This window comes from Ahaetulla prasina, chromosome 3, assembly GCF_028640845.1.
Source record: "Ahaetulla prasina isolate Xishuangbanna chromosome 3, ASM2864084v1, whole genome shotgun sequence".
NCBI classification, from domain to species: Eukaryota; Metazoa; Chordata; class Lepidosauria; order Squamata; family Colubridae; genus Ahaetulla; species Ahaetulla prasina.
In genome coordinates this window covers 13,539,131-13,760,287 of record NC_080541.1, presented here as the reverse complement: position 1 = coordinate 13,760,287, position 221,157 = coordinate 13,539,131, and the positions used below count along the sequence as shown (strand labels likewise).

At 42.4% G+C, this 221,157-nt stretch overlaps 2 protein-coding genes across 3 annotated transcripts; one reads left to right on the top strand and one right to left on the bottom strand.

Moving 5' to 3' along the window:
- Window positions 1-12,479: 12,479 nt before the first annotated feature.
- TG (thyroglobulin) lies at window positions 12,480-214,302 on the top strand. The gene is made up of 43 exons (XM_058175193.1): window positions 12,480-12,563; window positions 15,364-15,470; window positions 19,347-19,490; window positions 20,276-20,461; window positions 25,007-26,053; window positions 38,706-39,290; window positions 42,718-42,954; window positions 44,973-45,110; window positions 47,994-48,071; window positions 53,054-53,166; window positions 57,200-57,311; window positions 61,243-61,443; window positions 61,936-62,145; window positions 65,389-65,543; window positions 67,419-67,575; window positions 73,088-73,303; window positions 76,158-76,307; window positions 79,258-79,428; window positions 81,370-81,492; window positions 82,584-82,699; window positions 85,395-85,506; window positions 88,842-89,039; window positions 91,207-91,374; window positions 93,332-93,397; window positions 95,015-95,095; window positions 96,094-96,231; window positions 100,089-100,265; window positions 100,417-100,528; window positions 103,752-103,831; window positions 106,262-106,405; window positions 112,276-112,329; window positions 124,818-124,952; window positions 127,384-127,548; window positions 129,839-130,061; window positions 133,960-134,047; window positions 136,814-136,973; window positions 144,051-144,250; window positions 185,935-186,099; window positions 189,707-189,874; window positions 195,263-195,444; window positions 204,071-204,178; window positions 209,539-209,679; window positions 213,961-214,302. The coding sequence occupies exons 1-43, from the start codon at window positions 12,532-12,534 to the stop codon at window positions 213,986-213,988; spliced, it is 7,371 nt and encodes a 2,456-aa protein (XP_058031176.1). The 5' UTR covers window positions 12,480-12,531; the 3' UTR covers window positions 213,989-214,302.
- SLA (Src like adaptor) lies at window positions 144,831-174,137 on the bottom strand. 2 transcript variants are annotated; one of them, XM_058175197.1, is made up of 8 exons: window positions 173,969-174,137; window positions 170,101-170,204; window positions 158,340-158,439; window positions 153,404-153,490; window positions 153,006-153,109; window positions 151,007-151,138; window positions 146,637-146,769; window positions 144,831-145,329 (listed from the first exon to the last, which is right to left on the bottom strand). In XM_058175197.1, exons 2-8 carry the CDS (start codon window positions 170,162-170,164, stop codon window positions 145,119-145,121), a joined length of 831 nt encoding a protein of 276 aa, XP_058031180.1. In that variant the 5' UTR covers window positions 170,165-170,204; window positions 173,969-174,137; the 3' UTR covers window positions 144,831-145,118. The 2 variants fall into 2 exon arrangements, with proteins under 2 accessions (XP_058031180.1, XP_058031181.1); XM_058175198.1 differs by lacking the exon at window positions 153,404-153,490 and having other exon boundaries at window positions 173,969-174,136.
- Window positions 214,303-221,157: the final 6,855 nt, after the last annotated feature.

Here is a 221,157-nt window from a genome sequence, read left to right as displayed (position 1 = left end):
TTCACGAGGGCTGCGTGCGGCCCTCCCGCAATCCGTTTTCGGCTGTAACAACCTCCTGGAGTCCTCTGCCAGCGAAAAACGCAGCCTGGGAGAGCCACACACAGGCTTCCCGGGCTCCATTTTCACTGGCAGAGGGCTGCAGGACATTGAGCTGGCCATACCCACCCTGGCCACGCCCAGCTCAGCCATGTCCACTCAGCCCCCCCAAGGTCAAACACAACCCTGATGCGGCCCGCAATGAAATCAAGTTTGACTCCCCCTGAATTAAACTGATTGATTGCCAGTTATGCCTATCCACAGGAATCTTCTCAACCAATGGTTCGTCAGCACCTGTTTGGGTCCATGGAATTCAAGGGAGCTTGACTTAGATCACTTGTGATTATGTAGGGATTCTAGACTAATCCCTTGTTTAACTCCGCCCCCAGGTTCTGTCACTCTTCCTATATAGGTAAATATGCATTTCTTGGTCTTGTAGGTACAGGTAGTCCTTCAACTTACACCATTCACTTAGTGACTGTTCCAGGTTACAACAACACTGGGAAAAAAAGTGACTCAGGACCATTTTTCTCACTTAAGGTTTCAAGGTTTTGGTAACTATCTTTAAAGTGCTCCATGGCTTAGGGCCGGGCTACTTACGGGACCGTCTGCTGCCACCGATTGCCTCCCACCGACCCGTACGCTCTCACAGGGAGGGTCTCCTTAGGGTGCCATCTGTCAGGCAGTGCCGACTGGCAATGCCCAGGGGAAGGGCCTTCTCTGTGGGGGCTCCCACCCTCTGGAATGAGCTTCCCCCAGGACTTCGTCAACTTCCTGACCTTCGAACCTTCCGCCGTGAGCTTAAAACACATCTATTTATTTGTGCAGGACTGGACTAGAATTTCAATTTTAAATTTAATTTTAATGGGGTTTTATCATTTTAATTGTAATTTTAAATTTTGGCCTATTTAAATAAGTTTTTTAATTAGTTTTTATTTTGTATTATATTTGTATTTTTATCGGGCTGTAAACCACCCTGAGTCCTTCGGGAGATAGGGCGGTATAAAAATTCGATTAAATAAATAAATAAAATAAATTAACGACCACTGCAGCTTCATGGTCACTTGATCAAAATTTATACCTCAGCAACTGTGACAGTGACGGTGTCTCCCAGTCATGTGATCCCCTTTTGTAACCTTGAGACAAGCGAAGTCAACAGGGGAGGCAGGCTCCTTGAACAACCGGGTTACTAACTTATCAACTGCACCGATTCATTTAACAACGCTAGCAAGAAAAGTCGCAAAAATGGGGCAAAACAGCTGCAGCAATTCCACTTAACAACTGCGGCAAATGAAAGGTCGGGGCGAAACCCGCTTCATGATAATCTCGCTTAGCCGTGAAAATGTTGGACCCCATTGCGGCCGTACTTTCTTTATACCGTATGCTTTTTTAAAAAAATTCTACCTCGCCTGTCATTTCATAAAGTCTTTAAAAGGGCAAAGGAAAAAGAAAAAGCAAAGACATTGAAACGGGGCTAATTGCGTGACCCAACTCGATGGCTCTTGAAACGGCCTGCGTCACTAACCTCCTTGAGAGCCCAGTCTTCCATTTCATAAGTGAAAAGTTATTTGAGGGGCGGCAGCAGCTATAAAATACTGGCTTGAGAACTTTCCCAGAGTGTAGGTTGGAGGCCTTTCCCTTGCGAGGGAGACAATCCTCCTGCATCCCAAAATGAGGTCCTTCCTGTTCATCACCCTTCTTTGCTTTACCGATAGAGCACGGGCCAGCATCTTTGGTAAGTAAATAGCTATCTCTTTGTTTGCAGGGATGTGCCGGCTCAATGGCTAAGACGCTGAGGTTGTCGATTGAAAGGTCGGCAGCTGAGCGGTTCAAATCCCTAGCGCCGTGTAACAGGATGAACTCCCGTTACTTGTCCCAGCTTCTGCCAACCTAGCAGTTCGAAAGCACGTAAAAAATGCAAGTAGAAAAATAGGGACCACCTTTGGTGGGAAGGGAACAGCGTTCCGTGTGCCTTTGGCATTGAGACATGCCGGCCACATGACCACGGAGACATCTTTGGACAGCGCTGGCTCTTTGGCTTTGAAACAGAGATGAGCACCGCCCCCTAGAGTCGGGAACGACTAGCACATACTGTATTTTTTTGTAGTATAAGTCGCACCTTAGTTTTTGGGGAGGCAAATAAGAAAAAAGCTGATTGACAGGTGGATTGGCCTCCCAGAATACCCCCAATCAGCTGTTCCAGAGGTGAATTTTAGCAACAGGTTCTTTGGTTGTGACCTCTGTGCCTTGTTCTTTGTTTGTTTGTTTGTTTGTTTTTTCTGCCTCTGAAACTTCTGAAATTCCATTTCAGAAAAAAAAACTTTTTTAATGCCTCTGAAAGCCTCCAAAACAGAAAAAAAGCCTCTGAAGCTCTGTTTGGGGGCTTCTTTTCTAAAGCTCTGTTTGGAGGCTTTTTTCCCCTGAAGCTTCATTTCTGAGGCTTTTTTCAGCCTCTGAAACCTCCGTTTGAGAAGCTGGGCAGGGCTACATTCGGAGTAGAAGATGCTCCTAGATTTTCACCCTCTCTTTGGGTGATACTCCGAAAAATACGGTATTTGCGAGGGGAACCTTTACCGTTTACCTTTACCTTTAGAATAAAACTAATAGAAGCCTAGAATTGGAAGGGAACCTAGTTATCATCTGATCCAGCATCTTGGTAAGCGTGTTTTGTGATTAAGACCTAGGAGCCAATTAATATAAGAACATCACATGACAAAATAAATAAATAAATAAAATAAATTCATTGAGGTTCTCTTCTCTCTCTCTTTTTTTTTTGTGGGGCGGAGCAAAGTACCAATTATCCTTTGTCCAACTGAATGAGAGCTGGCTTAAAATATAGATATTGTTTTCTGCATGATACACCCACATACAGGTAGTCCTCAACTTACAACAGTTCAGTTAGTGACCGTTCAAAGTAACATATTTTTTTTATTTGCATTTATATCCCGCCGTTCTCCGAAGACTCAGGGCAGCTTACACTGTGTTAAGCAATAGTCTTCATCCTATTTGTATATTATATACAAAGTCAACTTATTGCCCCCAACAATTTGGGTCCTCATTTTACCTACCTTATAAAGGATGGAAGGCTGAGTCAACCTTGGGCCTGGTGGGACTTGAACCTGCAGTAATTGCAAGCAGCTGTGTTAATAACAGATTGTTTTAGCAGTCTGAGCCACAGAGGCCCCTCTGTGGTGCTAAAAAAAAAGTCTCACAGTCATTTTTCACACTTACGACCGTTGCAGCATCCCCACGGTCACATGGTCTTCAGAGGCTTGGCAACTGACTCCTATTTATGACGGTTGAAGTGTCCCCGGGGTTGTGTGATTCCCCTTTTTGCCACCTTCTGACAAGCAAAGTCAATGGAGAAGCCAGATTCGCTTAACAACCGGGTGACTAATTGAACAAGTGCAGCGACTCATTTAACAACCGTGGCATGAAAGGTCGTAAATGGGGCAAAATCCACTTGATAATTGTCTAAATTTTAGGCTCAATTGTGGTCGTAGGTCAAGGATTACCTGCAGTATGTTGAATATATATTTCTAGTTATTTACTAGTTTGCCAGCTGCACTGGTGGCCAGTTGGCTTCTGAGTGCAATTCAAGAATAGAATAGAATAGAATTTTTATTGGCCAAGTGTGATTGGACACACAAGGAATTTGTCTTGGTGCATATGCTCTCAGTGTACATAAAAGAAAAGATACGTTCATCAAGGTACAACATTTACAACACAATTGATGGTCAATATATCAATATAAATCATAAGGATTGCCAGCAACAAGTTATAGTCATACAGTCATAAGTGGAAAGAGATTGGCGATGGGAACTATGAAACGATTAATAGTAGTGCAGATTCAGTAAATAGTCTGACAGTGTTGAGGGAATTATTTGTTTAGCAGAGTGATGGCCTTCGGGAAAAAACTGTTCTTGTGTCTAGTTGTTCTGGTGTGCAGTGCTCTATAGCGTCGTTTTGAGGGTAGGAGTTGAAACAGTTTATGTCCAGGATGCGAGGGATCTGCAAATATTTTCACGGCCCTCTTCTTGACTTGTGCAGTATACAGGTCCTCAATGGAAGGCAGGTTGGTAGCAATTATTTTTTCTGCAGTTCTAATTATCCTCTGAAGTCTGTGTTTTTCTTGTTGGGTTGCAGAACCGAACCAGACAGTTATAGAGGTGCAAATGACAGACTCAATAATTCCTCTGTAGAATTGGATCAGCAGCTCCTTGGGCAGTTTGAGCTTACTGAGTTGGCGCAGAAAGAACATTCTTTGTTGTCCTTTTTTAATGATGTTTTTGATGTTAGCTGTCCACTGGCTATCACTCTATGACTCTAAGACTCTAAGACACTGGCTATCACTCTATGAAACCAGTAGTGAAATCTGAACCAGTTTACTACCGGTTCGCTGATTGCTCATGTGCGCTGTGTGCGTGCATGCGCAGTGCACACTACATACCAGCTGTGGTGCCCGATTTTTTTTTATTTTATTTTTAAAAGCATTTTTTTACAACCTATTCAGCCAAATAGGTTGTAAAAAAATGCTTTTAAAGCAGGGGTGAAATGCTCCCGGTACGGACCGGATCGCACGATCCGGTAGTGATGGGGGCAGGTAGTTCGGAGAACCGGTAGCAAAAATCCCTGCCCCCCGCATCATCCATGCCTGGCTGTTCCTCTTCTCTGTCCCTGAAGCGCTCGGTGGTGATATAGCTGCAAACGGCCTTAAATGACTGCCTCCGCACTTCAAAGGGCCGCACTACAGCTGATCAGTGCTGTAGGCAGCTAGTAGACCAGTGCCTCTTTTTTTAAAGAAGGTAGACTGGTGCCTGCCAAAAAAAAGGCACTTGGTAGACCGGGGGCCTCTCAGTAAAAGGCAATTGGTAGACCGGGGCCTCTATTTTTAAAGAAGGTAGACCGGTGCCTCCCAAGTTTTGTATACATTATTATTTTTATTATTTATTATTATTGGCCATGCCCATCCAGTCACCTGACCATCAAGCCACGCCCACCAATTAAGCCATGCCCACAGAACCAGTAGGGAAAATTTTTAGATTTCACCCCTGTTTTAAAGGTTAAAAAAAAGGGTCTGATGTTTGTGTGGCTCAGCTGTGATTGTCTGAGCCTTTTTTTTAACCTTTTAAAGGCATTATTTTAAAAGAACCGGCAAGCGGGCAACCAGGCAATTGGGTGGGCATGGGGAGGGAGGGGGGGCAGGGATTTTTTCTACCAGTTCTCCGAACCACCTGCCGCCATCGCTAATGGATTGGGCGATCCGGTCCGAACCAGGAGCATTTCACCCCTGGAAAAAAAAGCAAAGAGAGGTTAGGATAGGAGGAAGGGATTTGCTGCCCTAACTTTGTCTTCTTCTGAATGTAGAGTATGAGGCTGAAACCCAGCCTCTTCGTCCATGTGAACTTCAGAGGGAGAAGGCCTTTCGTGATGGAGAAGACTACATCCCTCAATGCTCAGAAGATGGACAGTTTAGGTAATGTTGGCATGATTTCCAATTTCTCGGAAGAATTTTTTTTTTAAAATTTATATCCCGCCCTTCTCCGAAGACTCAGGGCAGCTTACATTGTGTTAAGCAATAGTCTTCATCCATTTGTATATTATATACAAAGTCAACTTTATTGCCCCCAACAATCTGGGTCCTCATTTTACCTACCTTATAAAGGATGGAAGGCTGAATCAACCTTGGGCCTGGTGGGGTTTGAACTTGCAGTAATTGCAAGCAGCTGTGTTAACAACAGACATACTTAGTCTGTTGAGCCACCAGAGGCCCCTAAACACTTGGTTAACCACTCGGGAGAAAGATGGGGATTTTGGTTCAGCAAATCTGAACTGTCATAGTTTTGCCTACCACCATGGCTCCCTAACAGAAACCAGATATAATCATGGCTAGCTTATGGGATGTTGATCTGTTATTAGTACCTGTGAGAGGGATCCTGGAGTCCTAGTGGACAACCATTTAGATATGAGCCAGCAGTGTGCAGCAGCTGCCAAAAAAGCCAACACAGTTCTAGGCTGCATAAACAGAGGGATAGAATCAAGATCACGTGAAGTGTTAATACCACTTTATAATGCCTTGGTAAGGCCACACTTGGAATACTGCATTCAGTTTTGGTCTCCACAATGTAAAAAAGATGTTGGAAAGAGTGCAGAGAATAGCAACAAAGATGATTAGAGGACTAGAGACTAAAACATATGAAGAACGGTTGCAGAAACTGGGTATGTCTAGTTTGATGAAAAAAAGGACTAGGGGTGATATGATAGCAATGTTCCAATATCTCAGGGGCTGCCACAAAGAAGAAGGAGTCAAGCTATTATCCAAAGCCCCTGAGGGCAGGACAAGAAGCAATGGGTTGAAACTAATCAAGGAGAGAAGCAATTTAACCCATTGCTTCTTGTCCTGCCCTCAGGTGCTTTGGATAATTTAGAACTAAGGAGAAATTTCCTGACAGTGAGAATAATTAATCAGTGGAACAATTTGCCTCCAGAAGTTCTGGATGCTCCAACACTGGAAATTTTTAAGAAGAGATTGGACAATCATTTGCCTGGATTGGTAGAGGGTTTCCTGCCTGAGCAGGGGGTTGGACTAAAAGACTTCCAAGGTCCCTTCCAACTCTGTTATTCTATTCTATTCTATTCTATTCTATTCTATTCTATTCTGTTCTGTTCTGTTCTGTTCTGTTCTGCTTTGCTCTGCTGTGCTCTGCTGTGCTCTACTCTGTTCTGTTCTGTTCTGTTCTGCTCTGCTCTACTCTACTCTACTCTACTCTACTCTACTCTACTCTACTCTACTCTACTCTACTCTATTCTATTCTATTCTATTCTATTCTATTCTATTCTATTCTATTCTATTTTTTAAACCAGGAGTCTCCAATCATGGCAACTTTAAAACTTGTGGACTTCAATTTTTAGAATTCCTCAGCCAGCCATGGTGGCTGGGGAATTCTGCAAGTTGAAGTCCATAAGTCTTAAAGTAGCCAAGTTTAGAGACCTCTGCATAAAACTGCTACCTGAGATACTTCTGATCTGGAAAATGCCCATAAACAAACGAGTCAGGGATTCTAGGAGTTGAAGTCCACACATTTCAAAGCTGGCGAGGTTGAGAAACACTTCAGTTGAATTCACTTCAATTGAGATGCATTCAGTTTTGGTTGCCACGATGTAAAAAAGATGTTGAGACTCTAGAAAGAGTGCAGAGAAGAGCAACAAAGATGATTAGGGGACTGGAGGCTAAAGCATACAATGAATGGTTGCTGGAACTGGGTATGTCTAGTTTAATGAAAAGAAGGACTAGGGGAGACATGATAGCAGTCTTCCAATATCTCAGGGGTTGCCACAAAGAAGAGGGAGTCAAACTATTCTCCAAAGCACCTGAGGGTAGAACAAGAAGCAATGGGTGGAAACTGATCAAAGAAAGAAGCAACTTAGAACTAAGGGGAAATTTCCTGACAGTTAGAACAATTAATCAGTGGAACAATTTGCCTCCAGAAGTTGTGAATGCTCCAACACTGGAAATTTTTAAGAAAATGTTGGATAGCCATTTGTCTGAAATGGTGTAGGGTTTCCTGCCTGGGCAGGGGGTTGGACTAGAAGACCTCCAAGGTCCCTTCCAACTCTGATATTATTATTATTATTATTTATTATTATTACTTGATTTCATTTTTATGGAAGGTATCAGCTCAAAAAGGCATTGGCTCACTTCCTTACTTACATTGGCCCATAGGATCAAAGCAATAGGAAATGAGCTAATGTTTGGAAAAAGAACGGATGCTGCTTACAAATCTTTTAAATCTTAATACATGTATAAAAAGTGTAATGATGTTGGAAATCACTATTTTGCCCACCAGGAACATGCAGTGCAATAAAAATGGGGTTTCCTGCTGGTGTGTAGATGAAAAAGGCATCGAGGTCACAGGGACTAAGCAGCCTGGATCATCTCTGTCTTGTAAGTTCCTCCTTGTTGTGAACTTTTATTTCAAAACACGAAGAATTGTGTCTGCAATTTGTGTTTGTGTATGAGAGAGAGAGAGAGAGAGAGAGAGAGAGACTCACCTCTGAGATATATTTGTTTCCTGCATTCAAGATATATTTTTGGGACATACAGTAGGATGTTAAAAAGAATAATAGTTGATGTATGCACAAACATTTTTGTTGTTAGTTGCGAAGTCGTGTCCGACCCATTGTGACCCTATGGACAACGTTCCTCCAGGCCTTCCTGTTCTCTACCATCCACTGGAGTCTATTTAAGATCACACCGACTGCGTCAGTGACTCCATCCAGCCACCTCATTCTCTGTCGTCCCCTTCTTCTTTTGCCCTCAATCGTTCCCAGCATTAGGCTCTTCTCCAATGAGTCCTTCCTTCTCATTAGGTGGCCAAAGTATTCGAGTCTCATCTTCTGAAGGATCTGGCCTTCTAAAGGATTGATCTCCTCTAGGACTGACTGGTTTGATCGCCTTGCAGTCCAAAGGACTCTCAGGAGTCTTCTCTAGCACCAGAGTTCAAAGGCCTCGATTCTTTGGCACTCAGCCTTTCTTATGGTCCAACTTTCACAGCCATACATGGCAACTGGGAAAATCATAGCCTTGACTATATGCACTTTTGTTCGCAGGGTGATGTCTCTGCTTTTTAGAATGCTGTTGAGTACTTAAAACAGACTTTTTTCTGCCTGGATCCAGTGGTGGGATTCAGCCAGTTCACACCACTTCAGGAGAACCGGTTGTTAACTGTCTGAGCAGTTTGGCAAACTGGTTGTTGGAAGAAATCATTAGGGCAGAGAACCGGTTGTTAAATTACTTGAATCCCACCACTGCCTTAAACTTTGGAATTTAAACTTCCATAATTCTGATTATAGAAATTGAACCACACACATACACAAAAACTGAGTCAAGAAAACCTGATTTGAAGCATGAAGTGGCCACTGGAGAGCTAAACTGTCCAGATGTTATGCTTATATTATGTGTGAAACCTCACCCTTTGACCAACATCCTTGATCGGGTGCAAACAATCTAGAACCACCAGCAACCACCACTGAATAATATCAAGCAGAAACTTTATTGTTGGTCACCTATGTTATAAGAATCTTACTTGATGGACTACATTTCCTTAGGAATGGCCACTGGAGAGCAGGTCATAAAATCAGGAATGATTCACTTAACAACCTCCTAACTTAGCAATGGAAATTCAGGTCCCAATTGCGGTCATAAGTCAAAGTCTACCTGTAAACGTTTCTTCTAACTCCAAGGGATTTAGCTCTTGCTTTGGTCTTTAAAAAAAGGTCTCCCTCAGAAAGTGAAAATGCTTTGCAGATGTTTGGAGAACATCTTGCTTTGACCTTGTACCCTTTTTACAAGGAGTTGTATTTACTGAATTTTGGAGATTATCAGCATCAGGTGAATTTGGCCAGGACATAACAAAGCTGAAAATTGTACTTGTCAGACCTGCTACCACTGAAACCTCTAAACCGAAACGAACCTCGGCTCCATTTGTTGACAAAGACATAGTTTTATTAGAAGTCAAATTATTGCAGTAGTACATAGTTAGAACTGAGGATCATCTGCCAAAATCCCAGGGTGAAATGCTCCTGGTTCTGACCAGATCTGGCGATCTGGTAGCAATCGTGGCCGGTAGTTCAGTGATCCGGTAGCGATGGTGGAGCAAAGCTCCACCCACCCACCCGGGTGTCATTACTTCCTGGTTTTACACATGCGCAGGAGGTCTGCGTGAGCATGTGACACGTGTCTGAGTGAAGTGCGCGGGGTGTGTGTGCGCACTTCCGAACTGGTAAGGAAAGTAAGTAGATTTCACCCCTGCAAAATCCTTAAGTTCAACTTTTCCCTCCCTTAACTGCCTCCAATCGCTGACCACCCCACGACCAATTGGGTTCAAGAAAAATGTTTTCAGAATGGTCCCTTGGTATGCAGCTGCCTTCTTCTCCCAGCCGGGTGACCTTGAAGCAGCATCTCGGGGAGATACAGAAGTTACTTTCTCTTTCCCCCAAATATCCTGCTCCCATCCACTCTCTCCAAAGTCCAGGGCAGACTCTCGCTGCATGGTAGCGAAAGACAAGCAAGAGTGAGGTGGCAGCTGACAGTACTTCGTGTTTCTTCCTGCTGTAGGTTTGTCCTTCTGCCAGCTTCAAAAGCAGCGGATTCTGGTCAGCCGTTACATCAATAGCAGTGAAACTGCCTACATCCCAAAGTGTCTGGATTCGGGTGACTTTGACCCCGTACAGTGTGACTTGGCTCTAGAACAATGCTGGTGCGTGGACGGGGAAGGGATGGAGATATACGGGACCAGACAGAAAGGGAAACCAAGGAAATGTAAGTCATTAGTCAAAACATAATTAAGCATTTAAACTAGATGTCGTCACGAGAGATTTCTTTCCTTTCCTAACCAGGCTCATCCCCCTAAGGCAGTGATGGCTAACCTTTTTGCCATCGTGTGCCAGAAGTGGGGGACGACGTGGGGGGCACGTGTGTGCATGCCCACACTCATAATTCTATGCACCATGCCCACATGCATGCACATGCGACCCCCCCCCGTCCGCTCCCTCCGCTCCTGGCACGTGATGAGCCCGATAGGCTCATTTTTCTCCCTCATCTGGCTCCAGAGCCTTTCTAGGAGTCAGGGGAGGGGCCAAAACGGCCTTCCCCATCCTCCTGGAGTTCCTCTGGATGCCAGAAACAGCCGGTTTGCCAACTTCCGGTGGGGACCCCCCTCCCAACTCCTAGAGAGGCTCTGGAGCCAGGTGAGAGAGAAAAACAGGCCTTCCCAACCACCACCCCAGGCCCTCCAGAGGCAGGAAACAGCCTGTTTCCCTACTTCTGGTGGGCCCAGAAGGCCCAAAAATCAGCTGGCCGGCACTAAGCTCGCGTGCCCACTGATATGGCTACGCGTGCCACCTGTGGCACATGTGCCATAGGTTTGCCATCAGGGCCCTAAGGGGAACATGCTTCCGACTTCCACTCAAAGATGTCTTGCCAACTGTTAACTTGAAAACAGCCTGGTTCTACCTCGAAACATTCTGCGCATCCATTTCCCAAAAATGCGTTTACAAAAATAATGGGGAGATAGTTTCTTAGATATTTTAAGAAAATGATCTCACTGTTGTGGCTCCAGGCCTCAGAGAAGCGGCCTTTGGCAGAACGGAAGAAACAGAGAGAAAACTTTCTTTCTTTTGTTTTAAGGGAGATGAAAAATTGAAGACAACTCTAAGCGAGTTTTGCAATTGACCGATCAAGAACTGCAAGTTTCTTTCCTCCAACAAAGCCTGAGAGGCACATTCGAAAGGGGCGATCATATTCAGAGGCTGTCTGTTTTCACAACCTGCTGAAACCAAGATTGCATATGAAAGAACATCATCCACCTAATTAGTTTTAAGCAGGCTTCCTTTTTGCTGGCTTAGTACAATCTTCAAACCAAGTCATTTCAGGGAATTCTTACTTTGAAGTATTGCGCAATGCGGAAAATTGGTTAAACATTCTGCAATAACAGTTGAAGAGCTGAAGAGCAAAATGCAAAATACAGTTTTATTCTTTCAAGTCCCAGTATCTGCTTTTCTTTCTTTCTTTCTTTCTTTCTTTCTTTCTTTCTTTCTTTCTTTCTTTCTTTCTTTCTTTCTTTCTTTCTTTCTCTCTCTCTTTCTTTCTTTCTTTCTTTCTTTCCTTCCTTCCTTCCTTCCTTCCTTCCTTCCTTCCTTCCTTCCTTCCTCTTTCCTTTCCTTTCCTTCGCTTCCTCCTTCCCTCCCTTATTCTCCTTCTCCCTCCCTCCCTCCTTCCTTCCTTCCTTCCTTCCTTCCTTCCTTCCTTCCTTCCTTCCTTCCTTCCTTCCTTCCTTCTTCCTTCCCTTCCCTTCCTCCTTCCCTCCCTTATTCTCCTTCTCCCTCCCTCCCTCCCTCCTTCCTTATTTCCTTATTTCCTTCCTTCCTTCCTTCTTTCTTTTTTTCTTCCTTCCTTCCTTCCTTCCTTCCTTCCTTCCTTCCTTCCTCCCTCCCTCCCTCCCTCCCTCCCCATCATTATCTTTTTAACCTGTCAGTCATCCTTTCTCTTCTCCAAGTTATTTTATTTTATTTTTTATTTTATTTATTTAGTGTGTCCAACATGTACGAGATAACAGGTATAAGTATAAACATGGACATGAACACAGGAGATGAATATAAATGAATGGGGACAGTAGGACAGAGTTAGAGAAGCAGAGGGAGAAATAGATGGGGGAAAAATTGACCTGCTTGGTAAGGAGATGAGAATGAGCAAGGGATACGGGATGGGGGAAAATGAAAGTTCTTCGAAAAGTTGTAAAGTTGTAACAACTGGTATTCTTAAACAAAGAAGCCAGAATCAATGCCTCTCTTTTTTTTGGCTTGTCAGGTCCTGGCCGGTGTGAGATTCGAGACCGCCGCATTCTGCATGGCGTTGGAGAAAAGAGCCCTCCACAGTGCTCAACGGATGGAGAATTCCTGCCTGTCCAGTGCAAGTTTGTCAACACAACCGATAGGATGGTCTTTGATCTCATCCATCATTTTAACAGGTGGGAAGAACTTTTAGCAATGCTTAGTGCCTAGTCCTGCCATTGAGGAAAATAGGAAGACATTCATAGCTCTAGTAAAAGCACCAGGAGTGGAGGTAATCTGGACTATCAATGGTGATATATTTGGACGGCGACTTGAACATAGTTCCAGGTGAAATACCCTGATTCAAAGCTGATATTTTCTCATATTTAATAAGAAGGAATAATAATCTAAGACCAGTGGTGAAATCCAATTTTTTTTACTACTAGTTCTGTTGGCGTGGCTTGGTAGGCGTGGCAGGCAAAGGATACTGCAAAATCTCCATACCCACCCCACTCCAGGGGAAGGATATTGCAAAATCTCCATTCCCTCCCCACTCTGGGGCCAGCCAGAGGTGGTATTTGCTGATTCTCTGAACTACTCAAAATTTCCTCTACCGGTTCTCCGAACTGCTCAAAATTTCCACTACCAGTTCCATGAACTGCTCAAAATTTCCACTACCAGTTCCATGAACTGCTCAAAATTTCCACTACCAGTTCTCCAGAACCTGCTGGATTTCATCCCTGTCTAAGACCCTGTTGTGTCTCGTCCGATCTCACCACAGCCGGGGCCTTCTTATCTGCTTCCGAACACGGAGGAATGTCCTAGTATGCCTCCCGGCCCCAGCCCTGGCTCCATGCCCAGACAGGCTGAAGAGGAGGAAGTATCTCCAGCCCCCAGCTCTGGCTCCATGCCCAGGCAAACGGAGCAACTAGACCCCTCCCCCTCCTCCACAGCATGTGAGCCTGAGGGAGGTCAATTGCCAACAGCTGCCGATTGGAGTGACCCTCGCGTCAGAAGACTTGATAGACGGAGGCAACAGAAGGAAGGGAGGGGCAGGCCTGGATAAGTGCTGAGTCATGGAGCCACACATGGCCTATATAAAGGATCTGCTTTCTGGCATTCTCTGAGTCAGGCAAAGTCTAAACATATCTTGCTGAAGTCACTTTCTGATCTCCTGCCTGCTCTGAGGACTTTGCTAGGACTTTGGCAGAGCTGCAGAGGCACGCCTGATTCGGATTTCCCTGACCCGGCCGTCAGCGGAGGAGTGGGACACGACAGACCCATTGTCAGTATTCCAAGTAATGCACCCATTGAAAGCAGAAATCTGAGCCATGTAGATTCTTCAAAGAACAATTTATTGGATACATCCTATTGGCACATCTGGTGAAAACCGACTCTGAAAGTTTTCACGGCTTTCACCAGATTAAAAAATGAAAGTTTCCCCTTCCCCCAAGTCATCAGTTACTGTTCTGTCCTCCTCTACCTCCGTCCGAATGATGGCTTAATTAGCCTGCACTATCAGCACTGGCGGCAAAAGAGCCAGTGTCTGCCACGAGCCCTTGTTATTTTCCACGACGCTGGTGAGTCACAAACTTCAGCTCTAGTCAATCAGTGGATTTGCCTGTTACAAAGAGACACACCAGCTCTTGCTGCCTTTTATATCTTGTGGGGTGTGGCTCCATGACTCAGCACTCGTAGGCCTGCCCCACCCTTGCTTCTGTTGTTCCCTCCTCTCCTGCCTATGAAACCTAGGATTCAACCATGCCTGATTGCTGTCAGCTGGGTCTGAAGGCGTGGCCTGGGGGGGGAAAGAGTCAGGGGATGGAGGCCTCGTTATGTCTTTCACCTGGCCTGCTTCTGGCTCCTGGAGCTGAGCCAGGGAAGCCAGTGCTCCCGAGGTAAGTCCTGACGGCCCTTCCACCTCACTGTCCAAGTCACTTTCTGGCAGTAGGGCCGGCTCGGGGGGCACAGACACAACAGTCACATTGTCCAATAGAGGTGCTGGCCGGTTGCTTGGTTACTCCACTCCTCCACTCCCCCAGCCACCTGTTGGCATGTCCTTGGTTCCCACAGGAAAACTTTTGATTTTGATTACAAAACCCCTAGCTATCTATTTATTCCACCCCCCCACGCAAGGCACCTTCTGCCTTGTGGCAACCCTGAAGCCTTAAGATGGCCTCAGCCATCTTTGCTGAGGCCATCTTGACACCTATATTATTACCACTTCCACTTCTCACCCTCAAAAGTAAGTTGTAGACAATGTTCTTAATTTTTATTTATTTATTTTTGTCACAACATTATATACAAGCACATATAATGAAAGAAAAACAATAGGACAGGAACGGTAGGCACTTTTGTGCACTTATGCACGCCCCTTGTAGTCCTCTTAGGAATGGGGTGAGGTCAACTAGACAGTTTTTGGTTAAAGCTTTTGGGAGTTTGAGAAGAGACCACAGAGTCAGGTAGTTTGTTCCAAGCGTTAATAACTCTGTTACAAAAGTCATATTTTCTGCAATCAAGATTGAAGCGGTTAACATTAAGTTTGAATCTATTGTTTGCTCTTGTATTGTTGTGATTGAAGCTGAAGTAGTCTTTAACAAGAAGGACTTTGCAATAGATGATTTTGTGTGTTAAACAAAGTATAACAAAGAACATACTGTTACAGGTTACTTTCTGAAGTATGAAAAGCTGTTTCTTAAAAGAATCATTCTCTAGGGCAGGGGTCTCCAATCTTAGCAACTTTAAGACTTGTGGACTTCAACTCCCAGAATTCCTCAGCCAGCAAAGCAAAGCTGGCTGAGGAATTCTGGGAGTTGAAGTCCACAAGTCTTAAAATTGCTAAGGTTGGAGACCCCTGCTCTAGGATGTTCCTGAGAATATAAAAAATAATATGCTAATCATATACTGTATCAAAGAAGTAGCCATAATGTCCCTTGCTACACCATGGAAAATCTCAAATCTATATTGAATTTTCTAATAGCTGGATTTCTCTTTCAGGTTCCCTAAAGCGTTCTTAACATTCAGTTCCTTCAGAAATTTGTTCCCTGAAATCAATGGATACTGTTACTGTGCTGACAGCCTTGGGAGAGAACTAGAAGATACAGGTGAGTCTACCTGCAGGAGTCTCCTAAAAGTGACAACATAGCAGGTGAACATCTTTTGCCTAGCAAAAGGTAATTTTGGTTAGGAACAAGAAGAGATCCAAGATCATCCAAGCCATGATCCTCTTTGTTAAGGGTAATCTGGGTTCACAACCAAGGTTGTGGACTCTTGAGCAGAGTACCCTACGCATGAAAACGACTGAGACTGGCTGTATACAATAACAGTCACTTGCAGACAAACTGGGGTTTGATATTCCTTTACTTTTAGGGAAAAGGCAAAGTCATAGTCCAAAAACAATTCCAGGTCATACACATATAAAGCCAGTCAGTCAGGGATGTTACAAATATCAAGTCTTCTTACCAACGTAGACTTGTACAACAAACAAGGTCTTCTTTCAGTTCGGCAAAACACAATTCAATTCACAACAGTTAGTATCTTGAGGAATCAGTAACTAGCCATGATCAAGCAACGATCATAAAGTTCAAATATACAGTCGCAGCATGTCATCAGGTTTACAATGCTGTAGCGTCCCTGTAGATTCCCCACAAGACATAATTTAGTAGTCCTTTTATACATTGGCTACAGAGCTCAACCAATCAGGATGCTTGCATGATGCAGCACAGCCTTAAAGCAATATCATGCCTTTCTTACTGCAAACATACATAGTTAGTTTATATATTGCCTGGCCAACTAGTTAGGCAAATAACAATTTCCTGACACTCTTCCAAGATGGGATGAAACTGTAGAAGCGAAACTTAAATCCGGACAAAATGGAGATGCTTTCCATCAGTAGGAAATTGGACTTGAGGATAGACAACTTGTTTGGGTTGGGTTGAGCTCCATCTCGATGTCATTGAGTTCTAGGTGTTGATTGTGCCAAGGAAAGCATTTTTGTGAGCCAATACATTAACAGCAATAGCATTTAGACTTATATGCCACTTCATAGTGCTTTACAGCACTCTCTGAGTGGTTTACAGAGTCAGCCTGTTGCCCCCAACAATCTGGGTCCTCATTTTACCAACCTTGGAATGATGGAAAGGCTGAGTCAACCTTGAGTCGGTGATTCTATGGACCAGGTGTCTCCAAACTCTTCCAACCTTGCACTATTCCAAAGCAGAGGTGGGTTTCAGCAAGTTCTGACCAGTTCTGGAGCTGAAGCGAAACATCTCCAAAGAAAAATCAAGGAACTCCAGTTGCCTCTTGAAAAAGCCCCTCTGGCACAGCCATGACCTGGATGACTGAGACTCTCCATAGACAACTTCCCAATACTTCTTTGAGTGGTTCTATGCTCTGGCTGGTGTCAGCTTTGAGGGTGTCCAGCCACTAAGTTTTTGGTGGCTTGGTTTCCTTTTACCACTAACTCTTCCCAACGTAATTGCTTTCTCCATAGAATTCCTCCGCACGACATGGCCAAAATAAGCGAGACCCTGTTGTGTGACTTTTGCCTTCCAGTGACATGATTGGTGTGATCTCTTCCAGTGCTTGCTTGTTAATCTCCTTTGCTGTCTGAAGACATAATTTGTATCAATGCATTTAATATAAGCACTGCAGGGGTGGGTTCTATTTTTTTTTACTACTGGTTCTGTGGGCGTGGCTTATTTTGTGGGCATGGCTTGATGGTCATGTGACTGGGTAGGTGTGGCCAACCCAATGTCACTAACGGCAAGGGGTACCTCGCCTGGCCCCTCCCCTCCCAGCCATTCCTTGTCACACCCAGCCTCAACGTATCTATAGTTCTGCAAAAATGTTGTTCACCTTTTTTCAACTTTATTATCTACATACTATAGATCAGGGGTCTCCAAACTTGGCCACTTTAAGACTTATGGACTTCAACTCCCAGAATTCCTCAGCCAGCTTTGCAGTCTTAAAGTCTTAAAGTGGCCAAGGTTAGAGACCTCTGCTATAGATGCACTTTCATGGACCACTGAAAGGAGGAAATGGCTCACATGCTTTGCCCAAGAGTGTGATAGGCAACAGTCTTTTAAGGGGCTGCTAGAAAGAAGGAGGGGGGAAGTATTTTCCAAAGCACCAGAAGGCAAAACAAGAAGCAATGGATGGAAACTCAACAAAGAGAGAAGCAAACTAAAACTAAGGACAAACTTCCTGAGTGTGAACCTATATAGGTTTCAGTTATAATTTCACATATAAAATAGCCATTCATGTAATACAACCTGCATATTGTTGAAAACAATCATTAGTATTATGGCTGATGTTTGACAGCAAGCCTAAAATCCCCATTCCCTCCCCACTCCAGGGGAAGGTTACTTCAAAATCCCCATTTCCTCCCCAGCCCACTAATCTGTTCTGGGAAGGAATCAAACTCCCCTCTCTTCATTTCCCAAATAAAATATCCCAGATAATTAAGGAATAATCAAGCTGCTAACAAGGAACCTGCCTGGAATTCCACATTTCTGCCAGCTGCATAAAGGAAACTTGGTAAGCAGAGATCATAGAAAGTGGAAGCCGGAAGTTCGGCTCCATTTACAAGCAGGCAGAAAACTCATTCAAGACAGGATACTTCACAATGGAAATCGCCCAAACCATTTTAGAAACACAAAGCCCATGTTACACAAACCCCAAAACTTCAAAAACATTGAACCATATAAGAATTCCTCCTCTTATCCAATTTGTTGTTCAGCTGACCCAGAAAGGAGCTTCTAGCCGCTCTGTCAATTTAAAATGACAGCGTTTCCCCGCCCCCCTTCTTCTTTGCCAAGCAATCTCCTGGCTGAGAAGCGAGTGATCAGTTGTGAGGCTTCTTGGCTTCTCAATTTAAAGGGACGGTGTCTTGTTTTTTTTCCCTCTCTTCTTGGACAAGTGAGTCTTGATTTTTTCCTTCTAGCCGATCAGTTGGGAGTCGGGAGGCAGCAATAGATTGGGGGCGGGGCCAGGCAGAATTTTTACTACCGGTTCTCCGAACTACTCAAAATGTTTACTACCGGTTCTTGCGAACTGGGGAGAACCGGTAGCAACCCACTACTGAAGCACGGTCACATTTAATTTTTTAAAAGTTTAGATCTTCTACCCAGTGGACCAGGTTTATCTTTCAAACCTGGGAGGATTTAAAATGGAATCTTCCCAACATAATTGCTTCTCCCACCCTGCCTGAAATGGCCAAAGTAAATGACATGCAGTTTTGTGATTTTTGCTTTCTAGTGTCCTACCTGCTGTTATGCCCTCCAGTACTTGCTGGTTGGTCACCTTCGCTGTCCAAGGACCCATTTCATGTATCCTAATACATTTTTTTTAAAAGGGAGGTTTTGTTGTGACCCAGGACCAAGTAGGTAGTAGGAAACTCAGTCAGTGAAAAAACAAATAAACTTTATTCGAACAGCTGATAATTACTTCATTCTCAGCATAGCAAATTCCTCCCAACACAAATTCCTCAGTCCTATCACAAACCTTGGTCTAATTGGGCAAACTGCCAAAGGCCTTTCTTACCAAATATTCAGAAGTTACAGATACAAAAATAAATGCAAGACGTAGATGATGAAGAAGATGAAGCTACCAATGTTGTTTTCCAGCAAAGCCCAAACGCCGTTGCTGGTCTGTTTTAAGCCTTATGGGACGGGCCAATCATCTCTTGGCTCTACTCCTGAGTCGTCCTCTTTGCTTGAGCTGCTCTTGCCTTCTGGCAGCTCTTCTCATGTGTGCATTAGGAATAGGCTCCTCCTGTTCCTCTACCTCATTACTATCAGTCTCTGGAGGCTCCGGAGTCCGCACAACACTCCCTGATGGCCCTGGCCTCACCTCAGCCTCATCACTGTGCAACTCCGTTGCCAGCTCCGCAGGCAGCTGGCGGACCACAACTGGTTTGAGTAGCAGAAGGGGAAGCTTCTGTTGAAGGTGCTCTTCTAAAATGTTCTTTTCTGTCCCAGGTCTGGAAATGTTGCTTGAAAATGTGTACGACACAGTTTTTGCATCGCTGGAACCGGTTCCCACCTTTGCTGAAAGTAGCATGTATAGGATCCTACAGAGACGTTTCCTGGGAGTACAACTGGCAACAACTGGCAGATTCAGATGTACGTGTCAAGGTCCCAACTGAGCACGACAGTATCGATCTGATCTCCTTATGCAAAGCTTTATTGAGTACATCATTTCAGCACATATGAAAGCAAAACCTGATTCACTTAACAACCAGGGCAAGAAAGGTCCTAAAAGAGAGCAAAACTCACTTAGGAACAGAAATTTTGGACTTAGTTGCGGTCATAAATCAAGGACTACCTGTATTTATGATGGTTGCAGTGTCCTGGGGTCACAGGAACCCTTTTTGCAACCTTCTGACCAGCAAAATCAATTGCAAGCCAGATTCATTTAATAACCATATTACTAATTTAACAACTGCAGTAATTCACTTAATAACGGTGGCAGGGAAGATCGTAAAATGGGGCAAACTGAATTAACTGTCTTGCTTTGCAATGGGAATTTTGGACTGCTTTGTGGTCGTAAGTCAAGGACTATCTATCTGTATTGTTCTTTGTGAGTTGAGATGGTTCTTCTCCTCCCAACTTCTATTCCACCCATAGTAATAGAACAGAGGGCTTTTCTTGTTTTTACTGATTTATTGTTACATTTATATCATTGTACATACATAAGAGGTCAACAGTAAGAATGCGGAATACAGATCACAGCCAAATCAATACCGGTGTAATTAAAATCTTTCAGGAGTCCACTGGTTCGAGTCTTCTTCTTCTTCCTGAATTTTTCCATTAGACTGATTTTTCAGGATATTTGCCAGACACTGGAACAAATGTACATGTGAATGAAAACTAGTTCTGTTAAACTTTGTGGTTCTTTCCTTTTCAAGGCCCCTCCAAGTGTGAAATAGAGTATTTCGCTGCCACTCGTTTTGAAGAGGATTATAAACCATTGTGTGAAGACAACGGTGCCCACAAGCCAACACAATGTCAACTGAATGGAGAATGTTGGTGTGTCGACAGCAGAGGACGGGAAATCACTGGAACAAGGAGGAGAGGACAGCAACCAATCTGTGGTAGGTGAAGCTAGAAACATGCTCATCAATGATTTTCATTCCTAGCCAGGGGTGAAATGCTCCTGGTTCTGACTGGATCTCGCAAGCCGGTAGCGATTGTCGCCAGTGGTTTGGCAATCAGGTAGCGACTGCCAAACCACCGGCAACATCCGCCACCCGATGTCATTACTTCCTAGTTTTAATGGTGTGTGGACTTCCGAGCCAGTAAGGAAGGTAAATAGATTTCACCCCTGTTCCTAGCTTAATGTTATCTCAAGAATAGACAAAAATCCTCCAAATATCCGTTGGAATGGAATAGCAGTGAATTTCTCATTTCTGAATTCCCCAGAAACATCTAACCGATCACAATGATAAACAAATGCTGGACCTTGGCTTGATTTAGCAGAATTATTCTAATGTTCTTAAAATATAGGGAGATAAAGGTCCCCCCCCCCTTTTCTCATTAGGTTGATGGAAGTATTGAAACAAAATTCCAAGAAAGGAAATCTCTTCTATGTAATAATAGGCAGATTTAATTTATGGAATTTTGAGCCATCTTTGGGTGAAGACCTCCAGTTTAGATGGTTTTTGAAGAAAACAAAATACATTCAAGGAGGATAGGTTATTAATGGCTGCTAATATTAATGGCTCGTTAGCTCCTTGAACACAAGTAGTATAGCATAGCATAGCATAGCATAGCATAGAATAGCATAGAATAGAATAGAATAGAATAGAATAGAATAGAATAGAATAACAGAGTTGGAAGGGACCTTGAAAGTCTTCAAGTCCAACCCCCTGCTTAGACAGGAAACCCTACACCACTTCAGATAAATAGTTATTTATCTGAATAGGGGCCTCTGGTGGCTCTACAGACTAATGCAGTCTGTTATTAACACAGCTGCTTGCAATTACTGCAAGTTCAAGCTCTGGAACGAGCTTCCCCCAGGTCTTTGTCAACTTCCTGACCTTCGAACCTTCCGCCGCGAGCTTAAGACACATCTATTTATCTGCGCAGGACTGGACTAGAATTTTAAATTTTTAAATGTTTAAATTTTAAATTTGGTTTTAAATGGGTTTTATTATTTATATCTTTATTTTAAATATTCGGCCTATGTAATAAGTTTTTTAAATTAATGTTTTACCCTGTATATATATATGTTTTTTTATATGGCTGTAAACCGCCCTGAGTCCCTAGGGAGATAGGGCGGTATAAAAGTGTAAATAATAAATAAATAAATAAATAAATAAGTCCCACCAGGCCCAAGGTTGACTCAGCCTTCCATCCTTTATAAGGTAGGTAAAATGAGGACCCAGATTGTTGGGGGCAACAAAAGTTGACTTTGTATATAATATACAAATGGATGAGACTATTGCTTAACACAATGTAAGCCGCCCTGAGTCTTCGGAGAAGGGCGGGATATAAATTTTTTAAAAAATTCAACATAATAATAATAATAATAACAACAACAACAACAACAACAACAACAACAGAGTTGGAAGGGACCTTGGAGGCCTTCTAGTCCAACCCCCTGCCCAGGCAGGAAACCTTACATCATCTCAGACAGATGGTTATCCAACATTTTCTTAAAAATTTCCAGTGTTGGAGCATTCACAACTTCTGCAGGCAAGTCGTTCCACTGATTAATTGTTCTAACTGTCAGGAAATTTCCCCTTAGTTCTAAGTTGCTTCTTTCCTTGATCAGTTTCCACCCATTGCTTCTTGTTCTACCCTCAGGTGCTTTGGAGAACAGCCCAACTCCCACTTCTCTGTGGCAGCCCCTGAGATATTGGAACACTGCTATCATGTCTCCCCTAGTCCTTCTTTTCATTAAACTAGACATACCCAGTTCCTGCAATCGTTCTTCATATGTTTTAGCCTCCAGTCCCCTAATCATCTTTGTTGCTCTTCTCTGCACTCTTTCTAGAGTCTCAGCATCTTTTTTACATCGTGGCGACCAAAACTGAATGCAGTATTCCAAGTGTGGCCTTACCAAGGCATTATAAAGTGGCACTAACACTTCACGTGATCTTGATTCTATCCCTCTGTTTATGCAGCCCAGAACTGTGTTGGCTTTTTTAGCAGCGGCTGCACACTGCTGGCTCATATCTAAATGGTTGTCCACTAGGACTCCAAGATCCCTCTCACAGGTACTACTATTGAGCAAGGTACCACATATACGATACCTGTGCATTTTGTTTTTGTCATCTTAAAAACTTCCAGTGTTGGAGCATTCACAACTTCTGCAGGCAAGTCGTTCCACTGATTAATTGTTCTAACTGTCAGGAAATTTCCCCTTAGTTCTAAGTTGCTTCTTTCCTTGATCAGTTTCCACCCATTGCTTCTTCTTCTACCCTCAGGTGCTCAGGTGCCCAACTCCCACTTCTCTGTGGCAGCCCCTGAGATATTGGAACACTGCTATCATGTCTCCCCTAGTCCTTCTTTTCATTAAACTAGACATACCCAGTTCCTGCAATCGTTCTTCATATGTTTTAGCCTCCAGTCCCCTAATCATCTTTGTTGCTCTTCTCTGCACTCTTTCTAGAGTCTCAGCATCTTTTTTACATCGTGGCGACCAAAACTGAATGCAGTATTCCAAGTGTGGCCTTACCAAGGCATTATAAAGTGGCACTAACACTTCACGTGATCTTGATTCTATCCCTCTGTTTATGCAGCCCAGAACTGTGTTGGCTTTTTTAGCAGCTGCTGCACACTGCTGGCTCATATCTAAATGGTTGTCCACTAGGACTCCAAGATCCCTCTCACAGGTACTACTATTGAGCAAGGTACCACATATACGATACCTGTGCATTTTGTTTTTGTCATCTTAAAAACTTCCAGTGTTGGAGCATTCACAACTTCTGGAGGCAAGTTGTTCCACTGATGAATTGTTCTAAATGTCAGGAAATTTCTCCTCAGTTCTACGTTGCTTCTCTCCTTGATTAGTTTCCACCCATTGCTTCTTGTCCTGCCCTCAGGTGCTTTGGAGGATAGCTTGACTCCCTCCTGTTTGTGGCATCCCCTGAGATATTGGAACAGTGTAATTTACTTTAAATATCAGGTGTTGGGCAGCATCAACTGAAAGAAGTTTCCTTGTAGGAGAAGAGCAGACAGAGCGGGGGTGAGTTAAATGAGTCATCAGCTTAGAACAGGGGTGTCCAAACTTGGCAACTTTAAGACTTGTGGACTTCAACTCCCAGAATTCCTCAGCCAGCAAAAAAAAATCCATGTACTTTCTTCTTAGTGATGTCTTATTTGTTCCTTCGAAACCTTCCTTTAATTTTGATTGTTTTCTTTTTATATAAATAATTTATTTATACATTTTTTCAATTAACATATATAAGTGCCTTGTGAACAGTGTATTGTCTGGGTCAATTGCTTTTATAATAATGTTTTCCCATCTCCTAATTTCTACTTCTATTACCCAACCATTTATAAAACAAATCCCATCTTTGAAAATATTCTGCATCTTCCTTCACTTTTACCTTTTTTATGTCAGTCTATTCATTTCTGTGCAAGCTAATATTTTTTAAATTACATCTTCTTCCCTCAGTGTTTCCTCAGTTTTCCGATACTGTGCAAATACAATTCTCACTGCCATCAAAACATGCAGCATTTTTTTTAATTGAAAAAGTTTTACAAAACTTCCCCATTTCCCTTCCCCTTTCCCCCTCCTTCACAAACCTCCTCCCCCGACTTCCTGGAACAAACACAAGGTATAGTTAAAAATAAAACAAACATACGCTAAAAATTTTTCCTCTTAACTCAATTATACTCCTACAACTCTCATCAATTCCTAACTTCCCTCAAAACAATCAGAAATAATACATCCTAATCATTCAAAGGCAGTCTGGTAACTCTTAGTCTGATATCTGCTTTGAATATAGTCAATCCATTTTTTCCATTCATTTAAGTATCTTTCTTGTGTATTGTCTTTCAAAAAGGCTGAGATTTTTGCCATCTCAGCCAAATTGGCAACTTTCAATATCCATTCTTCTATTGTGGGTACTTCTTTTTTCTTCCAGTACTGTCCTATCAGTAAATCTTGCCGCTGTTATTAGATTTAAGATCAATTTGGTCTCAATTACTATACAGTCCGTAATAATTCCCAGCAGAAAAAATTGCGGCAGGAACTTTATCTTCTTTTTCAGAACGTTTTGTAAAATCCACCAAATTTTTATCCAAAAAGCCTTAATATTCTTACAAGTCCACCAAATATGAAAATACGTAGCGTCATCACAATTACATCTCCAACATTTTGCTTGCATATCTGGATACATACACGATAATTTCTTAGGATCTAAATGCCATCTGTAAAACATTTTATTAAAACATGCAGCGTTAAGGACAAATTGTATTTTTGTATTTTTCTGGTACTATACCTCACAAAAATATTTCTGGCAAAATCTAAATGCAGTTTTAACATTTTTTCTAACCCTGTATGTATTTTTATCCAATAATAATTATTTTTTTCACAGACGTCCACCACAGATGATAGTAAGTGCCGGATGTTTGGCCTATTCTTCCATTCTTCATAATAATTAATCTTTTATCTTTTCCTTTTCTAGACAAGGAGCCCACCTGTGTCTCTGAGAGACTAGTATCTCTGTCCAGGCTTTTCTATGGACCCGTTGGACATTTCAGTCGTAACAATCTGTTTTCTGCTACTCGAGAGCCGTGGAAGATAGTTGGCTCCTCAAGATTTTGTCCCTTTTTATTCAGAGACTTTTTTGTGGATTCCACGGAGCTGTCTTCCATTTCAGGGGAAAACAGCGCCGCTCAGCTCTTCGCATTTGAAACTCTCCTCGGCGAAGCGGTTGGTGGGATGTTTCCTTCACGAGAACTTGCTCAGATCGCTCTACGATTCACCAGCAACCCCAAGCGGTTCCAAGAAAACCTTTTCGGTGGGATGTTCTTGAAGAATCTGATCCAGTTTAACTTTACAGGAGCTCTTGGTCCGAACAGCAAATTTAATTTGGACAAGTATTTCCAGCAGGTTGGGATGAGAAGTGGATTCGGTGAGCTGGCGGGTCAACTTTTGCAAGGAAGCTCCCAGAAGAAGTTTAATTTGAGCCAATCTCTTGTTGACGGCTTTGGTCGTACGGTCAATTTAGAGGACAATCAGAATGCCATCAAATTCCTTGCTTCTCTTCTTGAAGCCCCAGAGTTTTTCACTTTTCTGCAGCATGTGATTTCTGTCCCAGAAAATGTAACCAAAGATTTAGGCAATGTGGTGAAGATTCTGTTGAAAGCAAGAGACTGCACGGAAGAGGGCAATGATGTTTTCGTGCCAGACTGTAGTGAAGACGGGAACTACAAGGAAATCCAATGTAAGAGAGGGGAGTGCTGGTGTGTAGATTTAAGGGGGAAAGAAATCCCTGGATCCAGAGTACGAGGGACAAACCCACGGTGCCCTACAACGTGTGAAAAGCAAAGGTCCAGTTTGCAACTCTTATTAAGAGACCAGCCTGCAGGATCTCAGATGTTTGTTCCTTCATGCACCAAAGAAGGGAAATTCCTGCCAGTCCAGTGCCATGGAAAAAACTGTTTCTGTGTCAATTCAGAAGGCATACCTGTTCCAGGAATAAGTACCAATTCTGAAGACCCCATACAATGTAAGTTTCTCATGTTCACATGCATTATTATTTTAGGTTTTTTTGTGTCTGTGAGGTGCTCCTAATGTTGAGTGATGATGAAGATGTGTGTTGTGACCCAGGCCAAAGTAGGTAGTAGGAAACTCAGTCAGTGTAAAAACAAACAAACTTTCTTAGAACAGCTGAGAATTATTTCATTCGCAGCCTAGTCCAAACTAAATTAAAACAAATTCCTCCCAACACAAATTCCTCAGTCCTATCACCAACCTTGGTCCAATTAGGCAAACTGCCAAAGGCCTTTCTTGGCAAAAGTTCAGAAGATGCCAATACGAAACAAATGCAACAAGACAAAGCTAATAACGTTGTTTTCCGGCAAAGAGCCCAAATACCGTTGCTGGTCTTTAAGCCTTATGGGAGGGGCCAATCATCTCTTGGCCCTACTCCCGAGTTGTCCTCTTTGCTTTAGCTGCTCTTGCCTTCTAGCAGCTCTTCTCATGCATGCATTAGGAACAGGCTCCTCCTGTTCTTCTGCCTCACTACTGTCAGCCTCTGGAGGCTCTGGAGTCCGCACATCACTCCCTGATGGCCCTGGCCCACCTCTGCCTTCGATGCAGAGCCCTCATCCGGGCCTTCCCCAGCCTACAGGACTGGCCCATGTTCTTCCTCAGCCTCATCACTGTCTAATTCAATTGCCAGCTCCGCAGGTTGCTGGCGGACGACAACTATGTGAATACATAGAGCGTAGAATGTAAAACTAGTCATGGAAAAACTTCATAGAAGTCTGCAGGGTCTAGACAATATGTATATTCTCTCTCTAAGAAACCCATTCAAATGCCCAAATTTTGGTTTCTTTCAATGTGCTGTTGATTTTTGTAGCACCTACCTACCAGACAGCAGCTTAATGAGAATAACAGCATTTGAACTCTTGGTTAGGAAAATAGATTTCCTACTTACATGAGATCCATATGACCTAAGGTAAAGGTTCCCCTCGCACATATGTGATAGTCGTTCCTGACTCTAGGGGGTGGTGCTCATCTCCGTTTCAAAGCTGAAGAGCCAGCACTATCTGAAGATGTCTCCATGGTCATGTGGCCGGCATGACTCAATGCCAAAGATGCACGGAACGCTGTTACCTTCCCACCAAAGGTGGTCCCTATTTTTTCTACTTGCATTTTTTATGTGCTTTTGAACTGTTCGGTTGGCAGAAGCTGGGACAAGTAACGGGAGCTCACCCTATTACGTGTTACTAGGGATTAGAACCGCTGAATTGCCGACCTTTTGATCGACAAGCTCAGCATCCTAGCTACTGAGCCACCATGTCCATATGGTCTACTCATCTTCAAATAAGTCTCCCTTTTTTGTTTTTTAGTGTCCCCAACATATAGCAACAGCATTTAGATTTATAGACTACCCCATAATGCATTACAGCTCACTCTGGGTGGTTTACAATGTCAGCATATTACCCCAACAATCTGGGTCCTCATTTTCCCAACCTTGGAAGGATGGAAGGATGAGTCAACCTTGAGCCCATCAAAATTAAACTCCAGGCTGTGGGCAGAATTAGAATAGAATAGAATAGAATAGAATAGAATAGAATAGAATAGAATAGAATAGAATAGAATAGAATAGAATTTTTATTGGCCAAATGTGATTGGACACACAAGGAATTTGTCTTGGTGCATATGCTCTCAGTGTACATAAAAGAAAAGATACGTTCATCAAGGTACGACATTTACAACACAATTGATGGTCAGTATATCAATATAAATCATAAGGATTGCCAGCAACAAGTTACAGTCATACAGTCATAAGTGGAAGGAGATTGGTGATGGGAACTATGAGAAGATTAATAGTAGTGCAGATTCAGTAAATAGTCTGACAGTGTTGATGGAATTATTTGTTTAGCAGAGTGATGGCCTTCGGGAAAAAACTGTTCTTGTGTCTAGTTGTTCTGATGTGCAGTGCTCTATAGCGTCGTTTTGAGGTAGGAGTTGAAACAGTTTATGTCCAGGATGCAAGGGATCTGCAAATATTTTCACAGCCCTCTTCTTGATTCGTGCAGTATACAGGTCCTCAATGGAAGGCAGGTTGGTAGCAATTATTTTTTCTGCAGTTCTAATTATCCTCTGAAGTCTGTGTTTTTCTTGTTGGGTTGCAGAACCGAACCAGACAGTTATAGAGGTGCAAATGACAGACTCAATAATTCTAATAATAATTATAAATAATAATAATAATAATAATAATAATAATAATAATAATAATAATAATAATAATAATAATAATAATAATAAATAATAATATTAGCCTGCAATACTGTGTTCTAACTGCTGTGTCATCAGGGCTCTTTTACATTAAGTTAGTAACATGGTTGTTGAGTGAATCTGGCATCATCATTGACATTGCATGTCAGAAGGTCACAAAAGTTGATCCCATTATTACCCCTGGACACTGCAATGTTCATAAATATGAACCATTTTCATGCGGGTTCTACAATTCTGCCTTGGACAATTGTGTGATGCCTTATGCTTGATGGCACAACCATGACCTGGATGACTGAGAATCTCCATAGACAACCTTCCACTCTTCCTTTGAGTTTTTTTATTTATTTATTTATTTTTGTCACAACATTATATACAAGCACATATAATGAAAGAAAAACAATAGGACAGGAACGGTAGGCACTTTTGTGCTCTTATGCACGCCCCTTATAGTCCCCTTAGGAATGGGGTGAGGTCAACGGTAGACAGTTTTTGGTTAAAGCTTTTGGGAGTTTGAGAAGAGACCACAGAGTCAGGTAGTGTGTTCCAAGCGTTAACAACTCTGTTACAAAAGTCATATTTTCTGCAATCAAGATTGAAGCGGTTAACATTAAGTTTGAATCTATTGTTTGCTCTTGTATTATTGCGATTGATGGTGGCTCAGGCTGTAAGATACCCTGTTATTAAAACACAGCTGCCTGCAATTACTGCAGGTTCTAGTCCGACCAGGCCCAAGGTTGACTCAGCCTTCCATCCTTTATAAGGTAGGTAAAATGAGGACCCAGATTGTTGGGGGGGGCAATAAGTTGACTTTGTAAATATACAAATAGAATGAGATTATTGCCTTACACACTGTAAGCCGCCCTGAGTCTTCGGAGAAGGGCGGGATATAAATGTAAAAAAAAAATAAAAAATTGAAGCTGAAGTAGTCTTCAGCAGGAAGGACATTGCAATAGATGATTCTGTGTGTTAAACATAGGTCATGTCGGAGTCGGCGGAGTTCTGAGTTTTCTAATCCCAGGATTTCAAGTCTGGTGGGATAAGGTATTTTGTTGTTTACAGAGGAGCGGAGAACTCTTCTTGTAAAACATTTCTGGACTCGTTCAATTGTATTAATGTCAGAGATGTGGTATGGGTTCCAGACAGGCGAGCTGTATTCAAGAATAGGTCTAGCAAATGTTTTGTATGCTCTGGTTAGTAGTGTGGAGTTTTTGTTCCATGCTCTGGCTGGTGTCAGTTTTGATGGTGTCCAGCCACCATATTCTTTGGAGGCCTGGTTTCCTTTTCCTGAACGTATCTTTTCTTTTATGTACACTGAGAGCATATGCACCAAGACAAATTCCTTGTGTGTCCAATCACACTTGGCCAATAAAATTCTATTCTATTCTATTCTTTTTCCGAGAAACTCTTCCAAGCATAATTGCTTTCTCCATAAAATTCCTCCGCGTGGCATGGCCAACATAAGTGAGACACAGTTTTGTGACTTTTACCTTCCAGTGACATGACTGGTGTGATCTTTTCCAGGACTTGCTTGTTAATCCCCTTTGCTGTCCGAAGACATAATTTATATAAATGCATTTAATATAAGCACAGTCAAATTAATTTTTAAAAAAGTTTAGATGTTCGTGATGGCGAACCTATGGCAGGCGTGCCCCAGGTGACACGGGGAGCCCTCTCTGCACACATGCGAGCCGTCGCCCAGCTCAGCTCCACTGCGCATGCGCACGCCCTTCCCGCCGGCCAGCTGATTTTCGGGTCTGCCCTGCAAGCAGGAGACGCGTGCGCATGTGCAGGGGGACCTAGCTTTCGCCACACTTTCTGCTGCCGGTGCCTTCCCAGATCTCCGGAGATTCCCTTCCCAGCGCTGTTTTGGAAGGCGAGGCTTCCCCAGCCCTGTTTTGGGATGTTAGGCCAAAATAGAATAGAATAGAATAGAATTTTTATTGGCCAAGTGTGATTGGACACACAAGGAATTTGTCTTGGTGCATATGCTCTCAGTGTACATAAAAGAAAAGATACGTTCATCAAGGTACAACATTTACAACACAATTGATGGTCAATATATCAATGTAAATCATAAGGATTGCCAGCAACAAGTTATAGTCATACAGTCATAAGTGGAAAGAGATTGGTGATGGGAACTATGAGACGATTAATAGTAGTGCAGATTTAGTAAATAGTTTGACGGTGTTGAGGGAATTATTTGTTTAGCAGAGTGATGGCCTTCGGGAAAAAACTGTTCTTGTGTCTAGTTGTTCTGGTGTGCAGTGCTCTATAGCGTCGTTTTGAGGGTAGGAGTTGAAACAGTTTATGTCCAGGATGCGAGGGATCTGCAAATATTTTCACGGCTCTCTTCTTGATTCGTGCAGTATACAGGTCCTCAATGGAAGGCAAGTTGGTAGCAATTATTTTTTCTGCAGTTCTAATTATCCTCTGAAGTCTGTGTTTTTCTTGTTGGGTTGCAGAACCGAACCAGACAGTTATAGAGGTGCAAATGACAGACTCAATAATTCCTCTGTAGAACTGGATCAGCAGCTCCTTGGGCAGTTTGAGCTTACTGAGTTGGCGCAGAAAGAACATTCTTTGTTGTCCTTTTTTAATGATGTTTTTGATGTTAGCTGTCCATTTGATATCTTGCGATATGATAGAACCCAGAAATTTGAAGGTTTCTACTGTTGATACTGTGTTGTCAAGTATTGTGAGAGGTGGAAGTATGGAAGGGTTTCTCCTAAAATCTACCACCATTTCTACGGTTTTGAGTGTGTTCAGTTCCAGATTGTTTTGGTTGCACCACAAGGCTAGTCGTTCGACCTCTCGTCTATATGCGGATTCGTCATTGTCTCGAATGAGACCAATCACTGTTGTGTCATCTGCGAACTTCAGTAGCTTAACAAATGGATCATTGGAGATGCAGTCATTGGTATACAGAGAGAAGAGAAGTGGGGAGAGCACACAGCCTTGGGGGGCCCCTGTGCTAATTGTACAGGTATTTGATGTGATCTTGCTTAGCTTCACCTGCTGCTTCCTGTTTGTTAGGAAGCTTGTGATCCACTTACAAGTCTGTTCCGGTACCTGTAGCTGGTTTAGCTTAGTTAGAAGAATGTCTGGAATGATGGTATTGAATGCTGAACTATTTATTTATTTTTTGTTTGTGCTGCTATTTTAAGCTTACGTTCGGATTTTAGGTGCTTTTGCTGGAATACCCGCCATATGTGGGGAAGGCACAGAGGAAGGAACAAGCTCTTGAGCACCATGTTGGAAGCCACATGGGGCCAGCCAGGGCGGTAGCCATTTTGGGAGCTGGCTGACCTTATATTTTATTTTTTTATTTTATTTTATTTATTTTGTCACAACATCATACAAAAAGATTATATAGTATATACACATATAAACATATATAGGAAGAAGAAAAGAAAAACAATAGGACAGGAACGGTAGGCACGTTTGTGCGCTTATGCACGCCCCTTATGGTCCTCTTAGGAATGGGGTGAGGTCAATAGTAGAAAGTTTTTGGTTAAAGCTATTAGGATTATGGGAAGAGACCACAGAGTCAGGTAAAGTATTCCAAGCACTGATGATTCTGTTGCAGAAGTCATATTTTCTGCAATCTAGATTAAAGCGGTTTACATTAAGTTTAAATCTATTGGTTGCCCTTGTATTATTGCAATTAAAGCTGAAGTAGTCTTTGACAGGAAGGACATTACAATAGATGATTCTGTGAGTTAAACTTAGGTCTTGTCGAAGGCGACGGAGTTCCAAGTTTTCTAAGCCTAGGATTTCAAGTGTGGTGGGATAAGGTATTTTGTTGTTTTCAGAGGAATGGAGAACTCTTCTTGTAAAATATTTCTGGACACGTTCAATTGTATTGATGTCAGAGATGTGGTGAGGGTTCCAAACAGGTGAGCTGTATTCTAGAATTGGTCTAGCAAATGTTTTATATGCTCTGGTTAGTAGTGTGGTGTTTTGGAAAAGAAGCTACAAAATTAGGTTTACAACTCTTAGAGCTTTTTTGCTATGTAGTTGCAGTGGGCTTTGGCACTTAGATCATTTGACATGAAAACTCCAAGGTCTTTAACGGGATGGGGTCGTCTGTAAGGTAATGTCCATCTAGTATGTACTTAGTTTTAGAGTTCTTTTTCCTATATGTAAGACTGAGCATTTGCTGGTTGAAATTTGAGCTGCCAATTTTAGACCAAGCGGTTAGATGGTCAAGGTCGTTTTGAATGATAGAAGTGTTGTCTGTGGTGTTAAATAGTTTGACATCGTCAGCAAAGAGAACACAATTACTTGAGATATGGTCACAAAGATCATTAATGTATAGAATAAAGAGTGTTGGTCCAAGGACGCTGCCTTGAGGAACGCCACTCTTGACAGGAACAGGATTTGATAAAGCATTGCCAATTTTGACCACTTGTTGTCTGTTAGACAGAAAAGCAGATATCCATTTGTGGAGGGGTCCTGAGATGCCATAGGATGTTAGTTTAAGGAGAAGTTTATCGTGTACTACTGAGTCAAAAGCTTTGCAGAAGTCTATGTAGATTGCATCTATTGATTTGCCTTGATCTAGATTTGAAGTCCATATGTTTTTGCAGTGGAGAAGTTGTAAGTTACATGATAACTTTTTCCTGAAACCAAATTGTTTGTTGGAGAGTAGGTTGTTAGTTTCTAAGTGTGAGGTAATGGATTGATTGATGATAGATTCCATGACTTTGCAGGTGACGAGCAAAGGGAGATCGGTCTGTAGTTTTCGACTAAGCTGGGGTCTCCTTTTTTGAAGATGGGGATGACTGTGGCTAGTGACCAAAGTTTGGGAAGAGAACTGGTAGTGAAAGCTTTATCAAAGATAATACTTAGGGGTTCAGCTATATTAATGGAAAGTTTTTTTAAGAAATATGCACATAGACCATCAGGTCCAATAGAAAGCGATGGTTTTAAGTTGTGAAGAGCTTTACCAACGTTGTCTTCTGTGAAATCTATATGAGTTAAATCATCATAGTCATTGCTGGTTCGTTTGTGGAATGTTGGATATGTGTTATCGGAGTTAACAAAAACTGAGCCAAAGAAAATGTTGAAGAGGTTTGCTTTGACTGTTTCGTCATTGCATTCTTTGTTGTTAGAATCTTTTAGTGGTGGGATGGATCTTGAATCTTTAAGTTTACTGTTGACAAAATTATAAAAGGCACGATTGGAATTTGTGCGTAGAAGGTTTTCTTCTTGCTTGGTGTGGTAATTTGTGCATTCAGTTTTAATTTGGTTGCATATGTTTCTGTAACGGTTTCTGAAGTTTGTAACATAGCCTTTTTTGTTTCTTTTCCAGAGGATTTTTTTTGATTGAAGCTTTTTATTGATATGGGTAGTTTGTTTTCTTGGACATGGTAGTCATTCGTGGTACATATAATTTAATGACTCTATTGATTTCAAGTAGGAAGATTCTATAGAGGTCATCAGCGGTTATGCAGGTTGCAAACAGATTTTGCCAGTTCAGAAGTGAAAGATCGTTGTTTATAAGGTCGTAATTGGCTTTCTTGAAGTTGTAGTTGGGAGTTCTGGTGTTATGACGATTTAAGTATGGACGTATATTGAGACGAAAATCAATCATGCAGTGGTCACTGTTTGAAAAAGGTTCTTTAATTTGTAGTCCGTAAATTGAGTTTGGATTGTTGCAGAAGATGAGGTCAAGGCAGTTGTTGAGTCTTGTATTGTTAGTTACAAGTTGTTCAAGACCTAGGTTTGTAACAGCGTTGTATAGTGTAGTATGGATTGGGTCAGTTGAACATTCATTGGTTGTCCAGTTAATGAGAGGTAGATTTAAGTCACCAAGGAAGATAAGAGGGTATGGGCAAGAGGTAGTCCATGTTAGCATTGAGGTTAGCATATTTGCGTGGGTAATGTCATAGTCGGGGGCTCTGTAGCATAGTAAGAATCAAAGAGTAGTGTCAAGGGATAGGTCGCATACTATAGTTTCAGGAAGAGAGAGTTTATGTGCTACTTGGATATTTTTTAGATTCAGTGTCTTTTTGTAAAAGATAGCCACTCCACCACCTCTTCGGTTTTCCGATCTGATCGATAGACTTGATATTCTTTGTTTGAGATAATGGAGTCAGGAAGGGATGAATTCAGCCATGTTTCGCAAACAAAAATGATATCAAATGTGCCACTGTTTAATAAGAGGATAAATTCAGGTAATTTGTTGACTATGCTTCTTGCATTTATCAATTTGCATTTGAGATCTGATATGATTGGTGTTGAAGAGGTAAGGGGCGTGCATACCTAGTTTTGGGTGTTAGTAGGTTGGGGGTTGTGGACAATAGATGGTTGTATAGATGGTTGGATGGTAGTTTGGGTGTTTGGATGGATGGTTGTTTGGATGGCTGGTTGGGTGGATTGTTGGGTGGCTGTTTGGATGGCTGGTTGGATGGCTGTTTGGATGGCTGCTTGGATGGCTGTTTGGATGGTTGGTTGGATGGTTGGTTGGATGGCTGGTTGGATTGTTGGTTGGATGGCTGTTGGTTGGATAGCTGGTAAGATGGTTGGTTGAATGGGAGGTAGGGGGATGGGTACTTGATTGAATACTGGGATGGCTGGTTGGTTGTTACGGGTGATGGGGGTTTGAGGTGATTTTTGATTGCAGGTTTTATTTTTTATGCAATCAGCACGGTAGTCGATGTATAGGTTGGATTCACCATTGTCTTGTCTTCTTTTAAGTTCTGTGCGAAGTTCACGAGAACGTATCCGTTGTAGAAAGGATAGGTCAGGACGTGATCTAAGTTTACTGTAGGTAGGGTTGGATTTAGCAATTGAGTTTATAGTATTTATGAATTTGCGTTTACTGTCCTCATTAGTGCATATAACTCTACAAAATCTTGGTGCTGTTGTCCCATCGCTGTTTTTATATTCTGGTCCATCTCTGGAGACAGCAATTATTTCATTTGGGGAGATGGTTGATGAATTATAATTTCCAATGATGTTGTGAATCTTATTGATATCTGGTTCATTTGTGTTTTCAAGTCCAAATAATATTGCATTATTTATTTTTTGTCCTCTCTCCATTGCATCTCTGATTAGTTGATTAGTAGTTGTTTGTTGTTTGGGTTGTGTTGTATTAATTTGTTGTCTAGGTTGAGTTGTAAGTTGTATATTTTGTGATGATAGATGAGTTTGGAAGAGATTTAGATCATTAGAGTTTTCATTTTTTAGTGTTGAAATTTGTTTTATCAAATCTGTGAAACTTTGTTCAATAACTGATAGAATTTTTTTTTCTAAGTTTTGTTCAATATTTTGAATTCTTTTTTCTAGGTTTTGTTCAATATTTTGAATTCTTTTTTCTAGGTTTTGTTCAATAGCTTGTAATCTTTTATCTATGTTTTGTTCAATAGTTGTTAATCTTGATTCTAAGATTTTATCAGCGTTTGATTTTCTGGCTGGCATAATGATGATCTTTCTTATTCCTTTGTTTTATTTCACACTCTTTCCAATTTTAGTAATGATTAAGTGTCTGTCACTTAATCAATTATCTTTGATTTTATATCTGTCTCTTTAACTTTAAATGGTAGTCAATTTGGCAGTTGCTATGGTAATGGGGAGTCACTATGGTAACAGTGAGATTTGGCGGGAAATTTAAAATGGTGAGAAAGGGTGGTTGAAGAAGCTTCTTTACAGGTGGCTGTAATGGCGGGAGATTCAAAAAGTCAGTAGAGGCCGGGAGACTGGAGTCTCCTAGGAACTCACCAGTAGTCCTGCAGCAGTCCTGCCGATTGGGGGATAGGTTGATTAGGGGATAGGTTGATTATGTATAGAGAAGATGATGAAAATAAACACATGAATGAGATATATATATATATATATATATGGAAAATAAACAGGAATAAAATGAAAATAATAATAATAATAAAGAGGGGGGGGTGTTGCATGCGCATGTGCGGGGGGGGGGAGGCAGCAGGGGTGCATGTATGGGGGGTGCATGCACAGGGGATTGCGTGCGCATGTGCAGAGGGGCAGGCTGTGCAGGAGGGGCATTGCATTATGGGTGTGGGCACATGCGTTTTTGGCACCCGAGGGAGAAAAGGTTAGCCATCACTGTTCTATCCATTTGACCAGGTTTATCTTTTAAACCTGTGAGGATTTAAAATGGAATCTTAAATTTGGCTGAGCAATTAAGGAAATAATTAAAATGAATACATTCGGTCGAAGCTCTTTCTGTAGAGATATTCAGAAAAACCACATATCCTCCCAATAATCTATAGGTATCCTGGCCGCTCCGACACTGCTTATCTCCAGTGCTGCGGAATGGAGTGGAATGGAATAGAATAGAATAGAATAGAATAGAATAGAATAGAATAGAATAGAATAGAATAGAATAGAATAGAATAGAATCTTTATTGGCCAAGTGTGACTGGACACACAAGTAATTTGTCTTTGGTGCATAAGTTTTCAGTGTAAATAAAAGATATAAGTGATAAACCATGATCATAGTAATCATAAATACATTCATCATGAATCATAAAATACAACATTTAGTGATAGTCATAGGATACTAAATAAGCAATCAAATCATAAATTATACTAGGAAATTAAATAAAACAATATAAATCATAAAGATACAAGCAACAAGGTTATAATCATAAGTGGGAGGAGATAGGTAATAGAAGAATAAGAAGAATAGTAATACGGTCCTTGTGTCTAGTTGTTCTGATGTGCAATGCCCTATAAGTCGTTTTGAGGGTAGAAGTTGAAACAATTTATGTCCAGGATGTGAGGGGTCTGTAGATATTTTCACAGTCCTCTTTTAAGGACAAACAGATTGTGATTACAGAACAGGTGACCAGTTTCTGCACAACAGCACTGTGGCTTCTTTGGAAACATGATTAATCCACCCTAGCTAATTTACACAATTACTGTATCAAAGTCTTTTGCATTATTATTTTGTTTTGCATTTTAGTATTTAATGACTACGGACCTCACAGTTTATGGTTTGCTATTATAGCATAATTACAGTAGTGGTCAAAATTGTGGAAACCTTTTGGGAAAAGTATAAAAAATGAGCTAATAACACCACTTGTTTGGGGGAGTAGTTACCATAAAATTATATATCAATGGAAAGACAATTTAATCAAGAATGTAATGCAATAACTTTTATGAAGGATTTGCTATTAGAATAGCAGTTATAGTATAAAGAAGAAAAATGAAACACATAGAAAAAAATGAGATATACAAAAATGATCACCATGTCAATTAATACTTCGTTGGGTAACCTTTTGCATGAATTACGGCCTTCCAACATCTTCCCATGGAGTGAACCAAGCCTTTTAGTTCTGCAGCTGTTGTCATGTGAAACCAAGATTGGATGATTGCTTCTATTAACTGGGTTTTATTTCTGGGTCACTTCTGACTAAGAAGTTTCTTTAGTCGGCTCCCTAGATTTTCAGTTGGGTTAAGGTCTGGGCTATTCCCAGGCCTTTCCAGCAGTGGAATATGATTATCTTGAAACTCCCCCCAAAAAAGTGGTGTTACTAGTCATCAAACCTCAAAAATACACTTTTCCCAAAAGGTTTCCACAATTTTGGACACTAGTGTAGGTCATGTGTATCTGACAGACTGGATGCCAAATTGAATAGAATAGAATAGAATTTTTTATTGGCCAAGTATGATTGGACACACAAGGAATTTGTCTTGGTGCATATGCTCTCAGTGTACATAAAAGAAAAGATATGTTCATCAAGGTACAACATTTACAACACAATTGATGGTCAATATATCAATATAAATCATAAGGATTGCCAGCAACAAAGTTACAGTCATACAGTCATAAGTGGAAAGAGATTGGTGATGGGAACGATGAGAAGATTAATAGTAGTGCAGATTTAGTAAATAGTTTGACAGTGTTGAGGGAATTATTTGTTTAGCAGAGTGATGGCCTTCGGGGAAAAACTGTTCTTGTGTCTAGTTGTTCTGTTGTGCAGTGCTCTATAGCGTCGTTTTGAGGGTAGGAGTTGAAACAGTTTATGTCCAGGATGTGGACATAAGGATGTGTGAGGGATCTGTAAATATTTTCACGGCCCTCTTCTTGATTCGTGCAGTATACAGGTCCTCAATGGAAGGCAGGTTGGTAGCAATTATTTTTTCTGCAGTGTGATTTTAATATAGATTAAATATATAAAATATATTTAATATATTATAAATATATTATAAATATATTAAATATATTTAATATAGATTTTCTCTGTTATTTATTATTTTATTCTTGGATTTTAAACTGGATATTCATTGAGTGTTTTTATTTGTCCTGTTCTCTGGTCTTTGACTGTCATGAACCTGATTTTGATGAATTAAAATGCATTAAACCATTTCAGCTATTCTTGTGCTAGGGTGAAAAATCTTAAAATACCTGTTCTACTGACAAGTTGGTTCTTTCTTAGGTCCAAGTGACTGCCACCTTGCAGCTGGTCAAGCTTTTCTAACATCTGCTAAGCAGTTCCTTTTGAATCCCGCTGCTCTGACTCAATTGTCCAGCGTTTATGTACCTCAGTGCGGTTTGGATGGTCAGTGGAGGGCAATCCAATGCAATGGTCCACCTGAACAAGCTTTTGAGTGGTACCAAAGATGGAATACTCAGAACAATAATAACAATGTGCTTACTATCCCTGACTTGGCTAACGTACTCCTGGACTACAAGGCAAGATCTCAGCAGAGCTTTGAAGATTTCATCAACATTCTCTACGCAGCGGGCCACCAGAATATTTTCCCAGGATTTTCCAAATACTCATCTTTTGAAGCTGTTCCTCAAGAGCTGCTGGAAGGCAATACACTGCAGTCATCTGAGAACATCTTACTGGACCCGTTCACCTTTTGGCAGCTTCTTCAAGGTCGCCTTAACCATTATCCAGGACCCTACAGTGATTTTAGTATCCCCTTGGGACATTTTGATCTTCGCAACTGTTGGTGTGTGGATGAAAAGGGACGCCTGCAAGGAAGCCAAGCCAGCGTAAACCAAGTTCCAACTTGTAAGTAACTTGGGCCACTCACCAGATCTTCCTGTGATAAAACATTATGACATAGAATAATAGGATTGATTAATCAACCCTCTGCCCATGGTGGGAGATTCTTTTCCATACTGGAATTTCTTGGGGCTTGATGGAATCATAGAAAGAATAACAAAACGGAATAATGGAGAGGGAAGGGACCTTGAAGGTCCTCCAGTCCACCCCTCCCTCCACCAAGCAGGAGGCCCTATACCATTACAGACGAATGGCTGTCCAAACCTTTCTTAAAAACCTCCAATGATGGAGCACCCACAACTTCTGAAGGCAAGGAGTTCCACTGGTTAATTGTTCTAACTGTCAGGAAATTTCTCCTTAGTTCTAAGTTCCTCAACGGAACTTATTTCTAAGGAACCTTAGTTCTAAGTTCCTCAACGGAACTACATCCACATGGAGGGAAGTATGCCTTGGAGTACCCCAAGGCTCTGTTTTAGGCCCAGTACTCTTCAACATCTTCATCAATGACTTGGACGAGGGGATAGATGGGGAACTCATCAAATTTGCAGATGACACCAAGCTGGCAGGAATAGCCAACACTCCAGAAGATAGGCTCAAGTTACAGAAAGATCTTGACAGACTTGAACATTGGGCGCTATCTAACAAAATGAAATTCAACAGTGAAAAAAGTAAGGCAAAAAACAAAAAACAAAATGCACAGGTACCGTATATGTGGTACCTTGCTCAATAGTAGTACCTGTGAGAGGAATCTTAGAGTCCTAGGGGATAACCATTTAGATATGAGCCAGCAGTGTGCAGCAGCTGCTAAAAAACCCAACACTTTAATACCACTTTATAATGCCTTGGTAAGGCCACACTTGGAATATTGCATCCAGTTTTGGTCACCACGATGTAAAAAAGATGTTGAGACTCTAGAAAGAGTGCAGAGAAGAGCAACAAAGTTGATTAGGGGACTGGAGGCTAAAACATATGAAGAATGGTTGCAGGAACTGTCTAGTTTAATGAAAAGAAGGACTAGAGGAGACATGATAGCAGTGTTCCAATATCTCAGGGGCTGCCACAAAGAAGAGGGAGTCAAGCTATTCTCCAAAGCACCTGAAGGCAGGACAAGAAGCAATGGGTGGAAACTAATCAAGGAAAGAAGCAACTTAGAACTAAGGAGAAATTTCCTGACAGAACAATTAATAAGTGGAACGACTTGCCTGCAGAAGTTGTGAATGCTCCAACACTGGAAATTTTTAAGAAAATGTTGGATAACCGTCTGACTGAGATGGTGTAGCGTTTCCTGTCTGGGCAGGGGGTTGGACTAGAAGGCCTCCAAGGTCCCTTCCAACTCTGTTGTTATATTATATTATATTATATTATAAGTTGCTTCTTCCCTTGATTAGTTTCCACCCATTGCTTCTTGTCCTGCCTCAGGTGCTTTGGAGAATAGGTCGACCCCTTCTTGATGGGATTCAGCAAAATTTGAGCCCGATGAAGCATTTATGATGTGACTAACATTGCACTAAGCCATATAGTCATTTGGTTTTAGTTTTCAATTATGTATAGATCGAGTCCTAATTTGCAGTCCATGGATGGTGGTTTAGCATTCTGTGTGTGAGCCTGGCCATTGTGTCTCAATGAACAAATCAGGGTTAAACTAAACCAAGATTTATTTTTAAATCAGGGGTCTCCAACCTTGGCAACTTTAAGACTTGTGGACTTCAACTCCCAGAATTCTGGGAGTTGAAGTCCACAAGTCTTAAAGTTGCTAAGGTTGGAGACCCCTGGTTTAAATTAATGTTTAATGACCATTAATAGGCTCTGCCCTAGAGTAATGGGTTTTTGTGGAAAATCTTTTCTCATTATAAATTATCAGCCATTAGCACTGGTGGATATTGGGCTTTTTCTAAAATCCATTTTTTTTCCTTTTAGCTTTTATTCATTTAATTCGCCAAATGCAAGGTGGTTTTTTTTTTTAAGTTGCTTTGACTAGTTAGCATTTCCTTTTATATAAGGCTAATGAAGTCCTTTGAGACATTCACACAACTGAGAAATTGTCTATAAATATTTTAAAATAAATACATGAGGAATCGGGCATAATTATTTGCAAGTGACAATGCTGAGCCGGTTTTAAGCTTAGGTATTTAATATTCCTGCTTGAAAGAACAGCCCACTGGGATCTGAATCTCAGATTGTCCTATTTTCTCCTGGCTCCGATTTATATATTGTGAGCAGAACTGCTAAGTTTATAATTAAGGCAGTTCAGCTAAGAACCTGTTTTTTGAATAAAGTGGGTAATATATCATGTAAAGATGATCTTTTTTATTCAAAGACCGATTCTTTCTATTTCACATATGTATATTATTATTATATTTCCTTAGCGGTTTTTCCCTGGAATTGGATCCTGCACTTTACTTATTTTATTTTGTTTGATTAATTGACTGATCAATTAATAAACTGGAACTGCTAACTACTTTGGAGCCAAATAATTACATTGAGGCTGACACTGAAATTAATGAAGGTCCTAGTCTCTTTCTTATTCCTTGCTTGCTGCCACACTAGGCTAAATGAATGAATGAATAAATACCGTATTTTTCAGAGTATAAGACACACCTTAGTTTTTGGGGAGGAAAATAAGAAAAAAGCTGATTGGCGGGTGGATTGGCCTCCCGGAATACCCCCAATTAGCTGTTCCTAGAGGTGAATTTTAGCAATAGGTTGTGAGCTCTGCGCCTTGCTTTTTTTTTTCCCAGCCTCTGTAACCTCCCTTTAAGAAGCTTTTTTGTGTGTGTGCCTCTGAAAGCCTCCAAAACAGAGCTTCAGAAAAAAAGCCTCTGAGGATTTTTTTCTGAAGCTCTGTTTTGGAGGCTTTTTTTCCTGAAGCTTCGTTTCTGAGGCTTTTTTTCTGAAGCTTCGTTTCTGAGGCTTTTTTCCTGAAGTTTCTTTCAGAGACTTTTTTTCTGAAGCTTCATTTCTGAGACTTTTTTTCTGAAACATCTTTCACAGGCTTTTTTCAGCAGAAATCTCTGTTTGAGAGGCTGGGGGGGAGGGCCTACATTCGGGGGTATAAGACGCACCCAGATTTTCACTCTCTTTTTTGGGGGAAAAAGGTATGACTTATAATTGAAAAAAATGGTAAATGGGATTCAGAACTGGATGGAAGACAATAATTATGTATTTGTTGCTCATAATTAATATGCTTAAACCAGACAAAGTAAAAATCTTCATCTTCTTTTATTTGAATCCTTTCCCTTCCCTTTCTCCCTCCTGCTCTTCCTCTTCCCTTTCCCCTTCTCCCTTGTCTTATCCTCCTCGTCCTTCTTCTCCTTCATCTCCCTTTGTCTCTTGGTCCTCCTCTTCCTCCCCTTGTCTCTCATGCCTCTTCGTCCTCTTCCTCCCCATTATGCAGATTCGCCCTACTCTGAGCAAATGTTTTGTCTTCTTGCAGGTCTTGGAGTGTGTGAAGCTGCAAAGCAAGAAGCTGTGGAATTTGTTAACAAGGCGGAACAACTTATTCAGGAGTCAAACATCTCTCATTTTCCTTTTGGACAAAGCTTTTTAATGAGCCAAATATCTATGTTAAGAGGCCGAGAGCTTTGGAGTAATTTTTCTCAGCTGGAGAGCACTTTTGCAGAAATACTGTTGGCAGGGAGCGATTATGCCATCCAGCTGGCTGCACAATCCAGTATGTTAATTTTTAAAAAAATGATTTTTTACGTTGGTGGTCCAGTATACTTTGAATCACTGAAGGAAGAATTAGCATTGTAGGATTTGCGAGAGTCTCTACAGGAAGAGGATCAAAGAGTTACGATGGTGATCACAACTAAATGATTGAAATCCTGGGTATTGATCACATGGTTGTGGCCATCATCTTAACTTTCTTGACTGCCCTGTGGACAGCTTTGTTTGGTTTTCTTAATAGATAATATGGGAGGAGAACCATGTTAGTGTATGGTATTGTTTCTCAACCTTAACAGCTCTTAAGATGTGTAGACTGAATGATGGCTGGGTAATTCCGGAAGTTGAAGTCCACACATCTTAGAGCTACTAAATTTGAAAAACCCTCATCTCCAGTAATCAGAGTTAGAATAGAATGAATGAGCTTGAAGGGACCTTAGAGGTCTTCTAGTCCAGGCCCCTGCTCAAGCAGGAGAACCTATACCATTTCAGATAGGTGACCATCTAGACCAGTGGTGTCAAACTCAATTTCACTGAGGGCCACAATAGGGTTGTGTTTGGCCTTGGGGGTGTGTGTGGGGCCAGGTTGGGCGTGGCCAGCTTGATGTCACTCATGTCGGGGGTGCCTCTGGTGGTCTGAGTGCTCTGCCAGCAAAAATGGAGTATGGGACAACCGTGGACAGCCTTCCTGAGCGCCGTTTTGGCTGGCAGAGGGTTGCAGGAGGCTGTTGCAGGCAAACATGGAGCTCAGGAGGGTTGCATGTGACCCTTCCAAATTCCATTTTTGCTGGCAGAGGCACTGTGGGCCGGTCCTTTGCTGTTTCCAGGGTGGCCCCATGGGCCAGATCTAAGCACTCCGCAGGCCAGATCTGGCCCCCAGGTCTTGAGTTTGACACCCTGATCTAGACTCTTCTTAAAAACATCTAGTGATGGAGTGACCAGATCAGATGGAGTCTGGTAGCGTCTTTCAGACTACAGCTTAAGCCTTGTATTCAAATTTTTTAGTGAGAAAATGTTTGCTCACCTTGGTTTCTGCAGCTTTCGTTATCCCAAAAGGGGAAAAAAAATAATGAACAAAAATCAGGATCAGCTCAGTGGCATCTCCATGTGTGGTTGTCCAATCTTCCAACTTGGCAACTTCAAAACTCGTGGACTTCAATTTCCAGAAGCTGGAAGCCCCATCCATGGCTGCCTGGGGAATTTTGGGAGTTGAAGTCTACAAGTCTTAAAGTTGCCATGGTTGGATATTCCGGCTCTAAAGGAGCATTTCTTAGCCGGAATGGATAAAATAAGGCTGTTACAGTGGAGATGTTCTAAGGAGGTATTTGTTTTAATTTGCTGTAGCAAAAACCAATGCTAGCATTTTTGTGGCACTATAGAAGCTAACAGGTTTATTTTCAACCCAATCCCCTTCGGCAAAATATACAGAGTGGAGGTTCAAGTATGGTACTTTTTTCATATTTTCTTCTTGGGGAAAAGATGATATAAGTAGGGAGAAAACCACATAAAGTCTAATGGTAAAGCAGGGTTGCATAAATTGTAGAAATAGAGAGATAAGGGCCATGGTGGCTCAGGCTGTAAAATAGCCTGTTATTAAAACACAGCTGCCTGCAATTACTGCAGGTTCTAGTTCCACCAGGCCCAAGGTTGACTCAGCCTTCCATCCTTTATAAGGTAGGTAAAATGAGGACCCAGATTGTTGTGGGGGGGCAATAAGTTGACTTTGTAAATATACAAATAGAATGAGACTATTGCCTTACACACTGTAAGCTGCCCTGAGTCTTCGGAGAAGAGCGGGATATAAATGTAAATTAAAAAAAAAAGATAAGGAGGCTTGGAGATGTTAGTAATGATGAGCAGGGAGAAGAAAAAGAGGGGCCCTTTTACATCTACTTTATATCAGATCTTACTTTTGAACGATCCACATAATAGATACTTATGAATCAGCAGTAAAAGAGTTCCATGTTTTCTATTTACATCTCTGTGGTTGACTTCATCGCTTAAACCCCGTTTGCTTTGTTGTAGCTTTGCAGTTTTATCAGAAGAGTCTATTTGCATCCCCGGACTCTGCTGGGGAAGCTCAGCGCTTGGCATTTCAGCCTTACATCCCCCAGTGTGATGGACAAGGGAACTGGGAGCCGGTCCAATGCTATGACAGCACAGGTGAGAAATATCTAGGAAGATGTTTGCCTGAGTAAACATTGATGGTCTTTCATGGCTGTAGATACTAGCAATTACATACCGTAATCTTCTTCATCTTCTCCTTTTTCTTCTTTTTCTTCCTCCTCCTCCTCTTCCTCCTCCTTTTCTTGTTCTCCTCTTCCTTCTCTTCCTCTCCTTCCTCTTCCTCCTCCTCTATTTCTTTCTCTTTCCTCTTCCTCTCCTCCTTCCTCCTCCTCCTCCTCCTCTTTTTGTCCTTCTTCTACCTCCTCTACCTTCTCCTCCCCTCCTCCTCCTCCTCTCCTCCACCTCCTTCCTCCTCCTCCTCTTTGTCCTCTTCTACATCCTCTACCTTCTCCTCCTCCTCCTCCTTCCTCCTCCTCCTTCTCTTCCACTCTCTCTCCTTCTACCTCCACTACCTTCTCTTCCCCGCCTCCTCTTCCTCTTCCTTTCCTCCTCCTCCTCCTCTTCCTCTTCCTCTCCTCCTCCTCCTCCTCCTCCTCCTCCTCTTCTTTTCCTTCTTCCTCCTTGTTTTTCTCCTCCTCATCTTTTTTTTCCTGTTCCTCTTCTTCCTCTTTCTCTATCTCCTCCTCCTCTTTGTCCTCTTCTACCTCCTCTACCTCCTCCTCCTCCTCCACCTTCTCTTCCTCTCTCTGTCCTTCTACCTCCACTACCTTCTCTTCCCTGCCTCCTCTTCCTCTTCCTCTTCCTTTTCTTCTTCCTCCTTGTTTTCCTCCTCCTCATATTTTTTTCCCTGTTCCTCTTCTTCCTCTTTCTCCAGCTCCTCCTTCTCTCCTCCTCCTTCTCCTTCCCCTTCCCCTTCCTTCCTAGGTTACATAGCAAAAAGGAGTCTAATTACTTTCATTATTTTATTTCCTTGCATGCATTTGTATATAAATAATAAATACTATACTTATATTCCCCCTTTATTATAAACAATTCAAAATGGCCCAAACCCACCCAGTCAGCTTTCATGCCTAAGGAAAGACTGGAAGTCACAGTCTCCCAGTTTCTAGTTCAGCACCTTAGCCATCACACCAAATTTAGCTCTCAGTTTGCAAAAACACGAATAAACTTCATCACGAGCACAGGGACTTTATTAAATACATCCTTGGATCATTCTTCCAATTCAAGAGGTGGAAAGTACCAGTATCACCATGAAACGTGAGTCTTTCAAGAGTTGGGAAAGCCGCATGGTCTTCATAGGATTTGTTTTCTTGGATGAAATGATCAAAAGAGATTTATGTCTGCTCTGATTTTTGCCCTGTGGTGGCCAGTTCAGACAAACTAAATTCTCAGGGCATGTTCATTACCAGGGGTGTCAAACTCAAGGCCTGTGAGCCAGATCCGGCCGGTGATTAGATTTGGCCCATGGGGCTGCCCTGGAAACAGCGAAGGATCGGCCATGGTGCCTCTGCCAGTAAAAACTGTTGTGGTCTGTCAGCAGCCTGTTGAGCTGGCAATAGAGTTGGACAGCGATGAGGCTGAGGAAGAGTGTGGGCCAGTCCTGGAGGCTGGGCAAGGCCCGGATGAGGGCTCTGCGTCGGAGGCTGAGGTGGGGCCAGGACCATCGAGGAGTGGGGTGCGGACTCCAGAGCCTCCAGAGCCTGACAGTGGTGGGGCAGAGGAACAGGAAGAACCTGTTCCTAATGCACGCATGAGAAGAGCTGCCAGAAGGCAAGAGCAGCTCAAGCAAAGAGGATGACTCGGGAGTAAGGCCAAGAGATGATTGGCCCCTCCCATAAGACTTAAAAAAGACAAGCAACGGCGTTTGGGCTTTGCTAGAAAACAACATTGGTAGCTTCATCTTCTTGCATTTATTTTTGTATCAGTGTCTTCTGAACTTTTGCCAAGAAAGGCCTTTGGCAGTTTGCCTAATTGGACCAAGGTTTGTGATAGGACTGAGGAATTTCTGGTGGGAGGAACTTGCTACGCTGAGAATGAAGTAATTCTCAGCTGTTTGAATAAAGTTTGTTTGTTTTTTCACTGACTGAGTTTCCTACTACCTACTTGGGCCTGGGTCACAACAAAAACAGAGCTCAGCTTCCTGCAGCCCTCCTAAGCTCCATTTTCAGCTCCATTTTCAGCTGCGACCGAGCTCCATTTTCACTGGCAGAGCACTCGGGCCACCACAGGAGCTCCTGAAACAAGTGACGTTGAGCTGGCCACACCCCACATCCCGCTGAGGCCAAACACAACCCTGATGCGGGTTTCTTCTCAATGAAATCGAGTTTGACATACCCTGTTCAATACAGTGATTTCTTCTTTAGTGAACTATTGTGTCGTGTCCCACTCCTCCTCTGACGGCCGGGTCTGGGAAGTCTGTATCAAGCGTGGCCACGAAGCCTCTGCAGCTTTGCCAAATTCCTGTCAGAGTTCTCAGGGCAGGCAGGAATCCAAGGTGTGACTTCAGCACCCAGATGAGACTTTGCCTGACTCAAGGAATGCCAAAAAGCAGATCCTTTATATAGGCCATGGGGTGTGGCTCCATGACTCAGCACTTATCCAAGCCTGCCCCTCCCTTCCTTTTGCTGACATCGCCTCTCCATTCTCCGGAAGCGGGGATCTGTCCACTGTGTCTTTTCGTCCTCCTGCTCAGCTGCCGGCAATTCTACCTCGTGGCTGGCTTCGTGCTCACACGCTGTAGGGAGGTTTGTTTGCTCAGTCTGTCCGGGCATAGTACCAGGGCTGGGGGCTGGAGGCATGCCAGGCCATTCTTCTTCACTATCAGTCTCTGGCTCAGATAGCAGGAGATGGGAGGGGCCCGGCTGAGGAGAGGAGGGCGGGCAAGGCACAACATATTGTCTAATTCCACTCATGTATTGTGAGGCACCTCTCTTTGCGAAGTGATTTCCAAAATGCGTATTTTTTCCTTCTTTGCTTCAGGTCACTGCTGGTGTGTCAATGAGATGGGACGTTATGTTTCAGATTCCTTGGTGACACGCTCAACACAACTGCCCCAGTGTAAGTCTTATTCTTTAAAGTTGGGCTGTTGCCCCTTAACAGGCAATACAGATAGGCAGGAGAAGAGCATATTTTTACAAGATGGTAGGAGTGTCAGCTCAGGGTGAGATGTCCAACTCTTCAATAAAAATATTACGGTAATCATTTTAGGGTACTGGTAGTCAGCTTTGCTTGAAGTGGAGATAGGATGTTGCTTCAGTCAATTGAGATGATATGGCCATTACAGAAAGGAGTAATATTGAAAAAGACCTTATTTGTTTAAATACTGTATTTTTTGGAGTATAAGACACTCTGGACTACAAGACACACCTACCTTTTTTGGTGAGGAAAACAAGAAAAAGAAATCTGCCTCTGCCTCCCAGCAATTGTGCCTGGTTGCAGCAAACAGCAAATAACCTGCATTACTTTCATTTTCGTTTTCAGCCTAGCTTGATTAGCACAAGAAAAAAAAAACTGCTCCCAGCAATTTAACTCCTTCCAGCAAGCAGAAGAGGCCCCCGCAAAACAGCTGAGAGTCGGGATGCCGATCCAACTGACACTCAACTTGTGCTAATCAGGCTGTGCTGAAGCTGAAATGGGCTGTTGCTGCTTGCTGCAAGGAGGTAAATTGCTGGGAGGCAGAGGTCAAAGGGTAGGGGCCAGTGGGTGGGTGAGGGGCTACATTTATTGTATAAGACGCACCTAAATTTTCACCCCCTTTTAGGGGGGGAAAAGGTACATCTTACACTCTGAAAAATACAGTAATCCCATACAACATCTGTAACATAGATTCTTTAAGAGTAAAGATGAGTGAAAATACAAGAAGTCTAAATCACAACAGATTTTTAGCATTATGCATAAAACTGATTGCAGTTTGGTGATTTATTATAGTTGGATCGTGGCTATTGATATTCATTCTTGGCTGCGCGTAGTAACAACTTTCATCTTTTAAAACAATATATACAACTTTCGCAATTAATTAAGGATAGACTGGGAAACGACACCTTCCATGGCATTTCCAAATCCCTTGTTTATTCCTTTAGAATTTTAATAATAATAATAATAATATTTTAATTTGTATACCGCCCTTCTCCCAAAGGACTCAGGGCGGTGAACAGGCAGATAAAATATAAATACACACTAATTAAAAACATCCCTTAAAAAACTAATTTAAATGCCCAAAATGTTAAAAAACGTACTCCCCCGTAAAATAACAAAATTTTAAAAACCCATCCAATAAAAATAAAAATCAGGCTAGTCCAGCCATACGAAATAAATAAGTTTTAAGTTCGCGGCGAAAGGTCCTAAGGTCAGGTAATTGTCGAAGTCCGAGGGGAAGTTCGTTCCACAGGGTCGGAGCTCCCACAGAGAAGGCCCTCCCCTGGGGCCGCCAGTCGACACTGTTTGGCTGACGGCACCCTGAGGAGTCCCTCTGTGGGAGCGTGCGGACGATGGGAGATAGAAGCCAGCAGTAGGCGGTCCCAGATAGCCCGGTCCTAAGCCATGGAGCGCTTTAAAGGTGGTAACCAATACCTTGAAGCGCACCGGAAAACAACAGGTAGCCAGTGCAGTCTGCGCAGGATAGATGTTATGTGGGAGCCCGAGACGCCCTCAATAACCCGCAGCCGCGTTCTGAACTAGCTGAAGTCTCCGGTGCTCTTCAAGGGGAGCCCCATGTAGAGAGCATTGCAGTAGTCCAGGCGAGAGGTAACGGCATGAGTGACTGTGCATAAGGCATCCCGGTCCAGGAAGGGACGCAACTGGCGGATCAGGCGAACCTGATAAAATGCTCTCCTGGAGACGGTCGCCAAATGGTCTTCAAAGGACAACCGACCATCCAGGAGCACGCCCAAGTTGCGTACCTTCTCCATCCGGCCAATGATTCACCCCCGACAGACAGCCGCATCTGCAGCTGACTGTACCGAGGTGCCGGCATCCACAGCCACTCCGTCTTGGAGGGATTAAGTTTGAGCCTGTTCCTCCCCATCCAGACCCGTACGGCTTCCAGACACCGGGACAGCACTTCGACAGCTTCACTGGGGTGGCCCGGGGTGGAAAAGTACAGCTGGGTGTCATCAGCGTACAGTTGGTATCTCACCCCAAAGCCACTGATGATCTCACCCAGCGGCTTCATATAGATGTTGAACAGGAGGGGTGAGAGAATCGACCCCTGCGGCACCCCACACATGAGGCACCTTGGAGTCGATCTCTGCCCCCCTGCCAACACCGCCTGCGTCCGATCAGAGAGGTAGGAGGAGAACCACCGATAAACGGTGCCTCCCACTCCCAACCCCTCCAACCGGCGCAGCAGGATACCATGGTCGATGGTATCAAAAGCCGCTGAGAGGTCTAATAGGACCAGGGCAGAGGAGTAACCCCTATCCCTGGCCCTCCAGAGATCATCCACCAGTGCGACCAAAGCTGTCTCCGTACTGTATCCGGGCCGGAAGCCGGACTGGAACGGGTCTAGATAGACAGCTTCATCCAGGTACTGGGGTAGCTGACATGCCACCACACTCTCTACAACCTTCGCCGTAAAGCGAAGATTGGAGACTGGCCGGTAGTTCCCTAAAACAGCTGGGTCCAGGGAAGGCTTCTTGAGGAGGGGTCTCACCACCGCCTCTTTCAAGGCCGCCTCCCACAAAGAAGCATTTGTAATCCCCTGGAGCCAGCCTCGTGTCACCTCCTGAGTAGCCAGTACTAACCAGGAGGGGCACGGATCCAGTAAACATGTGGTATGCTCAGCCTACCCAGCAACCTGTCCATGTCCTCGGGAGTCACAGGATCAAAGTCATCCCAAACCACCTCAACAAGACGGGCCTCAGAACCCTCGCCTGGATCTACCCAATTTTGATCCAATCCGTCCCGAAGCTGAACGATTTTGTCGATAGATAACCGTTAAACTCCTCGGCACGCCTTGTAGGGGTCCTCCGCCTCCTGTTGAAGGAGCGAGCGGGTCACCCAAACAGGGCGGCCGGGCGGTTATCTGCCGACGCAATGAGGGAGGAACGAGGAACGCCGCAGAACCCTCATTGCCACTAGGTAGGTCCTACTATAGGACCTAACTAGTGTCCGGTCAGCCTCAGAGCGACTGGATCTCCAGGCACTCTCTAGGCGTCTTCTCTGGCACTTCATCTCCCTCAGCTCCTCGGAGAACCAAGGAGCTGGTTGAGACCGACGCCGGGTCAGAGGCCGCAAAGGCATGACACGGTCCAAAGCTCCAGCCGCGGCCTGTTCCCAGGCCGCAACTAGCTCTTCAGTCGAGTCGTGGGCCAGGTGTTCGGGAAACGGCCCAAGCTCCGTCAGGAACCTCTCCGGGTCCATCAGGTGCCTGGGACGGAACCAACGCATTGGTTCCGTCTCCCTGCGGTGGTGGGTAGCAGTCAGAAAGTCTAGACGAAGGAGAAAATGATCTGACCATGACAAAGGTTAAACAACTAAATCATTTAAAACCAGATCATTAGACCACTGGCCAGAGATAAAAATCAGGTCTAGGGTACCTCCCCCGACGTGGGTAGGGCCGTCAATTAACTGAATCAGGTCCATGGCCGTCATGGAAGCCATGAACTCATGAGCTGCCGAGGATGCTACGCCGGTTTTATTCCCTTATTCCCTTTTTCTTGCCTTCAGTTTCTTATTTGTTTATATGTCTATATTTACCGTAACTGGAAAAAGTAAGAAAATGCAAGGGGTGGTGAAAGCCCTTAGCATTTTCTTTATTAGCAAAGATAGTAACAGAAGAGGTTTCTTACAGGGGCTGTTCATTAGCACTTCTTGTCCCAAAGGCGCTTTTTTTCAGGAGGCAACTGGACTTTTTTGTTTTTTCCTTTGAAGACGTTTCGCTTCTCGTCCAAGAAGCTTCTTCAGCTCTGACTGGATGGTGGGGAATGGAAGGATTTATATTCCTTGCAGACAGCTGGTCATTTGTATCCCTTTAGAGGGTCATTGAAGCACTTGGAGGTTTATCTGTGTCCTCAGGGTCACCTGAGTGATGCTCCTGGTTCCTGTAGTCTGCAATTTTTTCCTCTAGAAAAATTCCTTATTCCCACACAATTCAAAGGGTGTTTTATCCTTTCCTTGATTAAGTTTCCATCCATTGCTACATGTTTTGCCTCCAGGTGCTTTGGAGAATAGCTTGACTCCCTCTTCTTTATGGCAGCTCCTTAGATCATAGAACACTTGTATTTTGCTCCTCAGTTGGGTGTGAAACATTTTTATAGGTGTCCTTGGAGATTTGATTGGATTGAATTCTGTCCTAGGCTTAGTTATTTGGATTGATGAAGTGATTCTGGGGTATGGATTTCTTCAGCTGTGTCTTAACTACTAATGTCTTTGGCTGAAGTGAACACTTGGAAACATTTAGTTTCCTCAGTTTCTGCAACTGTCTTTAATTAATCGGGATGAAGAAGTAAGTGGGTCTTCGGACTTGTTTGCTAGCTGGAATACATATTACTCTGGAAAAAAAATGATCTTTAAAGTGTTGGTTATGACCTTTAAAGCACTCCATGGCTTAGGGCCTGGGTACTTACGGGACCGCCTGCTGTTACCGCATGCCTCCCACCGACCCGTATGCTCCCATAGAGAGGGACTTCTCAGGGTGCCGTCCGCCAAGCAATGTCGGCTGGCGGCCCCCAGGGGAAGGGCCTTCTCTGTGGGGGCTCCCACACTCTGGAACGAGCTTCCCCCGGGTTTACGCCAAATACCTGACCTTCGGACCTTCCGCCGTGAACTGAAGACACATCTTTTCATTCGCGCGGGGCTGGCTTGAATTGAATTTTATTAATTTTAAATTTTTATTAATTAATTTTAAATGGGGTTTTTTAGTCTAGTATATTTTAACCTATCAGGCTAATTTTTAAAATAAGTTTTTTAATCTGCATTTTAAATTGTACATTGTATTATCTGTTTTATTTTTGCCTGTACACCGCCCTGAGTCCTTCGGGAGAAGGGCAGTATAAAAATCAAATAAATAAAATAAATAAATAAATAAAATCTGAATGCAGGTCAGACATCATGTCAACGTTCCCAAGTCAACGCCCAGATTGCCAGTTGGAGAATGAATGGATTGACACGGAACGCAACTTCAGCAGCTCTGTTTACTCCGTCCTGTCTGGAGGCAAGTTGTATAAAGCTGAAAATTGTATTTTATTTTATTTTATTGTATTTTATTTTATTTTATTTTATTTTATTTTATTTTATTTTATTTTATTTTATTTTATTTTATTTTATTTTATTTATTTATTTATTTATTTATTTTATTTTATTTTATTTTATTTTATTTACTTACTTACTTACTTACTTATTTATTTTATTTTATTTTATTTTATTTTATTTTATTTTATTTTATTTTATTTTATTTATTAGATTTTTATACCGCCCTTCTCCCGAAGGACTCAGGGCGGTACATAGCCAAGTAAAAACAACATGCACATAGACAAAATTTAAAAGCATATTAAAAAAACTAATTATAAAATGGCCAATTAAAATTAAAACTAAAGTAAAACAATCCTAAAACCCCACTTAAAATTTCCTCAAGCTAGCCCCGCATGGTGAAATAAGAGAGTCTTGAGTTCGCATTTAAAGGACCGGAGGTCGGGGAGTTGATGCAACCCTGGAGGCAACTCATTCCATAGGGCTGGAGCCCCCACAGAGAAGGCCCTTCTCCTGGGGGTCGCCAGTTGACATTGTTTGACTGACGGCACCCCGAGGAGGCCCTCCCTATGGGAGCGCACAGGCCGATGGGAGGCTATAGGTGGCAGTAGGCAAGTAACCCGGTCCCGTGCCATTTTGATTATTACATGATTACACTTTTCCCTTTTTGAAGGTTGGGATATTTGTATTTTTTTTTCTGGGGGAGAAAGGGGCTACGGTAGCCTAGCAGTTAAGATGCTGGGCTTATCGACCAGAAGGCTGGCAGATCGAGACTGAGTACTGCATGATGGAGTGAGCTCCCCTCCCCTCCCTTGCTGCAGCTCCTGCTCACCTAGCAGTTCGAAAGCATGCAAATGCGAGTAGATAAATAGATACCACTTTGTGGAAAAGTAATTCAGCATTACCTTTCCATTCCATTCCATTCCATTCCATTCCCATTACATAAAGGGACACGGTGGCTCAGGGGCTAGGACGTTGAGCTCTTCTCCTGCAAGCTATTGCTGACTGATTAAACAGTTCCTAAAGTTTTCTTCATGGTGGCTCAGGGCTAAAGGCGTTGAGCTTGTTGATCGAAAGGTCGGCAGTTCAGCGGTTCGAATCCCTAGTGCTGCATAATGGCATGAGCTCCCTTTACTTGTCCCAGCTTCTGCCAACCTAGCAGTTCGAAAGCACGTAAAAATGCAAATAGAAAAATACGGACCACCTTTGGTGGGAAGGTAACATCCTTCTGTGCACCTTTGGCGTTGAGTCATGCTGGCCACATGACCACAGAGACGTCTTCGGACAGCGCTGGCTCTTCGGCTTTGAAACAGAGATGAGCACCACCCCCTAGAGTCGGCAATGACTAGCACGTATGTGCGAGGGGAACCTTTACCTTTATCTTTAATTCAGCATTCTGTGTGCCTCAGGGTGTAGCCATGCCGAACCATGACCATGAATGTGTCCCTCAAGTAGGAAATGAAGATGAGCACAGCCTCCTAGAATTGAATAAGCTGAAACTTTCCTTTCAGGCAGAAATGTGGCTAATTCCAGGTTTACTAAAAATATGACTCCTTCTCCCTCTCCCATCCAATTATCTTGTTTAGCATGAGGACATGCTAGGTTCTGTAATTCCTAAATCTACAGAAAACAGGATGATGGATGCCTTTCATAGTGCTTAGAGTGACTTTTGAGGATTTTAGATGTCTTTGAGAGCTTTTCTTTGATCTATCGTCAAGAAACATAAACTGTTTCAACTCCTACCCTCAAAACGATGCTATAGAGCACTGCACATCAGAAAAATTAGACACAAGAACAGTTTTTTCCCGAAGGCCATCATTCTGCTAAACAAATAATTCCCTCAATACTGTCAAACTAGTTACTAAGTCTGCATTATTATTAATCTTGTCATCGTTCCCATCACCCATCTCCTCCCACTTATGACTGTATGACTGTAACCTTGTTGCTGGTATCCTTAAGATTTATATTGACTGTTTCCCTATGACTATCATTAATGTTGTACCTTATGATTCTTGACGAATATATCTTTTCTTTTATGTACTCCAAGAGTGTATGCAACAAGACAATTTTTTTGTGTGTCCAATCACACTTGGCCAATAAAAAATTCTATTCTATTCTATTCTATTCTATTCTATTCTATTCTATTCTATTCTATTCTATTCTATTCTATTAAGAGTGGAAGGTTGTGAGGAGTTAGGGGCCCCAGGTCAGTCTCCTGACATATTCAGGACCAGCAAAGGCCTTCTGGTGATTTTGGAAAGGGCAATAACACCGATTTATTTTCACTAGCCTTTGAGGGAGCTTTAAGAGCAGGAAGCGCAATGAAATCTCAGGACCCATTCTCAATCTCCCCACACTAACCTAGAATTTGTTGTTGTTGTTCTTGGTGATTTTAAAAGTGGGAATGGGAGCAGGAAGCTTCCCATAGGGCAGGGGTCTGCAAACTTGGCTCTTCTAAGACTTGTGGACTTCAACTCCCAGAGTTCCTCAGCCAGGGAAACCATTCCCATTTTAAATTTCCCTAGACTTTGAAAAAGAATCCAAAATATCAGTGGAATGATCTCAGGGTACATATGGGATGCTCAAGAGCCAAACATGTTCACCATCTTGTAGACTGTTCACGTCTCAGTTAAGCAGTGTGGAAATGAAGATTCTTCTGAGTTCAGCTCCTGGCATCAACACAGGTGTACTTTGCTATTACCCTCTTCAAGGATGGATTTTTGGTTCGGCTTCCCAACCTACTTTAAAAATTGCCCTCACACTGAATGCTGTTTTGTTGTCTTTGGGATCAACCACACTCAGCTGCTCATTATTATGCTACTCGTTTTAGAATGAGTAGTATAAATAATGAGAGCCAGTAGCAGAAAATACGAAGGGTGTTGTGTGTGAATTAGCCAGCCTTTAAATTTTGTTAGAGGTGCTGGTCCTTAAAAACAACAATCTTGTACAGAACCTGTGGACATAACCATCCATTTATCTATCTATCTATCTATCTATCTATCTATCTATCTATCTATCTATCTATCTATCTATCTATCTATCTATCTATCTATCTCTATCTTCTCTGTATCTATCTATCTATCTATCTCTATCTTCTCTGTATCTATATGTCTGTCTGTCTATCTATCTATCTATCTATCTATCTATCTATCTATCTATCTATCTATCTATCTATCTATCTATCATTATCCTATTAATCTATCAATTATCTATCTATCTATCTATCTATCTATCTATCTATCTATCTATCTATCTATCTATCTATCTATCTATCTATCTATCTATCTATCTATCTCTATCTTCTCTGTATCTATCTATCTATCTATCTATCTATCTATCTATCTATCTATCTATCTATCTATCTATCTATCTATCTATCTATCTATCTCTATCTTCTCTGTATCTATATGTCTGTCTGTCTATCTATCTATCTATCTATCTATCTATCTATCTATCTATCTATCTATCTCTATCTTCTCTGTATCTATATGTCTGTCTGTCTGTCTATCTATCTATCTCTATTTATCTATCTATCTATCTATCTATCTATCTTATCTATCTCTATCTATCTATCTATCTATCTATCTATCTATCTATCTATCTATCTCTATCTAATCTCTCTCTCTCTCTATCTCTATCTTCTGTATCTATCTATCTATCTATCTATCTATCTATCTATCTATCTATCTAACATTATCCTATCAATCTATCAATCATCTATCTATCTCTATCTCTCTATCTATCAACCAACTATCTATCATTATCCTATCAGTCTATCAATTATCTATATCTATCTATCACCTATCTAGCTATCATCTATCTTATCTATTTATCTCTCTTTCTCTCATCCGTCTGTCTGCCTGCCTGCCTATCTATCTATCTATCTATCTATCTATCTATCTATCTATCTATCTATCTATCTATCTATCTATCGATCTATCGATCTATCGATCGATCGATCTAATTTATATGCCTCTCTCATCTCCATTCCATTTTAGAATGGAGACTATGCGAATTTTCAGAAATCGGATTCACAGGCCTGGTGTGTCAACCCGGTGTCGGGAGCTGTAATGCAAGAGAGCGAAATTGATTCTAACGGCGAGACTCCTTGTAAGTGTCTCCGATTGCTTTCTAATTTAACTTCTGATCCTATTTAGGGAATCTGCAGAAGTTCTCCTTTAGCTAATCCCGTCTTCTAAAGTGAAAGCTCATCTGGGCCTTCCCCAGCCTCCAGGACTGGCCCATGTTCTTCCTCAGCCTCATCGCTGTCCGACTCCACTGCCAGCTCTGCAGGCTGCTGGGGGACCACAACATCCCCTAATCGTCTTTGTGCTCTTCTCTGCACTCTTTCCAGAGTCTCAATAAGAGCATGAAAAGTTGAATAGGAATTACCTGATTTCCTAAGATAGCACAGTTCCTGCATGATCCTCCCCACCCCAAATTCTCTAAAGAAGGGCTGAGAAGTGTGCAAACACATTCTAAAATACTCTTGTTGGAATTTTGGCTTGACCCTGTAGGAATGCTCTTGCTTGTATTCTCCGCCTTCACCAATGGAAACTTTTGTTCCTATTAAACTGATTAAAGCTCTATTTTTAAGTGTCTGCATTTTAGGCAATAAAAAGGAACTAAGAAAAGACTTTCCTCGGGGGAAGAAAATACCAGATTTTACTACATAGGTGTGACCGCAGGAAATATTTATTTGTACATTAATCCAATTTTTATGCTGCCTGACTGCCTGCGACTTTGGGTGGCTCACAACAACTAAAACAAGGAAAATACAATAATAGCCAGTTAAAAATGCTAATAAAAGACTAAGCGTGTATAGTGGAGGTGGCCTTTTCTGAAGACAGCATAACAGAACCAAAAGAACTGGAGAAAAATCACAAAATACAGGTAGTCCTCGACTTACGGCCACCATTGAGCCCAACATTTCTGTCACTAAGCGAGACATCTGTTAGGTGAGTTAAAGGCCTGACTCAGTGGCTCAGTGGCTAAGACACTGAGCTTGTCGATCAGAAAGGTCGGCAGTTCGGTGATTCGAATCCCTAGTAAGGGTCTCCTGCGTGAGCAGGGGGTTGGACTAGATGACCTCCAAGGTCCTTTCCAACTCTGTTACTCTTAAGTCTTGCCCCATTTTATGACCTTTCTTGCCACAGTTGTTAAGTGAGTGACTGAGGTTGTTAAGTTAGCCACATGGCCATTAAGTGAATCTGGCTTCCCCATTGTCAGAAGGTCCCCAAAAGGTGATCACATGATCCCAGGACACTGTGACTGTCATAAATTTGAATCAGTTGCCAAGCATTTGAATTTGGATCTTGGGGATGTTGCCGTGATCGTACGTGTGGGAAAATGGTCATAAGTCACTTTTTTTCAATGTCGTCGTAAACTTTAAATGAACACTAAAGGAACCGTTGTACGTAAGAGGATGAGCAGTACGAAGTCATACAAATAGAAGTAGAAAGACTGTGGCAAAAGAAAGCAAAGATAACACCAATAGTAATTTTCTCCCGAAGGACTCAGGGCAGTGTACAGCCAAAATAAAACATAAACCATATACAATTAAAAATGAATTAAGAAACTTATTATGCAGATGGCCGAAAAATTAAAAATATTTAAAAAAATCTAAAAACCCCAATTTAAAACATAAATAGAGTTTAAAATTTAGATCTAGGCAATTTAAAAAGAAAAGCCTTAAGCCAGCCCCGCGCGCAATGAACAGATGTGTTTTCAATTCGCGGCGAAAGGTCTGAAGGTCAGATATTTGGCGTAAACCAGGGGGAAGCTCGTTCCAGAGTGTGGGAGCCCCCACAGAGAAGGATCTTCCCCTGGGGGCCGCCAGCCGACATTGTTTGGTAGATGGCACCCTGAGAAGTCCCTCTCTGTGTGAGCGTACGGGTCGGTGGGAGGCATGGAGTAACAGCAGGCGGTCCCGTAAGTAATTGGGCAACTGAAACATCTGGTGTAACACCTTCAGCAGTGACAAATTCACCATCAGTCACTAATAAAAGAGAATATTTGTAGCTCAGGGTTGACATGAAGGGTCCTTGGTGCTCTCTGACCTTGCTTGTTTTCTTGCAGGTGTTTCATTACCCAAACTAGGTGACATCATCAGTGCTAGACTTACAGCACTGATGACGTTACCTAGTTGGATAATGAAACATCTGCAAGAAAGCTAGCAGGCTCCGAGAGCACCAGGGGCCAACTCACCATCAGTCAATTGCAAAAATGCCTTCATCTCATGATGATGCTTTTATACCATGAGACAACAACAGCTGCCTTCCTTAGTTTCTTGGGAAGGACTTGTTAGGTGGATAAAAATGCCAAATCCAGTCTAAACATCTGGCAGACTGTGCGATCAGCCCTAAGAAAAGGTACAAAAGTTTGTTTAGTGACCATTCAAAGTTACAACAGCACTGAAACATGTGACTTATGGCCGTTTTTCACAGTTACGATCTTTGCAGCATTCCCCCATGGTCATGTGATCAAAATTCAGATACTTGGCCATATTTATGACCGTTGCTGTGTCCCGGGGGTCATGTGATCACCTTTGGCGACCTTCTTACAAGCAAAGTCAATTGTTGTGTCTGCGCCCCCCCCGAGCCGGGTCCCCTGCCAGAAAGTGACTTGGAAAGTGAGGGGGAAGGGCCATCAGGACTTACCTCGGGAGCACCGGCTTCCCTGGCTCAGCTCCAGAAGCCAGAGGCAAGACAGGTGGAGGAGATAATGAGGCCTCCATCCCCTGACTCTTCCCCCACCCAGGCCACGCCTCAGACCCAGCTGATGGCAGTCAGGCCTGGCTGGACCCTAGGTTTCGTAGGCAGGAGAGGCAGGAACAACAGAAGCAGGGGTGGGGCAGGCCTAGGAAGTGCTGAGTCATGGAGCCGCACCCCACAGGATATAAAACCAGTAAGGGCTGCTATGCCTCTTCGTAGCAGGCAAATCAACTGCTTAACTAAGAGCTGAAGTACTGTTTGTTCCTGGGTGACTCATCGGCCTCAAGGGAAATAACAGAGTCACTTGGCAGACGCTCACTAGTTTGCTGCCAGAGCTGATAGTGCCGGCTAATTAAGCCATTGCTCGGATGGAGGCGAGGCGGGACAGAACATCAATGGAGAAGTCAGAATCATTTAACAACTGGGCTACTAACTTATCAGTTGCAGTGATTCCCTTAATAACTGTGGCAAGGAAGGTCATAAAATGGGGGCAAAACTGACTTAGAAGATGTCTTACTTAACAACAGAAATATTGGGCTCAATTGAGGACTATTTGTATTAATGGTGGGATTCAGCCGGTTCGGGCTGGTTTAGGTGAACCGGTTGTTAAACTGCTGGCTGGCACCGCCCTGCCCCTTTGGCTCCCGGAAAAGTGCAGGGAGACCTACTAGGCCCAAAACTGCGGGGAGGTGCAGTGTGGTCCCCCCACCTGCGGTGCTTTTTTGCTCCCAGGAGGCTGCAGGGCAGTCTACTAGGCCCAAAACAGGCCGAGGTGGGGGGCAGTATGTTCTCCCTGCAGCCTATTTTTGCTCCCAGGGGGGTGCAGGAGGCAGAGTGCTGCCTGTCACACCCACTAGCCATGCCCACCATGGCCATGCCCACCCAGCCAGTCATTAGGGCACAGAACCGGTTGTTTTAAATTATTTGAATCCCACCACTGTCTGTAATATAAAAGATGGCTTGGAGGACAGATCAGGCAAGAATGAAGCAAAGAGTCTTCGTTCTTCCTTGCTAAAGGCCTGAATGAATAACACTTCAGTTGGTAAAAAATGGTTGCAATTTGTGGTGGCGCAGTGGTTAGAAAGCAGTATTGCAGGCTACTTCTGCTGACTGCCAGCAGCTCTATCCTGACTCGCTCAAGGTTGACTCAGCCTTCCATCCTTCTGAGGTGGGTAAAATGAGGACCCAGATCATTGGGGGCGATAGGCTGACTCTGTAAACCGCTTAGAGTGGGCTGTAAAGCACTGTGAAGCGGTATATAAGTCTAAGTACTATTGCTATTGCTTCAGCCTGTGTTTGTCCTTCACTATCTAATTCTTCTTTTGAAGGCCCCAGCTACTGCAGTCTGGTGAAGTCGAAGACTCTGCTGCGCGAAATTGGTAAAGGCTACATCCCGAAGTGTGACGAGAACAGTCAGGTTTTCTCTCCGGCGCAATGCAGTGAAGACCAAGCAAGCTGTTGGTGTGTCCTTGACAATGGTCAGGAGGCTCCAGGGACAAGAGTTAATGGCCAGAAGCCTGCCTGTGAACGTAAGAAGAACTAAGGGGGATCTTAATGTTTAGATGGCAGTTTGGTAGAAGAGGATTTCTACAAACACAAATCCAGGGGTGAAATGCAAAAATCTTCCCCCCACATGCCCAGCTGAGCTGCACGATCATCAGAGGTTCTTTTTTTTTAACTTTTAAAAGCATTTTTTTTTTCAGCTGAAAAAATGCTTTTAAAAGTAAAAACATCTCTGATGATTGTGTGGCTCAGCTGGGCATGGCCGGGGGCGGGGGGGAGGGGAGCAGGGATATTTGCTACCGGTTCTCCAAACCACTCGCTGCCATCGTTACCGGATTAGGCAATCCGGTCCGAACCGGGAGCATTTTACCCCTGGGTTGTACGTCTAGGACTGCCCGTAGTATGTGATTGTTTCTTTCTTCTACCAATAGCCCGCATATAATATCTCCTTCCCAGAGCTAATTTGATACCTAAGACCATTTCTTGGAATGATCTCGTTCATCATGTTTTTTTTCCAGGTCCACGGTGTCCTCTGTCTTATAACGCTTCTAAGCTGATCCACGGTGGAGTTTTTTGCGATATCACCACTGCAAACTCAAAGATCCAGCAGTGTCAAGTGATTTGCTCTCCGGGTTATCATGATGTCTTTTCTCAAAGAGAACCTCTTCAGTGTGATACCCAGAATCTCCTCTGGCTTACAAATCCGCCTCATTCTCTTGCTTGTCAGAGTGAGTATAGCAGGGGAGAATGTACACGAGTGGCCAAAATTGTGGAAACATTTTTGGGAAAAGTGTATTTTTGAGGTTTGATGGCTAATAACACTCCCCCCCTTTTTTTTGGAGTTTCAAGGGAATCATATTCCACTGCTGGAATAGCCTGGGAATAGGCCAGACCTAGGGGTGGGCTGCTGGGGGTTTGCAGGGATTTGGGGGAACCTCTAGCTAAGATTCTATGCACATCAGAGAACCCCCAAATCCTACATTTGGCTGGCCCTGCCCACCCCATTCCGCCCCTCCCAAGAGTCCCCATGTGGCCCATTTTGGATGCAGGTAAGTGCAGGGTTCACGCGGTGGCTCAGGGAGGGCAAAAACGGGCCTACTGGAAGTTTGGGAAGGCTGGAAATGGGCCTGTTTTCCGCCTCCAGAGAGCCTCGGGAGGCTGTTTTCACCTTCCCGGAGGCTCAAAGAAAGCCTCTGGAGCCCAGGGAGGGCAAAAGCACCCCCCACCCACTGTGGTGGAGGAGGCCAACCAGGCCACGCCCACCACCGCCACATTCATTCAGCAGCCGGGAAAAACCTCCGGAGCCCAGGGAGGGCAAAAATGCCCCCACCCGCCATGGTGCAACAGGCCAACTAGGCCGCATCCACCCAGCAACTGGGCAGAGAACCGCTTGCTAAAATTTTTGAAGCCCACCCCTGCCCAGACCTTAACCCAATTGAAAATCTATGGAGCCGACTAAAGAAACTTGTTAGTCAGAAGTGATCCAGCAATAATCATCATCTATTACAATGTCAATCATCTATTACAATGCCCTTCCTGTTGAAGACTACTTCAGCTTCAGTTGCAACAATACACGAGCACACAATAGATTTAAGCTTAATGTGAACCGCTCCAATCTTGATTGCAGAAAATATGACTTCAGTAACAGAGTTATTAATGCTTGGAATACACTACCTGACTCTGTGGTCTCTTCCCAAAATCCCCAAAGCTTCAACCAAAAACTAGAATAGAATAGAATTGAATAGAATTTTTATTGGCCAAGTGTGATTGGACACACAAGGAATTTGTCTTGGTGCATATGCTCTCAGTGTACATAAAAGAAAAGATACGTTCATCAAGGTACAACATTTACAACACAATTGATGGTCAACTATCTACCATTGACCTCACCCCATTCCTAAGAGGTCTATAAGGGGCGTGCATAAGAGCACAAACGTGCCTACCGTTCCTGTCCTATTGTTTCCTTTCGTTATATCCAATTAATATAGTATATAACATATTCATACTCATATATAAGCTTATGTATTGTACAATTATTTCATGCTTATGCTTATATATACTGTTTGACAAAATAAATAAATAAATAAATAAATAAATAAATAAATAAATAAGTAAGTAAGTAAGTAAATAAAACCCAGTTAACAGAAGCAATCCTTCAATCTTGGTTTCACATTATAACAGTTGCAGAACTAAAAGATTTGGTTCACTCCATGGGAAGATGTTGTAAGGCCGTAATTCATGCTAAAGGTGACCCAGCTAAGGATTAACTGACATGGTGGTAATTTTTGTATATCTTGCTTTTTCTATGTGTTTCACTTTTCTTCTTTATACTGTAACTGCTATTCTAATAGCAAATCCTTCATAAAAGTTATTGCATTACATTCCTGATTAAATTATCTTTCCATTGATGTATAATTTTATGGTAACTACTGCAAAAAAAAAAGGGGTGCTATTAGCTAGTTTTAGAAAATACACTTTTGCCAAAACGTTTCCACAGTTTTGGCCACTACTGTATACAGAGCCCTATACAAACTTTTTTTTAATTCAAAATACAGGAAGTCCTCCACTTATGACTGGTTGCTTAGCAACCAGTCAAAGTTAAAATGACCTCTCCAGGGCTATCTATGGCCTGGTTCCAAAGGACCATTCCCTCATGGTCATGTGACTGCCTGTTGGGTGCTTAGCAACCAGCCTGCATTTATGGCCGTTTGTGCCATGATGTGACTTTATTTTATGACAGTTTTGCTGGAAATTGGCACTTTTTTCCGGTTTTCGGCAAAAGTGAACCTTTAGTTTACTTAACAATTTCAACATTTGCTTAATGAACACTGCAAAAGAGGTTATAAAATGGTATCAGTCAGGTGAACGACCTGATTTATGATTGTCACGACTTATAACCATGATGGTCAGGCCCTAATTCTATAGTAACAACAACAACAACAACAACAACAACAACATGGAATGTTTAATACTCGCTGCTCAAGAACAAGCACTACAAACTAATGCCATGAAAGCAAAGATACAAAAATCCACCAACAATCCAAACTGCCGACTTTGCAACAACAAAGTCGAAACTGTTTCACATTTAATATGTGAATGCAGCAAAATTGCACAAACTGATTACAAAGCTAGACACAACCGAGTTGCTAAATTAATCCACTGATCATTATGTAAATAATACGACTTGTCTGTACCCAAAAAGTCATGGGAACATAAAGTGGAAAAAGTTATAGAAAATGAGAAGGTGAAGATCTTATGGGACTTTCAAATACAGACAGATCATCACTTGGAACACAACACACCAGATATCACAGTTGTTGAAAACCGAAACGTACAATTTATTGATATCATGGTACCAGGAGACACCTGAATCGAAGAAAAAGAACTGGAAAAAATCATGAAATATCGCAACCTGACCACTGAAACTATGCGATTATGGATGAAACATGTAACAGTGAAACCCATTGTCATTGGAGCACTTGGTACCATGTCCAAGAATTTTACAAAACACAAAAGAAATTGCAGCTTCCTGCAATAACAGCAGCAGAACTGCAAAAAACTGTGCTACTTGGAACATCATATATTTTAAGAAGGTACTTGGTTGATATCTAGGACACTGGCAGCAATACGTATCAACCATTAGCACAAGTCAGTTGTATTTGTGACACATTTTTAAATGTTCAGTTGACTGAGTTTCATGTTTAATGAATAAAATAGATAACAACAACAAGAACAACAATAATAAACTAGAGAAATAATAATTTGTCTAATTTAATGAAAAGAAGGACTAGGGATGACATGATAGTAGTGTTCCAATATCTCAGGGGCTATCACAGAGAGGAGGGGGACAAGATATTCTCCAAAGCACCTGAGGGCAGGACAATGAATTTGAAATGTATGTGAAGAAAATAAGGAGGGAGGCATCTGAAAGGGTTTAATGTTGTTGGATCCTTTCTTTGCTTTGTGTTTAGGACTGCAGCCATTCCAGAGTGTCCAGATTCAAACCCAGTTTCAGCTCATCTTGCCTCCCAAGAAGACCTGCAGCCCTGACTATTCCGGGTTGCTGGAGACATTTCAGGTCTTCATTCTGGATGAGCTGAAGTCTCGTGGCTTTTGCCATATCCAGGTATCTTAATGGTGAATCTATACAAAAGTGAATGAAACAGCTCTATTGTGGATTGTGCAAGGACATCTCTGGGTATGATTTGGCCAACCCATAGGAACACTCTGACTCTATTGTAGTATTACCGCTATAGGTAGTCCTTGACTAATGACTGCAACTGAGACCAAATTTTCTGTTGAGTGATGTGTCTATGGCAGGGGCGGGTTCCAAATCCCGTTGCTACCAGTTTGGGAGGGGCGCTTCTGCGCATGTGCAGAAGGGTCCGGGTGGGTGGGCGGAGCCTCCCGCTGCCTCCGCTACCAGTTCACCTAGGCGATGCTTGAAGGGGCTCCCTTCACATTCTCAGCATTTTTCCACCAAAGTGGTACCTATTTATCTTTTTGCATTTTCATGCTTTCGAACTGCTAGGTGGGCAGCAAATTGATGGGAACTCATTCCATCACACAGCTGGTGCTTCTAGATTAAGAACAGCTGAGCTGTCAACCTCTCAATGGTCTTCTGACTCAGGATCCTAACCTCATGAGACACCATGGCTCCTATATCATAGTATTAAACCAGTGGTAGTCAACCTGGTTCCTACCGCCCACTAGTGGGCATTCCAGCTTTCATGGTGGGCGGTAGGGGTTTTGTTCAATACTGAAGCTCTTTCCTTTTTTTAAATTTAATTGACTTTTTAAAAAAAATTCATAGCATTATTTAAAAACATTTTCATTAGGTTTTCATAAAATTTGCCGTGACAATTTAAATTTCTGAAAATATACTATTTGTATCGCCCGCGCATAAGTTTAGTTCACATTATGTAAGTGAAACTAAATGGCGCTATAGTGCGACCGCAAACAAAAAAGCCTTGTCCCAGAATAGCTTGTGCATCTCCCCCCACACCACCCAGCTGTAACAGACAAGCAGAGCTGGTAGCTGGCGCCCCCCCAAACCCAATCCATGATGCATGAGAGGCATGCACAGACGACGATATATGGTGCATTACTGTGGAAGCGGTGGGCGGTTAGAAAATTTTACTACTAACAGAGATACAAAAGTGGGCGGTAGGTATAAAAAGGTTGACTACTCCTGTATTAAACTGAGCTGATTCAGAAAGCATTCATTAATAGTTGGGCTAAACTCATCCTCTGTATCCAATTTTTATAATTATATTATAAAAACTCAGTTTGGTCTAGTAGCTAAGGTATCAGACTATAAATTAGGAGGCTGTGAATATTCATTTTGCCTGGAGATGAAAGCCGACTGGGTGACTTTGGACCAATCACCAGGAGTTTGTGAGTTCTAGTCCCGCCTTAGGCGTGAAAGCTAGCTGAGTGACTTTGAGCCAGTCACCAGCAGACTGGGAGTTCTAATCCCGCCTTAGGTATGAAAGCCAGCTGGGTGACTTGGGGCCAATCCTCAGGAGACTGTGAGTTCTAGTCCCACTTTAGGCATGAAAGCCAGCTTAATTACTTTGGGCCAATCACCAGGAGACTGTGAGTTCTAGTCCGGCTTTAGGCATGAAAATGGGCTGGGTGACTTTGGGCCAATTATTGTCTCTCAGCCCAACCTATCTCACAGGGTTGTTGTTGTGGGGAGATGGCAGGATATAAAGGGTAGAATAGAATAGAATAGAATAGAATAGAATAGAATAGAATAGAATAGAGAAAATAATGGAATGCAATGGAATGCAATGCAATAGGATAGGACAGAATAGAGAGTAGAATGGAATGGAATGGAATGGAATGGAATAGAATGGAATAGAATAGAATAGAATAGAATAGAATAGAATAGAATAGAATAGAATATTTGTTTAAGGGTTTGCTTAAACAAGTGTTCTGGCTGAATTCTAACTATAACCACTACCAACAATAACAGAATCCGATCTTTCTTTTTAAGGTCAATACTTTGGAGAACTTGGTGTCTGTTCCAGTCTGTGGAGATTCTGCTGTCGTGGTTGAGTGTACAGCTGCTGATCGTCTGGGAGTGAATGTCACATGGCAAGCTATGCTCAAAAATGTGCCAGCTATTGCACTTCCTGATTTATATGACATTGGTTAGTTTATTATTTCTAGTGTAATGTAGCTGTTTTGACTAAAGTATTACTGGCCTTCATCCTCTCCAGATACATCAGTGTATTGGAGACCTAATGACAAAGCCTGCTATGAATCATCAAAAATTCAAAAAAAATAGTTTGTTTTAACTTTTTGAAAGTTCATAGAACTCTAGCATCACTACAAGAAACTGGGCTTTAACTGTGCTACGTATTGGAATCATACTTAAATATATTTGTCACAGAAGAAAAAAAGAGGAAGGGAAGCTAAAGGAAAGGAAGAGAAGAGAAAAGAGAAAGGAAGGGAAGGGAAGAGGAGAGGGAGAGGGAAAGAGGGCGGGAGGAAGGGAAAGAGGAGGGGAGAGGAAAGGGAAGGGAGGGAGGGAGGGAGGGAGGAAGGAAGGAAGGAAGGAAGGAACTATTGCTTGGTTTTCTGTTTCAAACCTGGAAATTCGGTTAGTTTTCCTCAGCTTTTAAAAACTCCTTCAAAAATAATAAAAAAAGAATAACACCCCAGCAGAAACATATACCACGAATATCAAGCTTGGATTTCCTTTGTATTAATGATACTATTTAGGTTAGGTTGGAGTTACCGTTAATGGATTCATAATTCAGCCGCAACATTCTTGCCCATTTCCCAATTTGGAATTCCTAAACTCTGACTGTATCGATCTGTCATTACCTTAAGAAAGGCCAAATCGTAACCACCTCCAGAAGCTGTCTGTGAGGAGAATGGCTATGTGGGCACCAGTTCTGAAAGCTATTTGTATTTATATCCCTTGCATCTGGGATGGATTAAATGGAGGAAAGCTCTTGGCTTGCTCATATGTCTGAAATACTTGTATCCATCAAAGGATAACATCAGCTTAGGCCTAAATTATGTGGGGGTTTTTTTTACCTTGGAAAATCCTGGACCACCAAAGAAGTAATTAAGATCTATTCAATAACTGTAGGGACACGGTGGCTTAGTGGGTAAGATGCTGAGCTTGTCGATTGAAAGGTCGGCAGTTAAATGGTTCGAATCCCTAGTGCCACGTAACAGGGTGAGCTCCCATTACTTGTCCCAGCTTCTGCCAACCTAGCAGTTCGAAAGCACGTAAAAAATGCAAGTAGAAAAATAGAGACCACCTTTGGTGGGAAGGTAACAGTGTTCTGTGTGCCTTTGGTGTTGAGTCATGCTGGCCACATGACCACGGAGACATCTTTGGACAGCGCTGGCTCTTCGGCTTTGAAAAGGAGATGAGCACCGCCCCCTAGAGTCAGGAACGACTAGCACGTACCTTTAGTCAATAACTGTAGAAAGAACTGTGGTAGGAGTATATTATAAACCAGCACAGCAGGGGTGGTATTCATTTACTTTCCCTACCGGTTTGCAAATGTGAGCACGTGTGTGCGCCAGCTTCACTCGCACACACCACTTCCGCACATGCGCATGGCCTTCTGCACATGCGCTTTGCTTGCGTGTGCACCTTCCATGCATGTGCCTGGCCTCAAAAATGTGCCTAAATAGGACAGCATAGAGGCAGGGCGGGTGGGCAGGCCCACCCATGATTTCTGCTACCGGTTCGGGCGAATCGGTCCGAACCGGCTGAATACCATCTCTGTAGCACAGATAATCTTTAAATGTTGAAAAAAAACATAAGCTACCGTAAGATAATTGGAAAGGAATTCAAGTATTTGTGTATTTTGGACGTATGTTTGCACTAGGGAGAAATAACAGAGCAAGGTTTGTTGTGGTAAAGTTGTACAGCGTATAGGGTGCATGATCCCAAGCCCTCAGGATGACACGATGGATCAATTTCTAGAAACCTGATTGGAAAATCGGTCTCAATAGGCAGGCCTCAGCTGAAGAAACCTTCATTCAAGCTTTATTTTATTTCTATTCTTTTTTTTTTTAAAAAAAAGGAGTTGCTCATGAATAGAATTGGAAGACTGGAAAAAAAAAATAGGACGTGGAACCAAATTTGTCCTGCCATTTCCCAATTTTTCCAGTCTTCAAATTCAGTTTGTGGTATTTTCATATCCCCACAGACTTTCGTAGGGCTCTCAATGCATATTTTTCCTGGTACATATTTTTCTTGAGACTTGCATTTTTCCATCATGTATATACTTTATTTGTGAGTGATGCTCTTTAATATGATTCATCGCATACTATTTTCACTAATGTATAACATCTACCTGGGCACTTTTTTCTGACATATTCTTTTTAATTCATAGTTTTAAAAATTCAGAGAAGTGCAATTTTAAAGGATCACTCAGTTGCTCTCTCTCCCCCCCCATCATCCATCCATCCATCTATCTATCTATCTATCTATCTATCTATCTATCTATCTATCTATCTATCTATCTATCTATCTATCTATCTATCTATCTATCTATCTATCATCTATCAATCTCTATCTATCTCTATCTCATTATCTATCTATCTATCTATCTATCTATCTATCTATCTATCTATCTATCTATCATCTATCAATCTATCTCTATCTTATTATTTCTCTCTCTCTCTATCATCTATCATCTATCATCTATCATCTATCTCTATCTATCATTATCTATCTATTTCTCTATTTATCTCTTTTTCTATCATCTATCATCTATCAATCTCTATCTATCTCTATCTCATTATCTATCTATCTATCTATCATCTATCAATCTCTATCTATCTCTATCTCATTATCTATCTATCTATCTATCTATCTATCTATCTATCTATCTATCAATCTCTATCTATCTCTATCTCATTATCTATCTATCTATCTATCTATCTATCTATCTATCTATCTATCTATCATCTATCAATCTATCTCTATCTTATTATTTCTCTCTCTCTCTATCATTTATCATCTATCATCTATCTCTATCTATCATTATCTATCTATCTCTCTATTTATCTCTTTTTCTATCATCTATCATCTATCAATCTCTATCTATCTCTATCTCATTATCTATCTATCTATCTATCATCTATCAATCTCTATCTATCTCTATCTCATTATCTATCTATCTATCTATCTATCTATCTATCTATCTATCTATCATCTATCAATCTATCTCTATCTTATTATGTCTGTCTCTCTCTATCATCTATCAATCTCTATCTCTATATATCATTATCTATCTATCTCTCTATTTATCTCTCTATCTATCATCTATCATCTATCAATCTCTATCTATCTCTATCTCATTATCTATCTATCTATCATCTATCTATCTCTATCTCATTATCCATCCATCCATCCATCCATCCATCATCTATCTGTTTGCTATCCATCTTGCCACGTGGTGACTGTCACTGACTTATGACATTAAATAGTAGCTTCAGAATGCAAATCAGATTATTTTTTCCCAGGGGTGGGCTTCAAAACTTTTAGCAAGGAGTTATTTGCCTGGCTGCTGAGTAGGTGTGGCCATGGTGGGCGTGGCCTGGTCAGCCTCCTCCACCGCAGTGGGTGGGGGGTGCTTTTGCCCTCCCTGGGCTCTGGAGGCCCTTTGAAGGCCAGAAACAGGCCTTCAAGGAGGGTGAAAATGGCCTCCCCAGGCTCCGGAGGCCCTTTGGAGGCCAGAAACAGGCCCATTTCTGGCCTTTCTGAAATTCTTGTAGGCCTGTTTTTTGCCCTCCCCAAGTTTCCGTGCATGCCCTGCACTTACCTGCATCCAAAACAGGCTGCGTGGAGACTCTTGGGAGGTGCGGGGCAGGAGTCTCCGAATTGCACAGACTCTTAGCTAGAGGTTGTCCCGAACCCCTGCGAACCCCCAGCAGCCCATTCCTGTTTTTTCCCCCTTTTCTACCCACAAAAACCTTCCCATTAAGCTCCTATTAAATCATGGAACAGGGCCGAGAAGATCCTTGGTAGGGACATCAGGGTAAGCCTGTCTGTTGCCGATTAGGGATTAATAGAAATATCAATTAATTCCAAAGGGATAGTTAGCAGCCTTCAAGCTCTTAATAAGCAGTACTGTTGTGCCTCGTCTGCTTTCCCTGCAGCCGGGGCCTTCTTATCTGCTTCCGAACGCTGAGGAATGTCTTAGCATGCCTCCCGGCCCCAGCCCTGGCTCCATGCCCAGACAGGCTGAGGAAGAAGAAGCGCCTCCAGCCCCCAGCCCTGGCTCCATGCCCAGGCAAACGGAGCAACTAGACCCCTCCCCCTCCCCCACAGCATGTGAGCCTGAGGAAGGTCAATTACCAACAGCTGCAGACTGGAGTGACCCTCGCTTCAGGAGAATTGATAAGTGGCGTCAACAGAAGGAAGGGAGGGGCAGGCCTGGATAAGTGCTGAGTCATGGAGCCTCACCCCAATGGCCTATATAAAGGATCTGCTTTCTGGCATTCTCTGAGTCAGGCAAAGTCTACCTTATCTTGCTGAAATCACTTTCTGGTCTCCTGCCTGCCTTGAGAACTTTGCTAGGACTTTGGCAGAGCTGCAGAGGCACGCCTGATTCGGATTTCCCTGACCCGGCCGTCAGCGGAGGAGTGGGGCATGACAAGTACAGCTTTATGAATAGTTTAGAGGCCCTTCATCTGATCTGAGGATTCTCCTTAAATCACCAAGTTCCATCTTCCTGAAACTTTGGCACGGCCATTTCTAGGTCTTCTGGTTTGTGAGGTGCTGGGTGTCCTCTGAGCTTGGCAGTTTTCTTGCAGGTGTTTCATTACCCAACTAGATAGCATGATCAGTGCTGGTTGGGAGTGGTGTTTGCTTCCATTTTACATATTGGTGGCTTGCCTTGTCAGTGTTGGTGGGAGAGGTCTTGGTTGTTTGTTGATTGGGCTCTTGTTTACTGCTAGCTTGTTTGCCTGAGTTGGTGGTTCCTTGATTGGGATAGTGATGACTTCTTGGTTGTTGGTCTAATGTTAATCTTCGTGGTTTATTCATGCATGCCCAGAAGATATTTCTGCTGGGTCTGCTGCCAAATGGAATGTCTTATGCCACCTTGAATAAGTCTACTCATCAGAATAATAAATCCTTAGAGTGGGTCTCTTCTCTTTGAATTATCCAAGCCTAAGAATCAAAGTAATAAGTCAGTGGTGAAATCCACATTTTTTTTACTACCGGTTCTGTAGGCGTGGCTTGGTGGGCATGGGTGTGGCTTGGTGGGCATGGCTTATGGGTGTGGCAGGGGAAGGATACTGCAAAATCTCCATTCCCACCTCACTCCAGGGGAAGGATACTGCAAAATCCCAATTCCCTCCCTACTCCCGGAGGGAGGATATTGCAAAATCTCCATTCCCACTCCACTCTGAGGCCAGCCAGAGGTGGAATTTGCCAGTTCCCTGAACTACTCAAAATTTCCACTACGGGTTCTCTGAACTGCTCAAAATTTCTGCTACAGGTTCTCCAGAACCTGTCAGAACCTGCTGGATTTCACCCTGTAATAAGTCCTTAGAGGGGGGTCTCTTCTCTTTGAATTATCCATTCGTTTCAATGGAAGGTACCCAAAGGATGGTATCTGTCAGTGTTTTGTCACTGAAATTCTTCTATTTAGTTCCCTGATTTCTATCATTGTCTGACAGAGAAAGCCATGGTTGGTGAGAAACTCCTTGGGCGTTTTGAAGAGCTGATCAAGAGTGGTGGCTTTGTCCTCCACTTGGACAACAAGCAATTCCAAGCAGACACTTCCATCCGCCTTCCTGGAAGAGGAAATTCTGGCGTGTCTTCCTTGGGGTGCAATAATGGTTTCCAGAAAGTCTTAACTAGTGGAGAAGTGATACCAAATTCTCAAGGATGTGGTATGTATCAATGTAGGATAAGGAGTGGCAGAACCTGGCCGGCGAGAGAGAGTTAAAAGAGGGATTAGCCTAGAATTCCCTACATAGCCACAAGTGAACAGAGTCCAACCTCCCTTGAATTCCATTGAGCCTTATATAATTCTAAGCAGGTGCTAACCTAGTTAGTTGGGAAGATTCCTGCGCATAGGCTGTTTAGCAATAAATCAGTTTAATTAGACTTTTGCATATTGGCCTGGTCCTTTGAGCCTAACAATCATTTGGCTAGTGACGCTTGCTTTTAATTTGTTATTTGGAAAGAGAAAGGTTTTGGTTTTCACTTAGCTTTACCAAAAGTCTCCCTTAAGACAAGAACAAATTATTTTATTGGTTTTTATTTTATTAAACAAATTTATATAGCTGCCCAACTCACACATAGGTGACCCCAGATGGCTTATAAATAGAGAAAGAATCTTCATTTAGATAGCTGTAAAAGGCTAAGCAAATATAAAGTGTCTACAATGTCTAAGGGCCTCTAGTGGCTCAACAGACTAATGCAGTCTGTTATTAACACAGCTGCTTGCAATTACTGCAGGTTCTAGTCCCACCAGGCCCAAGGTTGACTCAGCCTTCCATCCTTTATAAGGTAGGTAAAATGAGGACCCAGATTGTTGGGGGCAATAAGTTGACTTTGTATATAAATATGCAAATAGGATGAAGACTACTGCTAACATAGTGTAAGCCGCCCTGAGTCTTTGGAGAAGGGCGGGATATAAATGCAAATAAAAATAAAAATAAAAAAATACCGTAGTACGAACCATTTTTATTGGGTGAAGAGATAAGTCTATTTCAGATTTTTGCTGAAAAACACAATATATACTTGTTTCACGGAACAATTTAAGAGAATATAATGGGTTGAAATGATTTATCCCCACTCTATACCTATATCACTATTAATAACACATTTAGTTAATCTTTGACATGGAAAAAAATCTGGTTAATTGTGCTAGCTGGCAGAAATGGAAACCTTACTTTTAAGTATTTTGAACTAGAGAGAATTTGAAGTAACAACTTAGTTTCTCCGTTTGGATAAATATCTGTGCATATCTCTTCTCTTTCTCTCTGTTTTTCTGGAAATAGTAACTTTATTACAGTCACAGACCAGCATTAGAAATAAGAAGCATTCAAAAAAAATAAAAAAAATAAAATACAAGATAATATTTAATGATCCAAGTAGTGGTGGATTGTCAGTGGGCAGTCAAAGTCTGCCTAATTTTGCAGGCGGTATAACAAAATTTAGCTATATTCAAGGAGATTACATTGGACTGATCCAATAACAGCAACTGAACATTAAAAAAAGATCTGCGTTTTCCAGATATTTTATTAGGTGAGGTGTTATGAGATGGGTCCATGAGTCCTTTTAGACCATGGGTGTCAAACTCAAGGCCCACAGGTTAGATCTGGCTCACAAGGAGCTTAGATCTGGTCAGTGGTAGGATTCAAGTAATTTAACAACCGGTTCTCTGCCCTAATGATTCCTTCCAACAACCAGTTCACCAAATTGCTCAGTAAGTTAACAACCGGTTCTCCCGAAGTGGTGCGAACTGGCTGAATCCCACCACTGGATCTGGTCCATGGGGCCACCCTGTAAACAGTGAAGGACCAGCCCTCCCGAGTTCCATTTTCACTGGCAGAGGGTTGCAGGAGACCATTGCAGCCAAAAATGGCGCTCTGGAGCCCGTTTTCTCTGGCAGAGCATTCGGGCCACCACAGGCACTCCTGACACAAGTGACGTTGAGCTGGCCACGCCCGCCCTGGCCATGCCCCCAGACACCCCCCCCCGAAGTCAAAGTCAACCCTGATGTGGCCCTCAATGAAATCAAGTTTGACATCCCTGTTTTAGAAGGTGCAGTATAGTAAGATGTGACCTGTAGATTTGATAGCCTCTTGTCCACAAAGGTATAGTCTCAACCAGTGGTGAAATCCAATTTTTTTTACTACCAGTTCTGTGGGTGTGGCTTGGTGGGCGTGGTGAGGCTTGGTGAGCATAGCTTGGTGGGCATGGCAGGGGAAGGATTCAGAAAATGCCCATTCCTTCCCCACTCCCGGGGGAAGGATATTGCAAAATCTCCATTCCCACCCCACTCTGGGGCCAGCCAGAGGTGGTATTTGCCGGTTCTCCAAACTGCTCGAAATTTCCACTACCAGTTCACCAGAACCTGTCAGAACCTGCTGGATTTCACCCCTGGTCTCAGCTCATATAGAATTTTTTAATATCGACCCTTCAAGACTGCTGTGGGAAGTACATTGCAGCATATTAAAATTAACTCCTCCTTACTGCTTTGAAAAGAGGATGATTTATTATTCCATAGAACAGCAATGGCGGAAAAGGTCGCTTGGAAATGCCTTGCACATGCACGCACGCTATTTGGGGCCGCGCTCTGGAAAAGCCAAACTTTTGGGTTCCAGCGCACTTGTGCACCTGATGATCAGCTGGCCGGCGTGCATGCGCAGTTCAGTTTTCAGCACTGCCGCATGCATGAAGGGATTGTGCTCTAGAAAAACTGAACTTCTGAGTTCTGGTAGGCATGTGTGCTAGTTGGCGTCATGCTCTGGAAAAGCTGAACTTCCGGGTTCTAGCGCATTTGCACGCCCGACAATCAGCTGGCTGGGACGCATGCACAGGCCAGTTTTCAGCACTGCCGCAAGCGCGAAGGACAGCTGATCGTCGTGTGCGCATGCGAGCCAGAAACCCTGAAGTCAAACAGGCAAGACTGCGCGTGCCAGGGCAACATGGCTTTGTGTGCCACTTTGGGCACACGTGCCATCGGTTCGCCATCACGGCAATGGAATAATAAACCTTTTTCTCCATCTGCAGCTGTCTGTCCTCCAGGTTCCTCCTATCAGAACGAGAGGTGCGTTCCGTGCCCTTCTGGATTCTATCAAGACCAAGCAGGAAGTGACTTCTGTGCAAAATGTCCTCTTGGGACACTGACCATCTCTCCTGGAGCTTTCAGAGCCAATCACTGTAAGAGTCTTGGAAAAATGCATGATGCGTTTTCTGTTTGATGTTTATTTATTTATTTTTATTTATTTATTATTTAGATTTTTATACCGCCCTTCTCCTGAAGGACTCAGGGCGGTGTACAGCCAGATTTAAAACAAAAACAATATACAGATTAAAACAACAATTAAAATAACATATTATATTAGTGGCCGAAAGATTTAAAACCGTCAAATTTGACCCATGGTTAAAATACCCCAATTAAAATTATTAAAATTCAAGAAATTTAAAAATTAAGCCAGTCCCGCTTGGATAAACAAATGCGTTTTCAACTCACGGCGAAAGGTCCGAAGGTCAGGTAGTTGACGCAAACCAGCGGGAAGTTCATTCCAGAGGGTGGGTGCTCCAACAGAGAAGGCCCTTCCCCTGGGGGCCGTCAGCCGACATTGCTTGGCGGACGGCACCCTGAGAAGACCCTCTCTGTGTGAGCGTACGGGTCGGTGGGAGGCATGAGGTAACAGCAGGCGGTCCCGTAAGTACCTGGGCCCTAAGCCATGGAGCGCTTTGAAGGTGGTGACCAACACCTTGAAGCGCACCCGAAAGACCACAAGTAGCCAGTGCAGACTGCGCAGGAGCGGTGTTACACGTGGCTCCCTCAATCACCCACGCAGCTGCATTCTGGACTAACTGAAGCCTCCGAGTGCACTTCAGGGGTAGCCCCATGTAGAGAGCATTGCAATAATCCAGACGGGAATGTTGAAGATGTTGTTCTGGGTGCTCCCCCAGAACTGGAGGTTTTCAGAAAAAAGACTGGGTGATCATTTCTCCAGATGATCCAGATTTGTCTCCCGCTCGAGCAGGGAGTTGGACGAGGAGACCTCCAAGGTCCCTTTCCAACCCTATTATTTTATGTTCTATAAACCGGTTTCCAGTAGTTTAACAAAGTAAAGAAAGGTTATCCTTATCCAATCATGCAGTTTCATACATTGCCCTAAACCAGTGATGGTGAACCTTTTAGACACTGAGTGCCCAAACTGCACGTGCACGCATGCCCAAATGAAAAGGTGCGTGTGCAAAGATGCATAGGTGCAGACATGTGTGAATGCATGCGTGCACAGATGTATGCAAACGTGCTCATGCGCAGACATGCAGGCATGCGCAGCAGAGACCCAGAGACCAGCTGACTGGCGGGAGGCGGGGCATCCCAACACCAGCAGCATGGCAGGAGGTAGGATCTTTTTTCTTTTGCGAGCTTCTGTTTCGTTGTTTGCAGGGAAACAGAAGCTCATGAAAGAAAGAAACACCATATTGTGCCTCGGCCGCTTTCCCCGCAGCCGGGCCCGTCTTATCTGCTTCCGAACGCTGAGGAATGTCCTAGCATGCCTCCCGGCCCCAGCCCTGGCTCCATGCCCAGACAGGCCGAAGAGGAAGAAGCGCCTCCAGCCCCCAGCCCTGGCTCCATGCCCAGGCAAACGGAGCAACTAGACCCCTCCCCCTCCCCCACAGCATGTGAGTCTGAGGAAGGTCAATTACCAACAGCTGCAGACTGGAGTGACCCTCGCTTCAGGAGAATTGATAAGCGGTGTCAACAGAAGGAAGGGAGGGGCAGGCCAGGATAAGTGCTGAGTCATGGAGCCTCACCCCATGGCCTATATAAAGGATCTGCTTTGTGGCATTCTCTGAGTCAGGCAAAGTCTACCTTATCTTGCTGAAGTCACTTTCTGGTCTCCTGCCTGCCTTGAGAACTTTGCTAGGACTTTGGCAGAGCTGCAGAAGCACGCCTGATTCGGATTTCCCTGACCCAGCCGTCAGCAGAGGAGTGGGACACGACACACCACGGAGATCTGACCTTAGGCGATGGCGCGCATGCCAGCAGAGAGGGCTCTGCATGCCACTTCTGGCATGCGTGCCATAGGTTCGCCATCCCGGCCCTAAAATAAGGACTGATCATTGGATAAATCACAATTATCTAGGTTGGTTAAGTGAACTATAGTTATCTGAGTTCTTATGTAACACTGTCGTAAGTCCTGGTTTAAGAAGCAGAATGGGTGGGCTTACACAACACACTGAAGCAAAGCAAGCAATGTTATAGGTTATAATATGGTCTCCTACACAATGTTCATACCATCTGTTTTGGATATGGCTGGGTCAACAAATAACGGAAGAGCAAGATGGTAGAATTCTGGGTTTGCATTGCTTCCCTTAATTAAGGCCTGTTGAATAAGATACAATAGTTTCAACGTAATATTTGCACATTATGCTAAGCCAAAGCTAAACAGCCACCTTATAGTTTTGTACAGAATTCACACCTAGCCCAGTGAAGGAAACATTCATTGAAAAATAGGCGACAGAAACTTCAACTTAAGATCTGATTCATTCAGAAAGGTCCTTGACTGGAGGATCACAAACAAATGGAATTCTGGAGTCCTTAATGGTCTCTGAAAGTGGTTGTTTTCTTGCAGTCGTTTCATTACCAAACTAGGTAATATCATCAGTAGCACTCATGATGTTACCTAGTTTGGTAATGAAATGTCTGCAAGCAATCAACCAAGCTCAGCGAGCACCAGTGGTGGGTTTCAACGCGTGTTACCACCGGTTTGCTTTGTGCATGTGCTTTGCGCACGCATGCTCGCTTTACAAGCACGCACGCCAAACTTGCGCTTCGTGCAAGCGCATTGAATTTCAGAGCAGCTGAGGCACGGCAATCCGCTCTGCCACTCCTATCAACTGGGCTAAAAATGAATGAATATAGGTAGGTATAGCGCAGGGGCGGGCGGGAGGGCCCGACTAACAGTCGGAGCAAACCGGTTCGCTCTCACCTCACCATCGCCCGAACCGGTGAGAACCAGTAGCAACCCACCACTGGTGAACACCAATGAGTCCACTATTCAACCCTGAGCGGCAAATATTCTCTTCTATCGAATGGAATTCTTTCCCACCAATTTTTTTTTTTTTGATTCTGTGCCCATCCCAGGTATGACTGATTGCCAGAGGAATGAGCAAGCTGAGAGGTGTGATGAAAATGGCCAGTATAGACTTTCTTACCAAGATCCTTCCACCCGAAAGTCATTTTGTGTTGACAGCACTGGAAAGAGATTAGACTGGACAGAGGCAGGTGGTCCTTTGACGGATTCGCAGTGTTCGGGTGAGTAGACATAGAAGTTCTCCCTGGACCTAGAACTTCGATGTAACCCAATGGTGCTTCTCCAGAAGGCAACTGGACTTTTTTTTTTTTCATTCAAAAATGAAAAAATGTTTTCAAGGAAAAAACCTAGACACCCAGTTGCCTTGTGGAGAAGCACCTTTGGGACAACCACAGATCTGGATCAGGGGGTCTCCAACACTTGTGGACATTGCTGGCTGAGGAATTCTGGGAGTTGAAGTCCACAAGTCTTCAAGTTGCCAAGGTTGGAGACCCCTGATGTAGATGATTGAGATTCTCCATAGACAACTTCAACAAAAGTGCATCCATGTGTCTCAAGATAAACTTCTTTTGTTTTCCTTCTTCCCTTCCTCCCTTTCTTTCTTTCTAAGACTTGGAACGCTGAGTACTCCTTTTGGGCCCAGCTGCAACAGGCCTTAATTGTTTTAGCAAGAAATAATTGGACGTTGTTTCATCTTCTCTCCGTAATCCTTGGGGATGAAATTGGCACTTGTGGTCCCTTAAACTGATCCCGAATTCAACCCCTTGGCATTTATTTCAGAGAAGTTGTAAGAGGAGACACATTCCTTGGGGTGGGCTGGCTGGTGTGCAGGTTACACGACTCTACTTGAGGTGCCTTATTCATTAAGGTATCATGTATCCCAGGGAAAAGGTAAACCTGTTTTCAAAATAATAGCGGTTACCATAATAACAGCCTTCACTTGTTAATAATAGTAATCCTAATTAGCATCTCCAGCTGTAGTTTTTATCCTTAATTGACCTTCTAGGGGTGTGGAGGTTTAGGGTAGTAAACCTTTTGCTTCTGGTTTGCATCACTTGAAGTCCTCCATATGTTATTCTGTGTGTGTGTATGTGTGTGTGTTTGTGCGTGTAAATGTGAGTGTAAGGGAAGGTAAACAAGGACAGCATTTCTATTTGTCTATTTTTCCCCAAGCAGAAGGAATTTGTAGCCTTGTATCTCGAAGAGCTGACATCAATCTTGCAAGACTGAAAAAGAAATTTCATGGAAATGGGAGAAGCCAGGGATCCTTTATCAAGAATTCTGCTAGATCAGAAAGTGGCTGAGGAACTCTGGGAGTTGAAGTCCACAAGTCTTAAAGAGCCAAGTTTGCAGACCCCTGACCTAGACTCACTTAGGCATAAAAGGCATACTTAAACAAATCTATTTTATTAGAACAGCTGGGAATTACTTCATTCCCAGCTTAGTCCAAATTAATTCCAAAATAAGTCCTTCAGACAAAAACCTTTGGCCTTATCACAAACCGTTATCTACTTTGGCACCCTGTCAAAGGCTTTTCTTGGCAAAGCCCCATGAAGTTCAGAAACAAGAGACACAGACTCAAAACAGATGTAGCAATGTTGCTTTCCTACAAAGAGCCCAAGAGCTATTGCTGCTCTTTTAAACCTTATGGGAGGGGCCAATCATCTCCTGGCCTTACTCCCGAGTCATCTTTTTTGCTTTAGCTGCTCTTGCCTTCTGGCAGCTCTTTGCATGCAAGCACTAGGAACAGGCGCCTCCTGTTCCTCTGCCTCTCTGCTGTCCGCCTCTAGAGGCTCTGGAGTCTGCGCATCGCTCCCAGATGGCCCTGGCCCCATCTCTGCCTCCAATGCAGAGCCCTCGTCCGGGCCTTCCCCTAACTCCAGGACTCCAGGACTGGCCCATTGTCCTCCCCAGCCTCCTCACTGTACGACTCCGCTGCTAGCTCCGCGGGCTGCTGGCGGACCACAAAAACACACTTCCCATTGGAATGCATTACAATGGCTCTTTCTTCTTGGAAATAAAATTCTAAGACATTCTCATTCATCCAAATGAATGAAAACTTGGTAAGGAAAAAAATGGAAAGCTAGGCTCTCTGCCAACCCTTAGTTTTATCAGGATATTCTTCCGAATCTACTTCATCCCAACCCTCTGTTTCATTTCAGTCCTCAGACGTTTTGAGAAGGTTCCTGCTTCCAATCTTATCTTCACCATGGAAGAATTGGAATCAGTTGGGACTAAAACCCTCCAAGGAACGTCTATGGACACCCTTCAGCAATGCATTGCAGGTCAGAATGTTTCCAATGCTTTCTTTTTCCAGACCTAAAAATCTTCTTAGCAAGGTAGACTGGAAACACAGTCATTTGAGTTCAAAACCAGACAAGTTAAAAGCTACTGTATCAGTGGTTGTGAGGTCCTTGGGGCTCCCTGAGCAGGGTCGTTTTCTTGCAGACGTTTCATTACCTTGCTAGGTAACCTCATCAGTTCTACAAAAAAGTGGAGTTTGCTCTCAGAGAGCATCAAGGTGTCAGGCCTGGAAGCCATCTTTTTCGTTGGGCCCCTTCAGGCCTGCCACATTCAGTACTGTGAAAAACTGGGAGGGGGGATTGTATGGAGCCAGGGTGATATGTAGTCATAATAACATTCCTTTCTCAGAGAGTCAAGGATATCTTGCCCTACACCTGGAGGGCTGGAATTGCGAGGCACCTCCAGTTGGGACGGTACTTGGATTGGGCCATGTGGTAGACATGTGGGTGCAGGGGAAGGGACTTCAAATTTCCTTTGGCTATGGAAAACCTGGAAGCTTTCAGATTCAGGTTTTCCCAGATGTGCCAATATGACATCTCTAATAAAATGGAACTTTGAGGAACTTCAAGCCTCAGAGTTTCCTTTCGTTGGGGGTGTTACTTGGGACCCTGATATTAACCCGAATCTGACATAAGGACTTCACAGTTCAACCCTGAGTTACAAATCTTCTTTTCTATTGCTATCAGCAGTTGCTATTCATGGCAGCTATGTATTTCCTTCAATGAATGAAGGGAAATATATGTATCCCAGGATAATGTTGAAGGATCAAATCTGGGTCGTTCACCGAGACTAGAAAGTTTGTCTTCCGAGCTTTCGGATCATTCTGGAGCCTATCCTCAGGAAGCGTCTCTCTAGCAGAATGTTATTTCCTTCAATATTTATGATATACCCTCAATTGATACCTGTCCTATGTCGTGAAGGCTCAAGATACAAAGTCAAATGCTGTCCCATTGAACAGAGGACCTTATCTAAAAGAAGACCAGTGTATCTACCGCTGGTTGCATTCGTTGCTCAAGCAAAGGCAGTGGTATTGATTCCAGAGCTCATGCGACACGTCTTTTGATGTTTACAGAGTGTGAGAAGGATGAGTCCTGTGGATTTGTCACCACGTCAGCTGTGGGTCCAGAAACGTTGTGTGAGCTGTACAGTGCTCAGGACAGCAATTATAACTGCTCTACTTCTGGACTGGTAACTACGTACATCTGTTTTATGATGAAAAGATCAGTGGTGGAATTCAAATTTTTTTTACTACCGGTTCTATGGGTGTGGCTTGGTGGGTGTGGCTTGGTGGGCATGGCAGGGGAAGGATACTGCAAAATCTCCATTCCCTCCCCACTCCTGGGGGAAGGATATTGCAAAATCTCCATTCCCACCCCACTTTGGGGCCAGCCAGAGGTGGTATTTGCCGGTTCTCCAAACGACTCAAAATTTCCGCTACCGGTTCTCTAGAACCTATCAGAACCTTCTGAATAGCACCCCTGGATAAGATAGGGAGCTAAAAGTGATACCTTCTCCCTTTATAAGTATGCTTTGAGATCCATCAAATGGGGCTCCATTAAGAGCTTGAAAGCTGAAAAACGTGGTAGCATTAATTAATTTATTTATAATTTAATTTCTATACCGCCCTTCTCCCGAAGGACTCAGGGCGGTTTACAGCCATAATTAAAACACAGAATATAAATAGCAAATTTAAAAAGGAATTAAAAACAAATATTTAGTAGGCCAAATTAACTAAAACGGTCAAAGACCGACATAAAACCCCTTTAAAATTACAGTTAAAATACACTTAGGCTAGTCCCGCACGATGCAATAATAAAGTCTTCAGTTCACGTTTGAAAGTCCGGAGGTCCGGAGGTCGGAGAGTTGGCGTAACCCCGGTATTTTAAGAAGGTATTTTAAGATCAAGGACTTAATTTTAACCCTGCCATGGGAGTGGATTTGATTTTGTGTACATTACAAGTATCATCTTTTAACGACCCCCATATCCCTTGTGGAGTGGAGTCTGGGCAACTGAATGGAGCTAAGTGTTTACTGGCTGGATGCCCTTCCTGTCGCCAATGCAGAGTTTTGTTCAGCAGATATATTCTCATTGTGCCCAGAGAGTGAAATATCTGCCTCTACCTGGGATCGAACTCATGGCCTCCTGATTGTGAGATGAGAGCTTTTTTGTTTGTTTGTTTGTTTGTTTACATTTATATCCCGCCCTTCTCCGAAGACTCAGGGAGGCTTACAATGTGTAAGGCAATAGTCTCATTCTATTTGTATATTTACAAAGTCAACTTATTGCCCCCCCCCCACAACAATCTGGGTCTTCATTTTACCTACCTTATAAAGGATGGAAGGCTGAGTCAACCTTGGACCTGGTGGGACTAGAACCTGCAGTAATTGCAGGCAGCTGTGTTTTAATAACAGGCTTCTTACAGCCTGAGCCACCACAGCCCTAGCTTCACCTCTAGGCCACTGCGCCACTCATGTACATTACAAGAATTACTCTGTAATCTAGGACACAGAATCATAGGGCTGGAAGGGACCTCAGAGGTCTTCTTCTCCAGCGCCTTGCTCAAAGCAAGAGAGCTTATACCGTCCTGGCCAAATGGTTGTCCAGTCTATTTCTGAAAACCTCCAGTGATGGAGCAATTCGGTGGAATTGTCTTCTATGTAAACCCGTAGAGGATTGCTATGGACATCTCATCTTGACAAGTACAGTTCTTTGTAAATAATCTCATCCAGCAGTGTTCTCCAAAGTGATACTCATTCACATCTTCAACTTCCAAAAAAGTTCTAATCAACATTAGAAGTTAAGGGCTGGCCCAGCTCTTCAATCAGAACAGAGCTGGAAGGAACCTTGGAGGTCTTCTAGTCCAACCCCCTGCTCAAGCAGGAGGCTCTATACCAGTGATGGCTAACCTTTTTGCTTTTGCATGCCAAAACGAGGGACGTGCATAATTAATGCCCCCCCCAGCGCCCCACCGCCTATGCATGCACGCATGACTCCCTGCAAGTGCATGCGACCCCACCGCTTTTGGCACGTGATGGCAAAAAGGTTACTGGTGGGCCCAGTAGGCCGATTTTTCACCCTCCTCAAGCTCCAGAGCCTTTCTTGGTGCCTGGGGAGGGCAAAAACGGCCTTCCCCATCCCCCCCGGAGGCCCTCCGGAGGCCGGAAAAGGTCCGTTTCCCAACTTCCGGTGGAACTGCAAGCCCCGAAAATCAGCTGGCTGGTGAGCACATGTGCGCTGGAACTGAGTTAGGGCAGTGCTCGCGTGCCCACAGATATGGCTCCGCGTGCCACCTGTGTGCCACCTAGATTCGCCATCACGGTCCTATACAGTTTGAGACAAGTGGGCAAGAAGAGTGTTAACTTTGTTTGGTTATGTAGAACATAGAATAACAGAGTTGGGAGGGACCTTGGTGGTCTTCTAGTCCAACCCCCTGCTTATCGCAGGAGGTTTTATACTGTTCCAGGCAAATGGCTGTCCAGTCTCTTCTTAAAAACCTCCAGTGATGAAGCGACCACAGCTTCCGAAGGCAAGCTGTTCCACTGATTAATTGTGCTGTCAAAATTTCACCTTCCTTCTAGGTTGGATCTCTCTTTGACAAGCTTCCATCCATTACTTCTTGTCCTGTCCTCTGGTGCTTCGGAGGTTAAGTCAATCCCCTCTTCCCTGTGACAGCCCATCAAGTACCGGAAGACAGTTATCATGTCTATCACCCCTCTATTCCTTCTCTTCCGCAGGCTAGACATAACCTCACTCCCTCAACCATTAATCACACGATTTAGCCTCCAGACCCTTTATCATCTTTGTTGCTCTTCTCTGTAATCCTGCAGCCCATATCATCCCTTGACTGCAAATGAGCTTTCTCTGAATATTTCTTTATCTTAGGTTCAAGGTGCTTGGAAGAATTCTCTCGCCACCAGCATTGCCAGTCTCAGCTGCCTAATTAAAGTGAGAGGCCCAGAGAAGAAAGATTCATTGAGCGCGTACCTAAAAAAAGGTATGTACAGAAGAGCTTTAATTACTCTCAGGGTCTGCACAAGGGAGGACCACCAACAATTGTATGTTTTAGAGCTGTGATTGTCGTGTCCCATTCCCCCTCCGACGACCGGGTCAAGGAAGTCCGTATCAAACGTGGCAACGAAGCCTCTGCAGCTTGTCAAATTCCTTCGAGGTTTATCAGGGCAGGCAGGAGTCCAAGTTGTGACTTCAGCGATAAAGTCCGATATCAGCAAACTAGATGAGACTTTGCTTGACTCAAGGTTGGAATGCCAAAAGCAGGTCCTTTATATAGGCTGTGGGGGGTGGCTCCATGACTCAGCATTTATCCAGGCCTGCCCCTCCCTTCCTTCTGCTGGCATCGCCTCTCAGATCTCCGGAAGTGAGGATCCTCCCACTTTGAATTCTCTTCAGCTGGATCTGCCATCAGTAATTCCAGCACGTGGCTGGCTTCCTGCTCACACGCTGTAGGAGTGAAGTTTATCGGGCTTGTCTGTTCACTCCTGACATCCTTTCTGGGCATGGGGCCAGGGCCGGGGGCTGGAGGCATGACAGGCCGTTCATCTTCATTATCAGACTCGGAGTCTGATAACAGGCCCGGGTGGAGATGGGAGGGGCCTGGCTGAGGAGAGGAGGGAGGACGAGGCACAACAGTGATGCTCAGGTTGACGTTCAGAAGACATTTGGACATCCACTAGATCGGAGTTCCCCAGCGTGTTCAGCTTTGAAGACTCGGGCATGGGGAGAAGGCATGATTCCATGCAAGCGGCCAGCAAGCCCACGTGCACAACTCTGTTTGCACGACTGGCATGCACGTGTCCTTGCCTCTCACATAAATGGAGCACGTGCACACATGCTCGCTCCCTTCTTGTACAAGTGAGGATGCACTTGCTCGCGTGCTCTCCAGCTTTTTCCGTGACCCAGTCCATTAGTGGATGGAGGCCCATAGGTTGGGGAACCCTGCATTCAGTGATCTTATTGTGGCCCTCCAGCAGCTGAATCAGATGAGGAGGAGGCATGGGAGTCAGGGTCAGCAGCAAGGCAACCTGAGAACTCTGAGGGAGAAGAGGGAATGGAGCTGGTAGAGAGAGAGAGACACAAACAGAGGCAGAGCCTGGGCCGTCGATCAGCCCTCAGATGGAGAGTAAACAGCCCCCAGGTCTGGAGGTGGCTGATGAGGAAGAGGAAGAACAGCTGGGTCCAGTGTTTGACGCACGGATGTGCAGAAGGCAGAGGAGAGGAGAGCAGTGGAAATCTATGGGCCGATTCTTGGGATAGAAGAGCCACCGCTACTAGTGAAGCCCCACCCTAGCTCTGGGGATAAAAGGCAGGGGGCAGAGATGAATAGGTGTGGCAGACAACTATTTTTTTTTTTTTTGTTTACATTTATACCCCGCCCTTCTCCGAAGACTCAGGGCGGCTTACAGTGTATAAGGCAATAGTCTCATTCTATTTGTATATTTTTTACAAAGTCAACTTATTGCCCCCCCAACAATCTGGGTCCTCATTTTACCTACCTTATAAAGGATGGAAGGCTGAGTCAACCTTGGGCCGGGCTCGAACCTGCAGTAATTGCAGGCTACTGTGTTCTTAATAACAGGCTTTACCAGCGTGAGCTAAACCGGCCCAAGTTCATCTTCATTCATCTTCCGGCTGGATGGCCTTGTTAGCCTGTGTTAAGAGAGAAGCTTTTTGCCGGGGTTATCAGCACTCCTAATTAAAGGAATCTTTGAGTTCACTTCAGAGGGTTTGCTGTGTTTGGGGAGCTGGGTCAGAACAGAACTTCCTAATCTGGCTGGTCCCTGGTCACCACCAGACTCGCTGCCTCCCTATGTTTGCCGCTGATCAGTAAGTTTGTGAAAACAAATCAACGGTTAAAAATTTTACAGCTAACTTTTTTAAAAAAAATTTATAAACTGACAAACATGCAATACATAATCAATCATTCAATGTGTCATCTGCATGCGTCTTTTGTGTCTTCTTGTGTCTTGTGTCTTCTTACACCTCCTATATTCATCGTTTCTTGGTATTAACCATTCATTTATTATACTCTTTTCCCCACATTGTTCATTATATAAGGTACATTCTACCTTATATATGTATATATATGAAAACAAATATAAATATCTTTTTGTTTTCATAGGTTTTCACAGGTATAGGTATGTAGGTCCTGGCATATTCAGGTCTTTTCCCGTGTAAGGTTGAGAGTATCTTGGTGATGTTTCGACGAGGTCTCACTCATCATCTTCAGGCTGTTGCTTTCGGCACCACAAGCCGAAAGCTTGTGCACAAGCACGAAGCCGAAAGCACCAGCATGAATATGATGAGTGAGACCTCGTTGAAACGTCGCCAAGATACTCTCAACCTTACATGGGAAAAGACCCAAATATGCCAAGATCGACCGACATACATACATACATACATACATACATACATACATACATATTTGTTTTCTGAGGTTTTCGCGGGTATTAGTATGTAGGTCTTTGGTTATTCAGGTTTTCTCCCGCATAAAATTGGAAGTGTCTTGGCGACGTTTTGACGAAGTCTCATTCGTCATCTTCAGGCTTCAGCTTTGTGCTTCAGGCTTCAGCTTTGTGCAATCACACATTGCTCCCAGAAGCACGAAGCTGAAGCCTGAAGATGACAAATGAGACTTCGTCGAAACGTCGCCAAGACACTTCCAATTTTACACGGGAGAAAACCCGAATAACCAAAGACCTACATACATACATATATATATATATCTTCTCTAACCAATGGTAAAAATATCCCCGTATCTTAAAATATTCCAATTCCTCTCGTTCTTTAATCATCAAAGTCAATCTGTTCATTTCTGCACAATCCAATATTTTCTTAATTACTTCCCCCTCTGAAGGGATTTTTTTTTCTGCTTTTCATCTTTGCGCAAATACTATCCTCGCTGCAGTTATTACATGTATAATCAAGTATATGTGAATTCCTTGAAGCACAGAAGCCTACAGATCAATACAAGTAGCAATATCAGTATAAGTAGTCCTCAGCTTGTGATCATCCATTTGACAACGATTCAAAGTTACGATGACCTCGGAAACCGCCCCTCCCCTCCCTTGTTCTTGCACTTACTATCATCACAAATTGCGAGCACAATGGATGGGCAGGCTCCATTACGATCATAACCTGAGGACTACGTGTACAACTACAGTTAAAAAGTTCTACCTCACTTCAAGCCAGGAGCAAGTAACTTTTTTTTTTTAAAGGATTTTTGGAATTTTGACAGTGTGTTGTGGACATTCTCACAAAGAAGTGCCGATCGAGGGAGTAGACTATTAGAAACAGTTGTCCCTTTGTTTGCAGGACAAGAATTCACTACAGTGGGAGTCAAGACATTTGAAAAGACTGATTTCCAGGATGTTGTTTCTGGCGTGTACAGCATTTCGGTTGTGTCAGCATCTGGTACATCTTTGACAGATGTTCATCTCTTCTGCCGCCAAACCTGCCACCAAGATGCTTGCTGTGATGGCTTTATCTTAAGCCAGCTCATACTTGATGGAGGTAATTGTTTAGGCCACAGCTGTGGGTGAGAAGGTGGCCTTTCCTTTCACACCGTGTGCTTAGGAGTTCTGCCCACTGGAGTAGAAATCAAGTTTTGTTTATCTTACAACTGTGTAGATGATAAAGTTCTAGGTGATTAATTTTAAGACAGGGTAACTTGTTACAACATTTTATTAGTCAGTGATAATGGTTGGGCTTGCAGATGTTGTAGTTTATCATTCAGGAAGTGGTGTGCAAACTTTCTGGAATGTAGGAGTAATTTAAAAAAAATATGGAAGAATTGCATTTCTTCATCCATTGGAGTTCATTCTTCTTGTTCTTTTAAATGTTTATAAACATTTTTATTTTTATGAGTTTAACTCATAGAATCATCTGTTACAACGTCCTTCCTGTTGAAGACTATTTTAGCTTCAATCACAACAATACACGAGCACACAATAGATTTAAGCTTAATGTGAACCGCTCCAATCTCGATTGCAGAAAATATGACTTCAGCAACAGAGTTGTTAATGCTTGGAACACACTACCTGACTCTGTGGTCTCTTCCCAAAATCCCCAAAGCTTTAACCAAAAACTATCTACTATTGACCTCACCCCATTCCTAAGAGGTCTGTAAGGGGTGTGCATAAGAGCACCAGTGTGCCTACCATTCCTGTCCTATTGTTTCCTTTCATTATATTCAATTTCATATAGTTATTACATACTTATGATTATATTTAGGCTTATATATCGTATAGTTATTTCATGCTTATGCTTATATATACTGTTGTGACAAATAAATAAATAAATAAATAAATAAATAAATAAATAAATAAATAAATAAATAAATAAATAAATAAATAAATAAATAAATGTCAGTGACTTCGAAAACGTCTTTCTAGCCAAACTAGGATTAGGGAGAAACAAATCTAAATCCTCACAACTGTGAAGCCAACTAGGCGATCTTAGGTCATTCTGAATTTCTCAGTGTTGTTGTGAGGTTGAAACGTGGTGGAGGAAGGACCATGCTGTCTGCCTTGATTCCATTATAAAAAAGGCAAGTTGAGCAAAGTGAGAAAATGTTGAAAAATAAAATACCCTTACAGTCAAGAATCCTTCAAGTGGCCTAATGGAAAATACATCCCGATACATGATTTCAGAACCAAATTCAGAAGTTCAGATAAGGGATGAAGGACCATACTTTGCTCCATTTACCCATAGACAAATTTCCCAGACCATTTATGATTATTATCAGAGTTGGAGTGAAATGTACAAAGGGAGGGAGAATCACTGGAATGTGAGATACATCTCTTTCGGGTATTATTTTTTTTTGACACTCCTTGGAATGACCATGTAACTGCACAATATTCTAGGGTGAAATGTAAAATTTGTTACTAACTGTTCTGTGGGCATGGCTTGGTGGGGGGGATAATGTGACTGGGTGGGTGTGGCCAACTATTATTATTATTATTTTACTTTTAAAAGCATTTTTTTTACAATCAGAGGCTTTTAAAAAATGCTTTTAAAAGTCTCTGATGATCAGGCAACTCAGCTGGGATTGCCAGAGGAGCCTTTTAAAAGCTTTTAAAGGGTTCTAATGATCCCAGCTGAGTTGCCTGATTGCCAGAATCTTTTAAAAGTATTTTTACAACCTCTTCAGCTGAAGAAGTTGTAGAAAAAAATGCTTTTAAAGGGTTCTGACAATCCCAGCTGGGTTGCCTGATCACCAGAACCTTTTTAAAGCATTTTTTACAGCCTCTTCTGCTGAAAAAATGCTTTTAAAAGGTTCAGACGATCCCAGCTGAGCCACTTTTTTGCTACCGGTTCTCCAAACCACCTGCCGCCATCGCTACCAGATCGGATGATCCGGTCCGAACCGGGAGCATTTCACCCCTGTTTCACTCTCTGTTTCCCTTGGTCTGTGCTAAAGTTGTAGATCTAATCCGTGATACAGAGGATATTCCTGAAGAATTAGGGTTGCTGTGTGTCTTCTTGAGCAGTTTCCAAGGTGAATTGAACGGAATGAGTTCTTTTATACTTCCTAAGAAGGGGAAAAACAAGACTTCTAAAGCAGAATTACTGAGAAGGTTAATTGAACACTTCTCCAAATTTTCGCTGCCAAGGTCAAACTATTATTAGATTCAGAAAACAGAACTGAACCCTGTAAATTTTTCTTCCTTGGTTCCAGGCAGTATTGCATGTAGCCTGCTGAGTTCTCCAAGCGCTTTATTCTGCAATCTTAATGACTGGGATGGGAGCTCAACCCGTCGACAAGGTGACATATGTCAACGTGCAAAGTACAGTGAAGGGAAGAGCCAATACACAGTCAGAATTGGAGAGCAGGTGCTTGCTGGAGGTAAGTGAGTAAATTAATAGATTGGACAACCATTTGACTAGGATGGTGTAATTAACAGATTAACAGAGTTGGAATGGACCTTGTAGGTCATCTAGTCCAATCCCCCCATCCAAGCAGAAGATTCTACACCATTTCTGACAGATGGCAGTCCAGTCTCTTCTTGAAAGCTTCCAGTGATGAAGCTCTCACAACTTCTGAAGGCAACTTCTGTTCCAGGGGTTGATGGCTCTCACTGTCAGAAATTTTCTCCTTATTTCCAGGTTGAATCTCTCCTTGTTCAGTTCCCATCCATTGTTCCTTGTCTGGCCCTCAGATGCTTTGGAAAATAGCTTGACCCCAATGGTGGGATTCAGCCAATTCGCACCACTTCAGGAGAACCGGTTGTTAACTTTCTGAGCAGTTTGGCAAACTGGTTGTTGGGAGAAATTATTAGGGCAGAGAACCGGTTGTTAAATTACTTGAATCCCACCACTGCTTGATGCCCTTCCTCTCTGTAGCAGCCCCTCAAATATTGGAACATTGCTACCATGTCTCCCCTGGTCCTTCTCTTCACTAGACTAGCCTTGCCCAGTTCCTGCAACCATTCTTCATATATTTTAGTCTCCAGTCCCCTAATCCTCTTGGTTGCTCTTCTCTGCACTCTTTCTTTTTCTTTTTTTATTTAATTTGCATTTATATCCTGCCCTTCTCCGAAGACTCAATGCGGCTTACACTATGTCAAGCAATAGGGTCTCAACATCTTTTTTATAGTGTGGTGACCAAAACTGGATGCAGTATTCTAGGTGTGGTCTTTCTAAGGCTTTATAGAGCTGTATTAGTACCTCACTTGATCTTGATTGAATCCCTCTGTTAATGCAATTTAGAATTGCATTGGCTTTTTTGGCTGCTGCCATACACTGTTGGCTCATATTTAACTGGTTGTCCGCTAAGATTCCAAGATCCCTTTTACAGTTACTGCTGTTAAGCCTGTTTTCACCCAATCTATATGTTCTGTCTCCTTCCCCACTTCGGATCAATGAGCTGGCCTTCAGCCAGTGGATTCACGGCTCTTATCAGTCCTGGCAGAGAAATCGCAGCTGCCTGCCAAAGTTCAAACAAATGACTCACATAGCAAGACTTTCAGCTCTTTTTGAAATGGTTCAGCTAAACTTTTGCTTCCCGTGGAATGAGAGCAGTCCCAAAGCTCCTTATATATCCTGTGGGGTGGGGCTCCTGCCCCACCCTTCCTTTTGATGATGCCGCCTCTCTAATCTTCTAAAGTGCGGGTCAATCCAAGCTTGATTATTATTATCAGTTGGGTCTGAAGGCGTAGCCGGGGAAGGGAGGAATCAGGGGATGACAGCCTCATTACGTCCTCCGATTGGCCTGGTTCTGGCTCCTGGAGCCGGGCCAAAGGAATCGGTGCTCCCGAGGTAAGCCTTACCGGCCCTTCCCTCTCACTCTCGGAGTCACTGTTGGGGATGGGGCCAGGTTCGGGGGCTGGAGTCACAACACTATATGTGAATAAGTATATAAATCACTCAAGCCCTGATCATCTCCTGTTTGGACTATGCAACACATTCTACATGGGGTTACCCTTAAAACATTTCTGGAAGCTTCAGTTGATACAGACTGCAGCTGTGCAAGCAATCTTGGATACTCCAAGGACGGTGCATGTAACACCTTCACTCTGCGAGCTGCATTGGGTGCTAGTTTGTTTCCAGGTCCAGTTCAAGGTGTTGGTTGTGACCTATAAAACTCTACATGGCTGGCAGGAACATGCAGGCAAGTATGGTTCCCCATTCTAGACCAAACCTTGAGTCTTTGATCCTGCATTCGTCTGTATTTCAAAATCAGCAGATTTGCTGCGTTATTTATTTTTTTATTCTGCCCTCTGATGCTCAGAATGGATGCCAGTGGTGACTCCTTGGAAAAGGAAAGCAAACATATGTGGTGTTTTTTTGTTTTTGTTTTTTAGCTTCTGAGCTTGCAGAAGACATAGAAAAATTCTTCATCGGCTTTCAGCGTGTTTATATCTGGAAAGGTAGGAGATTTGGGGGTGATTTGCCAGGTGTCAAAAGGTGGAAGGAAGATGTTCAGATATGTGTCTCAGCAGAATAGGGGTCGGGTATATCTTTTATGGGTGGAATATTCAGAGGGGCCTATTATATAATTATCTAATTTTATTACACATCTGTACAAATAAATGTACGCATGCATAAATGTATACATGAATACAAATCCACATTCATATGCAGATGGCCCGCTAGGTGGCAGCACCTAGTTACATTTTGTTTATCCAAGAAGTCTAGGTTGGGCTATATTTCATTATTATTTTTATGGGTAAAAAACTAGGAAATCTTCAATTGTTTAAACCGTCCAAGCCAATACAACTGTAAGGGCATGTTCATGTATCCATGAAGAGTTGAGACTTGCTGATTCACGCTTTTTGATGCCATCTTATCCTTCTCCCTTCCTCGTCATCTTTGTTGTTTTTTGTGTGTGAATATTTGTGTTTTTACCCTGTTGTTTTTACTTTGCTGTAAACTGCCTAGAGCTGGCAGATGGCAAGATGGATGGTAGATATATTTAATAAACAAATAAGCCTATTTGATGCATGCATAGAAGTTGTAAAACACTTGAATCATTTTGCAGGCATCTCCTTGTTTAGATGTTCCGGTCTGATTTGGAAACTTCCTTCAGCTTGGAAGTGCAGTCAGGTGCATAGCTTTGTCTGCCTGCCTCCCCACACACCTCTCATCGATCTATCATCTCTCTCCCTCCCCCCTTTCTCCCTCTCCCTCTCCCTACCTAATCTAATTGTCTGTCTGTCTGTCTGTCTGTCTGCCTCCATACTGCTTCAACACTAAGCTGGAGTAGATATATGGACAGCTGCTAGACAGAATCCCTCTAATTTAAATGGAAACACAACTGATGTTACTGTTTATATGAAAGGTTATACACTAAGATGTGTACCTGGCGTCCATATGGCTCAAAAATCTCCCCATTAAAGAGAACCTTGAAGACCTAAAATTAATGTTAACTTAAGTTTAAACTGGATTTGACAAGGCAGCCCTTCCTAAAATCAGACTAGGCTGTCATGTTTTCAAAGATGGAGCTGTCCTCCATAAAGGAACCATGTCATATTCCAGGTTAGGGTGGGTTCATTTTCAATCTCCTCTCAGATTATAATTCCTCCCCCCCTCCCGCTCCATTGGTAGCTCCTAAGCATTTCAGGTCTTGGCTTTTAACTGCCTTCTTGTCCAAGAGAATAACTATTAAAATGTGGCTTAGTTTCTGCTTAGGGGACACAAAGGCTCAGTGGTTGAAGATGCTGAGCTTGTCAGCTTGTCAGGCTGGGTTTGAGACCCAAATGTGGCATAATCGGGTGAGCCCCCATTACTTGCCTCAGCTCCTGCCCACCTAGCAGTTTGCAAGCATGCAAATGCAAGTAGATTAATAGGTGCCACTTTGGTGGGATGGTAACAGAGTTCTATGCGCCTCAGTGTATAGTCGTGCTGGCCACATGACCATGGAAATTGTTTGGACAACTCTGGCTCCCTCAGCTAAAAAACGGAGACAAGCAACATCCACTAAAGTCAGGCATGACTGGATAGGGAAAACCTCTACCTTTACCTAGTTTTTGCTCGATTGCCTCTAGATTCTGACATGATGACCCGCATTGGATCTACCATGTGTGATGCTACTCTTGTTCCACTACAGTCTAAGTCTCTTCTATCAGGTAGGTACGGTCCAGGCATCTAAATTTGTAGAAGTAGACTTTTCACAATAAAAGAACTGCCCTCCTCAGTCTGTTCTTCTCTAAATGTATCCAGATTACAACGTTTATACTATCCAAGGGGAGTCTGAACTTTGGATGTGGGGATTTGTAGATGCAACCCACGTAGAGGATGCAAGCTAGAAGAAAGCCAATGGTGAACATTGGTAGTGTTTTGCTTGGTTTTCTTCTCTGTTTCTCTGATGCATTTTAATGTTTTCTTTTAAAAGAAGATGTTAAAATTTAACTGTCAAACATTGGGCTGTCCTCCATAAAGGAACCATGTCATATTCCAAGTTCATAATAAATCGTAAACCCATCATAAAATGTTTATGATGACTATGATCATGATTTATCACTTATATCTTTTATGTACATTGAGAGTCCAATCACACTTGGCCAATAAAAAAATCTATTCTATTCTATTCCATTCCATTCCATTCCATTCCATTCCATTCCATTCTCACTAAATGTTGTATCTTATGATTCATGATGAATGTATTTATGATGACTATGATATATCATTTATATCTTTTATTTACACTGAATACTTATGCACCAAAGACAAATTCCTTGTGTGTCCAATCACACTTGGGCAGTAAAGAATTCTATTCTATTCTATTCTATTCTATTCTATTCTATTCTATTCTATTCTATTCTATTCTATTCTATTCTATTCTATTCTATTCTATTCTATTCTATATTCTAAAATCTGTTCTTTTCCCTACGAACCTGAAAGAACTCTTAAGACTTGTAGTTGATGCACCACCTTAAATATTCCAGTTGGACTCACAAGGTTTTGTGTGAACAGAACTGTTGTGTCTTTTTAAGAATGTTTCTGATTTATTGTATTTTATTTATTGGAACAGAAATATGGAGGGGCTAATTAGAATAGGGCGGGGTTGTTTTCACTACAATGTATTAAAACCTCATGTGTGTTCTCATCGCTTTGTGTTCATTAGCTTCTACCAAGAAACTCTTTTCTATAGTGGAAAGCGACCAAATATTGACCGAACCGAATCGTTCTCTGCCATCCCAAAAATATTGGCTTTTCAAGCAGAGCTACTCAGCTGAAGAGGCTCTTCTCTGGTGTCTCACACGTAAGAAACTTCAAGTTATGGGGAAATGGTCATATTACTAATTAATCAAGGTCCTAGATGTGCTATACTCTTTCTAGAATGTTTGCCACATTCTCTAAGCATACCAAGAGAGAAACAAAACCCGAAAAGCTAATTTTAAAAAAGTTGGCCCTAAAGTTGATGTGAGAATATTTTAACTTACTGGACCTGTGTATGGTTTGCTAACTGCACAGTGGCAGATAGGACAGCACTCCAGAGCAGGGGTCTCCAACCTTGGCAATTTTAAGACTTGTGGACTTCAATTCAAAGCTGGCTGAGGAATTCTGGGAGTTGAGGTCCACAAGTCTTAAAGTGGCCAAAGTTGGAGACCCCTGCTCCAGAGGGTTGATGTCATTGCCCAGAGGATCATTGGTTGCCCTGTCTCCTCTTTGGAAGAGCTTTATAGCTCCTGCTCCCTTAAGAAAGTTCAAAACATTCTTAAAGATCCATCTCATCCTGGGCACCCCCCCTTTTTTTTTGAACTATTACCATCTGGCAGACGGTACAGGATAATTAAAAAAAAAGGACAAATAGGCTGGAAACCAGCTTCTATCCCAGGGCATTAACTATATTGAATTCTACTGTATAGTGCAATATTAATGCAATATCGGGTTTTCAATTCAATTGTATAGAATGTGAAGGATGTGTTTGTTTTATTTTTATAGTTATAATGTACACTGAAGATGGCATTTAATTTCGTTGTACAAGGTGCAATGACAATAAAATAAAGGGAAGGGAAGGGAAGGGAAGGAAGGAAAGGAAAGGAAAGGAAAGGAAAGGAAAGGAAAGGAAAGGAAAGGAAAGGAAAGGAAAGGAAAGGAAAGGAAAGGAAAGGAAAGGAAAGGAAAGGAAAGGAAAAGTAAACCTAAACCTAAATTATAAAACTGATAGCTGGCTTTGAGAATAAATGGTCTTCCCTATTTCTATAGAAATATGGAATATAGATAAAATATAGCATTGTGTGAAAAGGGTAGATAGATTCTTGTATTATGATAACATATGGGGAATTCCTTGACTGAGAATAGAGTCAGCCTTCTTATTTTGATGTTTCCCAGATATTTTACTCTCTCGGTCCCATCATCTCTGACCACAAACAAAAATTCCACATTTTCTGGGGAACCTTCTGAAAAGGTTGAGTTTCATAACATCTGCTTCTTTCAATGTGGTTTTAGTCATGCAAAGCTGGAGGAAGAAACTTCCATTGAGTAATGCCTGGGAAAAGAATATTTGTTTTAGGATTTAAGGACACAAAACCATTCCTTGAAAGGTTTTTTTTCAGGAGGAAATAAAGGAAGTTCCTTAGAAGATTGGCGTGAAGCTTTATACAGATGCCCCTTGACTTACGACCACAATTAGGACTGAAACTTCCATTGCGAAGTGACATCCAATCTGTCATTGTTAGGTGTTTCATGTGGTCGTTAAGTGAATCTGGTTTCCCCCATTGACTTTGCTTGTTGAAAGCTGGGTGGGGAAGTTGCAAACGATTGTAAATACATGCCAGTTGTGAGACCCCAAATTTTGATCACGTGACCATGGGAATGCTGCAATAATTGTAAGCGCAAGGACTGTTTGTAATCCACTTTTTTCAGTGTCATTGTAATTGGAACCATTGCTAAATGAATGGCTGTTAAGTTGAGAACTACCTGTAAAAGCTTTCATTAATCTGGAGTGTTCTAAGTGTGTTGGGCTTATAATTCCCAGAATTTTTAGCTAATGTGGCAAAAAAATATATCTGGATATGGTAATCCTTTAGAAGGCTATTCTTCTACCACGTTAGAATGTAGGAATTCATCATCCAAGTTTTGGAAGAAAACTTTAAAGGTAAAGGTTCCCCTTGCACATAAGTGCTAGTCGTTCCTGACTCTAGGGGGGCGGTGCTCATCTCCGTTTCAAAGCCGAAGAGCCAGTGCTGTCTGAAGACGTCTCCGTGATCATGTGTCCGGCATGACTCAATGCCAAAGGCGCACGGAAGGCTGTTACCTTCCCACCAAAGGTGGTCCCTATTTTTCTATTTGCATTCTTTACGTTCTTTCGAACTGCTAGGTTGGCAGAAGCTGGGACAAGTCAAGGGAGCTCACTCCATTACGTGGCACTAGGGATTCGAACCGCTGAACTGCTGACCTTTCGATCGACAAGCTCAACGCCTTTAGCCCTGAGCCACCGTGAAAAAAACTTTAGGAACTGTTTATTCAGTCAGCAATAGCTTGCAGGAGAAGAGCAGGCAGAGCTTGGGGATGGAGTTAAGCAAGTAATCAGCCTAGAATTCTTACATTCCCACAAATGTTGAACCCACTTAAACTCTATTGACTCTTATCTAGTGCCAAGTTAGTGCTAACAGTTTGGGGACTAGACTCTTGTGAAGAGGCAGGAACAATAAATCATTTTAACTGGAACTCTATGTATGGTCATGTGTGTGTGTGTGTGTGTGTGTGTGTGTGTGTGTGTGTGTGTGTGTAAATAAACATTTTTGTTCCTTTTTTTCCAATCCAACAAACTATGACAGTTGCAAAAATCAGGACCATACACAGAGTTTATGAATATAATTTAAATATATAAATTAAGTAGGCCATTTGAACATGGCAGGGTTGCAATTATTTATTCATAACAAGGGAGGAATTACAGATTGCCCTCAACTGACAACAGCTGACTTAGTGACTGTTTGAAGTGACAACGGCACTAAAAAAAAGGGACTTATGACCATTTCTCAGACTTCTCAGCATCCCCATGGTTACCTGATTTACATTCAAATTGCTTGACAACTGATTCACATTTATAATGGTTGCAGTGTCCCTGAGTCACGTGGTCGCCTTTTGCAACCGATGGAGAAACCAGATTCATTTAACAACCGGGTCAATGGGGAAACTAGATTCACTTAACAACTGGGTTACTAATTTAACAACTGCAGTGATTCACTTAACTGTTGTGTCTCGTCCAATCTCACCTCAGCCGGGGTCTTCTTATCTGCTTCCGAACACGGAAGAAGAAATACTTCCAGCCCCCAGCCCTGGCTCCATGCCCAGGCAAACGGAGCAACTAGACCCGTCCCCCTCCTCCACAGCATGTGAGCCTGAGGAAGGTTTATTACCAACAGCTGCCGACTGGAGTGACCCTCGTGTCAGAAGACTTGATAGGCGGAGGCAACAGAAGGAAGGGAGGGGCAGGCCTGGATAAGTGCTGAGTCATGGAGCCACACCCCATGGCCTATATAAAGGATCTGCTTTCTGGCATTCTCTGAGTCAGGCAAAGTCTAAACAAATCTTGCTGAAGTTACTTTCTGGTCTCCTGCCTGCCCTGAGGACTTTGCTAGGACTTTGGCAGAGCTGCAGAGGCACGCCTGATTCGGATTTCCCTGACCCGGCCGTCAGCGGAGGAGTGGGACACGACATTAACAAATGCGGCAAGAAAAGTTGTACAATGGGGCAAATTTCTCACTTAGCAACAGGAGTGGGATTCAGCCGGCTTGGACCAGTTCGGGAGAAGCGGTAGCTCCAACGATCAGCCGGCCCTGCCCACCCGCCCCAGCGCTATCCTGTCCTATATTTCCTTCTTTCTGGCTCAGCTGATTCATGCAGCTTAGCTGATTTCCATGCCTCCGCTGTTCTACTTACCAGGGCAGCCTTAGAAGATAAGCCGCTAAGCTTCAAATTGCTCTATTCTGAATGCAGCGCGCTAGTGCAGTGTGCATGTGAAGTGTGCGCTCACCGAGCCGGTTTTTTTAAACCGGTTGCATCCCACCGTTGCTTAGCAACATAGATGTTGGGCTCAATTGTAGTCATAAGGTAGTTGAGGACGACCCGTTATAAAAATGGTAACTATGAATTGTTTGTCCTCTGTTCCAGGTTGTAGAGAGGATGAGTTTTGTCTACTGGCTGATATTCCAAATAACACAGACACAACCTTCTTTCCTTGCACCCTCTATCCATCAGCCCAAGTCTGTAACACTTCCATTAACAACGTCCCCAACAACTGCGAGATTGTGTTACCTCAAAAGACCCAACTTTTATATCACAAGACAGGTGAGCTAATGGGCCTGCTAATTCATTCTTATTCCCTGTATAATAGGGAAGAAACGAGGGAGAGATTTCTTGACTGTAAGAACTGGATTGCGTGGGGATTAAATGTTGGAACTAAAACTCCCAATTTTTTTTTTTATGGTTGATTTTGCAGTATCTCTTGAAGGGAGCGTCAAGAATTTTTACACCCATCTACCGTTCCGTAAAATATCAGGAGTCTCTGTGAGAAACAAGATGGATATGTCTAGGAAAACGGTGTCAAAGGGGTAGGTTTTCTTTCTGTTGTGATCTATCTATGGCCCCTTCCCCTTTTTTTCAACAACTTTAAAAGGCTACAACCTTTGGTCAAGGGGTCTCCAAACTTGGCAGCTTTAAGACTTGGTGCAGGGGAATTCTGGGAGTTGAAGTCCACAAGTCTTAAAGCTGCCAAGTTTGGAGAGCTCCAATCAAGTCCATACACTGTTGTTTCTCAACCCTTTCAACTTTAAGATGCTTGGATTTCCACTCCCAGAATTCCCCAGCCACATTTTTTTACTACAGCTGGTTAAACCAGGAATCGAACCGAAGACATTTCAGTTTCAAAAAATACATTTAAAATAAATAAATAAAACAACTGAAAGACTTTGGGAAAGTTGCATAATGGCTTAGCGATAAGTACTGAAAATAGTATTAGCCACAAAACTGTCGGGAGATGACTCAAAGGCAAATGCCTTTTTGGATAAACATTGTGAAATGTGTGCACTCCATCACAGTGATTAGCAATCTTTCTTATTTAGGGTTCTGCTGGCAAAGTCTGAAACATTTTGAGAAAAATCTTCTGAGATTTTGAGACTGTCATATGGGATTTTGTAGAATTTATTTATTTGTTTATTTTGTCACAACAGCATATATAAGCATAAGCATGAAAGTAACTATATAATATATAAGCATATATATATATAAGCATAAGTATGTAATAACTATATTAATTGGATATAATGAAAGGAAACAATAGGACAGGAACGGTAGGCACGTTTGTGCTCTTATGCACGCCCCTTACAGACCTCTTAGGAATGGGGTGAGGTCAATAGTAGACAGTTTTTGGTTAAAGCTTTGGGGATTTTGAGAAGAGACCACAGAGTCAGGTAGTGTGTTCCAAGCATTAACAACTCTGTTACAGAAGTCATATTTTCTGCAATCAAGATTGAAGCGGTTAACATTAAGTTTAAATCTATTGTTTGCTCTTGTATTGTTGTGATTGAAGCTGAAGTAGTCTTTAACAGGAAGGACATTGTAATAGATGATTCTATGAGTTAAACACAGGTCCTGTCGAAGGCGGCGGAGTTCTAAATTTTCTAAACCCAAGATTTCAAGTCTGGTGGCATAAGGTATTTTGTTGTATTCAGAGGAGTGGAGAACTCTTCTTGTAAAATATTTCTGGACACGTTCAATTGTATTGATGTCTGAAATGTGGTATGGGTTCCAGACAGGTGAGCTGTATTCAAGAATTGGTCTAGCAAATGTTTTATAAGCTCTGGTTAGTAGTGTAGTGTTTCTGGAGAAGAAGCTACGTAAGATTAGGTTTACAACTCTTAAAGCCTTTTTTGCGATGTAGTTGCAGTGGGCTTTGGCACTTAGATCATTGGATATGAAAACTCCAAGGTCTTTGACAGGGTGGGGGTCATCTGTAAGGTAATGTCCATCGAGTTTGTATTTAGTGTTTGTATTCTTTTTTCCAATGTGTAAGACAGAGCATTTGCTGGTTGAGATTTGGAGTTGCCAAGTTTTTGACCATTCTGACACAAAGTCAAGGTCTTTTTGAAGGGTAGCTGTATTGTTGGTAGTGTTAAATAGTTTGACATCATCAGCGAAAAGAACACAATTACTTTTAATATGGTCACAGATATCATTAATGTATAATATGAAGCGTGTTGGTCCAAGAACACTGCCGTGGGGAACGCCGCTATTGACAGGAACAGGATTTGATAGGGCCCTGCCTATTTTGACCACTTCTTGTCTGTTTGACAGGAATGCTGATATCCAATTGTGGAGGGGTCCGGACATGCTGTAGGATTTTAGTTTTAGGAGAAGTTTGTCATGTACCACTGAGTCAAAAGCTTTACAGAAGTCTATGTAAATTGCATCTATTGTTTTGCCTTGATCAGGATTTGTAGTCCATAAGTTGATTTGAGCTCCAGTTCTGTCTGTCTATTTTCCCACCTACTACCTATATCATTCAAGGAGATGGCAATAGCACTTAGACTTATATAACTCTTTGTAGTGCTTTACAGCCTCTCTAAGCGGTTTACATTGCCCACAACAATCTAGGTCCTCATTTTACCCAACTCGGAAGGATGGAAGGCTGAGTCAACCTTGAACTACCAAATTGTAGTCAGCCGGCAGGCAGCAGAAGTAGCCTGCAGTACTGCACTCTAACCCAGGGGTCTCCAACCTTGCCATGTACTGGCTAAGGAATTCTGGAAGTTGAAGTCCACAAGTCGTAAAGTTATCAAGGTTGGAGACCCCTGCTCTAACCATTGTGTCACTGCGGCTCATCAAAGTGAGATGTTCTCACTTTGGGTACACCTTGGACAGGTATTATTATTATTATTGTTATTATTAGCTTATGGCATTGTTACATTAGCCAGGAGACCACAGTACTATTGCAGAGTAGTAGTTTGGCTGCCAAGATACCAGTTCCGTTGTAGAAAACGCTCACACACTTCTCAAGGTGCACCACAGGTGAGTAAGCTCATTCGCACCAGAAAGAAAGATGAGTGGTTCTTTCTGCAGTGTTATCCAAGGTCCCCTCCCTGCCCGGAGCCACCTCACAAACAGGGGCCGCAGCTTAGGAAGGTTCAGAGCCATCAGGAATCTGACAGCCTGCACAGAGCATCCGCTCGTCTCCCCACCGAAGTGGTACCTATTTATCTACTCTCATAGAATATGCTTTTGAATGGTTAGGTGGACAGAAGCTGAGTTGAGTGACGGGAACTCGTCCCACCATGCAGTGCTAGGACTCGAACCACTGGATCAGAGACCATCTCCAGGATCATTAAGCCATTGAGCCACCATGCCTCTTACCTTGGACAAGTTATAACAATATATACAACGCACTTTGAGCAAGATAATAAAACCTCTCTGTGAGATTGCTGGGTCCCAGTTGTTCATTTAAATTTGGCTGAAGACATCTGCTCTCTCCTATATCTTAAGAAAATCATTAACTTCTGCTTTGCAGATTGTTTTTTCTTCTTCTTTAAATCCCCATGGCCTTAATATAAATGGATATTCTTGTTATTTGCTTCTGGTTTGGAATGCAAGTTTCTCTCAGACTGCTGAGTTCCAAAAACGATTTCTCTCTCTTAAAGAAGTGTAGGAGCTTCCTGTTGATTTCTCAGGGATTAAGATGTGAAATATGTCCATTTTCTTTTGTTTTCTTTCTTTCTTTCTTTCTTTCTTTCTTTCTTTCTTTCTTTCTTTCTTTCTTTCTTTCTTTCTTTTTCCATTCAGATTTTTTGACTGTGAACGGCTTTGCGACGCTGATCCTTGCTGCTCGGGTTTTGGACTTCTAAATGCTTCCGAAGACAAAGGTATTTTTTTTAAAAAAAATTCATTCATTATAAGCAGAATTGTAGATCTTTTGTTGGTCTTTTCCCCTAGGTAATCTGGAACCTATTTCATTGTGGTTCGCGGTGTGTAAACCGATTCCTGCATGCTGGTTTGAGCCATGTGCCCTGTAATGATTCTGGATAAGGGAGGAAATGGGAAAAGTGGATTTATTTTTCTAAGAACCTGCAGCCAAAAATCAGGCACCGTAGAAGCTTCAGCGGAAAGGGCTGGTTCTGTAGCCAGCAACTTAACATCCTACTTTGCTGCTTCTGTTGCTGGTTAATTTATATTCTTTGGAAAAGGCAAATAGAAGACAGAGGCACAGGCTATTTCTTCCTGGTCAGCATTGCACTTTGGACATAAACGAATGTATACAGGTAGTCCTTGACTTACAACCATTCATTTAGTGGCCATTCAAAGTTACCCTAGCCCTAACTTGTACTCTCACCACAAGTCACACACACACACCCCCCCGCAATATTTACAAATAACTGAACTGCTGAAATTCTTTTGGGATTCCAGGTTTCTCTGTAGGATGTAGGATTCACATTGGCTAGCCAAATACAGGTAGCCCTCAATTTACACAACAGTTCATTTAGTGATCGTTCAAAGCTACCATGGCACTGAAAAAAATAAGTGAATTATGACCACCGCAGCTGTGGGAAGCTACCCCTCTCCTAGAAATAGTTAGAGAAATGTTAAAAAGACAGATTTTATTTCCCTGCATGAGAAATGGAGAAACATGTTTTTTTAGAGGGAGAAAGCAGCCCCCATCTTTTCTTAACAGCCCTCAGCAGATGTCAGCACTTAAGAGATGAAAAGATAGATAGCTCTATTCCTAAGCTAATACCCTCACCCAAGATCCAACACAGGAAAAAGCCATTAAGCCATAGTAGGAATAGCCCAACACCCTTTCAAAACACAAGCCTCTTCATTACACCATTTCAGAGAGTCCAAGCTTCAACCAAACGTAGCTCAGACAACCTATAGAGTCAGCTACATGGCCCCATGGGAGTCTGACAACAACCAATAGAATGTATGTTCTTGCACAGGAACAGGAAGCTCAAGTGCAAAGCCCAAGGAAGGTATAAAAGCCACCCACTCTCAACTCCATTTTGTCAGTTGCCCAGAACCCATGTGCTTCTGCTTCATCATTAAACCATCTTTCCAATCAGCCTCCATGTTTCTAGTGTCTTTCTCCCAGCTTGGAACTGAACCAGATGGATATTTCTTCCAACACCGCTTCCCCATGGTCACATGATCAACATTTGGACATTTGGCAACTGGCTCATCTTTAGGATGGTTGCAAAGTCCTGGGATCATGTAATCCCCCTTTGGTGATCTTTTGACAAGCAAAGTCAATGGGGAAGTCAGATTCACTTAACAACCGCGTTACTAACTTAACAATTGCAGTGATTCACTTAACAACTGTGGCCAGGTTGTAAAATGGGCCAAAAACTCACTTAACAACTTAGTCTCGCTTAGTAGCAGAAATGTTGGGCTCAATTTTGGTGGTAAGTCAAAGAGTAAGGTAAAGGTAAAGGTTCCCCCGTACATCTGTGCTAGTCGTTCCTGACTCTAGGGGGCGGTGCTCATCTCTGTTTCAAAGCCGAAGAGCCACTGCTGTCCAAAGACGTCTCCGTGGTCATGTGGCCGGCATGACTAAACGCCAAAGGTGCACGGAACACTGTTACCTTCCCACCAAAGGTGGTCCCTATTTTTCTACTTGCATTTTTTACGTGCTTTCGAACTGCTAGGTTGGCAGAAGCTGGGACAAGTAACGGGAGCTCACCCAGTTACGCGGCGCTAGGGATTCGAACCGCTGAACTGCTGACCTTCTGATCGACAAGCTCAGCGTCTTAGTCACTGAGCCACCGCATCCCAAGTCAAAGAGTACCTGTATGCATTTGTGAAACTGGCCATAAGGAAGTAAAAGCAGGTCAGACTGACAAAGAGTCATTGGTTCATGGATTATGGGCCATCCAGGCATTTTCAAGTCAACCAGATACAGTTAATCCTCTACTTATGACTGGCCTGCAGTTATGATGGACTCCCCACACAAGATACTAATGACTCTGTTCTGAATTCCAATTGCTGCTTTTTCATAGTTACATAACTGTCCACCAGGCTCTTCTCAACCGGCCTGTATTTATGTCCCTTTGTAGCATCCTGCGTTTACATGATTCGATTTTGTGACATTTTTGCCAAAAGATGTTGGTTGTTCCAAATGCGTTGCCATTTTTTTCTGACTGCCCGGTCACCCTGCTGATTTTATGACAGCAAGACATCTCTCTATCAGCTAGAACGTTTTTCTATTTCCTCAGTGTTTACATTGGATTATTTAAAAATGCCAATCATCTATAGAAATTTCTAGAAAAATAATGACAACCGTCGCTGTTTTCTCATTTCAGACAGCAAGATCTTGTGTTTGACTCTGGGCAGTTTGGGAATTCAAACCTGCAGTGACGAATTAAGAAGTGATTGGCAGATTTCTCCTTGTACATCTCTGAAATCTGAGGCCAAAGTGCATCCTTTCGGCTGGTATCAGAAATCCTGTGAGTACCAAATCTCTCCTTAATTGGTTTCCATCCATTGTTTCTTGTCCTGCCCTCTGGTGCTTTGGTAAATACGTTAAGTTGACCCCCATCCTCTTTATCACAACCTTTGAAATACTGGAATACTTCCCCTAACAATCTGATTCTTGATTTTACCAGCCTCAGAAGGATGGGTCAAGTTTGAGCCAATCAGGATCTAACTCCAGACTGTGGGCAGAGTTAGCCTGCAGTACTGCATTCTAACCACTGCACCACCAGGGCTTTATTTATTCTTGCTGCGTTCCTTTATCATTATTTATTTGATTGCTGTATTATTTTACTTCTCTTCTGTTTACACTCATGCCATTTTTTCTGACCGCCCGGTCACCCTGCTGATTTTATGACAGCAAGCCATCTCTCTATCAGCTAGAACGTTTTTCTATTTCCTCAGTGTTTACATTGGATTATTTAAAAATGCCAATCATCTATAGAAATTTCTAGAAAAATAATGACAACCATCGCTGTTTTCTCATTTCAGACAGCAAGATCTTGTGTTTGATTCTGGGCAGTTTGGGAATTCAAACCTGCAGTGACGAATTAAGAAGTGATTGGCAGATTTCTCCTTGTACGTCTCTGGAATCTGAGGCCAAAGTGCATCCTTTTGGCTGGTATCAGAAATCCTGTGAGTACCAAATCTCTCCTTAATTGGTTTCCATCCATTGTTTCTTGTCCTGCCCTCTGGTGCTTTGGTAAATACATTAAGTTGACCCCCATCCTCTTTATCAAAACCTTTGAAATACTGGAATATTTCCCCTAACAATCTGATTCTTGATTTTACCAACCTCAGAAGGATGGGTCAAGTTTGAGCCCATCAAGATCGAACTCGAGACTATGGGCAGAGTTAGCCTGCAGTACTGCATTCTAACCACTGCGCCACCAGGGCTTTATTTATTCTTCCTGCGTTCCTTTGTCATTGTTTATTTGATTGCTCTATTATTTTACTTCTCTTCTGTTTACACTCATGCCATTTTTCTTCCTTTTTATTATTGCAATAGAATAACCCCAGGGAGATGCAGAGGGCAAATGAACTTAACAAGTAAATAGAATAAAATAAAATAAATAACCATGTTGGATTGAAACTGAGAATGTACCCATTCACGTCCATATGTCACACCCAGAAGACTTTCCATGCACTTAGACATTTACATGTTCATTCATCATCTTTTGTTAAGGTCTCTCCACGCATAGATCTATTTCAATTGCTAGCTGAAGAGTATGGAGCAGATGGAGCTGCTGTTGGCTCAGCTGTTAAAGACACGGAAAGTTAACATCCAGGGTTTGAGACCCGAGCGCAATGCAATGGGGTGAGCTCCCGTTCTTGCCTCAGGTCCTGTCACCTAGCAGTTTTGAAAGCATGCAAATGCGAGTAGAAAAATAGGTACCCCTTCAGTAGGGAGGTAACAGCCTTCTGTGTGCCTAGATGTGTAGTCATGCTGACCCGATGACCACGGAGGTGTCTTCAGACAATGCTAACTCCCTCAGCTAAGAAACAGAGATGAGCACTGGCCCTTGAGTTGGATAGGACGGGACAGCAGTGGTGGGAGTCAGCCAATTCGGGCTGGTTCGGGTGAACTGGTAGTTAAATTGCTGGTTGGCCCCACCGTCCTCCCCACCCCGCCCCTTCCAGGAGTCCCCACACACCCCATTTTGTCTCCCAGGTAAGTGCAGAGAGGCCTACTAGGTCCAAAACTGGGCGGTGTGTGTGTGTGTGTGTGTGTGGCATGCCCACCCCACCACAGCCCATTTTTGCTCCCAGGAGGCTGCAGGGAGGCCTACTAGGCCCAAAACGGAGCACGGGGGGGGGCGCTTCCCCCCCGCGGTGCATTTTGGCTCCCAAGGGGGTGCAAGAGGCTGAGTGCTGCCTGTCACATCCCCTGACCACGCCCACCATGGCCACACCCACCCAGCCAATCGTTAGCGCGGAGAACCGGTGGTTAAATTATTTTTATTTTCCCAACACTGCTGGATAGGGAAACCTTATGGCAGAGGTGGCAGAAATTTGCAGTCCACCCATTCTTAAAGACATTTGCCAGAAAACACTTGCCAGAGTTCTGCTTTTCTTGTTTTTAGACTTCAAGGCAGTCTTTTATTTTCAGTAATGAAAGCCACATACTCTTATTTATCCTGCCTGGAAAATCCTTCACATCTTTCTCACACGCTTCCTTACTTTAAGGACCAAAAAGAGAGAGAGAGAGACAGAGAGAGGAATAAGAACTCTAGTCAAAATAGGTAGAGGGTCCAGATGTAAGATGAATTCCTTCAAGATGTTTCATTTTTCCTGCAGTGTGTGTTTTGACCAGATTGCCAGATGTGATCCTAGACAGACTGCCAATTTTTGATGGCACTTGTCAAAAAGAATCTGAATTTCATTTCCCTATAGTATACATTCCTACCTATGTAGCTGCATAATATGCACGTATACGTAGCTCAAACTTTGCTTTTTAATGGTAAAATTAAAAATCTATGAGGTAAGATCAGAAAATCTACGAGGTTTTCTTATTTTTTTTTTAAAAAAATGTACTAGAAAATCTAATCCAGTTTAATAGCAGGTTAGTATCTGCTTGAGCCTGCGGGAAAGTATGCCACACTGCGTTGTGTACACATGCAACCGATTATTTAAGCAGAGACAGTAAATACTTACAGTCCCAAAAGGCACAGCCAATCTGGAACAGAAAGAAGTTTTACATTTTGCGTCTGGACCCTGCTGAACTCTTGCCCAGAGAGTGTGAATTCAGCCTGCAGATGGCTTTTTTTCCCCCAACAGGCATCAGTATTTTAATCAAAATAATGTTTATAGTTCTTTCACCTTCTTGCGAACTGGTAAGTTGTGTTGAGCAATAAGCAGGGTTGGGCTTCAAAATTTTTAGCAAGGGGTTCTCTGCCTGGTTGGTGGGAGGGCGTGGCCATGGTTTAGTTGGCCTCCTGCACCACAGTGCGGAGGGGGGCATTTTTGCCCTCCCTGGCCCCGGAGGTTTTCCTGGAGCCTCCGGGAGAGTGAAAATGGACTCCCCAGGCTCCGGAGGCCTTCTGGAGGCTGGAAATGAGCCCGTTTCTGGCCTTCCTGAACTTCTGGTAGGCCCATTTTTCACCCTCCCCGAGCCTCCATCCGCAATCTGCACTTACCTGCATCCAGAGTCCCTTGGGAGATAGGGCGGTATACAAATATGATTAAATAAATAAATAAATCCAAAACATGCCGCGTGGGGACCCCTGGGAGGTGAGGGGTGGGGTGGGAGGGGCCAGCCAGGAGTGGGATTTGGGGGTTCTCTGAACTGCACAGAATCTTAGCTAGAGGTTCTCCCGAACCCCTGCGAACCCCCAGCAGCCCATCCGTGGCAATAAGACTTTGTTCTGCTTAAGTAGCAAGCTATTATCAAATCCTACCTGCAAGGGATAGAGTCCTTCTGAACTACCAAGGGTAGAGTATCTTCTAAAGCAAGAGAAATCATTCTACAGGGGGTCCTCATAACCACAATTGAGCCCAACATTTATGTTGCTAATGGACGCATTTGTTAAGCAAGTTTTGCCCCATTTCATGACTTTTCTTGCCACAGTTTGTTACGTGAACCCCTGTCATTGTTGTTGCACGGTTGTTAAGTGAATCTGATTTCCTCATTGATATTGCTTGTCAGAAAGTGGCAACACAACCAAGCCAACCACTTGATCGTCTCCATTTGGGGTCCTACTGACAAACCTATGTTTTCATGGCCTTTTCGACTAACAAGAAGGTGAAGTTCAATTATACCTCTGTGGGAATGATGTTCCATAGAGAAGGGGCCACCGCTGAGAAGGCCTCTTTTTCATAGTCCCACCAGATGTATCTCTCTAATAGATGGGACCTGCAACATAGCAATAGCACTTAGACTTATATGCCGCTTCATAATGATTTACAGCCCTCTCTAAGTGGTTTAGAGTCAGCATCTTGCCCCCAGCAATTTGGGTCCTCATTTTACCACCCTCGGAAGGATGGAAGGCTGAGTCAACCTTGAACCTGGTGAGATTCGAGCTGCCAAATTGCAGTCAGCCGGCACTCAGCAGAAGTAGCCTGCAGTACTGCATTCTAACCACTGCGCCACTACAGCTCTACATACCTTGCTTTGGTGATTGATTATTCATCTTCCAGCCTCACTCACCAAAGAGTGCAGTTTTGCCTAGACCAGTGTTGATGAACTGTTCGTGTTCTCACGTGCTGCCCATGTGCCGAAAGTGTCACGCGAAACCATCCCGAGACAAATGTACGCCCTCGCCGGCTCCCATCGTGTTCCTGTGGTCAAACGTGTGCCAGCCAGCTGGCCATCGCGCACATGGTGCTGGCGACCCCGGAAGTGCGGCAGTCCATCGTGCATGTGTGATGGTGAACCTCTGGCACGTGTGCCGCCTCGCACATGCGCGGTCCGCTGGCACCGCGCGCGCACGCCGGCCAGCTGACCGGTGCGTATTTGACTACAGGAACCCGACAAGGAGCCGGCGAGGATGCATATTTGTCTCGGGATGGTTTCGCGTGCCAGAAGTGTGCCATAGGTTCACCATAGGTTCACCATCATGTGCCATAGGTTCACCAATGCTGGCCTAGACATTATGATAGAGGCTATCTCAATAGCCTTTTGTAGGAGAGGACCAGGCTGAGCCCGAGGAAGGGGTCAAACACATCATCGGTCTTAAGTGTCTTCATGACCACAAGAAATCCATCCCTCCTGAAGTCCATTGACTCTTATTGGCTGCCCATTCGCTTTGACCATTAGTAGTTCAGATTCTTGTAGAATCTTGTAGCTTAAGCTTGCAATAAACCTATATATTCATTTGAACCAGGGGTGAAATTCAGCAGTTTCTGGAGAACCGGTAGTGGAAATTTTGAGTAGTTCAGAGAACTGGCAAATACCACCTCTGGCTGGCCCCAGATTGGGGAGGGAATGGAGGTTTTGCAGTATCCTTCCTCTGCCACGCCCACCAAGCCCCACCATGCCCACCAAGCCAGTAGTAAAAAAATTTAGATTTCACCACTGATTTGAACTGCCTGTTTTCCTAATGTTCTTCACTTGGCGCCTTCTTTATATCCTATGGCAAGATAACATGACTTCCTGAGATTTCCACAGGGTGTGTTTGTTACATATATTAAAACAACAACAATAACAGACAGAGGTTCCATCACACCATTGTGGTTGCCATCTTGATTTTGCTTTTCTAACCATGCTTGTGTTGTGACCCAGGCCCAAGTAGGTAGTAATAAACTTAATCCGTGGAAAAATAAACTTTATTCGAACAGCTGGGAATTACTTCATTCCCAGCGGTCGTTCAACTCAAAGTAAAACAAATGCCTCCCAAACACAAATTCTTCAGTTATCTCCCAAACCTTAGTCCAATTAGGCAAACTACCCAAGGCCCTTCCTGGCAAACATCCAGAAGCCACACAAACAAAGATATACACGAAGCAGAGGACGCAGCTACAACGTTGTTTTCCGGCAAGCTGAAACACCGGTGCTGGTCCTTTAAGCCTTACAGTAGGGACCAATCATCTTTTGGCCCTATTCTCGAGTTGTCCTCTCTGCTTGAGCTGCTCTTGTCTTCTGGCAGCTCTTCTCATGTGTGCATTAGGAACAGGCTCCTCCGGTTCCTCTGCCTCACTACTATCAGTCTCTGGTGGTTCTGGTGTCCACACCTCACTCACCGATGGCCCTGGCCTCACCTCAGCCTCATCGCTGTCCGACTCCGTTGCCAGCTCCGCAGGCTGCTGGCGGACCACAACAGCTTGATTCTCCTCTGTTCTTTTAAGTGTTCCATGAATCCTTGTTTCTGTTAATGAAAGTGGTCTCTTTTTTTTCTTCTTCCCATAGCAATTGTGCCCCGCGTGTGTCCACCGGTTCCTTTACCAGAAAATCAAGAAAACGGTAAGGAAAACAGATCTTGAGTCAATGGAAGATAATTGAGCTTCTGGTTCCTGAGAACTAGGAGAAGGACAGATGGAGGAAGTCCTTGACTTATGACCACAATTGGGATTTGAACTTCCACAGCTATGTTTTTTTAGTTTTTTATTTATATATTTTTTCTTTAACATATATAAGTGCTTAATAAGCAGTGTATTGTCTGAGTCAATTTACTAACATATAATAATATCGTAACAGTAATAACATTCTTTACTTATATATAAATGATATTCTTCCAATTTGTAATTTCTACCTTTATTAGTAGGTAAAACAAATCCCAAGTTAAAAAGTATTCCGTATATTTTTTGTCCTTTATCTTTAATGTTAGCCCATCCATTTCTGCACAGTCTAATGTTTTTCTAATTATATTTAACTCTGCAGGAGTTTCCTCATTTTTCCAATGTTGTGCAAATACAATTCTCGCTGCTGTCAATTTTTTTTTGCCTTTGGACATGTCCACCACATATGGTAGTAGGAGTATGAACTTCCTCAGCTATTTAATGTCATTAAGAGAGTCACACCAGATTTTATGACCTCGTTCAGCCTGGTCATTAAGCAAATCATTGCAGTTGTTCACCTGAGCCATGCAGTCATTAAGTGGCCTTCCCCTTTGACTTTCTTTGTTGGAAGCCAGTTGGGAAAGTCACAAATGGTGATCACAGGTGATCACATGCAACCATCATAAATACATGCCAGTTGCTAAGCACCAGAATCAAGTTCATGTAATTGTGAGGATCTGTGTGTCAGGGTTCCAAGGAATACCCTCAATGAAATAAGTCTCTGAGGCTTGAGGTTCCTCAAAGTTCCAATTTATTAGAGATGTCATGTTGGCACAGCTGGGAAAACCCGAATCTGAAAGCTTCCAGGTTTTCCACACCCAGTTGACAGTTCACAGCCCTGCCCCACACCCACAAGTTCATCACATTGTCCAATCAATTCTTCATGCTCAATTGGATGCAATCTTCAGGCAGTCTCCATCAGACGCAGGATGTCCTTGAATAAGGAATGATGTTATGACTAACATAACCCCCTCCCAACTTCCCCAGCTAATATATGTGGCAGTTAAGAAGAAAAAAAAGAAAAGAAATAAAATTGCCTTCCAAAACTGACACTGTAATGATTGTAAGTGCAAACACTGATCATAACTAACTTTTATCAGCACTGATATAGCACTGAGTAGTGCAAACGGGTGTGGAACCTTCTTGGAACTGTTGAAACTACTTAGTTTCACTACTCAGGTGACCCTGAGGACACAGATAAACCTCCAGGTGGCCTCAATGTTTCTCTAAAAGAGTGCAAATGACCAGCTGTCTGCAAGGAGTATAAATCCTTCCATTCACCACCATCCAGTCAGAGCTGAAGAAGCTTCTTGGATGAGAAGTGAAACGTCTTAAAAAAAAAAACCAACAAGAAAGTCCAGTTGCCTCTTGAAAAAGCACCTTTGGTTCAACTGGGAAAACTTTCCAATTAGCAATAATTGCATCTTTAAAACTCATTCGGCGGAAGTTACTCAGGTCTACAATGTCAAATAGACCATGGAATGTGGAGCAACGGAGACTTATTATGGGTTTGCTGTGGTTTAAACCTACTGATTTGGAAGGGGAAGGCTTTGCCCTATTTAGAAGCTCCCTATTTTAACAACCAGATAAACAATCTGGTGCGCTTTCATTTCAGCGTTGGCTGGTTTCTTTCTAAATGACAGCTTGGTGGGTAGAGGTCTGATTATAGTTATTACCCGCCAAAGATTTCAGGAAAGCGGTACATCTTGTCATACAGTATTCTCACGTCTCCACAATATTTGTGTGTAACAGGTTCAGGAAAATAAATACGATCTGCTAGGATTTCGTCAAGGAAAATTCTTTGCTACGGTGCTCCTACAGTTAGCTCTGTGAAAGCTAGTTGCTTTAGATGAAATAGAAAAAAAAAGAATTTCTTTTCTTTATTTTTCCCCCTCCTTTTTTAAAAATGTGACAAACAGTAGCGATCTCATCTCTTTTCTGCATGGCAAGGCCCGATGAAATGGAAAAGCAGTTGATATTTTGGCTCAGTTCAGAGGTGGGCTGCTGGGGGTTCGCAGGGGTTCAGGAGAACCTCTAGCGAAGATTCCGTGCAGTTCGGAGAACCCCCAAATCCCACTCTTGGCTGGCCCCACCCACCCCTCCCCTCTCAGAAGTCCCCGCATGGACCGCTTTGGATGCAGTTAAGTCCAGGGCATGCACGGAGGCACGGGGAGGGCGAAAAAAGGGCCTACTGGACGTGTCTCCAGAGGACCTCTAGAGCCTGGGGAGGGCAAAAACATCCCTCCCCATGGTGCAGGAGGCTGACTAGGCCACGCCTACCATGGCCACGCCCACCCAGCAGCCGGGCAGAGAGTCCCTTGCTAAAATTCTTGAAGCCCACCCCTGGTTCAGTTCATTGTCCCTGTAGCAGTGTTTCTCAACCTTGGCAGCTTGAAGGTTCTGGGAGTTGAAGTCCACATGTTCTTCAAGCTGCCAAATCATCTTGTACAGCAGCATTCTCCAAAGCAGAGGTCTCCAACCTTGGCCACTTAAAGCCTGGCAGACTTCAACTCCCAGAATCCCCCAGCCAGCAAAGCTGGCTGGGGAATTCTGGGAGTTGAAGTCTGCCAGGCTTCAAGTGGCCAAGATTGGAGACCTCTGCTCCAAAATGATATTCCTTCAGGTCTTGTCCCAAGAGCGCTTTAACTGGACATCCTTGTTTTTTCTTTGACGACGTTTTGCTTCTCATCCAAGAAGCTTCTTCAGCTCTAACCGGATGGTGGGGAATGGAAGGATTTTATATCCTTTGCAAATCCTTCCATTCTTCACCATCCAGTCAGAGCTGAAGAAGCTTCTTGGATGAGAAGCAAAACGTCTTCAAAGAAAAAAAAAGCAAAAAAGTCCAATTGCCTCCTGAAAAACCACCGTTGGGACAACCATGATTGAGATTCTCTGTATTCCTTCAGATCTTCAACTTCCAAAAGTTCTAGTCAACATTAGAAGTTTAATGCTGGCCCAGCTAAAAGATGCCGGGCTGCTATTCCTATCTCCGTCAGGCGATGGGCCAGAACATTGATTTGTGATCCATTTAAATTCCCCAAAATTCTATTGCTCCAACACTGGAAGTTTTTAAGAAAATGTTGGATAACCATCTGACTGAGATGGTGTAGGGTTTCCTGCCTGGGCAGGGGGTTGGACTAGAAGGCCTCCAAGGTCCCTTCCAACTCTTGTTATATTATATTATATTATATTATATTATATTATATTATATTATATTATATTATATTATATTATATTATATTATTATATTATATTATATTATATTATATTATATTATATTATATTATATTATATTATATTATATTATATTATATTATATTATATTATATTATATTATATTATATTATATTATATTATATTATATTATATTATATTATATTATATTATAATATTATATTATATTATATTATATTATATTATTTGGGGACCTCCCATCTTTTTGGCTTGGTAGAGGTCTTTGAGAAATTTGGAAACCTCTCTCGAGTTTTCATTTACCAGAAGGAAAATCGGGATGTTGCTTTCTACTTTTCCCTTTAATTCCTCAGAATTCTGTGCACCATCCCAATTTCACTGTCTCTTTTATTTTGGGGATAGATGGACACCGTTCTTTAAAAAAAGCATTGAGGTCCGGCCACCTACCCAGCCCTTTTAGGTTGTTTAAGATGCCTGTGGCTTGGAAGAATTACAAGGAGTAAATATAGTGTCCAGAGTTAGTTCTTCAGACACTATGCACTTTGTAGCATGTTAGCTTTTCATTTTTTTTTAATGGAAAATCTAGTGCAATACGATAGACACCAAGGGAGATTTCACAGTTTACAATAGGATCGCAAAGATCTACTTGGTTACCCAGAGGGCTAGTTTAGGTATAGGTAATTGTTGTTGGTTTTTTGGGAATTTTAAAAAAAAATTTAACACATACCCCAACATACATTTTTTTCTGAACAGAATATTGGCCAGGTTTCAAATTTATACAACTTTTTAGTTCTCTTCCAACATATTTTGTATGCTTACATTAATATATTTTGCCTTTCCTCTCTCTCTTTTTATTTTCTAATATATACACCAACATACATTTTTTCTCAACAGAATATTGGCCAGGTTTCAAATTTATACAACTTTTTAGTTCTCTTCCAACATATTTTGTATGCTTACATTAATATATTTTGCCTTTCCTCTCTCATTTTTTTATTTTCTGTCTTTTCTTTATGTTGTATATCTAATCTTACCCTTTGCCCTAAATTCTAATCATTTATCAACTTCCCTCTTTTTCCCCCCTCTTCTCCTTCTTCCCTCTAAATTAAACCCTTTATTTCCCAATTAATATTTATAAAGTTTTATATAGACTACTTATCAAACATTAGAGTCATTCATATATTGCAATTCAAACACAATTCATTTAACATTAACCATAATCAAAAAAGAAAAGAAAAAGGACTCAGTTAATCTTCATAATGTCATTGCTAATGCTTTCAGTAAATTCCATAATTATCTTTCAAGACTTTTTATACTTTCAAATTCCGTTATTAATATTTAACATAACATAACATAACATCAGAGTTGGAAGGGACCTTGGAGGCCTTCTAGTCCAACCCCCTGCCCAGGCAGGAAACCCTACACCATCTCAGTCAGATGGTTATCCAACATTTTCTTAAAAATTTCCAGTGTTGGAGCATTCACAACTTCTGAAGGCAAGTCGTTCCACTTATTAATTGTTCTAACTGTTAGGAAATTTCTCCTTAGTTCTAAGTTGCTTCTTTCTTTGACCAGTTTCCACCCATTGCTTCTTGTTCTTTAAACCATTTGACATATTATCAGCTCTTTTTTATGTTTTCAAATTCCATTGTTAATATTTAAACCATTTAAAATATTATCAACTATTTTTTATTTCCTTCTTTTCTCTCGTTCTCCCTTTTTTTTCCTCTTAAAATCCTTTGCTCTTTTTGCTTGTCCTGTATTTCCATCCCCTCTTCTCCTCCCCCTTTCCCTCGTAATTGTTGACTTATGACCATTTGTTTAATGACCACTCAAAGTTACAACAGTGCTAAACGAAGTGACTTACAACCCTCCTTGTGTTTATGACCATTGCAGTGTTTTCATGATCATGATCATGATCAAAATTGAGAAGTTTTGGCAACTGGGATGTACTTATGACAGTTGCAGTGTCCCAGGGTCACCTGGTCGCCAGTTGTGACTTTCCCAGTTGGCTTCTGACATCCAAAGTCAATGGCGGAAACCAGATTTGCCTAACAACTCTATGGTTCACTTAATGACTGCAGCAAAAAAAAAAAAAAGTTCATAAAATTTAAGTGATTCATTGAAAAAACTGCTTTGCTTATTGATGGAAGTTCCCATCCCAGTTGTTGTTGTAAGTCAAGGACTACCAGTATGTGTAAGAACTAAATATTTAAACCAGCGGTGAAATCCTCTGAAGTCTGCTACCGGTTCTGTGAGTCTGCTACCAAGCGCATGCTTTGCGCACATGTGTGCCAGATGCGCACTCACACAATTCTAAAAAAAGAACATTTTGATGCCTTTCAAGTCTATAAAGGTAAGTAGAACAGTGACGGGGGGAGGAATCCACTGTGCCACGCAATTTAGATTAGCTAGAAAGCAGGAAATCTGATGATTGCAGCTAATATAAATCGTGTGTCACAGCTGATCGTCGCCCAGCTGATCGTCGGAAATACCGGTTCGCCCGAAGCAGTAGCATTTTTTACTACTGGTTCATCTGAACCGGTCTAAACCGGTAGCATTTCACCCCTGATTTAAACCATGTAGAAGAACAAAATGTTATGATGGAGCTGGGACACTTTGCGCATACCTGGTTTAGTTTATAGTATCTTATTTCTGCAATTGAGATAAAAGTTAAACCATACTCAATCTATTGCCAGTGCAAAACAGTCTGGTACGATCTTTGCAGATTATAATCCACAGCATCAAAGAAGTAAACCCATTCCTTACTATTCCGGCTCAGACTTCAAATTTTTATTTATTTGCTTACCCGCCTGACAGCTTTGATGAGTTTGGCGTTTCCTGTGTTGTGTGTATGCACATGAGCACAAACCTGTAGTGCTTCTTTCAGCATCAAGGGGAAGTAACAGGAGCCAGGATTATAATCCAGGTTCTCTTTACCTTTGCATTAGGCTGGGTTTTAGCTTATTTCGAGCGAATCTCACTTGTCAAATCGCTATAGCAGATGTTCTTCTCATTTTCCCAATACCCATCCTTTTCTCCTTCCTGTCCTTAGTAAAAAAAATATATATATCTGGAAAGTGAAACTCACCCCTAGAGATCCTGTAATTTAACAATAAAAGATTCAGGAGTAGTTGGATGCAGAGGGTTATAATTACGCAATGAAAATTTTTTTGATCCAAGTGACACTGGGATGACCTGAGTGTGGTCTGGCTGGAAGACGGGAACTTTTCCACCAGGTGAAAGTGATCCAAGAGTTGCTTAGTTACTGTATAAAACTCAACATTTTATACAAAGGTGGGGAACCATCTTTAGATCATGGTGTGTGACGATTTTGTGGCTGGAATGACAACATAACATAACATAATAACAGAGTCGGAAGGGACCTTGGAGGCCTTCTAGTCCAACCCCCTGCCCAAGCAGGAAACCCTACACCATTTCAGACAAATGGCTATCCAACATTTTCTTAAAAACTTCCAGTGTTGGAGCATTCACAACTTCTGCAGGTAAGTTGTTCCACTGATTAATTGTTCTAACTGTCAGGAAATTTCTCCTTAGTTCTAAGTTGCTTCTCTCCTTGATTAATTTCCACCCATTGCTTCCTGTTCTACCCTCAGGTGCTTTGGAGAATAGCTTGACTCCCCCTTCTTTGTGGCAACCCCTGAGATATTGGAACAGTGCTATCATGTCTCCCCTAGTCCTTCTTTTCATTAAACTAGGCATACCGAGTTCCTGCAACCGTTCTTCATATGTTTTAGCCTTCAGTCCCCTAATCATCTTCGTTGCTCTTTTCTGCACTCTTTCTAGAGTCTCAACATCTTTTTTACATCGTGGCAACCCAAACTGAATGCAGTATTCCAAGTGTGGCCTTACCAAGGCATTATGAAGTGGTATTAACACTTCACGTGATCTTGATTCTATCCCTCTGTTTATGCAGCCCAGAACTGTGTTGGCTTTTTTGGCAGCTGCTGCACATTGCTGGCTCATATCTAAATGGTTGTCCACTAGGACTCCAAGATCCGTCTCACAGTTACTACTATTGAGCAAGGTACCACATATAAGGTACCTGTGCATTTGTTGTTGTTTTTTGCCTCAATGTAGAACCTTACTTTTTTCACATTGATCATTGATTTGAGAACCAGGAAATCTAAAGGTTGCTCTAGGACAGAGGTCGGTAACCCGTGGCTCTGGAGCCGCACGTGGCTCTTTCATCCCTCTGCTGTGGCTCCCCGTTGCGGGTCGGTGCCACAATTTTGAAAGGAGCTTCCGGTTTGGTAGGGGGGGAAGCATGGCATGCCAGGAGAAGATTCTGTAGCAAGGGGTGGCTTTTCTAGTCAATTCTACAATTGATAGGGCGTTTGGTTAGGACACATAGAGGAAAAAGGACGTTGCGGTAGGAGGAGACTCTATGGTAGGGGAACCAGACTTCCGGTCAGCTCCAGAATTGAACAGGTGGCTTCTGGTTAGGACCTTTGTGGCTCTTTGAATGTTTAAACTTGCCAAGCTCTGCTCTAGGAGGAGCCATAGGTCTCTTCCACAAGCCACAACGACAACATACAGTATGCACGTTGTATCATCTTTGCAAAAAGATACGAACTGTGCATTTTTACAAAATGCTAACGTTATTATAGGTGAAATCACTTGCCTCTCTTTAGGAGCTCAATGCAAACCAGGCAATCCTGGGACACGTATTTGGACAGGGTCAGAATTTTATGGGATTATTTGAGGAGAGGGATTGATTATTTTCTATACAGATAGTCCTCGACTTACAACCACTAGTTTAGTAATGGTTTATTTTATTTTTATTTTATTTATTTTGTCATACAGTATATATAAGCATAAGCATGAAATGATTAAACAATATATAAGCATATATATATAAGCATGAGTATGTAATAACTATATTAATTGGATATAACGAAAGGAAACAATAGGACAGGAACGGTAGGCACGTTTGTGCTCTTATGCACACCCCTTACAGACCTCTTAGGAATGGGGTGAGGTCAATAGTAGACAGTTTTTGGTTGAAGCTTTGGGGATTTTGGGAAGAGACCACAGAGTCAGGTAGTGTATTCCAAGTATTAACAACTCTGTTACTGAAGTCATATTTTCTGCAATCAAGATTGGAGCGGTTAACATTAAACTTAAATCTATTGTTTGCTCGTGTATTGTTGCAATTGAAGCTGAAGTCGTTTTCAACAGGAAGGACATTGTAACAGATGATTCTATGAGTTAAACTCAGGTCATGTCGAAGGCGGCGGAGTTCTAGGTTTTCTAAACCCAGGATTTCAAGTCTGGTGGGATAAGATATTTTGTTGTTTTCAGAGGAGTGGAGAACTCTTCTTGTAAAATATTTCTGGACACGTTCAATTGTATTAATGTCCGAAATGAGGTGTGGGTTCCAGACAGGCAAGCTGTATTCGAGAATTGGCCTAGCAAATGTTTTATATGCTCTGGTTAGTAGTGTAGTGTTTTTGGAGAAGAAGCTAGCCAAGATTAGGTTTACAACTCTTAGAGCCTTTTTTGCGATGACGTTACAGTGGCACTGAAAAAAGTGCACTTATGATTGTTTTTCACACTTACGACCATTGCAGCATCCCCATGGTCACATGATCACAATTCAGGTGTTTGGCAACTGGCGTGTACTTATGACTGTTGCACTGTCCTGGGTCATGTGACCATCATTTGGGACCTTCCCAGCCAACTTCCAACAAGCAAAATCCATGAGGGGAGCCAGATTCGCTTAATGACTACATGATTCACTTAACTGCCGCAGCGATTCGTTTAACAACCGTGACGCAAAGGACAAAAAGCTCACTTAACGGCTGCCTTGCTTAACAATGGAAATTTGGGGCTCAATTGTGGTCATAAGTCAAGGATTACCTGTAGTTTCTGAACTGCATTGCGTTTGCTGAAGAGCTTGCACTATGTTTTTGGCTTCAAACAGAACTGAGTATTTTATTCAAAGATGAATTCAGGAGATGAATGGTTAATTAAAAATAAATAAATAAAACCTTTTCTCTGGAAAGAAAGCCACAGGAGAGAAGTTTCCTTGAACTGCAGCCCAGACAGAAGGAAATTTAAAACCTGGGTTTCTGACTCCAATAAAACAGTGCTTTTCTTGTTGCTTTCTTGTTGCTAACTACAATGTAGAAGATTCACTTAACAACTGTGACCAAAAAAGTCATAAAATTCAGCACAATTCACTTACCGACTGCTTGCTTAACAATGGGTTCTCAATTGTGGTTGTAAATCAAGGACTACCTTTACTTCAGAGATTGTTAAACGATGGAGAAACGATGTCACAGAAGACAAAGTTTCAAAACTTGCTCAAATATCAATCAATCAGAATAGAGCTGGGAGGGACCTTGGAGATCTTCTAGTCCAACCCCCTGCTCAAGCAGGGAAACTTATACCATTCTAGACAGGTGGCTGTCCAGTTTTTTCTTAAAAGCCTCCAGTGTTGGAGTATCCACAATTGGTTAATTAATCACTGGTTAATTATTCTCACTGTTAGGAAATTTCTCCTTAATTTTAGATTGCTTCCCTTCTTGATTAGTTTCCATCCATTGTTTCTTGTCCTGCCTTCAGGGGCTTTGGAGAATAAGTTGACCCTCTCTTTTTTGAGGCAGTCCCTCAAATGCTGGAATACTGTTATCATATCACCCTTAGTTCCATCTTTTCTCTAGACTAGCCATACCCAGTTCCAGAGGTGGGTTTCAGCAGGTTCTGACCAGTTCTGGAGAACTGGTAGCGGAAAATTTGAGTAGTTCACCTCTGACTGGTCCTGCCCCATCTATGCCACCCGAGTCCCAGCTGATCAGGAGGAAATGGAGATTTTACAGTATCCTTCCCCTGGAGTGGGGTGGGAATGGAGATTTTACAGTATCCTTCCCCTGCCACGCCCAACAAGCCATGCCCACCAAGCCATGCCATGCCCACCAAGCCACGCCCACAGAACCGGCAGTAAAAAAATTTGAATCCCACCACTGCCCAGTTCCTGCAACTGTTGTTCATATGTTTTAGTCTTCAGGCCTTTAATCCAGGGGTGAAATGTTCCCGGTCTGGACCGGATCGCCCGATCCGGTAGCAATGGCGGCGGGTGGTTCAGAGAACCGGTAGCAAAAATCTCTGCCTCCCCCCCCACCCAGCTGAGCTGCATGATCATCCAAGGTTTTTTTTAAAAAACTTTTAAAAGCATTTCTTCTTTGGCCGAAAAAATGCTTTTAAAAGTTAAAAAAAAAGCCTCTAATGATCGCGCGGCTCAGCTGGGATCGTCAGAACCTTTTAAAAGCATTTTTTCTACAACCTCTTTGGCCAAAGAGGTTGTAGAAAAAATGCTTTTAAAAGTAAAAAAAAAAAAAGTTGGCCATGCCCTCCCAGTCACCTTACCCCCCAAAGTCATGCCCATAGAACCGGTAGTAACAAATTTTACATTTCACCCCTGTTTTAATTCTCTTAGTTGCTCTTCTTTGCACTATTTCCTAAGTCTTTTTAGTAATGTGGTGACCCAAACTGGATGCAGTATTCCAGGTGTGGCCTTACTAAGGATTTATAAATCTTTAAATTACTAAAGATTTTAAATAAATAAAGTTAAGTAAGAATGAGGATATTCCTTATTTAAATAAATAAGGAAATAATCTTGGTATGCTGATGGTATCAGCACAAGTAACTGTGAGTGATCTATTATCCCAAACCAAATATACTTTAAAATCAGCAAGATAGTCCAGACATCTTTGGCTTATATTGGATCCAAAACAAAAGTTGACTGTCTTTTCTTTTCTTTTTTTTTTTTAAGAGCATAAGTAGTCATTTTCAGATTTGGGTCTGGAGCTAGACAAATAACGTCTACTCTGTTGGAACTGGCAACTCAGACTGCGGAAAATTGATGTGTAATTATTGTTTAAACTGTTTTTCTTAAATTCCTATCCCTGGAAAGGCTCCGCTTCCGTTGTTTTTTTTTTATGGCAACCCTGAGAGTCTGTAAAATCCCTCTTCTCTTTTTGTTTTTAAATCCAACAATTAAAAGTGTGGCTTTTGAAAAACAAATATGCCACGAGAAATAAAACCCAGGGGGGTGGTTCAATTTTTGTACATTCCGGAGAAGACAGTAGATTTGGAGCTGACGTTAACCATGATTTAGTTTCTTTGAAATCATGCCTACAGCAGCCTTTAAAAAAAAAAAAAGTTCTACCAAATCTGAAGTTCAAAGAGATTGGATGGGCAGTTCTTCTAAACTATTTCTAGCAGAACGAGAACGTCTCTCTCCATTTCTCAAAGGCAGAAGTCCCGTTTCTTGGAGGCCAGATGACAGATGGTCCTTGAGGTATGACCACAACGGAGCTCAAAATTTCTGCTGCTAAACAAGACAGTTGTTAAGTGAATTTTTGCCCCATTTCATGACCTTTCTTGACACAGACGTTAAGTGACTCACTGCAAAAAGTAACCCAGTTGTTAAATGAATCTGGTTTCCTCCTTACCTTTGCTTGTGAGAAGATCACAAAAGGTGATTCACATGATCGCGGGACACGGGCAACCATCGTAAATACGAGTCAAGTTGCCAAGTGTTTTAATTTTGATCACATGACCGTAATTTTGATCACATGACTAAATTTTGATCACATGACTAAATGAATGGTTTGTAAGTTGAGGACTGTCCATATTGAAATACCTCTATGTGGAAGGAATTTCTCCTAGACTTTGAATAAAAGGATGGCGAGTGGTGCGGTGGCCTAGAGGTGGAGCTCTCACCTCGCAATCAGGAGGCTGTGAGTTCGATCCTAGGTAGAGGCAGATATTTTTCTCTCTGGGCACAATGAGAACATATCTGCTGAACAAAACTCCGCATTGGCGACACGAAGGGCATCCGGCCATTAAAACGCTCTGTTAGCTCCATTCAGTTGCCCAGATTCCAGCCCGCAAGGGATTATGGGGTCGTTAAATGAAGATGATTGAATAAAAGGATGAGAACCCAGGGAGATTACAGACCATTAGAGAGATAGTAATTAATAATAACTATAAATATAGCTTTCAGTAGAATATTCACACATACTTCATATGAATGATTTTACTTTGTTGTGACTCACATCTCCCGCTGATTATTTGGCTCCTCTGATCCTTTATTTCATTTTGTATTCCAACAAATATAAATTGTGGTTCTAAAGACTTCCGCTGTTGAATTTCTCCATTTTGTTTTTTTAGTGACTTTGGACAAATGGCAGCGTTTGGACAGGACCTCCACTGTTATTGACCCTTCCATTTCTAAATTTGATGTCATCCAGGTCAGCAGAGATCCTTCCAGTGAGTTTGCTGCCATCCGAGATTTTTGTCTCTCAGGTAAGATGGCCTGTTTTCCAAAGATGGTGCCCCTTCCTTCCTTCCTTCCTTCCTTCCTTCCTTCCTTCCTTCCTTCCTTCCTTCCTTCCTTCCTTCCTTCCTTCCTTCCTTCCTTCTTCCCTTCCCTTCCCTTCCCTTCCCTTTCTCTTTTTTCCTTCCTTCCTTTCCTTCCTTTCCTTCCTCCCTCCCTCCCTCCCTCAGACAGGATTTCAGAAGTGGTTTGCCATTGACTTCTTTGCTGGGTTGAGAGAAAGTGACTGGCCCATGGTTACCCAGACGCCTAAGATAGAACTATTTTTCATCACTACCACAAACTGCCTCTCAGACTTCTTAAATGCAAGTTGTATTAATTACATCGTTAATTGACTAACTGGAATTAATGTGGCATTTTAAAAACAAAATATGGAAATAATGTGGAGATAGAAATAGGGTTGAATCAGACTTAAAGGGAGTTACTGAAAGCTTTTTAATTACTAACTTCTAAGAAAGCCATTTGAAACTGGAGGCTGAATCCTGTGGCTTATATTTCACATTAGATGCCTTTTTGAAGTTTTTCCCAACTTTAAAAGCGAATAAGCAAAAGAGGGGGGGAAACCTCCCCCAAATTTATTTAGCTGTGTCTGGAAGCCCTGATTATTTTTGAAATTTTCTGTGCAGGAATGAAATATATTGTTTCTATCTAATGCAAACTGCTGTCTATAGCTGGGGTCTCCAACCTTGGCAACTTTAAGACTTGTGGACTTCAACTCCCAGAATCCCTCAGCCAGCAAAGCTCCCAGAGTTCCTCAGCCAGAAAAGCAAAGCTGGCTGAGGAATTCTGGGAGTTGAAGTCCACAAGTCTTAAAGTTGCCAAGGTTGGAGACCCCTGGTCTATAGGATGGTATCTCTATGGCCAAGAGCAGACATTAGAACTTCTAGAGTCAGCTTTTCAGGGCTGGTCTAATCCAAAGGCACTATTTATGTTTTGAGCTTATCTCAGACATTAACAACTCAAATGCAGGCTCATAGCTTGATCCTATTTCTTTGCTTCAAAAATTTCAGCAATGGGTTCTCTGCCCGGTTGCTGGGTGGGCGTGGCCATAGTGGGTTTGGCTTAGTCTGCCTCCTTCACCACGGGTGTGTGTGTGTGTTTTCCTCAAGCCTCTGGAAGGGCGAAAACTGCCTCCCCCGGGCTCTGGAGGCCCTCCGGAATGTCTTTCTGGAAGGCCCTCCAGAGGCCCTCTGGAGGCCTTCCGGAATGTCTGGGAGGCCTGTTTTTCCCCCTCCCCAAACCTACGTGAGGGCACTATCCAAAATGGGCTGCAAGGAGACTCCTGGGAGGGGTGGGGTGAGATGGGAAGGGTAGGGTGGGCTGGGTCAGCCCAGGGGGGATTTTGAAGTTCTCCGAACCAGCCATAACGTTAGCTACGGGTTCTCCCGAATCTGAGCGAACCCATAGCAACCCCCCCTCCTCCTCCTCCTCCACTTTCTCCTTTCATTGAGCTAGGTTGTCACAACATAAAGGGAAACTGCTTGATTCCTTTAGAAACAGGCCTAACTTCACCATTAAGCATTGATAATAATTAGTACTAAGAAGTATATCCTGCAGCGATTTTTCCTCTATCTATATGTAACCAGATCACAATTCTCAGAATTCCCAGTCTCTTTATATCTGGAATGCATCAAGTTGGAAAAAAAAATGTATCCTACATTATCATATACAAAGCTGTATCTTTTGTAATAACTATCCCTTCTTTTCATATGATATTTATAGAAGTCCTAGGATATGGGGTGTCCAGGGTAACACAGCTGAAAGCAACTGCAAAGAAATTGGGGCTCTCATTACTCTATTGGACAGTAGATAGATTCTATTTGTTTCTTTTGATGAACATTAAACCACCTCTTGAGATGGCCTTCTAATATCATCACTGTAGCCGCCTGGGAATTGCCTAGTCTTGTTGGGTCCATTATGGATTATGTTCCCCATTTCGATCCCCAAAATATCAGTTTTCACCTGCTCTTTGTTTTATATATAATATATAATAACAGAGTCGGAAGAGGCCTTGGAGGTCTTCTAGTCCAACCCCCTACTTAGGCAGGAAACCCTATACCACTTCAAACAAATGGTTATCCAACATCTTCTTAAAAACTTCCAGTGTTGGAGCATTCACAATTTCTGGAGGCAAGTTGTTCCACTGATTAATTGTTCTAACTGTCAGGAAAGCCGGGGGTTGGACTAGAAGACCTCCAAGGTTCCTTGCAACTCTATTCTTCTGTATTCTGTATTTCTCCTTAGTTCTAAGTTGCTTCTTTCCTTGATTAGGTTCCACCCATTGCTTCTTGTCCTGCCCTCAGGTGCTTTGGAGAATAGCTTGACTCCCTCTTCTTTGGGGCAGCCCCTGAGATATTTTCTGCCCGTGCAATTTACAATTGGCGATTTCTTTCTTTACAGTTTGTTCAAAGGACAACCTGTGCCGAGTGACCACACTCAAAATGTTGCCATCAGCAGTGCGATGCACGTTCTACCCAGAAACACAGAGTTGTAGCCTGAGTCTACAAGGCCATCGCTGTCGTATTTTGCTCAAGGAGCCTGCTACTTACATCTATCGAAAGCAAGGTGCGTATGTAACCAAAGATTAAGGAGGCTTGGTGAGCTAATCTTTGCTTTCCCTGAAACACAAAACCAGGAAACACAGTGGAAATAAACCAGCATGGCAGTAGATCTTACAGCCGTTGAACAATGCCAAGTTTGGTTAAGAATAGAAGACTGAATACAGTATAAAACTGCCCACAATCAAAGGCACAGATGAAAACCACAGGTGAAGGCAGGAACTGCATACACTGAACAGCACAACCAAGTAGATCAGGGGTGTTAAACTCAAGGCCTGGGGCCCAGATCCGGCTTGGTGGGTGCTTAGAACTGGTCCACGAGGCCGCCCTGGAAACAGCGAAGGATCGGTCCACGGGGCCTCTGCCTCTTTCTCATCTCATTAGAGCAAGTATTTTTAAAAAAATACTGCAGAGTACTATACAAGTATAACTTGTATATGTTAATTCTTACGTATACCACCTAGAGCAGAGTAACTAAAGGAGAAGTGCTGAATTGTATAAAACCAGACACGTCGCTAGAATCATAAGTCCACATCTGGTTTACTTTGGCTGTGTAACGCATGCAAAGTTATTGGAGAAGTCAACGACGCTAGGAATGGTGAGTGGATCCAGGAGAAGGGCAAGCAAGGTACACGCTTTCTTGATCCTATCGAAGCTGGTAGAAAAGGTGAACATCCAACAACTGAAAGAAGCGGTGTGTCAGGGTTCCAAGGAACACCCCCAATAAAAGAAGACTCCGAGGCTTGAAGTTCCTCAAAGTTTCATTATATTAGAGATGTCATATTGGCACATCTGGGAAAACCCGAATCTGAAAGTTTCCAGGTTTCCCCACCCAAAGGAAAGTTCAAGTCCCTGCCCAACACCCACATGTTCATCACATGGTCCAGTCAAAGCACCTTCCCAACTGGAGATGCCTTCCAATTCCAGCCCTCCATATGCAGGGCAAGAAGTCCTTGACTCTCTGAGAAAGGAATGTTATTATGACTATATATAACCCATGCTCCAATCCCCCCTCCCAGTTTCCCACAGCAGTAAATGTGGCAGGCCTGAAGATCCAAGGAAAAATATGGCTTCCAGGCCTGACACTGTGCTTGATAGGGTAGCATGGAGAACATTTGCCTATAAAGTTGCCAAGAGTCGGACACAACAAATGGTTAAAACAACAACCACTTTTGGGGGAGAGTCTCTGTAATGGTCATTGCATCTCTTGGGTTATAAGCAGGTTTGGCCAAGGTGAATTTTAGTCGAACACAGGGGTGTCAAACTCAAGGCCCGGGAGCCGGAGCTGGCCTGTGGGGTACTTAGATCTGGCCCATGGGGCTGTCCTGGAAACAGCGAAGGACCGGCCTGCAGTGCCTCTGCTGGTGAAAACAGAGTTCGCAAGGGCTGCACGTGGCCCTCCCAAGCTCTGTTTTTGTTGGCAGAGGGTTGCAGGAGGCCATCACAGCCCAAAATGGAGCTCGGGAGCCCGTTTTCACTGGCAGAGCGCTCAGGACACCACAGGTGCCCCCTGACATGAGTGACACCATGCTGGCCATGCCCACCCTGGCCATGACCCCCCCCCCGTGAGGTCAAACACATTCCTGATGTGGCCCTCAATGAAATCGAGTTTGACACCCCTGGTCTTGTTCTGACCTAAGCTTCCCAAGAGCATGAAGCAGATTCCTTGTCCTGACAAAAACCCCTTTTTATTAAGTTACTGTGAATTCCTCTCATTCCCATCCAGCAAAGTCTTTCAAGGGAGAATTCACAGTCACAGACTTTATCTGGCTTGGAGAGCTGCCAGGCCGATACCTTCAAAACTTGGCAAGGAGTCTCTGAGAGTCACGAACCAATTAAGCGAACTAATTGTCTCCTGCAAACTCCACTCCCCTTCCCTCCTCTTTATTCCCTATGGGACGGTCCATTCACTATCCACCTGTGGCTTTACTCCTGAGTCGACCCTTGTTCCTTAGTTGTTTCCTTCTCCTGGCAGCTCTGTACATGCGCATACTGGGAACAGGCTCCAGCTGTTCTTCTGCCCCACTGACATCCGACTCCAAAGGCAGCTGACAACTGTCAGATGGCCCTGGCCCCATCTCTGCCTCCGATGCAGAGCACTCATCAGAGCCTTTCCCAGACTCTAAGACTGGCCCATGTTCCTCCCAAACCTCCTCACTGTCTGAGTCCTCCACCAGCTCCACTGGCTGCTGGCGGGCCACAACAGTTCTAACAGTTCAGTCCCTTGATTGAAACCTGCATCATTAGGCTTAAAGCTTCTTCTCAAAGAGTTTCTTTTTTTAAAAATCTCTGTGCAGATGTGATCCTACCCACTGCTGAAAGAAACAATGAGCCTTCAGTATTCATCCCATCACATGGGACTCTGCTGGGCAGCTCTCAAGTAATTCAAGTGGGCTCTGAATGGAAGAGCATTGGATGGTTCCTTGGGGTTCCATATGCAGCACCTCCGGTGGGAGAGAATCGGTTCCGTCCTCCACAGCCTTTCACCTGGACAGACTTCTGGAACGCAACCACAACCCGGTGAGATGACCAAGTGTCAGGGTTCCAAGTAACACCCCCAATGAAAGAAGACTCCGAGGCTTGAAGTTCCTCAAAGTTCCATTTTATTAGCGATGTCATATTGGCATATCTGGGAAAACCCGAATCTGAAAGCTTCCAGGTTTTCCCCACCAAAGAAAAGTCCAAGTCCCTTCCCCTGCACCCACATGTCCATCACATGGTCCAATCCAAGCACCATCCCAACTGGAGAGACCTCCCCGTTCTAGCCCTCCAGGTGCAGGGCAAGGTGTCCTTGACTCTCTGAGAAAGGAATGTTATTATGACTACATATCACCCATGTATACAATCCCCCCTCCCAGTTTCCCACAAATGTGGCAGGCCTGAAGGCCCAATGCAAAAGATGGCTTCCAGGCCTGACACCAAGACCATCTGAACAGCCAAGACTCACTTTCTTAGGTATCATAATTGACCACAACTGAGCCCAAACTGTTGCTAAGCAAGACATTTGGTAAGCGAATGTTGCCCCATTTTATGACCTTTCCTGCCACAGTTATTAAGTGAGGTTGTTAAGTTACATGATCCAAATTCCAAACTTGGGTGCTCGGCAAACCAGAATGTATTTATGATGGCTGCAGCATCCCATGGTCATGTGGTAAGCCATTTGTGACTTTCCAAGCCGGCTTCCGACAAGCAAAGCCAATGTGGGGAGCCGGATTTGTTTAATGGCCACATGATTTAACTAATGACTGCACTGTATTTACTTAACAGCCATGGCCAAAAAAAAAAGAAAAAAAAGATCATAAAAATGGCTTGACACATTTAACAACTGCCTCGCTTAGCAATGGAAATTCTGATTCTTCATGTGTTGAAGAACAACCTGCAATCCTTATTTGGTTCAATGCAGAAGGAAAGCTCACATAGATGGTTCAGCCTATGCTGGAATTTCCATAGAAGGAGAGTAATTGCACCAAATTCTCAAGCTTGACGTTAAAATGTTCACAAAAATGGCAACAATCTCTTTGTTTTTCCATTTGGTCTTGTCTTGTATGATTGAGTGGTTGAGAGAACTCTCACTTTGGGTGACCTAATTTCTTGGGCACCTGAGTTGTGTGGGCTGTGTTAACTCAACCAGATTGTGCTTACAGTTTTTACCACAAGAGAGACCATATCTTGCTCATCCAGGTGCGCAAGGCCGTGCAGTTAAGACCCACAACACTGATGTATGTCATCTTGAGCAACATCGTCATTGCTTATTGCATTCCTTTTCTTCAGAAAAAAGGGTTAGGGTCTTTAGAAGTGAGATGTGAACTGACAGATGTCTCTTTTTTTTTCTTTTTTCTTTTGTACTGGTGCAGGAGTTTTAAGAGATCGGCCCTTGGTTAGATATAAATTATAAGCATTCCTTCTTGATGAAAAGCTGCTTGAAACTGTTAATTCTGGAGTTGTTCGTGCAAGAAATCAATTTTTAAAAAGATACTGAAAGACCTTGCTGTAATCTTATTTTTTATTTATTTTATTTTTATTTATTTATTTTTGTCAATCATATATAACATAACAAGTAAAAGTATAAACATAATTTGGACACATGAAAAGAGTAAGTAAAAAGGAATATTAGGACAGGGATGGTAGGCACGCAGGTGCACTTATGCACGCCCCTTACAGACCTCTTAGGAATGGGGTGAGGTCAACAGTAGACAGTTTAAGTTTAAAGTTTTGGGGGTTTGGGGAAGAAACCATAGAGTCAGGTAGTGCATTCCAGGCATTGACCACTCTGTTGCTGAAGTCATATTTTCTGCAATCAAGTTTGGAGCGGTTTACCTTGAGTTTGTATCTATTATTTGCTCGTGTATTGTTGTGGTCGAAGCTGAAGTAGTCATTGACAGGTAGGACTTTGTGGTAGATAATTTTATGTACTATGCTTAGGTCAGACCGAAAGCGGCATAGTTCTAAGTTGTGTAAGCCCAAAATTTGGAGTCTGGTAGCATAAGGTATTTTATTGCGAGCGAGGAGTGGAGGACTCTTCTTGTGAAATATTTCTGGACTTTCTCGATTGTATTTATGTCCGATATGCAGAGCAGGTTCAAGACAGATGAGCTGTATTCAAGAATTGGTCTAGCAAATGTTTTGTATGCTCTAGTTAGTAGTACACACTTAATTCTTTGTTATGTCTTTACTAAATTAATAATGGTTTCACTGTTTAATTATATCATGCTTTGTTAATAATGCTTCAGTCGGTGGACTTACAATTTAAAATAAACATATTAAGTACAGGTTAAAGAAATAATTTGAGAATTGCAAACAATAGAGTTCACAGACAGACACATTGTTGTTATTTATACCAGGGGTCTCCAAACTTGGCAACTTGAAAACTTATGGAGTTCAACTCCCAGAATTCCTCAGCTTTGTTGGCGAGGAACTCTGGGAGTTGAAGTCCACAAGTCTTCAAGTTGCCAAGGTTGGAGACCCCTGATTTATACAGTATGATAAAGAGTAGCCGCAAAGGGGAAAAAAATTCCCTTTTTTATGATATTTAGAAATTAAGGATCAACAAAAGAGAGGGAGGAAAGATGGAGATGAAGATAAACAGATAATGCATGTAATTGTTATCCTTTTTTAAGCTGTACTAAAAGCTAAAAAATCTAGACTAATCTATACTAATCGGAGGTTTTTAAAAGATTAGTTATGTAGAGTTGCTATGTTCTAGCCTGGGATCTGGGACCACAGATTTCAAATATTTGAAGAGTTGTCTAGAATGCATCCATCTACACAAAATCTCTACATGTCCCCACAATTATAGTACTGCCATCAAAGTCCAGATCTGCTCTCTAAATGTCTATGTGTTTATTTCTGTTATTATGACATTTTTGGGATGTTCTGGTAGATCTAGAAAATGCAGCTCACCATATACCTGTTTGGATGCATGGTTAAAAAAAAATGGAGTTCACGAGCACACATAGATACAAACTTAAGGTAAACCGCACCAAACGCAGGAAATATGACTTCAGCAACAGAGTGGTCAGTGCCCGGAATGCACTACCTGACTCTGTAGTTTCATCCCCAAACCCCCAAAACTTTAAGCTTAGACTGTCTACTGTTGACCTCACCCCATTCCTAAGAGGTCTGTAAGGGGCGTGCATAAGAGCACCAGTGTGCTTAACGTCCCTGTCCTAATGCTCCCTTTAATTGTATTCACTTTATGTATTCAATTCATGCTTATACTTATATATATCATCTAATATGTACTCGACAAATAAAGAAAGAAAGAAAAAAATAAATAAAACTATCTCTGCTTGGCATGCTCTCCAAAGGAATGGATGTCTGTTCCCAGAATTCTCAGCATTGATTACACTGACTAGGGAATTCTGGGAATTTTTTTAAAATTTGCATTTATATCCCACCCTTCTCCGAAGACTCAGGGCGGCTTACACTATGTTAGCAATCGTCTTCATTCTATTTGTATATTTATATACAAAGTCAACTTATTGCCCCCAACAATCTGGGTCCTCATTTTACCTACCTTATAAAGGATGGAAGGCTGAGTCAACCTTGGGCCTGGTGGGACTAGAACCTGCAGTAATTGCAGGCAGCTGCTGTTAATAACAGACTGCATTAGCAGCCTGAGCCACAGAGGCTCATGCATTTGGAAGATACTCAGATTGGGGGAGGTTGCTGTACTTCAGTGTTTCTCAACCTTGGCAACTTTAAGATGTGTGGACTTCAACTCCCAGAATTCCCCAGCCAGCAAGGCTACCTGGGGAATTCTGGGAGTTGAAGTCTACACTTCTTAAAGTTGTTCGACATGATACATCTTAAAGTGGTTCTAAAGGTAAAACTGATCTTGCATGACATCCACAACCTTATTCCTTTGTGATCGCTAGAAACTTTAAACAAATCATAAAGTACTTTATTGTATCTTTAGTGCTAGCTGCTGGCAACCAGGAGATGACAGCCTTTCTTCGGTCAGTGAAGATTGCTTGTTTTTGAACATCTTTGTCCCGCAGAACAATGTAAGTCCTGGGTTAATGGACTACCTTAAGTCTTCTTTGACCATTCCCTCATTCCAGGAATTTACTCTGAGGAAAAATGCATGAGATGTGGTTGCTAAACCTATTGATGATGGGATCTTTCTGGATTGATGCTTAGATACTCATGGAATGTCATGGTCATTTTTAGACAAAGCAAGTATTGGGGTGAGCAGCTGGTGAAATTGGGAGCCCTGAACATTAGGGATTTTGATGGTGTAGAGGTCTATGTGTCACATTATGAAGCTCTTTTAGACTGGTTAATATCTTGGAGACAGGGGCGTTCACACAATGTGGTGAAAATGTCAAGATGGCTACCACAACGGTATCGTCAAAGTTTCCTTTGCACATAAATGCTATCATAAGCAATAACTTAACATAAATAATATTAGGTTGGAAGGCCGTCAGAAAAACGTAGAAAAACAAAGAGGTGTAAATTGCACCAGGAGCAGTGGTGAAATCCAATTTTCTTTTTACTACCTGTTCTGTCGTGGCGTGGCCTGGTGGGTGTGGTATGGCTTCAGGGCCATGGCTTTGTGGGTGTGGCAGGGGAGGGATACTGCAAAATCCCCATTCCCACCCCACACCAAGGGAAGGATACTGCAAAATCCCCATTCCCTCCCCACTCTGGGACCAGCCAGAAGTGGTATTTGCTGATTCTCTGAACTACTCAAAATTTCTGCTACTGGTTCTCCAGAACCTGTCAGAACCTGCTGGATTTCACCTCTGACCAGGAGGTTAAAAAAAAATCACTGCAAAGGATCAGGACCATAGCTAAGTTGAAGTTCAAAAATGTATGGCTCAACACTATACACAAGAACCTACTCCAACTAAAGTTCAAAACTAAATTGGATGTAATGGAAATGTAATGACTCTAGGCTGATAATGCACTTAATTCTGCCTCCCCCAGCTCTGCCTGCTCCTACAAACAATCAAGGGAGGCAACTATACATGACTTATGTATCATTACAAGAAAACAGGATAGTTTCTTTTCAAAGCAGTTCTGAGAATTTGGGAGCAGGAAGAAAGTGGGAGGGTGATGAAGTGGCGTCAGACTCAAAGATTTCGTGCTTCTCAAACTTCAAACACTTTGAACGGCACTTTAGCTGAATGGGAACTGATATTAGGATATTCCTATGCATAGATGGAATGAAAGATGGCGCTGACTTATTTAGATTTTCAATGCAGTGGGGCAGTTCTGCCACTGGATGTAGCAGCCTTTTGATTTGAAAACCGAAAGGAGGTTCAGAACCTACAGGGGTGCTGTACCTGTCTGTGACTCTTTAAAGCAGCTGCATCTTTCCCTAGCATTATATGATTGCCCCATGTCAGTTATCCCATGATCTCAGGAAAAGATAGGTTTGGTGGTGTAAGAAGCCAAACAGACAGGTGCTACATTCACACACCTGTTCTCCCTACCACCTCTTCATACGTCTTCAAAATCGCTCAAGGCCCTGCTCAGTTTTTCTGCTTTTCCTGTTGTTCATAATCAGGCTTCAATTCTGAACCCTGAAGTGGTGTAGGAGAAAAAAAAAAAGGGAGGTGTTAATTGTCTGTTGTGCTTTTTCTCCGATTTAACCAGGGGAAGAGGTTTTGGTTTGAACAATTTTTTTGAAACGATAGAGGGGGAACAGCTGTGTTAGTCTATGGCAGGGGTCTGCAAACTTGGCTTTTTTAAGACTTGTGGACTTCAACTCCCAGAGTTCTTCTGAGGAACTCTGGGAGTTGAAGTCCACAAGTCTTAAAAGAGCCAAGTTTGCAGACCCTTGGTTTATGTCAACAAATTGAGCGCTTGGCAACACCTTCAGATTTAACCAACTTCACTGGGGCATAATTATGTGACTGCAAATGGAAATCTTTCATTTGTGGAGACAACCAGGATAGGTACAAGTTTCACACAAATGCAAGTCCTTGGCCATTAATTAGTGTCTCCCTAGCAGGTTCATCTCACAGCAAAATCTTGCCTCTTTCTCTATAACCCTTTCAGAATTCAGTGAAGTCTATGGATCAGCCATCTTTTCATTCACCATGCAGTGTTGAACGTGATGATCTGGGTGGAAAGAGAAAAGAGAGAACAAGAAAGGGAGGGAGGGAGGGAGGAAGGAAGGAAGGGGGAGGGAGGGAGGGAAGGAAGGAAGGAAGGAAGGAAGGAAGGAAGGAAGGAAGGAAGGAAGGAAGGAAGGAAGGAAGGAAAATTCCATGTCTTGTATAAGACTTATTGCAAGATTTCAGCATTCTCTTTACTGAAATGATACAATATGGGGGTGTCACACATTTGGGGTGAAAGATCTTCATGAGTGTGGAGGTTCAAGACTGTCCTAGAAGTTTCACTTTCCCAAATTATCATTAATTACTCATGAATTATAAAGTATATTAGATCATGTTAGAAAACTAGGAACCGCTGCTATTTTCAGTTAAAATTAGAACTCCCCCACAGTGGATATTTTTCGCCCTAGTCAACTTTGGCAGCAGTGAGGATGCCAAGTTAGCAATGCTAAGATAAGGGCAACACTAATGAACATTATTTATGGCTGACCTTACTTTTCAATCGACAGCTTCTTTAATTGTTTTACTTGTTAATTAATTTTAATATTTAATTGTTTTACTCTGACCTGTCTATGGGACTATATGTTTTAAACTGCTTTTTATCAATTTGTATTTGTGGCAGCTTAGAGTGTGTGGGAGAGGGCAGCAGCTATAATAAATTTCAATTAACCACAATAACAACAAACCTATTGTTTATTGTGACAGGGAGGGAATCTACCAGTGCTGGTTTTCTTCCACAACAGCATAAATGCTGATGACCAAGGCAAAAAGGCAGCCCTTGATGGTTCGTACTTAGCTGGAGTTGGAAATCTCATTGTCGTAATTGCAAATTACCGTGTAGGAGTTTTTGGCTTTTTAAGCACTGGTAAGTTGTATCTCAGATTGAAAATAGGAGGTTATATATATATATTTTTAATGATGAAACCAGAATTATTCCAGCTGGGTTTTATGGAAATGGAATCAGGAAAGAAATATGAAATTCAATACTCTATTGGAAACTGCAATGAAATTATTGTTTGCATAAAATTGGAAGAGCAATGACATAGCTCCAGTGGAAGCTAGGACTAAAAAGTTAATTGAGTTTGCAGAAATGAGGAAACTGACCAGCTTCGTGAGATAAAAACTGACAAAGAACTTTTTGACAGATTGGAAACTTTATGTGGACTTTAAAAAAAAAAAAGAAGCAAGTTTCAGATGGATGATTTGGGGATATGTTCTCTCTCCCTCATTTTATCTTTGTGGGAACTAGGAAAGGCCTAGTCCAGTGGTTCTCAACCTTTATAGTGCAGCGACCCCTTTAATACAATTCCCCACGATGTGGCGACCCCCAACCGTAAAATTATTTTCGTTTTGAATTTATCGCGCCTGAAGCCATTGGCTAGCGATCTGAACTGCTTGCGATTGCCTTGAGGACGGAGGCATTAAAGCGGAGACTCCTCCCCTATTAAGTTTATTGCGCCTGAAGCCAGATTAGGCTAGCGATTGGGAGTGATTGCAGCTGGCTTGAGAGGGAGACATCAGAGCAAAGATTTCTCTCTTTTTTAATTCATCGCGCCTGAAGCCGAATTCGGCTAGCGATTTGAAGAGCCTGCAGCTGGCTTGCGGAGTCAACCATTGGAGCGCAATTCTTCGACTCGCAAATATACTTCCCATATTTCTGATGGTTTTAGGTGACCCCTGGCAAATTGTCATTCGACCCCCAACGGGGTCCCGACCCACAGGTTGAGAACCGCTGGCCTAGTCCAATGATGGTGAACCTTTTTGACACCGAGCGGCCAAACCGGAATGCGTGTACATACATGTGCATGGGCGTGTCAGCCAGCTGGTCTTCGGGTTTCCGGCACCTGCATGCGTGCTAAGCCAGCTGGTCTTCGCGCATGCCGGAACACTGAAAACCCAAAGACCAGCTGGCTGGCATTCTCATGCCTGTTTTTTTGGTTGTTTTGGGGTGTTTTTCAGGACCGAAAAACAGCCAAAAAATGGCCTGGAAAATGGCCTAGAAATGGCCTGCTTTTGGGCTGTTTTTTAGGACATTTACAGGTGCTCTGATGCCCGCGAAGACCAGCTGGCCAGCATGCATGTGCACACCGGAAACAAGAAGAGCAGCTAGTGATGGTGCACGTGTCCACCAGGGGTGGGTTCTACTTTCCTTTACAATCGCAATGGGATCGTGTGACTTTTCAAGAAGAGATTGGACTGCCATTTGTCAGAAATAGTGTAGGGTCTCCTGCTTGGGCGGTGTGAGGGGATGGGTTGGACTAGGTTGACCTACCAGATCCCTTCCAACTCTGATAATCTGTTATCTCTTCATGGTGTCAAGCCAATTAATAATATCAGAGTTGGAAGGGACCTTGGAGGTCTTCTAGTCCAACCCCCTGCCCAGGCAGGAAACCCTACACCATTTCAGACAAATGGCTATCCAACATTTTCTTAAAAATTTCCAGTGTTGGAGCATTCACAACTTCTGCAGGCAAGTTGTTCCACTGATTAATTGTTCTAACTGTCAGGAAATTTCTCCTTAGTTCTAAGTTGCTTCTCTCCTTGATTAGTTTCCACCCATTGCTTCTTGTTCTACCCTCAGGTGCTTTGGAGAATAGCTTGACTCCCTCTTCTTTGGGGCAGCCCCTGAGATATTGGAACACTGCTATCATGTCTCCCCTAGTCCTTCTTTTCATTAAACTAGGCATACCGAGTTCCTGCAACCGTTCTTCATATGTTTTAGCCTCCAGTCCCCTAATCATCTTTGTTGCTCTTCTCTGCACTCTTTCTAGAGTCTCAACATCTTTTTTACATCGTGGCGACCAAAACTGAATGCAATATTCCAAGTGTGGCCTTACCAAGGCATTATAAAGTGGTATTAACACTTCACGTGATTGTGATTCTATCCCTCTGTTTATGCAGCCCAGAATTGTGTTGGCTTTTTTGGCTGCTGCTGCACACTGCTGGCTCATATCTAAATGGTTGTCCAGTAGGACTCCAAGATGCCTCTCACAGGTACTACTATTGAGCAAGGTACCACATATCCAGTACCTGTGCATTTTGTTTTTTTGCTGAGGTGCTGGCAAATACCCCCATCCTGTTGGCTCCCGACTCTGACCCACTTATCAGAAAAGCAGCATTTTTTGTTTCAAAGGGGGGGGGGGTGAAATGCTAAATCATGCCTGCATTTTCACAAATCTTTCCACTAGTCTCAGTGGAAAGGAAATGTGGCAGCAACGTACTGTGCTTCCGTTCCTTTTCTTCTTTCACTGTTTTTTCATCCCTGCTGAGTTCAGCACATGTGCTCATTTTATAGAATGCCCTGAATTCTGTTCAGAGCTGTTTCAAAACATCAGTTCGGCGGTAAACCCAGATCTTAATCTCTGTGAACTTGATAGTCTAGGATACATCCACTTACTCGAATGATGAGGTGTCTTTATTATTATTATTTTTATTCTTCCTTTTGGTAGCTTTTACAGGAATTTCTTACGAATTCTTCTTTCTTAACCATGCTCTTTTGTGAAAGGTCATGGGCCAATAGGTTTAATGAGTTTAATATAACGTGAGAAGAAACAGAATGATGGGCAGATTAATGGAGTTGGAAGGGACCTTGGAGGTCTTCTAGTCCAACCCTCTGCTCAGGCAGGAGACCCTATTACCATTTGAGACAAATGGTTGTCCAATCTCTTCTACTAAAAATCTCCAGTGTTAGAGCATCTACAACAGTGGTGGGATTCAGCCGGTTCGAGCCAGTTTGGGCGAACCGGTAGTTAAATTGCTGGCTGGCCTTTCCCCTCCCCTCCCCTCCCCTCCCCTTCCAGGAGTCTCCATGTGCCCCATTTTGGCTCCCAGGTAAGTGCAGGGAGGCCTATTAGGCCCAAAGCGGGGTGTAGTGGTGCGGCGCAGCGCACCACCCCCCACAGCCCATTTTTGCTTCCAGGAGGCTTCAGGGAGCCTCCCAGGCCAAAAATGGGACATGGGTGAGCGGTGTGTCTCCCCCCTCCCCCCACACGGCCATTTTTGCTCCCAGGGGGTTGCAGGAGGCCGAGTGCTGCCTGCTACACCCCCTGGCCACGCCCACCATGGCCACGCCCACCCAGCCAGTTATTAGGGCAGAGAACCGGTTGTTAAATTATTTGAATGCCACCACTGATCTACAGATTCTGGAGACAAACCCTATGTAGACATACATAGAAATTAATCTCAAGGGTTATAGGGTGATGTCTCCAATAACGGTGGAAGATAACCAGGTTTTTCTTTATTTTTAGAATGGGTGGAGTGTCTTTTCATTAAAATATAGGTCATTAATCCTTAAATAATAAGAAATGTTGAGTCAAGTTTGATTCCTGATAGCTACAAATATGGCCGTGTTGACTTCTTGACAGTATCATAACAGTCAATTATAATTCCCTACTTCTGGGATTCTCCCCCCTCCCAAATTCCTGTCTTAGCCTATAACCCTATGATGTTCTGGTGGTCTTCAATTACAGTATTAGCCAGGTTGTACCCTAATAAGCTTTGAACGTTCAACCTGGTAGTATTTGCAATGGCTTAATGCAATGCATTTTAATCCTCTCTTCCCCCGCCAAAATGAAAAATGAACCTACGATAAATGAACAGTTTGTCACCCACTTGAGATAATATGAATTTGAGAGAAGACCTGGAGGTCATAAACATGGTAATGGAGATCATGGGGCCTACAGACCATAAATTGTCCATCTTCAGTAGGGTCCTTGGTGCTCTTTGAGTTTGCTGGGTTTCTTGCAGTTGTTTCATTGCTAAACTCGGTAGCACCATGAGTGCTAGTAGATAGTGGATAATGAGAGTAAACCCCACTAGCTACTAGCAGTGATGATATCACCTAGTTTGGTAAAGAAACGTCTGCAAGAAAACCAAGCTCAGAGAGCACCAAGGACACCATAATTAAATCCTGAGCATTTTCTTCTGTTGGAATCCTTGGTCCACATTGACTTGTTAGCCGCTTCTCAGAAAGTGAAAAATGCTTTTTACTGTGCTACATCTGTTCCAGGGGTGAAATGCTCCCAGTTCGGACCGGATTGCGCAATCCGGTAGCGATGGGGGGGGCGGGTAGTTCAGAGAACCGGTAGCAAAAATCCCTGCCCCCCTCCACCGCCATGCCTCGCTGTACCTCTTCTCTGTCCCTGAAGCTCTCAGTGGTGATATAGCTGCAAATGGCCTTAAATGACTGCCGCGGTGCTTCAAAGGGCCGCACTACAGCTGATCAGTACTGTAGGTGGCTAGTAGACCGGAGCCTATATTTTTAAAGAAGGTAGACCGGTGCGCTCCCCAAAAAAGGCAATTAGTAGACCGGTGCCTCTATTTTTAAAGAAGGTAGACCGGTGCACTCCCAAAAAAAGGCAATTAGTAGACCAGTGCCTCTATTTTTAAAGAAGGTAGACTGGTGTGCTCCCCAAAAAAGGAATTAGTAGACTGGTGCCTCTATTTTTAAAGAAGGTAGACCGGTGCACTCCCAAAAAAAGGCAATTAGTAGACCAGTGCCTCTATTTTTAAAGAAGGTAGACCGGTGCACTCCCAAAAAAAGGCAATTAGTAGACTGGTGCCTCTATTTTTAAAGAAGGTAGACCGGTGCACTCCCAAAAAAAGGCAATTAGTAGACTGGTGCCTCTATTTTTAAAGAAGGTAGACCGGTGCGCCCCCAAAAAAGGCAAGTAGACCAGTATGGCTCTGCTAGACTAAAGCAAGCCTGGTAGACTGGTATGTTTCCAAGCCACCAAGCCACCAATTAAGCCATGCCCACAGAACCGGTAGGGAAAATGTCTATCTAGACCCGTTCCAGTCCGGCTTCCGGCCTGGTTATAGCACGGAGACGGCTTTGGTCGCGTTGGTGGATGACCTCTGGAGGGCCAGGGACAGGGGCTGTTCCTCTGCCTTGGTCCTATTAGATCTTTCAGCGGCTTTTGATACCATCGACCATGGTATCCTGCTGCGCCGGTTGGAGGGATTGGGAGTGGGAGGCACCGTTTATCGGTGGTTCTCCTCCTATCTCTCTGACCGGTCGCAGTCGGTGTTGACAGGGGGGCAGAGGTCGTCCTCGAGGGGCCTCACTTGTGGGGTACCCCAGGGGTCGATTCTCTCGCCTACCCTGTTCAACATCTACATGAAGCCGCTGGGCGAGGTCATCAGTGGGTTCGGGGTGAGTTATCATCTGTCGCTGATGACACTCAGCTGTACTTTTCCACCCCGGACCACCCCAACGAAGCGGTCAAGTGCTGTCCCGGTGCCTGGAAGCCGTCGGGTCTGGATGGGGAGAAACAGACTCAAGCTCAATCCTCCAAGACGGAGTGGCTGTGGATTCCGGCACCCGGTACAGTCAGCTGCATCCGCAGCTGACTGTTGGGGCGAGTTAGTGGCCCCAAAGGAGGTGGTTCGCAACTTGGGCGTCCTCCTGGATGGCGGCTGTCCTTTGAGGAACATCTGGCAGCCGTCACCAGGAGGGCTTTTACCAAGTTCGCTTGGTTCGCCAGTTGCGCCCTTCCTTGACGGGATGCCTTATGCACGGTCACTCACGCTCTGGTTACGTCTCGGCTGGATTATTGCAATGCTCTCTACATGGGGCTGCCCTTGAGGTGCACCGGAGGCTGCAGTTAGTCAGAATGCAGCTCTGAGTGGTAATGGGAGCCGCTCGAGGCTCCCACGTAACACCTCTGCTCCGTGGTTGCACTGGCTTCCTGTGGTCTTTCGGGTGCGCTTCAAGATCCTGGTTACCACCTTTAAAGCGCTCCATGGCTTAGGACCCGGTACTTACGAGACCGCCTGCTGTTACCGTATGCCTCCCATCGACCCGTGCGCTCTCACAGAGAGGGCCTTCTCAGGGTGCCGTCCGCCAAACAATGTCGGGTGGCGGCTCCCAGGGGTAGGGCCTTCGCTGTGGGAGCACCGGCGGTCTGGAACGAACTCCCCCCTGGCTTACGTCAAGTTCCTGATCTTCGGACCTTCCGTCGTGAGCTAAAAACATACTTATTTATTCAAGCAGGACTGGCATAAATAGTGATTTTAAATTGGGGTTTTAGAGATTTTAAACATTTGTAAATTTTTTAAATTTTTAAATTATCGGCCATTTATTAATAGTTTCTTTTAATTTCTTTTAATTGTATATACTCTGTATTTTATTTCGGCTGTACACCGCCCTGAGTCCTTCGGGAGAAGGGCGGTATAAAAATCTAATAAAACAAACAAACAAACAAACAAAATATTTAGATTTCACCCCTGATCTGTTCTAATAACATAACATAATAACAGAGTTGGAAGGGACCTTGGAGGTCTTCTAGTCCAATGACTAATGACTGCAACAAAGGATGTTCTAGCTAGTCATTGTTGGCAAAAAAAAAAAAAATCTGTTGTAGCTCAAGGTTAGGTTGGCAATTCAAGTCGATATTTGGCATAACGTTCCTACCTGCCATTAAAAAGCTTTTTCTAATGTCCAGTCGCACTTGGCCTTTGCATAACTTCAAAATATTATTCCATGCATCATACATTATGATCATTAGTTGTCCAAAGCATGCAGCCTTAGAAATATCTAAAGACAAGGCAAGAGCTAAGAGAGTCTTCTTTCAACTACCATGTTTTTCTGAAAATAAGATCCTGTCTTATATTTTTTTTGAACCCTGAAATAAGCGCTTGGCCTTATTTTCGGGGAGGTCTTATTATTTTTGGGTGTGTGGAGCAAGATGGGGCTCCTCTTGCTATCTTACTTGATTTCCAGCTCTGCATTTAAATATTTTTTGGGAGGGCTTATTTTCGGGGGGGGGGTATTTTAGCGCATGCGTTCAAAACCTTGATTGGGCTTATTATCAGGGGATGTCTTATTTTCAGGGAAACAGGGATAATTGTTTCTTTCTTTTCAGATATTTGAAATGCTGTTAAGTTGTTTTGATCCCTTATGCCAATGTACAACCCTCCCTTTGATTATTTATTTGTGTAGGTTCCAGTGTTGCAAGTGGAAACTGGGGGCTTTTGGATCAAGACACGGCTCTACAATGGATAAGGAAGAACATTGGAAGGTTTGGGGGAGATGCAGGACAGATAACAATTGGAGCACCGGACAGGGGAGCGGATATTATCAGCATTCACCTCCTTAAGAAAACTTCAAATCCAACCCTGTTCAAGAGGGCACTACTGATGGTAAGTCCTATTTATTTTCAGATGAGTGTTAGAGATTCTGTTTATATGTAGCACCACAGTGCAAGCAAAGAGCACAGTCACCATGTGCTTTACTGCTCAACTGTTTCTCTGTAACCGGAAACAGGAAACTCTACTTAGAACAAAAGAGCATAGAGTATATACCAAAGTTCCAAACTTATAAACACTGCCATTTACTGGCTGGATACTACTGTAGTTGTTGCATAAAAATACATTCCAACAATGAAAGGACAGGTACTAAAGCTCAAAAACTTTGGCCACCTAATGAGAAAAAAAATCATTCATTGGAAGAAATCCTGATGTTGGGAAAGACTGAAGAAAAAGGGAGAAGGGGACAGCAGACGATAAGATGGTTAGATAGTGTCATCGATGCAATGAACATGAATTTGGGCAAACTTGTGGAGACAGTGGAGGACAAGGTCTGTGCCCCCTTTGATGCAGCACCCCAAGGACCAAGTGCTATGGTCCATGGAGTCAAAGAGGATCGGATATGACTTAGCAACTGAACAACAACCGTACATGAAAAATAAGACTCCAGGTGTGTGTAAAACAGGTGTTGAATTGTTTAAAATATTTTAATATCACGAGAGATGTATATACATAAAGATACACACATGTGCATAGTTTTCAGCTCTGTCAAAGGATCATACGTGAATAAAGTCCAATATTTTACAAGGCATCCCCTCTGTATAAATAAATATAAATATGGGTATATTTAGGGCATCTGTGAGACGATGAGATCTTCGTTATCTAGAATGGATGTTGATGAGATTTCCAAGAGTGCAGCAACATCTACTCAAAGTGCTAATTCTCATCCGTCTTGGTAACTCCCATGTTGGGTTTTCTCAATTTAGTCCTCATGATACAGGAAACCAGGCTGGGATTGGCGGTTGCTCTGATAGATCATAGACTGGGTCTTTTTGGCTTTCTTTCTCACAAAAGAAGAATTGTCGTCCATAGTTAGGGCAAGGTAAGAGGCGATGCTGTTTCGGAGACCGTAGCTGAGTCCAGAGTCTTCCAATCGGAGCATGTCTGCAATGTCCTCATCACACTCCCTCGACCTTGGGAGAAAAGGAAAGTGGCTGAAAAACTTTCATGGTTATAGAAGAGAATATCTATAGCTCAGGGCTGAACTGTGGGGTCCTTTGCACTCTCTGAGGTCGGTTGTTTTCTTGCAGACGTTTCATTACCCAACGAGGTAATTTCATCAGTGTTAGAAGGAAGTGGGGTTTGCTCTCTGTTTATATACAAGCGACTTGCCCTTGTAGTTAAACAATGAACAACACCCCAGTCTAAGTGTCAACTCAGTAAACTACAGCCTACTCAAGGAGTGAACAATAACACTCCCTCCCAAACAGTGGTGGTATTCAAACGATTCAGACCGGTTCGAGTGAACTGGTAGTGGCATCCTGCAGATCCACCCTGGTGCTATGCCATCCTATTTAGCCATGTTTTCTAAGCCATGTACATCAGAGGTGAAATTCAAAAATATGTACTATGCTTAGGTCAGATTGAAGTCTGCATAGTTCTATGTTGTCTAAGCCCAGAATTTGGAGTCTGGTGGCATAAGGTATTTTATTGCAAGCAGAGGAGTGGAGGACTCTTCTTGTGAAATATCTCTGGACTCTCTTGATTGTATTTATGTCCGATATGCAGTGCGGGTTCCAGACAGATGAGCTGTATTCAAGGATTGGTCTAGCAAATGTTTTGTATGCTCTAGTTCAGCGGTTCTCAACCTGTGGGTCGCGACCCCATTGGGGGTCGAATAATGATTTGCCAGGGGTTGCCTAAGACCATCGGAAATATGGGAAGTATACTTGCGAGTCGAAGAATCGCGCTCCAATGGTTGACTCCACAAGCCAGCTGCAGGCTCTTCAAATCGCTAGCCGAATTCGGCTTCAGGCGCGATGGATTAAAAAAGAGAGAAATCTTTGCTCTGATGTCTCCCTCTCAAGCCAGCTGCAATCACTCCCAGTCGCTAGCCTAATCTGGCTTCAGGCGCGATAAACTTAATAGGGGAGGAGTCTCCGCTTTAATGCCTCCGTCCTCAAGGCAATCGCAAGCAGTTCAGATCGCTAGCCAATACGGCTTCAAGCACGATAAATTCAAAAAAACAGTTTGCCGCTTTTCCCCCCTTCTGCGGCTGCTGAGGCGCGCTGAGATCTTCAGGGGTTGCCACATCGTGGGGAATTGTATTAAAGGGGTCGCAGCACTATAAAGGTTGAGAACCACTGCTCTAGTTAATAGTACAATATTACCAGAGAAGAAGCAACGCAAGATTAGGTTAATAACTCTTAGTGCCTCTTTGGCAATACTTTCAGTTTGGAATAGAATCTATTTCAAGAGTCTTATTTTAAACAAGGAGTACCTTTGCATATGATTCCACCTGAAGGTTTTGTTGCGCATCACCACGGGGGGCTCTTGAGTCCTTACTTCATGGATGGTGGTGTGTTGGGTGAGGCAAGGAGTTGTGAGGACACAGCACAGGCCATCAGCCACCTCTGCAGATTGAAACAAAGACAAAATGCATGCAAATTAACCTCGTTTTGGGCTATTCATTGATACATTGATGTTCCAAGTGCCTGTGCAATACTATAAATATGTGCGTGTGTGTGGTGTGTGTGTGTGTGTATACTCCAGCATGACTAGGCAGCGAGGCCCACAGAACACTGTTACCTTCCCAGCGAAGTGGTACCTATTTATCTACTCACAGTTGCATGCTTTCGAACTGCTAGATGGACAGGAGCTGAGGTATGTAACAGAAACTCACCCCATCGCATGGTGCTCAAGTCTCGGAACAAGGGCTGTCAGCTTTCCTGTTGACAAGCTCAGCGTCTTTAACCACTGAGCCATCGTGCCCCATCCTGACATATATAACTGTCTTTTAAAAATGCTGCAAGCTGTTCTAGTCTTGCCTTTGCAGGATATTCTGCAAATTAAAGTCAATTCCTGGAATTGCATCAACGCATCCGTGCAATTATCTTGACAGCTATGTGGAAATTATTTCCTTCCTTCCTTCGGAGTGAGTTGTGTTTTTTTTTTTAACTTCCCAATCTAGCCTGCAGCCTTGGCTTTCCCTGAATATCTCTCCACCAAGTATTATCTAGGTTCAGTCCTGCTTAGTTTTTTTTCTTTTCTTTTTCAGATTAACCAAGGTCAGCTAGCAGTAGCAATAACACTTAAACTTATATACTGCTTCATGGTGCTTTAGAGCAGGGGTCTCTAACCTTGATCCCTTTAAGACTTGTGGACTTCAACTCCCAGAGTTCCTCAGCCAGCTTTGCTGGCTGAGGGACTCTGGGAGTTGAAGTCCACAAGTCTTAAAGGGACCAAGGTTGGAGACCCCTGCTTTATAGCACTCTCTAAGCGGCTTTACAGAGTCAGCATGTTGCCCCCAACAATCTGGGTCCTCATTTTCTTGATCTTGGAAGGATGGAAGGCTGAGTCAGCTTTGAGCTGATCAGGATCAAACTCCTGGCAGTGAGCTGTATTAGTCTGCAATACTGCATTCTAACCACTGCGCCACCCTGGCTTCTTGTGTGTTGTTACCTGCTGGGACCAGGGCGGTGGTCCACTCTAAAACTAGAAGTAATAAGGAGCATCAGTCCAATGAAAGAGAGGGTGTGAATTAAAGCTAAAAGACTCTATGTCTCTTATGCTTCGGGACTTTTATATGTTGAATTCGGAAGCAAAACAATACGAGTGTACGTCTCTTATTCAATGGGTAGATGGACCACCAAAGTACACATCTGAATATTTTAAGGAAAAGTCCATAAAGTCCAAGGCCTGGAGACTAAAGCATATGAAGAATGGTTGAAGGAACTGGGTTTGGCCAGTCTAGAGAAAAGGACGGCCAGAGATAAGATGATAGCAGTATTCCAGTATTTGAGGCAGGGTTGGAATGTAAAATTTGTTACTACCGGTTCTGTGGGTGTGGCTTGGTGGGGGGGTAATGTGACTGGGTGGGTGTGGCCAGGGTTTTGTTTTTTTTTACTTTTAAAAGAATTTTTTCTACAACCTCTTCGCTTTTACAAAAGCATTGTAAAAAACCCTTTTAAAAGCCTGTGATGATCAGGCAACTCAGCCTCGATCGCCAGAGGGGAAAAAAGCTTTTAAAGGATTCTAATGATCCCAGCTAAGCCGCGATAATCAGAGGCTTTTTTTTACTTTTAAAAGCATTTTTTTGGCTGAAGAAAAAATGCTTTTAAAAGTAAAAAAAAAACCAAAAACCTCTGATGATCGCACGGCTCAGCTGGGGCGGGGGTGAGGCAGAGATTTTTGCTACTGGTTCTCCGAACCACCCACTGCCATTGCTACTGGATCAGGTGATCAGGTCCGAACCGGGAGCATTTCACCCCTGTTTTGAGAGGCTGCCACAAAGAAGAGGGGGGTCAGCTTATTTTCCAAAGCACCAGAAGGCAGGACAAGAAACAATGGATGGAAACTAATCAAGGAGACAAGCAACCTGGAATTAAGGAGAAACTTCTTAACAGGGAGGACAATTAACCAGCGGAACGGCTTGCCACCAGAAGTTGTGGGTGTAACCTGGACAGCCACCTATCCAAAATGCCATAGAGTCTCCTGCTTGCACAGGGGGGTTGGACTAGAAGACCTCCAGGGTCCCTTGCAGTTCTATTCTGATTGAAGGAGTAGATTTTAAAGTCTTTGTGCTTAAAGACAAATCCACCTCTGAAATAGCAGAAGGTGCCTTTAAAATAAAAGCAGATGTAGGAAATTAAACAGACGATAAGCAGATGCAAAGAAGGAACAATAACTTCCAGGCTTCCCAGCATGCTTTCGAACTGGGCATTCTTTTCTAATAGGTTTGCAGGAAAACCTCTGGATTATTTAAAGTGCACCGTGAAATTCTCTGCAACCTTGAATATTAACTGCTATAGTTTTAGCAGCTCCTCCAATGCGAAAGGATGACTGTTCCCCCCCCCCAGTTTTCCCTAATGTCATTTTATTTTAAGCACACCTGCAAATAGGAGGAAATTGTTTCCATTGAGGGTTTTTTTTAAAAAAACAACAACAACAACAACCCAAAGCTTCAAACAATTTCCAAATAACAGTTTCATGTGCACATTTGAATCAACTCCGTTTAGGTAATGAGTTTGTTAGGGTGAACGTGGAAAAAAGCTAGCTGTGCAAAACAGGTTGAGGCTAAAATTAGTTGTTGGTTATCATACGACTTCCACTTTCACATCCTTTATTTTAAATGGTTTTTTTTTAAATTAAAAAAAAAAGCAAAATGTTTTGAGATGAGTGATGGAGAAAGAGATTATATGACATCACTGGACATCTGGTATTTCTAATCCACTGAAGTGGTTTAAAATAGAAGCACAGAGTACTGATAATTATCTATCACTCGGTGTAAAACCATGGTTCCTCTTCCTTGTGTGAATCTTCAGCTAGCATGGTTTGTGAGAAGTGGCTTGGTTGTTGTTAGGGAAGTTGTGGTTTCACACCATTGAAAATGCATGAGATATTCACATTAATTAGAACATCGACTAATACCGTTGGAAAGGACGGTTCCATTCCCACCCCACTCTGGGGCCAGCCAGAGGTGGTATTTGCCGGTTCTTCGAACTACTCAAAATTTCCACTACTGGTTCTCCAGGACCTGTCAGAACCTGCTGAATTTCACCCCTGCTCTTCTCTGCACTCTTTCCAGAGGGTTTTTGTATTTGTGTGTGTGTGTGTGTGTGTGTGTGTGTATTTGTGGTGACTAGAATTAGATGCAGTATATTGGATCCAGGTGTGGCCTTACTAAGGCTTTGTAAAACGGTACTAGAATTTCATGTGATCCTGATTCTATCACTATTAATGCAGCCTAGGATTGCGTTGGCTTTTTTGGCTGTTGCCACACACTGCTGGCTGATATTTAAGTGATTGTCCACTAGGACTCCAAGATCCCTCTCACAGTTAGGATTGCATGCGAGAAGGCTAAAACTATCATCAATAATCTCAGGTGATAAGGACAATGCTGCCAAAATGATGATGTTCTGTCCCCTCCCGGCTTCAGCCATGTGAGCTGGCTAAACGAGCCAGTAATTGAGTTCACAGCTGCTATCAGTCCTGGCAGGGAATCTGCAGCTGCCTGCCAAAGTCTCCCTTATCTTGGGGTTGCCAGGCAACTAAGAAGTCAGCAATCTAGGCCGAATGTTCAGCTCAATTCTCCACGAGTCAAAGAGTTCAGCTCACTTCTCCATGAGTCAAATAGTTCAGCTCAATTTTTGCTTGTCACGGAACAGAAGAGCAGCCAGGGCTGCTTTTATACTCTGTTGAATGTGGCTCCGTGACTCAGCACTCTCTAGGCCTGCCCCACCCCTTCCTTTGTTGTAGCCGCCTCTCGTATCTCCGAAACCTGGGATCTAGCCAGGCCTGATTGCCATCAGCCGGGTCTGGAGGTGTGGCCTGGGGGGGAGAGTCAGGGGATGGAGGCCTCATTATCTCCTCTACCTGGCCTGCCTCTGGCTCCTGGAGCTGAGCCAGAGGAGCCGGTGCTCCAGAGGTAAGTCCTGATGGCCCTTCCCCTTCACTTTTCCGAATTTGATTAATAATAAATAAATGGTTGCCATCGCACAGTCTTAATATGTGTTCAGAGAATATATCAGTGGAAATACTTTTCCGCTTTACAGTTTGTAAGTAATTTTTTTTCTGAGGCTGTTTTAGCTTTGAACTGTGGTTAAACGAATTGTGATCTTGGAAAAGAAGGCGATTGGAGCTTTCTCTTACCAGAATAGTGGTTTACGAGGTCCTCAAGACACTGAAACGTTTGCCGAGGGGAGATATAATACCAATTGTTTGGCAAGCGGAATATCCTGTAATGTTTCACATTTGCGTGCCGGACTGACAGCGAATAAAAACCTGGAGGGAAAGAAAAGTTGCTATAAGGTAAAGGTTCCTCTCGCACATACATGCTAGTCGTTGCCGACTCTAGGGGGCGGTGCTCATCTCCGTTTCAAAGCCGAAGAGCCAGCGCTGTCCGAAGACGTCTCCGTGGTCATGTGGCCGGCATGACTCAATGCCAAAGGTGCACAGAACGTGGTCCCTATTTTTTCTACTTGCATTTTTACGTGCTTTTGAAACTGCTAGGTTGGCAGAAGCTGGGACAAGTAACGGGAGCTCACCCCGTTACACGACAGCACTAGGGATTCGAACCACTGAGCTGCCGACCTTTCTATCGACAAGCTCAACATCCTAGCCCCTGAGCCACCGCGTCCCTATAATAAGAATCCCGATTTAGATCGGTGTTTCTCAACTCCCAGAATTCCTAAACCAGACTCAATCCTTTTTAACATCATTTTCACACAGTTTCTCATTCTTGTGTGTTATGCTCATGTTCGCCCTTTTGCTCAGCTAGATATCTCTAATTGAAAAAGAGATATCTAGGGTTAACATGAGGGACGTAGTGGCTCAGTGGCTAAGACGCTGAACTTGTCGATCGAAAGGTCAGCGGTTCAAATCCCTAGTGGCACGTAATGGGGTGAGCTTGTCCCAGGTACTGACAACCTAGCAGTTCGAAAGCACGTAAAAAATGCAATTAGACCAGCATGAAGCAAAAGCCAAGTCCTCGTCCCGATAAACCCCTTTTATTTCATTTACAGTGAATTCCTCCCCAGCAAAGTTTTTCCGTTCCCACAGTCTTTCAAGATAGTTCACAATTACCGACCTTTATCAGGTTTGGAGAGTGGCCAGGCCGATATATTTCAGACTCCGCAATGCTTGGCAAGATTGCAGTAATGAACTAATTGTCTCCTGCAAACTCCACTCCCCTTTCGCTCCTCTTTTATTCCCACTGGGAGGGGCCATTTATCGTCCACCTGTGGCCTTACTCCCAAGTCGACCCTTGTTCTTTAGCTGTTCCCTTCGTTTGGCCACTCTGTACATGCGCACACTGGGAACAGGCTCCAGCTGTTTGTCTGCCTCACTGATGTCTGACTCCAAAGGCAGCTGGCATATGACCCTGGCCCACTCTCTGCCCCAACGCAGAGCCCCCATCAGAGTCTTCCCCAAACTCCAGGACTCCCCAACCTCCTCACTGTCCAAATCTACTGCCAGATATGCTGGCTGCTGGTGGGCCACAACACTATTTACCCTAGGCCATCTAGCCAGTGACCAGGATAGCTGTTCTGTCCCCCTCGCCTCCGTCCGAGCAATGACTTAATTAGCCGGCACTATCAGCTCTGGCAGCAAACTAGCGAACGTCTGTCAAGTGTCTCTGTTATCTCCTTGATGCCAATGAGTCAATCAGTACTTCAGCTCTAGTCAAGCAGTTGATTTGCCTGCTACGAAGAGGCATTGCAGCCCTTGCTGCTTTTATATCCTGTGGGGTGTGGCTCCATGACTCAGCACTTCCTAGGCCTGCCCCACCCCTGCTTCTGTTGTTCCCGCCTCTCCTGCCTACGAAACCTAGGGTCCAGCCAGTCCTGATTGCCATCAGCTGGGTCTGAGGCGTGGGCTGGGGGGAGGGAAAGAGTCAGGGGACGGAGGTCTCGTTATCTCCTCCACCTGGCCTGCCTTTGGCTCCTGGAGCTGAGCCAGGGAAGCTGGTGCTCCCGAGATAAGTCCTGATGGCCCTTCCCCCTCACTTTCCAAGTCACTTTCTGGCAGGGGGCCCAGCTCGGGGGGCGCAGACACAACAATAGCAGCCTAAGAGCATAGAAAGAGTCACTCATTCTCCTCCTGGTTTATGACAAAATAGACCAGGGTTACTTAACTAGCTTTTGCTTACCATTTGTGGTCTCGCTTTTTCTAATCATGAAAGAGCCAATTTTGTTATTTGGAAGGAGGAGAAGTTCTTCAGCTTTTTCTCTGCCGATGCCTTCAAATAACCAGCTGCAGGAAAAGCGAAAGAGAAATAGGTCAGGTTTGTACAGGGGGGAAAGAGAAGACAATTTTGCTCAGCAAAGTTCACAACAGGCTCAGGAAGTCTAAGTAAGGTGCCACGGAAAATATTCTAATTCGTACACATCTGGATTTCCCCTGCCGGTTGCTGATCGCTGGTTATTAGAGAGTGGAAAATGTAATTGATGAACATATCACATAACTATGGGTATAGGAATGGGTATTTTCAGCAGTGTGGATACATTCGCCCGTGTAAGCATAGATATGCACAAGGACATTCCTTACCCATGATAAACTCTGGCAACATAATTTTCCGGAATATAATTTTCTTTTCCCGTAGTCAGGGAACAAGCTTTCCACCAGACACCCTCGCTGCAAAAGTGAAAAGAGAAAGCTGCTGTCAAAGGCATGGTGAAAACCAGGGGTGAAATGTAAAATTGTTACTACCAGTTCTGTAGGTGTGGCTTGGTGGGAGTGGCCAACTGTTTTTTTTTTTACTTTTAAAAGCATTTTTTCTACAAACTCGTCAGCTGAAAAGGTTGTAAAAATGCTTTTAAAAGGTGCTGATGACAGCTGGGATCATCAGAGCCTTTTAAAAGCATTTTTTACAACCTCTTCAGCCGAAGAGGTTGTAGAAAAAAATGCTTTTAAAAGGCTTTCACAATCCCAGCTGAGCTGCGCAATCATCAGAGGCTTTTTTTTTTTACATCGTTTTGGCCGAAGAAAAAATGCTTTTAAAAGTAAAAAAAAAAAAAAGCTTCTGATGATTATGCGGCTCAGCTGGGCTTGCGGGGTGGCAGGGAGTTTTGCTACCGGTTCTCCAAACCACCCACTGCCATTGCTACCGGATCGGACGGTCCGGTCCGAACCGGGAGCATTTCATCCCTGGTGAAAAAAGTGTAGAATTAGAATTAGTCTCAATAATGCAGAATATTTGCAGCTCCAGGTTGAAGTGTGGGGTCCTTTGTGCTCTCATAGTGTTAGAAAGGATTTTGAAGGACTTCTAGTCCCAGAAGCTAGAAGTAGAATATAACCTGCGATTTGATTTTTCTGGAAAACTTGTCCAGTTACCTTAAAATGACCAAGACGGATCTATTGTCTCATAGTATTTATGAGATAAAATCAAGGAACTTTTGATAGTTTTTCTATGCTTTACAGGTAGACCTCAACTTATGACCACGGTTGAGCTCAACGTTTAGTTGGCTAAGTGAAAAATTTGTTCAGTGAGCTTTTCCCCATTTTACGAACTTTGCTTGCCACGTCGGTTAAGTGAATCACTGCGGCTGTTAAATTAGTAACACGGTTGTTAAGTGGATCTGGTTTCCTGACTGACTTTGCCTGTCAGAAGGTCACAAAAGACGATTGCATGACTCAGGGGCGCTGAGACCATCATAAATGCGAGTCACTTGTCAAGCATCCGAACGTCAATCATGCTGCGGATGCTGCTGCAATGGTTGTGTGAAAAACGGTCATCAGTCACTTTTATTTTTAGTGATGTTGTAAGTTCGAATGGTCACTAAGTGAACTGTCGTAAGTCGAGGAGTATAAATATCTCAGGACTGTAAATATCCCTTTCACAAATTGGTGAAAGGGTCTAAACTGAAATGTCAGATAAGTTGGAAACATTTAATAAATTGTGCTTAATATGATCTCCATTCCTTTCTGAAAGCAATCCACTTTACCTCAGAAAGGATGTATACATATTGTCAGGTTTTCAAGTGATGAAACCCATAATTTGCGCTCGACACATATCATTTATTTATTTTATTTATTTATTTTGTCAATCATATATAAGATAACAGGTAAAAGTATAAACATAATTTGGATACATGAAAAGAGTAAGTAAAAAAGGAATATTAGGACAGGGATGGTAGGCATGCAAGTGCACTTATGGACACCTCTTATAGACCCCTTAGGAATGGGGTCAGGTCAACAGTAGACAGTTTAAGTTTAAAGTTTTGGGGTTTGGGGAAGAAACTACAGAGTCAGATAGTGCATACTGTGTGCAATGGCAACTCTGTTACTGAAGTCATATTTTCTGCAATCAAGTTTGGAGTGGTTTGCCTTGAGTTTGTATCTATTATTTGCTCTTGTATTGTTGTGGTCGAAGCTGAAAGTAGTCATTGACAGGTAGGACTTTGTGGTAGATAATTTTATGTACTATGCTTTGGTCAGATTGAAGTCTGCATAGTTCTAAGTTGTCTAAGCCCAAAATTTGGAGTCTGGTGGCATAAGGTATTTTATTTCGAGCGAGGAGTGAAGGACTCTTCTTGTGAAATATCTCTGGACTCTCTCGATTGTATTTATGTCCGATATGCAGTGCGGGTTCCAGACAGATGAGCTGTATTCAAGGATTGGTCTAGCAAATGTTTTGTCTTCTCTAATTAGTAATACAATATTATCAGAGAAGAAGCTACGCAAGATTAGGTTAACAACTCTTAGTGCCTTTTTGGCAATGTTGTTACAGTGGGCTCTGGCACTTAGATCTTTAGAAATGAGTACTCCAAGGTCCTTGACAGAGTATAAAGAAAGGTATTCATGGGAGGAACGTGCCAATTTTAGCAGATTCCAAAACCGTGGGCTTTGTATACATTCGTTTGAGTGTTTTGACCCGTAATGCCATCATGGAATTTTAAGAGCAGGCAGCTTACAAGTCGATGGGCTCCATTTCTGTATAATTTCCTCATAGGAAACAACTATTTGCCCTGTAACTGCCCTACAATTAACGGGACCCACAACGCTTTGCATGTTCTGACAGCTCTTGTGTCATTTGTTTGTGTGCCCAGCAGTGTCATAACAGGAAAAGGAAAGTTCCATCCAGTCTCGGCTGTCACACTTGTCAGTTGTGAGCTCAAAGGCTTGACTGGTACACGAAAGGTACATTGCAAGGAAAAAAAAAGTTTATTTTCGGCCCGGTTTAAAACTGTTAAAAACGGTTTAAAACGATTTAAACCAGGGTTGGTTTAAAACCAACCCTGGTTTTGAAACACCCAAGAGTGGAGGCAAACAACTACTTTCTTGGCAATTTACACAAGGGCGACGATGGGCTGTTTCCTATTTGCACACCCGAAACACAGACCTGACTCTTTTATCTTTGTGGCTTTGTTTTGTTTCTTAAGGTAGAAGGAAAGAGGGGGGAAATTGGCTGGAAATAACCCATATTGATTGTCATTTGTGATGTCAGGAAAGGCAAAAATTTCCTTCCGTGATTTAGAGACTAGAGAATCTATATGGTTTTTCCATCAAGGTATGGTTTAATTCCATTAAAAAAAACAACACCTAGGGATTATTTGGGCCTATTTTTCTGTTTCCACCAATTCTTCTTGTTTCAAGTTTGTTCTTCAGGTGGCTTACAGGTAATCTTCGAATTAGAACTACATTTTGGCTGGAATTTTAGTTGTAAGACACGACAGTAAACTGAGGCACCCGCATGACCAGACTGGATTTTATGACCATTTTTACTGCGGTTATTAAATGAACAATGCAGTCATAAGTCTGAATCAATTCTCCTGAATTAGCATTTTTTTTTGCTGTAAACTGGCAAAAAATGTTGCAGATCATAGTCACGTGATTGTGAGAAGCTATAATCAGTTGTGAATGGTTGCCTAATTTGTGAATAGAATAGAATAGAATAGAATAGAATAGAATAGAATAGAATAGAATAGAATAGAATAGAATAACAGAGTTGGAAGGGACCTTGGAGGTCTTCTAGTCCAACCCCCTGCTTAGGCAGGAAACCTTACACCACTTCAGACAAATGGTTATCCATCTTCTTAAAAACTTCCAGTGTTGGAGCATTTACAACTTCTGGAGGCAAGTTGTTCCACTGATTAATTGTTCTAACTGTCAGGAAATTTCTCCTTAGTTCTAAGTTGCTTCTCTCCTTGATTAGTTTCCACCCATTGCTTCTTGTCTTGCCCTCAGGTGCTTTGGAGAATAGCTTGACTCCCTCTTCTTTGGGGCAACCCCTGAGATATTGGAACAGTGCTTCATGTCTCCCCTAGTCCTTCTTTTCATTAAATTAGACATACCCAGTTCCTGTAACCGTTCTTCATAAGTTTTAGCCTCCAGTCCCCTAATCATCTTTGTTGCTCTTCTCTGCACTCTTTCTAGAGTCTCCACATCTTTTTTACATCGTGGCAAACTGAATGCAGTATTCCTAGTGTGGCCCTACCAAAGCATTATAAAGTGGTATTAACACTTCATGTGATCTTGATTCTATCCCTCTGTTTATGCAGCCTAGAACTGTATTGGCTTTTTTGGCAGCTGCTGCACACTGCTGGCTCATAATTAAATGATTGACTGCCAGGACTCCAAGATGCCTCTCACAATTACTACTATTGAGCGAGGTACATATATACTGTACCTGCGCATTTTGTTTTTCTCGCCTAAATGTAGAACCTCAGTTTTTTCACCATTGAATTTCATTTTGTTAGATAGCACCCAATGCTCAAATCTGTCAAGATCACATTAAAATGAAACTTTCGTTGCATACAACTCTCAAAGGGTCTCCACCTCCAATGCACATTACATAAACATGACAAAACAAGCAAACCAATAAAAAAATCAGTCAGGGATAAAGTAGGGAAATACTTTTATAATAAAACCTCACAACAAAAATTATTGCTTCCCCCCACATCTCTCTAAACACCTACCAAATTATATGAGAAATTATGATGCTGTAATTCTTGAGTTCAGAAAAAACAGCCATTCAAATTATTAATCAAAAAGTGGAGTAAAATTTACTTTTAACAATATTAAAATAATATGGGAGAATATTAAAATTGAATTTACAAAATTCTTAACCTTTATTGCAATTGAGGGAGGGAGGAATTTTCCCACCTGTTTTTGGTGGGGATGGATGGAAGAAAACTTTAAACAGTTAGAAATCTATTTCTCCAAAGATAACATCTGCTCTAAACTATGTATAACATTAACACAACGTAGCCAGACCGTATAAGAAAATACAAATGAAAACACAACTTTTATAATCCCAAAGGTGCTTTTTTCAAGAGGCAATTGGACTTTCTGGTTTTTTCTTTGAAGACGTTTTGCTTCTTATCCAAGAAGCTTCTTGGAGGAGAAGTGAAATACCTTCAAAGAAAAACCAGAAAGTCCAATTGCCTCTTGAAAAAGTACCTTTGGCACAAACATGACCTGGATGACTAAGAATCTCCGTAGCCACAACTTTTAAAACCTAAAAAAAAATTTGCATACTTACTCTGATATCACACGTAGTTTCTCCCCAACTTGAAATATAGGCTGGCTTACATCCGGCGTGGGATAGTCATAGAGTACAGCAAGAAAGTCACTTCTCTGGCCTGCAGGATCAATCAATCAATCAATCAATCAATCAATCAATCAATCAGTTAATACATTTTACAGTTGCTTGTGTCTGGTTAACATGCTCTACAAAATAAAAGTCTAAAGTCCCTGAAGTGCCAGATGTTAGAGGAGGCAACTAGTCAAAGTTTGTGAATTGCGGTGGCCGCCTAGCTGCATTCAAAAATCTCACAAGGATAGATGGGTGGGAATTGTCTTCTTGTACTGTGATCTCCCAGCAATTAGTATTCATTCCGTTAATTCGTGTCCTTGTTTCATTGCAACTACTTAGAATAGTAAATATCATTAAGCTGCATTAAAAGAGACTGCGTTTGTAGAGAATGTTGTCTTCAGCTGTACGTTTAACAATCACAAGATAGCAAACTGATTTTATTATATTGCTTAAACAGCATATTGTTGTCTTGCTATGGGTGTAAGATTAAATTTAGATTTAAAAAATAGTGCCATGGGAAATTAAAAAGTAGAAGAAGGTAGAAAGAGAAGAAAGAAAGAAAGAAAAAAAGAAAAAAAGAAAGAAAGAAAGAATTGACTTTCTTTGTAAAGACATGGTGAGAAAAGAATTGAGATCAGTTCTTTGCTAACAGATCTTTGAATTTCATGCTTGTTGTCCTTGCTGAAAAATCTGAGAAGGGCTCAGCCTATCATGTAGCAGACCAGATGGAGATACAAGTGCTTCACACACTGTTCTGCCTACAAGGATCGTAAGATGTAAGACGTGAAGTGTGAATACCACTTTATAATGCCTTGGTAAGGCCACACTTGCAATAGTGCAGCCAGTTTTGGTGGCCATGATGTAAAAAAAGATGTTAAGACTCTAGAAAGAGAGCAGAGAAGAGAAACAAAGATGATTAGGGGACTGGAGGCTAAAACATGTGAGGAACGGTTGCAAGAACTCGGTATGCCTAGTTTAATGAAAAGAAGGATAGCAGTGTTCCAATATCTCAGGGGTTGCCACAAAGAAGAGGGAGTCAAGCTATTCTCCAAAGCACCTGAGGGCAGGAGAAGAAGCAATGGGTGGAAACTAATCAAGGAGAGAAGCAACCTAGAACTAAGGAGAAATTTCCTGACAGTTAGAACAATTAATCAGTGGAACAACTTGCCTCCAGAAGTTGTAAATGCTCCAACACTGGAAATTTTTAAGACAATGGTGGATAATTATTTGTCTGAAGTGGTGTCGTGTTTCCTGCCTAAGCAGGGGGTTGGACTACAAGACCTCCAAGGTCCCTTCCAACTCTGTTTTTCTATTCTATTCTAAAGATCTTGGCAAGCAAGATCTTCTGCTTGTAGATTACTTGGGCACATTTGGGTGTCTCCTGAAGTTCTAGAAAAGACGCCCCTACCCCAATTAAGGGCCAAGAATTGATGCTTTATTGGTAAGTTATGATATAACCGTCCTTAATTCATAGTTCAACCCAGTTATACTCATTTCTCCCACCTCTTTGCAGGAAATAGTCTAAGGGAATAAATGTTTGGTTATTTGCAATGGCTAAAATTGTTCTGTCTTTGTTCAACTCTCCAGTCTTACCCACTAATATGTCCCCCATAAATAGTATTTTGTAGTGACCCAACTTCAGGATGCGTTGAAGGTTCCCGATTGATCAGTTATGCATATACACAAGAGTCATTTATCAGAGAACTGAATTGGCTATTAACATCTTTGTCCTTGATTGAAACAAGAAAATCGATAAATGTTAAAAAGACAGAAGAAGCAATTTGAAAGGTGCTGTTGGATGTAAAATCTGGTCCAATTCTTATTCCAAGCTGGGAGAAAGATGCAGGAGAAATGAACTGAAGGCAGCTGTAGTTGGAAAGGAGGTCCAGAAACAACAGTGACAGCAGTGTGTTTCTGCGATGGCTGACAAATTGGGGTTGAGAGTAGATGGGCTTTTATACAATTGTGGGGGCTTTGTGATTGAGATCCCTGTTCACGTCCTTCAATATTTCAGTGGCTGTCGCCAGATTACCGTGGGGTCATGTAAGGGTCATGGCTGGCTCTACAGGCAGAAGGGGAAATGCAAAACCTGGGTGTTTTGTTTGTCTGAGTTAATCTTGGCAGTTTTGGCTGTTTGCCTATTTTGTTGCTTATCCATATTCCCTTTGTTTATGGATAGAGTGATCTGGCTTTACAAAATATCCATTCACAAAGCCAGACTTCAAAAGATTGGGGACTGCTTTCTGCCTTTGTTAAGGAGATTTTTTTTTTCTCCTTTTCTCCCTGAGGGAAAATATTCTATTCGGCCTCTTTTAACATTCTGTGGAATATTTTATTCTGGTGAGGGAGGCCTTCCCGCAGTGTTACATGTTGAAAGAAAGTTGGCATTGACATTTTAATCAAGAAAAATGTTGGGCACCCGGAAGAATCAGGGTCACAGGTTCAGGTCCAGTTAAACTGATTTATTGCTGAAGCCTGTATACAAGAATCTAGTCTACTAACGGTCAGCACTAAATCGATACTAGATAAGAGTCTATGGAATTCAAGAGGGTTTGGACTTAGATCGCTTATGGGAACATAATGACTCCAGGCTACCGTATTTTATGGAGTATAAGATGCACTTCCCCTCCAAAAAAGGGGTGGAAATGTCTGTGCATCTTATACAGTGAATGTTGCTGAAGGCCCGCCCACCCGCCGTCCCCCACCCTTCGCTGCCCATTGCCGCTGCTGCCTATCACCACCCCTGTGCGCCCCATTTTTGGCCCATTCCAGGCAGCAGGGATCACCGCCTCCGCCGCCACCTGGAACAGGCCGAAAACGGGACGCGCAGAGGCAAAAAATGGGACACGTGGCAGCGGCGATGGTGGCGACGGGCGGTGGTGATCCCTGCACCCTGGAACAGCTGATAGGTGGTATTCTGGGAGACAGATCCAACTGCCAATCAGCTGCTCACGTTAAGTCAGGCTATGATGAAGTTGACCAGGCTGTTTGCTGCAAGGAGGCAAATTGCTGGGAGGCAGAGGCAGATTCCCCCCCACCCCTTGTTTTCCTCCCCAAAAGCTAGATGTGTCTTATAGTCTGGAGCGTCTTATAGTCCGAAAAATACAGTAATTCCTCTCTTGACTCCCTCCTTAGGCTCTTCCTGTCCTTTTCCTACTAAAAATAAGCTAGGTCCATGAATAATTAAGTAGAATCTCATAAATCTCATAAATCACTGAAATAGCTACAACAGGTTGTTAGACGTATTAAACGTTTATGGTGATGTTAGAAGAAGGACAGGAAGGATCAATCCGGCCTTAAAGAGTTAAATAGCCAAGAAAGCTAAAACAAACTGGATCTGGTCATGTCATTAGCAATAAAAAAATAAGATCTTTGTTCTTTTGACTGAAGACCTATTTCAAAAGAACAGTCTGTAATAGTCTTATCAAGCATCAACAGACTTCAGTGTTGATTTTTTTAAAAAAAAAGTCTTTAACGTTAGAACATAAAATGATGGACTGATAAATAGCTGCAGTCAAGATTCAAAGCTGATGTAGCTTTAACTAGTGGAAAATGAGCGAGGAGGGGAAAGTAAGCACTAAGCCCCATAATTCATTCCAAGAAACGTTCAACTTTTTCATGCAAACCGAAAGGGTTATTTGCTGAAAACTGCATTTTTGTACATTTGAAGTACAATTTAAAAATAGAATACCAAATCCTTAATTTAGGGGGAACTTGTACATAGATATGTGCAGTACAGCTAGTCCTCAACTTACAACAATTCATTTAGTGACTGTTCAAAGTTACAACAGCGCTGGAAAAAAAATGACTTGTGATCCTTTTTTCACACTTACGACCATCGCAATATCCCCATAGTCACGTGATTTACATTTGGATGCTTGGCAACTGACTCACATTTATGATGGTTGACGTACCCCGGAGTCATGTGATTCCTTTTTGTGACCTCCTTACAAGCAGATTCACTTAACAACCCTATTACTAATTTAAGAACTGCAATGATTCACTTAACAAATGTGGCGAGAAAAGTCATAAAATGGGGCAAAACTCACTTAACAAATTTCTCACTTCACAACTTAAATTTTGGGCTCACTTGTGGCCGTAAGTTGAGGACTACCTGTAGTAGAAAGTGCACAAGTTTTTTTTAAATAATTTTTATGAAACAGATTTTTTTTTAAAAAAAGACAAAAACAAAAAAGAAATATTGACACTTTCTTTTTTCCAACAGTTTCGTGTTGATGATCAATACTTATACATTTTCTCTCTCTTATCCTAATGTATCTTTTATACATATATTTCTAATATATCATATGTATATCACTATATTATATTATATTATATTATATTATATTATATTATATTATATTATATTATATTATATTATATTATATTATATTATATTATATTATATTATATTATATTATATTATATTATACACCGATAGCCTCCCATCGACCTGTGCGCTCCCACAGAGAGGGTCTCCTCAGAGTGCCTCAAACAATGTCGGCTGGTGACCCCTAGGGGGAGAGCCTTCTCTGTGGCGGCACCTGCCCTCTGGAATGAGCTGCCTCTAGGGTTACGCTTTCTCTCCGACCTCCGGACCTTCCGACGCGAGCTCAAGACCTTTTTGTTTTACCGCTCAGGTCTGGCCTAATGCGAGATGATTTTTAATTGGGGTTTTATTATTGTTTTATTACTAGTTTTAATGGGGTTAGCCAAATTGAATCAGATTTTTAAAATTGTTTTTAATTTTATTGATAAAATTGTTTTTATGTTGGCTGTAAACCGCCCTGAGTCCTTCGGGAGAAGGGCGGTATAGAAATCAAATAAATCTAAATTTATTTATTTATTTATTTATTATTTATTAATTAAACTTTTATACCGCCCTTCTCCCGAAGGACTCAGGGCGGTGTACAGCCAAGATAAAACAATAAATATACAAAGTTAAAAATCAATTTAAAATACTTATTCAATAGTGGCCGAATTAAAACCGTCAACTTGACAAACCTAAAATACCCCATGTAAAATTACAAAAGATAAAAATTTAAATTAAAATTTAGAAATTTAAAAGTCTAAAAATCAGTCCAGTCCGCTTGAATGAATAAGTGAGTTTTAATTCACGAAAGGTCCAAGGTCAGATATTGGGCCCAAACGGGGGGGAAGGTCGTCCCAGAGAGTAGGTGCCCCAACAGAGAAGGCCCTTCCCCTGGGGGCCGCCAGCCGGCATTGCTTGGCGGACGGCACCCTGAGGAGACCCTCTCTGTGGGAGCGTACGGGTCGATGGGAGGCATAGGGTAACAGCAGGCGGTCCTGTAAGTACCCGGGCCCTAAGCCATGGAGCGCTTTAAAGGTGGTAACCAAAACCTTGAAGCGCACCGAAGACCACAGGTAGCCAGTGCAGACTGCGCAGGAGTGGTGTTACCGGGAACAGCGTGGTGCTCCCTCAATCACCCGCAGCTGCATTCTGGACTAGCTGAAGTCTCCGAGTGCACTTCAGGGTAGCCCCATGTAGAGAGCATTGCAATAATCCAGGCGAGAAGTGACGAGCATGAGTGACCGTGCATAAGGCATCCCGGTCCAGAAAGGCGCAACTGGCGAACCAGGCGGACCTGGTAAAAGCTCTCCTGGAGACGGCCGCCACATGGTCTTCAAATGACAGCCGTCCATCCAGGAGAACGCCCAAGTTGCGCACCCTTCCGCTGGGGCCAATGACTCGCCCCAACAGTCAGCTGCGGTTGCAGCTGACTGTACCGAGATGCCGCATCCACAGCCACTCCGTCTTGGATGGATTGAGTCTGAGTCTGTTTCTCCCCATCCAGACCCGTCGGCCTCCAGACAATGGGACAGCACTTGACAGCTTCGCTGGGGTGGCCTGGGGTGGAAAAGTACAGCTGAGTATCATCAGCGTACAGATGATAACTCACCCCAAAGCCACTGATGACCTCGCCCAACGGTTCATATAGATGTTGAACAGGAGGCGAGAGAATCGACCCTGCGGCACCCCACAAGTGAGGTGCCTCGGTCGATCTCTGCCCTCCTGTCAACACCGTCTGCGACCGGTCAGAGAGGTAGGAGGAGAACCACCGATAAACGGTGCCCCCCACTCCCAACCCCTCCAACCGGCGCAGCAAGATACCATGGTCGATGGTATCAAAAGCCGATGAGAGATCTAACAGGACCAAGGCAGAGGAACAACCCCTGTCCCTGGCCTTCCAGAGGTCATCCACCAACGCGACCAAAGCTGTCTCTGTGCTATGCCCGGGCCGGAAGCCGGACTGGAACGGGTCTAGATAGACAGCTTCCTCCAGGTACTGAGGAAACTGCCATGCCACCACACTCTCTACAACCTTCGCGATAAAGCGAAGGTTGGAGACTGGACGGTAATTACCCAAAATAGCTGGGTACAGGGAAGGCTTCTTGAGGAGGGGTCTCACCACCGCCTCTTTCAAGGCGGCGGGGAAGATCCCCTCCGTCAAAGAAGCATTTATAATCCCCTGGAGCCAGCCTCGTGTCACCTCCTGAGTGGCCAGCACCAGCCAGGAGGGGCACAGGTCCAGTAAACATGTAGTGGCATGCAGCCTCCCCAGCAGCCTGTCCACGTCCTCGGGAGTCACAGAATCGAACTCATCCCAAACGATATCAACAAGACGCGCCTCAGTCATCTCATCCGGATCATCGCAATCTTGGTCCAAGCTATCCCGGAGCTGAGCGATTTTATCGTATAGATAACCGTTAAACTCCTCGGCACGTCCCTGTAAGGGGTCATCCCGCTCCCCCTGGTGAAGGAGGGAACGGGTCACCCGAAACAGGGCGGCCGGGCGGTTATCTGCCGACGCAATGAGGGAGGAAGCGTAGGAGCGCCTCGCCACCCTCAGTGCCACTAGGTAGGTCTTTGAAAAAGACCTAACTAGTGTCCGATCAGCTTCGGAACGGCTGGACCTCCAAACACTCTCTAGGCGTCTTCTCCGGCGTTTCATCTCTCTCAGCTCCTCAGAGAACCAAGGAGCTAATTGAGATCTGCGCCGGGTCAGAGGCCGCAAAGGCACGACACGGTCCAAAGCCCCAGCCGCGGCCTGTTCCCAGGCCGCAACTAGTTCTTCAGTCGTGCCGTGGGCAAGATCCTCAGGAAATGGCCCAAGCTCCGTCTGGAACCTCTCAGGGTCCATCAGGCGCCTGGGACGGAACCAACGTATTGGTTCCGTCTCCCTGCGGTGGTGAGTAGTGGTCTGAAAGTCTAGGCGGAGGAGAAAATGATCTGACCATGACACTGGTAACGTCACTAAATCTCTTACTACCAGATCATTAAACCACTGTCCAGAGATATAAATCAGGTCCAGCGCGGATCCCCCCGTGTGGGTGGGGCCATCAGTTATTTGGACCAGGTCCAAGGCCGTCATGGAAGCCTGGAACTCCTGAAAGTTGAAGTCACCCATGACCAAGAGTCTGGGGATCTCCACTGCCACCCCGGCTAGCACCTCCAGCAGCTCAGGCAGGGCTGTGGTCACGTAGCAAGGAGCCAGGTACGCGATCAACAGACCCATCTGATTCTTATGGCCCCACTTCACAAGAAGGGATTCGCAGCCGGCTATCTGAGGAACAGTGGTCTCTCTCGGCTCCAGACCCTCTTTCATAACAACCGCCACCCCGCCACCCCTACCCTGGGCCCTCGGTTGATGGAATGCTCGGAAACCTGGAGGGCACAGTTCAACTAGGGGCACACCCCCTTCTGCGCCCAACCAGGTCTCCGTAATGCCCATAAAGTCCGTGGATTCCCCCTGAATAAGGTCACAAATCAGGGGGGCTTTATTAACCACGGACCGGGCATTACATAACATCAACCGGAGGCCCGGGCTCTGAGGATCCTGACCTACCGGGGAACGGGAAAAGACTGGGGGGCCGGAGCACGTGATCGCTTTTAAACAGCGAGCACGAGCTCCCAGAAAGCGATACGGCCCCTTGCTTCCGCCATATCTGCCCCTCCCACTTACCGTACAGATGGAGCCAACTTCCACCTCTGGAACGTACCCCTCACCCCCCTCCCTCGGATCTAATGAATAAATGCCGGGAACAATTTCCGGGACTAGACCTGCCCTCCCCGATGGGTTCTTCCCCCCACCCGACACTACCCTCCCCCCCAACCCAAACCTGTCAGTTCCCACCCTCCCCTTCAAATTCCCATTAAAATTCCCCTTAAAAAGCCGATTAAAATAATTAATTAAAAATCCCCTGAGTCTCCTATTATTCTAATTATTTTATTTACATATATACTTAAATATTAAATTATTAAATATTAAATTTAAATAAATAAATATTTATTTATATTTAAATATAAATAAAATAAATATAAATAAATATTAAATATTGTCAACCTTTTGGTCGACAAGCTCAACGTCCTAGCCCCTGAGCCACCACGTCCCTACTTAAATATACAGGTGTACCCAATTTCCTTTCCACAATTTCGGTTTCTTCCTATTTATTCTTCTATTTCTACTCCTAGTTTATTCATTATTTAATCTTTCCTTGCACTTTTCCCCCCCTTTTCCTCCAACCATTTATATCATCTCTCCCATACTAAATAATGTTTAGTATTATTTAGTAATAAATAAATAAAAAGCAGAAAGTGCACAAGTTTATATTTGAAAACTGCTTTCAAATATGCTTACATATAGATTTTTTTTTAAATTTGAATTTATATCCCACCCTTCTCCGAAGACTCGGGGTGGCTTATACTATGTTAAGCAATAGTCTTCATCCATTTGTATATTATATACAAAGTCAACTTATTGCCCCCAACAATCTGGGTCTTCATTTTACCTACCTTATAAAGGATGGAAGGCTGAGTCAACCTTGGGCCTGGTGGGACTTGAACTTGCAGTAATTGCAAGCAGCTGTGTTAATAACAGACTGCATTAGTCTGTAGAGCCACCAGAGAATAGAATGAATGAGCTGGAAGGGACCATGGAGGTCTTCTTGTCCAGTCCCCTGCTCAAGCAGGAGAACCTATACTATTTCAAATAAGTGATAGTCTAGACCAGGGGTCTGCAAACTTGGCTTGGCTCTTTTAAGACTTGTGGACTTCAACTCCCAGAGTTCCTAAGCCAGCAAAGCTTAAGTCTTAAAAGACAAAACAAGTCTTAAAAGAGCCAAGTTTGCAGACCCCTGGTCTAGACTCTTCTTAAAAATATTCAGTGATGGAGCGCCCATTTAAGGAAATATTCACAAAAAGAGATATGAATTGAAATTCATGAATTAAAATTCGGGGCCTCTGGTGGCTCAGCAGACTAAGTCTGTCTGTTATTAACACAGCTGCTTGCAATTACTGCAAGTTAAAGTCCCACCAGGTCCAAGGTTGACTCAGCCTTCTATCCTTTATAAGGTAGGTAAAATGAGGACCCAGATTGTTGGAGCAATAAAAGTTGACTTTGTATATAATATACAAATGGATGAAGACTATTGCTTAACACAATGTAAGCTGCCCTGAGTCTTCGGAGAAGGGCGGGATATAAATTCAAAAAAAAAAAAAGAACTGGAAAGCATGAATTTAAATTGGGTCAGCTTTTAGCCTGACTTCATTTTTGACTCCTCACCATTTGAGTCAAAAAATAAAAACAACCTTCTAAAACAGCATCTTGTTATTCCTTAATCTTTCCGTTCTTTCATTTTGATATCTCTTCCAGTCAGCTAAAGGCTTAACATAACCAGCAATATCTTTTGGTGAAAGAAAGCAATAAAATTACAACTAAATGAAGTAAGATATTTAAACAAAGAACCACTGAAATTGCTAAATAGGTTATCACCAAGGTACAGTTGAGCTAAACTTGAATTCTAGTAAGAGAATTGAAACAAGAGGGGTGCATCAAATTCAGGGGGAATTTTTAGGCATAGTTGTGAAAAAGAAAATATAGCTAGTCCTTGAATTATGGCCACAATTCAGCCATAATTTTTTGTTGCTGAGACAGTCATAAAATGAGTTTTACAACCTTTCTTGCCACCGTCATTAAGCGAACCATTGCAGTTGTTAAGGTAATAACACAGTTGTTAAGTGAATCTGGTTTCCCCATGGACTTCGCTTGTCAGAAGGTCACAAAAGGGGATCATGTGACCCCAGGACAGTGCAATGGTCATACATATGAATCAGTCGCAAAGCATCCGAATTTTGACCATGGGGGTCATAAGTGTGAAAAATGGTCATATTCATATATTTTTTCAGTGCCATTGTAACATCAAATGGTCACTAAACAAATGGTTATAAGTTGAAGTCTACCTGTACTTAGCAGGTAGAAAAAGAGAGACCTTACCCTGCCAACAAAAGTGCGTATAGTCAAGGCTCTGGTTTTCCCAGTTGCAATGTATGGCTGTGAAGGCTGGACCATAAGGAAGGCTGAGCACTAAAGAATTGAGGCCTTTGAACTCTGGTGCTGGAGAAGACTCCTGTGAGTCCCTTGGACTGCAAGGCAATCCAACCGGTCGGTCCTAGAGGAGATCAACCCTGACTGCTCTTTAGAAGGCCAAATTCTGAAGATGAAACTCAAATACTTTGGCCACCTAATGAGAAGGAAGGACTCACTGGAGAAGAGCCTAATGCTGGGAAAGATTGAGGGCAAAAGAAGAACGGGACAACAGAGAATGAGGTGGCTGGATGGAGTAACTGAAGCAGTCGGCATGACCTTAAATGGACTCCAGAGGATGGTAGAGGACAGGAAGTCCTGGAGAAACGTTGTCCATGGGGTCATGATGGGTCAAACACAACTTCGCAACTAACAACAACAACAACAACCACCTGTACTTGGGTTAACAGTTGTGATCTGGTGACCAGAGATATAGAGAGAAGTTGTATCAGAAGCGAGTTTGGCTGTAGGTTGAAAGTTAAGCCTGGTAGTTAGAATAGAATAGAATAGAATTTTTATTGGCCAAGTGTGATTGGACACACAAGGAATTTGTCTTGGTGCATACGCTCTCAGTGTACATAAAAGAAAAGATACGTTCATCAAGGTACAACATTTATAACACAAATGATGGTCAGTATATCAATATAAATCATAAGGATTGCCAGCAACAAAGTTACAGTCATACAGTCATAAGTGGAAAGAGATTGGTGATGGGAATGATGAGAAGATTAATAGTAGTGCAGATTTAGTAAATAGTTTGACAGTGTTGAGGGAATTAATTGTTTAGCAGAGTGATGGCCTTCGGGAAAGTTACAAGTCAGAAGTCAAGAAGTTACAAGTCAAAAGAACAATAGGCAGACTTTGGGAATACGGGACAAAACCAGTTCAAACTGGAAGAAGAAGACAGAGTCTTGGTGCTTTCTCTTTCTTACCCAATTAAAAAAAAAGGAAGCTATTTCTCAGAAGGACCTTCATCCGAGCAAGTCAACATAAAACATAGGCCTGTTTGATAGAAAAAGAGAACTGCGCAGAAGGGAATTGTGCAGGATAAAAACAACAGCATTCTAATTCAACTGTCTATCACAGAGGAGTCTGAAACACCAGCTTAAGGGGACCCTGGAGCGAAGGCCAACGTTTGATCACTGAGACCCCCAACATTTGGTGGGCTACCAAGCATCGATGGCCAACTACGATGTCATGGGAAGTTGTGGACTTGTTGTCTACAGGAATATGTTTCTAGTTATCCTTCCATTTCTGAATTTTTTCTTCCTTTCCTATGTTCTCCTGATTCGTAGTTAAAAAACAAACAAACAAACACCTACCTGATTGCCAAGGTGTATTCTTCACTTCAGGTGTCGTTTTCAGTATTTTGATAGCATTCCCCATTGTTTTTCTCTTCCTTCAAAGTGATTTTTTCCCCCCAGAACTAGGGAAAAGAAGAATGAAAAGTTCAAGCCCAAATGTTCTCTTGTCCATACAAAAATAGCAACTTCTGGAAGGATGAGGAAAGTGTATATCTATCTATCTATCTATCTATCTCAATGTACAATATGTGTCACTTTGCGTAAAGATGCCTATGTTGAAATTCTCATGACTTTTTGTCAAGTTATCACAATGGTGGCAACCACAAACTGTTGTATGAAAGTACATCAGATTTTTTTAAAAATATTTTTTTTTCAAACTTGGCATATGAATAAGGCATTTATTATTTTGTAGGATAGTTTGATGAGAACTTGTGGTCCAATATATATCTACAGGGGGTTGGACTAGAAGACCTCCAAGGTCCCTTCCAACTCTGTTATTCTATTCTATACACTGGAGTGTTCAAGGTTACAAAACAATTGCAATCTTTCTTTTTTCTTCCGTTCAATCACATCCAGTTGTCAGAGACGGTCTGCCATTTTCTTGGCAAGGATTTTCAGAAATAGTTTGCCATTGCTTTTTTCCTAGGACTAAGAGAGAGTGACTGGCACAAGGCCATCCAGCTAACCTTCTGTCCAAAGTGAAAATAGAACCCAATGTTTCCCATTTCTAGCCTGATGCCTTAATCTCTACACCAATTGGCTCTCAGCTGTGATATTACAACAACCTGAATAATGATGAATGTATTCTCCATATGCCAACTTTTGTAAAAGTTCTATTTTGAACAAGAACCCTCTAACTTCTCAGAACGATAAGGTACCTGTATAATATACCCAGAAGAGATATCTGTTGAGAGATACTTGAAAAAGAAATTCAACGTCTATGCTCTATTTTCCCAGTTTGAAGGAGATGAAATATCGGTCTTGATACAGGAAGAATTTTGAGGAAACGATAGAGGGGAAAATCAAAATAAGAGCAGGTGGAAATCAACCATTTAAGGAATAGATGGGATCATCTTTGCCGTTTTTGAGCCAGGACTTGATAAGTATTTATTGGAGTTATTTTAATCTGAAGTTCTACACTAAGCAGGGAATTGAATGTGATCTTCCAAATGGGCTTCTTCCAACTCTAGGATTCTGTGACCTCTGAGAAATCCATGAAATCGATCAAGTGCCTAGAATCCTGCAGGAGTTTTTAAGCCAAAGTAGACCTGCTTCTCCAATTCCAGATATTTTAAAAAAATCACAAAGAGGTCCCAAGAACAGCTGTATTTCTAAAGGAATAAGCTTGTTTAGTTTGTCTTCGCCATCTTCTTCTCTCCCAATTTAATATTTCTTTTAAAACCCAGTGCAGGGTTAATCCAAATTACGTTGCGATAAAGAAAGAAATAAGGTTTAATATTGACCTCCCTTTCTTGGGAAAATAGGAGGGAGAAAAAAAAAAAAAATCTCCAAAAGTCAAGAGTGTGAAATGAAATTGTCTCTATAGCCTTTCGGTCTGGAATCCTGGATGGATACTGCCTTGCTAAGAGAGGTGTGTGTTTATTTGGTTTAACAGATGTAGTGTGAAGCGTTTCTTAATTTAGTTTTGAAACGGAAATGAACACACTCGCTTTTCTATTTGGGTGTGTTTTCCGGCTCCTTCAAACCGATAGGTGTTAAACTACATACGAATCAATTCTAACATCAGATCGGTAATTCATTTGGGCTCATTTTTCCCCCCCACAATGTCAGTGAATTTCCATAATTGTTCTGAAGTAACCCGAAGACAATTGTGGAAAGCAATTCAAAAAGAGAATTTGGAGGTTCGGGATATCTGCAAACTTCACCCCGATTTTTGCTTCTGAGAAGCAGGTTCGACAGGGGCTGGGCTGGGTTTTTTTTTCCCACGAGAATTTTAAAAATGGTTAAAGGGTGCTACGAAGTGGGTTGGGTGTTTGTCTTGCTTTCTGCCTCTGAAATAGAAGTAACACTCCCCCGTGTAGTCCCACCCCCAACATTTTCTGCCCTCAGTTAGGGACAAATTATGCATGAGATTTTCCACCCGGTCCAAACCTAACAAACATTTCTTTTGGAGGATGTCTTCAAGTCACTGGTGACCTCTGGTGACTTCCCAAACAATTCCTTGCAGTTTCCTGGCCAAGTTTCAGAAGTGGTTTGCCATTGCCTCTTTCCTAGGGCTGAGAGAAAGTGGCTGGCCCAAGGTCACCCAGCTGACTTTATGCCTATGGCAGAACTAGAAGGTGCAGTTTCCTGATTTCTAACCTGATGCCTTGACCACTTGACCAAGCTGTCTCTCAATCAACATAGAGGTCAACTATCTCTCAAGCATATTTGGGTAGGCCTTTGAAAGTTGCCTTGCCTTCAGAAGTTGTGGGTACTCCAACGCTGGAGGTTTTTAAGAAGAGATTGGACAACCATTTGTCTTTATTTATTTATTTATTTATTGTTTATATTTATATACCGCCCTATCTCCCAAAGGACTCAGGGCGGTTTACAGGCATTTAAAAAACAAAAAATACAATAAATACAATTCTAAAAACAATTAAAAAACTTATTCAAAAGCCTTAATTAAAAATATAAAAATTAAAATTAAAACCCAAGATAAAAACCACAAACTAAAATGTTATAGGATTTCCTGCTTGAGCAGCAGGTTGGACTAGAAGACCTCCAAGGTCCCTTCCAACTCTGTTATTCTGTTATTCAACACAGTCTTCCTTCCTCTTCTCTTTACCCTTTCTACCACAGCTTCTTTGTTGACTTTTGTCTAAAAAGACAATACCCCCTCTTCCAAGAGAAGTTTCCTCAAGGGATCTTCCACAACTACAGAGCACTTGTTCTCTGCATCCAATCTAACTATCTCCCAATGGGAGAACACCAACCAAGGTGACAATGTTGTGCTTGAATTCTCCTCTGTGGGTACTGCCTGTTTGTTCAAGGAGAGTGGTAAACATATCTTAGGAGTCAGAAGAGGAGAAGGTGAGTCTAGGAAGCTTCTGTGGCCTTCCCATAGTCGATGTGTCAATGTAGACAAGTACCTGGAGACAGCGTCTGTTTGTGTCCACAATGAAAAGAGTCATGTAGGTAGCTGCCTTCCTTTTCTGCTCTCTAGTGTTGCAATCCTTTGAACTATGGGGCTGGAGAAGACTCCTGCGAGTCCCTTGGACTGCAAGGCGATCCAATCGGTCAGTCCTAGAGGAGATCAGCCCTGACTTGCTCTTTAGAAGGCCAGATCCTGAAGATGAAACTCAAATCCTTTGGCCACCTAATGAGAAGGAAGGACTCACTGGAGAAGAGCCTAATGCTGGGAACGATGGAGGACAAAGAAGAAGGGGACAGCAGAGAATGAGGTGGCTGTGATGGAGTCACTGAAGCAGTAGGTGTGAGCTTAAATGGACTCCGGGATATGGTAGAGGACAGGAAGGCCTGGAGGAACATTGTCCATGGTGTCACGATGGGTTGGACACAACTTCATAACTAACAACAACAAGTTTTGCAATCCTTTTTCCTTTTAACTTGAAGGAATGATGGAGATGGAACAGAATTCTGTTCTCTTCGTCTCTGGAACCCATTTGGATGAGGGGGTGGAAATCCAGATTCCCACATCTCTGGTTGCTTTTGATGAATAGGTACCATCTACCAAAGTACCTCAGATACAAAAACGTTTGCAAAATGCGAAATGATTACTTAAACCCTGCACTCTTTTTAGAGATAGGTCTTTTCCAACATCTTTGGACTTAAGCCCGAGAACTTTGTGTTATGAGCAAAGTTGGGTGGCGGGGGGGAGAGAATCTTTCTACCTGGAAATGGGTAAGAGATTGATCCTTACCTTGTCTTCAGGTATCAATCATTGTGTCCTCCTTTCAATTTTTTTTATTCTGTCTCTCTTTACCACTGGGACACAGCTGTCTCACAGTGTGAAAAGTCTCCTCAGAAGGAACTGCAGCTTGAGAGCCGACAGCCGCTGACCCCAAAAATAAGACTTTGGGGAAGTTCAGCCTATCTTGTAGCACAGCACTGGTTAAACAAACCACACACTTCCTTTTAGAAAAATAAGGAAGGCTTCAGCGTGCTTGCAAAAGATGTGGTTCCTGTTGCTTGCAGCGGAGGAGGATTGGCCAAAGCGGAGTTGGTTTCAGAGCAGGGCAGAACTGTTGATGAGGTCTTTTCACGTAGTTATGGGTGACTGTGTGGTGAGTGACAGACGCAGTTGTGAGAAAAGAAGAGTTTGCGCTTCTATAGAATGCACCACAGATGGTCATCTCTTGTTTATGTTGCTGATGTATTTATAAAGTTGTTTGGTTTCCACTTGATAGCTCCATGTAGACCAGGGGTCTCCAACCTTGGCAACTTTAAGACTTGTGGACTTCAATTCTGGGAGTTGAACTCCACAAGTCTTAAAGTTGCTAAGGTTGGAGACCCCTGATGTAGACCTGTAACATCAGAATGTTGAGTGATAAGCAGATACAAGTAGCCATAGGGGACAAGCACTTGCACCCAAAGGTCTTGGCAGAAGAAGTCATGCACACATGGACAACTGAGACTAAAACTGTTTTTTTTTTTTAAATTTAATTTTAATACATTTCATTTTTCATTAAACAGTGTGTCGGCTGGGTACAAATATTTTGTGCAGTAACGATTAAGATTTACAGCTATATTTAATATTTTGTCTATTCCAGTGGCGAAATTCAATTTTTTTTACATCTGTTCTGTGGGCGTGGCTTGGTGGGCATAGTATGGCTTGGTGGGCGTGGCTTGGTGGGCGTGGCTTGGTGGGCATGGCAGGGGAAGGATACTGCAAAATCTCCATTCCCTCCCCAATCTGGGACCAGCCAGAGGTGGTATTTGCCGGTTCTCCGAACTACTCAAAATTTCCGCTACCGGTTCTCCAGAACCTATAAGAACCTGCTGGATTTCACCCCTGGTCTATTCTTAACTCAATACTAATACCTAATATATCGACTATTATAACAATCCTCTTCTTAGCTTATTTAACTTTGTTAAAACGTTTTCCATATTTCATTTCTCTGCTTTTCTTTCTAATTTTTATATTTATTCTCAAATTCGTTAACTGGTTTTAATGGTAGAGGATAACTCCCGTTTTAGAAGATCAAAGTGTCTTGTAGTACACTCTTTGTCCTCTTTTCAGTAGAAAGTCTTCTGCTGTTCCAGGATTGGTAAATTATCTGTTCTTTTGAAATCCTGTACAAGAAGTTTAGAAATTATGATAAATCTAGAGAACTTTGTGGTTCAGAGAACTTGCTCAATTAGTGGGGTCATCTTCCAGCCAGCATGATCAGAAGTTAGCTGATTGGAAATAATGGGAATTGTAGTTCCTGTGTGGGAAGTTGCCTAATTGTATGACAGGAAAGCATATTATAGGACCCTCCAAAGAAATTGGAGGGGTGTGTGCGGATGGAGAATTGTGTGTGTGTGGATATTTAATCTGTTCATCAATCAATATTTCACTCTTCTAAAGGAGCCCCATGGAGGATTAAGGGTCTAGAGCAGGGGTGAAATGTAAAATTTGTTATTACCGGTTCTGTGGGCATGGCTTGGTGGTAGTGGTGGTAATGTGGGTGGACATGGCCAACTTTTTTTTTTACTTTTAAAAGCACTTTTTCTACAACCTCTTCGGTTTTAAAAGCCTCTGATGAACAGGCAACTTAGCTGGGATCATCAGAGGAGCCTTTTAAAAGCATTTTTTTTACAGCCCCTTTGGCCGAAGAGGTTGTAGAAAAAATGGTTTGAAATGGTTCCGACGATCCCAGCTGAGCCGCACAATCATCAGAGGCTTTTTTGTTTACTTTTAAAAGCACTTTTTCGGCCGAAGAAAAAATGCTTTTAAAAGTAAAAAAAAAAAAAGAACCTCTGATGATCGCGTGGCTCAGCTGGGCATGGGTGTGGGTGTGGGGGCAGGGATTTTTGCTACCAGTTCTCTGAACCACCCACCACCATCGCTACCGGATCGGGTGATCCAGTCCGAAGTGGGAGCATGTCACCTTTGGTCTAGAGGCTGAAACATATGAAAAATAGTTGTAGAAATTGGGTCTGTCTAGTCTGGTGAAAAGAACTAGGTGGTGACATGTAAGCAGTCTTTCAATATTTGACGTGTTGCAACAAGGAAGAAGAGCTTAACCTATTTTCCAAAGTATCTGAGGGCAGAACAAGAAGCAATGGATGGAAACTAACCAAAGAGAGAACCAGCCTAGAACTAAGGAGAAATTTCCTGACAGTGAGAACAATTAATCTGTTGAACAGCTTGCCTCCAGAAGTTGTGGATGCTCCATTACTGGAGGTTTTTAAGAAGAGATGGGACAGCCATTTGTTTGAAATGGAATAGGGCCTCTTCCTTGAGCAGGGAGTTGGACTAGAAGACCTCTAAGGTCCCTTCCAAGTCTTTTATTCTGATGTTTGGGTCCTTCGCCACAGATTCATAGAGATAGAATTTGCTAGTTAGGGAACCAAGTTCAACTCTTTGCTCAGTACCAGATTTAAATTAAAGCAGATTTAGTAAATAGTTAGACAGTGTTGAGAGAATTATTTGTTTAGCAGAGTGATGGCATTTGGGGAAAAAACTGTTCTTGTGTCTAGTTGTTGTGGTGTACAGTGCTCTGTAGCGTCGCTTTGAGGGTAACAGTTGAAACAGTTTATGTCCAGGATGTGAGGGGTGTGCAAATATTTTCACAGCCCTCTTTTTGACTTGTGCAGTACACAGGTCCTCAATGGAAGGCAGGTTGGTAGCAATTGTTTTTTCTGCAGTTCTAATGATCCTCTGAAGTCTGTGGCTGTCTTTTGGGTTGCAGAACCAAACCAGACAGTTATAGAGGTACAGATGACAGACTCAGTAATTCCTCTGTACATATTTTAATCTTGTATTTTGTCCTTTAAATTTCATGTTGTATAGTATAACTTATTTTATCAATAAGGTATGCTATACTGAAAGCAAACACCACTCCGTACTAGCGCTGATGATGTTACCTAGTTAGGGTCATGAAACGTCCACAGGAAAATAAACAAGCTCAGAGAGCACCAAGGGCCCTTCATTTCAACCCCGAGCTACAAATATTCTCCTTTATTGATACCTTATTTTAACTGTGATGTTTCTGTCATGAATAAACAAACAAGCATTTCCAATCTTTAATGACAGGGCAAAAGATGTGCATCCATTTCTGCATTTTTCCTATTGCAGAACCACGCAAGAAGAAAAAAGTATTGTGCTTCTGGCATTTATAACTGGTTGGATTTGGGGTGGAATGGAGGGACCTCACCACCAGGTTGTAGGAACTGGGAGAATGTAGAGAACGTATCTACCAGCTGATGTGGCATTTTGCCCATGTGTGGCAGGAGTAAGGATGGGTAGAAGGTAAGCAGGGTTGTTCCAAAATCTGGCTGTCCAGATGATAGAAGAACCGACTATCTAACTAAGCCGGTATTTAACTCAGAAGTAGATATTTTTTTAACTTACGGCATCCAACGTTTAAGACTCTTTACCATAAACCTTTGTCTGGTTCATCACCTCTCCTGGAAGATTGTAAGGAAATTTCTCAGTTATGCAAGTGATTAAAATGATGGAAGTGAATGTGATGGAAAGAAAGATGACGCCAACTAAGACAGGGGAACTGCAGATAAGATGACAGAGAAGCTGTGAGAGTTCTACACTTCCATAACCCCTTCAACATTGATTCATAAACCTGCGCCTGCAATTGCATAACTTAAAAATCTCAAGGGTGCCGAGATCATGTCTACAAGTAAGGGGTGAAGATCAGGGCAGCATCTGGTAGAACTTCCTTTCTATGGTACAATACATTTTCAGAAACGTGAGAACGATCCTCCTTCATGCGTTAGGTTGAAGAAGTAGTCACAGAACAACAAGTCAACTTTCCAAAGGTCATAATGAGGTATCTCCACCTATCTATTCTCAATTTTAAAATACTGGAAGTCCTCAGCTTCACAGCAGTTCATTTAGTGACTGCTTGAAGTGATAAGGGCACTGAAAAAAATGACTTATGGTCGTTTTTCACACTTACAACCGTTGGAGCATTCTCCATGGTCACATGATCAAAATTCAAATGTCTGGCAACTGACTCGTATTTATGACAGCTGCCTTGTCACGTGATCACTTTTTGTGACTTTCTGACGAGCAAAACCCAATGAGAAGCCAGATTCACTTAACGGTGTTACTAACTTAAAAGCTGCAAGGATTCGCTTAACAACCGTGGAAAGAAAGGCCATAAAATGGGGCAGAAGAACTCACGTATCTCACGTAGCAACAGAAATTTTTGGGCTCTCTTGTGGTCGTGAGTTGAGGACTACCTGTGTGAACAAGCCACTTTGGACTCTCTGCATTGCGAACAAGATCTAGGCAAAAGGTTTTTAAAACTGTGAGGGATGTATCCTGTAATATTTGGAAGGAATCAGCTTCCTTACTCTATTCTATAGAAGATGCCTCAGTTCAAAAGTTTTACTTGGATGTAGGGATATATAGTAGGCATCCAAGTAGGTTCATAGTAGGTTCAGTCTCTAGAGAATTTGGAATATTCCACTCCTAATGGATTTACAGCAGTATAAAATAGGAGGAGGAAGGTGTTACGTTGGATATGTTCGCTGCTTTGAGTTTATTTATTTCGTTTATTTATTTGTTTGTCAAACATGTACAAGATGTTTGACCACCATGTTCCCACCAGGCCCAAGGTTGACTCAGTCTTCCATCCTTTATAAGGTAGGTAAAATGAGGACCCAGATTGTTGGGGGCAATAAAAGTTGACTTTGTATATAATATACAAATGGATGAAGACTATTGCTTAACACAGTGTAAGCCACCCTGAGTCTTCGGAGAAGGGCGGGATATAAATTCAAATTTTTAAAAAAAGCATCCAAATGTAATTCACGTGATCATGGGGGATGCTCCAGCAGTCATAAGCGTGAAAAATAGTCATAAGTTACTTTCTTCAGTGCTGTTCTAACTTTGAACGGCTGCGAAATGAACTGTTGTAAGTCATGCACATCCCAATAGATATGTTTTTTTTTTAAAAATGTGCATTAAGGAATTTGGATTTTAAAAGACTGCCTTCTGGGACACTGTCAAAGGATAAAAACCCAGTGATATCTATCAGTACTGGGCAAGTCACAGGAAGAGTTAAATACATTACAGGAAGATGTATAGAAAGGCCCTGTGTGTTAAGAGAATTTTGCAAAATGTTCTGCAAGCTGGCAAATAATATGTAAAACAGAAAATCCACCAGACACTGTAGTGCTAACCAACTGACTCAGACAGCAAAGGGATTTTTTCTGATTTTTACTAGGGAAACATTTATATTTTCTGCACGGTGTGTTCCCAGAGCTCAATTGTTGTACTGTTTGCTTGTTTGTTTGTTTATTTATATCCTGCCTTTGTTATTTTTATAAATAACCCAAGGCAGCAAACATATCCAACATAACACTTTCCTCCTCCTATTTTATGCTATAATAAATCCACTACGAATGGAATATTCCAAATTCTCTGGAGACTGAACCCATATTGGATGTCTACTATAACCCTACTTTTGAGGAAATATTTTGAACTGAGGCAATATCAGCCAGCTTCTATAGAATAGGATAAGGACCCTGATTTCTTCCAAATATTTCAGGATACATCCCTCACGTTTTTAAAAATCTTTTGGCATATTCATACAGGAAGTCCTTGATTTATGGCCACCTTAGAGCCCAAAATTTGTCTCGCTAAGTGAAACATTTGTTAAGTGAGTTCTTCCCCCATTTTATGACCTTTCTTTCCACAGTTATTAAGGGAATCCCAGCAGTTGTTGAGTTAGTAACGTGGTTTTTAAGTGAATCTGACTTCCTGTTGATTTTGCTCATCTGAAGGTCACAAAAAGCTGATCACGTGACCCCAGGACACTGCAACCAACATAAATGTGAGTCAGTTGCCAATATCAGCCAGCTTCTATAGAATAGGGTAAGGAATCCAAAGGTGCTTTTTCATAAACTTATCTTTTCTTTTATGTACACTGAGAGCATATACATCAAGGTAAATTCCTGGTGTGTCCAATCACACTTGGCCAATAAAAAAAATTCTATTCTATTCTATTCTATTCTATTCTATTCTATTCTATTCTATTCTATTCTATTCTATTCTATACACTGAGAGCATATGCACCAAGACAAATTCCTTGTGTGTCCAATCACACTTGGCCAATAAAAAAAATTCTATTCTATTCTATTCTATTCTATTCTATTCTATTCTATTCTATTCTATTCTATTCTATTCTATACACTGAGAGCGTATGCACCAAGACAAATTCCTTGTGTGTCTAATCACACTTGGCCAATAAAAAAAATTCTATTCTATTCTATTCTATTCTATTCTATTCTATTCTATTCTATTCTATTCTATTCTATTCTATTCTATTCTAGACTGACAACCAATAGAAAGGATTTTTTGGAAATCACCTGCTTGTTACAGAATAACTTTCTTCAAGAGCTTTGCATCAGAGAAAGTTTAGCTAATCGGTAGAGAAAATTTGATTTTATCCAATAGATAAGGTAGGTACTGAGTACAGGTAGTCCTTGACATATAACCACAATTGGAACCAGAATTTCCACCACCAAGCAAGGCAGTTGTTCAATGGGTTGCATCCAATTTTATGATTTTGTGGGAAGAAATGTCCATCTGGTTCAGTTCCAAACTGGGAGAAAGGCACTGGAGACAAAGTGGAGGCTGGAGGTTGATTGGAAAGAGGGTCCATTTATTGATGAAGCAGAACCACACGTTTGTAGTTCTGGTGCAGCTGACCATACGGGGTTGAGAGTGGGGGGTATTTATACCTTCTCTTGGGCTTTGCACTTGAGCTTCCTGTTACTGTGCAACAACATGTATTCTATTGGCTGTTGTCAGACTCTAGTGGGGCCATGTAGGAGTTATGTAGGGGTCATAGCTGGCTCTATAGGCAAAGTACAATCCTAGGTGTTTTTCTGAGCTATGTTTGGTTGAAGTTTGGACTGCTGATGCAATGAAGGGATGTCGGGCAATTCCTATTGTGGCTGAGGGCTAATCCTACTTTGTTGGACCTTGGGTGAGGGTATTTGCTTACGAATAGAGCTATCTATCCCTTAAATGCTGCCATCTACTCTGGGCTATTAAGAAAAGTGGGAGTTGCTTTCTCCCTCTAAAAAGTTATCATCCAGGGGAAAATAATATTTTAATATTTTAATATTTTAAAATTTCTCAAAATGTTTCATTCTTCTAGGAGAGGGGTGGGTGCTAACTTTCTACAACCTTTTTTTTTTTGCCCTGGTTGTTAAGCAAATCACTGCAGTTCTTAAGCGAATCACACAGTTTTAATGCAAATCCAGCTTGATTTTGCTTGTTGGAAACTAAATAGGAAAGTTGCAAATGGTCACATGACCTTGAGATGTTACAACCATCGTTAAGTACATGCTGGTTGCTCAGATTTTGGTCACGTGATCGTAGGGATGCTGGGATTGTCTTAAGTGAGAGAAGCAGTTGTAAGTCACTTGTCAACGTCCCGACTGACTATCCCAAGCAAAGCAAGCATGCTTGAGACCTCCCAACATCTCAGTGCAAAACTTTATTGAGTGTGTCATTTTGGCACTTTTGAAAGCAAAACCAGCTCTACCTAATTCCCCACAAACCCAACATACGAATTTCCCCCCTCCCCTCCACTGTGCAGTTCACATTGTCCAATTAAGTTTTGTTGTCTTGTTATGAGAAAATGTCTCTGGGTTCAGCTAACACCTGCAGATGTGTCCTTGGGTCTCACGCCTCTTCTCCTCGAAGTCTGAAGTTCACATTCCAATCTCACCCTTCCCTCTCCCTGGTCTGTTGTCAAGCAGAGAAGCAATAATAGTTGCAACAGCATAAGCACACGTTCTTCTTGACACCACATTTTTCAGTGCTGCTGTGACTCCGAACAGTCACTAAAGGAATGGTTGTAAGTCGAGCACTACAGTATCTGTAAGCAAGAAACCTCTTCGTGCTGGGAATTGGATCTGAAAAGAACCAGCTCAACTTACTGGGTGGAACTGCTGTACCGCAATGACTATTTGAAGAGCTCGCTTCTGTTCTTCTATAGAGGGAACAGAAAATGTTTGAACCGCTAATGCTGTACATTTCCTTCTTCAGCTCAGCCCAAGTCTGTTTGGGCCAATCAACCTGGTTATCCCAGACCACATTAGTCTACACAACCTCTTTGTATAGGAACTAGACCTGGGGGAAAAGGGATGCCCCCATATTTCTTATTACTCAGAAGTTTGCTCTATGTAACACATTCTTTTAAATGCAAACCGTGGAGACAAACCAGTTGGAGGAAGCAATACAGAAACCAGCAGAATATTTATAATATCAAGGACCTTGAAAATCTGCTGCCAGAAAAAAAAAATCTCTGTAAAAGTCTCTGTCTACTTTTAGCACTTGGAGCCCTGAAGCAAAAATTCTGATTTTCTTATGGGGCGAGGAGAGCTATCTACTTTACTTTAGCGGACAGAAGACCAAAACCCTGGGCAGGTAGTCCTCAACATATAACAACAATTTCTGTTGCTAAGCAAGAAAGTTGTTCAGTGAGCCCCATTTTGCTGCAGTTGTTAAGTGAATCACTGCAGTTGTTAAGACAGTAACATGATTGTTAAGTGAATCTGATTTCCCCGTTGACTTTGCTTGCCGGAAGGTCGCAAAATGTAATCAAAGGACCCAAGGGACACTTATTTTTTTTTTAATACAAGGTTTTCTTTATTTTACTTTTAAAAAAAAACATTTCAACAAATCTTTGTTGAAAAAGATATCAGTCGGATACATACTCAAACATATTTCAGATTTCATCCTCTCATTATATCATTTATCCAATATTTTCCCCAAGGGACACTTATTATCAGCGGTGGGATTCAGCCAGTTCACACTACTTCGAAGAACCAGTTGTTAACTTTCTGAGCAGTTCGGTGAACTGGTGGTTGGAAGAAATCATTAGGGCAGAGAACCGGTTGTAAAATTATTTGAATCCCACCACTGCTTATTATGCGATCGTCATAAATATGGGTAGGTTTTCAAGTGTCTGACTTTTGATCACGTGACCATGGGGATCAGGGGTGAAATGTAAAATTTGTTACTACCAGTTCAGTGGGCATGGCTTGGTGGGGCGTGTGTGATGTGACTGGGTTGGTGTGGCCAACTTTCTTTTTTCTCCTTTTAAAAACATTTTTTTCTACAACCTCTTCGACCGAAGAGAAAATGCTTTTAAAAGGCTCCTCTGCCGATCCCAGCTGAGTTGCCTGATCGTCAGAGGCTTTTCTTTTAAAAGCATTCTTTTTGGCCTTTAAAAGAAGAAAAAGCCTCTGACGATCAGGCAACTCAGCTGGGATTGTCAGAGGAGCCTATTAAAAGATTTTTTTCTACAACCTCTTCAGCCAAAGAGGTTATAGAAAAAATGGTTTTAAAAGCCTCTGACGACCCAGCTGAGCCGCAAGATCATCAGAGGCTTTTTTTTTTACTTTTAAAAGCATTTTTTTGGCCGAAGAAAAAATGCTTTTAAAAGTAAAAAAAAAATACCACTGATGATCGCGCGGCTAAGCTGGGTATGGGAGGCGGGCAGGGATTTTTGCTACCGGTTCTCTGAACCACCCACCGCCATCGCTACTCCAAACCGGGAGCATTTCACCCCTGATGGGGATGCTGCAATGGTCATAAGGGTGAAAACTGGTCATAAGTCACTTTTTTTCAGTGCCGTTATAACTTCAAATGGTCACTAAATGAACTGTTGTAAGCCAAGGACAACCCATATTAAGTGTTGATGCCTACTCAAGAATCAGCTGCACCAGGTTCAGTTTAACCTCCAAACTTGTTTTCCAAAATTATACTTATCAAAACAAAATTTTTTTTTTCCAGAGCTGCATTTGTTCAATTGAAGAGTTGTTGAACAAATCATGTGTCAAACAGTTTCTGAACATACCTTTATGTCTCCAGATGGCATGGAGCAATAACTGTGTTATGCACAGAAATATTTATGCCGGCTGTCAATGAAAAAGATATTTTCCATGTAGTCAGTCATATCTCCGTGCATGGATTAAGAGTGGGTGGGAATGAGATGAATGGAAAGGGAATGGGTTTTTTTTTTTAAAAAATACATTTTCAGTAACCTTGTTCCAAACTTTGATTTAATCATTTCTGCAACTAGATTTTTGCTAAATTTAGCCTTGCTGTTCTAAATATCTGACTATATTTCCTTTTCTTTCACGCAAACAGAAGTTCCTTTAAAATTAATTACGTACTCTTTATTTAAGGCGAATATATCCTTCTTATGAAATTTAGAAAATTCTAGCTGCCAAAATGGGGAAGTAAGATAAGAACATGAAGAAAAGGAGAAGCAAAATGCAAGACAACATAAGAGGCTTCTATTGCTTTGCAAATACCATCTATTGTGGACAATGCAATCAAAACATGATTTAAAAAAAACAACAAACCTAACTCACGACTAATCCAGATGAAATGAGTGGCTCTTTCCAATTGTTGACCCAGTTGGTTTTCTTGACAATTAAAAAAAAATGCTACCCTAATCCATTGAAAGCATGGAATTATAGACTTTTGATATTCCATGCTTTCAGTTTTCAGGCAGTGGTCTACTTATGGCCATTCATTTGGCCAATGTTCAAAGTTAGGATGGCACTGAAAAAAAGTGACTTATGGCCAGTCCTCATACTTACAACCATTGCAGCATCCATGCCGTCATGTAATCAGAATTTAGGTGCTTGGTAGCCGGTATGTATTTATAACAGTTGCAGTGTCCCAGGATCATGTGATCACCATTTGTGACCTTCTCTTCCAGCAATATGAGGGCATGTTATTCCCTTCATGGAAATTGCTAAAGTAATGCATTTTTGGTATATGTCTCGCAAAATAACAGAGTTGGAAGGGACCTTGGAGGTCTTCTAGTCCAACCCCCTGCCTAGGCAGGAAACCCTACACCACTTCAGACAAATGGTTATGGAACATCTTCTTTAAAACTCCCAGTGTTGGAGCATCCACAACTTCTGGAGGCAAGTTGTTCCACTGATTGATTGTTCTAACTGTCAGGAAATTTCTCCTTAGTTCTAAGTTGCTTCTCTCCTTGATTAGTTTCCACCAGGGGTGAAATCCAGCAGGTTCTGATAGGTTCAGGAGAACTGGCTGGCCCCAGAGTTGGATGGGAATGGAGATTTTGCAATATCCTTTCCCCAGGAGTGGGGAGGGAATGAGGATTTTGCAGTGTCCTTCCCCTGCCATGCCTACCAAGCCACACCCACCAAGCCATACCACGCCCACCAAGCCATGCCCACAGAACCGGTAGTAAAAAATATTGAATCCACCATTGGTTTCCACCCATTGCTTCTTGTCCTGTCCTCGGGTGCTTTGGATTCCCTCTTCTTTGTGGCAGCCCCTGAGCTACTGGAACACTGCTATCATGTCTCCCCTAGTCCTTCTTTTCATTAAACTAGACATACCCAGTTCCTGCAACCGTTCTTCGCATGTTTTAGCCTCCAGTCCCCTTAATCATCTTTGTTGCTCTTCTCTGCACTCTTTCTAGAGTCTCAGCATCTTTTTTACATTGTGGCGACCAAATCTGGATGCCGTATTCCAAGTGTGGCCTTACCTATATTTTATATCTATGTTTTAATGACATGAAATTGCTGGATTCCTTTTGAGTTTTCTTTTTCTTCCTTTCTAGGTTTTTGATATCCCTTTTAAAAGCATGCATTCTGGATATACACAGATCCATTGCCAACTTAATTCTCCCTTTTTTTTCTCCTTAGGGTGGTTCTGCTTTCTCTCCAGCGATAACGCTCAGCAAAGAGAAAGCACAATCCCAAGCTGTCGATTTGGCTCGTGAAGTCGGCTGCCCATCAGTCAGCAGTTCTGAGATTGTCTCGTGCCTTCGCCAGCTGCCTGCCAAAACACTTAACGATGCACAAACCAAGGTGAGTTGATTATATTTTTTGGGGGGGGTCACCGTTTAAATGCATGGGTGTGCCAATCTAGCAAAGCAGGGGGAAAAAAGGGATGAATGTCTTCTCTCTCTTTTTTTGAACAAATTTTATTAAATTTTTCTTTTAGAATAGAATAGAATTTTTTATTGGCCAAGTATGATTGAACACACAAGGAATTTGTCTTGGTGCATATGCTCTCAGTGTACATAAAAGAAAAGATACCTTCATCAAGGTACAACATTTACAACACTTAATGATAGTCATAGGGTACAAATTTAACACTTAATGATACAACGCTTAATGATAGTCATAGGCTACAAATAAGCAATCAGGAAATAATATCAGTATAAATCATAAGGATGCAAGCAACAAAGTTACAGTCATACAGTCATAAGTGGAAAGAGATTGGTGATGGGAACGATGAGAAGATTAATAGTAGTGCAGAATTAGTAAATAGTTTGACAGTATTGAGGGAATTATTTGTTTAGCAGAGTGATGGCCTTCGGGAAAAACCTGTTCTTGTGACTAGTTGTTCTGGTGTGCGGTGCTCTATAGCGTCGTTTTGAGGGTAGGAGTTGAAACAGTTTATGTCCAGGATGTGAGGGGTCTGTAAATATTTTCACGGCCCTCTTCTTGATTCGTGCAGTATACAGGTCCTCAATGGAAGGCAGGTTGGTAGCAATTATTTTTTCTGCAGTTCTAATTATCCTCTGAAGTCTGTGTCTATCTTGTTGAGCTGCAAAACCAAACCAGACAGTTATGGAGGTGCTGATCACAGACTCAATAATTCCTCTTTAGAACTGGATCAGCAGCTCCTTGGGCAGTTTGAGCTTTCTGAGTTGGCGCAGAAAGAACATTCTTTCTTGTCCTTTACATACATACATATTTTATTCAAAATATTTTAAATATGTATTTTACATACATATTTTATGAACAGAGTATTGACTGGTCACATCTTATACAACTTCAGTAACAGAGTGGTCAATGCCTGGAATGCACTACCTGACTCTGTAGTTTCTTCCCCAAACCCCCAAAACTTTATCCTAAAACTGTCTACTGTTGACCTCACCCCATTCCTAAGAGGTCTGTAAGGGATGTGCATAACGGCACCTGCTTGCCCACCGTCCCTGTCCTAATATTCCTAATAATATGTTTATATTTTTATCTGTTATATATGACTGACAAAATAAATAAAAATAAAAATATAACATAGTTATATATTTATTTTTATATTCTATCCCAATCTTTTTTCCCCCAAATACAATTTACATATTTCAGTTTCTGCCATCATATTTTTTCCCCTACTTTTTTTTATCTTATCTTAATCTCTTCTTAATACATAATCTATAAACAATATCACCATCCCCCCTTCAAATCCTAATTTCTTAACATTGCTTCAATTAATTATCTTTTTTCTCCCTTTATAAAATGTATTTCTCAATTCTTGATTTCAGTTATGTTCATAATTGAACCAAATTACTATTCATATTGGGAGGAATTTCTCTCTTGGCTCGGAAGGAAGTGGAACAAAAAAATAAAAATAAAACCAGCACTGTACATTTGATGAATTAGATGTGAACTGTCCATTGCTTAAGTCTGTGCAACCTCAGCCCCACCAGCCAATGAGAATGGGAAATGAATCTGAGACCTGCAAGGGTTGTAGGTCCACAGGCCCTCTTGCAAGCAAGCAATTCATATTTTTGACAAAGTTATTTCAACTGTCTCCAGGAGAAAATGAGAAAAAGGGAGAGAATTATTTCTTTCATATATGCACCACTGTGCACATGCCAAAGGGGCGGAGTGTCACTCCTTGTTGTCATAAGAGCTCCCTTGAGCCCCTTTGAACAGATGCAGGGTGCTGGATAATGGTCTTGAGTTGTAGGAGACAGCTTCTGGTTGAATGTTAGAGAAAGGTCTAAATAGGTAAAGGAAAGGAATGTAAAATTATTTTCCCTTCCTTCCTTCCTTCCTTCCTTCCTTCCTTCCTTCCTTCTTTCTTCCTTCCTCCTTCCTCCCCATCCTCCTCCTCCTTCCTTCCTTCCTTCCTTCCTTCCTTCCTTCCTTCCTTCCTTCCTTCCTTCCTCTTTCTTTCTTTCTTTCTTTCTTTCTTTCTTTCTTTCTTTCTTTCTTTCTTTCTTTCTTTCTTCCCTTCCTTCCTTCTTTCCTTCTTTCCTTCCTTCCTTCCTGAACAAGAAAACCGTTCAGGTTGCAATTTATTTAGCTCATCACCATATGTACTTTGCTATAAACATCTCTTGAGCACAGCCGGCTGGAGAATTCTGGGAATTTTTTGTTTTTTTTTTGTTTACATTTATATCCCGCCCTTCTCCGAAGACTCAGGGCGGCTTACAATGTATAGGGCAATAGTCTCATTCTATTTGTATATTTTTTTACAAAGTCAACTTATTGCCCCCCCAACAATCTGGGTCCTCATTTTATCTACCTTATAAAGGGTGGAAGGCTGAGTCAACCTTGGGCCGGGCTCGAACCTGCAGTAATTGCAGGCTTTGTGTTCTAATAACAGGCTTCTCTGTAGCCTGAGCTATCCCGGCCCTTGAGTTGAATTGAGTTCATAGATCTTAAAGTTGCCAAGGTTGGCAAACATTGGTTTAGAAGATGAGAGTGATTTTCTAAAGAAGGAAGGAGCAGCTGTAATGTCTCTTTAAGACTTAAGATTGATGTTTATTATAGAAGTTCAGGTCTGAACAATCCAATTATATAATACTTATGTCACTGAAGATGGATCAGAAAGATACAAATGATCAAAAATGTCGTTATGATACTAGCTGATAAGGAGTCTCTCTCTCTCTCTGTGTGTGTGTGTGCATGTGAAAGAGAGGGGGGGTATTCAGCAGGTTCTGACCAGTTCTGGAGAACTGGTAGCGGAAATTTTGAGAACTGGTAAATACCACCTCTGACTGGCCCTGCCCCCATCTATTCTCTGCCTCCTGAGTCCCAGCTGTTCGGGAGGAAATGGTGATTTTGCAGTATCCTTCCCCTGCCACATCCACCAAGCCACACCCACAGAACCAGTAGTAAAAATGTGTGTGTGTGTGAGGAGAGAGAGAGAGAGAACACCTATGAACAGCAACTAAGAATGTAGGGTAGCCATTCTTTTTATCAAAAACTACTTTCTGGAAGCACTGAATGATTTATCCAGGCCTATACACAGGATCTGAAGCAGTGGTGGGATTCAGCCAGTTCGCACCACTTCGGGAGAACCGGTTGTTAACTTTCTGAGCAGTTTGGCAAACTGGTTCTTGAAAAAAATCATTAGGGTAGAGAACCGGTTGTTAAATTACTTGAATCCCACCACTGATCTGAAGTACAAAGGAACTTGTAGGTTCAGCTGTTTTTGAACTGTTGTAGGTGCAACTAGGCATAAACTATTAATACACAATTGTGATTTGCACAAGCAATTCCCTAGTCTGCCTGTAGTAAAAGTTACTAGTAAGATTATAACGGTGTTTTCTTTCTGCTCAATTACCATTGGCCATTGATGCTTTCTGCCCCACTTCTTACTCCATTCCAGCATTAATAGGGTTGACTCCACGTTTTTTCCACTCCTATGCTAACCTTTTCGTGGTTCTTTGTGTAGCTCCTCGCCATAAGTGGGCCATTCCAATATTGGGGTCCAGTTGTTGATGGATCCTACGTGCAAGAATCTTTTCCAGCTGCTTTGCAACGGGCCCGACTTTCAAAGTTGGATCTACTCATTGGAAGTTCACAACAGGATGGGCTGATCAGTCGTGCAAAGGCGATTAAGGTAAGCAGAAATGCCAGGCCCAAAATTTCTGTTGTTAAGTGAAGCATTTGTTAAGCGAACTGTTGTAAGTCGAGGTACTTACACATTTAGTGTGCGTAAGTACCTTTAGTGTGTGTAAGTACTGTAGTACACGTTTTGCTGGCAATATCAGTACAGGAACCAGCATTAGTAGTTAGACTCATGTTACAGTCGCCGTGCTGAATTGTTAAGTTCAGCCATAGAAATTGAACAAAATGGGCAGTCATAGAAATTGAACAAACAAACAAATAATTTTGATGACCACGGAGACGTCTTCGGACAGCGCTGGCTCTTCGGCTTTGAAACAGAGATGAGCACCCGCCCCTAGAGTCGGCAACGATTAGCATGTATGTGCGAGGGGAACCTTTACCTTTACCTTTAGGGAAAGTAAGTGAATACCACCCCTGGACGGGAAACTCTGGCATGCCATGGTCCATGGGAAACCGAAGAGTCAACACAACTTAGTGACTGAACAACAACAGCAGTCAGTCAGAAAGAGTCCATGTTTTTCAAATTAAGATAACCAGGATCCAAATGTCTGTGCATACACTAAAGAATTCAAGAGTGAAACAGTTTTAAGTAGATTACCTCCACCCGATAAATCGAAACTTATTTTCCTTTTGGCCTGATCTTTTCATTTCCAAGTCCCAAGTGGTATGATTTGAACTTTTCCTTTCCTTTGTCTGGAATGCTCTGTCTGCTGATCTCCATCTTCTCATCATTCCTTTTAACAGGCTTGTCCATATATATATATATATACTTCCGGAAACCGAACGAGAAGAACCATTTCTCAATTTTGTACACCATCACTTTCTAACTTCTTCCAGCGGTTCCCTTTGCCCAAAGAACTGTGAACAATAGCAGTGGATATTTTTCAAAGAGACCATCTTCATCCACAGGCACACCGAGAAAATTTTTTCATGCCTTATTTGCAGGGGTGTCAAACTCAAAGCTGGGTGCTTATATCTGGCCCGCGGGGCCATCCTGGAAACAGTGAAGGACTAGCTTGTGGTGCCTCTACCAGGAAAAATGGACTCCCAATCTCCGTTTTTGCCTGGGACAGCCTCCTGCAATCCTCTGCCAGTAAAAACGGAGCTCCTCCAGAGCTCCGTTTTTACTGGCAGAGGGTTGAAGGAAGCTGTCCCAGGCAAAAACGGAGATTGGGAGTCCATTTTCACAGGCAGAGCACTGGGGCCATCACAGGCAGAGCACTGGGGCCACCACAGGCGTCCCTGACACTAGTGACATCAAACTGGCAATGCCCATCCTAGCCACACACACATCCCACCCCCCAAGGTCAAACACAATGCTGAGACAGCCCTCAATAAAATCAAGTTTGACATAAAATAGGGAAAGATCCAGGGGTGAAATGCTCCCGATTCAGACTGGTAGTGATGGGGATGAGTAGTTCGGAGAACCAGTAGCAAAAATCCCTGCCCTCCCCACCGCCCACGCCTTGCTGTTCCTCTTCTCTGTCCCTGAAGCTCTCGGTGGTGATATAGCTGCAAATGGCCTTAAATGACTGCTGCGGTGCTTCAAAGGGCCGCACTATAGCTGATCAGCGCTGTAGACGGCTATTAGACTGGTTCCTCTATTTTTAAAGAAGGTAGACCGGTCCGCTTCTATAAAAAGGCAATTAGTAGACCGGTGCCTCTATTTTTATTTTTTTTTAATTTATATCCCGCCCTTCTCCGAAGACTCAGGGCGGCTTACATTGTGTAAGGCAATGTAGAAGAAGAAGGTAGACCAGTGCGCTCCCAAGTTTTGTATATTTTATTATTTTTATTATTTATTATTATTGGCCATGCCCATTCAGTCACCTGTCCACCAAGTCACGCCCACCAATTAAGCCATGCCCACAGAACTGGTAGGGAAAATTTTTAGATTTCACCCCTGGAAAGATCTGTTGTTCAACTAGAAGACTTCCTTGAAACTGGATCTTATTTAGTTTTTAAAGTTTTAGAGCAATGCACATGAAAAAAAAACCCTAGACTTTCTTGCACCAGTAGGAACACAAATGATAAAATGTGTATATTGAGTTACTGTTTCAACATGACATAAAAAATATATACACATTTCTCCATCTAATCATCAGTCCCGGAAAACTGAGAATAGGGGGAAAGATTTCAGTTCTCCACCTAATTGGGAAGCTTTAAAAAAATAACATCAGTGGTGGGTTTCAAATTTTTTTACTACCGGTTCTGCGGGTGTGGCTTGGTGGGCATGGCATGGCTTGGTGGGCGTGACTCGATGGGTGTGGCAGGGGAAGGAGACTGTAAAATCTCCATTCCGACCCGACTCCAGGGGAAGGTTACTGTAAAATCCCCATTTCCTCCCGATCAGGTGGGACTTGGGAGGTAGAGAATAGATGGAGGTGGGGCCAGTCAGAATTTTTACTATCGGTTCTCCGAATTACTCAAAATTTCCAGAAATTACCGGTTCTCCAGAACTGGTCAGAATCTGCTGAAACCCACCTCTGAATAACATCATTCTACTGTATGGATATATTAATAATATTATTAGCTATCTGTTGTGTCTTGCCCGCCCTCAGAGCAGCCAGGGCCTTCTTACCTGCTCCCGAACACTGAGGAATGTATGCCTCCCGGCCCAAGTCCTGGCTCCATGCCCACACAAACTGCAGAAGAAGGAGAATCTCCCGGCCCCAGCCCTGACTACATGCCCAGGCAAATGGAGCAGCTAGACCCCTCCCCCTCCTCCACAGCATGTGAGCCTGAGGAGGGTTTATTCACAACAGCTGATTGGAGTGACCCTCGCATCAGAAGATTGGATAGGCGGAGGCAACAGAGGGAAGGGAGGGGCAGGCCTTAATGAGTGCTGAGTCATGGAGCCACACCCCATGGCCTATATAAAGGATCTACTTTCTGGCAGTCTCTGAGTCAGGCAAAAGTCAAACTTATCTTGCTGAAGTCACTTACTGGTCTCCTGCCTTCTCTGAGGACTTTGCTAGGACTTTGGGCAGAGCTGCAGAGGCAAGCCTGATTCGGATTTCCCTGACCCAGCTGTCAGCGGAGGAGTGGGACACGACACTATCCAGGATAGAAGAATAGAATTCTTTATTGGCTAAGTGTGATTGGACACACAAGGAATTTGTCTTTGGTGCATACGCTGTCAGCGTACATAAGAAGAATAAAATGCATTCATCACCTCCACCTGCAAGATGAGCAGCATATAAATTTAATCAACCAGCAAAAAACAACAACCAATAACTAAGTAGCCCTTGACTTATGAACGCAATTGAGCCCAACATTTCTCTTGCTAAGCCAGACAATTGTTAAGTGCATTTTGTCTCATTTTATGACTTTTCATGCCACAGTTGTCAAGTGAATTACTGCAGTTGTTAATAACAAGGTTGTTAAGTGAATCTGGTCTCCCCTTCACTTTGCTTGTCAGAAAGTCGCAAAGGGCGATCATGCGACCCCGAGATACTGCAACCGTCACAAATATGAACCAGTTGCCAAGCATTTGATTTTTGATTATGTGGCCATGAGGATGCTACAACAGTCGTAGCTGTGAAAAATGGTCATAAGTCACTTTCTTTTCCAGTGACTTCGAAAGGTCACTAAATGAACTGTTGTAAGTCAAGGACTACCTGTATTAATAGTCCATCATCAACCTATAGCAGGGGTCTCCAACCTTGGCAACTTTAAGCTTTGCTGGCTGAGGGATTCTGGGAGTTGAAGTCCACAAGTCTTAAAGTTGCCAAGGTTGGAGACCACTGACCTATAGAGTTCAATCAAAGTGCAAATTGACATTTAAGAGATCTGGCAGTTATGAAATCTGGGCCTACGTGTCCAGAATCATTTTTAGTGTAAAAACCAGAACCTTAAAAAGAAAAAGAAAAAACGGAGTTAGGCCAACACTAAGAAATTTTTTAAAATATATTATTAGATATCAACTCTGAAACGATTTGGAAAAAAGGATTATTCAAACCAAGTTTTTAAGCCAATAACCATCAGCCAGCAGGGTCCATGAGGAATTCTTAGATTCCCAGTTTTTCAGGAAATTGTTCTGTAGCCAATGCAGGGGTGGGAAAAATAATCCGGGGCTGGAAGCAATATAGTCTTTAAAAAGAAAAAGAATGGGGGGGGGGTGTATCTATGTGGGGTAATGATTCACACACCAGGTGTGATTCCTAGAGAGTCTGACCTGAGTTTCTTCTGCTAGATCAGGATCCTTTCAGCCTTGAGACATCTTATTGGATTCGGAGCACCTGTAGTCAGGGGTGGGTTGCTGGGTTACTTTGCAGGGGTTCGGGAGAACCTCTAGCTAAGATTCTGTGCAGTTCGGAGAACCCCCAAATCCCACTCCTGGCTGGTCCTGCCCACCCCGCCGCTTCCAGGAGTTTCCATATGGCCCATTTTGGAGGCAGGTAAGTACAGGATGGGCGTGGATGAAAAACGGACCTACTGTCATGTCCCACTCTTCCTCCGACGGCCGGGTCTGGGAAGTCTGTATCAAGCGTGGCCACGAAGCCTCTGCAGCTTTGCCAAATTCCTGTCAGAGTTCTCAGGGCAGGCAGGAATCCAAGGTGTGACTTCAGCAATCAGATGAGACTTTGCTTGACTCAAGGAATGCCAAAAAGCAGATCCTTTATATAGGCCATGGGGTGTGGCTCCATGATACAGCACTTATCCAGGCCTGCACCTCCCTTCCTTTTGCTGACGTCGCCTCTCTATTCTCCGGAAGTGGGGATCCGTCCTCACACACTGTAGGAGGGAGGTTTGTTTGCTCATTCTGTCCGGGCATGGTGCCAGGGCTGGGGGCTGGAGGCATGCCAGGCCGTTCCTCTTCATTATCAGACTCTGGCTCAGATAGCAGGAGATGGGCGGGGCCCGGCTGCAGAGAGGAGGGCGGGCGAGGCACAACACCTACTGGAAGTTTGGGAAGTGCCATTTCCGGCCTCCAGAGGGCCTCCAGAGCTTGGGGAGGCCATTTTCGCCGTCCCAGAGGCTCGAGAAAATCCTATGGAGCCCAGGGAGGGCAAAAACGCTACCCCCCCAGCTGTGGTGCAGTAGGCTGACTAGGCCACGCCCACCATGGCCACGCCCACCCAGCAACCAGGCAGAGAACCCTTGCTAAAATTTTTGAAGACCACCCCTGCCTGTATTACAGTAGTGGTCTTACATATGCGAAATGTATTTATTTATAGTTATCAGAAAGTTTTAAAACGGACCAAAAAAAGACAGGTAAAGTAAGCAAAACAGAATTGGAAGTGCAATTGTGCACCAGTGATGAACATGTCATTGCTTAACTGTACTGTAATACATTTTTGTTGAAATGTCAACCACCATTTTTGAGTGTGAAGTGGCTTTCTGAATTCTTCTGCGTGCTCTTTTCCTCTCTCATTAGCGTTTTGAAGAAAGACAAGGCCGGGCCAATAGCAAAACCGCTTTTTATCAGGCCCTCCAAAACTCTTTGGGCGGTGAAGAGTCCAACCTTCTCATCCAGGATGCGGCCACGTGGTTTTATTCCCTAGAACATTCATCCACTGAGTATGCTTCCTTCTCCAGGGCATTAGAAAATGCCACTCGGTAAGTTTCTCCCCCTTGTTTTGTTAAGGTTGGAAAGAAATCATGGAAGGAAGGCATGGGGGGAAAAAAGAATGAAAGGAAAACCAAAGGATGATATTTTTAGAACAAGCCATTGCTCTGTAGAAGCATTCCCTAGAACATTCATCTTCTACAGAGCAATGACTTGTTCTAAGAAATTATCCTTTGCATATATGTGTGTGTGTGTGTGTGTGTGTGTATGTGTATGTACAGTATCTGTCTGTCTGTCTGTCTGTCTGTCTGTCTGTCTGTCTGTCTGTCTATCTATCTATCTATCTATCTATCTATCTATCTATCTATCTATCTATCTATCTATCTATCTATCTATCTATCTATCTATCTATCTATCTATCTATCTATCTAACCAAGGGTTCAGTGAAGGGTTATTGTGCTTCACTATTCTGGCTAGCAATTGTGACTTCTAGAATACAGTCCCCATATATAATGGTTAAGATCAGTGGTGGGATTTCTACCGGTTCGGACCAGTTCAGTCGAACCGGTAGTTTCCACTTCCTGGCGAGAGCGAACCGGTTCTCTGTTGCTGTGAAAGTGGGCCCACCCGCCCAGGTCCGGTCTGTACTGACCTTTATTTCTGCTTCTGAAGCCCAGCTGATCAGGGAAGGTAGATTAAATTGGCCCTCCTCATCTGTTTTCCTTGCTCCTTTCCTTGTTTGCAACGTGGAAGTTCAATTTTATGGAAACTGCGCACACATGCACAGCGAACCAGTTGTTCAACCAGTAGGATCCCACCCCTGGTTAAGATGCTGGCTTAGCAACCAGGAGATGGTAAGTTCTAGTTGCGCCTTAGGCATGAAAGCCGGTTTTGAGCCAATCACCAGGAGACTGTGAGTTCTAGTCCTGCCTTAGTTATGGGTGAATTCTAGTCCCACTTTAGGCATGAAAGTTGCCTGGGTAACTTTGGGTCAATCATCAGACTGTGAGTTCTAGTCCACCCCCCTTACGCATGAAAACCAGCTGGGTGACTTTGGGCTAATTGCCAGGAGACTGTGAATTCTAGTTCTTCCTTAGGCATGAAAGCTGGCTGGGTGACTTTGTGCCAATCACTCTATCGCAGTCCAACCCACCTTCACAGAGTAGTTGTTGTGGGAAAATAGAAGGAGGAAGGAATATTATGTATGTTCATCTATGAAATAATAAAGACAGGTTAAAATCTAATCAATCAATCAAACAAACAATCAAACAATCAATCAATAAAAATAAAGTCAATTCTTTCACTGTTAATGCATGTTCTGGCACTGTGTGAGTTGGAAGTACCCAAAATGAGTTCCTTTAAATATCTAAATATTGAATCACTTTGGACACCACTGAAATACTTTAGCCACCTAATGAGAAGGAAGGACTCACTGGAGAAGAGCTTAATGCTGGGAATGATGGAGGGCAAAAGAAGAAAGGGACGACAGAGAATGAGGTAGCTGGATGGAGTCACTGAAGCAGTCGGCATGAGCTTAAATGGACTCCGGAGGATGGTAGAGGACAGGAAAGTCTGGAGGAACATTGTCCATGGGATCGCGATGGGTCGGACACGACTTCTCAACTAACAACAACATTGAATCACATCTCCAGTAGCTTTTTAAAAAAAAAAATCATAATAAATGCATTTTTTCTGCTGCAGAAAAACACAAGCTACCCCCCCCCACCCAGCCATCCATCCAAGGCACACATATTGTACTTCTCAGTGCTTTGACACATGTGTTTATCAAAATTGTGGCTTAGTACGCATGGATGTCAGGATAAACATGAGCTTCACAGAGCATCGTGGATGAGATGCTAACTTCGATGCGCCCTGCAGAGGTGCACCCTTCACATGGACAGAAAAGAGAAGCAGTCAAAACGGGATCAATCGGATCAACAATCTCTATGATCGCAGTACTAATATCGCTATTCATTGTATGAGAAGCACTTACATGCAAGCGAGAACTACAAATACCACTTGGAAAAAAAACACACGTAGAATGATTTTACGGCTCACCCCCTCCATATCCACCCCCTTGGATAAATATATCAATTTGAGTTCAGTTTTAAATTACGGGCTGCAGACCTTCCAACACATTCAAGAAAGACATTTTGAGCTGGAAAATCCTAACCCTCAAATACGATCTTTTGCAGTTGAAGGGTATTGCTTTCGGGGGGGTTTTGGCTCCTCCTATGTCATTTCTTTGAGTTTTAAATTTGGCAGCTTTACCACATTGGACTAAAAATAAGAAACCAACTTCCATCTGTTCCTCAGGATACCGCATGTGTTATTTTAGGGTTCAGCCAGTCCAATACTTTAATTATTTTATTTTATTTATTTGTATCCCGCCTTTATTATTTTTTTACAAATAACTCCTGTCCCACCTCCAAGAGATCAGCATTAGAAACAAACTATGTTTAAACACAGCCTTAAGTTTGCTAAAGGCAGAAAGATGACTGAAACTGGAATTATAAGCAACCAACTGCAGTCTTAAAAAAAGGGCTAAAACTTGGAAAAGAGAAAAGTTTATACAATTATTTTGATGTGGGTTTTTTTATATTGTTATTTCTAATGGAACATCTATAACTCATATGGCTGCACCAGACTTTGCTTTGAAAAATAGAATATTTCCAGTATAAGAAAATGACTAAAAAAGAAAAAAGAAAGAAAAAAGAAGAGAAAATTGCAAAAAAGAAAAAAAGGTAGAATTATGACTTCTACGCTTGTTGTCAAATAATTGTCCTCTTACTCTTTCTCCTTCTTTTTAATCCCCAAATCCATAAATAATTTGTTCAGTCTTTTCTTCTTTCAACAAAAAGTCCATACAAGTCTTCTCCAAAAAAAAAAAAATTCTTTATCATTTTTGTTACCTGATCAAACTGGTCAATATTGCCATCTCAGGCTCCTTGAATGTCCTAGTGGTCCTAGTGGATAACCATTTAGATATGAGCCAGCAGTGTGCAGCAGCTGTTAAAAAAGCCAACACAGTTCTGGGCTGCATAAACAGAGGGATAGAATCAAGATCATGTGAAGTGTTAGTACCACTTTATAATGCCTTGGTAAGGCTACACTTGGAATATTGCATCCAGTTTTGGTCGCCACGATGTAAAAAAGATGTTGAGACTCTAGAAAGAGTGCAGAGAAGAGCAACAAAGATGATTAGGGGACTGGAGGCTAAAACATATGAAGAACGGTTGCAGGAACTGGGTATGCCTAGTTTAACAAAAAGAAGGACTAGGGGAGACATGATAGCAGTGTTCCAATATCTCAGGGGCTGCCACAAAGAAGAGGGAGTTGGGCTGTTCTCCAAAGCACCTGAGGGTAGAACAAGAAGCAATGGGTGGAAACTGATCAAGAAAAGAAGCAACTTAGAACTAAGGAGAAATTTCCTGACAGTTAGAACAATTAATAAGTGGAACGACTTGCCTTCAGAAGTTGTGAATGCTCCAACACTGGAAATTTTTAAGAAAATGTTGGATAACCATCTGACTGAGATGGTGTAGGGTTTCCTGCCTGGGCAGGGGGTTGGACTAGAAGGCCTCCAAGGTCCCTTCCAACTCTGTTGTTGTTATGTTATGTTATGTTATGTTATGTTATGTTAATGTTATAATCCATTCTTCTAATTCTTGATTCTTCCATTTTTGTGCGTACAATAATCTTGTTACGGTATGAGTTTCCTGTATAGGTAATCCTCGACAATATTCTAGAAGCATCTTTTGCCAACCTGGTTCTTTGCAGGCCACATGCATTGCATTGGAGTCCATGTGCTTAGAGAAGTATGCTGTATGTAGTATATATTACAACTATTTGTCTAGAGAACATTTGAAGTTATGCTGGTGCTGAATAAAGCAGTCACATGATCAAAATTTGGGAGCTTGGCAACCGACATATTGTTCTGACCCGGCTCCCAAATATGACAAATCCTCTGTAGTTAAATAAATGTTTCCTTTATTAGGAGTGTCAGCAGCCCCAGCAAAAAGTCTTACAGCATGCTAACAAGTCTGTCTGGCAGGGAGAGGAATAGTTGTCTGCCACACCTATTCATCTCCACCCCCTGCCTTTTATCCCCAGAGCTAGGGTGGGGCTTCGTTAGCAGCAGTGGCTCTTCCGTCCCAAGGACCGGCCCATAGGTTTCTACTGCTCTCCTCTCCTCTGCTGTTGTGTCTTGTCCGCTCTCACCGCAGGCGGGGTCTGCTTATCTGCTCCCGAACATGGAGGAATGTATGCCTCCCGGCCCCAGTTCTGGCTCCATGCCCAGACAAGCTGCAGAGGAGGGGGCACCTCCCGGTCCCAGCCCTGGCTCCATGCCCAAGCAAGCTGCAGAGGAGGGAGCATCCCCCGGCCCCAGCCCTGGCTCCATGCCCAGGCAAACGGAGCAGCTAGACCCCTCCCCCTCCTCCACAGCATGTGAGCCTGAGGAAAGTTTACTCCTAACAACAGCTGATTGGAGTGACCCTCGCATCAGAAGATTGGATAGGCGGAGGCAACAGAAGGAAGGGAGGGGCAGGCCTTAATGAGTGCTGAGTCATGGAGCCACACCCCATGGCCTATATAAAGGATCTGCTTTCTGGCAGTCTCTGAGTCAGGCAAAGTTGAACTTATCTTGCTGAAGTCACTTACTGGTCTCCTGCCTGCTCTGAGGACTTTGCTAGGATTTTGGGCAGAGCTGCAGAGGCAAGCCTGATTCGGATTTCCCTGACCCGGCCGTCAGCGGAGGAGTGGGACACGACATCTGCATTCTGTGCGTCCACGTGTCAGGCACTGAACCCAGCTGTCCCTCTTCTTTTTCATCAGCCACCTCCAGACCTGGGGGCTGTTGACACTCCATCTGAGGGCTGATGGCTGGCCCAGGCTCTCTTCCTCTCTCTCTCTCTCTCTCTCTCTCTCTGCCAGCTCCATTCCCTCTTCCCCCTCGGAGCTCTCAGGTTGCCTTGATGCTGACCCTGACTCCTACGCCTCCTCCTCATCTGATTCGGCTGCTGAAGGGACTGGCAGCCAACACATGTATTTACAGTGGTTGCAGTGTCCCGAAGTCACATGGTTGTTGTTTGTGACCTTCCTGGCAACCTCTGACAAAAATAATAAGTGGGGAAAGCTGAATTCACTTTATGACTGTGTGATTCACTTTAATGACCTGGATGACTCCCAGAATAGAATAGAATAGAATAGAATAGAATAGAATAGAATAGAATAGAATAGAATAGAATAGAACAGAACAGAACAGAACAGAACAGAACAGAACAGAACAGAATAGAATAGAATAGAATTTATTGGCCAAGTGTGACTGGACACACAAGGAATTTGTTTTGGTGCATATGCTCTCAGTGTACATAAAAGAAAAAGAAAAAAAATACCTTCATCAAAGGTACAACATTTACAATACAAATGATGGTCATAGGTTGCAATTTAACCCTTAATGATAGCAACAAAAAGTTACAGTCATACAGTCATAAGTGGAAAGAGATTGGTGATGGGAATGATGAGAAGATTAATAGTAGTGTAGATTTAGTAAATAGTTTGACAGTGTTGAGGGAATTATTTGTTTAGCAGAGTGATGGCCTTCAGGGAAAAACTGTTCTTGTGTCTAGTTGTTCTGGTGTGCAGTGCTCTATAGTGTCGTTTTGAGGGTAGGAGTTGAAACAGTTTATGTCCAGGATGTGAGGGATCTGTAAATATTTTCACGGCCCCCTTCTTGATTCGTGCAGTATACAGGTCCTCAATGGAAGGCAGGTTGGTAGCAATTATTTAACCACTACAGCATAAAAGGTCATAAAATCGGGCCACGTCATGAGAACCTCGCTTATTGGTGGACACATTTTGATCCCGCCTGAGGTCGTAAACAGTGAATGTTTATCTGTATTTCAAATTCTAAAGCAAAATGGCGGCTTTGGTTTTCCGTTATGCACTTGGCATGCAGAACACCTCAGAACTCTTAAGCGCTGGAAGCATGACTTCAAAGCTGTTTTTTTTACAACTTCAGTCACCTTCAGCTTTAACCAACTGAACCACAGAGGCGCAGAGAACATCTGTTTGTAACATGAGCATTTGCTTTGTGCCACTGCTAAATATCAGAGTGAGGTCAATCAACTCTGTGGATTTGTGGCCTCCAGTAAATGAGGATTTGGGGTTTTTTTGTTTTTTGTTTTGCAGTCTGAAATAACCTTTTAAGAAAAGCAGGGTATGTGCACATGTGTTTTAGAGCACTTTCTTCCAACTTTATAAAGGGGGAACAATAGCAAGAGGTTGGAGTGCAGATTATTTATTTATGTATTTATTTTGTCAAGTACATATTAGATAATACATATAAGTATAAGCATGAATTGAATACATAAAAAGAATATAATTAAAGGGAACATTAGGACAGGGACGGTAGGCACACTGGTGCTCTTATGCACGCCCCTTATAGACCTCTTAGGAATGGGGTGAGGTCAACAGTAGACAGTCTTAGGTTAAAGTTTTGGGGGTTTTGGGATGAGACCACAGAGTCTGGTAGTGCATTCCAGGCATTAACAACTCTGTTACTGAAGTCATATTTTCTGCAGTCGAGTTTGGAGCAGTTCACTTGAAGTTTGTATCTATTGTGTGCTCGTGTATTGTTGTGGTTGAAGCTGAAGTAGTTGTTGACAGGTAGGACATTGTAGCAGATGATTTTATGAGCTATGCTCAGGTCATACCGAAGGCGGGGTAGTTCTAAATTTTCTAAGCCCAAAATTTCACGTCTGGTGGCATAAGGTATTTTTTTGTGAACAGACGACTGGAGGACTCTTCTTGTGAAATATTTCTGGACGCACTCAATTGTATTAATGTCCGATATGCAGCGCGGGTTCCAGACAGATGAGCTGTATTCAAGAATTGGTCTAGCAAATGTTTTGTATACTCTGGTTACTAGTGTCACTTCCCTTCATGTCAGGAAGTATTTGAACTGCAGATCTCATCAGCTTTAGTTATCTGGATGATGGAAGTTGTTATCCAACAACAAAGTTCTTCTAATGAGCAGAGCTATCTTAATGCATGGGCTTAATGGACACTTGCCCATGGGCCCCACAAGCATAGGGGCCCCATACTAATCTGTGTAAATTAATCCTTCAATGCACCTTGTACCATATAAATACAGTAACTGAATGGCTTACTGAGTATTATTGTGTTTTTCAAGCCTCGTGTATTGTTCAAATCTTTGTCATGTCGATTAGTTGTTGCTGCACAGCATGTTTTTAATTTCTCAACACCAACTTTGTTGGAAGTGACATTAAAATAAATAGATGTTTAATTTTATCAACCATTTATATTTTTATTCCTGTGAGTAGTTGTCGTAGGGGCCCCAGTACACTGCTTTGCCCGGGGCCCATAATGCTGTTACGATGGCCCTGCTTAAAAGCAAAATCTTCTGCCTCAAAATGCATTTTCTTTTAATCTGGAGAACCTAGTGAGGAAAGGGATATAGATTTGTTCAATACAATCGTTTTGGCTGCAGATGTAGCATGATTCCAGACATCAACAATTAGTTCTTGATTTAGGACCAGTTGCTTACTGACCAGTCAAACTCGCAACCTACCTGAAAAATGGGGAGTTACAACCAATCTTTGTTGCCCCCCCCCACAGTCATGTGACCACACTTCAGGCACTCAGCAAATGAACAATCTACTTTAAAACTCTTACAATTTACAGTTGTAAGGTGAAGGTTGAAATATGGTCGTAACTCAAGGACCCACCTGGACCAGATTTGCTTCAGCATAGCAATTTGGGGAACTTCAAAACATGTAGGCCAGCGTGGCACGAAAGATTGTTTGAACCTTTCTCCAGACATGCAGAATATTTAAATTTCTGAAGTCACCATTGCTTATTTATCCCAGAACCCATTAAACCAGGGGTGAAATGCTCCCGGTTCTGACCGGATCTCACGATCCGGTAGCGATCGCCGAATAACCGGCAACACTCGCCGCCCGGCTGTGTTTTTTACCTTCTGCGCATGCGCAGAAGGTTTTGCACATGCGCAGAAGGTCCGCGTGCACATGCGGCGTGTGGACTTCCGAGCCGCTAAGGAAGGTAAGTAGATTTCACCCCTGCATTAAACCTTGTCAAGTGGTCCTTGACATATGACCCTTTGTTTAGCAACGGTTACGATTGTGCTGAAAATAGTCCAGTCTTTGGAGTTGTGACGGTTGTGGTACCCCCATGGCTAAATTATTGCAATTTTTTTTTTTTGGCTGCTTTTCAGCAAAAAAAAGCATGTTTTCACAGTTAGAACTTCAGCATTCACTTAATGACCGTCATAAAAATGGCCATGAAATTGGGTCCAACTTGACTTATGACCACATTGACTTACAATAGAAATTTCACTCTCAGTTGTACGCATAAGTTACTTGTATTAAGTCACTCATCCAAACTTTAATTCCCATTTTGGAAATCTATAATATTTAACTCAAACCTAGAGACTTTTATGCTTTTTTCCCTCTTCTCTCGGTTACATTACCGCCTTACATAATAGATAATTTTGGAGAATTTGAGTTTTCTTATTTTTAATTAATCCTGAGTGTGTGGATATGGAGTTATAGCAGAAAGGCAGAGACTTAAGAAGCATTTGTTTGAAAGTTAATTGTTTCCAGATTGTAAGGATGCTTTCTTTACTGTTTTTAGAGACCACTTCATCATTTGCCCAACTATTGATATGGCAAAGGAATGGGCTAATAACGAGAGAGGGAATATTTTCATGTATCACGTGCCTGACAGCAATTCCTTGAGCAGGTAAGGCTAATCTTTTGACCTATCATCTTATTTGTAAAATGATTTAGATAAGAGTAAAAGTACGGCAGTGGCCAAAATTGTGGAAACCTTTTGGGAAAAGTGTATTTTCTAAAACTAGCTAATAACACCACTTTTTTGGGGGGAGTAGTACATAAAATTATATATCAATGGAAAGATAATTTAATCAGGAATGTAATGCAATAACTTTTATGAAGGATTTGCTATTAGAATAGCAGTTATGGTATAAAGAAGAAAAATGAAACACGTAGAAAAAGCGAGATATACAAAAATGATCACCATGTCAGTTAATAGTTGGGTAACCTTTAGCATGAATTACGGCCTTACAACATCTTCCCATGAAGTGAACCAAGTCTTTGAGTTCTGCAGCTGTTATAATGTGAAACCAAGATTGAAGGATTGCTTCTATTAACTGGGTTTTATTGATGGGTCACTTCTGACTAACTAGTTTCTTTAGTCGGCTCCATAGATCTTCAATTGGGTTAAGGTCTGGGCTATTCCCAGGTTATTCCAGCAGTGGAATATGATTATCTTGAAACTCCAAAAAAAAGTGGTCTTATTAGCCATCAAATACACTTTTCCCAAAAGGTTTCCACAATTTTGACCACTACTGTATTCTTTGGATCGATCCTTATGCTCACGATGATTAGGGGACCGGACGCTAAAACATATAAAGAATGGTTGAGTATATCTAATGTAATGAATTGAAGGACTAGGGGTGACACAACATAACAGTAACAGAGTTGGAAGGGACCTTGGAGGTCATCTAGTCCAACCCCCTGCTCACGCAGTAGACCTGTACTTGGGATTCGAACCGCCAAACTGCCAACCTTTCTGATCGACAAGCTCAGTGTCTTATCCACTGAGCCACCTAGTCAGGCCTTTAACTCATGTAACAAATGTCTCACTTAGCGACATAAATGTTGGGCTCAATTTTGAGATGCATTTCTGACTTGCCTGTCTAGCCAGCCATCACATTTACGTGACTAAAACTGAGCTGCACGTGAATAAATAAACTAAATCTCTGTGGACCACCAGCCTTGACAGAAGTGAGAACTTAATCTAAGCTTTTGTCTCCACAATTTCTTGATTTAGGTTCCTAGTCTAACTAGCCAATGGTCATTAGGAAAGCTGTACAAAAACCCAGGATTTCTTTATTTTCATAAGAGGTTTTGGACCAAGTGAGAGATTAAAATCTGGAGTAATGAAATAAAAACTGAAACAGCTCCAGCGAAGTTTAAATCCCAATTTAGGAATATGCGCTCATACAATGTTTATTTAACAACATCTGTGCTGATTTTGCAACAAATGTGAAAAAACTAGAGTTTGTAAGCATTTCTTGTTGAGCAAATGGAAATCACATGGCAGGCTGTTAATTTCCTTTTGAATCTGGCACAATGTCTGATTTAGTCAAATTTCTGTTTACATCGAGCCTTTCAAATTTCTGTTTGATGTGGCCTTTCGTTAATTTTTGTACAAACATAAATATTGACTTACGTCTTGTCCAAATGTTCTTTTTTAATGATTTCAGTCTCAAATTTAGAGTTCACTCATGCTGTATCCAGTGATTTGAAGATAATAGACAGAATTATCCTGTTAGCTTTACCCAAGATAATTTTAATATTTGCAGATATGTTGTAACAGTGTGAAAATTCATAAGGAAGTAGCAAAGAATTGCAAAACGGTGGACTTAACATTGCATCACGGTTTGGCAGCAGATAAAGCGGTAAAGCGAATTTATCTGGAAAATGACTAACAACTCTTTGTTTGGCAATCATTCAAAGTCACAACAGTACTGGAAAAAGTGACATGACCGGTTCTCACACTTACGACCATCAGGGTATCTCCGTGACCACATGATCTTGGCAGCCAGCATTTTGACAGTTGCAGCCTCCCTGAGTCATATGATTTATGACCTTCCCAGATGGTTTCCAATCATCAAAGTCAATGGGGGGAAGCTGGGTTCACTTAACGACTGTGTGATTCATTTAATGACTGAAGTGATTTTTGTAACAAATGTGGCAAAAAAGGTTGGGGGCTGTCACTTGTGACCTGCTTAGCAACTGGCATGATTTACAGCCGTAATTCCAGGTCATAAGTTGAGAACTACCTGTATCCACAGTCCCTTACTGTGTCCAGAGTTACTGAGCAGTGAACAGTGAGTTAGCCTGCAGTAGAGGTAGTCCTTAACTTACGACCACAATTGAACCGAAACCTTGTGTTGTTAATTGAGAAATTTGTTAACTGAGTTTTGCTCCATTTTATGACTTTTCTAACCACATTTGTTACGTGAATCGTTGCCGTTCTCAAATTAGTAACACGGTTATTAAGTGAATCTAGTTTCCCCATTGACTTTGCTTATCAGAAAGTCGCAGAAGTGGCTCACATGACCGTCATAAATCTAAACCATTTGTTAAGCATTCGGGTCTAAATCATGTGACCATGGGGATCCTGCAATGGTCATAAGTGTGAAAAATGTTCATAAGTTACTATTTTCAGGGCTGTTGTAACTTCAAACGGTCACTAAATGAACTATCGAGGACTACTTGTATTGGATGTATCCAATCAGGGGCACCCAAGACTGGTCAAAAAAGTCAAGATGGAAATGGCTCTATCCCGGTCAAAGCTACCAATTCTCTTTCATTCACATGCAATAAAGGTGAAAAGGAGGCAGGATTTCATAATTTTGACACAGTTTCCCCTACATTTAAATAGAATAGAATAACAGAGGTGGAAGGGACCTTGTAGATCATCTAGTCCAACCTCACTGAATCTACATTCAATCTCCTCCTCACAGCCGTACTAAAAGGGGTGATTCAGACACCTGAACTCCATAAAAAAAATCAGGATTGGATAGCCTATGATTTGAATGCCTCATATAGGTCTCCATTCCCATTTTAGCGCCGTCCCTCAGAACGATCCCTAAGATCTTGAATGCCAAACTGTTGATTTTATTTCACAATGTGTTTTTTCCCCCTTTTCTGGAAGTCTAATACTAAATAGTTTAGTTGGAAGCTTGACACCCAATAAAGAGACTCTGTTGTCTTTAAAAGTAGTCCTCCACTTACGGCCACAATTGAGCCCAAAATTTCTGTGGCTAAGCAAAGAAAGTTGTTATTCAGTCAATTTTGCCCCGCTTTACGAACTTTCTTGCCACAGATGTTAAGTGAATCACCACAATTGTTAAGTTAGTAACACGGTTGTGAAGTAAATCTAGTTTTCCCATGGACTTTGCTTGTCAGAAGATCACAAAAAGCGATCACATGACACACACACACACACACACACACACACACACACACACACACACACATTGGGACACCGCAACCGTCATAAATACATGCCAGTTGCCAGCACTTGAATTTTGATCACATGACCCTGGGGATGCTGCAGCGGTCGTAAGTGTGATAAACAGTCATAAGTCAGAATTTTCAGTGCTGTTGTAACTTCGGTCTCGAAAGAAATGTTTGTAAATTGAAGAGACGTTCTCCTCATGATTAAGGCCTCCCTCACATTAGCCAGGATTATTGTCAGCCATCTGCATGGTTTTGGAAATAAACCTGGTTCTTATCATACTTGGCAGACGGAGCATCTTATCCACTTTCCAAGGGTGGAAAGTATAACTGTATAGTTTGATTGGGAGCTGCCCAGAGTTGGTCATAAGATGGGCGGCTATATAAATGTTTGAATAAGTGGATGGATGGATGACAAAAGAAATAAAATAAATAAGCTAAGGGCTCTCCCATTTTCTCCTGAAACCTGCTTTTTCTCCTGCATATTCTTTTTTTTTAAGAAGAAAAGAACAATGGGGGAGTGGACTTTGAATTGAATTTTTCCCATTTTCTCTGAAAGCATTTAAGAAATTTCTTCAAAGAAGTTTCTTATCTTTTCACATGTTTGTACTTCATTAATTCAACTCAGGGAGGTCCACATGGTATGGTTCACGGAAGAAGACATAACCATGGAGGTGTAGTTGAAGTTCCGCTATCTTTTTTGTGTGTTTGGCAATAAGCATAAAAACCGATAGAGCTTTGTCCCAAAGGCGCTTTTGCAAGAGGCAACTGGACTTTCTGGTTTTTCTTTGAAGACGTTTCACTTCTCATCCAAGAAGCTTCTTCAGTTCTTGGATGAAAAGCGAAACGTCTTCAAAGAAGAACCAGAAAGTCCAGTTGCCTCTTGAAAAAGCACCTTTGGGACAACCATGACCTGGATGACTGAGAATCTCCATAGACGATGGAGCTTTGCTGTGGACGCCATTTTGATTTGATTTTTTTTTTTTTGTATCGTACTTGGTGGACATTTCTGATTCAAGTCCTGCTCAACTTTCTAGCATTGTTTTTAAAATTAAATCCTCTTCAGCCATTCACCCGTCATTTTAACTCAGCGCATCTGTGATCTTGAAAATAGGCAGAAATAGACATATTCAGGGAATTAGGCATAAAAAGATGAGGGGTATTCCAGATCCCCGCTTCTATTTTTAACTACATTTCTAGTCATTCTTGAATTAGAAATGAATTATAGCAGCTTCTTGTTTTTGTTTCTACAGAAAAGACCTCACCCTGACTCACACACATATGTACACACACACACATACACAAAATTATGGTTGTAAATCAAAACTTAAGGCTTGCTGCTTTTCAGCCATAAGATAATTTACATCCAATCCTATTGCTTCCCGATGTATTTTTCTTTCTTTTTTGAATAGCTAAAACCAAACTATTCACAAGGGCAGCTAAATAGGCAGAAGATGAATGTCTTCTAATGAGATCATTCAATATTAAACAATGAGGTTTGGAAATGTGCTGTGGAAAAAGAAGGAAAGTTTATGGGTTATACAACCATGAGGCATTCACTAAAAAAATATATATTATTTTTTAAAACATCTGAATGCCAACTCTCAGGGCGAAATAAAGTTTTAAGATCCGTGGTCTGTAAGAGATTAAAAAGTACATAGTGAATTTTGTTTAGAATTCACAAAAATAAATACAATAAACATCAGCCGCTGTGAAGGTGTAACTATGGTGAACTGTAAATCTTGGTTTATTGCATAGTGTTACATCTAAACTCTATCATGATTTGTGATTTAGCATTATATGTTCACTTCCAATATCTGTTGGTTGATCCCCAGGGAAATATTTATGTTTGTTTGATTCAGAGTCTTGTAGTTTATTTTGAAGATTAACAAATGTATCATGGGATGCTACAAATGCTCATATCATAAATATGCTAAATAAACAAAACCTGTGAGATATCTGTCCCCTCCTTTTTTTAATGGAAGTGCTATTTAGTAAATTAAGTAAAATTACAGTGTTTTTGCTCAGTCTATTGGTTTCTGTTTTCAGCTCAAGCCTGGAATACATTCCTGATGTTCAGCTTGCGTTTGGCCTACCCTTTTATCCTCAGTATAAAAACCGATATACACAGGAAGAGAAGGTTCTCTCCTTAGTCGTTATGCAGTACCTGTCCAACTTTATAAAATCTGGGTATGTGCTAAGAATTTTATGTCCGACTTTATAAAATCTGGGTATGTGCTAAGAGTGTTTATGTCCAAGTTTATAAAATCTGGGTATGTGCTAAGTGTGTTTATGTCCAACTTTATAAAAACTGGGTAGGTGCTAAGAGTTTTTATGTCCAACTTTATAAAATCTGGGTATGTGCTAAGAGTTTTTATGTCCAACTTTATAAAATCTGGGTATGTGCTAAGCGTTTTTATAAAATTTTATAAAATCTGGGTAAGTGCTAAGTGTGTTTATGTCCAACTTTATAAAATCTGGGTAAGTCTAAGAGCCTTGATCACTAAAAGTTGAAGGATGGGCTTTCAATTGTTAAAGAGTTTGAACTCTGCTTTTGAATTCAACCCTATGGTAAGCACAAGTAGTCTTCAAGTTATGACCTTATTGTGATTTTGATCGTAAGTCATGATGGCTGTAAAACAGGTCATGACAGTATCCTTCTTTGTGATGGTTGTTAAGTGAACAAGATAATTGTAAAGCAAACGCCATGATTGTTAAGCAAACACCACAGTTGTTAAATGAACCCATCGATCACTATGGAATGGTTTTTGCTGGAAAAGAAGAAGCAACATCTGGTTCTCGCTTCGTACTATTCCCATGTTAACTGGAACTAAAACGTCATGAGCAATATATGAATGAGAGCAGCTGATGGTGGTTTTTCCTAGTGGTTCAGCTAATGTCATATAATTTGGCTGTGCATGATTTAGATCACGCTGATGCAATCTGGAAGCACTCTGAATCTCTCTGTACTACTGTAATTTGGGAGTCTTGGTCTTTGAGACATCAGAGCCATGGCTGACAATGTCATCATGACAATTAGCTGTATCCTTCTATGTTCTCCAACTGGAAAAAGGACATAATGATGACCCAACTCCAGGCGTTACTGCAGGATGGGAAAATGATAGTAAACTCCCTTTGTCAATCAGAAGAACATGTTTTTGTTGGTAGTTGCCGTGTCCGACCCATTGTGACCCCTTGGACAACGTTCCTCCAGGCCTTCCTGTCCTCTACCATCCTCTGGAGTCCATTTAAGCTCATGCTGACTGCTTCAGTGACTCCATCCAGCCACCTCATTCTCTGTCATCCCTTTCTTCTTTTGTCCTCAATCTTTCCCAGCATTCGGCTCTTCTCCAGCGAGTCTTTCCTTCTCATTAGGTGGCCAAAGTATTTGAGTTTCATCTTCAGGATCTGGCCTTCTAAAGAGCAGTCAGGGTTGATCTCCTCTAGGACTGACTTGTTTGTTTGCCTTGCAGTCCAAGGGACTCGCAGGAATCTTCTCCAGCACCACAGTTCAAAGGCCTCATTTCTTTGGCGCTCAACCTTTCTTATGGTCCAAATTTCACAGCCATACATTGCAACTGGGAAAACCAGAGCCTTGACTATACGCTCTTTTGTTGGCAGGGTGATGTATCTGCTTTTTAGTACGCTGTCTAGATTTGCCATAGAAAATCTAGAAAAACAGGCATTTATTTATCATATTAATATTTATGTGATCTTATGTTCTACAAAAGCCAGTGACATGACCTTGAAAATTCATTCATGCCTCTTCCTCTCCTCCTCCTCGTCCTTCTCCTTCTTTTCTCTTCCACCTTCTCTTTCCTCCTCCCCCTCCCTTCTTTCTTCCTTCTTCTTTCTTCCTCTCTTCCTCTTTTACCACTTCAATTGTCAATGGAGATGCAAAGTAAACCATTGGTTCATTTAACAACCATGGCATTTACTTACCAACTACAGAAAAAAGAAAAGTCATCATATCAAGTCGATCATATGGGTGACCTGCTTTATGACCATCAAGACTTATGACCCTAATGGGCAGGCTCCATTAAGGTCATCAAACAAGGTCTACCTTTGCACAAAGAAAAAAAATATGTACCCTTAACCCTTGCAATTTCAGGCCATTTTCATGAGTTGTTTGTGTTGCAGTCTGGAGACTCATATTTGTTCTTTTCTGCAGAAATCCAAATAGCCCTTACGAGTTTTCAAGAAAGAGACTAGAAGGACTCTCGCCTTGGCCTTTGTTTCGTGCACACGCAGGTGGAGACAATTATAAAGAGTTTACTGCATCTTTACCGAATTATAAAGGACTGAAAAAATCCGAATGCTCCTTTTGGGATTACATCAAAACTGTAAAAACTTTGACAAGTTGTAAGTCCATTGTACTGACCTCAGTTATGTACTTAATAATATAATATAACAACAAAATTGAAAGGGACCTTGGAGGCCTTCTAGTCCAACCCCCTGCCCAGGCAGGAAACCCTACACTATCTCAGTCAGATGGTTATCCAACATTTACTTAGGCTTGCTTATACACGCCTGTTTGCAAATTGACTCTAAGCACCGTGCGCTCCGAGCAAAGCTGGCTGAGAAATTCTGGGAGTTGAAGTCCACAAGTCTTAAAGTTGCCAAGGTTGGAGACCCCTGATTAAGACAATGCAAGAATAATTTGTAAGCCACTCAGTTGCTGAGTACTGTGAGATGAGTGGCGTATAAATTTGATGAATAAATCATATAGTGCAATGACAAAAACAATATCAGCATAGTATCTACTTTGGGCTGCCTTTGAAGACTATCTAGACCAGGCGTATCCAATTTTGGCAACTTTAAGACCTGTGGACTTCCAGAATTCCCCGGCCAGCTGTGCTTTAGACACCCCTGATTTAGAATCTACAGCTGGTCCGGAATGCAGCAAGATAGGGAGTGATGGGGTGCAGTATTGCATACATGTGATTGCTCTGTTTTGCAAGCTCTACTGGATACCAATTGGCTTCCGAGTACAATTTGAGTGCTGGTATTTATTTATAAAGGCCACAGATAGATACCAAAGAGAAATAGATAAATGTTGATAGATAGATAGATAGATAGATAGATAGATAGATAGATAGATAGATAGATAGATAGATAGATACTAGATACTGGAAAGAGATAGATGATGGCTAGATAGATTGACTGATTGATATAGAAAAAATATAGATAAATAATAGATGCATATAGATGATAGGGATAGTAGATAGATAGATAGATAGATAGATAGATAGATAGATAGATAGATAGATAGATAGATAGATAGATAGATAGATAGATAGACAGACAGACAGACGATAGGTAGATGATAGATAGATAATAGATGCGAGATAGATATAGATGCTAGATATAGATGCTAGATAAATTGATAGATTGATTGATAGATAGAAGATAGATAATAGTTACATCTAGATAACAGATGATAGATAAATAGATGATAGATACTAGATAGATAGATAGATAGATAGATAGATAGATAGATAGATAGATAGATAGATAGACAGATGATAGTAGATAGATAGATAGATAATAGATGCTAGATAGATAGAGATAGATGCTAGATATAGATGATAGATAGATAAATAGATCGATTGATTGATAGATAGAAGATAGATAATAGTTACATCTAGATGATAGATAAAGATAGATACTAGATAGATGATAGATAGATAGATAGATAGATAGATAGATAGATAGATAGATAGATAGATAGATAGATAGATAGATAAAGATAGCTAGACAGACAGACATAGATTTTTAGTTATATGCTGCCCAAAGTCAATATAGAAGTTGGTGTCTTACAAAGGGGCGTGCATAAGAGCACAAAAGTGCCTACCGTTCCTGTCCTATTGTTCTCTTCATTATAGTATTATATGCATACTTTTATTTATACTTTTACTTATATATACTTTTTTCTCTCATGATGGGTTATTGTTTATGTTGATGATTGTATATACTGTTGTGACAAAATAAATAAATAAATAAATAATCAAAATAACAATGATACTCGTAAGTACTTAATAAGTGTTTGGAAAGGACTTGGAGCTTGGCAAAAATTTATTTATTTTTTTATTTTATTTATTTTGTCACAACATCATACTAAAAGATTATATAGTATATACACATATAAACATATATAGGAAGAAGAAAAGAAAAACAATAGGACAGGAACGGTAGGCACGTTTGTGCGCTTATGCATGCCCCTTATGGTCCTCTTAGGAATGGGGTGAGGTCAATAGTAGAAAGTTTTTGGTTAAAGCTTTTAGGATTATGGGAAGAGACCACAGAGTCAGGTAAAGTTGCAAACCAAATCTAGACATCTGCTTCCTGTGCCACCAACCGTAACAATTGAACCCTATTGGTTCACTGGCATGAGTTTTCCTTTGTGATGATGATGATGATGATGATGATGATGATGATGATGATGATGCAACTTCTTTGTTACGTTTTCAGGCCAAAGAGAGCAACCTGCCCCGAGTAGACCCACAAAAGGACTGGCTGCAACGCCCATCTCTAAGACCACCACAATGAAGTTGCTGGAAGATAAGGCAGCCTACAGCAAATAGAGCAGACCCTTTCGCTCTATTTTACACTGAAGTGGTGAAATCAGAATATTCTACTCATCCAAAGGAAGAACTGGCTTTGCTATGTTGCACTGTAATAGCTGACTATTAGTGATAGTATGCTAGATACGAAGGTTGCTTTGCAGGCCAAGCAAAACTTAAAATACTATAAACAGGGGATGAAGAGCTTAGGGGCTGAAACAATTAATTTTGATGCCTTGACCTGTATGCAAGTTACCGAATAAATTTTGGAAAAGATTGTAAATCAGCTTGGTGCCTTGTAGTTATTAAAATGATATGTCTTCAAATCAGAAGCATTTGTTTTTGCCGGTAGCCCTCAGCAGTGTGCCCGAGAGTCTTCTTGGGTCTTCGATATGTCCCTTTGGAGTTTGCCCCGCTTCCTTTTTCCATTTGGCAATTTTTTGGGTTTTGTTTTGTTTGAAAGGAACATTTTGACTGCAACAGATAGGAAGTTGACACGCTGCAGAGCGTTAGCCTCCCACTTCGTGTTGATTTCCCAAGAAATGTTAACAAAACCCAGATTTTCTTTAAAAAAAAAGAAAAGAAAAAGAAAAAAAGCTGTCCACAAGTTCTTTGTCTGAAGAAAGGACAAATATTTTGGGGTAGCATGGAGCATTCTTCTTTTTTTTTATTTTTTTTACTTTATAAACAAACAAACTTTTAATACGTCAGTCATTCCTTCTGTGTGACATCTTGGTGTTTTCTTCGTGGCTCCATCTTTTCATTATTTCTTCTTTCTTCACTTCAATTTAATCTATTACAATTTTTTCACAAGTACAATATTCTAATATTCATTTTCTTACATAACTATCAATTTGCTTATCTATATCTTTTTCCGACCAATGGTAAAATTGATCCCATATCTTAAAATATTCTGAGTCCTCTCTTTCTTTAATCATCAAAGTTAATCTATTCATTTCTGCACAATCTACATTTTTTAAAAAAAAATTTGTTCAAAAACAATTCTCTGCGGCTGTTGTTACATGTATAATCAAGTAAATATTTTCTTTACTGATTTTCTCTGGAAGGATACCCAATAGGAACAGCTCCGGTTTTAACTCAATATGTTGTTGAGTCATTTCTTTTAAATATATCTTAATTTTGTTCCAATAGTTTTTAGCTTCTGGGCATGTTACCTCTAGATCAAGGGTCTCCAACCTTGGCAACTTTAAGACTTGTGGATTTCAACTCCCAGAATCCCTCAGCCAGCAAAGCCAGCAAATGCCCATTAAGTTTCTTTTTAAAAAACTCAGAAAAAATTCTCATCCAATTTCTCTGTCTCCTAGCATTGCCCAAGACTGATTTATATCAAACTGCTGGGAATTATAGCATTGCCAGTTGGTTGGTTGATTGATTGATTGGTTTTATTTTCATCCTTCTTTTAATACTTGATAAGTAACTGAATAGAATAGAATAGAATAGAATAGAATAGAATAGAATAGAATAGAATAGAATAGAATAGAATAGAATAGAATAGAATAGAATAGAATATTTTTTATTGGCCAAGTGTGATTGCACACACAAGGAATTTGTCTTGGTGCATATGCTCTCAGTGTACATAAAAGAAAAGATACGTTCATCAAGAATCATAAGGTACAACACTTAATGATAGTCATAGGGTACAAATAAGCAATCAGGGAACAATCAATATCCATATAAATCGTAAGAATACGCTCAAGGTGGTAAAGCATACTTAATACCCCTTCTTCCTCCTATTTTCTCCACAATACCAATCCTATGAAGTGAGTTGGGCTGAGAGAGAGTTACTGGTCTAAAATCATCGAGCCATCTTTCATGGTTAAGGCAGAGCTAGAACTCACAGTCTCCTGGTGATTGGCCCAAAGTCATCCAGTTGACTTTCATGCCTATGTGTGATTAGAATTCATACTCTAGTCCAGGGGTGCCAAACTCGATTTCATTGAGGGCCACAACAGGATTGTGTTTGACCTCGGGGGGGGGGGAGGTGTGGCCAGAGTGGGCGTGGCCAGCTTGATGTCACTCATGTCAGGGACACCTGTGGTGGCCCGAGCGCTCTGCCAGCAAAAACGGGCTCCCGAGCTGCCTTTTTGGCTCCTACAGTCTCCTGCAACCCTCTGCCAGCGAAAATGGAGCTCGGGAGGGCCGCGTGTGGCCCTCCCGAGCTCCGTTTAAGCTGGCAGAGGTACCGCGGACTGGTGCTTCACTGTTTCTAGGGATCCCACAGGCTGGATCAAGGCCCTGGGCCTTGAGTTTGACACCCCTCCTCTAGTTTATTAATAAAAGACTATAAGTTTCAGGTTTGTTTTTTTTCATGTGAGAATTTGCTTTGAGTGAACATTTCCATTTGCAAAATCCCAAACAAGGAATACTTTGCAGTTAGTACAGTTAAGAAAAGAAGTAGTTTGCTACGTGATGTTTTATTTTATTTTATTTTTATTAAATCGATGTGAAGTTGGCAACTTTTGCTTTAGAAGCGCCATTTAATAGAACAACTTAACTACGCTGTAGATACATTTTTGTGATGCTGGTTGTCCTGAAGGGTTTATATTTTCCCAGCAATACACACAACAATCTCAATGAATATTTGGGGAGGCCAAGTCTGCAGGGATCAAAAGAGTCTGTACGATGAATAATCTGGAGAAAAAAAAGCAGTCTGTTTATTTCTTTTTTAAACAGAGAAGAGACATTTTTCATCCAAAAGAAATTATCATCACGCTAACTCAGAAAAGAACTGTTGTTGCAAGCATTTCTTTTTTTGCCCCCTTTGAGATAGGATTGAGGTTACTTGCAGCATTGCACCAATTAAATTCATGTTTCCTGACTTCAGTATTGGCCGCAAGCCAGCTTTTGGAAACACTGGAATATTTTCGTAGATAAAGAAAATGAGCAGCGGGCTGAAAAATTCATCTGCCCCCTTTTTTTTAACATTTCCACCCAATTTAAAAGAAAAGGTGGGGGGGGAATGAGAAGTAACAGTGAAGTTTTCCACGGTGAGCAGTTGATTTGTGTATACAAATTGCCTTAAATGATATAGATTCTCCTGCTTGAGCAGGGGGCTGGACTAGAAGACCTCCAAGGTCCCTTCAATATTCTATTCTATTCTATTCTATTCTATTCTATATTTTCTATTCTATTCTATTCCATTCCATTCCATTCCATTCCATTCCACATTTTCTATTCTATTCTATTCTATTCTATTCTATTCTATTCTATTCTATTCTATTCTATTCTATTCTATTCCATTCCATTCCATTCCATTCCATTCTTTTCTCTATTCTATTCTTTATTCTATTCTATTCCATTCTATTCCATTCTATATTTTCTATTCTATTCCATTCCATTCCATTCTTTTCTCTATTCTTTCTCTATTCCATTCTATTCCATTCTATATATTTTTTCTATTCTATTCTATTCCATTCCATTCCATTCCATTCCATTCCATTCCATTCCATTCCATTCCATTCCATTCTATTCTATTTATTCCATTCCATTCCATTCCATTATCTATTCCATTCCATTCCATTCCATTCCATTCCATTCTATTCTATTCTATTCTATATTTTCTATTCTATTGTCTCATTCTACAACTGTCTCTTCAGTGATAGCTTGTCTTTTTTTTAAAAATCTCTGAAAAAGTTTCATTGAAGAAACCCCATCTAATATTTCCTCTTGGGATGAAAAACATAAAGATGGAACTTTTCCAGTGAAACTTTTCCAGTTCTGATATAAGCAGTGAAAGGACTGCTAGAGAGGAAGCAAAAACTAACACACACACCCTTTTTGGCAGTGATGAATATGTTTAAAATAATCCTGAGGAATTCGAAAGAAAAAGCATGCTGAAAAGGAAGAAGAAAAACTGAAGCATTTTCTCCAATGGTGAAATCCAAATTTTTTTATTATCGGTTCTGTGGGTGTGGTGTGGCTTGGTGGGCGTGGCTTAGTGGGCGTGGCTTGGTGGGCATGGCAGGGGAAGGATACTGTAAAATCTCCATTCCCTCCCCACTCCTGGGCGATGGATATTGCAAAATCTCCATTCCCACTCCACTCTGGGGCTAGCCAGAGGTGGTATTTGCTGGTTCTCCAAACTACTCAAAATTTCCGCTACCGATTCCCCAGAACCTGTCAGTACCTGTTGGATTTCATCTGTGGTCTTCTCCAAAAACAGAAAAATACCAAGAAAACAAAGGACAGGTTTAGATACTATGTTAAACAGAGTTTTCCATAGAAATTGAGCCTTACAATACATTAAAACTGTGAAGCTGTGCTAATCAGAAGTAAGTTCCATGAATTTTCATGGAGATCAGTTCTGATTAAGAAGGTATTTTATAGCGTGGTGTTCCTGCTTTGCATTGATGGGTTGTTGGCAGTGGTGAAATCTGAACCGGTTTACTACAGGTTTGCTGGCTGCGCATGCACAGTGCTCACCACACACCAGTGCACGCCAAAAGGAGCCATGGGGTAAGTAGAACAGCACATGGGGGTATATGTGTGTCAGTGGTAGGTTGCCCCCGGTTCGGATCAGTTCTATAGAACCGGTAGTAAAACCGGCAGGAGGCTCCGCCCGCTGGCCCGAACGTTATCAAAAGTGATCTGCGCATGGGCAGAAGCTTCTGCACATGCACGATGCAAACCGGTAGTAAAGGTAAGTAGAACCCACCCCTGGTGTGTGTGTGATCAGTTGTGGTGTGCAATCTTTTTTTTTTTTTTTACTTTTAAAAGCATTTTTTTACAACCTATTTGGCTGAATAGGTTGTAAAACAAAATGCTTTTAAAAGTAAGAAAAAGGCTCTGACGATTGCGTGGCTCAGCTGTGATCGTCAGAGCCTCTTTTTTTAACCTTTTAAAAGCATTTTTTACAACCTATTCCCACCATTCGGGCAGGAAAAGCGAGCGAGCCTGAAAGAAGCGGCAAGCGGGCAAGCGGGCGATTGGGTGGGCATGGGTGGGTGGGGGAGGGATTTTTGCTACGGGTTCTCTGAACCACCCGCCGCTATCGCTACCGGATCAGCCAATCCGGTCCGAACTGGAAGCATTTCACCCCTGGTTGTTGGTGTTGTTCAGTCACTAAGTTGCATTGACTCTTTGTGACCCATGGGCCATAGCATGCTAGGCCTCCCTATCTTCCACTGTCTCCCGGAGTCTCCCCAAATTCATGTTGATTACATCAATGACACCATCTAACCATCTAATCCTCTGTTGACCCTTTCTTTTGCCTTCAGTCTTTCCCAACTTCAGGGTCTTTTCCCGAATCCTCTCTTCTTATTACTATAAAGCAGGAGTCAAACTCAATGTCATTGAGGGCCACTTAGGGGTTGTGTTTGACCTTGGAGGGGCATGGCCAGGGGAGCTTGGTGAGCTCGACATCACTCGTGTCGGGGCGACTGTGGCAGCCCAAGGACTCTGCCAACGAAAATGGGCTCCCAAGCTCCGTTTTTGGCTGCCATGGCCTCCTGCAACGCTCCGCCAGTGAAAATGGAGCTTGTGGGGGTGGGCATGTGTGATCCTCCCAGGCCCTGTTTTCAGCTGTAATGGCCTCCCACAGCCCTCTGGGAGCTCCATTTTTACTGGCCTAAGCGCTTTGCCAGAGAAAATGGTTTTCAGCTGCAACAGGCTCCTGCAACTCTGTTCTGTCCCCTCCCAACCACAACCAAAATGACATGTGAGCTGACTCTCTTTGCCAGCAATTTACTTCGATGACAGATAACAGTTCTGGCAATGAACCTGCGATTGCCTGCCAAGTTCTCCTCAGACCAGCGTAATTGCAGTGCAGGAATAAACAGAAGCCAAAGTCCGAATCACAAAATAGCACAGCCAAAGCTCCCAAAAGTCTGTTTTTGTCCACCACAGAGCCCAAAGGCAGCTCCGCCCACTTTTATACCCTGTGAGGTGTGGCTCCATGACTCAGCACGTTGCACTCGGCATCACTGCCTTGCATCTAAATACAATTGATTCTCCGCAGCTGGCTCTTGGAGCTTTGCCAGGGAGGAGGAGGAAGGGTCGGGGGAAAGAGGCCGTATCAGCTCCTCCTCCTCCACCTGGCCTGCTTCTGGAATCTGGAGCAGAGCCAGAGAGGAAGATTCTGCAGAGGGAAGCCCTGTCGGCTCTTCCCCCTCACTCTCTGAATCACTCTCAGCCAGGAGGCCTGGCTTGGGGAGTGCAGCAGACACAACAAACCTTCTGTCAGAGAACACAGAGTTCGGGAGGGCCGTTCCATTTTTGCTGGCAGAGACATCACGGGCTGGTCCTTTGCTATTTCCAGGGTAGCTCCGGGGGCCAGATCTAAGCACCCTACCGGCCGGATCTGGCCCCGGAGCCTTGAGTTTGACAACCCTGCTCTAAAGCCAAAGTATTTGAATTTCAGCTTCATTGTCTGTCCTTCCAAAGAACAATCAGAGTTAATTTCCTTTGGGGTTAACTGGTTTGATCTCCTTGCAGTCCAAGGGACTCTCAAGAATCTTCCTCAGCACTACAATTCAAAAATACATCAGTAGGCTACTGAGTGTCAAAGATCGGAGATGGGCAATCATCACCCAATGACCAAATATGAAATGCAGATATATCCACAACAGCTTTCTGTCTCTTAGTTTGTGTGGGCCTTGAAAGTTAGCTACTGGTTTTTTGTTTTTTTTATTTGCATTTATATCCCGCCCTTCTCTGAAGACTCAGGGCGGCTTACACTATGTCAAGCAATAGTCTTCATCCATTTGTATATTATATACAAAGTCAACTTTATTGCCCCCAACAATCTGGGTCCTCATTTTACCTACCTTATAAAGGATGGAAGGCTGAGTCAACCTTGGGCCTGGTGGGACTTGAACCTGCAGTAATTGCAAGCAGCTGCTGTTAATAACAGACTGTCTTAGCAGTCTGAGCCACTCGAGGACCCTTTACTGTTATAAAACATCTTCAGTTAACCTAACGTGGTGATTTTGATGGTTTGGGCACATCCACAGAGATCTTTCCAAGATCTGTGGCTCAACATCTAGATCATTCTGGTATGAAGACAAAGTGTCGTAGATGACCTACATCACATGCTGGGAGAAATGGATGAAAGTCAGAAGACTGATTCCCAAACCTTCAAGCTGAA

What these genes read in the sequence shown, in the direction of transcription:
- TG (XM_058175193.1), top strand. Translation starts at nt 12,532, where the DNA reads ATGGTCTTTGATCTCATCCATCATTTTAACAG. An exon ending in TCCTGATTTATATGACATTG is followed by an intron (nt 67,576 to 73,087) that starts GTTAGTTTATTA and finishes ATTGTCTGACAG; the next exon opens with AGAAAGCCATGGTTGGTGAG. An exon ending in TTACATCTATCGAAAGCAAG is followed by an intron (nt 127,549 to 129,838) that starts GTGCGTATGTAA and finishes ATCTCTGTGCAG; the next exon opens with ATGTGATCCTACCCACTGCT.
- SLA (XM_058175197.1), bottom strand. Translation starts at nt 170,164, where the DNA reads ATGGGGAATGCTATCAAAATACTGAAAACGACACCTGAAGTGAAGAAT. An exon ending in GAATACACCTTGGCAATCAG is followed by an intron (nt 158,440 to 170,100) that starts GTAGGTGTTTGT and finishes TTGATCCTGCAG; the next exon opens with GCCAGAGAAGTGACTTTCTT. An exon ending in AAACTACGTGTGATATCAGA is followed by an intron (nt 153,491 to 158,339) that starts GTAAGTATGCAA and finishes TCACTTTTGCAG; the next exon opens with CGAGGGTGTCTGGTGGAAAG.